The 288,358-nt window shown below is 37.4% G+C and overlaps 8 protein-coding genes across 10 annotated transcripts; 6 read left to right on the forward strand and 2 right to left on the reverse strand.

Annotated features, from left to right (window-relative positions):
* Window positions 1-292: 292 nt before the first annotated feature.
* Window positions 293-57,025, forward strand: LOC102231864 (myomesin-3-like). The gene is made up of 37 exons (XM_023329411.1): window positions 293-460; window positions 3,519-3,647; window positions 9,386-9,490; window positions 13,609-13,762; window positions 14,568-14,725; window positions 15,681-15,773; window positions 16,040-16,128; window positions 19,046-19,090; window positions 21,116-21,256; window positions 21,344-21,505; window positions 23,342-23,483; window positions 26,531-26,730; window positions 27,806-27,859; window positions 29,232-29,359; window positions 32,594-32,777; window positions 34,299-34,473; window positions 34,590-34,711; window positions 35,335-35,522; window positions 39,046-39,172; window positions 44,372-44,553; window positions 44,759-44,873; window positions 45,369-45,525; window positions 45,844-45,950; window positions 46,140-46,184; window positions 46,334-46,470; window positions 49,117-49,261; window positions 49,744-49,803; window positions 50,531-50,598; window positions 51,940-52,050; window positions 52,298-52,385; window positions 52,512-52,550; window positions 52,746-52,851; window positions 55,059-55,222; window positions 55,324-55,360; window positions 55,541-55,563; window positions 55,656-55,711; window positions 55,805-57,025. The coding sequence occupies exons 2-37, from the start codon at window positions 3,541-3,543 to the stop codon at window positions 56,072-56,074; spliced, it is 4,284 nt and encodes a 1,427-aa protein (XP_023185179.1). The 5' UTR covers window positions 293-460; window positions 3,519-3,540; the 3' UTR covers window positions 56,075-57,025.
* A 578-nt stretch (window positions 57,026-57,603) lies between these two features.
* LOC102229689 (fatty acid-binding protein, liver-like) lies at window positions 57,604-58,571 on the forward strand. The gene is made up of 4 exons (XM_005806476.2): window positions 57,604-57,761; window positions 57,885-58,057; window positions 58,252-58,341; window positions 58,464-58,571. Exons 1-4 carry the CDS (start codon window positions 57,695-57,697, stop codon window positions 58,512-58,514), a joined length of 381 nt encoding a protein of 126 aa, XP_005806533.1. The 5' UTR covers window positions 57,604-57,694; the 3' UTR covers window positions 58,515-58,571.
* Window positions 58,572-61,794: 3,223 nt separating this feature from the next.
* On the reverse strand, window positions 61,795-66,356 carry pnrc2 (proline rich nuclear receptor coactivator 2). Its single transcript, XM_005806475.2, has 3 exons — window positions 66,156-66,356; window positions 65,466-65,681; window positions 61,795-64,468 (listed from the first exon to the last, which is right to left on the reverse strand). Exon 3 carries the CDS (start codon window positions 64,446-64,448, stop codon window positions 63,981-63,983), a length of 468 nt encoding a protein of 155 aa, XP_005806532.1. The 5' UTR covers window positions 64,449-64,468; window positions 65,466-65,681; window positions 66,156-66,356; the 3' UTR covers window positions 61,795-63,980.
* A 1,338-nt stretch (window positions 66,357-67,694) lies between these two features.
* On the forward strand, window positions 67,695-79,131 carry LOC102231602 (cannabinoid receptor 2-like). Of its 3 annotated transcripts, XM_023330290.1 has the most exons (5): window positions 67,695-67,711; window positions 72,633-72,772; window positions 76,437-76,476; window positions 76,608-76,691; window positions 76,950-79,131. In XM_023330290.1, exons 4-5 carry the CDS (start codon window positions 76,628-76,630, stop codon window positions 78,020-78,022), a joined length of 1,137 nt encoding a protein of 378 aa, XP_023186058.1. In that variant the 5' UTR covers window positions 67,695-67,711; window positions 72,633-72,772; window positions 76,437-76,476; window positions 76,608-76,627; the 3' UTR covers window positions 78,023-79,131. The 3 variants fall into 3 exon arrangements, with proteins under 3 accessions (XP_023186058.1, XP_023186059.1, XP_005806539.2); XM_023330291.1 differs by lacking the exons at window positions 67,695-67,711; window positions 72,633-72,772 and having other exon boundaries at window positions 73,211-76,476; XM_005806482.2 differs by lacking the exons at window positions 67,695-67,711; window positions 72,633-72,772 and having other exon boundaries at window positions 73,211-76,691.
* Window positions 79,132-80,956: 1,825 nt separating this feature from the next.
* akirin1 (akirin 1) lies at window positions 80,957-91,004 on the forward strand. The gene is made up of 5 exons (XM_005806474.3): window positions 80,957-81,353; window positions 88,235-88,381; window positions 89,423-89,551; window positions 90,320-90,391; window positions 90,467-91,004. The coding sequence occupies exons 1-5, from the start codon at window positions 81,149-81,151 to the stop codon at window positions 90,475-90,477; spliced, it is 564 nt and encodes a 187-aa protein (XP_005806531.1). The 5' UTR covers window positions 80,957-81,148; the 3' UTR covers window positions 90,478-91,004.
* A 1,227-nt stretch (window positions 91,005-92,231) lies between these two features.
* On the forward strand, window positions 92,232-99,883 carry rhbdl2 (rhomboid like 2). The gene is made up of 8 exons (XM_023330100.1): window positions 92,232-92,643; window positions 94,821-95,043; window positions 96,437-96,585; window positions 97,329-97,441; window positions 97,619-97,719; window positions 98,041-98,101; window positions 98,196-98,257; window positions 98,665-99,883. The coding sequence occupies exons 2-8, from the start codon at window positions 94,852-94,854 to the stop codon at window positions 98,842-98,844; spliced, it is 858 nt and encodes a 285-aa protein (XP_023185868.1). The 5' UTR covers window positions 92,232-92,643; window positions 94,821-94,851; the 3' UTR covers window positions 98,845-99,883.
* Window positions 99,884-102,536: 2,653 nt separating this feature from the next.
* On the reverse strand, window positions 102,537-104,812 carry LOC102228904 (c-Myc-binding protein). The gene is made up of 5 exons (XM_005806473.2): window positions 104,647-104,812; window positions 104,432-104,504; window positions 103,541-103,589; window positions 103,302-103,431; window positions 102,537-102,824 (listed from the first exon to the last, which is right to left on the reverse strand). The coding sequence occupies exons 1-5, from the start codon at window positions 104,659-104,661 to the stop codon at window positions 102,777-102,779; spliced, it is 315 nt and encodes a 104-aa protein (XP_005806530.1). The 5' UTR covers window positions 104,662-104,812; the 3' UTR covers window positions 102,537-102,776.
* An 893-nt stretch (window positions 104,813-105,705) lies between these two features.
* On the forward strand, window positions 105,706-120,120 carry rragc (Ras related GTP binding C). Its single transcript, XM_005806472.3, has 7 exons — window positions 105,706-106,064; window positions 111,193-111,396; window positions 112,082-112,281; window positions 115,215-115,329; window positions 116,350-116,492; window positions 116,641-116,789; window positions 117,718-120,120. The coding sequence occupies exons 1-7, from the start codon at window positions 105,882-105,884 to the stop codon at window positions 117,870-117,872; spliced, it is 1,149 nt and encodes a 382-aa protein (XP_005806529.1). The 5' UTR covers window positions 105,706-105,881; the 3' UTR covers window positions 117,873-120,120.
* The last annotated feature ends 168,238 nt before the right edge of the window (window positions 120,121-288,358 follow it).

Raw genomic sequence — 288,358 nt, forward strand, 5'->3', positions numbered from 1 at the left:
AGAAGAGTTGTCTCATTGCTGCTTCTGTCTTAGCTGCTTGTCCAAAGAAATAGCTCTAAATCGATAGGGCTGATAGTGATGATCACTGATTATGGTCGTAGTGGTGACTGTGTGTGTACATTTAGGACAAGTGCAGCCTAGGTTGGGGGTATTTATGGGTAGGAGAGAATGTCATCAGTCTATATTTACCAACTTAAGAATGAAAGAGCATTGTGTGGTCCACATACTTGGCACTGGAGGACACTTTGTGTTCAGGGTCAACCTCATCGCTTCAGCAAAAGACAAAGGAGACAGAGAGGTGGACGTAGACCGTGACTGGTAATACAGAGAAGGGAGATTCCAAGGCAGAACATCTTTACGGTGAGAGACAAGCAGGCAGCTGGAAAAGGAAGTGGGATATATTTGTCCTACTATTCATTGACAGCCAGAAGACCTAATCTCTTTTCCTTTTGAAGAAAGGGTAAGTAGGGTCTGATTCCTTTCACATTTTCTAGACATACTACAAACAGTATTCAAGAAGGGTTTATCTGATGTCAATGAAGACCAAATTCATGCATTACCATGCATCAAAACATATTAGGACTGTGTGAATTGCATTCCCCCCAACACATCTGCAAAGTGCTATTAATTAGACGGTCTTGCATTGCCAAGGAGGTTTCTTTTCTCTTGTTCCTCTTGAGTGTATTTTCTAGCTTATCCAGCTTGTTGAACTTCTTAATGGTCTAATCTTTTCTTGGCCTCAGTGGATGTAGCTTTTAATTACTCTCTAGGGATGACATCAAGTAAGTTCTCATTTTGTTCAGACATAGCTTTCCTTGGCAAACCAAACAGACCGAGCAAAATCATCCGAATGCACTTTTCTTCCGCCTTTACAGTGATAAATATGAGTTTTGGGAGCACTTCAGTTAAGAGACTTTGTGCTTGCCTTTTCCCTCCATACCAGTATCCATGCCTACCAATAGAGATTGATACATTTTAATGGGACACTTAGTTTGGTCTGCCATTATTAGTGCTCAAACAAACCTCTGCTTTTGTACATCAGAGTCATGAACATAGATAAAAAAACAAAACAAAAAACCCACAAGGGATTAAACTGACCCACCAGTGTATTAGCCTGTTATCTAACTCTGCACTGTTTTCCACTGTGTAATTGAAGAAGATGAGAAGAAATAACACATTATGCTGCAAACACAGGTGCTCTCTGTTGGGAGTGGTAGAATGAAGCTATCACTCAAGCGCAACCCGATTCTGTTTGTTGGGCGCATTCTGCGTTCACTTCCCCAGAGCAGCACCATGATTAATGACAGGCAGGGCGTGGGCAGTAGCATGCCAAACCTCAACTGATGGATTATTAGGGACTCAGCAGCCTGCAGAAGAGTGATTCATTTAACATGGGACTGTAACACACCTTTTCAAGACACCAAATCGTTAACCAAAATCAAGATATTTTTACCCTAATTTATTTAGCTATTTTCCATTTTGCTTGTGTAACACTTAATCGATTCACTAAATAGTTGACATATTCAACATGAAAAAGGAAAGAAGCAGGCATAACTGATGGCCCAGTTAGGCTGAATCTCACTTCCCAATGATACCTATTTGGATTCACCCACGCCCATACCCAATCCTTGGTATTTTGTTCAAGAAGCATTTGAATTATTTCACAACAAATGGGAATCTCCTTTTACACAAAAATATACCATGAGATTTTTAATACCGGGTGGTAAAATGTATTAATTTACCTTTAATTCTGCAATATAAACAGGGATACAAAATTCATTGATATGTTTCTTAAAGTAGCAAATGGCAATGCCAAACATAGCATATCTGAAAATGCTTTAAATTGTATTCATGTTTTAAATTGAGAATAACGTTGCTATGTTTTGTATTTCTTATGCTTGTTAAGAGAATTGATGATATTTTTACAAAAGGAGTGTAAATGCTTTTGTTAGAGGTGATTATCATTTCACCCCCTTCACAGTTTTTTGATTTTATACCCATATTCTTTGGATGCAAAGTGGAGCCATTATCTTCTGGACAATTTTCTGCACCAAACTGTACCCTTATGGAGGACGTTTCAGATAGGTTAATTAACTTTGGGAATAATATCCACCAGGAAGAAATCCGATTATTTTAGAAAGATCAAGGACATCATCTGTCATATTTCTTAGGGGCCAACTGGCTAAACTCAGTTTTAGAACCAAAGGAAATACAAAAAGTTGTAACACACAGTTATGCAATTCAAGTAAAATTATGAGATTGAAGACATTTTATATAGGTTGTGAAAATTGAAAAAGAAACCTTCTTAGACATTAAATCATGGGGACAAAACAGAAACAGAAAAGGACAAAAAGTAGTACCTAGGTACAAACTGAGAAAGAGGCAATTTGACCAAGAACCCTTTGTTACTTTTGTTGTTGCAGTCATTATTATGGTCATTGTTGCTGTAATTCTTTTGTTGTGTTTTTTATCTGTTAAATTGCAGATCTAAACAGGTGATAGATATCAATTTAGATTTAAAATATTTAATTACAATCAAATTCTGTTTTCCTACTCGATGGCTTTAATGTTTTAGGGGACATTAAGCCCAACTTTAGTACAACTCCAGCCTGAAATAATATTCCATTCCCTGTGCTTTAAATTTGAAAAATGTAAATACTACTGGTAAGATACTTTTGCCTATTTATTTGTTAAGTTGCAAAATATTTTTACAGCACTTTGTGCATTTCAGTGTTTGCAGACATTGAAAAATCTAATTCCCTCTTTCTCACAAAACGCTTTATTAGCTCATTATGGAAACACAAGTTGTTCTCACTATTATTGTTTCCTAAATTTGATCAATTTCCCTATTTTATCAGATTTCTTCCATATTTCCATTTTCAGTGCAGTCGTTGCACATCCTGGACTAATATGTTGCAAAATTGCACTTCAAAGATAAACTACTCATTTTGCCAGATCAAAAAATTACTAAGTATTATAGAATAAAGATGCAAGAGAGAAATAAGTTACCTTGTAGTGAGCTAGTTTAACATCAGTTTTCCTATTTATATTTTGAATTGTTAGGTTGGTGTTGCTGCATCCTGTAGTTTCTATTCAATTTGTTTTGTGTATGTTTTTTCCACCAAATACCATCTCCAAATACACATTTTATGAAACACGAGAGAACAGTGGCATCTAATACTCAATTACCACTCTTGGAATATGGTATGTAAAGAAAGAATCATGTGGTAAATACAGAGTAGGGGAAAGTAGAGCTATCACATATTGAATGCATTTCATTAATACCTCAGGAAATTGCATCAACCTTTTAAAAGGTTTATCAAGTTTGATTAAATATTTTTGCTCAACATTTTAATAATGTATACATAAATTTATTGCTAAAGCTGTATACGTCTAACTTATTCCGAATCCAGTAAATTACCCAGCTAGGACTAATGTGCATTTGGTGTGAGATTCTCATCAACTATGTATCCCACCTGGCTCCCCCTTCCTGCTTCTCTTTTCCCACACACTCACAGGTGCCTTTTGGGGTATTTTACCATGGAAACCAAGATGGTGATGCAGCGAGAGCAAGAAGAGCAGTTGTCCCAGATGTCTCATGGCATGCAGCTTTCCACCCAGATAAAGAAGCGGACCTTCACTTCCAGGTATAAAGCGTTTATTGAGATTTGTTGGAAAAAGAAAACAGGGGCTCAGAGATATTGCTAAGATTTCTGATTTTCCTATAAGGATGAATGCAGTTTAAGAATTAAATTGGTGAAGTCGTGAAATTTAAGCACTATTTACTACAATGTTGCAACAGAAAGCTAAGCCAAATATGTAGTTATCCTAAATGTATTCATATTTCAGCTAGAAATAGCATTCCTCTGTGCCATCTACCTTATTTGCGACCCAGAGACTATTAATAAAATCTCCAGTAATGAAACTGCTGCAATTTGGGGCACACTGTTTTATTGAGTTAGGTACAGGAGGGTGCAATTAGATTTACTTCAGCTCACTTCAACATTCCCATTACAGATACTGTAAATACCTTTTATTGCTTGCTCAATCTTTTCAATTAAAATGGTGAATCTGTGGGACATTAGCTTAGATTCCTTTTTGGCAAGTTTGATAGCTCAGATAGCTCCACTTGATCTTAAACTGCGCAAGTAAACTATGTTTCTCAGTTTAAATGTAGTCAATGTAAAACTTTTTTAAATTTCTGACAAAGTCAAAAATCTGTAAAGTCCCACAGAAGTAAACATTTTAAATATCTGCAACTAACAGGTAATTGTGGGACTGGCGCTGTTCTGAAACAATTGCTAAAAATGCAATATTAGCAAGGTTTCCAGTTATTACCATTAGTGTATAACTGTAAGAGAAGCAAAAAACAAAGCACCATGACAGGAACACTGCATAGTATTTTCACAAAAATATCCTTGTTATGTGTCCTTTTCAATTCATCTGATAAGTAAAAAAACAAATCTTCCCTCAGTGTCACAATATGCATGTAAGAGTTCAAAATGCATTTCTCACTACATGAATTTATGATACTTTGCTTTTCTCATCACAGATCTCTCCACCTCCACATACAGTACAGACCAAAAGTTTGGACACACCTTTTAATTCAATTCAGTTTCCTTTATTTTCATGACTATTGACATTGTAGATTCACACTGAAGGCATCAAAACTATGAATAACACATGTGGAAATATGCACTAAACAAAAAAGTGTAAAACAACTGAAAATACCCCTTATATTCTAGTTTCTTCAAAGTAGCAACCTTTTGCTGTGATTACTGCTTTGCACACACTCTGCATTTTCTTGATGAGCTTCAAGAGGTAGTCACCTGAAATGGTTTTCACTTCATAGGTGTGCCCTGTCAGGTTAATAAGTGGGATTTAGAATAGAATAGAAGTACTTTATTCATCCCAGCAGGGAAATTACTTCGCAGTTACAGCATAGAGACAAGACAAGACAAGAGACAAGACACAATAACGTCCGGGTGTTGAGTCTGGAGTTTGGCTGTGGTAGAGCTGATGACGTCACAGGCCACCGCTGCATCAGCTGATGGGGGAATGTAAACAGCGATCAAAATGGCGGACGTAAACTCCTTCGGTAAATAACACGGCCACATTCCCACAGCCAGAAGTTCAATGTCCGGGCTACAAATCTGTTCCTTCACGTTAACATGACCGGGATTACACTACCTCTCACTCACATAAAGTGCAATCCCGCCGCCCCTCTTCTTCTGACTCCTGGAAAAGTCCCTGTCCCCCGCACCAAGGAAAATCCAGGGACCTCCACGCTGTATTCCAGAATAAGCGAGTGCAGCCAGGTTTCCGTGAAGCAGAAGATACTGCACTCCCAGTACTCCTTCTGGGTCCTAACCAGCGCCGTGAGTTCGTCTGTCCTATTTCCCAAAGACCTCACGTTCCCCACAATAATTGCCGGTACTGCTGGCCTGCGCCGTCTCCTCTTCTACCTCCGTTTAACTCCAGACCCTCAGCCCCGTCATCTCCTCCGTAACTCCTCCGGGACCACAGGCCCGTCTCCGGGCAGCAGATTTCTTGCCTTATAAATAGTCATGAAAATAAAGAAAACCCATTGAATTAGAAAGGTGTGTCCAAACTTTTGGTCTGTACTGTACATCTCAGCAACACACCCTATATAAACCTGTGAGATGATACTCATCATCTTCACACTGACTCAAATACTGCACAGTAAACCTACATAGCTACACATTCTGTTAAAAAGAAAGAAATTCATACAACAAATCAAACATGAGCCAAAAGAATCCTATTGAGATTTAACCAAAATCACTTTCCCACTGCCATACGACACTCAAGTCAAATTTGCTTGATTTTCACAACCTCTACTCCGGCAAGTTATTAAATTAGGCTAACCCGTGGACCTGCAATCCCCACTGCGGAATAAAAAGAGCACTGGATCCACTTTCCTGTTTAGAGAGGTTGAAAATGTGCAATTATACCATCAAGCTTAGTTTAACTTGAACTTAGAGGATATGTCTCTTTGTGTATAAAATAATTATGAGAGAGAGCAGGTGGTTTGTAGTATTGATAAATATTAAAAAGAAAAAATATGTCCAAACTATGTTTTCAAACATGTTACTCCCTCCCACCCCCATTGTGTGCAATGGTTAGATTGTTCTGTAAGACTTTTTGAGATGCACACAACAATGAGAGCAGATTGTCCTGTACCAGCCAAGTTTCCTCTTTTTATTTCCTCCTGTTAAGTGTTTTGAGGAACGCTCTTCATGTTTATTAACACATGACTTCACATCCCCCAGTTTTCTGCACACAGTACAAGTCACACACTGGCCTTACTGGATGCACCTGTGTGTCTATATGTTGTGCCCTGTGGGTTTGTCTCTTTGTGTATCTAACTGTGACTGTACTCTAGCGATTCCACCCGTAGAACAGGAAAGCAGAAGTTGTTCTCAGAGTACTGTGAAATGGGGAAATTTCTGAGCTGGCAAACAAAAGGAAAAGAGAAGTCATGTAAATTTGCATTGCAATTTATAAGATGGCTTGTGGAAAGTAATGCCTGAGGCTAGACCTTAGCAGCAACGGTAGTTGGGGTTTGTGTCATTCACACCTGAATAAACATATCTGACAGATAAACTCTGTTTTTTTATTTCAATACAGGTGGAGTTTACAGTACTTCGTTTCAATGTTGAGCAAATATTTTAAATATAGCTGTGAGACAACAAAAAAAGCAGAAACTTCAAATGCCCTCTCACTGTAGATTTAATTATTCAGTTGTAAAAAAGCAACAGTCACCTGCCAAAGAGAGGAGTGAATTAAAAAGTAGCTCCTCCACTACATGTCTTTAAACCTCATTGCCACTAGAGACTATGTTGCCAATAAAAGCTCTTCTCTTGTAAATGCCCAAAGAAAAGGTCAGCTCGGTTTATTGTGGTGAACACTTGTTGCCTCTCACAAGCCATTTGTACAGTCACAAGAGTTTATACAAGAATATCAAGTGTGTATCTGCATGACTGGACATGCTCTGGATCCCTAAAGAGACATTCTATTGAAGGAGATAACTGGTTGTGTTTTCATTAAAAATACCTTCCCTGTACATGTCTAGTGCCTTGTATTATTTTTTTTACTATGTTGAGTTTATGTTCTGACTTATCAACTGAAGCACACATACAACCATAATTAAGAGTTGACAGCAGTGCACTACAAGAGCTAAACATTCCCAATGAATGTATGCTAAAATGCCACAAAAACATCACCACTGTACCATAGTTAAAGTGTTAAATAGACCCAAAAGTCTTCTGCTTGTAACCTACATGGTTGGTATGCGTGACCTCACAACCATAACCACTGTTCTTCCTGATTGCATAAGCTCCCTGAAGACAATAGCATGTGTGTTTGTACAGCAGTGAGGGAAAGAGGAACACTCACAGAGCTGAAGCAGCTGATTCTGGTCATGACATTTTTCACACTCGAGTAAAAATGGGTCACATTGTCTGCAGCAGAACTCGAGTTACTATTGTTATTTGCTTGTTTGTTTGTTTTTTTTCCAGAAAACGTATGTAATGCACCAATTGAGTTGACCCTGTAAAATAAACACTCACTGGTTACCTTATAAGGTATATCCTGTTGGTGCCAAGTTGAATGTCCATATGCTTTGAGAAACGCTTTCAGTCTAGCATCAAAAACAGACCTCATGAAATCTGGTTCATGTTCACCAATACCACTACACTGCTGCTGCAGATTTTTCAGCTGCACAGATAAGGAGGGGATTTGAGTACAGTGAACCCATTAAAGAAACCAATTTGAGATTATTTAAACTTTATGATATGGTACATTACTTAGCTGAAAGTAGAGATCAGCAGACGAGTACCCATTATGACCTAAAAGTCAGGCTCAGAAAAATACTCTGCAAGGCTGTGGCGCTAGGTGTGCCAGGAAATGTCCCTCACATAATTACCCCACCAGGCTGAACTATTGAAACAAGCCTGAATGAGTCCATACCTTCATGTTATTTTTTATTTTATTTTTTTTGTAATTCTGACCACCAGCTGAACATTGCAGCTAAAATGGAAACTATTCAAACCAGGCAACTTTCAAACTGTGGCACCCTCTGTGGTTTTCTGCTGTTGTAGCTCTTCTGCTTCAAGGTTCAAGATATCTACAGAGTTCAGAGATGGTTATCAGCATGCCTTGGATGATTATTAAACTCAAGTACATTAACATTCCAGTAGATCAGACCTGCCCATTTGGCAACTACAGCAATGCCTACAACAAGTCTCAAAAATTCGATTCCTTCCTTACTCTGATCCTTGATTTTTATGTCAAGGTTTCTTCACCCCAACTAGATCCCTAAATGTGTTAAGTTGCTGCAATATGATTAGATGATTCACTATTTGTGCAAACAAAAAAATTTAAACAGGTGTATCTAATAAAAGGAACCAGTGAGTGAAGATTTTAGTTCAAAGTTCACTGCAGAATAAAATTTTGCAATAACACCAGTACTAGACAAAACGTATCGCTAAGAACTAAATTATCCAGACAAGATTGTGCTCTAAAAGTCTCTTCGAGAACTGATCAGCTAGAAAATAAAATGGTACAGGCTCTAAAAGACTAAATACAGCAAGGCGCAATATCTAAATCTCTGAGTTCATGGGAAATAAGAACAAAATAAATGCCTAAAAACAGAACAAAAGAGACAATAGATAGCTGATCCATTGATGCTATGCCAATGTTCTGCAGAAACCTCTTTGGGAATTTCTGTTAGTGAAAGAAAATACTCTGTTTCTGTAAGCTGTGATACTTCCTCAAGACAGTGCTGTAAATATGTTTTTTTAATAATACCTTTAAATAAAATTCTGCTGAACTTGAATCACCAAATTGCAATGTAGTACTTCTAGAGTACTTAAAACTAACAAAAGATAAAACATTACAAACTAATCCACATTTAGGGATTATCCCTGAACAGTAGCAGAACAATATGGGGTTTTATTTTTCATGGGTGTAAAACTCCAGACTGCTTCTTTTGTTCAACTTGTGTCACCATTCACCTTACTAAGAACTGTGAGAAGACAACATATTGGATAAAATCAGCCTCTTTATTGAAGATCGACCATTTAAAACTAGTCCTTACTAACCTAAAGCCTCATGTACATTCCATTTGTTAGTATTAAGCAGAACTTATGTAGAAGCATGATTTAATTTAAAGTTCAGACTATTATGCAGTCGGTGCTGCTTACTAGTGGTACACGAGAACAATAAAAATTAACTTTGTTTTGAAGGCTCAATTTTACAATTAGAAGAGTAAATGACATAAGACCATCGTTTGTGTTTAAATAATATGTAAAATAAGTGTTAATACAATATTTTTTTCTTCTCCCACATGTTTCGGATTCCTTAGTAATGAGGATGCCTCCTACTCTAATGTTCAACCCATCATTCCTGCTGATCTGATGTCTGTTAAAGAGATCCTGAACATGAGCAATTTACCCCGCCACAGGACTTGGTAAGACAGGACTTCAGCCATGTTTGTATATGCGGTATGTTTTGTTGACAATTCAGCCTAGAGTGACATCATAGATATAAAAGCAAACACTGCTGTCTGCATCTAGTGCCGCTTTTCTCAATTACTTTTACAACACAGAGGGCTGCAAGTCCCTTCAGGTGCTCAATTGTAACAAATCTTTTTGTCATGCCCTATAAGGGAGACAATATGCTCTCATGTTGTTTGAGAGCACAACAGCAATTGCATAATAACATCTGTGATACTTTTGTATAGTGTAATAATAGCCACAGGAACATATCAATAAATTAGAGTGTAATCAAAAATATAATTTTAGTAATTTAGTTCAAAAATTTAAACAGATTAGTATTTTGTGACTCTATTAATATTGATTATTATGGCTTACTGAAAACCTAACATCCAGTTTTCAAGGAAATCTGCCTCTGCTGAGGAGGTCAGCAAACCCACCGTGCTTAAGATTTGGTCCAGTAGATTTGCTTTGTTGGCTTTATTGATTCTAATATTCCTTTTTTACAACACTCCGTAGATTACTGTGTGATTTTAGTGAGGTGAGCGAGTTGACCAGTCAAGTACAGTGACCCCGTGAACCATAGGCCAGATAGGGGAACATTAGGCAGTATGTCCTGATTCTCATGACTAAGGCTTTTTTTTTTTTTTCAATTTCTCATGGGGTCGGAATTATTTCGTTTATAAAATGGCAAAAAAATAAAAAATACTCATACTGAATTAAGGACTGAGTCCACATCCCCTTCTTTTGAGGATTTCCTCCCTATATGATGTATGCATCCTCTAATGCTCTTCCCATCAATCAGATCTCACTTTCGTATAATTCATCTTCACACTTTAAAGAAAAAAGAAGAGGGTCAAGTTCTACGCACACTTTGCCCTGCAAGTCAGTTCAGAGTAAAAGCTTTTAAAGTCTCATCTGACAATGGAAATCAAGGCTTCTTCCTCATCTCATTCATTCATGTCTATAAAGGCCAGCTGGCGCCCTTCAGTTGCTGTTCTAAAGAATGTCACACCAGTAATGAGCCATAATCACTCAACTGTGTCATACAGCAGAAGCTACAGTATGTCTCCATTTCATACAGAGGAAGAGGAGAAGGAAGCATCTGCAAAATGGTACAGAGGTTTATCAGCTGGTCTTTCTGATAGTTAACATAATATTAATGATATTCTGGATAATCAATCAAAAAGAGAGCAAAATAAAGCAATTTTAGGCACAAACATTCAGGAAGAATATCTTAAATCTTATGTTGTATCAAAATGCTTATATCAGAGTTTTTTGTCCACCTCTGGACATTTTTTATTTTTATTTAATTTTATTTTTAATGCAATATTTTTTTTATTATTCTTTTGTTTAGCCTTATGTACTCCTGGTATATTATCAGAAAAGCTCAATAATTCCTGCAGTTATACATGTTTACAATTGGTGATCCTAGTTGTGAAGTGTGTTGTAAATCTAAGCTTCGACATCCGGTTTACTAGACAACATTTCTACTTTCAGGGACTCATCACCAGGTTTGATGACACTTAAGGACTTTTGTAAAAGACTTGTTTTTACAACCCAAACAAGCTAAAAGATTTTCCAGCAGAAGAACGGTAGTATCATGCTGGTTACCGATGTAATTGGCTACCAGAACATGTAGTGGTCTAAAGTATTAGTAAATAGGAATCTAGGAGCACTTTGTTGTGTAGAGCTATCCTTTACTCTGCGAGTGTCTCCTGATCATGTTGCCAGAACAGGATTACTGTTCAGCTGTCAGAAAGAGGATGTCACATCTAAAAATAAGCCCCAGAATGGAGAGGTTTAGGTCACAGAGAACAGAAGCAAGGGAATTGTTGCCTCTGGTGACTTGATTTGCTTTATCAAAATCCCTCTCTTACTGTAAGGGCACCTTGTTTCGTCTGGGTCAAGCAGTATCTGTCTTGACATTTAATAACTTCTTCACATTTGGAGGCTTAACTGCAGGAGCAGCTATTTTGTTGTCTTCTAAAACATCCAGAATGTGATTACATGTCAAAACATCTGTGACATCTCTACACTGCTGACTTTGACTTTGTCAGCAGTGTAAATTGGAATATTTTTCCCCGTTTCCCAGCCAATTTGGGGTGGAGAGGATAGAAAAGAAGCAAAAGAAAGTTTGATTTCATATATTAACTAAAATTAAAAAATATTAGGAAAACCACCTATAGATCCTACCTGACAACACAAAGTATTCAAAAATAACTGAAAAAGAAACACCATGCCTTGATCCAAAGCTCAAGAACAGATGAATTAATTTAGAAATGGTTACAAAGTTACTCCAGTCATCAAGGATGAGAGCCTTCATCCACAAATGGAGCAAACCCTAAGTTTTCTTGCATTTTTGTGAGTCTTGTTTTTCTCACTGTAATTTTATGTAGCATTATCTTAATTTTTGTTTTCACAAAGCCTCGTCAAAGGAATACTATTTGTTACCGCAGACAAAATCCATCTATCCATCTACTACAAAACAATGTAGCACAAAGCCTTGTTTGAAATTTGCCAGAAAATATCTTGATAATCCCCAAGACCTTTTGAAAAAGTAAAAACAGAACATATCTGAATGGGGGCACTGTTTCTTCTGTCCCTCTACAAGGAAAGTATGGTGAATGCTTAGACAGCATTACCACTGAGGTGAAATAAAGGGGAGATTCTAGTTGTGCCAAAGCATGAATGTGTCCTACCCAATTTACCGCCTCACATCTCTATGTGCTCTCTTCCCCAAACTTCTATATTATCAGCCAATAGCCCTTTTCATTTTCTGTGCGCAATTAATCCAACTTTACCAGGCCATTTCAGGTTTTAAATATTTTGTCTTGCTGCAATAGCACGTTTGATCTATATTAGATGGTAGATTTATTTTTAATAAGTTATCAACACTGTTATAGTTAAAAACACTGGCACACACTATATCATCAAATGAACTCACAAGTTAAAGCTGTGTTTTGAGAACCTAGATGTGTATATGATTATATGCATGTGCATTTACTTGCATATTCATTCATCCAGTTTATGCATTTTATAGAATAATTACAACCATTTGGGGTCCATTATTCCTATTCTACTGGCCATCAAGGCAAAGGGAAGAGATTATCTGAATACTGAAGTCCCAGTCTCTGCTGCTGCAATGTATTTGTTTGTGAAGTAGGTTCTAAAATAATTAAGCTCTTGGGACTGTCAATCAAAAAATGAAAAAAATATCCCTGTTTAGGGGCAACTATTAAAATGTCTAGAAAATACAGGGAAAGTCCATGACTGTGTGTGAAGCATGTTTAAAACCACACATATGGATGAACTATACTATACACAGGAGATGTTGGATGCAACATAATATGGAAATATTCACAACTACAACAAGCTATACACGTGTGAATTGATTCCCTTTCAAAAGCAAAGAAACGATAGAGTAAGCACAGATATAAAGTTTTCACCAGTTATGAAAAAGAGAAAATTATGTTTTGTTGTAGAATATCTATATCGCCCTTATACCTTTAAAGTTATGAGCTTGACAAAAGCGAAACTAAGAGTGCCACCCAACCAAAAACAGAATAACTTTGAACTGTCCACATGTGAATTCCTGTAAAGATAGATGTGTGGCAGATTTTTTTTGGTAGCAGGCAGCTCATCTTTTTAAATTCAAGCAAATCAGCAGTGGCAGCTGGGTTTGATTTTCCTGTCCTGAAAGAGTAAAATCTAACTCCCTTTGGAACATGGGAGCAAATCAAGCTCATTATACAAAATGACAAAAGAACAAAGCAACAAACCACAATGGTCAACCCTGAGCTTTTGAAAGAGCCATAAAAGAAAATTAACATTTGTTTAAATAAACTGGGAGAGAATTAAATTTTTCATTAAAAAAATTATCAGTGGCACCTTTCAATTGGTGCATGAAACCTGCTCAGGTTGTTGGTGCTGCTGCTACTTTGCCAAATTAAAAAAAAAAAAGTTAGGTAATACAGGCAATACAACCACTAAGCCGTATAATTGTTTTGCCTTGGTGTCAGTTATACTTTGTTATAACTTATTAAAAAAATAAACAATAATAAGAAAAGTTTTTAATTTTCCTTTGTGTTAGGGAAGTTCTGCAAGAAACGATGGCTGCAGATGAAGAGTACCACAGAGAGAAGTGGACTCGCTTTGGCAATGAAGCGGAGAGGACCGAGATAGATGTGATAAGGAACCAGCATCTGTTGCGCAATCGTGTTGACAAAATGGCGCTCCGGAGACAGGTAGAGAGATGTGTACCTTGATAGTTCATACATACTTGACACCTAAGTTTTACAATGCATTTAGTACATTTTGTTGGAATTTTGTATAAAAGACTAATGCTATGCAATGTCAAATTGTTAAGGGGGAGAAAAACATGAAGTAGATTTATTCCAAGAAATTGTTTTTTTTTTTATCAGGCCTGTTCCTTGATCTTTATGGTGCCGTTAGCTTACTAATGATTTCAAAAAACTTCTGAGGTCTTCTAAACACACAACACCTGTTCCACTGAGATTAAATTACACACAAGACTATTTAAGAATGCAACTTGTTGCAACTGATTTAGTTTATTTAGAGATGATAAAGGGTTACCTAGAAAACCCTGCTGCAGTTTTGGGATTTTAATTATTTTAATTATTATATTACTTCCACTTCATAGCGATGGACTACTCTGTATTGCTATATAATATATTTAATTACATAAAATCTGAGTAAAATACATTCAGGTTTGTAGTTGTAACCTGAAAAAATTGTGAAAATGCTCAGGAGGTATGAATACTTTTGCAATAAACAGAAAACTCAAAAGATTGTCATATTTAAAAATCACTACAGATATTAGTTTTTTCACTATGTAGAAGGAATGAAAAACAGAGCCCAACATTGTAATGAACATTCACATTTCTTCACAATGTTTATTTTTTATACCTTAATCTCTTACTTCCTTGTTGTCATTTCTAACAAATACAAAGTTTGTCATGCTTCATTTCATTTTCCTTTTCCACAGAATATATTAGTTTCTTAAAATACTGTCTATCATCTGCATTTCAGGCAGAAAATAAGAAGTCTGCCCATCTGAACTACTTGGAGAGACTAAGTCAGAAAGCTCCAGATTTCACTATCCCTCTGAGAGCTCACACAGTCTGGGAGGGAATGACTGTGATACTGTCCTGCAGTGTCCAGGGTTGTCCATCCCCAAAGATTCAGTGGTATGAATGAGCATCTGTCTGTTCTGCATGTCATTTCTATGGCTTTAGATAATCTATTGAGGTTTTTTTTGTTTGTTTTTTTGAGAAACTACCAAATTTGAGTTGTCTTAGTCATCCAGTTTATGACTGGACTGTCAAATCTGTCATTTGAAGCCAATGGCAAAATGCAAATGAGAAGCAACATTTCTGGTCAAAGTATTTGACCTCGGATCCGCTCCCCTCTCAGTGTGCATACTTTTTAAATATAGAGATTCAGTAGGAAATAAGATGTCTTAATGTTATCTATATACACAGCTTTTTAAAGGGCCTTATTTGCCAAAAAAATATATTTTTTTCTTTTCTACTGTAAAAGCTAATGAAATGTGGTTTTTGGTACTCATGCAATACAAAATAAAGTCATTAGAAAATTGCTGTTGGCCATGTAACTATCAGTAACATACATTTATAACAGTCAAATACGGGTAAAGAAAATAAAATAGCAATGACCTCCAGCATGTGAAAAGTCAAGACATTTTCTTCCCGAGATGAGGTCCCAGTGCTAAATATTGCACCGTGTATTAATCTAAAATTACTCGTGCAAATTCAGGAAGTTTGCCAAACTGTTGACTCTGAGACCTGAGTTGCTGTGAGACTAAGCGATGAAAGGGCTGAGGATATTTAGTATGCATGAACACTGAGATCAAGATAACCTGTGACTCCTGAGTTTAGCCAACCCATATGGGACCCATCAAGCCCAATGAGCTGCAAAGGTCTGTGCTCAACAAAACTCGGCACATGAGAGAATGAAAGATCAAAGGTTTGCCTTCAGCTGTGTAAAGTCATCCAAACTTTATCTTGATGTAGAATGTTAAAAACAAGTAATCAGTAAGCCAGAGTATGTAGCATCCAAATGCAGCTTTTGTTTTCAAAGGAACATGCATGTCATATCAACAAAGACTATTTACTTATTCTTCAGGTACAAAGATGGTGAACCACTAATAATATCTTCCCAACCATGGAATTACAGCCTCCAACAAAATTGTGGCCTCAGTTTACTGGAAATCAGAAGGTAGGTCCAAGATTAAAAGTCTTATTAATGCTGAAAATATTTGCATAGAAAGCTTATTGTAGGAGTGGACATAAATGGATGAAACAGAAATTGAACAAGGCAAGATATTCTGCAAAATGTGGCTGGTAAAATGAAATAACATATTTTTTTCCCTTGGGGTTTGATTTTTATTTATATGAACGACCCATATGAGCTAGAGAACTACATGTGGAATAAGCAGTTTTTTGTTGTCAAACATTTACAATGCATTCTGTACTCTACAAAAGGTGCTCTCCGGCAGATGCTGGAGAGTATAAAGTGGTTGCCAAGAGTGCCCTGGGTGAAGCAACGACATTTGGAACCTTAGTAGTAAACTGTGAGTGATCTTATACATGTCATACAGTTATATTTTGCTCCAAACCATTATGAAAACCAAGATGGATCCTGAGATAATGAAGAGTTCAATTTCAGGCTTTATATTCGTTACGAGACACTGGAAAACTGATTTGGCAAAAATCAAGCAAATAAATGTTCAGATTCAAAACAAAGTGAAATATTTACAGACAAATTCAGTGCACATGTTGCTGCTTTCAAAAAATCATCCAGTGATGAGTATCAACAACTCTGCATTGCACAAATATTAAATTAAAAACACATACTGTACCAACTTAGTTATGTATTGACAACACTGCCTCCTAGTGGCTGCATTTCAGCTGTAAAATATTCAAACAAACACAAGTGCATCTTAATGATTGTAAATACCTGAATATATAAGAAACTCATTTATAAATATGTTGAACATTTTAAATAGAGGGTATTTTTCTGTATCAATATTTTAAAACAAACAGAATTAAGTGGGTTTTTTCTTGTCATTTTAAATTTTGCAATGACCAACAGCTAATGAAAACCTTAAATGCAAATTATAGTACTACATAAAACAATTTATATTGCAGAAATGTTCCTTAGTCTTGTTATGACCTACATAACCATGAGGAAGCAAACTGATTTGATAGTTGTCCAGCAGGTAGCCACTGATACCCTCCATAAAAAGAATAAGCCACAAAATGTTATTGTTATAGAAGCTGGTTGTTTACAGTATGATGTATTCAATAATGGAAATTTGAGTAGAAGGAAAAGTTGTGCAGCCTTGAGAGGATCATCAAGCAATGTTTAGGGGATTTTCACAAAATGTCAACTTTTTCAGGACAGGTGCTCCAAATGTTTGAGTAAAGAAACACCTGAACCAAAGAAAACACCTCATATAAAGCAAATCACAGCAGCAGGCCCACATTTATATACTGAAATAATTTTTTGACAATCTGTATTTTTATTTTTTTTGGACACTGACTTTTTGAGTGGTGGTATTTGTTGTGAACCATAGTAATCATGACAACAGAAAAGCAACTGAAACATCTCTTTCTGTATCTTAGTGAGTTTTACTCCGAGTTGGATTACTGAAATACATGCAGTTCATCTGATTTTCAAATTTAATAAGATGAACACAGAATATTCTGTCCATGAACAGATTGTTGTGGCTAAGCAAACTGTGAACACAGGTTTGAGTCAAACAGACAACTTCTAATCAAGCTTTTAGTATAAGTAGAACCACAAGTAAGTCCAGGTGGGGGGATATAAGAAGCTTAGTGCTAGAGTAAACAGTGAAGATGCTCCTAGCTCTTATCAAAAACATTAAAACCACAAGAGACAGAAGGAGTGCTTTAAGTGTTTCAAATTGAGAAAGTAAAACAGATAAACCCAATACTTGAGAGCATCACAAACCTAATTCAGTGGCCATTAGACCCCCCCCCCCAAAAAAAAAAACAGCAGGCTAGACTTCCTTACTATAATTATTGTGAAATAATGGGAAACTGGTTCGAACCTGAACGAAACAAGCGGTCAAAACCAGTGCAAGATTATGAAAAGCATCTCAAGAATTCAAAATGCACTAAAGTCAAAATGACGACGAACCAACGGGTCCTGCTAAAAATAAACAACCGCTTTCACTCAAAGCAACAGCATTGACAAAAAAAAACAAAAACATTTACTCACCAGTGGCAGAACCGTGGAGTTGTGTCACGTAGATTCCTATTAAGTCTGCAAACAGCCTGTAGCCTCGTCAATGCGTTTCTCGCAACAATTTTTCCAGTTCTGCACAGTAAGCATACATTAAAATGTTACAGTGAATCTTAAACCGCATATTTCCATTGACCACTACCGAGTTAGTTAGCTCCCACCGGAAGTTTATGGTGGACGATGTTTATATAAATCGACTTGCCTCACTTTTCGTTCCAGATTTCCGTTCATGGGTCATACCATGTATCTGTGTAGATTTTTGTTGAACAATAACAGTTACAGTAGTACAAAAACAAGTTTAAAAATTGAGGTCTTGGTGTTGCCGTTGTGGTCAGCTAATCACAGGTGAACATAATTTAGCCGTAATCAGGCCCTCCACCTGCTTTTGGTATCCTAGGAAACTGGCCTCCTTTCACGTAGTGTATCAGATCTTATTCAGTACTTCTGACTCATGAAGCCATAAAACTGGAATGAATAAGGCCTAAGTGAGATTTGCTGTGCTTTAGATGTTGTTCTTGGTTATTTTAGGACTTCCTGGATAAAACATTTATGCTGTCAGAGTCATTTTGATTGGCTAGAAATTCATGAAAAGCTTCACTCCTATTCTATGTTTTCTTCAGTGGGGAAAAATGGTTCTCACTATTTTTCTAGTGTCCCAAAGACTTAAATGGGCCTCATATCCTTTTCCAGACTGATATATTATAACGCAGTGCAATTTAACACTTTGTCCCAAAACAACAGGTGGAGCAATTATATTTTAAGCAAATGACCAGGGTACTTTGGCTGTTGTTTTTATTTAAAGGAATGAAATCTTCATTTAAAAAAATTTTTTGTATTTACTTATTTTATTTTTGTCCGCTTTATGAACATTGAGATCACTTTACGCAGAATCCAAAACATTTAGGTTCAACAAAAGGGCTAAAATAGAAATTATCTGTAAGAGGGAACTACTTCTTTACACTATTGTGATTAGATTATTCAATTACTCAAGGTGTGTTTTCTTTGGGTATATTTTAAATATCTGTTTTATTTTTTAAAATAACCTCAATTTCAGAGAATATTGTGTGTTTTTTGTAAATGTGGCACTGCCCAGTTTGATTTGCCTCCCTATTTTGCTACTTTCTCCTTCATTTTTACAATGTTCTTCCTGATGTCTCTCTCTATTTTTTAACCTCCCCTCCTTTCTTTAATCTGTCCTGCTCTGCTACTTCGTGATTCAGCATATCATGGAGCCATGACTGGTTCAGAGTCCACGCAGACCACAGGTAAGTTTCAAACCAGGGCCTAATGAAAAGTGTCCCCTTTCATTTTCTCTGCCACACTTTGAAGCTCCCCTTTTTTCTTCTGTGAAGGAGGGAGGACTGGGTGGCTTTGAAAACTGTGGCATGACACTCAGCAGTGCTGCGTGCCATGCTTCCTTAAGGAAGATATGGTTGGATTGAAAGGGTGCAGTGCATCGCTGGTGTTTGTTTATCATTGGATTTATGTTTCTCCGTGGGTGTTTGTGGATGTAAGGGTGTTAATTAGATATGAGTCGGTTGCTGCAGGGATAAAATGATTTGCTCATATCTAAGGAGAAATGACAGTCATGTATATTTCATCTCGGCAGCAGCAGGAAATTTATCCCATTTTGCTCCCAGCTCTGGCAGTCTTTGACCTATATAGCCTCAACCATGTGTGGGGATCAGCAATTTTTGGCCAAAATGTACAGTTCATTGATTTATATTGCTGTTTCTACAAAAATAACAAGGCTGCCCACTCATTAGAACTGATCGATTGTTCATAATGTTTGACAAGGATGTCCTGTGAATGTATGTAGAAAAAAGTATCAGAAAAAAATATCAGAAACAAAACTTTGAGGAATGAGGTCATACATAATTAGTACTTTAGAGTTTGGCTTTAATGTGGAACCCGAATATTTTAATCAACTAGATTTTTATTCCATAATATAGTTTCCAAGTCCTTCAAAAACGAGAATAATCTGGGCAAGTCTGGACTTATTAGAAACAAATAAGTCGTATTATGTCTATTCAGTCTTTTCAGAGACAACCTAAATAGCAAATCTGGGATGTGCTTGATTTGCAACTTTGAATGTGCTGAAATGTAAATCTGTATAGTAAGGAGACTTTGCACTTCATTTAGTAAGCAATTTCCCCTGATCTTATGGTGTAAATCTAAAATAGTTTAATTAGACCATTATTTGTTTGTAGGCGTAAAATTTGATTTTAAATGTATATTTATAAAGTTTTTACACTTTAAATGATTTTAAATTGGAGACGTCCCTGAAAATACATACAAATGCATATCAAGATTATGCGATTTAATCTAGTTTACAACAGTATGTTCCCAGAAGCTCTCTCTCTACAATCAATATAGTACATTTCCCCAAAGTAAGAAATCAGATAGTAATCATTTTGAATGAAGTTTTATCAGCATCTAGGAGAAGCTCATCATAGAAAATGTCCTGTAGAGTTGCATCCCCTCTTTTTTATCTAAATGATACTTGGTTATCTTGTGAGAAGATGATTCTTTCCTTCAGCACAAATCAGCCAATAAACAAAGTGCAACTGTGGCATATTTATCTTTGTCATCCTATATTCAATGGTTTGAATGATGACAAGCAGATATGTATTTTAACTTAACGGCGATTTAGCTTAACAGAATATAATTATCATAAGAAACATTTTGTGGTCTGTTTGTGACAGATTCACTCCAGACAACCAGATTTGACAAGTTGCTTGGAACACATGTTGTTCATGCCCAGATTTTATGGATTGATGCCTTGGTAAGCCAGGAAATGACTGATAGCAGAAGGGAGCTGCTCACTTTCAAAATGTGCCACATTTTCAGCTTTACTGTTGTTTTATGTAGTGTTCCCACAGGCTGCTTCATGTGGAGGTCTTTTATGTTTGTGGTCTTTTGTATGAAGGCTTTATTTTTCCTTATGGTTATACCACTCAGCATAAAAATATATTTTTTAATTAGCTAAAAACCCTCTGGTTTTCTTTCATATCCTTCCATTTCTGATGTTGAAGAGGCTGGGTGTGTTCCCACCAGACTACTAACAAGTTGGTATATTTGCACACATCAGTTTTGATGGCAGAATGACAGAATGTACCTACATTTATCCTCATCAGGATCCTTTCCTGTAGTTCAATCAGTTCAAAACAAGTTCAAAAGAGCATTCACTCAAAATATTATCCTTTGGTTTTCCTTCCCATCTCTCTCTTTTTTTTAATTCCATTTTTATGACATCGCACTGCTTGACCTTCTTCTTCTGCCTCTTCTAGGCTTGCAGCAACAAAAAGAAGCCCAGTTTGACATTTCCTTTCCACCCACCTGGGTAAAGGAGGGCAGTGGCCTCTCCCTGCAGTGTACCTTCACATCAGACCTGCTTCCTTTCCAGCAGGACGTCCTCTGGTTCAGAGATGGTAGTGCAACTGAAGTCGCTTGTGGCACATTTTTGGCAATTTAAATATGGTACATTTCTGACACTCAACCATGTTGTCATCCTCCAGGCATACAGTTGCAGCAGTCCAGCAATGTGGACATTAAGACATTTGACAATAAATCCGTCATCACTATGATGGCTGCATACAAGGAGAATGAAGGTGTTTATTGTGCCAGACTGAGGACCAGGGATGGAATTGAGGAACACATGGCTTTTGTCTACCTTAAAGGTGAGAAATAAGATGAAGGAGGAGGTCATAGTTTTACAAATTAGTTTCACTTTGCATTGATTAAAAAAGTGACTTGCGAGGGATCATACCACCTTGGATCTTTTTGCATTTTGTCACATAACCACAGAAAAACACAAAGCAAACATTTTATGTGAATACACTTTTTTTCAGTTTTACTTACATGAATCAGAAATGTGAGACGCACAATTGTGAAACAATCTACATGTTAAACAATGTTTTCTACACAGAAGATACCAAAATTTTGCTTTTTGACCAATTTATAAAATTCTATATATAAAATTGTATTATGACAAGTTGTGCAAAAGTTCATCAGGTGTGAATACCCTTGCAAATGTCTAGAGTCGCAGTATTGTGTAATATTTCAAATTTAAACCTGTCCAACCAATTCTTTTTAAAGATGTTTTTGTACAAATCATTAAAAGCTGAAAATTCTGGCCATCACTGTTATATCATCTTGTAAAATTTAAGAACACTGCCAGCTTTAGTTTTTCCCTTTATCCATTAAAGATTTAGTAAAAAAAAAAATAATAAGAAGAAGAAGAATAGGAAAGACCAAATTGTAAAACAAACAACATTCTTGTTTGTGATTTTTCTACCCAGTTTTGCTCTCAGGGTCTTCTAAGTCTCTCCGACAATGCGAGGGCGATCATAGAAACTACCTCAAGCCTCTCAAAAACTTGGAGCCCAGATTTCTTCTACAGAGTCAAACTCGATGTTTATCAAACTGACGGGTGCTTTGGAGTCACCTTTAGAGCTTGGAGTGTAGAATCATCATTTGCTGTCCCATCCTAGATAAATAGTATTTGAGCAACCTCGCCTCCTCCAAACACTAGTCGTCGTCACCAAATTCTAGTTTTGCTTTCATTTCCTGTCAGCAAACAGCAGTGATTCATACACTGAAATTGCACCATCAATCAAACTGTTCTGCAGTGGAGAGCTTGTTAACTTCATTCTGTGGAACTATATGGTCCTCATGGGCTGCAGTTTTACCTCTGACACGGCATCTGCAGAATTTATATAAACCACTTGGAAAAACGCTCAGCTTTGTGAGGATGCTTGGCTCGTGTTTGTTTTTCATTGTGATGCAAGTGTGTGTGCTTCAGAAGGAGTTTGATATGCTTTGCATCATTCATAAACTTTGTGTGTACAGCATATGACTCCAAATACAGATACAGCTTTCTGCAAAGCTTCTGTTATCATCTTGTCTGAGTCCTTGGTTGCAAACATTAAAGAGTAGAATTTTTATAACAGTTGGAGTAACTAATTAGTAAGTCTTCTAACTTTTCTGCAAGTAAGCTTCCTGATTAATTCAGTTGTCATATTTGCATTACAAGCGTGTACAGCATTGCACAAAAAAAAGAAAAACAAATAATTGGAGGTCTAAGGGATCAAAACAGATGCATGTGATGGCAACTTCTTTCTGTTGTTTAAAAATATATTTCTAGCATGAGAAACCGGTTTGGAAACATCTATCTATTTCTTCAATCCCTTCAAAAAATGACAGTTTTACTATGTGTTTTTGTAGCTTCTCTCTGACTTTGTTTAAGTTACATCATGCATGTTTGATCTAGATTATTTTGGTTATTTTTACAACTTATGTAAGAGCAAATATTAACCAATAAAAGAGTTTAGATTAAGACTTTTTCTGATACGTTTGAGATGGTGGATTGGTGGATGGTTGAAACAAACGTTCCATTTTTTTTTCTCTTTTGTATTTGTTTCATCCACCATCCTTCCATAATAATTAAGTGTTGGATTTTTTTTTTGTCCTAACTTTCAGAATTCTTTTTCTGACTCATTTCTGTTCTCACTTAGATGGGTCGGCTGCAGTGCCGGGAGGCCCTGCATCTCCTTTGGCAGTGGAGGTGTCCGATGTCAACAAGGACTACGTCTTTGTGACCTGGCAGCCGCCCAGTGCTGATGGAGGATCACCTGTGGAGGGCTATTATGTGGAGAGGTGAGAATCAGTCTGACCTAACCTGCACGTCAGATTTGTTCTGCACTTAAAATATTTATAAATCGCAGATTCAAATTCAAGTAAAGTCATGGCAAAAGAGACCCACTTAAAAGTTCAATGCTTCACTCAATTTTTGCTGCCCAGTAAGTTCAGACATTTGACTCAGTACTACTTATTTTTATCACAGTGGCAGTAATAGTAGCCAAGTGTGAGAATAATTACACTATGTTTTTTTTTTCATTATCTTCTGAAGTTTCTTCCATTTGTCAGATCAGGAACATTTACAAAATTTTTCATTTACAGACTTTTTCAGGGATGCTTGACTCTGATTTCGAATCAGGTAGTAATGAAAAGTTTGTCTCTTTGTAGAGAGCCAGCTCTTTTAGCACAACTCTCAAAGTAGAGGTAGCTCTTTTGGCTCTGAAATGACTCAGTTTATTATCATCTGTAGCCTCATATTTTAACTTAACTTGGCAAATAAGAATGTATTCTATGTTGATAAATTACTTTACATTCAATGTTTTAATGAGAAGCCGTTTACTTGCCTAATTGCCTAATTTGTGTTATGTTACAAAAGCAGGTATTTTTTTGTGTAATATTTTTATCAAAGGTTTAGTTTAACAAAACTTTGCAAACAAACAACTGCTGCATTTTTATGTAACTATTCACTAGCTAAAAATCGAACATTTTGCCTTTGCATTTTTTTTTACCTGTCATTGTTTCATTATTTTCTGCATCTGTTTTACTTTCCATTCCAACTTGTCTCAGAACTGCTGTCAGAGAAAAACATCTCCACAGGAGTTGTCTTATGCACTGGCAAATTCGCAGCAGGTTGCTGTCTGTGTGTTTCAGGCAGGAATGACTTTTGTGTGACCAACATAAAAGGCTACTTGATAGAGAAATGCACTGATAGTTGTCCTCGGAGGTTCACTCATATGCAGAAAAAATTATTCTTTTCTGTTTTTCTCCAAGACTGTTTGTACCATTTTTGTCTGGCTTAGTAGCTGCATTCAATAATTCAATACAATTTATATTCATGAAATAAAATGCAGGATTTAATGTAGTAATAAAGACTGCAGAACACAAGTTGAGCAGATGAACAAGTTAAAAACAGATGAGAGTTGGCGTAGTTTTGAATGATGCCCGCAGATTTAAACTCCTTCAGTTTTAGAATAAAAGAGGCTTGTTGCTCTCCCAAAAATACTCTGACATACACCACCATATTCGGGACCTCATATAAAGAAGTGTGTGCTCTCCTTATTAAGTCTTTAATAATTCACTAAGCACATGTGGACTTTCATTAAGCTGTGTAATCACCTCAAGAACCTCTGAAAGAATTGAAATTCACCAGCATCCTGGTATGAGTCTCTCTAAGAATGATCAAACACTTCTGTTTTGAGAATAACAACCAACCAAACAACATAAAACTATAAATTAATATATTTTCTCCTACTTAGTATTGATTTGTTCTCCTTTCATGAGTTAAATTTATATTTCAAATATTAAACCTTTATAGTTGCTACGAAGATTGACATTATCATGAAGAAAAAGAAACACAATTTTGATCCCATTGTATGACCTGCACTTGATTCAAACTGACAGTAAAGTACACAAAAGTATCTTAAATTATTTGTAAAACGAAAGGTGAAAGGACAACAAATTGAAGACATTCATCCATGTCGAAACCTGCCATAAAATTTGTTAAGGATGATCAGTTAGGGGTAACTAAAACTGAATTTCACTGTGTTAGCAAAGGATAAATTTAGGCAGGACATACTGGCTAAAAACAAATGGCTTTCAATGCATTTTTCTAGTACCTAAATGACATTTGTGAACAAAGCATGACGAAGACAGATGAACACAACAGACAGGTAAGAGAAACAAGGAGTTCTGAAGAAAAACCCACCATCTCAAAATGAATGCAGAATAATAAAACTGCAAACCTACCAAGACATGGCCATCCTTTTAAACTGACTATACTGCTGCAGCTTCTCTAATAGATTCAGGCAACTTTGGCTCATTATGTTGTCTTCTTTCAATCTGAAAGTTCTGGTTCAATTTCAAGTGTAAAGTAGTTTGAATAGTTAGTATAAAAAATTCTATAAAAGTTCAGTCAGTTTACAAATGGTTAACATCTAATTTGTTAATTAGGTAATCAATAGCAGACAGAGTGATCCTTTCACACTTACATTAACATTTTGCTGCAGAGGTCCTAAAGGAATTGTCATCTCAGCTGATTGAAGCAATAGAAATGACAGATTGAATGTGTTTCTTTAGCATTACCAAGTAAGCTATGTCTGTTGATTTTATAAAATAGGGACTTATAGTAGTTGCAGTGCACAACCAACTTTTATTGCTTTTCTATGTGAAGCAGCAACATGCAGGTGTTTTGCTGCATGCACTTCTTGGCACAGTGTTGCTACAGTAGAAGTGACACGCTCAGCATAATCATTTCTCTAAACAGCACCTCATTGGAAAAGCAGGCACATAAAAAAGGTCCAGGAAAGATTAGGGGTTCAGAGTAAATTCATTTTCAGGGAATAAATGCTTTAAGTATCTGGAAAATGTGTCTTTTTAGATTTGTGTGTGCATCATTTTTGTGTTTACTCTTGATTATGATCTCCCATCATTGTAGAAGAGAAAAATCCTCAATGTTTTCGAGTTTCATATAAGGAGAGAAAAGATGTGTTCCAGTTCCTAAGCAACCTCCTTCTTACTCTTTTCTGAATTTGTTTTGTGAAAGTCCTCTGAATTTTTATGAAGTACTTTTTACATGACCATGACATATAATCTCAGGTTGATTTCTCCCAATTATAGAGCATGGAGGGTTTACTGATTTGCTTTGTTGTTGTGGGGGTTAGATTATTTTATAGTTTGTTTCTCTATAAATTGTTCACATCTCTTGTTGTGTAAATTTATTTATTTATTTATTTATTTATTTATTTATTTATTTATTTATTTATTTATTTATTTATTTATTTATGTACTTGCCTAAATGTTCCTGTGACTGTGATTAATCTCTTCCTCTCTTATTGTAATTTTTTTAGGTGTGACCTCAGTCAGGGAGAGTGGGTGCGCTGCAATGTGGACATTCAGAAAATATGCCACTTTCCAGTGTTTGGCCTGAAGGAGGGGGCGCTATACCAGTTCAGAGTTTGTGCTGTGAACAAAGCCGGGGTGGGACGTCCCTCCAAAGCCACAGAGCCTGTCCTCACTGCAGACCCTCTTGAATACACCAGGACAATGGGTATTACTTATGGGCTGCACACATTTGTTAAGTTCGTGTGCATGAAATGGTTTGATTATGGCTATGAAAGGGAAATAACCTTTCATAAGTTAAGTTTTCTATTGCATTTGTGTTTAAATTTCTTGTTAGTATTATAATAACCAAGAAAAAAACAAGAATTTCAAATGTAAAGTCTGGCGTTTAGGTCTATGCTTCACATATCCAAATAAAACATTTAAAGCCTTTTGTGCCTCTACCATTAAGTCATTCTAATTGCTTGAAAACCACTATACGTTTAGAGTTGAAAGCGATTCTCCCTGAGGCTCCAATTAACCATAAAATGTCCCACAATATGGTCCTTTTGCTTTTGTGTGGAAGCTTCTGTGTGTCTTATCTTTCTCCGCCTATTTATTCAGGCTTTTGCTTTGTGTCTCATCGACATCTGCAGTGTGCTGCAAAGATCATCAGCAATGCATTCACGACTCTCTCCTGCTGTTTATTCACTTCATCTGCCTCAGTTGCCCTGTTATACCTGCAAAGAAATGATCAGTGCCAGAAAAAACAGATGTAGGTGTGCAGATTTAGATCTCATCCACAGCTGCGGGTTATTTCTGCGATAGTATCTTAATGATATCATTGAGAAAAATGCTTTGTTTCCAAAAAGATGACTTAAAAAGCATTTCTTGATCTTGCTAAATATTGGATTCAGAGGGGGGTATTGGAGAGAGAATGAGATGTGTTTGTGGGGATGTGTGTGTGTGTGCGTGTGTGGGCGTGTGCGTGTGTGTGTGTGTGTGCGCGCGTGTGTGCGTGTGTGCGTGTGTGCGTGTGCGTGTGTGTGTGTGTGTGTGTGTGTGTGTGTAACGATGAGGACAGATGGGCTGTGGTCAGATGCCGTGGATCATTAAACACAGATGAAGGACAGACAGAAGGTTCACTCGCCTCTGGTCTTCTTTCCATCTTCCTGTGAAGCTGCTGTTCATCTGTTTTGTCTGCACCTCTAACATTTGCAAGGAAATGGTGTCATCATTATCTCTGCATAACTCCATCACCGCTATGTCTTCTCTCATGTCTTCTCCATCTTCTCTTATCTCAGTGGTCCAAGTGGACAGAGGAAGGACCATTACCATTACAAAAGACGAACTGGAAGGTGAGAATGTTGTGTTTTTACTTTAGTTCTGATTCTGTCTCAAAAGGAGCATATCTAACACATGATTTACTTTTCACTGGAGCACACACCGCTGCCCCCTCATCTGTAGGTTGCCGCAGGCTCGTGGCTTAAATGCATCTCCATATTGTGTTTAACAATGAGCTGCAGTAACTGTATGGCTGCAGCAATGAGCATTTGTTCCATTTGCAACTGTGAAAGGAGCAAAAAGTCCCCAGTGGCCTTCCAATAAATGCACATAATGGCTCGAGGTAGAGTGAATGTCTATGAAAGGGGGCCCGATAACCTTGACTGCGTACCACACATACAGAGAATGGTGAAAGGGTGGAAGAAGATGAGGCAACCAGAAAATAACTGCAGCCTGGAGGATACAATCATACTTTTAGATTCTGCTCTATGATGGAGGCTTACAGTGGAATGCATCTACCCAGGTGGTGAGGCTTTTAATGTAATGACTAGAACATAATTGGGAGATTAAGCCTCATCGAGATCAGCTTAAAGAGCTCAAATTTTCTTATTGGTTGTGTTTATTTATCTTTTTGGGGCATATTTTCTTTACTTACTGGTTTGTTATTTTTCTGTGCACATCGCTAAATAGTAGAAATGCAGCATTCTCTGTAATGATTGCCAATATCTATAGCGGATTTTTAATATCTTATTTTTGCAAGGTTTGACTGCCAATACCAATTTTGGGTTATTCTGATTTTTATTTTTCAAAATATAAGATATAAGAATGGAATGTGAGATGCTCTTTCAAACTGAAATGCATCAGTGTTTTGTAGACAATCTTATTTATTTTTTATTGTAATTTTTGTGTCAGAAAAAATCACCTCTTGTATCTCTACAGTAATTGTATGTATAAAACAAAACCTCCTGAGTCATTCTGATTACACACTGTACTGAGAAGAATTTGCTTTCCTTTTCACCTGATCAGCTTTTTTCAAATCTTTGCTCTCCTTGTGCAGAGGAGAGCTTTATCTGTGCCTTTTCCAGCTCTGCAAACTCTTCAGGGGAAACAAACATTGAAACTTGCATAGTTTCAGATGGAACAACAGCAATAAACACTATTTGCCCAGACTTTCACAGTCCTTCACCGGCTCTTTGAGTCCTTGAACATTTGCTGACTAAACTTATCCAATGCTATTTGGTGCACTTGACATATAAGGAATGGAGGTTAAACTGAAGCAGAGAAGGTTTGAGTGTCTCTCCCGTTGTGAGGCTGTATCAGTTCCAGTAGACGCAACTTGAAGAGTTTTACAATAAGAGGAGAAAAGCTGTAACTCAGCCAACACTTTTTATACTGACCTTGTTTTTCTCTTGTTTTCATCCTCCTCCTCCTCACTTTGCTCCGCAGGTCAGGTCAAAGCTCCTTTTCCTCCCACAGACGTCCGTGCCTGCGAGCTGAGCGACACCTACGTGGTGCTGAGCTGGACCGAGCCTGAACCCCGAGGCAGGGAGCCGCTGACCTTCTATGTGGAGCGGGTCGGTCCTTACGCCAACGCACACCTCCCCAGACACACACACACACACACAAAAAAACAAGGATGTATATTTTATTAGCTCTGGAAGCAGATTAACTGCACAGTAATTTCTTTTCATATTGTGATCATAAGCTCCAGGTCATATTAATGTTTCCCAGTTTTTAAGCAATCAGGAGTAAGACTTTTAAAAGTCTTCTGCACAACATGTTCATTCACTCTGTTTATTTTGTCCGAGTGTAAAGCTTTTGGTCGATAACAAAAGTTTCAAGAATAAAGGGTCTCAAAAGTTGAACATTTACATTTTTTTCCATTTTGGATTGTTATGCATTTCAAGCAGGGGTGCTTTCAAAGTTTTCTTTTGTAATGTGTTTGAATGACACACACTGTAAAAAAGTCACTGTAGAATTTACAGTAACGTACTGGCAGCAGGGTTGCCAGCCAGTTACTGTAATTTTTACGGTAAAGAAATTACAGTAACTTTACAGTAAGCTTACTGTAATTTTTTTTACAGTAGCCTTACTGTAATTCTATTACAATTTTACTGTAATTTTATTGCAGTTTTACTGCAATTTTTATTATTATATTACTGTAATTTGATTAGTGTTACTATAATTTCTGTAAAATAGCACAGTAATTATATAACATGGTTACTGTGATTTCATCACATTTTTATCATAGAGAGAGTTGCACAAAACTATCACTGCACTTGACCTGCCAGAGCACAACCACCTCTCCAATGCAAAACCAGCACAAACCTAAACCACAAAAGCAGCTGACTCTTTATATATATATATATATATATATATATATACAAACGATGCAAAATAATAGAAAACAGGAAAGCGAAGCCGTCCCGTGTGATCCACGGAAAGAGGATGATGTTGATTCAGGTTCAGGTGGTGTCAGACGTCCAGAGGAGGAGAAGGTGATGCAACATTGTTTGCTTAATTTCTACTCGTTTAACCCGCAGTCTGAGACTGTAGGAGCGGCAGATATCTGCCTTCCGGTAACCTGCCAGAACCGCAGACGGTAAAAAAAACCCAGCCGGGATCCAAACGACTGCTGTTAGAACTACGAGTGGGATCAAACTCCGCTCATTCATTTTTAGCTTACAGCAAAAGCGCCAAGCCATCAAATAAACAAAAGTAAACTGACCAGTAACAAAACTGCAATACAATGTTTTTTTAAAAAGTACTTGCCCTGTGAAAGTCAGTGTTGGCCCCGCCCTCTAGTCTGTGAACGTTCTCCTCCAGTCGGTAAAAATCCCACAATGTAACTGTACATTCAAAATTTACAGTACAACAGTAAATTTCCACACGTGATCCAGTGGTCCAATCACGTCCCATATACTTTCCATATGCATTTCAGATCAAAGTAAAGAGCTGTATTTTCAAAACCCAGCTACCTTACTGTATTTTCTTGCTGTAGTTTTTACATCCATTTGTTACAATGCAGCAGTGAGATAGAAAGATGATGTTTTGCTGTTTCCACAATTTACAAAGCTTGTATGAGCCACGTTAGGAGCCATTTCTCTGTGTTTCTCTCCAGTAGATGGGGTATTTAATGCAGGGTTTACACTGGATGCACCACCAGTCCTTAATTAATACTAAGTCATCATAGAAAGATACAGACACTTCCTTCTTATTGCAAATTAGAGTGAAATATACCTTAACATCCATACTTTTAGACTACATTTACATGGGGAGAACATGCCATCTCTATGCAGGAAAACTCCTGGGCCAGAATATGAAGCCAGAACCTTATTGTTGCAGGGCACATATTTTTGTGGTTGTTAAGAATTTGTGAATTTCAGTCCTACAGAAAAAGATCACTACCATTGAATTTCAGTGTCAAACACTACATCAACTGGAAAACATCAAGTAAGGTTTGATTTCTGAAATGCAAATGTAAGATGTTTCCACTGATTTTAGAGAAGGGTATGTATAATTTTTGATATTCCTTTTATTTTATTAAAATAGTCATAAGACAGCAAAGTTACATTGTTCAAAACAGATACTCCTATCCTTGGAGAGATGGCTATATCACTTCCTGTTAGAAACAAATTTCTTGGTTGAACAGCAATTTAAATCTAAACCTTCAGGGATATAAATATTTTCAGACATGTCTCTCATAAATTGTATATAAAAAGATGTTTCTTATTCAGCAACTGGTCCACTTTCCAGGCTAATTTAAGTGTATTTTTCTTTATGGACACTGTCATTGGACATTCTGCTCAACATGGTATTTGTTGCAGATATTTTATTGTAGAGTGTGAGAACATCGGAGATACCCTGTATGCAATTTGTACAAACATTTAAAGCAGTAAATTTATGTGGAATATTTAAATTCATACAACTAACGAGAGAGCTCCAAAAATAATTTAAAGCTTTACAGAAGAGACACAAAGAGCCACAGAGGACATCAGGAAATGTATGTTAGGTTTGCCTCTTTATGGGTATGTAATTGTGTTTCTCCCAGAGATGAACTGGTGACACCTCTATGGTGTCACCTTTGACCCGGAAAAGAATAAGCAGGTATGAAAAATCAATGGATGGAGCCAGCTCCCTCTTTTTACAATATTTTCTCAACTATAAATTTAAGGTTCAAAGTGATGACAGAAGCAGATCAAAAATGTGAGACTGACCTGTTCTTTGCAACAATAGAGAGCCTTGGCTCCTTGATAGCAACTCCGGCACTCAACAGCTCCTGACTTCAATAATCAGAAAACTGCCACAGGAAATAGATTTTTATTGAGGCTTTAGAAGTTACTGAGGTAATAAAACTGTCAAATCTCTCAAAGGCACCTGAAATTACTAAAGTCTGCAGCCTCACTTCTACTTATATAATGGAGTGAACATTCAAATATCCTTTTTGCCCTCAAGCAAGCACTTTATAATCACTCTTCTCTTTTACCATACCTGCTCTTTTGTTGGTATTTCTACTTACAAAACAATGACTTATAGAAGGAAATGTGAAACCCACGGAGTAGCAACATAGAAATGCAAATAAGGAATATTAAAAGGGACCTGTTTGGTATAGCTTTAGTCTCTTGAGATACTCTTTCAGTGATGGGTAAATAGAACTAAAAAGAACAAATTATCCACAATGCTATATGTCTTCATTTCAATGTGGTTTCATTTAAGGGTCTGATTGGCTGAAATACCTAAGCTATTTTTTAAATTTCCACTTTTGCTTTTTTATATATATTTACATCAAATTTCTTTGCTTGAATCAGTCCTTGGCAGGGAAAAGCAGCTGGGAACTTGCCAGTCTGGACAAGGTGGTGAACTCTCCCAGGTACCCAGTGTTTGATCTGGTCAAAGACAAACAGTATTGCTTCAGAGTCCGCTCCATCAACAAGTATGGTGTTAGCGACCCCTCTGACCCGAGCCCACCAATTTCCCTTGGAAAGCCACAAGGTAGGAGAAGATAAATCCTGCTGCCCAATTATTACTTTGTCTGCTCAAAGGTCAGTTACATCATTAAGACTAAATTCCTGAGTCAGCATTTATCTCCTATACAATGCTGCACCTGCAATAATTGTGCCAAGATACCACTGGCTTTATTCTGGAATCACAATACATGCGTAAAAAAGACAAAACGGGTAGTATCTCATTAAAAAAGCTAAATGAAAAGATGTGGAAAAATATTTTTTAGCAACTTATTCCACAATGAGTTATCCACATCAAATCCCTGTTACATCAATTATAAAGTTCTCTATAATATTGGAAGATTTTACATCCTTAAAGATTAAGCTCCTGGATGATCAAATTTCTAGAAAAGATTTGATAAAGATGCATCAGAGAAAACAGAGCTGGTTGAGTGAAGATGCATAGAAAGCACACCTTCAAGAAACCATCTACACCACTATTTTTCCCTGCTAATATTCAATCCCTGGGATCATAAATCATGTTTTCAAAAAAATAAAAAATAAAACAAAATAAAAAAGAAGGGAAAGTTCAGTAACTGAATCAATGAACATGACACCGACTCCGGCCCCATGCAGAAGTAGATCAAACCTCCAACAAACAAACTATGCATTACCCAAGGCTGATAATTTTTGCCTTATCAGCCAACACTGAGGCAAAGACAACAGGCAAGACAATTTTCCAACGAGTCCTACATCAGGTTATTTGCAGGAAACAACTAAGAAATCAAATCATTTGCAGCCAAAAGAAAAAAGAGGGGCTCAAAGTCTCATTGGATGAGTGTGAAAGTTGTGTCAGATGCATCTTGCAAATGCAAAACGCTTAAATAACACCGGATTATAAAAATCTGCCTTCAGGAAAATGCTTAAAAATAAACGGTAGCAGAAAAAGGTGCTTAAATGTAAACTGCCAGTTACTGCAGCATGTTTTTATCCTGCCATAGAGCTACCATTGAATTTACACACATAAAATCAAGCTACCTTCACTTATTGATCTTTGATTTGACTATTAATAAGTGTCCTTATGACAAAAAATGGGATGTTTACTACCAGTTACCTTAGTGCAGATGAACATGTGGTAGTTGTCGTCGATCAGTTTCATTCAACAGGACATGAGGTCGGCTGCAGGCCTTGATCCATTTCTTGCACTATTCCAGACTGTTTGGTTTTGAAAATGTGCCATTGATTCTTCCCATTGATTCCCATCTCTTGTTTTTTTTTGTTTTGTTTTTTGACATGCCCTATGTGTGGATAACTATAGGATTCTGAATTAAATCAGAATTGTTCACACTGTATAGAAATCTAAAACATAAACCTCACTCTCGCTTTCTCTAATTTATTCATCCGCACTAGAAAACAAACGATGCAATAGACTTCAATTTACAACTAATTTTTCTTTAGAAATTGTCATGGGTAAATTTCAATGAACACATTGAACTTATTGAATGTTCTATCAGTTCATAAATTGCCTCTATTTGTTTTGATGGATTGAATCTCACTTGATTCCCTTTAGCTGTGCCGCCTCCACCTCACTCAGTCATGGCCATTAGAGATACAGACACCTCAGTTCTGCTGCAGTGGCAAGAACCAAAAGACAAAGACGACATCGTGGGATATTATCTGTACTACAGTGAAGCAGAAAAACAGGAGTGGAAAACTGTCAACAACAAACCTTTAACAACAACCAGGTAAAAAATAGATTGACCTGTAACGTGTCTGAATACAATTAATAAATTATTGTAATGATAACATACACTGCCATTGATCCTTATGAGTGTGTAATCCAAACATGATGTGTCTTCAGGTTTATAGTTCACGGTCTAAAGACTTGGAAGGAATATGTGTTTAGGGTGAAATCTGTGAGTCGAGCAGGAAACAGCAAATATTCAGATGAGTCTCACCCCATCCTGGTCAAATCAGCTATTAGTAAGTTCACAAAGGATTTTGTGATGTTGCAACAGTTCCTGAAATCTTAGCAGCATGTTTTAATATTTCATTTAAAGCATGCACCCTAAATGTAACACAGAGTAACACATTTAGCCAAAAGAAGTGCTGAAAAAGGTTTGCGGCTCTTTTCATTGGCATGGAAGTCATTTACCTTAGACTGACCCATCTGACCCAATACTTATTTACAATTTGCCTTTTAGCTTTCAGCAAACACGTATCAGAGAATGTAAAGGGGACCTTTTTCACTTCAAATGTACTTTTAGAAACCACATTGTGCTTTGGCAGGTTACATTCCATTGACAGATTTGGTTCACTGCCATCAAAAATCCATCACAGTCTCGCCAGCTCTGAAATGTCCTGGTGGATAATAGTATTAGTCCAGTTCTTTCCAAGAAATGAATTTTTATCAAAGAGAATATGAGCTGAATAATCCCTTTAAAAATGGCACAGATGCAACAGTTTGCAATAATAGACAGAATCTCAAGCCTTCTAAGGAAATCTTGGCATTCATGTTGTAACAGCCACGTGATAAGATACTTTCAATAAATATCTTTTACCTATAATTCTTTTGTTTGTTTGTTTTTTCCCCCTCATTTCTGCAGATGTTCCCTCATCTCCCTCTGCCATTGCCCTGCTGCTGTGCACAGAATCAGAGATGGTTCTGGGCTGGAGGGCTCCTTCCTCTAACGGGGGAAGCTCTGTTTGCGGCTACTACCTGGACCAGAAGGAGAAGGGCATGCAGATCTGGAGAGAGGTCAACATAAAACCTGCCAAAGAGAAGCAGCTCAAGGTTGGTTATACCTATATTCATAGGTTGGTGAATGGTTTTCTTATTACTATAAAACAAAACAAAATTATTACAGAGATCACATAAAAAAACTCTCTTTAACATCTTATATTAGCATTGAGCAAGATTAGCACAACATGAAACCTATTACATTGACTGATGACTAATACTGCACGTCTACCTGAATATACCATTACCATGGTGAAATGGTATAAAGAAAATAATAGGTTTCAAGATCCAAATAGACTTCCAAAAAGATTTTTAGTAACAGCATTAAGGGTTTTGAATGGACGTCCTGAATAGTAAAGTTTGTTTTTTTTATCCACTTTTTCTTTTCTTGCATGTAATTGGCAATAATAGCAAACCGTCATTCATTCTATCTGTCTGCGCCACTAGGCAACCTGGCAGTGTCCATGGAGACTCCTAACAAAGTTAAATTGGTATAGTGCTTCACCAAGAATACAAGAGCTCCATAATTGGATATTTTATGAATGTGTGAGAGGCTGTTTTTATCTCCTGAGGGGAAAAAAAATCAAGGACAAAGCCAATTAGAATGAAAATGGCTATGCACAATAACTGACCCCTCATGTTGTGTCCTGCAGTTTTTAGGACTGGAGGTCGTGTTGTTAGAAAAAACTCATTTCAGCACTTTCATAAGATAACAAGAAGTGCAATCTTTTTCCAGCATGGGGTGTTATTTTAATCAAGATGCTGATTTCTTGGAATCAAATGAATCATTTAAACATAAATTGAGCTGCTGTTTTTAATCAAAGCAGTTTTGCTTCTTTGGATTGGAGCTTTGCTCATGATTTAAGCCTAAAAAACTTGAATTTTCTGTACATCAAGAAGAAACCTACAGTCACGGTGAAAATGAAAGTACACCCTTCGTCTGTTTTAAAGCTTAAATGTAGACAGGACTATGCAAAATAAATAAATAAATAATATTTATACATGGTAACTGTTTGGAAGAAGGTGTTCTGGAAGCTGCCTGTTGTGGGAAAGTTATTCCTCAGCAGGAAAAAGGGAGCTTGTTAGAGTTGATGCAGAACATCCTTGAAGAAAGCTGGTTATTAGAGGATGGGAAAGGTCAGATATTGGTGCAGAGGTTTCCCATCTAGCAGGAAAATAACCCTAAACATACAAAGAAGAGTGGCTGTGGAGTGACCCTGATCAGGAGTCTCAAACTCAAATGCTTGATGGCTGGGTTCCTGGAGCAGTATGACTGTCTGCTTCAACATGACTCAAATAATTAGCTCATTAGTTGAGCTCTTTAGAGGTTGACTGTCTGCCAGAAAGCAATTTTGTCATTTTATTCAGGTGTGGAGAAGTGAGGATTTAGCTAAAAGTTGCAGGACACGGTCTTTTGAAGACTGAAGTTTGAAACCTTTGGTTCAGATCAAAGCATGTTAATGTATTAAAATGGCTTTAAAGTTCATACATAAATCTATTCAAGAATCTGTGGACAGATATATGAAAATATATGTTTAGAGACTGTCAAATCTGACTGAGATTGAGCTATTTTGCAGAGGGTAAAAATATTAGATATGATAAACTGGTAGCTATATATCGAAAGACTTGCAGCATACTTTTAAGAATATAAGTTGTTAAAAAATAAATAACTATGTGTTCATTCTTTTACTCTTCACAATTATGCACTATTTTCTGTTGATCTATCACAAACAAGTCAAACAAAATACACTAAGGGTAGTTGTAACATAAAAACTTTAAGGAATACGAGTACCTTTGAAAGGCAGGCATTTATTCTTTACAAGGTTTTAAAATTTTAAGAATGACAAGATACTTTACAAAAAGAAGAGTAAACTCTCCACATCCCTTGGTATGTAAAACAACACTCCATTTTAAATTCTAGCGGCACACTTAAAAATACTAGAAAAAAGTATTAATTTATTGCTAATCCATCATTGAGTACTTACTTTGTAAGTAACGTTTGTTGAGGTTATTCTTTGATTTATTACTTGGGTCCATGGTTCAGTGGGTAATTTGCAAATGTTTTATTCTAGCCTTCAAGGCTTTTTAAATGAAACTATTGATCAATTTTAGAGGTCGGGAAAAAATCAACTTGCAAGTCTGCAACAGGATTGTTTATATTAGTGTAATTTAAAAAGTGGAATAACTTTAGTTGTCAGATATATGTATTGGCAACAAAGATTATTTCACCTGATTATTAGAGCAGCAGGTCAAGTATTCAAGCAGGCAACTTTTCTTTCCAGAGAACAAAGGTTCATCTATCAGTCAGTCAAATGTAGCCTGATTGCCCCCTGGTGGCAGAAGTTTAATTTTAAAGACACTATCTGTGCCTTCTTCATGCTGGACTGTACATCGACCTGATTGATTTGTTGTTCAGTTTAAATATATCATGCAGGAAAGGATTTGCACCTAATGAAGAAAGGTGCAGGTGAGACATAGCAGCTTACAGATAGCGGCTGCTGCTGTTATGAAAAAGCTCCCTATGCTGTGGTCAATTAGTTCCTCGGAGATAGGCAGAGGCTGTGGAGGTTCCCAGCTGTTCGCCGAGGCGATAAGGGCCTTAGAGTCTAAGTGGCTGTGAATAGGAGGATCAATGAGCAGATCAATAGGCCTGAATCCCTTCTTCCCCCCCGAGCGAAAAATGTCTCAGGAGCTCAGAAACATGTTTCAGCGCCAGTAGAGCTAATAACTTGTAAATAGTCTTCTAAATTCCTGAATCAGGCAGAGTGAAGCTGTACAAGTGGAGAACATTTCCCCCTGATTGGACTTTTCTATTTATGTCTTGGTAAAACTGAGTAAAATTAGCATAGTATGTTAGATGAGTTTTTCATTGAAATAAAAAAAAAGACCATTTACGAAGCTGAATTTCAAACACAAAAATTACAAACGAGTAAATAATAAAATGATTTATTTTAAATGTATTGCATTTCTAAAGATAGATTCATAACATTCACAAAGTAATAAAGGAAAAGTTTGAAGAAAAAGGAAGAGTAATAAAAGTCAGACCAAATTCCACAAATTGTTAAAAAGAAAAACGTTTCCACTGAGATAAGTTGTGTGCCTGCTATCTGGGAACAATGAGATCCAGTGGGATAATGGGGAGCAATCAGTTCTTTGAGATAAGATGGACCAAGGCCATTCGGGCCTCTAAATGTAATGAGGATTTTAAAATCTATTCTAAATCACAGAAACCCAAGGTAAAGAGGCTAAGGTGAGAGGAATGGGATATTTCCTGGATATACCAGCCAGCACTTTGCCTGCAGCATTGGAAATCTGCTGGAATAAAAAGGAGGCAATATTTTAACTCCAAGTAAAATTGTTGTGCAGTAAAGCTGAGATTTGACGAATGCATGGAGATTTTTCCAGTACTCCTCTAAGACAGAGTAGCTTTAATTTTGGTAATATATCACTGATGGTAAATATTTAGCATGTGGTAAACATTTTTTAATTCTTGTAAAAAAAAAAATATATATATATATTGTGTAATGTCCCATGCATCAGCACCTTTCAACGCCTTATCAGCTTTGTTTGTCTGCAGGTATCAGACTTGAAAACTGGACATTTCTACCAGTTCCGTGTCTTTGCTGCCAATGCAGCTGGTGTTGGGAAACCGTCTGACGCCAGTGAAGCGTTTCTGTGCGAGAAGTGGACAATGCCAGAACCAGGTGAAAGCTAAACTCTCATCAAATCCATGCAAATGCATCTCTGCTTATCTGAATGCTTAACAGTTGCATCCAACAATTACAAACCTTACAGGTGTTATTTGAAGATGATTAAAAAATATATATTTCAAATATGAAAACAATTGCCTGCAGTGAATTAGGAAATAAATCTTATGTTTGTAGTGTTACCAAAAGATTTTATGTCTCTATACTGGTTAGTTGTGGCCAAAATATTTTAGCCTGACACAATAGGCTAAAATACACAATGACACAATAGCCGAGGTCAATGGTTAAACGAATAGTAGAGTGGTTGAAATAGCAGCCTTGAGTTAGAATTAGCTATTCACTATTTTAGCCTGTTTTTGTTTATTACAGACTTCCTTGCCTCAGTTTTTATGGCTTCAATTTGCATCAAGTCAAGACTGCTAGTGAATGACTAAATGAATCAATACAAAGTTCATGAAAGCCAATGACAATTTACTTAATCACTAAAACCTAATTTGCTCTGTGTTTTAGCCTAGCCAAAAATTACCTGCTTTTAGTGATTTTCTCATTAGCCCAGGGGAAAGATTATTGAAGACAGGGTAGCTGATAGACATCACTGACAGCATGATTGAATTAGAAGAGCAGAGTGGTTGTTTTAAAAATGTAAATCCTACTTCTGTTCTCAACACAAACGGCAAGGCTATTCCACCCATTTATTGAATAATCAAGGACCTCAAGCAGATAAATTTACTGTGGTGAAGAAAGATCCAGATTGATCAAGAATGTCCAGAATGCCTCCTAAAGATGATTCAACTAAGCAGTCTGGTCACCACCAGTGTAGAGTTTACTGGAGACTGACAGCTGACATGTGTAAGTTTTTCTGCATGCACAGTTGGACAGAGACTTTCTGATTGAAAAAGAGCAGCAAAGAAGCCACTTCTCTGGAAGATGAACATCAAAGACAGATAGAAACTCTATGAAATACCAAGGTTATACTGCAGAGTAATAGGTTAAAGTTACCTTCTCTGGCTAAGTCCCTTTTTGGAATAAAAGTTAGAAGAAAAGTTGAACACTGCCATGAATCTGCCTGTATTCATGTTATTCTTTGCAAAAGACATATTATCAAACCAGCCAAAATGTGATTAGAGAAGCCAGAACTGGTAACTTTTTGTGTTACCAGTTCTGGTAACACAACTGGTATCAGTTGTGTTACTAGTTGTGTAACTGTCATGCTTTTGGTAAGTAAATGAAACATCCTGCCCAATGTTGCTTATGAAAGGCTTCAGTAATGTCATTACCCTTAAGGCTACTATTATTTTTCTGTTTCTATCAGACCAAATCACACATAAATTACTGTGATGAAATCCTTAAGGTTAAATTCAGACAATAATTTCCAGAACTTTGAGTAAAATAGAGAGTTTGGTAATTATTTATAGGAGGGTCATAGAATCAAATCCACTTAGAGATCTGATTCTATGGCCCTCGACTTTACCCAATGATACAAAAATGATTTGGTGCTATTTTTTTTTCAAAGTATAGCACAATGTCACAATAAAAAATGGTCAAGCAAGTGGTTCAGGATTAAAACACTTAAATTTCAAGTCTACATCCTAGAATCTGATTCAATTGAGAACATCTAATTGTGCCATTATTTAAGCTATGATCAACCAACAACGGATTACTACTAATCATAATTTGGCTCAAATGCTGATGTCCTGCATGATAACCTGTAAATATTGACACTTTGCATAAACCGGTTGTGTTTCTCAATAAAAACCTTTGGAAGATAGTAAACGTTTATTACCAAAACATCAGTATAACTTAGAAGGAAAAAAAACTTAGAGAGGAACATTTCCTGTTAGCTACAATTTTATACTCAAAAGCTACAAACAGTTGGCAGGCAAAACTAGTTCTGGATTTCACAACTTGCACAAGCAAAGGTGATAACAAAAGCCACAACATATTGTTAAATTAAAGAGGAACTCCACAGTTAAAAATCATCCATTCCCATGTGATTCATTTACCTAAGAGCTTTGGGAATTTGAGCATCCGTCAATACTCTGCTGCCCTGCAGTTTCTACAATCTGTTTATCGACCCTAGCTGCGGAGGAGAGGGGAGATAGAAATAAACACCATCCATCACCTGCAGAACCCATTTCCACTTGCTGCCATCTTTACTTTTATTTAAGCTGCATCTCTAATAGTGTATGTAGTCATCTCGCTGCAAAATAAACAGGGCAGTTTGAAATACCAGGATAATAATATGCTGCCTGCCTATTGTACCATTAAAGCACACAGTGATAGCTGAGGTCAATGGTTAAATGAATGGTAAAGTGGTTGAAATAGCAGCCTTGAGTTAGAATTAGCTATTAACTATTTACCATGCGTGGTTCATATTTGATTTGTTCTTGAATATCATTGCTGGTGGAAAATTTATAATGAGAAATAATCATTTAACTCTAACAGTACACTATTAAAAGGGTACAGGCTTCGTTTTCATAAACATGCACTGCAATTTCAAAATACTGTATAATTACCTGAACCACTCAACACAGAAGCAGAAAAACATAAATGATTCAACCTTTTCATAATCTTATAAAGTCCTATTGCTCACGTTTTTTTTTCTTGAACTCTGCCTACTTTTCTCCCATTTTCAATCACGTTCTCTTACTTGAACATGACAACAGATCCTGTGGAAAAACAAGAGAAAAGTATGAAAATAGAGACCAAAGAAAAAATATCAGGCTTTAAATGACATCTTCTGCAGATGAATTTTACCTGTAGCATGTCATCAAAGAATAGCAGTCAGGAACCAAGTGATTAAAATCCCTCAGTTTTTAATTGGCTGTTTATATCTAAATGCGTAGCTGATAATAATGTTCAGAAACTTTACTTTAGGCTTCCTACATCTTTAAATCTGTCCTGGCAAGTCTTTGGAAGGAGCTTATTTCAGTCTCTTGCATGACCTTGGTCCTTGGGTCATGATCTGTATCTTGTGACTGTAGGCAAGGATTGGAACATAAGTCTGATCGATAAATGAAAAGCTTCCCTTTAGGCTCAGTACTTTCTTCACCAAAACAGATCAGAGCAGAGCCCACATTACTGCAGATGAGGCCCTAATCTGTCAATTCAGGTCTTGCTCCATCCTACTGATGATCAGAACACCAAGATACTTTAACTCCTCTACTACAAGCAAATTTAGGGAGGGAAACCAATGTGTGAGTTGAAAATGACAAACCCATCTGACAGAGTCTGATGGGTCTGACCCCCTTTTTACTGGATTTTTGTTACCTTTGACATTAACTGCATTGTTATACCCTCATTTGTAACATAATTTGATGTTAAACTTGATTCAGTTACTTTTAGCTTGAAAAATACCCAAGCTAAATGTTAGAATTAACCATTTAACTATTCCCATTCTGAGGTTTCTAAATCACAGAGATGGCTGATAGTGTGCAACAGACATAAGATTAGTGTTGTCAAAGACTCTTACACCAGTACATTAATAAAGCAAGCAGATAGAAAATATCAGGATCTTTGGCTGTTTTGATAACACTGCACATTGAGTTCAGGAGACCACTGTGTACCTAAATTATTCAAATGAAAAGCATTTCTCAGATAATGATCAGGAAAATTAACAAAAACAGCTCAAATCTGTAGAAAACCCTTGAAATTTTATCAGATTGCACAAAGAACAAATTAAGCCAGAAAATCATGACTGGTTAAAGGGTAGTGTTGGAAAGGGAAGGATCTTCTTAAAGAGACAGAGGCCAATTTCAAAGCTTCAGATACGGCCATCATGCAAAAGTCTTTTACGTTTTTTTATAACAACTAAAGGCAAAACAGTGAACCAACTTGACTGTGCTATAAAATAACACTATGTTTTTGGAAGATACATAATACCCTCCTCCATTTAAACAAAGTATACAGTACAGACCAAAAGTTTGGGCACACCTTCTGTTCCTTTCAGATATACAGACAGAGTTTGGACAATTTTGTTTTCGCCATAAGAACTGTGAGACAAAAACAATCATAGAGTTGAAATTTCTTTATTATTTTAAAATTATTACTGTTTGTAGCATTACCAAACAGCATTCTCTGTGGATTACCTAAATAATTCAGACCCTTACTTTCAGTCAAAAGTTTCCAAGGAGGAGTAATGTTTCCAAACCCATATTGTTGGGTTTTGCAGTACCTTCAATTGTGGTAAAGCAGAGAATCCTTGTTGTTTGAAGAACTTTTAGGGCAGGATAGAGGAAAGGTCCCAATGCTCAGTTCCTTATTTCTGAACTCTGATGGTCCAATTTAGTCCAAAGACCAAATCAAAGTCCAGAATGTAGAAATCACTACTTGGAAGGAGAGCAGAGTTCAATCACCAAAATGATGCAATAATAAAAAAAATCCAACTCACTATCTCCAACAGGGGAAAGGCAGAGGAAGGGTCAACAAAACAGTCCAGTGCAGAATCACAGATATCAGGGTAATTGCTTGAACTTGTGCTGGAGAGCTGAGACAGGGCTGCAGCCGATTTGGCAGAGGCCAAGAGGAAACAAGTGAGTTTTATAAGCAGTAGGACAGAAGCAGACAATCAGGCAATTACAGGGAGAGTAATTGATGCATTCAGGACTGTCTATGAAATCACATATGGGCTGCAACCGTTACATCTTTAAGTTGGATTTTTTTAAAAGATGAAGTTTGAAAGCAGTAGACACAGCTCTTGTTTCTCCTTACAGATCCCGATAGGCTCACATTTCTCATATCGCAAACATAACTAGATATGACAAATCTTGGGATTTGAGGGGATCATGTTTCCTTTACTTATATGTAAAAGTACAAATTTTTATTATACTTATTATGAATATAAACATTCCCGACCACATACTAATTCACCCGATCTTTAGAAGTATATGGCAAGTGAATGGAAAAGACTTTTGCCTTGCTCAGTTCTGTATTTTGTACCATTAATATAGGAAATGGAGACAAGCTCGGCAAAATGAGCAGCTCATTAATCTTGGCAAATGGGCTTTCCTCTATAACATAAATAATTTAAAAATGACTAAAAATCAATCTGCAAATTGACTACCACGTGCAGCATTGAAGTCAATCTGGGTAGATTAGGAGTCTATGATCTTATTTTCAATTTGATTCATATTCCCAATTTATTTGTGGCTTGCAGATGTTTCCTGTGTGTTGCTTATTCAGTTCTCTGGTCCTCAGGTTGCCCGTATGACCTGGAGTTCAGGGAAGTGAGAGACGACTCCCTGGTGCTCCGATGGGCGTCTCCGCTTTATGAGGGTCAAAGTCCGGTCAGTGGCTACATGCTGGAAATGAGCCAGGGAAACCAGTCAGACAACTGGACGATTCTGACTGCCAAACCTGTTTCTAAAACTCATTACAAGGTGAGAGGCGCAAAACAACATGTTTACCAAAGGCACCTGGATCAGATTTAACTTCAAAGTATATTGAACAGAAGTGTGTATTATTATTGCATAACCCAATCGGAAGAAACTGCTCATATCTATGTCTGCAGCGTTAAGGTTTAAATCATTAATTGAATTATTTCAGTGAGTTGTAAACAATGAATCTGCTCCCTGTGGCATCTAGGTGACAGGTCTGCAGACAGGTCACACCTACTGCTTCCGTGTGTCGGCTGTTAATAATGCAGGAGTTGGTCGTGCTTCCCTGCCCTCTGAGTCGGTCACAGTTCAGACCCAACCAGGTCAGTTTACTGGACTGATATTAGAATAGAACTTTCTATAAACCTGTGCTGTCATTGGTTTATTAGCCTAATCAGGCCAGATTTGTCTATGGATAAGAATACTGAAGAGGATCTTGAATAGCATGTATTATTTGTCTGTTAAATAAAATCAAGAAATGATTAGATTGTCATAATTTAATGCTAAATCTAACGCTCCAGAAGACAGAGGACAAGCACATTTCCCTGAAATATTACATTTTTCTGTTAAACAACAAACAGGCCTTTTATAGAAACTCGCCAAATGTATTTTATGCTAATTTTATGGCAACTAGAAATGTTTTAAAAAAGATGACTGTTGTTTTTGAAAGGGAGGAGAAAGTGTAAAGAGTTTCATCTACAGCAGTATTATGTCTTTAAGAAAACTGAAGTTCTTTAGAACATTTCCTAAAACCTTGTTAAGCTTTGATACACTAACCAGCCCATGTCTAGTTGTCACAGCTGTTTTGAATTTTTCAGGAACTAAAGAGATTAAGATCGGTGTGGATGACGATGGGTTTATATTTTTGGGCTATGAGGCTGTTGAGATGAACGACGATAGCGAGTTTATCTGGAGCAAAAATTACACAGAACCCATCGATTCTCAGAGAACGAAAGCAGAAACCACAAAGAACAGGTAAAATTACAACAAGTAACTTGTTCTGTTTGTTTTGAGTTAGGTTCCATTCAGTTACTACTTAATTAATCATGACACATCAGTTACATTAAATATTAAGTTGCATTTTAGGTGTATTTCTTATCAATAAAATTGTGGTTTTGAATTGTCAGATCTTTTCATTTTGAAGAATAATTGCTCCCTTGGTAGAAAGGAGTTTTAGCACAAAGTCTGACAGCAGACAGAGTCTACAGCAGATCTTGCTACAGACTCAAGAACACAAAGCTGAAAATGCTGAGTCTACTTATTTGTCTTTTTACTTTATTGTTTGTCTATCAGGTCAGTTGTTACCTTCACAGACCCATCTGAGGAAGATCTGGGTCTGTACACTGTGGAGATGAGTGGTTGTCCTCAGCTTTCATCCAGCTATGATTTTACAGCTGAAGGTACTTCCTGAACACCAGTAACCAGAGTCTGATTTTAGGAATTAATTATCGTCTCTTCTGAGACATTGCCTTTATCCATTCCTCTACAATACCACCAGAGACACACACTTTACTGTTCTGTTTGTGTTTCTTTTAAAAATTATCGAACCTTCTACTTCTATATATTCTTTTGTCTTCTTTTATTTTTAGACCTCGAACGTCTCAAAGATCTCAGCTGGCAGGTCAGAAACCCATGTACGTATCATCACTGAGGTGCAGAGGTGCTGAAAATCCAAACCTCAGTAATTTGTTATCCTGCTGTATATTATTTACAGTATGCAGGTTTAATGCTGTTTTATAAGTTTTATGATCTGACCTGCTCTGTCTTTGATTTCACTCTGCAGTGATTGCACTGAAGTCAACTTGGCAAGTGGAGGTGTCTGAGAAAGGCAACGTGCGCCTTTGGCTTCAAACCGAGAGTCTGAGTGACTCTGCTGAACTCCGTCTTGTTTTTAACGACCGGGAAATCTCCACCTCTCCAGTAGGTTTCCTCAGTTGACAGATATCTTATCAGATGATGAGCTGCAAGTACTTTGCTTGGATTGTTGGAGCCAATGTTTCCTGCCTATTAAACCGAGCTGTGAGCTGACATATTGACAAAGAGCTAAAGGTTACTTTGCGTCTTTGCCAATTTATGCCCTTTGTTTCTACCTAAATGTTGCATCCATTTTGTGCCCATACACAAGTCACTTTGTACTTATGTTCTGGAAATAATATGCATTACATATTATTCCCATTCAATTTATGAAGCCAGGTTGGATCCGTCAACACTTGAAAAATGTGGGTCTCTGATCACAACAAAACAACTCTGTGATCTCCATCTAGTTGATATTATTTATGGGAGTCAGAGAAACACATATAAGCAGATTATGGAAAATCACTTCAAATAGATTTTTGTGAAGCCATGTGAAAAAGAATGTTGCAAAGGCATGGCAAATGGCCACGTGAGGAAAAGCTGATTTAAATATTCTGTATGTTTTTCTCTCCCTCTATCATTTGAATGTTTACATTATTAAAAAAACAATATGAAGTATTCAGTATTTAAAGTCAGGGACTTAGAAGAACATTTTAATCCAGATATCCACATTGTCAGTATGATAGTTCCTAAATATCAATATTATTGTAAAAACATTTCAATTACAGAAGCCTGTTATCAGATTTAAGTGTTATCTACTTTGTCTTCAAGTTTTAAATAGAAGGAATGTCACACACAAGCTTGAAAGAGTTTTTTGGTTTCTGTATTATCAATGAGTTTATGTGTGCATCTGTCTTCCTAACAAGTCAGCATGAGCCCAAAACAGCAATTAGTGCTCTAATAAACATCCTGCAAGGCAGGAAGTAGATGCTGTCAGCAAGGATGAAGAGCAGGTGAGTATGGCAGCAGAGAGGTCTGGAAGCTCAGTTAATTTAATTAAGTGAGGAAGACGAGAATACCGCCTGAGGTGAAGATAGAGATAGCACTCACATCTGAAAAAACATGTCACACTTGGTTAGTTGCTAGAGAGAGACTCAAACATTCAATATTGATGATTTACTCTTTTTATTTTTAAGTTGGTAAATTAATAAATATAGAAGGAGGTAAGGCAATAACTAATGTTTTAAGAATAAAATTGTTTATTTTTGTCCTTCCTGAACAGGTGGCCCCTGCATTAATTATTATTTTTTTGTACAGTCTGTAAAGTCTTGAATCATCTCACAGTCCTTATGTTTGAGCATAAAATGTGCCAATGAATCAGTGTTGTTCTAACAACAGACAATTTTAGAAAAAAAATATTCTTTTGTTGACTTGCTCTTTATCATAGTTATAGTCAGGGACAGACACTGAATGCTTGAGTGACATAACTTTTTTAGTGTTTCACAAAAATAATAATAATCACTTACTTGTGTCATGTAAATCTAAACAACCTAAAAATGATTTGATATTCTTACTAAGCAGCTTACAGTTCAACACATAATGACCTTCTATTTCTATTCCTTAAAACTGAGTTCATTTCCCAAGCAACTTGTATGTGAATTCTGATTTCTCCTTATAAGCTATAATATGACCATCCTTATTCGTTCACGTTCAGAGCAGTCACTGTAACACATGGGTTATATATATATTCTCATAGCTCTTGGCTTAAACATTATATCTATGTTCTTCATGCACATTAAATGAGGAAAAAAGCAAAGTCAATTTGAAACCCTGAAGAACTTTGATCAAAATCACTTTGGAAGATTAAACTAAAGTCTTGAGTTTTCAGCTGTGATCATAAAGAAATTATGGTCTAGCTTAAAACTTTTGCACAGAGATGTAAATGTCTGACATAACCTCCCATGGGTCTGAGCTCTCTAAAGGGGAAGCTGTTAGAATTCCAGTCCCAAAAGTTACTAATCTCATCTTGTTACAAACAAATCATATTTAGAAGAAAGATATGGTATTTAAATAAAGAAAAAGAATTCGGATATCCAAAGACAGCAGCATTGTAATCATCAGTGAACATCAGCTGAATGTAAACATATTTAGTATATATGTATGTTATGACAACAAGCTGAAAATAATCATCGCCGCTGTTCCGTCCGTGTTATAGAACGGCGTTCTGAAGCAGCCGCTGGGAGAACAATGAACACAACCCCGAATGTTTATTGTGTCTCTTGGTTGTGACTGTTTTACATTCAGTGACTTCCATTTTATTCCATTACTTCCCAATATGAGGGCTCCGTCTGAACAGTACTGATTATACATTATTTCTAAATGATCACAGCTGAGGTTTGCAAATGCAGAAGCCATTTAACTGATTAGGGCCCTTGGGCTTGCCATACATCACAAATCACTTCCACCAACTGAGGCCTATCAACATGCAAGGCATACACTTAACTTGATGAACATAAAAGCAATGAAAATGAGCTCGAGGTCTGTTCCCTCTGTGTCGCTGCTTGTTAGTGTGTTTGAATTTTTTAGAGAACAGAAATATTTTATCACCAGAGCGCAGATGTTACTCCAGACCCTTTGCACTCTAATTCATGATCCATTCTCTTTGTGCAAGGAACCATCTTTACAGAGGATACCAAACCGCTTGGGGGACGAGCTGCCTGATTATGAGCCAATGAACGTTGCCTGCAGTAACATTTGTTTGTTTTTCTGCAGCGCCGCAAGATAAACTTCGACAAGGCCAAAGGTCTGGTGGAGATACTGTTTGATCAGCTCTCTCAGGAGGACGAAGGCTCGTACACCGCTCAGCTGAGGGACGGCCGTGCCAAGAACCAATGCACTTTGGTCTTTGTGGATCAAAGTGAGTCATAAATTCACCCAACAACAGAGTTAGTCATTTTGCCTGGATTATGTATCATTAGGAAATACCAACTCTGATTAATTGCAGCATTAAAAAAGGAATGAAATGGGGAAAAACTGCTCAGAACAAACATTGCTGAATTTAAAAGATTCTACTCTTAGATAAAAATGAACAGATCTGCAAAATCAGAAAATATTTTAACCAGTACAAAAAAGTGCAGGACTTTGAAGTAGGTCAAAAATGACATCTTTTTCAAACATTTTTACAAATTAAAATCTGAAATGTGTTTCATGCAAAGGCATTTACCAAATTTGTACTGGATGCAAATAAGTTTTCTTCCACTTCATTGAGTTAGTCTGTTATTTAAAATCTAAAAAGAAAACTGTTAACGTATATGATGGCAATAAGACCAAGGTGAACATGATCAATGTATGAATACAGCAAGGCACAGTTTTACAGTCTGGTCTGTTGTGTCTTATTAGAGTTTCGTGAAATACTGGCCCTGGCTGACTGGAATCGAAGGGACATTCAGAGAAAGACTGGTAAGACATTCTTCGAAAGCAAAACTGACAGTAAATTAATAAATATTGATCATTCCTTACTTAAAGATGATACACAAAAAGAACACATAGCCAGAGGAAGATTTCTTTTTCTTATTTTATGCATAGTTGGATTATTATACATATGCTTTTGTTCCACGTAAATATTATAGAAACCTGGATGTCAAAAACCAAAAACACATTTTAACAAGACGAGGGAACATTAATAAAAGAGAAAAGTAAATGTGATAGAGTTAGCCAAAAGGCAAATATTCATGTCTTGTTTTTGGAATAAAAGATTTAGATTTCTGAAATCTGCTTCTGAACTGTTGGTTTTTATCTCCTTTCACCTCCATTTGATGTGTATGCACAGAGGCCAATGTCCTAGTGGACACTTGTGCAAGAATCTCACACAATTTTTTTATTTTATTTTTTTACTATTATAAATCCAAGCTAGGCTCAAACTGTACAGATGCTCTTTTTGTTCAATACAGCTAGAATATTTCCATGTATTCTAGCTGTATATATAGCCAGAATACATGTATACAGTATTCTAGCCATGTATACAGTATTCATGGCTGTATACATGATTTAAAAAGCGATGGCATAGATGATTTTGTGTTTCTCTTTTTGCTGTTAGTGCTTTGATAGATCATTCTAGCATAATTTAACTTAGTCATTATAAATGTGTGCTTTTATATGTTGTTTATTGTTTTCCTTTTCTTCCAAGGACCTTATTTCCAGGAATTTTTGACATGGAGTGTGAATAAGGATTGTGAATTAATTATACAATGCAAGGTACTTTTATATCTCGTGTGTGAAAATTCCTGATAGTAGTGAGACAGTGCTAAGATTATTGTAAGAGTGAAAATTCAACTATTTTAGTACAAATACCAAAAGCAACTAGAAATTATTCTGTATTTTATTAATTATTTAGAATATTTTAGGCAAGTTAGACTATTATTCTCACTCTTTGAATAATGTCTGATCTTGAAACATTGTTTTTTTAAAAAGTCTGTTTGATCAGTCTGATCAGTCAACAAGCTATTTTATTAATCATTTAGAATATTTTAGGCAAGTTAGACTATTATTCTCACTCTTTGAATAATGTCTGATCTTGAAACATTGTTTTTTAAAAAGGATGAAGAAAAACAGAAGCATATTTTTACTAAAGATTAGAAAAATTCCTCAGTTTTTGAATACCTTCATGAAAAAAATCCACCAAGTCAAGATTAAGTTCATGATCCGAATAAAAGAAAAATAGCTTAAAAAGTAGAAGTCTCTTTGTTGTTCATAGGTATAGGGCAGTGTTAGTTCTGCACATTGTACCAGGTTAGTTTAGAAACAGTTCAATCTACAGTCTTAATAAATGAGAAAATCTCTGCATTATTTAAAATAAATAAATAAATAAGCAAAAACGGAAGAAATTCGAAAAACACAGATGTTCTTTTTCACAGCACTTTGAACACAGCATTTTATAGAATTTCTTTAGTTAAGAATTTTGACCAAAGTAACTGTAAAAGAAAGACAGGTGGACTTTTTTAAACAAATCCACATGCAATTGTAATGGTGGAGTAAAATAAAAAATTATTTGAAGGCTTTCTACACACTTGATATTTAATTACATAAAAAGAGGTTCAACAGAAAAAAAAATGACAGTCTAAAGCCTTAGAACCATCAGATAACAAATATAATGACAAAACAGAAAGTCGACTGGCATTAGGGCTCTGTGCAGTGTCATATATTTTATTTCTTGTTAATATCTTATGACTTTATTAATCTGATGTTCATGTCATGTTATGTTTATATTTTAATGTTTACTAATTTTCACCATATAAACCTGTCTGAGCTCCTGGAGAAATTGTTTTCTGCAGCTGCAAGGGAGCCAGATTGGCTCTCGTATGTTTCTGGTTCTTTGTCCTTGGCATAAAAACGATGTGTTGATGCTGTCTGGCAGGGCTTTTACTGACCTGTTCATCACTAGTGTCAGATTTTGTAGGCTTTAATATCATGCATGGGGTATTAATAAACCTGACAGAGTGATTTTCATTTAACAGTGCTTGGACAGAGTGATTTTCATTTAACAGTGCTTGGATACCTGTTTTTCCCATAACATGATTGGTATCTCCTTGCTAACAGGTGACAAACACGAATAAGGACACTTCCTTCAAGTGGTTTAAGGATGGTCTGGAAATTAAAGACCTTTCTTATGATCAGACAACTGGGATTATCTCGCTCTCAATCTCACAGGTAATGGAAAAAGATGAATCTCCCCTGTCTCTTTGTATTAGAAATTACACTCATAAACTGTAGCTGACACAGAGAAGCAACATAATAGTGACTCATGGTTGATAATTAAAGGATACAGTCTAGACATATACTATAAATCAGTGTGTCCGTTTTAAAGTTAACTTGAGCTGAAGTTAAATATTATATTAATTATTTTTGGTTTTCTACAAATATATTAAATTATGGATTTCAAATGAACTTCCTTTAGGTGACGAAGAAAGAGGCCGGTTCATACAGAGCTGTGGTGTCAGACAGCCGAGGAGAGGATGTCAGCACCTTGGAGTTACTAGACAATGGTTCGACGAAACCTCATTACACAAACACACTTCTTCCATCTGTAATGGAAATGAAGCAATTAGAATAATAAGTAATCAAGTTCTGGTACAACAAGCTCTCTGAAGATGTATTTTGTTTGTTTACAGAGTATGACAAGCTTCTCCAGCAGCTGAGTGAACAATGCGGTGAGTTAGACACATTTGATATGAAGTGTCCTGTGTTATTACACAGGCATGCCTTTTTAATTAACTATGCTATATTCGCTCTGCTCCCTTCATTACATTTATTATGCAAGACAAAAAGCTATATTTTCAACCTCACAAATCAAAACACACACAAACATGTACCAATAAATAAGTAATCAAGAGTTCTGACTGCAGCATTGTCAGCTGGTCCGCTGCGGATTGAGAGCACTGCTGAGGGTTTCAGGATCTACTCCAGCCTTAGATACTACATTGGCTTCCTGAAGACAAGCTGGTACTTCAAGTAAGTCTGAGAACAGAGCATCTTTCTGACCAACATCCTGTGATAAGACAATATTTGGATTCCAGCATGTGTATTTCACACACATTTATTGTATGTGCAGTGTGTTTTCCAGGTCTGGATTAGTACAATTCTAATCAGAGATTTTTTGTCAAACATTTATCACATACATGAATATTAGGTTAAGTTAGATAATTTATCTGAACCACTGTTTTCCAGGTAGAAGTGATTATATAATGTATCATTTCAGTAAATTGAATTTGAGGATTTTCTTCTACTTTGCAAGGATCAAAATTATACATACCATTTCGAGTACAGCAGGTAAAATTAACTTTGAGCACACATTCTCGATTTAAATATTTCTAATAGTTCAAATGATGTAATATAATTCAATAATATTTCACACATACAAAGGAACATGGTAATTTTGCAAGCTGGACCTCATTCACATTTATTTTGTGGCTACCAACACGTTTCTGGCATAATCCTAATTGGACCACCAACCACCTTTTCAGTAGAATTAGTATAGTTATTTTAAAATGCTTAATCAGTTTATTATTTTAGCTAGCAAGTTTTAAATACACCTTAGGCTGGAACTTTAGGATGATTTCAAATCATATACTGAGAGGCGGCGGATGAAGAAAGACCCTTCTCCAAAACCAGCACCTTCAGTCAATACAAATATTTTGAGACATTCTATAAAAATGTTTTCTGGTCAAATAAGATTATCACTGAGCCGTGATAATGAAAAGAAGTTTTAAGTTTTAAGAAAATTGTATTGTCATATACACTCAGTAAAGTTTTTAATCCATTTTAGCAATGTCTTTAATTTTTTTTAATTCATTTTACATTTCACCCACTAATTATATAATTAGTTATACTAATTATATAATTAGTGGGTGAAACTAATTATATTTTCATGTGTGCCATACACACATGCCAATATGAAACACCAGGTTCAAGTTCATCCTGCTTCCAGCATAATAAAATTACTTTTCAAGGAAAGGTTCTCAGTTAGATTTCGTTTTTTCAAATTGTTACAATTATGATTACAGTTTTTTAAGCAAAATGAAAGAAAAAGATCTCTTAGATTAGTTTAGTTTCAGAACTTGGTTTTCACTCAGTTTTGGTTTGACAGGTTAAAAATTGTTTCTTAAAGGGGCTATAGCACCACCTGCTGGAAGACCCAGCAATCCATGAGGTTTAACACTCATGGATTCAATTTGAGTTGTTTTTCATTTACCGAAGCTTCAAAAATCCTTGTTATTAAAAACATATTGCATTTCGGCATCTAGATGAGATTTAGATTACTTTAAATATGGCATGTGTGAGACGAGCTGGTCTGAGTATTTTAAAAAATACTCATGCAAGTGTCCTGTTGATGTCAGAGATCAGAGAAGAATCAGAAGACTGGTTTAAGATGGTACAAAGGCAGCACTGACTCAAATAGCTTGATACTAACAAGGTATGCAGAATGCCATTTCTGAATGCAGAACATTTTAAAACAGGAACTAATTGGGCTGCAGCAGTAGAAGTGAATGTCAGTCCTGTCACATAGGAACGTTAAGCTTAGGCTATAGTTTGCAAAGATTTACTGAAGTTGAACATTATGCATATTTTTGAAACAATGTCTGGTAGAAGAGTCTTCTTTTTAGCTGTGAAGTGCAGATAGTGATGCCAGAATTTGACATTAAAAGTATGAATGCATAGATCTGTCCTGCCTGTAAAAAACAGGCAGGATGTAACTGTGTAACTGTGAAGCATTCTGGGAAACATTTTCTTGGCACATTTTGAGCCTTTTTTGTACCAATTGAGAGCCTAACGCCATGTTGACCTGGTTCTTGCCTTTGTAACCACAAAGTAATATTCTATTGTCTTCATGCAGTCTTATAAAGTTTGTATCATCTAAAACGGGTTCTCAATTTAATACAGATCTCAGTTTAATAGACAATCTTTGGATTTGGTGGAATGGGAATCTGCAGTAACTGTGATCCCATCATGTCATGGAACATAATATCTTGATACACCTTGTTTAATGTAAGTTATGAATAATTAGGCAATTCTGGAAGTAAAAGAGGCTCTAAATTGGTTCTAGCAAAGTGTAAAAGTGTAGCTAATAAAGTGACTGAAGAGAGTAATTTGTATATTATAGTCGTAATATACATATATATATATATACAGTAGATCTGTGCTTCACCCTATGCTTTTAGGGGGAGAAAAATTGATCAAGAGACCAGGACAAAGCCAGGCAGCAGTATGCAGAAAGTCTGGATTGAAATGTTAAACCCAACAGAGAATGACAAAGGTGAATACATCTTGGAGATGTTTGATGGAAAAGAGACACACAAACGGCTTTATGAATTGTCCACAGAAGGTAAGGCTCTGGTTTAAAACAGAAATTCTATACAAATAAGAAAATCTAAGGCACAGAAATTAGATTGTCAATGTTGTGAATCTTCTTGTATCTTTCAACAGCATTTGCTGAAGCCTTGCTGGAACACCAAAGGTTAAAGTAAGTGCATTGATTCAAGGGAAGAAGCTTGAACGTTTTGCTGTGTCAGTAACAGAAAACATGAATGAGTCTGAATTAACAAGTTACCAAAAAAAACAAAAAACAAATGCGGAGTTAGCTTGTTTGAAATCGGTACAATGCAGTGTAAGCTTAAACTGACTGTCTAATTTCATCCCTTAGGCAACTGGCCATTGCTGAGAAAAGTAAGTCCCATGTGATAACCCTCACACCCTATGTTTTTGTTTTTATTTGAGCTTAAATGATTTTTCTTTGGGTATTCCCTGCTGATTTTTAGATCGCGCCAAAGTAGTAAAAGGGCTTCCAGATGTTGTAGCCATCATGGAGGGCAAGGTAAAACGTTGTCAGAAATTATAAATAATTCTAAATGATAAATACCTCAGACATTCTCTATTGCCAACCATTTTTGTTGTGATATCTTCTCAGTCTCTGTGTCTGACATGCTTCATTGATGGCGATCCAGCTCCTGAGATCTTCTGGCTACGCAATGATAGAGAAATCCTTGATCAGACTCAGTTTACCATTACTAAGGAGTCCAAGCGCACCTCCATCACTGTCAACAAGGTTACCACGGAAGATTCTGGAAAGTATAGTATCTTTGTGCGCAACCAGTATGGCTCTGAAACTGTTGATGTGACCTTGAGTGTGTACAAGAAGGGTGACAAACCTCCAACTAATGCAGTAGAGATGGGTTAAATTTACAAACTGGAGGAATGCCACAGTTTTACCTAGTCAGATATTTTATTTTATACACCAACAGAAAGTGGGACATCATGATGATATGGGAAGAAAATGATACAACATTTTGAAATTCTTTTACAAATTCTTTTATGAGCATAGCTGGGTAAATACCTTATAAAATAAATTTTTGCTGCAATTAAAGCTGCAAATGTCTTAGGTTAGGTAAGCTTTGCACATCCAAGTTAAATGCAAATTATCTCAGTCAGGCTCAATAGAGACCATCTGCGGACATTGGTTTTCAAGCATTGACAATGGACTTCTAAAGGCAAATGATTAAACTTCATGTGGTACAGCCTGGGGCTAAATATGAATTACGGTTTTTTTTTTTTTTTAGATTGTGAAACCCATTTTTTCTACATTGTGTTGGTCTATAAAGTAAAATTCCAGTAAAACTTCATGGGGTGCAAAACATGGAGTAGCTAATGCATTTTTCTTAGTTTAGTTCTACAACCTCCACTTGTGAGAACTGAAGTTGGCATAGCTCAAATAATACTTGCCACTCAAAATGATAGCATTATTTTTGTTTGTCTGTGTGTTTGCTACTATTTTTGCATGTTTATTTGAGCTAGATTATAGATCAGGTTAGGTTACAAAAATAATTGTATCATTGTGATTGTTTACTAGATGCTAATACAGATTAAATACAACAGTAAAACCTTTCTGAGCTGGTTTATTTTGGGGAAACTTAGTTTAGCTTAGTTTTACTTTAGAAGAGAAGAATACTTGATTTTTATAACGCTTCTGCTATTTTAATGTTGCATTTACTTGCAGCCTTTTAGTATAAAGATTTTAGAAAAAACAGATGTATTGTTTGCCTTGTTTCGTTGTCAATAAAGCTATTTCCAACTTATTATTTTTGCTGCATTTCTTTTATCCCCACAAAATCAATTTAGTGAACTTTATAATCAAAAATGTATTAAAAAGTGACAGTAGGTCAGTTTGCTCAATTTTGCAACAGCTCTGGTCTTTGAGTTTAAAAGCAAAGTCCTCAGTGTCAATAACCCTGATATTTGGTGCCACATGAGGTCAGGTAAGATCCATATTTGGAGATTCAGCGATACACTGAGGAGAAGCTGCAGAGGTGAATGGAACAACTTTAATGTTGCATGAAAAACCTAGTCTAAAATTAAAATATCTGCTAATCTTGTCAATTTTATACAATGTTAAACAGGAATGAAGCACAAGCAATAGTAAAATTCTATTTTTGATTATCTATGCTCTGTTTGCATCTTGTCTTCTCTTTATTATAAATGATTGTGAACAGTGCATACATAGAGTGAATGTTTTGAAGACTAAATTTGCAGATGATATGTTGTACTTTACCTTAAGTTGTGATTTAAAAATTTCCTTGGCTGAGGCTGAAGCTTAAACATAAAAGAGTAACTGAACTCTGGGTTGTTCAAACAATCCTCAAAGGACTTTGCTACTCACTCGGCATTGCACTGTGGAGCCTTTGCCTTTGGGTATAAAAAGAAGCACGTTTGCATTCATTTTCTTCACATTGTGTTGAGCTTCACACAGCTGTCTCAGCTTCCAAATACTTTGGTGAAGGAGACCTCAGACTCTCTAGAAGACATGGATCTCAATGGAACATGGCAGGTGTACTCCCAGGAAAACTACGAAGAGTTCCTCAGAGCCATGGGTAAGAAAAGTATTCACACATTTAACTTTTATCAACACAGGCCAACACAACTTTGCATTGCAGATGGTTGTAATTCATGTCTAATGTCACATAGAATATCAACAAATCTCTTCTACTCAACAGAACTCCCAGAAGATGTCATCAAGATGGCCAAAGATATCAAACCAATTACTGAGATTAAGCAAACAGGCAATGACTTTGTCATCACCTCCAAGACACCTGGAAAGACTGTGACAAACTCCTTCACCATCGGGAAAGAGGCTGAAATTACCACCATGGATGGCAAGAAGCTAAAGGTTACTAACTTTTGTTTATCGTTTATACAGAGACAAATAATATAGGTCTTCTATAAGCATTCTACATGTCTACAACACGTCTTCAAAAATATTCCTTATAATGAAATTTTATCTCATATTATTGTTTTTTAACCTCTAAATGATCTGTTATTTGCTTGATTGCTGGTGCTGAAATCTGTCTTCTCACCCCTCAGTGCATTGTCAATAAGGAGGGAGGAAAACTGGTCTGCAAAACTGGCAAATTCAACCACACACAAGAGCTCAAAGGAGGAGAGATGATTGAGGTATGGTGCATCCAGATTTTAGTCTTGCAGAAACACGTATTTCTGAAAGATAAATACACAATAAGTTTCCAGACTGTTTGATTATAAGCTTTAAAATATGTGTCTTGTTCTGTCTTATTTAGACTCTGACTGTGGGCTCAACGACTCTTGTCAGGAAGAGCAGAAAGATTTAAACCTGACAGTGACAAAGATACAATGTCTATTTAAATAAAAAAAAAGTTTGCTTAATACGTCTGGTTTGTATTGTGTCATGTTCACATGTGGTTAGTGGCGGCCAAAAAAAGAAGTATAAATCAAGCATTGAGCATATCTTTGCTGACACCATATAAATGTCATATTTTCTAAAGAACAAAAAGATTGTACCTGCAAAATCACATTACTGGCCATGCAAGGTGCTGAGTTCAGCATAGTAGTTGGGCACAGTTCATTTTGTAGATTGATATAACAAATGAAGTGATCTGAAATCCATGAACATTGCCATCAAATGCAAAACACAATAGGAATTTCTTCTACTACTACCACCAATAATAACAATAATAATAATCTATGTACGATACATAATATTCTGAAATATTATGTGTTTCAGAATATATTTATGCTTGTTTAACAATATGTCAAACAAGCATAAAAAAACAAGTAAACGGGTAGAACATTTTTAATGAAAAACTGATTTGCTCAAAAGATAAGCAACAAGTAAATATGGGTTGAAAGGACTGAAAAGAAAAAGTGTGACAAATGTCCTCTCATGATGAGCAAAAATAAGTAACAGATGCCATCAGTTTATGGCTCTTGGACCTCTATACAAATACCTCTCCACGTATTGTCCATAGTCTGTTGTTTTACATGGTTTGCAGAACAATTGTGTCTGAAACATTAAATATATTGCGATAAAATACCTCAAATCTTCCTAAATACTTGGCATCTTGAGCTGATGATTTCTCCTGTGCACTTAAGACCTGTCTTCTTGAAAATGTTCACACATTGACATTTTGAGTACTCTAAATGTACATAATAACCTTTGATCTTATTCTTCCCTTGTAAAAGACTAATGCAGGATAACGCTTTTCTTGACTTAAAATGAGTAAGTGAAGTTCTCAGTAGCCCTCAGTTTGGTTTTTCAGTGGTTACAGGACAGAAAACGTTAGCACACTTGTTTTATTTTTTAATTGTTTTTATAAATTAAATCAGAACTATTTTTGGACTAGATAAAATAACACAATATCACCCCCTTCAGGAAATTATTAGTATATGTTCCATTGCAATCGCAACAATAAGCCTGGGTGGATCAGGCAGGCACATCTGGAGATTGAAATATTCCTATCTCTGTCAGATCCCTTGGGATTTAAAAGGTTGTTTTTATCTCCAGACCCAAAGTTTCAATAAGGTGTAGATCTGGACTTTGATGTGACAACTCTAGAATTTTGATGTTTGAATTTATAAAAGCACTAAAACATCTAAAAGGCCTTTTCATAGCACTTTGCAATATCACATTAGCTCTCAAGGACAATGAGGGTGTAGGTTCTCTGTCATCAAGGACAGATCCATTTGCTGAATTACATCAGCTTTTCAAGAGCCGCATGAAGAGAAGTCCAGTCACGTTCTGTAGCACCCATGGAACAGAAATACCTTTCAATAAGACAGTGCAATGTGCCTCCTGTGTTAATAATATGATGTACTGAGACTATGTATTTATATCTCATATAATGTAAAATTACAGAAGTTGTTTTATTTGTGAATGCAATATGAAGGTCATGATTTTGTAGTATGCAGCAGAGTCTGTATCCAAGATAAATTTCCTTTAGGACAATAAGGTCCATCTTATCTTATCTAGATCCCCCAGAAAAAGCATCCTTCGCTTCTTTATGCTTTTGCTCCCAGGTTTCCTCTTTAACATTTTGCATCAGATATTATTTATTGTTCTACTGTCAGTTGCATTATCATCCTCTGCTCTTCTAAACTACCTGGGCAGTTTTTGATGTGTGAATCCAGCATCGGATGCGAAAACAATCACAGTGCTGTATATAACAGTGCCAAAAAGTCTTTTTTTGTTTTGTTACAATTAATGTTATACATTTTTCAACAACTTAGGGCAGGCATGTCCAAAGTCCGGCCCGGGGGCCAATCACGGCCCGCGGTCAGATTTCATACGGCCCGCAGCTTCGGTCTTATAATGTATTATTTATGGCCCGCCTGCACCGTGAAACAGAATAAATAAATCAGAAAACTTGAAACTGTAATTCCTCCTTTCACCAAATGGTGGCAGCACCACTTTAATACTATCAGTCTCTGCCTCCGTGCAGCGAACCGCTCTCCACTCATTTCTGCCATGGCCACTGCAAAGAAAACGAGGAAAGTTTACAGTGAGGGCCGCCGCTTTCAAGAGAGATGGGAATTATAATACTTCTTTTCTGAAAATCAAGGCAATTGTGCTTGTCTAATTTGTAATGAGACGGTTGCCTTTTTTAAGGATTTTGACGTAAAGAGACACTACCAGACTAAACATGCTAACACATACAACAAGCTAACAGGAAGTGACCGTGCTGAAAAACTGAAGCAGCTCCAAGCTGGACTGGCATCACAACAGCGATTTCTTTGGGCCTGAGTCAAAAGAAAATACCACCAAAGCAAGCTACGATGTTAATGTTAATAGCTAAACATGGCAAACCTTTTACTGAAGATACATTTATCAAAACTGTGTTATGAAAATGGTGGAGAACATTTTGCCCTGAGAAGAAGCAAGAATTTGCGAATGTTTGCCTGGCAGTAACAGTGTGGCACTGAGAGCTGAGGACATGAAACTGAGTATTTTGAACGGTAACATCTGTCACTATCAGCAGTGAAGAGCCAAAAGAACATTTATGCACCTGGATTTATGGCACTTATTTTAATTAAACTCTTGAGTAAGATTTGGTTATGAACCTGTAGATGTGATACAAACTATTACTTTCTGAAAGATATTGTAAATGACGAGCAAAATTCACTTGTTTTAATTTAATAATAGACAATTTTGCATTACTTATAACTCCTGTTTAAAATGTTCTTGAGGCAAAGATATTTTTAAACTCATGTAAATTTAAGGTATTTTATACAGTTTGTTCAATGTTATCTGACTCTCCAGATATGAAAGAAAAGCAGAATTTCTGCTTTTAGAGTTGCCTGAGTGGCTTATATTTGGTTATTTTGTCATTTGAAAAATAAAGATAATTGTGACAATGAAAATTGTTTTATAACGGTGTGTATTTGCATGACACTTTTGTAGTTAAAAAATGTCCGAACAAACTATTGGCCCCCAGGCATCTTGACTTTATCAAATCTGGCCCTCTTTGCAAAAAGTTTGGACACCCCTGACTTAGGGTGTAATTTTCTAATAATTTTTTTTAAAAAATAAATTTTAACAAGTAAATAAGTAAGTACTTGTAATATAGGAGAAAACAGAAAAAGGAGAGACAAACATGGGGGAGGGAAGGGATTTATTTTCTTTTTTTTTTACTTTGTTGTCAGTTTAAAAGTGCATTCTTTCACATTTTTAACACCAATTAAAACCAATTTTAATTAGGGCATGTCTCAAAATACTTGGTGACTTATCAAAGGGAGAAATTACCAGCCAATTGTTTCCGTGTTTCACAATTTAGAGTAAGGAGACTTTGCTACGTCATGTGACCAAAAGAAAAGGGGGAACATTTGAAAATAGACCAGAATTCTGTAAATAAAAGTACTGAGCCAAGTTTAACTTTCAGATGGCGGAAGATCACCTGAAAGCTAAAAACAGCAACAGTTTGGGTGATAGTTATCAGATAAAACAGGGGTTAAACTTAGGCACATTTGTCAACAGAGTGTCGATCTTACAAAATGCAAATAGATTGAAACTTTAAATCCATAAATAAGCAAGTCTCCTTTAATCCAATCACTATTTTTATATTGTTTTATATAATTTGCACTAAGCATTTTTCACCCTACACTGTGTAATACAAAACAATAAAAAAACATGTGCAAGATCTCCGTAAAGATAACAGTGCTGGGTATGGTTAAATGCTATAGGCAGGAAGGGAATTTTTTACGTTTTTTTAACAAAAATATTCTTCAGTATTGAAGTTAAGACACGTCCTTAGCATGTCTTATACATTCAGTGTTATTACTAAAAATACTTTTGTCAGACAGGCATCAAACATGGCCTGTAAATGTACATATGCTACAAGAACTTTATACATTTCATTATATACATGGCTCCTGAACACAATTCACAATCTCTTTGTTTTGTTATTTTCTATGCTGGCCATAAACAGCTTCAACTCTGCAAAGGGAAAAGAAAAAAAAAGAAGAAAAAACAAACACAAATGAGCCTTAACGAAGGACCAAACAATCACAAAATAGAGAATTCATAAAGATAGTCCATTGCATTTCCATCTAGCATCCCAACCTGGCGTTTTAAGGGTAAATCTGATTACAGTGCAAGAGGGTAAACATCAGGCAGCGGCAACAGGCAACAAGTGTGCCGATAATCAGATGGTCAATAAGAGACAGAACTTGTAAACAAACATCAGCCTTCTGTCTCACGCAGAGACCCTTGGGCCACACACGTCCCTAAAGAAAAAGCTCCTTAGTTCTCTCTCACTTCAGCACAAATAGGTGCAGCTAACAGGAACACGCGAGCGTGGCCCTCTTCCGCATGAAAGCTGCACCACCAAAGCTGCTGAAGAGACAGACTACTGAAGGGTAGTAACAGTACTGATTGTAGAGATGAACAGTAAGGAAATGTCCGCTCACCACAGAGGCAAGAGAGTGGAAGTTATTAACCACACAGAGGGTGCGAAAAATATGCAGCAAATAACATTGCTTTGGTTACACACAGTGCTTTCAATCGCAACAAAAGGACTTGTACAAAATAATGCTTTGATAGAGTGTAGCAGGCTTTGGACACACTCAACTCCTATAGTGCATGTGCGCACAGCGCAATAAAAAAGGATACAGGAGTTGGTTGTTCAAGGCCTGTGTGCCATGGTCTCTTGTTACCCTTTGAGGTCAGTCTTTCAGCTTGTCCTGTACATAGCTACTAGCTCATGTCAAATAAAACAGCTTTTTCCCTGCAGAACTGCAGTTGAGTGCCTTTTTCATTCCAAACAAGTAAAGTAATATCTAGGAAAATAAAAGGGGGCCTTTTTAAAAAAAAAACAAGTGCTACAAATGTGAACTTACTTTAGCACCTGAAGCTTCGGAGCTCACTCCAAAGATTCAACTTCAAAACGTATGTAAAAGAGAAGTGTCTGTCCATAGAAATGGACCGTAAAAGTGATGGAGTTTACCTGACCTACAATACAACCCCTATTTTGGGAAAAGGACACTCAATCTGCTTTAACAGCCAACACTAAAAAGAACAAAACAAAAAAGAAGTTTTAAAAAAAAAGGATCCAGTCATCAAAGAAACTGGCTCCACTAAAGGCATGGCCAACCAGCAAGGCCACATGGCTGTAATATCTTTAAAACAGTTCTAAAACTCTAACACAATTTCAAATGCCCAACTTTGAGAGGATTTAAGCCAAAAATGACAAATCTATTACAACCACGGGGTGTTCCTGGAAAGCGAGTGCCTATATAGAGTCGCAGTACATTGGCTCGATATAAATGAGGTGGAGGTTTCTATCTCAAGCCTGCACTTTCAGGAGGCTCTTTAGCTGAAAGGCCATTATCTCTCTGTGGTCACAGGATCCCATAGGGAAAGACACCCAGTGACTGGGAGGTTTGGGCAACACGCTGGGCGAGGGCGGCTCACTGAACTTAGGCCCTGCATAACTCGGGCTGCCCTGAGTTGCTAGCAGCGTATTAAGGTGAGACACTGCACCCTCCCAGTTTTGATCGTAGGTGGTGACGAAACGGACAGAAGCATTCTTCTCCACAGACGCGGCCTGCCGTGCCTCCGGAGACCTGTGGTAGGTGGTGCCCTTGTCGCTCCGGCGGTGACCGTGATGGTGAAGGCCCCCCGCCACTCCCACGGATGCCACTACTGCTCCGCTCTGGTCGCGGCTCCTCTGCTTGGCCTTGCCGAGCTGGTGGCTCTTCTTGGGGCGTTCAGGGTGGGAAATTGGAATGTTGTACCTCTCTCCACCTCCCATGTTTCTGTACTACCTGTCACCTAAAGGAGAAGATCATAACGTCATTTGGGTGCATAGTTCAGGGATTCCCCCAGTGTATTATAGGCCTGGCGGCCCGCTGTGCTTTACTAGCCCCACCGCCAGGCTCAGGCTAAGCCTTTCTTGTTTATGTTTTTAGGAAAATAATAATAATAAAAAAAATTCAAAATTGCTTCTTTTCTTTTAAAGCTGGATTGCAAGTTTCTCTGTTGCTCTGAGTGTTTCACTGGCGGAGCAGATTTATTCCTAAAAGATGTTTATAGAAGATAGGTTTATAGTTTATGCATTTAAAGCTGGACCAATCACACCATTGGCGCCTCTGCACGTTGCCTCACACGCTGCAGTGCGATCCACACTAAGTTTACCTCAGCGTGGAACATGCACACCTCCTTTCCACTGACTTAAACAGAAGTGCAAATAATTGATATTCATTTTAATTGTATTTTTTGATTTGTTGTTTTTAAGACAAGTTGTGTGTTTAAATAGCGTTTCACTGACACTGTTTATAAATGTCCTGTCAACGTAACACCTTTTAATACAAAAACACGGTGGACCACCGGTGGACCGCCTTGGCACTCCTACCACCGGGCTTAGCAAGTTTTATGGGGGAAACCCTGTAGTTGTGAAAATGCATTGCTATTGACTTGTGACTAAAACTCAGCTTCATTTACCTATAAGTACTTAAACAATAACCACACTGCAAGTACCATATTTCGCAACTTCTAGTCTCCAATTTAATGGACAAAAACTATTGCATGTTATTTTTCTAGTTGTTTCCTAATTCTTGGGGGGAAAAAAAATCTGTTTTTGTTTTGAACACAGAATGCATGATAACATCCGATGCAGACTTTTTATTCTGTGACGCTTGTGTAGAAATAGGGGTAAAGATTGGCAAAGGGACGAATGGACTCAGCCCTCTTGAAGAAAAACAGCGCCTACGTGCAGCAAACACCAGAGCGCTGCGCCCCTCCCCCACTCACAGACCGAGCTCCAGCTCACCTCTTTGTTGTCAGGCTGAAGACGATGAGATCTTGCTTTAATCTCTCACCGCCGATCGGTCCCCAGGTCCTCGAAGTAGTTCTCTGTCTACTTCTCGCTGCACTTGTGTGTCCAGCAAGGTCTGAGGTTTTCATGTGCCAATGATCGTTGTTTTGCCGTGAAGCCGAGCTGAACATCAATTCACCTCGGCGCACGATGCTCCAAGAAGTCGACTGCCTGTAAAACAAAATGGTACAGGAATGTGTTTTGAATGTCCAGAGAAATAAAAATGCACATAATAACGGTTAAACTGCACATCAAATTATGTAACAAAGCATTCATTACTTGTTATTCGACTGTTTTGCAAAGTGCGTCATCAACAGCCGAACACCGTTATCCTCCTCATTTTAGATATCATAACATTGAATGAAAAATGGGATAATTGTTAAAAAAAGGTTACTTAGCAAAACTAAATTAATTCATTGCTTAATTGTTTCAGAATCAATTGAAAACGATTTTTATGCAAGAACATTTATATCTGAAAAAATCTAGTTGAATTACATCCCGCATTATGTTGTTATTAACTCTTAATAACAAACATTTTCTAAAAAATCAAATTAATTAAACATCTACGTGAGTCAGTCTGGCACCCAACCAAAACAAAGAAACTGAACTCAACATGGCGACCGCATACAAAGCTGCTTCGCTTACCGACTTCTTCAGGCTTTGTTGTTGAAGCCTTTCGTCGAAAAAAATATACTTAGCCTCGGATATCCTTCGGCAGATACTGTAGGAAGAACAGCAAAGCTATATTTCCTACAAATCTGTCACTCTCGAGGCTTATATGTTGTTAACAGTGGCCGTAAATACGCCACTTCTCCCTCCCGACACTGAACTGCAACAAAATGGAATCTGTAGCACAAATATGTATTCGTTGCGCTGCCAGTTCTGACCAATCGTGTCTTGCCTGCGAGGCGAACGACCAATCGGCGACCAGAGGAGCAGACGCATTCGAGCCTGTTGCCAGAGCGCTGACGTCAATCGCTAATCCTCCTCCCCCTTCCTTTGTTGGGGATGTTTTCGGGTATTTCCTGTGAGAAGTCGGAAAAACAACACCGAGTAGCTGTTTTCGCCTCAAAAATTTCACATGTTTCATACTAAATTTGATTTAAAAAGACCCCGTTGACGCATAAAACACAACTACATGTATGCAGTGTCTTTATATGAACCTATGCTTAATGGCGTCAACAAACAAGATAAATACATTTATAGTTTTAATTTTTTTTAAGTGTCTCGACCAATACCTGTCACAGGAAGTGTGTTTTGTCAGCATTCGTATCTATGTAGGTTAAATCTGCTATGAGGCTGAGCAACAGGCTGTTCAAATACAGACTGAAAAGGCTCCATCCCCCCACAGTCACGCTTGTCTAGGTGATAAAACATCTTGCTTACACTGAAACTCTGTTTTATAATTCTTCTTGGTAATTAATACTGTCATAGTTGTCACTTGTCATAATTTGTTAAATGTTTATAATGAGTTACTTTATGAATTTGTCAGATGATTATTACTATGTTTTCTGTCATATTGCGGTTTGAAAGCTGAGAGGCAAAGACCCAACTCAGACTCAGACAACAATGTGAAAAAGTTTCATCCATGACATAAGTTAAACTGTTTTAGGCATTTTTGTGAAGATCTCATTTTCTGTTTATTCACAAATCTTTCCTACCAAACCACTGAGACTTTCACTAAACAACTGTAGTTATACATGGATTAAATCAATTGATCCTTTGTGCAATACTAAGTGGTTTTGGTTGTAACATGACAGTTTGTAATTTTGGAATGATGAAAACTAGAAATAAAGTCTGTCTGGTATATTTTGTTTGCTCATTTTGAGTTTACAAGTCATTGATTAACATTCTAAAGTTTGTTTTTAAAATTCCAACTCTTGTTTGTCTCCTAGGACGTTGGAGGACTTTGGCTAATGGCATTACAGCTAACCTTAAAAATTTTCCAGTAGGTTTTTATGGGAGATCCAAGTCTACAGTATACGAGACAACCACCATGAAAGGTTATCTAATCTCCAAGTCCATGATCAAGTTAACCTTTCTTATTTGAAGAGTCTGGACTTTAAAGGGGTTATGCAACACTGTGTCAAGCAGCCAGTCCCAGCTGATGAATTGTGGGAGGGAACGCCTTAGAGCAAAGCCTTTGAAGGGGGTTGTGCCCATCAGGAGTAAGCTATCTATGGAAAGTAGGTCACTAAAAGGTTTGTACAGGTCACACATACAACATATCCGTTTCCAAATGTTGGCATGTGTTTACATGCCATACAGTACTGAAAACTGGAATTAAAAACTGCTTGATTTTTTGTTTCCCAGATGGAACTGGAAGAATTGGGTTTTAGTCTATTGGCATGGGTCATTACAGCAGTACTCAATCTAAATGGTCACTGAATTTGAATATTCTCAGATATCTGACACACTTAGAGAAATGGGAACGAAAGAACTGAAGCAGTTTCACATGGCCTTTTGTTGAAATACAAGCAAGTAAATATTTCTCTTTTCCACAAAAAGTTCTAATTTTCTCCTCCCATCTGGCTTTGACAATGAACTTATAAATTCCTCAATTATTTTTCAGACATTCTCTTAAAATTTGATTTCATACAAATATTTTTTTCACACTTCACTCATTATTAAGCCAGTTTTCAAATCCTGACAATTCCTGGATAACTCTGGATTTCTTACTAGTTTGACCATTTTTTTAAAGATTAATATTTTGCTCATTAGACAATACAGCTGGTTTTTACAATAAAAAAAAACACTGTCATCAATTGTTTTTATTGATATAGAAACCAACTTTACTGGTGATTTCATCTCAGTGAATTTTGGGTGTCACACTCACTAAGCACATTGATTTGTCAAACTATGTCAAACTAAGAAAAGTTTTATTTTGATTAGGTTTGCTTCTTTCCTCTTTGTGCTAAAACCCTCCATATAAAATATAGTGTGTGAAGTAAAGTCAGAAATAATTATCCCTAAGGCAGTATTTTAAAAATAAACTACCCCTTAGTTATTCTTCATAAAGTCTAATGCTTCAACATTATTATACCAATAATTTCACAAGATAACGCAAAAAGAAAAAGATAAAATTGTAGCATTCATTTACCATTACCAACTAGCTAAAGTGACTATCGTATTTCTACCACGTTTTACTGCCCAGTGATACTATCACCGCCATCTAGTGGCAAAATATATTACTACCAGGGCAACTTCTCAGATTTTAATGTTAGAAAAATCTAGTATTTACATGTCAATGTCAGTGTATTATTATATAGCACTTTAAAAACAGGTGTAAAACTGCACCAAAGTGCTGTACAAGAACGACAATAACACAAATTGATAAAAACAGAGTATCAAAACACTACTTCATATAAATGCCAAAGAATAAAAATGAGTTTTGAGAAGCGATTTAAAATGATCCAGGCTGTGGGCAGATCTAATTTGGAAAGGTAAATTGTTCCATAGAATAGGAGCAACAACAGAAAAAGCCCGATCTCCTTTCCTCTTAAGTCGGGTCAGAGGAACTGTCAGTAGCTAATAGCTGATTATTTGATCGTAGGGTTCTGGACACAGACTGAAATTTTAAAAGGTCCCGAAGATAAGGGGGATCTGACCCATTTAAAACTTTATAAGTTAATAAAAAAATCTTAAAATCTATTCGATAAAAGACCGGCAGCCAGTTTTAAGAGGCCAGTATGGGCCTTTTATGGTGACGCTTCCTGGTTCCTGTAAGAAGTCGCTGCGTTCTGGATCATTTGAAGTCGCTGCATCTGTGATTTATCCATGCCTCTATAAAATGCATTGCAATAATCCAAGCAAGATGTAATGAAGGCATGGATAAGTCCTTCAAAGTCCTTAAAACAGAAATAAGATTTAACTTTTGCTAAAATCCGCAGGTGATTAAAACTTGATTTAACAACAGAGCTAACTTGTGTATCTAGCTTTAAACAGCTATCAAAAGTAAAACCAAGATTCCTAGCAGAGGTCTGACAAAACCGAGCTAAAGAACCAAGAATCAGATCTGGATTTGTAGTGTGAAGACTTTGACCAAATAAATAAAAAACACATAAATACCACATAAATAAAATACAGCCAACTCTTTTAACGTATTTCAGAGCAGCAAATCGATTTTTCAAACACACTTTTCCGACAAAGTAAAATTCCTTAGAAGCAGGCTGTTAGATAATCACATGTAGTGGTGAAGTAGCAGGAGAGAGCAACAGTGTGTTGAACAGCATTCGGATGGTTTTGCTTCTTAAGCTGGCCTTTTACATGAAAATAAAATGAATAGATGTATGGCAACACAATAAGCAGTGGAATGACTGAGATTCATGAAAGACAATTGGTGAAAACTGGTGAAGAGGGTTCTCCAGATTCACCCAAAACAATATATCTATTTAAATGTGTCACTGCTTTCTTCATGGTTTGCTTTGTTGTGCTAGACTTTTGTGTTTTATGTGTAACATCATCTTTGCAGAAAAGTGATGAAGCATACTTGCCTCCCTCTTCCTTGGGTTCTTTCTTTATACGTTTTTACATAGAATCTTTGCCCACAAATGCCTAACACAAAAAGCATATCAGACATTCACATGATAGCAGTTCAGCGCATTCAAGTGACAGAATACATTGAACATTCTGTCAGTGCATAAGTACTTTGAATGTAGTGTAGTTGTTGAGAGAATTGGTCAAGATAATAAAAAATAAATAGAAGCTCAAACACTAATAACATGTCAAATTTTGAAACAGACGGGCTACAAGAACACACTCCTCCCTGTAATAAGAACAAGAATATGAGGCTACAAATAAGACAGGCTCACTAAAACTGGAAAATAAAAGATAAAATATTGTCTGGTCCAGTGAGTTTTGTTTTCAGCTACAATGTTCAGATAGGGTCAGAATTTTGAAAACTTTTATCAACGGTCAACGCTGATATGGTAGAGTAATGTTGAGCAGGATATTTTCTTGGCACAAATTGGTCCCCTAGAAATTGAGCAATATTAAAAACACAGTTTACTTGAGTCTTCAGATGTTGCTTCAGTACTTCCACTTAATGTTCGTTATTCATGATGGCATCTAATTTGTGAAATGCACAGTCCCTCCACAACATAATGCTGCCACCCCCATGTTTCACAGTTGGGATGGTGTTCTCAAGCTTACAAGCTTCCCCATTTTTCCTCATAGCAATGGTCATTATGGCCAAACAGTTCAAGCTGCTCATCTTTAAACAGAACCCACCCCAAGATTTTAACCAGAGATACCTAATATGGTTTAACAACTCCTGTTATTTTGAACAACCAAATTGACTAAAAGCAGCTCTGTTTAATGTAAATCTAAGTAAACGTTTATGTCAAAAGAAGAAAGATTAACAGTCCATGTTTAAAAAAAACATCCATTTTGTATGACAGTTCAACTTGAGTTTTGTCATTTTGGACCTTTTCTGTCCAAGAGAAAATATATTTATCTGTGAAAAATTATGGTTTCAATATGTCCCACTTAATTTCCTTGTAGAAACATTGAGTCAGTACAGAAAAAGGGAAAATAATCCAACACAGTTACAGTCTTTACCAGTTCATAATCTCATTTTTTGCTTGATGTGTCATTTGATTTCCTCTGTTTGTCACATCACTGATCTGATACCGTCCCCTGAAGGTCTGGCTATCTGGAAATGAGGGGAGGAAATTTGATTAATGGATTCAGGCCGAATCAATCTGAAGTTGTAAAGCTGGCCCTGATGCTAGTGTCCAGAGATTTCTAAAAGTGGGGTTATGTAACATCATGATGTAATCTCACAAATAATTGGACATTACTGGCTTTAGTCTGTCCTGTTGTCTGTTGTATTTATGCTCCACCTGGACAGACAAAGAGGAAATCTTATTGCAGCTCCTAATTGCATTTTCTGTCTTCTGGTTTGCTTCATCTCTTGGGTCACTGAAGAAGAAGGCACAGCTTGGGTGCTATCTGCTATTAGTGACTTTTTACAAAACCTAATTTTGCTTACAGTAAACAGTAAAACCACCCAGTAACACTTTCTGGTTAGATCTACAACAAAATCTGTGCTTTTAATATTGTTTCTTTTTGTATTTGTTAATTCAGTCAATGGTGCTATTTAATACACTTTTTTTTAGAGGCAAAAGTAGGTTTATAGTATATCTGGAGTGCCTCAGGTTTGCGATTAATTTGTATATAAAAAAATGACCTTAACTTTTCTCTCTCTTTTTTTTTTTACCTAAGGGACAAAATCTAAATTGAAAGACCTAAATTTGTGGCAAAAACAGCTTTTATGTAATGATTGACAGAACAAAGGTTTTTTTTTTTTTTTTTTTTTTTTTTTTTGTAAGGCAGCATTATCACAATAAGGGTAGAGTATTAATGCCCCCTGTTGAAATTTAAGTAGTAGTGCATGTTCTTCTCGATGTAAATGAGCTTACTTCCCTTTGTAATGTAATGTATTATAACTAATTTGACCTTTAAAATGAAAATCTGGGCTGAAGAAAAGTAAAATTTAAATTTAAAACCTGTTCATACATGTTTGTTTTCTCTGTATACATGCATCCAATCACTGCTTTCTTTTTTGAGAGTGTTTTACAGAGTGAATCTTATCAACAAAAAGCAGATTCATGCTTCTTCAATTAAATTGTTTTGCTACCATTGATTCTGTGATAGAAGACAACAGTCTTGCAAAGGAGGCTGAGTGGCTAAATGTAAAAAAATAAAAAATAAAAAAAAGTTTCCTGAACTGTATGTCTTTTGATTTGTGGCTTTAAACCACAGCTTCATGCGAAAACACACTTCATGCAGAACTGAAATGTTCTTTGTTTAAAGGTCAATCATGCTTAGTCTTTAAATGCATTTCCAAACTCAGAAATGTGCTTTTGTATCCTTTTCTGATTATACTGCACAGCTTGCAACTTTCAATCTTCCTCAAGTACCCTCCTTCTGTCAAAAGTATATAATAATCACTACAGAAATATGGTTTTAGTAATTAAATAATCTTTAAGTAACCTTTATCTATACAGTATATTCACAGTAAATTGAGTAATTTTAGTTTAATAGCATACTCCTTTTGCAGCGTTAATATTTTAGAAGATGATTTTCTGTCTTTCACCTCTCTCTCTCTTTCTATCTTAGGCTACACCTCCTTCCTTTTACTTGTGTCACTACAGCGTCCTCCCCTTATCTTCTTCACTCTCACACGCTCACTTTGCCACCCACTGCGAATGTGAAGTCCTGTAGTCACTTTAACATTTTCAAGCAGGGAAAAAAATAAGGTAAGCTTCCAACACTTTCTCTGTTTTAAAGAATTTAGGTAGTTTAATAGATATCTAGTTGAAATGGCTTTCTATGGCTTTGTTTTTTGTTGTTTTTTATGAATCACAATAGCAGTTCTATATGTTGTACCTTCTTTAATATAATCTAATTATCTTTATTATTTTCCTTTAATCGATTTTTAAGGAGAGTGTTAATCTTCTCATGTTGTCATTCTCTATGTTGTTTTAGAATTATGTTTCTTTTTTTGTCTCAACAATGGAGAAAATAAAATTGACAGCTTTCTTCTCGAAATGATGTTTTAGCTGCTGACCCAGCTTTTGCAAGAATGTGTGGCTCTTACATGAACCCCTGTTAGTCAAGATTCTTCCTGATGAGAACATAGGTGGTGTAACATTAGCAGTTTGCACGTTAAGAAATACTATCACCAATCGGTACAAATGTATTTTCTTGACACAGTTTTGCATTTATTAAAAAAACAAAGAATTTACTGAAAACTCCGTTGATCAACTCCCTTATATACTGTATGTTTGAACTATGCAGTGCACCATCACTTGGTATCTTGAAATCAAATGAACTTTGCTTATAATGTTTAGCCTATATCCACCAGCCAATCACAGGTAATTATTTTGCTACAGCTTAAGTTTTTTTACTAAATACTTTTCAAAGCACAGATCTCATTAGAGGTAAGATCCTTAGATTGTTTTGAAAAGATGAGAAGGACAGAAGAATCTTAAAAATAAATATTTATTTGATCCACATAAAAATCCTCAGCACTAGGATAATAGCTATACATCTGCTTAGAAATCCAAAAATTGCTTAATTTAATTTCATGTTATAAATGTTTCAAACTGATTAGAAAAAACCTAATACGTGGGTGCTTTCTATCAGGATGTATTTGTTGCCACAGCACTACATATTGGATCATATGTGGCCCCATGTGTCACAGTCACCCGGCACATTTCCTGCATTAAATGACTTTCCTGAGTCAGTCTGGAAAATAGAAGTCACCAACAAGTACACCAGATGTGACCCACATTTGATAAATTAGATGGTTTGACACCCAGTAAGTTCACATCTGGGGCAAGCATCAGAATTTCTGCTTGAAAAAGTAATTTTTAAACCCAGAAATATGAAAAATATAGAAAAAACATTTAAAGCAATTTAAACATATCTTAAAATTACAATATGCAATATGTTTGACCCATGGAGCAGTAGGTGATGTGATGTGTGCATTCAAATAAGTTTATTAAAAACTTTCATTTCTTAAATGAAGTTTTCAAAACCAAAAGATGGCGAGACCAAACAAAAGACATATTTGCTTATCATGCACAATGTTAACTTAAATGCATAAAAAAGGAGGAGCATCTCTCAACTCAGTGAAAACCACTGTAACCTTCTCAACAGTTAATAGTGGTAATGCAGTAACCTCCCCCCACAAAGTTTCAGAAGACCTAGGCCAAGCCTAAATACTTTCTATGGATAAAAATAACTTTGCCTTGTAGCTCTTATGTAGAACACAACTTGAACATTTCTGCAATTTTTACATTGTTGCTTTTGACCTCTTGGCTGCCTCTCTGAGCAGTTTACAGTACATCCTTTTATTCAAATTGGAGCAAGATCCAATCTTTTTTAAATGAAAATTTGCCCCATAATTCCCCAAATATTGATAACTGCCTGCTCTATATGCCACCATGTAAACTAAACAATGGAACTTTAAATGCTGAATCTGGATCAGGTCATGCTTCGAAAAATGTTTTGTTAAAGAGTATTTACAGTAATACAACCAGGTAATTGCAGCTTTTTACATCTCTATTTTTGGCCTTCCAAATATAAATGCACTTTTCTTTTGAATTATATGATACATGTCATGTGAAATTTCTACAAAGCTTTAGTGACTAATCTTTTTTTTTCTTAATCACAGATAAACTAGAATTTTGAAAAGAATGGGACTTTTGAGAGTCTCTTTACTTTGCAGCAATGAACATATTGTCATCAAACTTGATGTTATAGAAGCCTAAACGAGTGAAAATTGAATGGTTAGACGACTGGGTCAGAGCATCTCTCAAAACACAGCTCTTTTGGAATTTTCCTGGTTTTTATTGGTAAGTATCTATAAACAACCAGTTAAAAGAAGGAACTGTGGTGGACTGGTGACATGGTCATGGCTTTGGCTTAGGAATAGTTTGGAGAGAATAATTTGGGTCCAAATCTCAAGATCTGCTGCTTACATCTTGGTGTCACCACAGCACCTTTAGGTCCGTACCTCCAGAGGTCGAGGCTGTGTTGACAGAAAAATCGATCAACACACAATTAAGAAGGGTTCATAGTGTTATGGCTAATTGGTCTATTTAGAGTAGTGGGGGATTATATTTACTCAATAATTCCTCACAATGATACATGTTGAGACTGTCGGACTGTGTTTTTGAAGACAAGGGAGCTTTGAGCAGCTGCTCATGGAATATTTTGGCAAAAATGATCAAATCACTGAACCTTAAGATTTAAAAAAAAATCTAACAGTTTCACGTGAACAGACTAGTTTGAAATGCAAAATCTACAAATGCTAAAACTCCACTTTGCCTGGAAATGTATTTGTTGAAGTCTAAGCAAAACCAAAAGATTAAATCAACGTGTTCTCGGAATTTAATCAGGAGACCAAGTAACCACAATTTTTGTGTCTACTTATGAGCAAGCAGCCTTGAAGAGAGGAGGAGCACAGGAGAGGCATATACTAAACAGATAAGACACCACAAGATCTGAATAACGTCTTGTACAAGGAGATTTTAGATTGAGAAAACACAGCTCTCATTAGAAGAACACATTTCTCAAGGTTTAGAAACCTCACTTTCATTGGAAAAAAAGCACAAACAAGATTAGAAAAGACTAAATAAAAACTCTTCACTAAATATTAGTGAAGAGTGTGAACAACTTTATGTATGTCTGTTAGTGTGTATGTGTGTGTGTGTGTGCGTGCGTGCAGGCGTTTGTGCATGTATGCGTGCGTGGGTTGTTTAGTTTAATTAAATGCCAAAAAATAGAAAAGAGTGAAAAGGTTTTCAGTTATTTTATACAGTGTTCTGGAAATAATTTGGTTTTTAAGTAATATATCTGAAATTATACAAGAAATGCAACTAAGCTTAGATTTTTTATTTTCATTTTACGGGTTGATATTTATAAAATCCAAACATTTTTAAAAGTTGTAAAAATAAAAAAATGCAATAAAATTGTGATTCTTTTCTGTATTCTAAAGAGCATTTAAAATTCATCTACTTTTGACAGTAATTTCAGTTGCTTACACAATAAGTGAATGTAACTAAAGTATAAATAAAAACAATGACAAAAGTTACATTGTATTCCCATGATGGTATTAGAGCATGGAAGGATCGGGATGAAACTTATGGAATAAAACATTCATACATAACAAAAGCAGGAGAAGAAGCTTTAGCATGAAATGCTTTATAACTCACTTTAATCTACAGCCCAGACAACTATCTCTGCAATATTATCATCAGCTGACACAGTAATGATCACAGTCTGTTTGCCATCTCCTCTAAATGAGCCTTTGTCTTTACTCTCAAATCTTAATGCTTCTTTTAAGCTCCAGAATAAATACTGAACACGAAGTAAAAAGCAAGCACATTCTCTTTTTTATTTATTTTTCCACAGGAAATTGCTAGTATCATCAACTGGATGTAAAACTCTCAAGGTAATTTTCTGTTATCAAAGAATGATGCTAAATCTTCTGGTAATACCGCTTTCCTTTTGGTATAAAAATGCTAAGACTTCCAAATTTAAATAACTCACACTTTGATATGTTTCTACTTGAATATGCTGCAGATCAGAAGGTTAGATCTGAAATGGGGGAAATGAAGGAAAGAACTTGTTTAGATTCTCCGAATCCCAACGCCTCATCACAAATAGGTATGTTCCTTTGAGTTCATTTAAAGTATTAAATAATAAATTAGTCCTATATTTTATCATAGCTCAAGCAAAAAAAAAAAAAAACAGCAGAGGAAAGAGAAAAGCAAAGAATGATCAATCAAGAGACAAAATGTTGGCACTAAAATGCATCAGAAACGTTTCTCTGAGATTTATGTCCAGATTAATATGACAGCCTTACAGTTGAAAGAGGTTGCACATTCCTGATGTAAATCTTTCTCCTTAATGTTTTTCTTCCAGCCAATGAATTTTGTGAGAATCTGCAAATCTACATGGTTCTGACAGACCTGGAGAAGAAAGCCATTGGCACCATTTGCTTCCTGGGTGGTCCGATAACACTGATGGAGAACGTCCTTGTCCTTGGAGTTATTGCCACCTCGGCGATGCTGAGACAGAAGCCCTCTTATCTGTTCATTGGCAGCCTCGCCCTGGCAGATATTTTCGCTAGCTGCTTCTTCACCACAAGTTTCCTGGACTTTCATCTCTTCCGCCGCTGTGATGGTCCAACTGCATATCTCTTCAAGTTAGGAGGGGTTACCATGGCCTTCAGTTCTTCAGTTGGGAGCTTGCTGCTAACTGCACTGGACCGATACCTGTGCATCCACCAGGCATCCAGTTACAAGGTTCTGCTAACCCGACGAAGGGCCCTGCTGAGTCTCCTGATTCTCTGGAGCATCACCATCTTCATCTCCTGCTTGCCACTCATGGGCTGGAGGTGTCCCACAGTGCTTAACCCTCCGTGCTCATGCTTGTTCCCCTTCATCAGCCCAAGCTACTTGGCCTGCTGGACTACCTTTATCTTGATACTTCTCACATTAATTTTGGTGGCCTACGCCCTGATCCTGTGGAAGGCCCACCGTCATGAATCTTCCATGACCAGCCTCCAGGGGGCAGCAGGTGCCGGTCAGGCCCGCATGAGAATGGATATTCGGCTGGCTCGTACTTTTGGTTTGATTCTCCTCATACTGGTGGGGAGCTGGCTCCCTGTACTTATCTTCATGCTGGTTGATGTCTCTATAGTCTTGACTCCTACCCAGCAGAGAGCTTTTGCCTTTTGCAGCACCCTTTGCCTACTGAATTCTGCAGTCAACCCACTGCTTTATGCCCTGCGGTGCAGAGAGCTAAGAATTGCTCTGCTGCAGTCTCTACAAAGGTCATGTGGTTTCTGGAAGTGTAAAAACTCTACAAATGACTTACATCTCACAGGGCATTCTGCAGAAGACAACTGTGCTACAGTGTCTGATGACACTCTGGCAGTGAGAACCCCTCAACTCGACTCAGTCTGTGAAATAGTGAACAATAAATCGAGTTAAATAAACACAGTGGAACATTGTAATAAATTAGCAGCTCAGATGGACGAAGACTTGAAGGGTGCTGGTGAAGGACTGTAAAACCATCAACACAATGTAATGATGTAAATACTTTGATAAAAAATGAAATATACAAAATACAACCTGACATTTTTATTGTAGATTTTTTTTTTCTTATTAAAGACAAAATGACTGTCAGTGACATTTTATTATTCATTGTTTTTTTCCCTTGGAACAATGAACCTAGATGTAATGTATAATTAATAAGGTAATAAGCAAACAGATTTAAATCTGGCACTGAAAAGAAAACCAGTATAATATGACCAAAACAGAACACAAATGGAACTAAAAGCTCAAACACCTGTCTTCATCAGAACAGGGGAAATGGACAGAATTGATGACGATGGATAATGCTAAACACAAACCAATGTTGGAAGAAAATCTGTGTGTGGTTATAGACTGGTGTAGATGTTTTTGTTTCCAACAAGATGAAATGGTTTAAATCAGAGGTGCTAAAATCCAGCCCTCAAGAGCCACCATTCTGCAACATTGCTACTCCAACCCACCTGAATAAAATGAACTGCTCATTACCAGGCCTCTGCCGAGATGATGTTAGCTGGAAGTAGTAAAAAACTCCAGTATTTTTCTAATGCTTGGCAATATTGTTGAAGCCAAATATAGGACACTGCAAATGTGTGAGAGAATATAATCTGGTCAGATGAAACAAAAAAAAAATTCTTCATGCGAAACATGCATGAAAGAAAACTAACATTTAGAAATGCAGTGAAACATGGTAGTAGCAGTATCATGCTGTGGGGTCATATTTTTTTGCAGTAGGGACAGGAAAGCTGATTCAAGCTAAATGGACTGATTCAATACATAGATAGAACTAAGCACAAGGAAATCCTGGGAAAAATAGTGAGAGGCAAGATGATAAAATCAGTTCAGTTAGAAAATAAACAGAAGGATTCAAAGGTTAAGGGATTTATGGTGCTGATGAAAAAGCATTTTAAAACACTGCTGTATTTATCGTGATATATGTATTATCAATCAAGAATGACAATTCCAATTGAAGTCTGGCATTTCTACCTTTCCTAATAAAAGACTGTGAACATATCAAATTTTGTGTAACTTGTATTTAAGCAAATTGTAATACCAGTAATGTTGTAATATTATATTAACAGTGGACCTTTATTCTATTTCAAGAAAGACATAATAAGCATTTCATTTCTTATTTATTGTAGGATTTTTTGTACATGGTCCCATGGAACTAAAACGGTTCCGGTAGAAATGTTGTAAATACTTCAATGAAAGCGAAGAAAAAAATTTGTGTGTTAGTATGCACTTAACCATTGGTTTGACTAATTTAGGCTGAATACAGTTTCACCTCTTGATCTTCTGTGTACTAACTTTACAGTTGTAAGTAGCGGGGCACACACAAATTTCTAGGTTTTTCCTAGTTATGCTTTGAAAAAGTTACAAATGTGAATATTTTTCAGTTTTTGTTTTCTCAATGACAGTTACAAAAATTACAAATTGCATGGTTTATTTGGGGGATTTTTGTGTTGATTTAGGAGTGTCTTTCATTGTTTCTACATAAGTTTTGCATTTTTTGGGCCTGATATGTCTTAGTTTTCGGAGATTTTATGTTTTATTTTAGATCTTTCAGATCCTGTTCATTCCACCTGTGAATTTTTCTTTTTTAAGATGGAGTAGACCATGTAAGCTTATCTGCGTTCCAAAGCCCAATTTAGTAGACTAAATGCTTGTAACAAAGAATACCTAACCCCTAAACAAACACAATTAAAAACTTACATGTCCTCAAGAGGTCTAAACATATGTGTCATTATAAAAAAAGTGTTTCCTTGCATTTTGCATGCTCCAAAAAACATAATGTCCCAGTTTCTGTAAGTGCTGCAAATCTTTGGAATTGACAACACACATCGTCAAGACCCTGCACCCATCATGATGATAGTGCATTGGTGGAAAATGGGCTGAAAAAAAACAACAACAATCAAGAATAATTTATTGTCTTAATGTGTACAAATTCCATTAAACAAATGAACATGATCACATGCACCTGACATGAACCTGTCTACAGACTTCTTAATAGTTTCAAATTAACTGCCTGATACAGAAGAATTACTGGCAAAAATGGGACCCATGTGTGACCTATGAAACCCACTCAACATCTACAGAGCACCCAGCTGGTTTTGTAAATGTTTGTTGTCTAGAGAGAAAATCCATATGTAGCCATCACACACATTTACTTGCTTTCACTAATATAGTATGACAAAATTGTACTTATTTATCAATGTCTACTTAATATTTATTTTTAAATTGGAATGTTGGAACCCCTTAAATTGTAACTCATTATAATGTTTACAGAGTGGTTAAAATTGTAATTCTTCTCTTTTGTTTAATAGGTATGTATTTTGTCATCATTCTTCTAATAACTCCATATTAAATAATTTTAAATCTAAGAACGACTCTTACAATATATTTACAGTTTCCTCATCCTTCCATTCCAATTCCCACAAAACTCAGACATTCATACTATGGTATAATCCGTTATATTTCTCCACAACTCCCAATTTTGTATCTCCAGGATCCTTTAATTGCCAGTCAATACATAGATATTTGCTACTGTTAAATTATTTTTTCCTTCTACTTCATCACCTCCACCAGACGTCTCATGAACCCTGGATGTAAGTTCAACTGGAAGGACTCACCAACACCGGGATATTCATGACCGGAAGTTGAAAAATAAAAGAACAGATAAAGGGCACAAAATTACGATTTTATTAAAGAGGATGTTTTTAGATTATGTTAAAAGCATGTTTAAAAAATAGTTATGAGTAAGAATTGGTAATAACATTAAATATAATGACAAAAATAACACCACGACCCCTCTTTTCGTACAGTGGTATGATCCGCCATTGTGACGGTTTAAAAATTCAGCAGGCAGTGTCGGCTGTTACTACTCAGAGCAGAAAATCCGTTGTTGTGGAGAGAAAGAAAGCCGAATCAGAAATTCGAGGAAACGTTTAAAAAGCCAGCGTCAAACCCCATTTCGGCGGGTGTTTTTTTTTCTACCTACTGCTACTCTCCCGGTTTGTTTTAACAAACATGGCTTGCGGTGCGACGTTAAAGCGGTCGATGGAGTTTGAGGCCCTCCTCAGTCCCCAGTCTCCCAAGCGGAGAAGGTGCAACCCACTACCGGGGACTCCGAGCACTCCGTCCCCGCAAAGATGCAACCTCCGTACCCCGGTAGATAGTCCGGGCCACTCGATGTCTCCTCAGCCCATCGGAGGCGAACACAGGCTCACTCCAGGTATACATTTTTAAATAATTTGACGTATTTTGTGTGTTTCAGGGTGGGTGTCGTGGGGGGAGGGGGTTTGGGTGGAGTGGAAGAATCAGAATGGGGGTTGGAGGCTAAACGTTAGCCGGACTCGGCTAAGGTGATGAGGGGAATGTAGTTGCCAAGTCAAGCTCGCATATGGTTGTATTGATGGTTAAATACACCAAATTAAGAACAAAAGTAAAAGTCAGTTCATAGTTATTGGTTAGTGGCGTCTTGCCAGATCCTAATACCCGGCTGTGTTAGCTTGTCCTGGCTAATGTTCAGGTAAATAATGGCTATTGCTGCGTTCAAAACCCTTCTCTTGTCATGTCAACGTTGTATATACACGACTTGTATCAATTTTTACCTTTACCCTTTTCTGTGATAGCAGCCAATTGAATTAAATGTTAAAGTTTCTTCACAATCTGACAGACTTTATTTAAAGGGGCCTACCTTTGCTTCAACACCCAAATATCTAATCTGTTGAGGCACGAAACGGGCAAATGGCATCACATGAGCAGCCATGTCAATACTGTAGGCATGTTGGAAAGTTCTCGTAGGCGTTTTTACTTATTTATTTAAAAATATATATTTTCAGCAATTATCCATTTCAAAAAAGTAACTGCCATACATGACTCATTTGTCTTCTTTACAGATCCTGTTAAATAAATCAGCTCCAGACACATTTAATGAACTGAAAGTAAAACGATGCTTTACCCTTATCCACAACCAGCCCCTTCAGGAGGTGAAAAATATCAAGTTGTATTGAACTTGCCTAAATATGTTATTGAATAAATTGTCCATATAAACCTAACATTTATTAAATAATTTTAACTTGCAAGAAATTAAAAATGACTTTGAAATTGTATTCTGAATTGTAAAACCTTTTTAAAAGTTTTACACCAAAACCCAAAATTATTGCAATACAAAAAATTGTTTTGCCGTAAAAACCTCAACAGATGACCTTTGATAAATATTCTGTGCATTTTAGTTTTTTGTATTTTTGCATGGTTTGTTTAATCTTATCTACTTAATACCAACAGTTTAAAAAAAATACTTTTAGTATCCATTGTGCACAGTTAATAAGAATTTTATTGTCTCAGGGAAACATGTTTACTTACTGGGCATATGAGTTCTTCCTCTAAAAAAAAGGGCTTTGGCTTGCATTCTTTTTAATATGAAAGATTATATTGGGAAGTTCAGATATAATTACTGACTAGTTTTTAAGGGATTCTGGACCCCATGGGGGCCATCTAAGTATCTACCTACTAAAGAAGATAAGAACATTCATTTTTGAGTCAAGTTTTTGTAAATTTAAAAAGTTTTTTTAGGCTTTAGTGTTTATGGTACGTTATTGTGTTACTTCCCTATGAGAAATGCTTGTCCCTATTGCTTATTTATCAGATCTGTTGATTGTTGGTATGTATACTTGGAGAAATTCTCAAAACTGCAATAACAAATAAAAATCTGTATTAAGGAGACTGCGCAAATCACTAGTCAACTGATTTGAACACAAATGACACATTAGCGGATGGTAACATATCAACTTTAACATCTAATAATCTTATCTGATGGAGCACAAAAAAGATAAATGGCATTACAGCACATCATTGCAGCTTGCTAATTAGGTGCTGCCTGACTAATGTTCCTTGGCTCCACTACCACAATTGTCTTGTATTTAAGTGGGGGTTACTATTATGGACCACAGACGTTTTTCTTTCCACAGAGCTGGAATGCATTGTTCATTATTGCCTGTTTTCTCCCACTGGCAACTACATTGTGTTGGTGTTGGATGGGTTCATGGTGCACAAGTGGACACCAGATAGTTAGCTGGAGATCTCCACTGTAATCCTGTACATTTTTTGGCAGCAGCCAGGCCTCATGCTTGTGCTTTTTGAATTCCAATAAGATATTGCTTGGTGATCTTGGAATTCATGTCTTGCAATTGGAATAGCAATGAGATGCTTCTTTGTCTTGTGTAATTGAAAGTTGATGCTCTTTTCATGACATAAAATAAAGGGCAAGTTTCTGTTTGATATATTTCCACATTCTTCATTTGACATTTGCTGGGTTCAATTTTGTTTTTTGAGGACTCTGGAGCAGTTTGTCCTTTTGCAAATGTTGTCCCTATGGATCATCATCTTGTTGCTGCAAACCTTAGACCATTAGTTATTTTATTATGCTTGTATAGCTTTAATATGTAAATACATTATCATGTATATCTAACTCATTTCTGAACATTTTTACACTTCATTTATTTAGGTCCTGATTTCTGTTTTTGACAGAAATCATTTTAGTAGTCAAACTAAAATGCCTCAAAGCTTCCACATGCTTGTAGATTTTCAAATCTTTAGCCATGTTTTGTTCCTTTAGACCACAGGTGTCAAACTCCAGTCCTCGAGGGCCGCTGTCCTGCAACTTTTAGATGTGCCTCTGCTGCACCACACCTGAATAGAATAATTAGGTCATTAAGGCTCTGGAGAACTGATCTACACAAGGAGGAGGAAATTAAGCCATTTCATTCCAGTGTTTTGTACCTGTGACACATCTAAAAACTGCAGGACACCGGCCCTCGAGGACTGGAGTTTGACACCCCTGCTTTAGACCATGATTTAAATATCTCTTGTTGTCAGAATGGGTACCAAAGGTCCCACTGGAGTGTATGCATGGTCAATACCAAGTGTCCTGTGACAGACTTGACCATTTTCCAAATGTAAAACATCCAAGATTATGAAGTGGTGAAATTATCAGAACCAGTTTTGCATTGAGTGATTGTGAAGAAATCAGTTGGGCTTTCCACAATTAATCTTGTGATCTTTTATCTCTGCTTTGTTAGTGTTTTTGATGTATCATTACATGCTCAAGACATTGATTCACCTGCAAGCCAAGTGAAATGTTCAGCATCCCTAAGCAGAAAGTCAAAGAGAAAGGACTGTTTAGTTTATAGAAAGTTAAACATTTTGGTTTCAGATGATATAATCCAGGACACTTCTATGTATTCTGACACTGCTCATAGTTCCTTCTACCATTTGCTGCTCCAACAGTTCATACTTTTGTTTAAAAAAAATCCAGACCACTTATACTTTTAGTCCAATTTTGCACATATAGATCTATATCACCTTGGAATCTGTTTCAAATTCAAATTATGTATCCACACAACTGGTTTGTGCTTCAGTTAAGTGCCTTGCAGCACAGGAGTGCTGCTGTAAACCTATCTTTCTGATGTGATTTGCTAAGTGAGAGTTTTGCATTTGGTAAAGGTCAGCTGTCCTCCCCCCCCCAGCCTGGTATCTGCACTGAAGCTTTCCAGTTCTGTTTACTTGTTGAGAGGACACTTTACCTGGAGGCCTAATACAGGATCTTGAAATTTGCAGTTGGAGTAGATTTATCTATATGTTGACACATTCACTTAAATAAATATTGTATCGAATATTTAACATGCTACTAGTGGTAACTGTTGGATGTGTAATCAGAGTTGGACACCAGCCGGAGATAAACTTCTGGGAAAATGATTCCTGTTCTTTGAAGAATAAGTCGGGAGCGTTGTACTGTTTTGAAACTGATAGCATTATTCTTCCTGACTGATCTGGTGTAACTACAGCTGACAGAACATATCGCAACTTACTTTTAAGTAGAGCTGGACAATAAATCAATAACAACATGCAATAGACACTTGGTCAGTATCAAAAGATAGTACATCTGATAGAATATTCACTCTGATCCAGAACCTTACATTATTCTGGGGCTTGTAGGCAGAGGAAAGGATTTAGCTCAACCTCTCACTGCCAGCTAAGCAAGGTGGTTGGCATCAACTAACTCACTCTTTGGCAACAACCTGTTGAGCAGCTTGTGCAGTAGAAGTTTAGAAGTCTCAGGTTTCAACAGTTATCGACTGATGTGAAATGCTTATATCATGGTAAGTTTTTCAGCCACATTGTCCAGCCCTACTTTAAGGTATTTGGAACATCTGAAACCTCCTATCAACACACACAAGCCTTTTAAAAATGGAAGGGAAAATAAAGTGAGCCAGCTTTGTTTTCTCTGGCTAAGTGTCCATCCATTAAAGCTCTGCTCTGGTCGGCTAAACTCTTTAACTGAAGCTCTTGCTGCTGCGTGTCTCTGACTCCCAGAAGCCTCTGATGGCTTCACCTGGTTGTGTCCCTGCCGTTTTTGCCAAGCGGTGCCTGCTGCTATGCAGCTAAAAGTTGGCAGGATTGGATGCAACATGATGCACAGTTGAAGAAGCGTTTTATTTCCCTCACAGATGAACCCAGCAGTTGTCAGTATGTAGTGTCTGCCATTTGTCATTACATTGTGTACAAAATTTCCTTCTACTTTTAATGAATGCAGCAGGACTGCAGGGATAAGCTGGACCTGTTCAATAGCTGTGCTCTTACAACTTGTTGACAGTGAATGAATGAATACTGTAGTGTTGGTCTTAATAATTGGGGTTATTTCTCTCTATATTCAGCGTCTCATTTCTTTAGGTTGACTGTTCTTAACTAACAGCTCATCTCAGTTTGTTCTTTTTTTTTAAGTACAGAGCTGTCATAAATAAAATTTGTATTGCACAGTGCACATGATAATGGAAACTGGTATTTCATTAATTATTTTCTGTAATGTTTTTATCCCCTTCTTGTATAGAAATTTTAATTAATTTCAATCAATCATTTTGAACGGTAATCTTTCTAAAATATTGCTGTTAAAAAAATTTAAGTAGCAAATTCTACCAATAATCAGTGAAATTACAGTTCTGCATGTTACTCCAGAATCCTCCAGGTTATTCTTTATACTTCATTTTCTTATTGGTCAGATCGCCTGTAATATATAAACTTATTGGTTTTGTTTTAGCATTAGCCTTCATTGTGATTGTTTTTAGCATCAAACAACTGGAGTTTACTGAACATGGTTTCCATACCTCAATATGTCAGAAATGCCTTGATTTTAATTGGCTCTGCTGAATTTGGACATGGCAGGAGTATCTCTAAAGAAGGTTTGTGTGCGCTTAATGCAGAGTCGTACTGAGAGATTTTAGTTGAAATCAAAGCTTATAATTATTTTAGTGTCTAATTTCAAGCTGTCTAGATGCAGTATGTAAGGTTGAGTGCAGTTAAAGCTTGTCATAAAATCCCATCAAGTTTGTTTTTTCATATAATAGGATGGTTGTGACTAAATGTAAACGCTTGCTAAAACAAAACCCTGCAGCAAGGTTTTTTTTAATGCTTTTATAGGAAATGCACAACTTTTTTGGGTGTGCTCTATTTGTACACATGACCTAATGATTTAGAAAACCGAGCAGACTTGATATAGACAATATTCATGCTGTGTACAATTGTGTGGAGTGCAGTATTTGTTGGCTAATGTATTCCAAGTGTTTTCAACTTGCATTTTTAATGCTAATCTGATACTTAGCCTGTTGGACAGAGTCTCACAGCAGCAGATGTTCACACCAGGCACATATGACGTTGCCCAAAATGCTAAAGGTCATAGTGATAGAAACACAGATGAGAAAGAAACTAGGCATATATATTGCAGCTGACCTCGTCATTTCAATATTTATAAATTGTATCGCCATCACTAAATCATGCGGAACTATTTGTAGCGCACCACAGATGAAACATGTCTTTTGGTTGACATTGCCTTACTGATGCCTGATACTTCAACTGGACAATATAAGGCAAACAGCCATTGCTTTGTGGTTCTCAAATTGCTCGGAGTGTGTATTGCAGCCATTGGTAATGCTGTGAGATCCATTTAAAAACTGATAATCATTCCTGACAAATCCAAGTTAGAGGTTCCAGTGGAGAAAAAGTTTGAGCTCCTTTTCAGCTTATGAGCAGGTTGCAGTGATGACATGAAGACTCTCTCTCTCTCTGTCCACCCAAGATAAGTGAGGCACGGTCCCCCAGATAGAACCGCACCACGTACACAAAGTTCACGAAGAAAGATAAAGTTCCTCTCCTATATTTGGGTTATCGACTGAGTTTGAGGCCATGTTGTTGTTTTTAAAGTTGATTTTCCAGCAGTTGTGAAAGCAGAGACTGTCGCTGCGTGTTTTTTACCTTCAGCTTTTAAATTTAGAATCAGGTTAATGGCTTTTCTGTCACAGATGGATAGTGTGACATTAATTTTTTTTTTCACTTTTTGAATTTTTGTAGTCACTTTTTAAATAAAGTTACACATTAGGGTTTTTAAGTTGATATGATTTTGTATGTAAATATTTCAAAGAAGACAAACGTTTTTACATTTCTACCCAACTAAAGGGAATTGTGATGCAGCTTAGCCTTCATGAAATTACATCTTTAAAAAAATTTTGAAAACAGAAGTGAAAATGACAGTCACAAGATCATAGTGTTTCATGCCAGCTGTTTGTGTTGGTTACAGCTGTTCTATCTGTCGAGCTGTCAGTATTTAATCTAGAAAGCTGCTTCCTGTCAGTGAATGTTTTGTTTTTTTGAGAGAACGCAGGAAGTGGTTACTGTTGTAGTTTGTCTGAAGTAGGTCGACTGATTGAGCTTTCCTGTAATAGTTTTGTTTACTCTGGAAGACCTCCAGCATTCTATAAACATGCTTTTTGTTGAGCTAAAAGAACTGGCACCAAAGACTAGGCTAATGATTTAATTCCTGGAAGCTTTCTGGCAGATTAAAACCTCAAAGATGTTCTTTTTTTCCCTTTAATCAAAATTAGGCCCATTGAATCCCATTGGTCACTTCTCAGACTGTTTAGGATGTTTCTAGTTGATGCTCAAAAAATGTTCTTTCCAAGGAAGCATTTTCTTTGGTGTCAAAGTTCATATTGGTTTAGGTTTCATAGTAATTCATTTTTGTTTTGGCCATTTTTTGACGTTGTTCCTGTCGACTTTCTCTAGAGCAAATCTTCCAGAACCTTCGCCAGGAGTACAGCCGGATTCAGAGGCGACGGCAGCTGGAGGGGGCCTTCAACCAGACCGAGGCCTGCAGCTCTAGTGACGCTCCCAGCCCCAGTACCTCCCTCACCGCCCCCAGCTCCCCACCTGGTAGGACACACACCCAATAACCTACTCAAAACACTTTTAAATTACATGTTGCATAATACTTAAAGGGCAACTTTTATTAGTAGTGAAGGAATTGTATTAGTAAGAAAAGGGTGGTGGAGGAGAGGAGTATAGCTGAAACGATGTGGTGGTGAAGAACTTAATGTGAGTATTTGGTAGCATTGTTGCAAACATGATATCGCAACTCCTAATTGAAACACTTCATGGAACAACATGTGGACAAGAGAATGCTCAATATGATAACTTGGTCAGTAGGAAAGGTGGATAATATAAGAGTGTACTAAATGAATGTGACAAATTACTTGCAGGCCTGCCTCAGAAATGAAGAGGAGTAAAATCTGCTTGTGAAATAAAGCAATGATTATACAGACACAGAGTCTTTAAGAATGTTTCTACTTATAACCAAGATCTTTATAAAAGGTGATAAGGTGGTCATGTTGATTGGATATTTTGCTCCTAAACAGCCTTTGGGATTTTAAACACATCTTCTAAATTTTGAGGCATTTGCAAGCTTGACCTTGGAGGTGGTGGTTATGTTGAGTAACAGGCCTCACAGTGCTCAGAGAAAATGCACCACCAGTGATAAAATGTAGTAAATACTTTATTTTAGCAGTGTAGGAGGAAGAAATGTTGTTTTGTTCCAAATTCCCTGGAACTCAAACAGTTAAAAACATAAAGGTCAGTTATTGTGTGTGTGTGATGTAATTATCCTCTGGTGTCCAGGCCCCTGTGCAAAGTGGACTTGTATTTCACCATGACGGAGCTTTTTTTTTTACCCCAGCCTCATTCTGGCTCTGAGCTGTCTGTGATTTACTCACATTTCACTCTACCTGGCTCACAGCAGACCTCAAAGACCATAAAGTGATAAATCAGAAGGCTAACGCTGGCTCCAGTTTCAGAGTGACCGAGACGCTCGAGGTGCTGAGACGGTGCCAGCATCAGGGCTGCATGTCTTGTGTTGAACAGAAAGAAAAGCTATAAAGTCAATTTTTTTATGACTGATATCTGTTGTTTTTTTCTCAGGTGCCTCAAGAAAGGACCAACCCTCGTTCACACTGAGGCAGGTCAGCTACCTGTGTGAGCGCCTCCTCAAAGACCACGAGGAGAAGATCAGGGAGGAGTACGAACAGATCCTTAACACAAAACTCGCAGGTGAAGATAAACTTTCTGAAGTTAGCTTTAGTTTCATTTCAAAGTATGTAAAAAAAATCTGAAAAGTGTGGTTTCCATTTGTTAGTAATCCATCTGTAATTGAATCTTCTAAACTCAGCATCTCCCTGACGATTTCAAAGGTTCAGACCACACCTTAAGCTTTAAGCATCTCATGAAGCACTGTTCAGTCAATCATCTGAAAATGGGAGAGATTTTTGGCCCAGCTGCAAACTTGCAGGACCAAGATGAGATGTTTACAGCTCAGATGGGAGGATATACAGTAACATATAGCCTGACCCACAATGAAATAGTTTCAATCTTTTTTTTTTTATGATGATGATTGATTGTCTAATGCAGATTTTTCCACACAGTTTTCTTATTTCTATCTGTGGAAAGTCAACACATACAATGATTTTGTTTTACTTGAGGTTGATAAATAATATAAAATACTTTGAGATTTGTAGCAGTAATGTGAAAAAATGCAAAATGCTTTATGTGATATGAATACTTTTACTAGGCACTATTGTGATTTCTTACAGCTGTTGTGTTTAAATCTCATTGATGTCCATGAAAGGACTTTATAAATGCTGGGTTTTTTTGTCTGGTAAAATCTGAATAAACGGGTCATGCAAACTACATAATGGCAGAAAATAACAGTTAGGTGTTTGGGTGTTTTTTTTTAAAAAGATAATAAGGGAAAGATTTAGACTACTAGTAGCTTCAAATGAGCTTTACATCTCTTAAAACGTCTATCATCTCTAATTTCAGAACAATATGAATCTTTTGTGAAATTCACGCAAGACCAGATCATGCGAAGATATGGAGCCCGGCCTGCAAGTTGTAAGTACCAGTTTCTGTTGCGTTGCCCTTCCTGAAGCTGGTGAGCTCATGTGATCTTATTTTTATCTGTTTCAGATGTCTCCTGAGCTCACATCAATGTGACCCTGGCTTCCTCTCACATGATGGCTGCTCTTCTTTTGCCTCCTCCCTGTTGATTTTAAATTTTATTTCCCTAACCTTTCCCTCCCCATTCCCTCTCCACGCTCAGTTTGGGTGCCATGTTTTATCCAGTTTTAATCCAAAAATTAGTTTCTTACTTTAAAACTATTGCTGCTGGCCAAATAATTAGAACTCTGTATGAAGCCTGCTTTTTTTTCTTTCCTTTTTCTTTCTCTGCTTTTTGCTATTAACATCTTTTACCAGACATCCTGGGAAAAAAAGCAGATGTTAATAAAAAAATTCTTTAGCTGGCGCTGTAGAAAAGCTTATTGGCTTGTGTGATTATGCTGTATAACCTCCCAGCAGCTATATTTAATGGCTCCTGCTTCTCACCATGTTCCACTTTTCTCCCCTGCTCTACCCGCCTCACCTCCTCCCTCACAACTCTTCCTGAGAATGTGGATTTTTCTCCCTTTTAAAGAAAAACAATAAAAGTTCTGTGATTAAAAATTTGTTGTACTGGATTGTTCATTGTGGTAAATTGTACAGTTTTTCTTTTTCAAGCTCTTATACCTTTATGGTACCTAATTTTCTTTGCTTTAAAATACTCAGTTGCAGATGAACACAGGGCCAAAACAATAGTTTTATTATCTAAGGGTTGGAATGCATATGGTTTGTTTCAGTAAAGAAGCAAAATAGACAAATAAAAACATTCGTAAGCCACAACAGAGTCCTATTTCAGCTGTTTTACCAGAGGTAAAACTCTTGGCTGGTTGGAGAAAATGCCTTGAAATCATTACTGCTACTTGTAGAAATTAATTTTATGCGAGTCTGGCTCAGCAACGACCATTAGATGGACTGTAAAATGTGAGTATCTGATAGAAATCTCTCCAACAATAGAGCTTTATGAATTAGTGGATTTTTACAAGTTTTTTCTGTTTTTTTCCATTACTACAAATTACAGAGAAACATATTCTTTTAATAAATATTCCTAGGGTCCAAATGTGGTAATTGTATGGCTTTTATGTAGCAGTGACCACTGACTCAACCATGTGACCAAAGGTTTCTTGCAAATCAGCCAGGAAAGTAAACAAGTCTGGTGATGCTGATGAATACCAGGAAGTCTGCCTTCTGTTTTGTCAAAATAAACATTTCATTTTGCATTATTTTAGGTCTGTAATTATATTTACATTGGTTCTGTTGAAAATATTACTTAATGTAATGTTAGCCTTTAAAATCTAAGCTCCAACTTGCCTTCTTCAAAGAGCCAACAGTTCCTTACAAAATTAACTCTTCATGCCTCCAAGGTTCTTGCCCTACTGTAAGGTGAACCTCAAGTCTTTTAATCTATAATATTCTGTCACAAATGTTCTGCCTTTAGTTCCATCCATCTTCCCATTAACTATGAACCTTAAACCTATTTCCTGGAAATTTTACTGCCAAAACAAAATTTGCAAAAAATTTTAATTTTTAGCCTTGTTAGAAAAAGGGTTAAACACATTTAAACGTCCGTCATTCCTAATTATGAGTTTTACTGCCACCATGTGGTACACTTGAGTAGTTGCTGCATTATTAACACATTTGTGGTTTTAATTCACTGTATTATAATTTCTTTATCGTTGCGTGAACACTTAAAATGTATGCCTTTCTTTTGGACGAGAGATGATCAATACCAGTACATGATGAAAATATATGTACCGTACATTTTTGTTTTTGGCGCCCTAGGTGGTCCGTGACGTCACTGACCACAGGTGTGGCAACGGGAAACAGGTAAACTGCTGTGGACTGCATGGTTGGGGTAGTACAGTCACTAGATATTCTGCAAGTTGTGGACAAGTGTCAGAAAGGAACCAGAAACGGCCGTCACTCGTGATTTGTTTGTTCGGAGGAAGGAAGCGTCTTGGAGGGAGAAAAGAGAGCAAAGACTATAATTATCTCCGACAGATTTTTTTGCCCCTTTTCACTTAGGGCCAGTTCGAAAAAGAACGCGGCTCCGTAGGCCGTCTGAAAACACTGAGGGGTTGTGGTAGTCACTGGCTTTGTTTTTGTCTCAAGCTCAGCCTGTGGATTCATTTTACATTTGAATTATCGTAGGATTTTTTCCCACTGTTTTCTAATTGGAGCCAACTGACGCGTTCCTGCTGAAAGTTCAGGTGAGTTGGTCTCCCTTTTTTTCTACCAGGAAGAGCCTAAAACAAAAGCGAGTACTGTATAAAAGGCCATCCAATTTAGCGTTAATAAAATCATTAGCAGAGGAGAAGCTTAACAAACAGGAAATGCCTCAACATGGCAAAGCTACTGGACGTACTCTAGGAAACAGAAGCAACATGGGGAGTTTCAGTTTTACAGTAAATATCTATCCAGGGTGTACCCCACCTCTCGCCCGGAACATTAGCTGGAGATGAGCACCAGCACCCCTCCCGACCCCACTAGGGACAAGGATATACAGAAAATGGATGGATGGATGGATAATCTCTTAAAGCAGTAATACAATAGTTATTTCACTTATCTTGACTTTTGTTTACATTATGATTTTATAAAATAATTCCAGATTTTCTGTCGTTAGAAGTTTAATTATCAATAGATTATTTCACTTTAGAAAATTTTAAGATTAATTCCCATTTACTATAATGTCATCTATGCTTCGCTAAGCTTGTTAAGCACCGACATTTTCTTTTTTCCTGATCCAGACTAGAACGTGGTTCTGGCAAAAGCAATTTTGTGAATAAATCCAATGTATCTTGATTTTAATAAACATATATATATATATATATATATATATATATATATATATATATATATATATATATTATATTATAATATTTCTGTGTGTATGTGTGTGCCAACCTCCCACTAATAAGACTAACTGTGATCCTATCTAATAAAAACTGAAACAGGAAATACAGCTCTTTTTTTCCTAGAAGCCTTCTTCTCTCTGTGTCTTGTCTCTATGCTGTAACTGCGAAGTAATTTCCCTGCTGGGATGAATAAAGTACTTCTATTCTATTCTATTCTATTCTATTCTATTCTATTCTATTCTATGTATTTTACTTTGAAGGGCTGCTTTGACGACTACTATCACTGCCTTGTTTTAAACAGTCTACTGTTTCCTGCATTCAAATGTGACACAGTGAAGCATAATTCTCAAACTTTCCTCATTTAAAACTTGTTTTCAGTCACTACTACAGTTGCCTTCCTCACACACTGATGCTCCACTGGAGAAGAAGCCATATCCCAAAATGCAATGAATGCTATTTAGCCTGTTTAACCTATAAAGAATAGTATATGCAGTATTATCACCAGAATATCCCTTCTGGGCTGCACACTTAAAGTTTTAGCAATAGTAACAGTGCAGGTTTGGTTCAAAATCCATGTCCGCTCAGACCATATCAGTCATACTAAATGTATTTTTATTTCTTTTTGCTGTATTTATGGTATAAATTTAAGTAACATCATAATTGTATAACATGCACACTGGAAACCATCTTAGCTCTACCTCAAAAACTAAATTCAAATTATCTCCTCTGTTTGTGGTGCAGCCAATAAGCGCCCAGGAAAAAGGATGTGATATATTTTCACATGCAAAATTGACCTTTTCCAATCTCTGGGTAGATTGGTGGGCTGGGCAATAAATCAGCAATAGTATTAATAATTTCACTGAACTTTGATCCAGAGCTGCACAGAATTCTTTTGTTGCTCAACCTCTTACAACCAGCCACGCAAGATGGGTGACATCAACTAACTCACTCATTCTTTGGTAAGCTAGAAACACTCTGTTGAATAACTTGCAAGCAGCAGTTTCAGGTTTCGCCATGTGCCTCATAACAGCTTAAAAAAAACAAAAAAAAAAAACAACGGAGCGGAGTGTGGGGAGAAAATGAGAACAATGGTTTGAGAAGAAATTGTGGATAAAACGGGAAACGTCACATCACCAGTTTGACAGTATTTCAGATATTTAAAGCAAAAGAAACCTAATCAATATTTATTGATAGACTGATTGCGACTGATACTTTTAAGCCATTTTGCCCAGCCCTATGTTGAAATATTAATAATATTTGTGTGCATCATTGCCACATTGCCACAACTATGTAAAATAGCCTTTCATATATATAAATAATAATCAGAAATGTGTTATGACCTAGGCAATCAAAAATAGTAATCAGTTGAATAGTTCTAAAATTATTACTTGTGAATAATAGACTCAAAATTGATACAAAAAGTGAGATATGATGAATCAACACATGAAAAGGAAACATTTAGTTGAACTTATGTGCTTCCACCTCCTGTTTAAATGTTATGTAAAGGTATTTTTTTTCCTCGTGCATTTCAGAGTATTGCAGTGTACGACTGTAGCAACAAAGATGGGCGACAATGACTATGAGGAGGCGGAGCAGGAGGAAAACAGTCAGCCGGAGATAAATGATGGGGAAGAGACGGGATGCTTTAGGAAGTTCCAGAATTTGATCATCCCACCAGAGTTTCGGGACCGGTACATGCAACGCGCTAACTGCTGCCCACCTCCGATCTTCATCATTGCCATCAGTATTGCAGAGGTAGGCTGGGATAAAAATCCCCAAACTGGAAAGTTCTCCGGCAGCTTTAAATGTTAACATCTGTGCTGCTTCCTTCTAATGTCCTAACTCATAAAGTTTGTTGCAGTAGCATAATCTCATGCTAATACTAGAAAAGTCAGGCCTTTTCTATAAATATCATGTACCGAGGTGGGTAGGAGAGCTACAGATTGTATTGAAGTAAAATAAGTGTAACTTTAATATATCTTTCCTCAAGTAAAAGTAAAGAGTTGCCAGTCAAAAATGACTCCAGTAAGAGTGAAACATGTTAGAAAAAACAGTTACTCAAGAACATGTAAATGTTTGATAATAATAGCTGATCTAATCTGTAAAAATTATGTTGTTGGAGAGACAAAATCTAAGGTTCTTAGCAGGTTATGGCATTTTAAAGAACATTACAAAATTAAATAAAATTAAAATAAAATAAATTCAGAAAGGAGAAGCACAACTTCCAAATCAATTTTTTTTCACAACATAAAGCTTCTGAAATCAATACTTACAACAAGTAATCTGTATATATCAGAACAAAGTACTTTCAGTGACAAAATGGATTGTCTATTGTATTTTATTCGACCTCCAAATTGCACAGCAGGTTTGGCAGATAAAAAAAATACTTAAATAGAAAAGCTTGTTGCACACAATAAGTGTACTTTAACTTAAACTGTAGGTCTGTGTCTGGTGCATTTTTGTTAAATCATCCTTGTTTTTTTAATTTACTGAAGTAACTATAGAAAGAGTAACCCGAATCTATACACAATTATAAATAAAAGTATGGTATAAAATACTCCTAGTAGTAGTAGTTCAGTAGTTTACTGAAGTAAAAGTAACCGTTTACTTCAGTAAAAGGTTGCTGAAGTAAATGTAACTAATTTCTATCCACATCTGATTATGTATGTAATTGCTGTGCTGTGTAATAAAAGAGAATTTGCTGTTAAATTCATATATAGTTCCACATATAGTGACACAGAAGTCTTCCTGATTAAAAATAATTAAAAAAAAAATCTTATATCGATATTTCTAATTTTTAGACAAATTACCGTAGTATTGTCTAAAAATATAAAGAGCTCACTCCTTTTTATCTAAGTTTTTTCACCTTTTAACATGTTGATAATTGCTGGATTTGCAATATGTTGGAGTGATAGTCTCTCAGTGTGCAGCGTTTTGTAAACAGTTCCAAGACGTCTGTGAGAACACACTGTTAGGAATTTTAGGAGTAATCATGAAAGGCCCCACATTTTAGTTTAACAATCCTCACCATCTGAGTCTGTTGCCTTCCTGCTGTCATGTCTTCACAGCATTCAGTTTTGCTCCTGATATATTTATTTTGTAATGTTTTAAAAATGTTATTGAGTGTCCAATGCTTGATCTTCCATAGTTGGCAGTGTTTATCTACTATGCCGTGTGGAAGCCTCATAAGCAGTGGGTGACCCTGGATGTAAGCATCTGGAAAAGTCCTCTCACCTACGATCCTTCCAAAAGACATGAAGCATGGCGGTTCTTTTCCTACATGTTCGTCCACGCTGGGTGAGGATATTCAGAAATTTTAAATACTTCAAAGATGAAGTTACAGTTTCAGGCAATGGTGAGGAAGTGCAAAACCACCCTCAGTTTTTATCACTTTAGATATAATTGAAATTCAACGTGCTGGATTACACCTGTGCAACGGTTGCATTTACATTGTAAAGGAGCAATATTAGTGAAAAAAATAATAATGTATATACACATATATTTATATACAGTATATATATAATGATAAACTACCAAGTAGGAAATTTCATATCCCGTGAGTACAAGCCGCACAGGAAAACCAAGCATATTTACCAAGCAGGAAAATGCATTAGCTAAGAGGAACATGAGTTACGTAGTTCACAGGATGCTAAAAAATATTAGAAAGAATGCTGTCTTTCAGGATAGCTGTTTTGCTTAGCACTAGGACTTAATGAAAAACTTGTGTTTCATATCAGTCAATATCAAAAATTATTGATTTGTTTTTTGATAAGATTATTGCATTTCAGTGAAAATCTATAGAATGATCAATCTGTTGATCTGTTGCCCAGCCATACTTAGCAGCTGTTTTTCCAATGCAGGAAATTGACAGTAAGTGTTTACCTTTTGGTTAGACAAAAAAGCTTGTTCACTATAGACACGCTTCTGTCGCAAAACAATTAAAACCACAAAAAACTATCCTGTCACACTGTTTGGGATGGAGTCACCTTTTTGTATTTTCATGTTGGTTCAGTGTTTGTTAACCTGCAGCTTTTTTTCAGTGTGGGGCACATCTTCTGCAACTTAGTGATGCAGCTCTTGCTTGGGATCCCACTGGAAATGGTCCACAAAGGGCATGAAGTAGGATTGGTTTACCTGGCTGGTGTCCTTGCAGGTGAGCGTCACCTTTCTCTAATTTATCTTGAGCTTCTCTTCTTCTGGAACAGGTAGCTGAGATTGAGACAGAAATCAAACTATTTTGTGTTGTTTAAAAATGTTTGGAGCCTGTTTTTTCAAGTTTGACTTAGAGCTGTACTTCCTGTTGATGATTTATCTGTGCGTTTCCCCCTAGGGTCTTTGGCCAGCTCCATCTTTGATCCTCTCACTGTTTTGGTTGGGGCTTCTGGGGGCGTTTACGCCCTGTACGGAGGTTATTTCATAAATGCAGTGGTGGTAAGTTGAGAAACACTCTGACAGGAGGATCTGTTCACATTCTTCCATGTGGAAATTGCTTAAGGCAGGGGCAATTACATTTTAATCTTCTTTCAGTTTAGGGAGATATTTCTGAATGCCAGTGAAAGGTGGTTTTATCAACTACTCACTCTTGGGACTGAATGCCTTACTTTTGTGATGAAACGTGAAAAAGTTACAGTAATTTAAATACTTTTGTGACACAGTGCACATTGTGCAGTGCACATTTAGTTTATTGGTTGATAAACAAATTAACTTTTAGAGGAAATACCTTCATCTGATTTCCTTTCTTCCTTTTCACAGAATTTCAAACAGATGAAACTTATTTTTGGAGTGGCTCGAATCCTCGTCATTGTTTTAATTGGTTGGTCCCACTCTGTTTTTTGTCAGTGTTCTTTTAAAATGTCAGAAAGTGCACAATCATTTGTAGCAATGATTTAACACCGTTTTGTGTTCAGTTGTTGCAGATTTCGGCTATGCCTTATACAGAAGATTTGCCAGTTTAGAGGGAGGTGTAAAGGTAAGAAGTCTACAGTGCAATGAAAAACAAACCAGATATTTCTGGGTTTCCTCAGAAACAAACTGAGGATCAAAAGTTATTTGGCTGCTGAACTCACCAACACTGAGTATTTTCATGACAAGCTGTCATTCATGCAGACGTATGCATACAGGTATGCATGTATTTCTGCATAAATTATGGTTTCAACTTGATTTTGTAATAACTAAGTTGATTCTTAGCTTCCTGGCTACACAAACACAAATGGTGTTTACTGAAAACTTGACTCCTTACCCCCTCACCCATTTAGTTTATTGGCTGTCTGTTAAACTAGTCCTGTGAGTTTTACTCAACATTTAGTGGAGTCAGATAACAGCAACTTATAGCCCAGAGGCCTGAACTGAAACCTGATTTTATCATATTTTCTTCAGGTGTCGTTTGTGGCTCATTTGGGAGGAATTGTTGCCGGGCTGACTATCGGATACGTCTTCTTCATTAATTTCAATATGAAGCTGTGTAAAAACCCACTTTTCTGGATTTGCATATTTGGATATGCTGTCTTCATTATCTTCGCCGTGTTCTTCAACATCTTCATCTCTCCTGCATCATAGAACTGGAGAAGATTTCACCCAGCGTTTGGCTCAGGAGTCTTGTTTTGACTTGTCTTAAAGTCTTTGTGAATATCAACAAATTGTTTATCTTGAGATTGATACAGATTTTCTAGTTTTAAAGCTTGTATTTTGACTTGGTTTATAATAGGGCCATTTAGTAGTGTCTCATAGAACTGCAAAGACACTAACTGTGTCTTATTTTTCAGCTGTTGGGCGACTTGCATGCAGTCAAAGTCACATTGTGAAGAGAGTTTCATTCTGTATCGCACTAGGTGACAAACAACCAAGCAAGGAAGGCTATACTGGTGCCGTGAGAAGCGAGGAGGGTTATAGACACACACTATAGACAAAAAAGAGGTGTTTTGAATATTTAATCAAATCATATTTGATTTTTTCCAGATAAGATGTTAAACTTTCTTAATTTCCATATACTGATTTGATGGAAACCATTGTTTGTTTCGTTTGCATCAACATCTCTCATCCAGTATTAACAAAACCCCTGTAAATATGAATTATTCTTCACAAAAATCACATTTTCAAACCTTATTAACAACATTAAAGTACTAAAGAGCTTTTATCATTAGGTCTCATTTTATGCCTCATTTATTGTGCTGTATCCTGTTAAAGGAACAATGAAATGTCCAGTAAGATGTAAAACAGATGGTGGACACACCAGTTATTGCAACTTATCGGTCACTACATCTTAATATTGTTGCCTCATGTCAACTTTGTAAATACATTTAAAAGTTGACTGTAATTTCTTTTCTTTTTTTTTCCTATTTTTGTAAGGGTGATAACTAAATACTAGCTTTAAAAATAGGGTATTTTTGTAGGTTTGGTAATGTAGAAACATGATGTTTTAGAAGATATACTGCTAATCTAAGAGGCCATGGAGACTTTCCAACTGAAGTCCAAATATGACTTTTTGTTTGCTTGTGAATTTTCATATCATGTGTTCAAATAAAGTTAGTTTAATTAAGTGTGTTTTACAATGCTTGAGCTGGCTTCCTTCTGAAATAAAAGAAGCTCTTTTACTAGATTGTTTTGTCTGATTGTAGATTACCATCAATGTGTTAAGAAATTTGTATTTTCATGTTGCAGTCATTTTTATCAGCTATCTGTATAAAGTTTGCAGTTTCTAAGCTGAACTCAATTATACTGAAAAAATGCATTTATTTATCACATCTCTGGAAAAGGTAGTGAATAGAGACCATGTTTCTAATTTTTATGTAATTCTGTAAACCAGTGATTCTTGAGAAGTGGGACAAAATGGGTTTAAATTCTCCCAAAACATTTTTTAATTATTCCTCAAGCTTATGTATACAAATATAACAAATGTTTTGGAAATGTAAAGATGCTAAGGTGCAGGCTCCCAGTTGCAACAATTTTTTCAAAATTACATTTTTAATGGACCTTTTAATTCAATTTATTGATACTTTTATAATTATTTATTTGAATACTTATACTTAATTGCCATAATATATTATCTTACTATTCCTTTAATTGTTTTATACTATTATAATGTATTGAATTCTGCTCCAGGGCAGGGGATTTTACAGACACCCTCCACATACTACAATGTTTAAAATAAAAAATATTCAGCAAACACCAGGAAAACATACATTGTTGTGCTCACATGGCCCAGGTTAGTTTAGTCAAATATTTGAAAAAAATATATTTTTTGTATGTTCAAATTTTGTGCTTTATCCATAGGACCTGTTTTGTCCCTCTTCTTAAGAATTACTGAAACGCTTCTGGAAATGAGATGTGCATAAAGTACTTATTGACCAATTCTGTGCTGACATCAATATCACATCCTGGGACAAGACAAACACCCTGTACTTTGCTAATATAAATTTAAAAATCTGAGTGTATTTTGACATGATTCAAAATACACTCATGGGTCACTTCTATCAGTGACACCTAATGGAGGATTGCATCCTTTTCAGAATTGCCTTTCTATAATATAGCTGTTAGAAAAATCCTTCAATGTCCATACAGACATGAGATATCATGTAACTCAAGAAGCCAGAATGAGATTATCTGAGCCTTGTGATATGATACATTTTCCTACTGTAAGTAGCCCTTATTCTCTGACATGTAAAAGACATTTGTATCTATACAGCTGCCATTGATAACGCAGCCGATGCAGTTCCAGGAAGGTGTCACACATAAACGCAAATACTGGGTCAGATGTAAATCCTGTTCATCAGTTTCTGAGTTCATTCTCAAGGAAGGGTGCAGCAAAGAGTCCAGTCTAAGAGTTCCTGAGAACTATTTTCACAAGACTACATACACAGGATCCAGTTTGGCAAACATGCACTGACAGTCCAACCCTCTTGTTCCCTCCACCAGCTACTCGTTTTGGATTTTTTTTAGTACATAAATACTTATTGTGTTATGTTTGAAATTGAAATTATTTGAAAATTGCTTTTTGTATTTACTCAGAAACAAATAATGCACAACATAGGGATGAGGCAGTTTCTGTACAGATTGTCCTTAAACTGAACAGAGAAAAAAAATTCTGAACACAGAACAATTAAAAACATTTAGTGTTTAGAAATTTGATTTGGCTGTTTCAACAAAAACACTGAACTGCACTGAACATCTGTTAACATTTACCATCTAATCTGAATAGGATTGCTATAACGTATAAAAACCCCCCACCAAAACCATAGACTGTCTGTCTTTAAACTCAAAGCAGTAAAGATCAGTGAATAATTTTTTTTTCTCCCTCTTATAACATAGCTCTTGTTTATTCACAATATGTATCTAAACTTATAAAAGTAAAAGGTCATGACCTATGTGCATCAGTGAGCTGTGAAGTTTTCTGGATTGTTGTGTTCACAGCTGTCCTTTCACACCTCTGCCGTTTTTGTGTCTTTCTGGAAATGCTGGAGCACATAAGAGCCTGTTCACGAATTTCTAAAAAGCATCAAGGATTTTTAAACCTACTAATTTTTTTAATGGCTCAAGAAATTAAGCTTTTTATTTTTCTTAAATTATCAGTAAAAGTAGCAAATAAGCCTTTGAAAATAATCACTTATCTAGAGGAGCTTCACTTTTTGAATTAAAGTTCAAATCAGATTTTTCATGATGTAATGCATTGAGATGCAGCTGTATCTCTATTAAGATATCTGCAGTACTGGTTTTCTTTTATGGTAAATGTCAATTATTTTCTCAATGAAAAATTCAACATAAATCAGTTTTTGTACAACCCTGTGGAAATCTGAATTAGGAGCTCAGGCCTCAGAGAAATCTGGTATTGGCCACTAAAAGCTGTGCAGTGAGGGTTTAAAAAAATTAAATTAGACTTCTGAGCATATTGGTAAGCAAATAGCAGAACATAGCTGTCCACAATAGCAACAAACTTTGTTTCTGGAAACAATTAACCTATTATAGAGCAAGACATACTTGGACCCTGACCATCTTCACTTCTGTAGTTTAATGTATTATTGTTTCTGAATGCATTTTGTATGATCAATGATAAAAGATCAGGGTTAAAATATTGTTGGAGTATTGTAAAGAAATGTAAATTGCCAGCAGAGCTAGAATAATTGTAGGTTTGTTTTTTTCCCCTCATGCCAGTTTCAGACCACAGGCTGCCTAAATCCCAAAAATTAAACAATGTTACTTCCCTACACAATGAACACGTGATCGCATTTTGAGGAGAAAATAAATTGCACTCAAGGTTCCACACTTTGAACTTATTTTACTAAAGACTGAACACTCAGGAAAAATATATACAAACATATTCACAATAAGTTAGAATATAAGAAAAGAATAAAGTTGGCATTTATAGATAAACATCACAGCCACATAAAACATTCGGCTTTCACCTTTTACAGTGTCGTTTTCCTTAAATTCAAACTGACAGCAGCATAAACAAAATAATACGTTTATCAAAACAAAGACGAGTTTGTTCTTGAAATCTAGTTAGCAGTGCCGCCATCTTCTGAAGCTGGTTCATACTGCTGCAGCTAGGAAGACATCCAAAAAACACTGGTATTAGCTTTTATTTCATTTGAACAATTACTGTTTTTTCATAATGAGAATCATTAGAATAAAAGAAAATATCCCAATCAATGTAAACAGCACAATATAAACAAAAAACATGTAATTAATCCTGACACTCTATCCTTATTAAAACTGGGCCAGTTATGGGAGGAGGTTCTATAAGGGAGTTTATTTTTTTGATTACACCAATGTTGGTTCTGAAATCCATTTTATTCACTTATAAAGTCAATAAAAGGTTTTTTAAAAAAGCTATGAAAAAATAAACTACTGATAGAAACCAGCAAATGTCATTTGCACATAAAAAACATGATGGATGAACCTATTCATTGGAGTAAAATGTAAGAATACAGTGCTCTCTTGTGGACTGTGCTGGTACATTTCATTGACTATTCAGACCAATTATATAGAATTACATTAGAAAAAAAGAGAAGCAAACATACCCTTGCTTTGAGATCTTTGTTTTCCTCCTCCAGACATGCACATCTCTGTCTCAGGTCATTCACTTCCTGCTGCAGAGCCTCTGTGTCTGCTGAAGTCAGGGTAACGGCACCAAGATGCCCCTTCACATATCTGGAAGGAGTTAGTTAAAGAATCTACAGCCAGTGAGTGCTCAACAAAAATCTGAAATCATCACCGGCTGCACCAAAAAATAAAATCAGACATGTATAAAGAAGGATACTCCAGAGCATTGGCAGGCTTCTCTTGTTGCTCATACAGAGACACAAAAACTAAAAAGGAGCAGAAAGAGGTTACAACATATATCTCTTGTTTCTTGGAAGACATGTTTATCTCACATCCAAAAGACTTCGTCATTTAGGAAAGGAAAAAGGCTAATATAAGAAGTCAGTTATACCTGTGTTATTCTATTAAGTGCAAGGCAAATACGTATCATCTAAGAAATAGATACTTGAAAATTGATAGTAAATTCAGGACGTTTTAATAAATGCCATGAAATTTGAACTTTGTAATCAATTTTACACACTTTAAAAGCAGTAGAAGATTTTTTTTTCTTATTTAATTTGAAGCTATATCACGTTATGATTTTTATTCTTATTTATATATTTAGTTTTTGCGAACACGCCGTGAAACTTGAATTTTTACTTATACAGTGAGAATTTCACATCGGCTCGTAGCCAAATTCTTGATACAGTCTCGTTATTTAAACTGTGAATTGTTTCCCCACCCAAGTCTTGGTGACGAGACATCTGCTCCTCTGGTTTGAATGAGTCGCTACTCAAACACACCTGAGTCCAATAATTTAATTAGATGATCTCAGCATAACCTACTGAGAGCTGTGTTCCACTACCCAGTGAATTATGTAACGTTTAGAACTTCATCTCCTCATTGCAAACTGGAAACGTTTCCAAAAAGTAAAAAATAAAATAAAGTGTACTAAAACTAAGCTGTCGCTGTCAAATCTAAACAGTAAACATGACCAAAAGTCCTACATGAATTACAAAACGAGCGAAGCGATAAAAAGCGTGAGCATAGTCCATATTGGCTTGCAACTCCATAATAAAAACCCAGAAGTTACAGCCTTTGTAGTGCAAATAAAAAATAAGCGACCCACCACTGGTGAGACTGTCAACGACTCCAGTTTTTTCCAAATATCTTCTGAAATGTTCTCTCTTAGAGTCAGAGGCCTGTGGGAAGAGAACACAGTAATTTAAAAGGCATTATTTCACTTTGAAGCCTCCGGGCGTGCTAACAGCGCAGCTAGCGTGCAGGATCTCTAACAAATCTTCTTTACATGGAGAAATATAAAGCGACATTAAAAACACGTACTCTATAATGCGCCATGATGATATCGGCTGTAAAGCTGACTGAATGCAAAGCTTATATATTTGGTCTACCGGTTGGTATCGGGGCGAATGAAAAACAGGTAAAGTACCACCGGGTCGGTAAAGTTAACTTTCGTTTTAAGGGCTCCAAACATACAGCTGCACTGAACTCAGTGCTGCCTTCATGTATCTCCTGTAAAACGCAGCAGGTCCTCGTTTGTATAAAAGGAAAACCTTCATTAGTTAAACTAAATAAATAAGATAAAACGGATAATTTGACGACTACAGTAAAATATTATAAAAAAGACAGAACAATTATATCTTTAATAAAATGACAACAAAATAAAAACATCACATTTCTAAAACACACAAATTGAACTTCAATCACAGCACAAACAAGTCATTATAGATTAAACTAAAAATAAAAAATAGAATAGAAAAAGAAATAAACTAAATAAAACCCCACTGATCAATTTAAGAAGCAAATAAAATAACATATGAGAAAAAAGTATTTTTCTTTGCTTATTCCTTTCTTTCTCTTTCTTTTTTTATTACTTATTTATTGATGTAATCCCAATGTATATATCTACTGCTGATTATATGTTACCTTAAAACATTTTTTCTCTGGAATAAACGTCAAATATTTTGATTATGATATTTCCTACATTTTAGATAGACTTTGAAAGCGTTAAATTACTGATGCGTGTGTCTGTCCCCATCTGCTGGTAGTTTGAGAAATATCTATCGGTTTCTGTTTAGTAGTATTTTATAACCTTCAATAAATATTTACTCTTTCGAAATAACAAATAAAAACCATAAAACACAGTTTAATTAGGTTTGGTCAACAGGATTTGGTTTAAATTGTTAAATACTGCAAAAGCAACTATTTTGTTTCCTGAATAGACGGTTTAGTTCACAAAACAAGTCTGGGTACTAGTCAGGTGACAGCGAAAAACCTCAAAACACTGACAGGTTCACCAGCCAATCATCGTTTGAGATGTAAACCAAGCAACGAATCAGAATTAAAAGGCGGGACCATGAGCATTTTTTTTTCATCTAAGAGGAAATCCTAAGGAAATGTGTGGGATCATCATGCACTGTGTTTTCAAGAGGCTAATACGATATTGACTACCTGCTTTCAAAACAAGACAGGTTTATAGCGTCTGGTGACAAACACAACTGTGTTTAGATATATTTAGAGTCGGCGCAGACAGCGGAAGCGACCGTTGTTAGGTCAAAATGTCGATTCAGTACGAGGTGGAACAGCTGCCTGACAGCTACGGGGTTTCGGACTCGTTCCCCAAAGATTTCGGTTATGGTGAAGAGGAGCCCGACATCGAGGACAGCTCGTCTCCGTCAGACAGCAAGCCGAGGATCCTGCTCATGGGTTTGAGGCGGAGCGGCAAGTCATCCATACAGAAGGTGGGAAAGATATCCTGTTTTTTTTTAAGTGTTAGCATTGCGAGGCTAGGGGCCGCTTTCATTTGCTTCTCTCAGTTAAAATAGCTAGCAACTTAGTTTAGCATGTCGCTAATGATAATTGTGATCAGTGAATCAACGTGTGGAACTACAAGGATTGTTATAACAAGCTGATAACCAGAAAGCTGCGGCTGGTAATTATTAACCAGGTGGACAGAGGCAGTCGATGAGATGACTAGTAGCATGTCACATGCCAAAGACTCAGTGGCAAACTGACCACACCTTTACCTTTTTATTTTAAATCAATGCTTCACCGTTGGCGTTAGGAGACAGGCGAGATTATTCGCACCCTTTAATTTTCTTTTCACTTTTTGTCTCATCACAACCACAAACGTCATTGTATTTTATCTGAGTTTTGTGTATTAAAGCAACATAAAGTGCAAATGCTAAATCCTAAAATGTGACTTGCGTATGTATTCAGTCCCTCTACTCTGACAACCCTAAATAAAACGCATTGTGACCAATTTTAATCAGTAGCTCACCCAATTAGTAAATTAGGTGAGCAGCTCCATGGCAACTTCACCTGTTTGGAGTTGCCTTTGAAGCATAATCGATTAAGAATTCAACAATAGCACTTGACTTAATGTAACGTTTTGATTGTTGATTCTATGTTGCGTGACTTTGTGTTTTTATGATGCAAAGTACTTTGAAATGCCTTGTTGCTGGAATGTGATTTACAAATAAAATTTTATTGATCTGGTTAAATTACAGCTGGAAATTTTTCTGGGCACGTCTGAACCAGTTTGAGATGATAAATGTTGCCCATTCTTCTTTGCAAAATGGCTAGAGCTGATTCAGATTGCACTGAAATAATCTGCGTACATACATTTTCAAGTTATGAAAAAACATTCCCAACTAGATTTAGATCTTGAAGTTGTCTAGGATAATCTAACACACAGGTGTCAAACTCCAGTGCTGGAGGGCCACTGCCCTGCAACTTTTAGATGTGCCTCTGCTGCACCACACCTGAATAGAATAATTAGGTCATTAGCAAGGCTCTGGAGAACTTATCTACACAAGGAGGAGGTAATTAAGCCAGTGTTTTGTACCTGTGGCACATTTAAAAACTGCAGGACAGTGGCCCTTAACGACTGGAGTTTGACACCCCTGATAACACATAGAAACACTTGTAGTTCAGTTGGAAATTCAACCTCCACTCCAGTCTGAAGTTCAGCTTTTGATGTTATTTTCTCCAGGATTTCACTGTGTTTTGCTCCATCTTCCCATCTACTTTGACCACTTTCCCTGGCTGTGTTGAAGAAAATCATCCAAACAGCATAATGCTGTCCCCACCATGGTTCAAAGAGGGAATGTTGTTTTTATGGTGATGATTTCTAGTTTATATGTGGGCAAAAAATTGAATTTTGGTCACACCTGAGCAGAGCACCTTCTTCCATGTTTGCACTGTTCCCTACATGACTTTTGGCAAACTGTACTTCTTAAAGTTGTCTGACCTGTCACATAAGATCCCATTGAAATAAATAAAAGTTTGCAGTTGTGATGTGAAAAAGCTCAAGTGAGAAAAAAAACAAAGGGTAGACCCCCTCTTAGTACTTATTAAATGTGTCTCTTGTATATGTTTGTATATGGACTAGGTTAAATTCCTCTTGACTGATTTTGAGATTTCAACCACCTCCATTCAGTGTTCAAGCTTGCTTTACTCCACTCTGTGTAATATAGTATGATTATTAAATTACATGCAATCGCTTATTAGAAAAAAAACTGTTTTGTTTACAGTTGAAGGTGTTGGACACCTTTTTTCTGATTGGCAGAAAATAAAAAAAAACAACAACTCTGAAACTGGATTGTGTTACATTGTGATTCCTAAAGTCTTACTTTAGCTTGATGCTGTGGTTGAATAATTGATAAGAAGCCACTGTTCCATCTGTGATATTTCATTATTTATGTTAAAATTCAACATGATTTGAGAGTGCAAAGAAATTAAAGTAAAGAGTGGCATTTTTCACTTATAATCCACACAGCTTCCAGTAGGAGATTATTGTTCCTATGCAGGCCTTTGGAGAGCATGTGATTTGGCTTTTTGCTTGCTTGCTTGCTAGTTGGCCTTTGGTCTTTGAATCAAAATGGCAGCTGTGGAGCAACACTATGTATCCATCAAGAAATTGCTGTCTTTTTTTTTCCCCTTTGCTTTAAAGGCTTCGTTTGGTCTAAGCTTTGATTAATACCTAACCAAACAGTTGACAGCTGTTGTCTTACTTTCTGCCTCTGAAGCATGTAACTGAAAAATGCTGAGTGCAGTGGCGTCTTGCGTCAGATGAGCATGAGCAAGTCTGCAGTTTTCTGACCTTTTTTCCCTTTTGTTTGACATGTGACGCTCAAATGATAGCTTTGTGCCTGAATCAAGTCAAACTGCCAACAGTGTTTGTAGTTTTGCTTGGAAAAACATAAATTAATGCTAAAAATTTGAAGTTTTACAGAAAAATTTGTCGATGTTCTTCTACCATATCAGAATGTTCTTATTCAGTCTTTAAAAGCAATACATAACTTTTTATGTAAAGTTGTCAAATCAATCTTGAAAGTGTCACGAGTGAACTAATAGAAATAAACATGTTTTGTGAACATTTTCAGGTAATATGCCTGTGGTTCTCAACTATTTGAGGACTGAAAAAAGCTTTTATTTTAATTAATGGAGAATAAATCTAAACATGGATTTAAAATCTTTTATATTTTTTAAACATTTTTATTCTGTATCTTTTTTTGTTGAATAAAAAAATTAAGCACATTTTTTTTTTTTTAGTTTGTAATGTCTAGGTTTGTCTTTTCTAAAATTGAGAACCAATGAATTAGCAACTACAAGTTGGTGAAACAGTGAAATAAAAAAAGGTTTATGGCTCCAACAGCCTTTACTTTCTCAAAAAGTGGAACCAGAGTCAAATGTGTTGTCACATACAAATTTACTTTGTATTATAAAACAAATCAAATTTTGCACACCAAAAATATCAACTTTGCAAAATGGCTTTATGCTCACTGCAAAAGTAGAATAATATCAGACTTGTATCAAACTTTTGAACCCTCAAAGGCAGAGTTCAACAATGACATGTCCAGAAAGGCTGTGCATTACATTTGCCTATATAATATAATGCATGTATATCCATAGAATATAAAACCTGTATAAATCTAATCAATTTACTTTACAACAATTTTAAAAGTTGAGGAATTTAAATAATTGTTTTCACCAATTATTTGTTGTTGTAAAGCAGGGGTGTCAAACTCAATTTCACCAAGGGCCACTTCAGCATATTGGCCACCCTCAAAGGGCCACATTGACGGTATAAATCAGGAATGCCCAAGTGCAGTCCTCCAGACTGCAACTTTTAGATGCGTCCCTGCTAAAACATACCCCAGACAAAAAGTTGACTTCCCTCATTAGCAGCAACTCAGTTCTGTAGAGGCCTATGAATGAGTTTATGATCCAGGTGTGTTAGAGAAAGAACGCATCTAAAGTTGCAGAGTGAAAGGTCTGGAAAACTAGACTTGGGCAACCCTAGCATAAATGTATGAAAATACAATGTTAAAAATAAATTAAACAACACCTCATATTGTTAAATGACTGATTTTATGTATTCAAGTTTTAAATATTACATTTGCATGGATGCAAAATTACTGCTCAGTTTAAAAATATGCTCAGTATTTTTAAACTGCTCAGCTAAACTTCGCTCTTTAGCTTGTTAGCTTGTCGATGTTTCAGTTTTATTCCCTGGGAAAATTAATCTTTGTCTGCTTTAAAGATAAGCAGACAAAGAATAAAAACAAGTTTTGATATTAACTCTCTACTTCATTCACAAAACCTTTTCCTTATTTATTACACAACGAACATGTATTTCACATAAGAACAAAACAATGAGGTGATGTTGCCTGTCCTTGAACACAAAGCTGATCCTTTTCACCCTGTCACCAACTCACACACATCCTCATTGTGTTGTGTAAATAAACACAAAACAAGCAAAATCAATAAACTATATGCATATTCCAGTATACTGAGTTTTGGTTTTACATTCATTCTATTTAAATTTAGTTTGTTCGTGCTTACCAATGTTTTCCCCTGGTCAGTTCGTCGATGTCTGGTTTTAGTTCTATTCTGTGGCCATCCACAAAATGGCGGGTAGGTTTTCGTCAGTAATGCGCGATCTGGTCTTGGTCTTGTTTAAATTCATTATTGAAAACATCTGTTCGCTCAGATAGGTGCTTCCAAACATGGACAAAAACACGAGCTGCATGGAGTCGAAGCTGTGGCATCAAATCAGGGGGCAGGAGACGGTAAAAGTCCTCGATTGAAACTTCACGGAACTTCGCTCGTTAGCTTGTTAGCTTGTCGATGTTTCAGTTTTATTCGCTGGGAAAATTAATAATCAGCTTGAGGTGGCTCTGCTGCACTCTAGTGGCGAGAAGCCGTAATGTTGGTTGGTAAAAATCGGAAGGCATTATGGGAGATGTAGTTTGTAGTCAATTCGTGCTCAAAACCTATTTTAAGTCAATCAATAGGGCTGTAAAACGGTGGTGGGGGGGAGAGGGCCACATAAAATGACGTAGCGGGCCACATGTGGCCCGCGGGCCTTGAGCTTGACACATGTGTTCTAAAGTAACAAGTTTCTTTATTTGTTAGCTTTTTGAGAAATACTGAATATATGAATAAGTGAACAGATTTGATTAAAGCTAACCAAACGTGATGATTCAGCATTATTCAGCCAAGCTGTGGAGCGAGCACAATATTGACATTTTGATTACAACCTCATGCTCTTCTAATGATTGCAGCTGGTGCTGAGTCGATGCTAGCGATCTATTGAAGGTTGAACTTCCCTGTTTTCACAGTAATTTCTGTTTTTGTCCTTGTTGCAAACTGGCTTTTTAAAAGTGCCAAATTACCAAACTGAAAACTTTTATATTTTAGCTCAGACGTATCTTAGCTAATTTGTCATTCTCCATGTGATTAAGTGTAATTAATCCAACTGTCAGCAGTAATTTTCACAGATTTTACGGACTCGGTTTTACACAAGGGAAGCAAGCTGTTTGCGTTCGTACTGCTAAATTACAAACATGACTGTCATTTCAGGTGGTGTTCCACAAAATGTCCCCCAATGAGACATTGTTTTTGGAGAGCACCAACAAGATCTACAAGGATGACATCTCTAGCAGCTCCTTTGTCAACTTCCAGATCTGGGACTTCCCTGGCCAGGTGGACTTTCTCGACCCCACCTTTGACTACGAGATGATCTTCAGAGGAACCGGAGCGCTGATATTTGTCATTGATGCTCAGGTGAGGAACAAACAGGATGCTGAATTTCTTTTTTTTTTTTTTCCTTTTGGGGTTTGCTATGAGCAACTATTTCATTCAGTAAAAACAACAAAGAAAATCTGAGTCATTGTCATCTTTTTTTTTTTTTTCTACTTAATGAAAATAAAAAAATTACTAAGTCATTCTTGCAGTTAATGTTTACCCAGAAGCTTATTACCACCAACAAATGGACTCTTAGAGCGTGCAGTCCACATGACTCAAAATGCTTTCAACCACTGATCTCTACTCCAGTAAAAGCAGAAGCTTATCGGATTTCAGGGTTTGTTTGTGGTCGAGGTGCATCCAATTCAATCTGTTTCAGCTGTTTTTACTGGAGCAGATCAATTTTCCTCTTGATGTTTAGGAAAGATTGCAGAAGTATATTTCTTCATAACTCATGTTTTGCAACATGGTGAAGCATGCTTATTAGAATGAAAGCTGCCTTTATGACAGAAGCTGCAACACACAGCCCCTTACAGTATGGCATGCTGCATATTACAGTTATAATATTGCATGTCTGTTGTATTCTAACTTAGAATACATCAGACATTTTGTATTAAACATTTTTTGACCTATATGTTCCTTTCTTTCTCTTCTTCATGCTATTCTGCGACTGACTTTCTGTTTGTGCAAACTCGTTATTAAAACCACAAATCCTCCACTGCAGGATGATTACATGGAGGCTCTGGGACGGCTCCATCTCACCGTGTCACGGGCCTACAGGGTCAATCCAGAGATCAACTTTGAGGTGTTTATCCACAAAGTGGATGGCCTTTCAGACGATCACAAGATTGAAACGCAGAGAGACATCCATCAGAGAGCCAACGATGATCTGGCGGACGCAAGTTTAGAGAAGCTGCATCTTAGGTAAATCTGATTTAATATTTGTTACCATAGCAAAGTGGCTGCATGACATTAATAAAAGATTAAACTAAAATAATAAATTAGAATGTATCAGAATGATTCAGTCGAGTGCAGTTAACCCTCTCTTTCCACACTTTCGCTCCATCGCAAAAAGGGTATTGAGAGTCTTTTCTTCATTGAACAGTGCTGTAAAAAAGGATTTAAATGTCAGACAGAAATGACTAAATACAAAATGCAGTGTTCAAATGGTGACTTTATTTAAGGTAAAAATGCCTTAAATAAAGTGTAGGCTTATTAAAAGACAAATTGGCGATGCCTGTCCTATGATTCATTTCTCGTCATCGTGATTTTGTCTCTTGGCTAGTTCCCACTCTTGTCTGCTCCTGTTAACTTTTGATCCTCTTAAATGATTAACAGTAAAGTTTACTCCCATCCTGCGGGAGTGCTGGATGGGAGCACTCCCGCAGTACTCTACCAAGACTCCCCCCGGGAAAACCCGGGGGGAGTCTTGGTAGAGTACCGGGGGAGTCCTGGAGAAATCCTGTGACCAACGAGAATCCTTAAAAAAATGTCAGTCTACTGTGGATCACTGTCCTGCAGAATCACTCAACTATGTTTGACCTTTAAGTGACACACTATGGTGAGAGATTCTCCTTCAAAATCTTATGGAGAGCAGAATTCGTGGATCTGCATCTCATTTAGGTCTTGGATCATCAAAGCAGCCCATCACATTATACTGACACCGCTTTACTTGACTGTCGGTATAAAGTTCTGTTTTTGAAATGACGTACTGGTTGCAAGTCAGATGTAACAGGGTGCACACCTTCCAACAAAATTTTAATTTTTTCTCTCTTCAATCCCCAGAATATTTTCTCAAAATCTATGAGAATCGTCCTGGTTGTTTTTTTTTTGTTGTTTGTTTGTTTTTTAAAATTTTGTTCTGGGTTTTTTTGGCAAATGTGAGTCTGAGGTTTACCTTACAATTCCCCATGGAGACATTTATTGTTTTGAAGAGCATGAATAATGGATGGTGAAGGATGGTTTAGATGGCATTTTTTCCTCTTAATATAACTAAATTATTATTTCACATATAAAAATATGAAAAACCAAAACATTTAAGATAAAAAAAAAAATCAAAGGGATACATAATTTTCACAGCATAGTATGTAGCATCAATTGACTGGACCTCTGTTTTACATTAAAGTTTTTTTGTATTTTTTGTAAAAACATCCAAATTATGCTGATCATGATTGATTTGTAAAAGGAGTAAAACATCTAAGGTGGTGAATGCTTCTTATAGACACTGTAGTCCATAAGTTTTGATGCTTGTAGTAATTTCTCTCCATGTGAGCTTGACTTGCGTCAGACAGACGTGACCTGCTTCTTCATTTTCTCAGCTTAAAGGTTTAACTATTGTGTTCATCTTGGTTTGTGGCAACCACAATCACATGTTGCCACAAACACAATGACTTATTTTGAGTCAAAGCTAGCTTCTTTTTTAACAGGTCTAACGTACGATGTGTAGTGTGTAGGACTGTGGATTCTTATGTTATTTCGTACTTTATTCAATCATTCAACACAGTCAATTTTTTCACTTTGCAAATCTATACACACTAGTTGACTTGAGTGCTTCACAATACAGCTAGATAACACATACAGACTAAAAGAATAAGCAAAATGCTATGAGAAGGAACAATGTGCTTCCTGAAAAGAGGCCCCAGTGGCAACAAATGCAATATAAACAGCAGTGGACCCTGTATGGACCTCTGAGGGACCCCAATGTAGAGGGGAGAAATGAAATGACTCTAAAATAAGCAGGAAAAACTCTAATATAAACCAGGACAATGTTATATTTTTTAATACCAACGCACATGATGCCAGAATACAAAGATCCACAGTACCAAAGGCTGCCGATTAAAAGTAGTGAAACATTTTCTGATTTAACTGTCAAATGAATATAATTTTAAAACTTGTAGGTCTGTGGCATGGTGTGAAACCTGACTGAAGTGCAGTGTAAAGGTGATGCACCGTTGTTCTTGTGAAATTCCTCTCTGCTCTTCTAATTAAGTGACACTGACTCATGCGTCAGATACTGTTGCACTGCCACAGCAGGCTCATAGTTTAAATGTACAAACAAAACGTCTGTCTGATGTGGTGTTCTATTTTTAAGGGATGTATTTGACTTGCATTAGAACCTCAAAAAAGAAATTATTAATGACAAAATTATTTTTGTCTTTATTTAAAATAAACTGAATATTAGTTGTGTTGTGTGATTTTTATTTATTTATTCCCTTTCAGGATGATCAGTGGAAATAAAAGGGAAATAATTTTTTTTAAACATTGAAATAATTTATCCCAATTTTTAAAAAATGGTTTATTTCTAAATGATTGTTTGGGCTCTATAAATAAAACAAGATTCTGACATCGCTAAAAAGGAACAACTATTATTTTTTTCATCTGGCTGTGCCTGCTGCTCGGCTCTGCAGCAGCTTTTCAGATCATTTTGGAGCCCTGGTGACATAGGCAGCAGTGTGTTTTATGTTGGGTAAGATTGTTTTATTTCTTTTAGACGGCCAGATCCGTTCTGGATATATGATGGAGCAAAAACGTTTCTGGTTGTTTCTCAACTGCTCTGCTCGGTAAAATTACACTTCTTTGCAGTGGTTACGGAAAACTCTCTTTGGCTCACACCACCATTTCCTCAAAGAAATAAAGCTTTTATTTTTATATTTCCCATTCATTTTTGCAGACTTTTGCAGGAGTCAAAACTGTAACAGTTTATTGTACCATCTGTCTCTTATCAGCTTGAAATTCTGTCATTTATCTGTTTTCTCATGTGGTCTTGTAATTTTTTTCTAACTGGTTATGTAATCATTTTAAAGTAAGTGTCTCAGCACTAATGGCTTATTGGTTTCCTTTATGCCTGTTTTGTCCAGCTTCTATTTGACAAGTATTTATGACCACTCCATCTTTGAGGCCTTCAGTAAAGTGGTACAGAAGCTCATCCCCCAGCTGCCCACCTTGGAGAACCTCTTAAATATCTTCATTTCTGTAAGTAGAAAACAGCCAACTCTTTCCTGTGTTCCTTGTTGTGATTTAAGTGTGGCATTTTTTTAATGCAGGTCACAGCTGATCCTGAGGATATGACTGTGCAAAACCTCTGAGGTTTTTTAGGACAGGTTTATCAATATTTTGTCCTGAAATGATGAGCTACAAACACAACTATACTTTAAGTCATTAGTTTGTTTTAGCTAGATGCAAGTTAAAACAGAGTACATTTATTACATCATAAAGGGTTGCTGGTCATCTTGCCTCTTGGTCCACTTATACATTTGCAGTTTTAGTCTTTCTAACGTTTTAGGAAGATTTTTTTTTTCCATTTCCTTTTTTTCAAATATTTCATTACAGATAATGTTGTGAATGGGGAAAAAAAAAAAAAACTCTTACACCAAGACGTTGTATAGGAACTATACTCTAATTATGTCCTGCCTCAGATAAAAATCTTCTGTAAGGAAATGTGGTTATTTGAGAATTTTTATAAGTGTTTATATCCATAATCACTGTACTAATTTAATAAATACAATGATATTCCATAGCTATGTACATGTTTTGATGAAATTGAATTGGTGTAGAACTAAAAAGTGTGACACATTCACTGATTTGGAAGAAGAAAAAAAACTGAAAATCACCTGATTTCTGTTACTGGGTCATTCATATTAACAGTTGATTGTCCTCTGCTAAAGATATGATAATAAAACACCAAAGGATTTTTCCACGAAGCAACATATGAGCTCTCTTTATGCGACTGCTGGATTTGATGAGCTTTATCCTTCTCTGTTTTTTGGTAGTTCAGTAAAAGTTTTGTAGTTTTTTAAATGTGCAAAGGCATTTTTAACAACCTCTGTTGTGAAAATATTTCCTCAGTTATCTGTTTTGAAAACCATTGGACTAGTAGAAGAATTAACTTATTTTTTTCATTATGGTACTCTGATTATAAATGTCCACATGATATTTCTTTTTTTTATATACCTGCTTCATGTTTTGTCATCTTTCATTCTTTGTTCCCACCAGAATTCAGGGATTGAAAAGGCCTTTCTTTTCGACGTGGTCAGTAAGATCTACATCGCCACAGACAGCTCGCCTGTAGATATGCAGTCCTACGAACTGTGCTGTGATATGATCGATGTGGTTATTGATGTCTCTTGTATATACGGGTATGTTGAACACCTCAAGATGTATGGGGGGGCTTCATGAATGTTTTGTTTTATAATAACTTAGTAATGGATAAAAATGACCTCATAAAAGAGCTGCAGTAAATTCCTCAGCTCTTAAATTTACACTGCTGTCTTCGTGCTGCACTAGTCTGAGGGAGGACGGCAGCGGCAGCGCCTATGACAAGGAGTCCATGGCGATCATCAAGCTCAACAACACAACTGTGCTTTACCTTAAAGAGGTCACAAAGTTCCTCGCTTTGGTCTGCATCCTGAGAGAGGAGAGCTTCGAGCGTAAAGGTAAACCTGCACCAACTTGCACCTGTATGTTAAAACCAAAACATTTCTACACGTTAACAGGAGGTGTACAGTGATCCTGGTCAATAAATGTTTTAAAATTTAGCTATAGGATGAGAGACATGTATGAAAAATCTCTTTCTGGTTTGATGACATTTTGAAAGTAATTCACGCTCTGCCTGACAACTTTGGAACTTGGACACATCCTTTGATATCTTGATACTTTCTGCACTCGATGAATTGCATGTTCTTGCCAAAGCAATGCTCTGTTGTTGCAGGGGTGTTTTTATCTTGCTGTGGAAACTAAAAAACATTCCTTCTGGTTATGAGCGGTGTAGACATCTACTAAAAGTTGTGACTTGTGAGACCATTCTGCAAATGACAAGATTCCCCTAGTGTTTTAAATGGTAGGGAATTTCTTTATTGTATAAGGGGAGATGGACTATGTTCCATCATCAGTGTGATGAAGACTCAACTCAAAGTAATAATACTTTTATTAATGCCAAAGACAATTTAAGTGTCACGCTTTATAAAAATAAATTTCCATCCATCCATCCATCCATATAAGCATCTGTTTGTCATTTTCTGTTTTGTCTCTCCATCTGTTCATCAATTTCTCTTTCTACCCCTCAAGCTTTCAGTGGATCTATCAGTCTGTATGTTTGTCCATCTGTCCATGTACTGATCCTTACATCTCTGTTCATCCTTCTTGCAGTCTTTGGATTTTTCTGGTCCCATATTTAAAGCTGACAAAAAACTGAACTCCACTAGTTGTTTTTTTTGTTTGTAATTATGCTTCAACCATACTTAAAACTGAGATCCTGCCTGGGTGATCTCAGCTGTGTTTTTTTTTTTTTTTGTCATTTTATTTAGAAAGTTCTCAAACCATGTGCATATGCTGAATACGTTTTTTTTATTATTATATCCCCAGGATTAATAGACTACAACTTCCATTGTTTCCGGAAAGCCATCCACGAAGTATTTGAGGTTGGAGTTTCCTCTCAGCGTCCTTTAGGCTCACAGGCGGTTGGCTCCCCCTGCAACAAGGCTGTTGCATTGAATGGCACGCCGCGCAACACCTTGTAAACACTGCTACTTCAATAACAGAGAATAGATTAAAAACATGAAAAATGGAGGGAGGAAGAAGGAAAGATGGGGTTTATGTGGAGGAGAGACTACCATTCTGGCGCTCCAGTCGCATCCCCTATCTCCCAGTACCTAAAGCAATGATGGATGCCTTGAGGAAGGAAGCAACAGTGACACATGGGGGGAGGCATCTGCTTTAGGTGAATGTAAAGCCCTATGTTGGCTGTGTCGAAGTGGAGAAACCACACCTGGACTGGAACAGGTTCAGCATTTTCCCTCTGATTTCCTAAAACAGTCTTTGGCTGCAACACTGAGCTGCTGGTTGTTTTTACGCGGACGATTCAAGGAGGAAGGAAAATAACAACTCTGTCTGACCTCTGCTGGACAAATTGTGACGTCCTGATCCTGTGTAGTGACGAACCCGACCATTTCTGTGCTGGAAAAAAAAAAACAAAAAGACTGTGGATGTGAACTGCTAGTCCTAACCCACACACACACGTTCAGAGTTGGCCTTAGGTAGATGGAGCTTGACGGCAGCACAAGCTTCCTCCTACCTCACTCCACACCGCCCCCTAACCTAATGCTGCCCAAAACTCACTTTTTGGATTCACTTGTGAAGGGAAACGGGTGTTGTGAACAGACTCAAAAGGGATTGTGCTGTCCATGTATTAATGTTGTTGTGAGAGAGTGGATATCTGTGTTTGGATTTCAGTTAAAGGTTTTGATTTAATCCCCTTCTGGGCTTCTTGCAGTAAAGGATCTTTTACTCAAAGTTTACATCCTTCATCTTGACAACAGCAGCTCAGCATAATTAAAATTTTACTTTTTATTTTGGATTGTGATGGCTATAAAAAGATGTTTGGCTTTTGTTTTAAAGCATTGCCAAAAAATGTGAGGAATAACAGATTATTTAAAAATACACCACAATTGCAACAGAAAAGGATTTTCATATTCTAAAATAAACTGGTTAACACTTGCATGTGTCTCAACCTGTAATTTCGAATACATGCCCAGATATTTCTTTTCTTCATATTTTGTGTTTTAATTCTAATCACAAGGGTTCACAAGAACAAGTTCCCATTCCAAGCATGTGTTCATTAGAGTGTTATCTTGTATTGTTCTCAGCCGTAACACTGCTCATTGTAATCAAAAGTTAAAATAAAAATGATTTGAAAGAATAAAAAGATGCATATATATCTAGAGGAAGTAATGATCAAAGTTGATTTTAATATCATGCCCATGCTTTCATTTCTTCATTTTTATAATTTATATGTCTGCCTATATATATATGTATATATATATATATATATATATGTATGTTTTCAATTGTTACATTTAAAAAGAAAAAAGATATTTTGGCTTAAGAGACATTGGCTAAAATAACCTCCATTATTCCAGTATTTGATACTGATTACTTTAAAAGATTTGGAACCAACAGCTGCCTCCTTATTACAGTCAATAAGGGGGTGGTTACTTTTCCCACATTGTGCCTTGTTCGTTTGGATAGTATTTCCCTGTGAGAAATGAAATAATCCATTAAATATGGTCTTTTGTGGTCATTTTGGGTATCTAAAATATGTGGGGCAGAAAAAAGGGGACAGGAGAGTTCACAGCAATATTTAAAATATACATTTTGTAAGACAAATGCATTTCATCTCAGAGCTTTATGCACTTAAAAGTGAAACTGTTTGTTTTTTTTGTCATAGAGGAATAATCAAAAAAAGAAGTTACACAAGTTTGAGTTTGTTGTGGATTTTCTCTAATCTACGTTTGGTCACAATTATACATACAAGCTTGAATATTATTGTATTAGTGTATTACTACACTAATATTTGATAAATGGTCCTTAGCATGTTCCTGAGAAACCATTGTGTTTCTTTAGCCTCTCTCCTTGGCAGAATTGGTACAGTTTGATTAAATTTGTGTGATTTAATGTTTTAATGAGCACCTGCTTGTCAGCATTGTTTTACCAGCTGGAAGATTTAGGTAGGACTCATCTCAGAAGGTGATACTTCAGACAGGCACAAGATGGCGATGCAGGACCGCTGAAATACCTCCTTCTCAGTTTTTTTTTGTTTTTTTGTTCGTCCAATGGGATCCAGTTCAAGCATCAGTTGCTGGACCTCTGGAATTACTTAAGCAACTCAGTCATAAGTTATTGGACATTTCCAGTAATTTAGGAAGTATCTAAAATAACAGTCTGTGTTATAAATATTCACTATGGCAATAATAAAAAATGCTAAATTTACCTTGTTCTGATTTGTAATTTCCTAAATAACAATAATAAAAATTATTCCTATAGCATTTAAATTTCAACAAAAACAATTTTCCACAAAACAGAACGGCTGATTATCAGTTTTCTTCAGCTGACTGTTCTTCTGATGAGGTATCACAATAAATGAGGAAGAGTAAAGGGGGAAACAACTCCCCTCCCTGGTGTAGTGCATCTAAAAACAACTCGGTGAATAGCTTCGCCATGCAAGTTATTCACCAGTTAAGTTAAATAAGCCTCACAGCTACTGTCACGACCCATTATGTGGGATGTAGGCAAGACAGCTAAACACCACTTCCACACAATTTAGATGCAATAAAACACTGACAGCTTTTTTATCCACTTCATTAAGCCAGTAATTTCTTATAAAAATCTCCTGCATTAATCCTGTCGATGGTTTCCCTGCGGTTCCTTAAGCTCTCCTCCAACCTTAGCCGCCTTGCTTTGATGCTTACTCAAATAGGCGCTAATTTGAGATAAATTATGCATCTGCATGTAGCCCGACCATGCCAGGGAATATAAAGTGTGACACTCTGAAAGATGGTGAATTAAAGCAAAGTGTGGTATCTCGACAGACTAATGGCAGATAGGTTAGGGCTGTCAGCCTGATGGTTTGTTGATCTGCAAGTCACTTCATATTCAGCTAAAGGGACGGGGTCGTGTTTATGATGATTTGAAGGTCAATGTGAGCTGGGGTTTTTTTGTTGTTTTTTTTTTTTCAAGTCTCTGGGTTGAATGCAAGACCAATGATGCACCTTAATGAAGTACTTCAAAAATGTAAACTGGGAATATTTACCGACTGTATTTTTCATTCTTTCTGTAATATTAGGGAAAAATACCATGAAATAATTTGGATTTACTTTTGTAACTTTTCACTCTCTGCATCTATAGCATTTGTAGGGGTCTCAAATGTGTTAAAAATTATTTTGCAGATAAATTATTTTTGTTTTGGTAAAAAATGTAAAGTTTATTCTAAACAATAATGTTAGAGATATATACAACAGAAGATAGTTAATTCTGTAAAGTAGAAAACTAAGAATATCTTTGCATTAAAGTGATATCTTGAATAAGTGTACAAATCAAAGTATGCCAAAGATTAAGTGATACAGACTATTATTATTATTATTTTTAAATAAAATATTACTTTCAAGAACAAAATCGTAGCAATGTTTTGGCAACTTAAACTGTAAGAAAAACATAAAATGTCTAATAATGCAAGAGCGGAAAAGTTAGGTGCATGGTTTACTTTATGTTCTGCTATTTAAAGTCACTGGACTTACTGATAGGAAATATATATACAGTATATATATATACTATATATATATATATATATATATATATATATATATATATATATATGTATTTAAATTGGCACAATTAAAAATATTTAGATATGAACTGTTTCTTTGTAGCTCTGTTTAGGGTTCTGCTTCAACTTTTTTTGCAACCTTTAATAGATTTTCTTTCAGGCTTTCACTATATTTAGTTATATCCATCCTCCAATCAGCTCTGACCAGCTTTACTTTCCCTGCATCCCCACAATGTGATGCTGCCACCACCAAGTTTGCTGTGTCTTCTAGGTAGTTTGTTGCAAACTATAGAGTAGGAGTTTTCAACTCCAGTTCTGCAACTCCACTACACCTGAATCAAACAATTAATGACCAAACCTTTGTAAAACTTGCTGACAGGAGTTGGATTTGAATCGTTTGTTGTAGCAACAGTTGTCAGAAACTGTTTTCAAATGACGGATAGAAATATGCTCCATGAGATTTTCAAAGCTTGGAACATTGTTCATCATATCACATTTATGCATTCGGTCTTGTTGATCTATCCCAATGATACATTATTAGGATATCTCATAGAATACATTGAAGTTATCTGTATGTATTTTCATTTATTAATCTGGATGTTTGTATGTAAATATATTTTTATGAGAGTTGTATGTGAGATGTGGAATCAGGGAGTTAGTTTCGGTATCCAGATGTAATATTTAAAATCTGTTAAGGAAGTATAAAATACAAATCACCATTAAAATGTCAATTAAATACTGTGAACACAAACTAGTGGATAAGAGATTTTATAAAAAGAAAAGTAATATTTCAACTTTGTTGTTGTCCTTTTTGATTTCACATGTTTAAGCAAGACTTTCATTCATTCATTTATTCATTCACTTGGTTATTAAACATCTAAAAAAACCATTTTTTAGCCATTGCAGTAAAAATATCCCTTTTTAAATATATCTGAACCACATATTAAGAAGATGCCATCAAGATAAATTCCAGATATGAAAAATATATAATCTATGGTGACACTTTGACCTCCCAGTATCTGTAGATGGGGCTGTTGTCTGCAGTTCTAACTACAGTCTCTCTTGCTTCTGCCAGTCTTTCTGCTTCACAGTGCAGGCGACAGGGAGATAAACATCCACACCGAGGACTTTTCGCACGCAGAGACCTGGAGAAGAAGAAGAACGTGAGAGAAGTTTAGGAAGTAAAAAAAAAAGAGAGAGAGCTACATGATGTACAACTGTAATTTGCTGCTATAACAGCAGCTGAAATTGCTTTGCTTTATCAAAGGCAGAGCTGCTTTGTCCCCCCTTCGTCCCTAATAAGGGAGCTCAAACAATATAATGAAATAAAGCAAGCAGAACAGACTTTTTTCCCTGTGATGTCATGCCCACTTCCTTCGGACGGCCCGCTCTGCGTCTTAGATCATTACAGCGGGGATATTGCCATTATGTTCTTAATAAAACTCAGTCAGCGGTGCACTATCTCCCATCTTTACATTTTATTAGCCGTGCTTATGAGAGATGAGGGGGGAAAATGATGAGACTAAGTGAGACATCCCAGGGAGGTGACAGATGTAACACGAGCTACATTTGTTATATTCTGAGCCGGTGTGGCTCCGGTGAGTGCAGATTATGCAGCAAATACGAGGTGAGTTGGAGCTGAGATTAATGGTGCTGAGGTGTTTCGCTGTCTGTACAACAGACAGCATGTCTCTGACAAGTTTGGCACATTTTGATGGTAGTGCTGCTGTTGTAATAAAAGAACTTGCCTCTTGCAGAAGTGTCTTAAAAATATCGCTTGCGGCACAAAACGATAGAGATTTGAAAACATTCCAAAATCAGAAAAAACAAATTTACCAGGTGACTTTAAAGGACAGTATCCACCTGTACTTTTTTTATTTTAGTCTTGAAAAGGCTTTTAATCAGACTGAGCACCTTTTTGTTTTCCACTTCAACTCTCATTTGATATCATGTAGAGCTGATTGAATAAGCTGATTAAAAAAGCAATCAGTGGAAGAATAAGCAACTAATATGATTGGATATTTTTTTAGAGGCAGAATTGTTGCTTCACTTGTAGGATTGTGCAGCTTTTTTGGACAGCAGTGTCATTTGCTGTCAAGCAATCTAATGCACTTAATTACATTAGAATATAATTTAAGAGCTAATTAGATACAGTAATTAAATTAAAAAAAATCTAACTCAAATAATATAAAGATTCATTCCACTTAGAGTTTCATGTTTAAATTTTTTATTTGGTCATTATGGTAATTATTGCTTACAGCTTTTAAATTTCCAAAAATAAGTTGCCTGGAAAATTGGGCAACTTATTGCCCAATTTTTTTATTTGTATTGTTTTTAATGCAAATAAAACAATCTTTAATGCAGAAACATCCATTTAAGTTTCTCCATTTACTGTGACGCACCTTCACTCAATACTTGGAAGCCCAAATTTCTTTAATAGTTGCCTTCACTTCAATTGCATTGTCGGGTCTGATGTTTTCCATCTTCATCTTGACAATAGTCCATATGGCTCCTCAGGCCAGTCAAGCACACTGAAACTATGGCAAATAAACCAAGTGCTGACACTTTTGGCAGTATGAACAATGAACGGGTCATGCTTGGAAATGAAATCAGGATCTCCATAAAGCTTGTCAGCAGAGAGAAGTATGCAGAGCTATAAAATTTACAGTACAGGTAGATGTGTGTTCTGACTTTGAAATGGATGAAACACAGTGAACCAACAACAATAGACAACAATGGATCTCAGACATCTTGGTTTCTATGCTTCGTCACTCTTCCTTCAGACTCTAGGAAATTGGGTCCTAGAGTTCAGTTTTGTTATTGCTGAAATGCAAAACTTAGTTTCATCTGAAAGGAGTATCACTTTGGATCACATAGCAGCAACCCTGCCGGTTTTCTGCTGAGGACATATACAACCCTATTTCTAGTTATGGAAGAAGTAATGCAAGGAACGCTTGGATATGTTTATGTGTGGTGACTCTGGAAGAGCACAATTCATCCACCATCTATACCTTGTGAATCCTCCAGACTCATTAAGAGGATTTACTTCGCAATCCTCTCAAGGCTGTGAGGTGTTGCTTGTTCACCCATTACTGCCACCAGGGCTAGCCCAAGGTTGTGTGGAGCCGTAAGCAGAATTTTGATTTTGGCCTCTTTTTCCCGTAAAGAACGCCTCCCCAATGTGTTTCAATACAGATTTGGTTGAATCTGGAATGGGGTAGAGAGGAAAGTGGGGGAGTTTGTTTAAATGAATGGTCTTAAAAGAAATCATAGATTGGTCTTCATTTGCTGAGATGCATTTGTGAACAAAGCACAAAGAAAAAAACCAAAACAATAGATTTAGCACAACAATTAAACAAGATTCATATTTTACAAAATTAAACGTTCAAATTCTTACAAATCTCAAATCACAATTTTAAGCAACTTAAAATATTTGAACCTATGCATCTTGAAACAATCACATTAAATTCAACAGCATTTTCATTCTTAAAAAACAAATGTAACATTTTCAAATCTCTGCTCTCTGTTAAGTTTCAACCATTCGATGGTTTGAAGCTACTAAGCATCGGCTTAGTTTGCTTTGTCTTGGGCTGGATCTAACTTCCACACTTTTTCCCTCCACTTAGCTTTCTGTTAAAATTATTGCCCACAGAAGTTTATGTACAGCCAGTTTCATTTAAACTGATCTTTTGGAGCTTACTTGCTCTCTGAAAGTGTCGGTCATTGTCTCCTGGACAACTGTCAAATCGTGCTTTTCCCCCACGATTATGTAGTATTTAAGTATTAAAGTATTTTATTAATGTCTGACTGTTATATTCAAATTTGGGGTTTTTATTAGCTGTAAACTATGATCACTTTGTGAGTGGTAATATAAAAATATATAAGTTTCACTTTTCAATCTTTTCTTTTAGGCAACAGAAAACCAAATGGAGGTTTATTATCAGACAGAAATCTGCCTTTCTTACAGCTCTCCTGTTTACTGAACTATTTTGTGAAACACTGATCTGCAGCAACAAGAGGAGTTGCATGACTAGGCGAGAAGAAAAAAAAAAGAGACAATGACAGTGGGAGTTAGAGGAAGGGACAGGCGTCTCCTGTATTTTCTGGTCAGGCAGCAGAGCGTGGAGCAGAGAGGCCAGCGGGCCAGCAGCCAGCTAATGGGGACCAGCAGCGAGCAGGGGCAGGGGACAGCTCTGACAAAAGGAGCAGCGACAGATGCCATTATCTCAGCTTCATGCAGATACAATGGGGCTGGACAACCCAAGCTCTGATCCCGGTGTGCGTGTGTGTGTGAGTGTGCGGGTACACTGTGAGGTTAATGGATCAGGATAGAGGAGAAGTGGATTATCGTGGAGACTGCGGTTTCTCTGTAACACTCTGAGCTCTGCTGCACCTCTTTCATGCATGCACGTGGGCACGTGTGTATGTGTGTATGCATACTTACAACGCCTGTATCTGAGTATAGCCAACATGACCTCATCTTGTTACAGCAAGACAGCTGGATCAGTCACCCATCACTTGCTCAGAATTCAGGGGTATCACATTTGGTTCCAAATTTCACTTGGACTCAAATTATGCAGCATTCACTTGAACCAAGGATGTTCTGGTCATTTGGACAACCAAAAATGTGTCAGGGTGGGGTTTTCTGAGCGAGGACTGGGAATAATGGGGGGTGGAGGGTGGATGGATATGGCAAGGCTTTCAGCTTGCTTGGCAGAGGCGAGGAAAAAGAGGCTGTTAAGCAGCAGTTTTTGGGAGGGATAAGAAATATGAGCTTTAGCCAGTGTAGTGCGGTGACATGGGACAGCGTTATTGACTGTGGCGGCGCGTGCTGACAGTGGATTGTCAGGCCCTGCAGTCATTTGCCAAACTGAGCGAATGCAAGAATCAGAGTTCCTGGAGCTTGGAAAACAAGAGAAAAGATGAAGAAAGCGAGTAAGAGAGGGATAGCATTAAAAACAGACAAGGAGAGCTGACTGGCAGTCATGTAAATGCTCCAATGCAGCGCACACACAAACACACGCACACGCGCACACACACACACGTAGAGTCGTAGACTTCCCGCTGAGTGTCTGACACTGATGCTGCCAGGCTAATCAGGGTACACACTCCCTCTCACACTTCCTCATTAGTGTTAGAGGAGAAAGCAGACAGTTGTGACGTTGCAGTGACGATTTGAGCTTTGAGGTTTTCATCTTGAACTCCTCATTTTATAATTAATTAATTTTTTTGTGAAACAGGTTGCTAACCTGCTTTAAATAGGTCCACACACTGCCTGAACATAGAGCATTGTTTTTTCTCTCTTTTGTGCCTAAGCAGCAACCCCCATAATTATTGACCCCTCTAAGACAAAAAGTCCACAAAAGACTTTAAATAGGCAGTAACTATAGAGATGTGTTAACCCAGAGATGTCTCTCTGTGCAGAAGTTCAGTAAAAGTAAAGGTTAGAGATTAGCTTTTTTTAATAGCTTTTCTATTCTCTTTACTCTGAGTTCACTTAAAATACTTGCTTTGTTAATTTGTGTGAGAAGCTGAAAACAAACACAACTGCCTCACTGGAAGGACATGTTATCTTGTGTTTTTCTATTTTATAGAGTGGCAAAGAAACTGACCTCAGTTTCTCCTCACATTTAGACTTTCATGAAAACAGAAGGCAACTGATTTCTAGCTAGTTAAACATGGGAATGTGGGATCCTCTCTCCCTTCAACTAAAGAAATATATTCAAGTTTAAAGTTGCATTCTCCTAATATGTCAAATGTGAAATTTGTTCTAATGCAATAAACATACATTTATTTAAAAGCTTTCTGTCAGTGATGCCAGATCTTGCAGAGTAATTAGTAGAAATTTGATCTGGTTTTTATAAGCCAATACTACAAATCTCAGTAAAGAAATCTAGACTTGGATGAATTCTTGTTAGAAAAAAAATATAGTATTCAGGAAAAAGCAATAAACCAATAAATAAAATGTATTTTATTTGATTTTTTTATTTTGCAACACAATGTTGTACTTTTAAAGCTGTGCAGACAAGCATAAATTTAAATAAAAATGCATAAATGGAATACATATAAATCACAATTTAAGGTATTCATTGCATTAAAATTTCAGATTTATTTCCTAGGAAAAATATTTGAAACATTTTTGGTGGATTTTCTTTAGTTTTTCCAACATCTTATTTAGATAAAAACACTTTATATTTTAGATGAAGGTAAAAAAAAAAATCCCTTTTTCTCAGGTGTAACCCCAAAAAATAAGATAAAAAAGAAAGTTGCTTTGGTCATTTTTGCATTTGAAAAAACAAATTGTATTTTAATGTAAAATATACTTAAAAATATATATGACTTCTTGTGCAGCTTACTTGGCAAAAATTCAAAGTATATCAGAAAAAATCTATTGAAAATATTTACATTAGGACTGCACGATATTAGAAAAACGTGTGATTGTTGAATATTGTGATGATTATTTCTGATGACATGACTCTACATGTCATCGGATACATGTCGCAATTTCAATGTTTTCATCACTCCTATCAAAAACATAAAGTCTATAGAAGCTTGTTTATTGAATCCACAATCCTGTTGTCTTTGGTCTGGATTTTATTTGAAATGTTTTCTGATTGAATCTGCCATTTTGAAGGGTTTATTTTTTGTGTGTGTATTTGCTATACTTTTCAGATGATGTGTAACTGTTTTGGTGAACAGCAACAAACATGGATCCCAGCCATAAAAGTCGTCATATCATTATGAGCATCCAGGAATTTGTGTAGATGGAAGATAATCAAGTAGCCTGGAACATACAAATGCCAACCGTCATGTGTAGAAGTGTCAGAAAGAGAGAGACAGACAGGTCAGAGATTATGTTTGTTTTTGGATGTAGCAGTATGCACACACAGGCTTGCTTGGGTGCTTACTTGTTCTCCTAAAAAACTTTGCCAACTTGGATGTACTTTTCGACTTTTCCCACCTTCCTCCTTCCTTTTCCCTTATTCTTTCTCCCTCACCTCTCAATCTGGGAGTCATGCTAATGACCCTGCTGTCTGCCCTGAAAGTTTTTTGTGACAAAACTTATCAGCACCGGACAGGAGTATGGGTATTGTTTTAAGCCCTCCTGCTCTCTCACACACAAGCCTCCCTACCTACCATCTCAGTTACTATTCAGTAGACTTGCTGAGAACCAGTGCTGAGGTCCAGATTGAAAATGTGATGTGTGCTAATGCATTCAGAGCAGAGGTGAGGCTCGTCCTTTCCTTTTCCTCTGGAAACAGCAGCCAATACCGTGAGGTAGAAAGCACAGCATGTTACAGTGGCTGAGTAATGAGAACCGAGAAGCTGTTGGAAGAAGTTACTCCCCAACACACACACTCACAGGTACACGCCTGCACTAATGCACACACACACCCCTACATAGAGGCTTTTCTCTGTGAGTGTGTGCAGCAGCAAAATACTTCAGCTTACTATGACCAGCACTGCTTTAATCCTAATGGTGAAGTGAAGACTTGTTCAACACAAAGTAAAGCTACTGATGTCCGGCATTTAAATGGATCTAAATGACACAGACAGTGACTCCCGGATCTGGCTATACTCAGCATCTTACAGTGGCAGTTTCTGCCTTTATCTGCCTGCAACATCTGAACCCCACGCTAGCAGGACCTGGAATGAATTTGCCAACAACACAAAGACATACTTTCATTAAGCCAACATGTTTCTCTCAAAAGTCTTGAGAGAAACTCAAGACATTGAGTAATAAAAACTCATTCAAATTTTACAAGTTATTAAGTTATGGGTTTTCATTGGCCTTCACTCATAGTAATCAACATTAACATAAATCTGCCAGTTATTTAAAAAAAAGAAAAGAAAAAAGACTCTTGTCTCCTGTTTATAAGACCTTTCAGTCAGGTAGAACCGGTACTGAACCAGAATAAAATCTACAATTCAAGGTTGATAAACTACTTGTAAGATAACATTCTGGGTCAGGAATCAATTTTACCAACACAGAAACACATATTGAAATTGTCAGCTGTGTATTTTATGAAGACTTGTACACAAGTTAATATTTCTTGAATACACTATCACTTCACATTATCACATTATCACATGCACCCTCTGGACCACATCAACCATAAACAATAAGTCAGCTACATTCCCACAATGCTTGTGGGCCAGAAAAGAAATGTAGTTTGGTTAAAGGTCAGACAGACTATGTTTATTGTATAGAGGCATATAATATGTATGTGAGGTAATTTTAAAGCCCTTTTCCAGGGTACAAAAGGTGAGCTATGGACATCCCTTTATGGTATTTTCAAGTAATACTTTCAGTTATATATGTACAAAACCAGTGCTAAATTCACTTCATATAAGCTTCCATCAACAGTCAAGTGGTATAAATCAGGTTGAATCATATTTCTCTAGAGTGTTGATGTCTATCAAACATTTTTACTGCACTGCATTATAACAACAGAACTCCGAAACTTAAGAAAAAGTAATTTTTTAAAACTCATTTCAGAAAGTGAAACTCATCAATCATATAGATTCATTACACATAGAATGAAACATTTCATACAATTGTTCCTTGTAATTTGAATGATTATGACTTACAGATAATAAAACCCCCTAATTTTGCCAGTGTCTCAGAAAACAAGAATAAGAGCAATAAAAAAAGAATATTTTAAACAATTCTAATTGCAAAAGCAAATCACTTTTGATTTGCAGGAGCAAATCACTAAAAAAAAGCTCTTAAATCACCTGTCTTTGTGTTGCGACATGATTTTAATCTATGATGCTGTGGGCCTGTTTCTTTTTCAAGGGTCTAGAAACACTGTTGAAGAACATGACATCATATAATGTCAAAATGCAAAGCATTTTTTAAGATAATAATTCCAGTAAGTATGATAGAGTATGTGAAATAAAGGGGAAAAAATCTGTTAATTACTATTGATTCAGCAGATTACTAATTCTAAATGGGGCAAAAATAACATGGACCTAAATCACACTGAAAACAAAACAAACACTGAAGAGAAGAGTGAATATGTGAGAAGCCTCTCCTATAAGGAATAATTCAAATTCAAAATACGTCATTGATATATTGAGCAATAATAATAGTACTATTAAATTTTATTTATAATGTCCTTTATATCTTGAGATCTCACAGGGCTAAACAGAGTGGTTTCTCTCTGTAAGCATCAACATTGGAAAATGTTGTGGGAGACTAAATCTGATTTAATGCTAACTCTGATTTAGAAAAAACCCCAAAGCAAAGCAATTTCTTTAACAATAAATAAATGATGGTTAAATATTTTTACTATAATTTTAAGAGTAAGATTTTGAAATGGCTATAACAGGCATTCTTTTAAAAATTTTGAATAAATACACTCTATTTGACTTATGGATGCTGATAAGAGTGGAGGTCGCTCAAATTCCACTGTACAATAAGTGACCCTGTAATCTGTATTCAGCAGCTGCGATCTTTCTTTTCTTATGCCATGTCCTTATGCTACGCTTTTGCTCTACTTATGTTTTTTTGTTGTTGTTTTTATTGTTTCTTACGCTCAAATTGTTTAAGCAATTTTATTTAAACTTGTAGATGGCACACAGCACAGGACTGTGCCTGCAGCTTCTGCGTGAGGGCTGGATACACATCAACGCTTTCTCTGACTGCACCATTGTTATTTAAATGTGGCAGAGCGATCAGCAGAGAGCATTAATGGCATCCTCAGCACTGCAGCTGCAGCATCACACACACTCACTCACATGTGTAAAAGCAAGCACGCAGACATGCATGCGTGCAAATGTAAGATACACACTTTCAAGTCTTGAGGATGCACCTCGAGGGCCATATGAATAACAAATACCTCTCCCATCTGAAAGACCACAGAGTATTTCCAACCATTTCAGTACATTAGTCAGCAGTCCTTTGCACTACTTTGTGCATTAACAACACTTTTCACTGCAGTGTTACACTGCATATAAGTTTGTTTTCTAAGATCAAACTTTACATCGTCACTGATTTGACCTAGTCCTCCTTAACTTTGATGCAGTAGGAGAAGTTAAAGTCATTTACTGGGGCGATGTTTGGTCCTGTCAAGGCCAATCTGAGCCTTGCTGGAATACCTGTAGTGATGGTATCGTTTTAAACTGGTGAAAACCTCCCCCATCTCCCCGACACTGCCAGAACAAATGAGATTAGACAGGCACCCCTGGCCATTAACACTTGGTCCTTACCTGAGTTTATTCTCCAGATGAAACCTTAGCTGAAACAGTTGGACATGTTTTGCTCACATTTCTATTAAATTGGAGGATATAGATGTTAGCATATTAATAACTACTCTTGTAAAGTTACGTAATATCAGAGAGTTTCTCAGAAATAATAAAACTTACCCCGTAACAGGTAAAGAAGAAATTCTCCTCAAACACAAAAACAGTTTGTTTGAAGCATTTGTAATCCAGGTTAAAAACGGTTTTATCCCAATATCCCGGTTACTTGAACACACCGTCAGTCACGTGTTAGCGAAGAAGTTACGCTATGATGTTTACAAGCTGCTGTGACGTTTTGATAATCAGGAGTCCAAGTGGGAGAATTTGCTGAAGTATCTGTGTTGGTGTATCTCAAACAAATGGTGATTTGGCTAATGTTTTATAATAAATGCACATTGAACTTAAGCGCATGAGATTGTACGTTTGGAATGGCGACTACGGCTGTTTTTGGAGTCTGGCGTCGTGGAAAGCTGGAACGTAGCATGAAATTGGTGAGTCTGTTTATTCTGCTAGCATGTTGCTGGTAGCTAATGGTAATGTGACGTATGATACTCTGCTACCCTGATGCCATTAGCATTAGTTTAGTATGTACTATTATTGTGTCTTCATTAACTTGCTTTGTTGTTTTCTGTCTTCTGAATTCAATAGCCTTCTATTGAATTCAGATGCAAACTTGGCATGTGTAATATTCTATTCAGTTAATTAATGTAAAATGTATTGAATGTTTGTAAATGATTTGAAATGCATGCATATTTACTCATGTACCTTAGACTAAATTTGTCTGACTTTATTCAAATATAGACAATAAATATTTTGGATGTGTACAGTACATAAAACAAACTTAGTAGATTATGAACATAATAACTAAAGTATGAGTTCTGTTTATCAAATTTAGGCCAGGTGCACCCAGTTGGGTCAAACGATGGTGAGCTACTAAACCTGGAGTGAAAGAAACTTTCACCAGACTTTAGTGTTGTGCCTGTCTGGTAGGATGCTGCTGGGGCCGGTTTTTCTTTTTTCTTTTTGACTCCACTTTCACTCATACATACTCACCTCATCTTTATGGACCATAGTTATTTCCCGGGATTGTTCTTTTTATATGGACATTCAATTCTTGGGCTGTAATCGTTTCACAATTGTGAATAAACATGGTACATGGGTGCATGATGTTCGCTGTCTTTCAGACGAGTACCTCTACGAAAGTTTTCTTTTGTGGGGGATGGGAGCGGTTCTATTCCTTTTGGATTTGGATATACCAAACCAGCTGAAAATTCTAAGAGCACTTTATCATAAATTAATCAAACTTGTCTTCAGATTGTAAAAATTTGGGTTACTTGATAGTATTTATTTGTTTTTATTCAGATCACCTAATATATGGTACCAACATAAAATCTGAATTGTGTTTGTGTGTCATTTACCTTTCCAGCACCTCTTTTCTTCTGATAGCCCAAACTTTTATCATAGATGTAACCATCTGCTGACAATACATATATTCTATATATATGCTACACAGTTTTGAGACCAATATTATGGCAATATTGGTGTCATGACTAGGGCAACTAGCCAAAGCAGATCTATGTATTGTTTGTGAGCATAAAGTTTGTAAAGTAAGAACATTTTACAGAAGGTTTTGCTTTTGATGTTTCCTCTGCCAGTATAAAATATCTAGTGACAATTGTTGATAGCATTAAAACAATGTTAATTACCCATAATCAACTTCCTCTATTTTCAGAATACTGTTTTTGCAGATACAACACTGTAAGATTTTTTGAAGTTTGTTACACTTTCCATGAGTTTCCAGTTTGAGTTGTGTGTGTATTATGATCAAAAGCATGGATTTCAGTGTTCAGCTGCTTCAAGAAAGAGTATGTTTTCTTTGTTATGGTGTCAATATCTCACCAAATTTTTCTTGCCTATATCTAAGGATTAACTAACTCTTCAACGTTCTTAATGTCACCAGTAGGGAGATGATTATTAGCCAGTTAATTAGAAGGTAGGTCAAGCTGTCAACTTTTCTTTTAATGTCAAGCGTTGATTGACAGAACCATGTATCAGTGAAAAAAGTGAACTATTGATTTAAATTGTTGGAAGAAACATGCTGATGTACGTATATTGATAACCATCAGAGGGCAATACTGGTTTGACTGGAGCAGAAATCACATCTGAATGCTGGCAGTATGTTTGTGTCGTGTTTTCCAGTTTTGACACATTTGCCACTGTTGGTTATAGGAAGTTTTCCGAGTTATAGAAAGTTCACAGCAGGATACTTTTTAAAGTCATGCTTTGGAGATGGACTTTTACTTTAACATTTTTCTTTTTCTTTTAATTTGATCTTGGGGAAATAATACAACTAGCATGAACTGCAAGCCTGAACTTAACTAAAAAGGAGAAGTTAAGAAAATTATGATCTAAGCCATTTAAATTGCTAAACTGCAATTTTTTTTTAATCTGCCCACTACAGAGGAATTATAAAGTCAGTTTTCAAACACAGAAGACAGCGTAACTCGAGGGGATTTCACAACATATTTATATATTCCATGGATTGTTCCACTCATTTCTGTGTAATTAAGCAAACACTGTTAATTTGCTGCTTAGATTAAATTAATTACATTTCCCAAACAATTTGTAAATTATGAACCGATAGCAAGTTTTTGTTTAAATGATACGGAATTTATCAAAGCACTTGTGTTTGCGCAGACAAGCATCACTTCATAGGTTTAAAGGTTTGTGTTGCATAAGTGTTTATCAGGACGTGTTTAAATAAAAGCAGTTTTTTAGGCACAAATATGCAGTTTGTTGGCTTGAGAGTGCAGGATTGCATTTGTGTGGGTTGGCGTGTGTGTGTGTGGGTGGGTGTGGGCGTGTGTGTGTGTGTGTGTGTTGCAGTGTTGTCAGATGTGATCCTATTTTCATTACTCACTGGCTCAAAGAAGGAGGTGAGGCCCTGGCTTGCAGCAGTGATAAATGCATTACTCCAATAAACCCTGTCTCCGCTGAGGTGCTGAATGCTGACATTCCCGTAAAGAAACACACACACACACTCACCCACGCACACACACACCTGCACTCTCGCAGAGGAAAAGAGAGATGAGGTGATGACAGAGAGAGAGGGATGAGTTTAAAGACAACCTGATAGAGAGAGAGCGACTGGCATAAAGAGATGAGAAATGGAAGAACACAAAGAATGAAAAACAAATGATGGGAGTGAAGAGGAAAAGAAAAGTCAGATTCATAGGAAATAAAATGAAAATAGCAAACTAGAGTTGAAAGAATATAGTGAACATTAAATACTAGGAGTAAGTGGTGTGTACATGGAGACAAAAGGTTTGTGGTAGAAGTCTTCTGGAGGTGTTGTAGGGTTCTGAGGGGGCAGAAAAGTGGGAGGGTTAATGAACAGATTGATAGAAAGGTATAGATGGAGTGGTGGGAGGAAAGCAAAGGATCGGCAATGTCCGGCTGGCCTCTTTCTTATAACCTCAATATCAACAAGGGTGTATTCCAAAATGTATTCCTGGAGGAGAATCAGGCTGAAAATATACACTGGATTTCTAGGATATCGTTCTAATCATGTAAACATGCGGTTTCTGAAGTTTGTATGCACAGAAGTAGCTAAAAGTTTGTTAAAGTATGTAATATTAGTTTCCTGTTGATCTAAATTTGAATCTTTATTACAGGCTGCTGGTGATGGTGGATCTGGGTAAATTTGACTTGACACCACTTTGTTAAAAATGTAAATTCTGTTGCGACACCTCCAGGGGCTGCAACCATCTTCTGATGTCTATTTATTTCTCATTTTGTACTATTTATTTCTTTATCTTTTTTATGTATGTATGTATATGTATATTGTATATTATGTATATACACATAACCTGCATCTTAACTCGAGTCGACCAAATCTCAATCTCGTTGTAATCTGTTGATGACAATGACAAATAAATAAATCTTATCTTATCTTATTTGCCTCTTTCCCAAGTTTTTCCCACTTTTCATATTTAACTGATTTCCTGTCCCTGTCCAATTTCATACATATGTTCTTAGACCACTGCTATTCAGTGGTCAAAGTATTTTACATGAATTTTGAAGATAACATCTCTCATATATTTTGATATGATTGTAAATATTTTCTCTAAAGTTGTTTTAAACCCCATTTATTACTGATTTTGGTTCTGGTAACTATTCAGGATTGCTGACACTTATAAAATGTAACAGATTATTATTCCTAATCAAACCAAAGCAACACTTAAAGACCTTCTGTTTGTAAATATGATTTATTTTCATAATAATACTATAACCTTTAAAGAAGGATTATATTAATAAATACTTGAAATTCTTGGTTTTCAGAGCGATTAAAAACAAGACATTCTTCAATAAAACTTTAAAAACCCTGTTTAACAGGTTTTAAACCTTGTTTAAATATTGCTTAAGATATTATTAAAAACCTAACAGAAGTGGTTAATATTTTTTTAGCAGAACAGAAAACATGGGGTCAATATTTTTGGACTGAATGGACAATTTTAACAACTAGCCAAACAAATGTTTTTGTAACTTGGAGGAAAATCTAATGGTCTGATAATTGGTTAGTTACACAGTCAAGCTTATGGATTTTTATCATGAGCAGATTAGCTTTACTCGTATAAAGTAAAGGGTAGGTATACCTTACGCCACATAAAAACAAACTCTTGCTAGTTTTCTTTATCTCAAAAACTCAATATGTTCTCCTGTTAATTCATGAGCACATGAGAAGTGTAAACTAAGAGTCTTCCTCCACGGAGCAGGAAGCATTCTGCTCCTGCTTCACATGTTTAAGATTCCCAAATCAATAACTCATAACTAAAACTTTGTTAAAATACAAATAAATCTGGTTTAAGTGTATTGAGTTAGAAAAGTTGAAGCTTCGTTTTCAATGTGATCTATTCCCTGTCCTGAACAAATAACACAGGTCTCTCATGACAATTGCATCTAGTAGATGCAAAGGAAGAAGGGAACTCTCCAAAGTCTTTACAAAAAAGGGTTATCTCAAATGTTTCTAATATTAGATGAAGATGGAAGTACTGCAATTCATTTTTAGTTGGATTTTATTTGTGTGCTAACTGGAAGAGCTTTGTTGAAATTCCTGTTGGAAAGTATGAAATAATCTAGATTAGTTTGTAATCTTTTGATGATAAAAGCATAACTAAAATCTAATTTTCTTAAAATGTATCTGCGGCTTTGGCATATGGACTTAAAGTAAAAGTATTTATATTTTTTAAAAGAACCTATTTGTTAAATAAAATCAGAGTTACTTTGTGAATTTTTTGTTGTCCTGTATATTTTTGCTTGTGCTAATCTATACTCCCTGGTCACTTTATCATGTCTCCCTTTCTAGTACTGGGTTGGACTCTTCTACTAGCAACCAATAAGGAGAAGTTGTAAAAAACAAAGAAGCCCTCAACTGTTCTCATGAACCCATTGGATAACATGTAAGTGATTTCAGGATGAAAGTTTTTTCATTTTAAATCTTTCCTTCAGAAATTAATTCTTTGTGTTGTAGATTCAACAAAGTGTCTCCTTCTTATCTCATTCTGATCCTTGCATTGAACTTCCTGTCTGGATGCAAATTGCTTCCCTGTTATTGGTTGATTTGCTATTTGTATGAACAACCAGTTAAATACATGTAGTGAGTGTATACACCATGTCTTGTTTGTAAACTTGGTTTGCCCAAACTTTAGTGGGTGTAAATGTTGAACCAAAACCAAAGAGTGAATGTGTTTTTTAAAGTTTTCCTGTTGGATAAAACAGGATACACTAAGTGCATGTGTTTATTTGTGCATGTGACTAATCATTCTTGCTGGTAATGCGTCTATACATCACACTGAAATTTGTTTTTTTACTCCTTGTGAATGTATAATGGTGAACTGGTTAATTCCTCCCAGCCAAGGACGTCTGATAATTAAATATGGGAACTGGATCAAAACTGGCCCTGTAACAGTCTGCGTTGCCTCTACATGGGGTCAGGCCTACCTCATTAAGCCACTTCACAGGAATGTTACAGGTGAAATTAGCTGCGATCAAAAATACCTAAGTTCACCGAATCAAATCAGAACCCCAGCAAAAGCCTAAAAGAGAAACGGTTACGTAGAGGAGCAGCTGAATCTACTGTAATGTAGAGAGGAGGGTCAGATAGAGAAAAATGATAGTAAGCGAGGTGGAGGGCAGAATACAATTAAAAGGGAGCAGAGAGTCAAGGGGAGTGACCTGGTGATGGGAGAGGAGAAGAGGGTAGAGGGCAGTTCTGAGTGCACGTGTACCACATAATGAAAGGTTGAACTTTTTGTGGCCAGGGTGGCATACCAAATCAGCTCACCAGGGGACTGTTGAGAGAGGGAGAGACAAACTGCAACAAGAGAGAGCAAGAAGAGGGAGGAACGGAGGCATCACTTGACCCGAATGAAAGAGGCAAAGGCGAAGGAGCAACAGAGACTTTAACGAGGGACCTGGGAGGCAGTGGAGAGGGATGGAGTTTGGGAGGGACAGACCATCTCGGTGAATGAGTGAAATAAGGAGTAAGGAGAAGGAAAGGAGGGAGGGCTGGATAGTGTGAGAGGACCTCACTTTGTGGCTGCCACAGGGGCCTGAGTGACAGAAATTAATAATTAGTGACAATGATTGACAGCGCTCCCTCCATCTGCGGCTCTCCGCCGCCTCGCAACGCCTGCCTCCGCCAGCGACCGCGGGCACAATGAGCTCCAGAGGGATTGTGGGAGACGCACTTGATTGACAACTGCCTCCTGGAGAGACAAGGGGGAAGTGGAGGGGTGGGGTAGGGCAGAGGAGAGAAAGCAAAGAGTGAAAAAGGAGGGGTGTTACGGTAGGATAGAGGCGAGAGGTGGGTGACAGGGGCCAAAGAGGGACAAAACAAGAGAGGGGGGTTGGGAGTTTAGGGAGATGGTCAGAGATTGAGCAAAGGAATTGCTGCTATCAGCTCCTCTACGTCTTGTCTTCCATTACCATCCCCACTTTCCCCATCACACATTTAGTCTGCTCATCTTGCCAGTTCCACCTCCACCGGCACCATGCATTGCTCCACGCTAACAGCACATAGCACCATTATGCAAAAGTGACAAATTTACCAGAGAAGGAAGGGAAGGGAAAAATAAAGAGGAGAAAATGAGAAAAGGGGGCTGAGGCCCTGGCTTTATGCCGTGCAGGGGAATTGCCTGTAAATAGTCATCAGCAGGGAATTTGTCACTCTCTCCGGCCCTGTCCCGTGTCTATTTTCCTCTTCATCCTTCTTTTCTAGACTGTCCCTCCCGCTAACCGTCCCTGCAGCCTTTCTCTTCACTGTCACAAGTGAAACAGTCCAGGGTATTAAGCTTCCTAAGCTCCTTACCTACCTCTTCATGTGAAACTGTGTCTGTAGTGGGGAACCCTTCTATGACATGTCTTTTACTCATTTTCCCTTGTATTTTTCTTTCATTTATTCTCTTCTGACCTTTTCTTTATCTACTTCCCTCTGGTGCGCCCCTCTCTTCATCCTTTTCCCTTCCATGCCAACCCTGCTTTAGCCTGCTCTGACATGGTCGGAGCTAATGTGCTCCAGTGCGGCTTAATCACTGCACACGTCTCCAAGGCTTACTGCTGCACACTGTAACAAAGTACACTATTTACCTCAGGGCCACACAGAGAACAGGCTTGCTCAGAACACAGCTAAACCCAGTGGGAATCAGTTTCACATCACAACACATTATTGATTTTTTTTTTGCCCTGCTCCTTCCAAAATAGACACGTTTTTCATTGTTGGTGAACCTGCCTTCCCATGTCAACGTCCCTTACAGAGGTGGGTAAGGGTTTTAGGATTAAGGTCATGCCCTGAAGATAAACTCTATAATGTCTCTCATTTTTATACCAAATCTATCCATTTTGCTGGCTAATGGTGGCACCTACTGCTACTTGTGGTCACCAAGATTTCAATTTACTTTTTATAACTGATCAGCAGAAGAGATTAAGAAAGTAAATGAGCAAAGCTTCACATTAAATAAAGCAGGTCCCAGCATGTTTGTTTACTGTTTTTAATTGTATTTTTTTTTCATTTGTGTTTTTAGTGATAGTTAGGTGATGAAGCTGTTGAGTAAAAGTAATTGTTTTAAATTAGTGCTGTCAACATGTTGAAATGTAATTAGTTTTAACAATAGCATGTATTACATGTTGTATAATTGGTTCATGCTGAAATTAGCCACATTTAGAAATCAAATCAGGCAGAGAAAATCTGTCTATCGTTTTAACTTGGTATGTTCGGTTGCTGACACTGTTGTCTTGCAGTAGAAGTGTTATGAATATAAATCCTGGCTGAAACCTTTTTTAGTGTAATTTGCATGTCCTCCCTGTGCATGTGTTGATGTTCTCCAGATACTTCCTCCCATCTGGAACATTGAACACTGTATATTGTTCTCTCTAATCTACTCTACTGTGCTATGTTTTCAATTAAAACTATAGTTTTAATTTTAACTTTATACTTTCTAACTGAAAACAAACATTGATACCTTGCTAATTTACTTTTAGCATATGTTGACAGAAAGTGCATGTCCTTGAAGGGCCCACATGATTTTCTTTTTCTGTGCCCAGCGTTGATTTGTAACTTTGCTGCACCTCTTTGCTCTTCTCACACACACATACACGCACACACACGAGACAGACGGCGCTGAACACGTGGAGTTGACAGCTGGTAACTGCAGGGCCCAGCAGGTGCAGTGTGTGCTTATGTGTGTGTTGGCCCCAGAGGGCCCCTGACTCATGGCCAGAGAGGTTGACAAAGGTGTAGGCATGTGTGGGGGTGTGTATGTGTGTATAGGTAGCTGTAATGGGGGCCTGCCTGGCTGACTGGCCTGGAGCTGACTTCACTTCAGCTCCAGTGATTGATTTCAATGGGCATGGACATGGGGCGAAGTATTGCCTGTGGTCACCTCCTTTGACTAACTTCATTACATCAATATCTTTTCTCTGTCCTGCTTTATTTTTTGTTATTTGTGTAGTATTTTGGCCTTTTTGTGAACTTTAAAGAGTTCACTTTATTATCATAATATTGAAACCTTAGCAAGAGATTACATCTTCTTTACAAATGGTACATGAAGTGTGAATCATCCTTTGATCTTTGACCTATCTTTGCAAAAGATTCTTTGCTCTTTTGCTGATTTTGACTGACTAGCTAAATTTTATTTTTCGGACAAAATCAACCATTAGTTCAGACAAAATAAAAACACTTTAGCTCATTGCCTGTTTGACAACATATAACTGTCACATTACCTGAAAATTAGCTCTTTGATTACTGTTCTCACATGAATCTGTATCACATTTGTTTCTGAGAATGAAGTTTCTGAACAGAACTTTCCATCATGCAAGAAACGAGAGCGAGCCGACTCACCAGGACCAGGCCGATATTTGGAGTTGTGATAAATGTTTGTTTTACATTGTATGGAATGCTAATTTGTATTTCATTGGACAACCTCTGATTGATGTGTTTTTGTTATCCATAACTGTTTTGTAACTTTAAGTGAAGATTTCTTAACATTAAAACCTTGTTCGAAATCCTAAGTGAAGGATCTTCAGATATCCAAACCTGGAGCAAAAAAGATCTGGAGTCCTGTTTTGAAGTAACTTACTTTGACCAATAGAAGCAGTGCTGTCTTCTGTGTTTAGATGTGTTTTGAAGCCAGACAAAAAAATCAAACAACAGCCACATATCCACAGGAATAAAAAAAAAGATTTTTTTTTTAAAAACAACAATATAAAAAAAATCCACTGCATAAGAGCAACGGTTTTAACACATACAGGTGCAACATAATAAATTTGAATATTATTAAGCTTTATCTATTTGAGGAAATGTTTTCACCAACTGAAACACATTATGTAGATTAAGTCCACACAGATGCTTTCAAGCCTCTACTTTTGTTAATTACGATTTTCTGCTTAGAACTAAGAAAAACCCAACACAATTTCTTAGAAGAACAGATCAAATTGTTACATCTGTCTGATAAACTTTCTAAATACAGAAATCCATGTATGTTTGGTTTTTAAAAAAACAAATGTTTTGACAGTAGTTTCAGTAAACTGTTTTTATGTTTATTCCTTCAGTGAATAATAGATGAAATCTCTAAGTGCAGTTTTAAACTCCCTTAAAAGTCCAGAATTAATCTATAGTTTCAGTTGTTTGATTAATAACCCATGAGGCTGATTTGATTTTGATAACTGGTGAGATTAATTTGTGTGTGGACATGTAACATAAAGTAGCAAAAAGTTGTTTCATTTATTTACAAGAATAATCTGAATCAAACTCTTTGCTACTTGAATGGTAACAGGCTTTAAAGCACTCTGTAGACTATTTATTTAGCTGTGTTTCTGTTCTTCTTTTCTCTTACCATAGCCCATTTATTCTTGGTCAGTATACTATTTGATGGAGTGTGCACGCCTGCCTCTGGCTAGTGAGGTCTTGAAAAGCGCCGCGGCACACACACCTGGCCTGCCGGCTGCCTCTTTGGTCTGCCTCACCTTTTGTCAGCATCATGTTAATGAAGACCCTGTCAGTGTCCACTGCTCGCACACCGGGGCGCCTTTTAATGAGTTCGCTATTTGATCACCATAGACAACTAGCATGGACCATGTTCAATTTTTTTTTATCCCTCATAGATGATGCTATTCGTGTTCACAAACGTGTGTGGAGCTAGAGGAGATGAGGACAAGAAGGAGGGGGCTGGTCAGTTGATTAGTGCTAGTTTATAATAAAAAGGGGGAGGGTTCATGTCTTTAAAAAAAGGCTAGCGAAAAGAAAATTATTATTTTTACCCCCCTCCACACCTCCCTCACATATGCACCCAAGTGAGTCGTCCCTCTCCCTTTTCAGGGGTAGATGAAAGCAGCTGGGCGCAGGGCTTCCAACAAAAAGTGCCAAGCGATCACAAACAAACCTTCAGATGAATCACATCAAAGGCGATGCCCCAATTGTTAGCCTTCTCATATCTGCGCAAAATTGGCTCATTAAGGGCAAAAATGACATTGTTTACATTAGCCAGGGCCCTGATTAGTGCCAGCCATGGTTGTTGTGTCGCACCGCCGTCCGCTTACCAACAGACCACTTCAGCTGCTCTGCACAATCGCTCCTTTGAAGGCTTTCTTTCTGTGGAAAAAAGAATATAGAAAGCATGAGGACAACAACAACAAAAAAAAAACAGAAGAGCAATATATACCCGTACACATACAAACACTTACAAAGCCACACAGACAGACATGATAGCTGGTCCTTTCTCTTGCTGCCTCTCCACTCTCCTCTGCTTATTGGCTTTTCTCTCTTTAGGACTAATTAGGTTGCTTGTGGAAATAAAGGTGATAGGAGAGGACAGTTGGGCCAATGATGAGTCTGTTTGTGGTGTAATTGCACTGATAAAGAGGGTGGTGTTGTTGGCGGCAAAGAAGAGAAAAGAAAGCTTGACAATGAAAGGGCTGGGGGCTTTTTGTGCCATCGGCTTCATGTCTGTGAAAAGAACACCTTTTGCGGAGTAAAGGTTTTGTAAATTGGGACAATTTCTAATCTAAGGAAAGTGCCACATGTTTTGGATGGGAAAGTGTGTTTTTGATCTCATAGATTTAAGGTCCAAGGGTCATTCCACTATCTAATCTCCCACTTGAACCAGTTTCTTCAGTTTTTGGTCTTTTTTCAACATCTGGAATCAGTAGAATGAGTTGAATATATGAACCAGATGTACTATAACATAGGATTTATTCTCTGTTTCTGCTCCTGTTCAATTTGCTATAGAAGATCATTCTTGCTTCAATCTTTTCAGGTCTGGATTGTTGTCTTTGTGTACTTAAATAAGAGGGATAATGACTATTTCCAGTCTATTCACAATGTGGCTGCAAGGCGTTAAATGAACTAAAGAAAGAGATGACACTTTACATTAATTTTGTAACTTTTTTGCTGTGTTTTAGGTGATGACTGGGTTCTTTTTAGACACTGTAAGATGTTTTTACCTCTTGTACCTATTGGGTTTCTAGCTTGCATTTTTATGTTTTCTTTGTTTTTCTTCTGCAAAGCACTGTATAGTTTTTACCCGTGTAAAGTTAAACTTATTAATGTAACACAGTCTTTACAAATACTGTTTCTTATATTCTCTCACTGCAAACTTTTGTAAATCTAGACTTAAGATCACATTTAAGCTGATTAAAGATAAAATTTTCCAAACATGCTATTTCAACACTTTTAGCAAACTTCTTCCAGCAAGTTATCTCAATGCATTCTAGGGCCATTAAAATTCAGCATGGACTGGCAGCAGTGAGAGAGCAAGATGGTGTATGACAAAAAAAGAGGAAAAGAGACCTGAGCAGTAAAACTTCAAGTTATGGGTGAGCAGGTCAAGTTGCATCGCTAACGACAGCCACCGACCCAGAGCTTGCCCCATGTTACCCTTCACCTTCCTTGGCTCCCCAGGCCACCTCACCTTTGCCCTGCGAGAGGAAAAGAGTCTCAGTTAGAAGAGGGGGAAGGATCAAAGGAAGGATAGAAAATACCTCCCCCTCAAAATAATGATAACCACAGAGATCTGGCCATCGTCCCCAAATGGCCCCTGGACACTTGGCCCCATGGCCCCTAGGTCAGCTCAGCACATTATACCTCTTCTCTCCATCTGAACTCTCTGACTTCACATTTACATACCTCCACTTTTTTCCTGCACTGTCCTTTTTCCTAGTTTGCTTCATTCGCTCCATTTTTTTTCACACTACACCTCATTTTCTTTTCTGACTTTCCAAGAGCCCCTCCCTCTCCCCTCTTTGTCTTTTGCATTTCATTTGAGCGGTCCAGGTGCTGTGTATGCATGTGTGTTTGTGCGCAATAATTACCATTTAGAATACTTGCAGATCTCTGAGGGAGGGAGTCCAAGTTTGCCAACTCTAAAGCATTATGGGAGCTGTTTGGTTTGTGTTTAGCTGCCCTTGGTTTGCTGTGCAGGGGAATCGGAATTTCCTTGACTTTTGACCATTTCTGTCCCCAGGGGTGGAAACGAGGAGCCATAAAAGGGCACAAACTGCCTTCTATTTGCCATTTAAGGACTCATATGGAAAATATAAATTGGTAGCAGCAGGAAGGAATGAAACTATTGGCATTCCAGGCATCTCACATTTGAATTCATGAGGTTCTGTTTAGTCTCTGCCCACCCTTCAGTTGAAATATTTAAGACTGTGCCACAGAAGGAAAGATGGATAGAGTTGTCGACAATGCTACTAGTGTCTTTGTTAAATTTTGTTCTTTTTTTTTTTTTCAAAATCTGATACATACATACATTGCCTGTTAACTACTGAGTTTTTGAAGATTTTTAAAATATGTACAGCTTTTTAAGACCTGACGAAGATGGAACACTAGAAAACTTTGCATGTTTGAGGCAACATATGAATACAGTACATTTTGAATCATCTATTAACAGAGCTCTGGATTTTTGTTGACCATCATGACAATTGCAAATACGGCCCAAAAGGGAAGCAGGGCCACAGTTCAGGCCGTTTTGATGTCCCTCTCAGATACAAGATCTGCCTTTAAAGTAAAATGAAGCATAGCATAAGCAGCCATCAGGGCCTGTTACTGATATAATGACTTCCACTTCCGTTTGTACTGTTAGTCTTTGAGATTTTTTCCTCTGCACTACTTTTTATAGAAATCCCTGACAAAGGACAGATGAATGTGTACTAAACCCCTAATCTCTGCGGCAGTTATTACTTGTAAGCTCAATGTTACTATGCTTCTATGGAAGCACTGAAGTACTACTGAGCACCACTAAAGTAATAAAACCCGAATACCACCAGTTTTACTTGAACCATAGCTTAAGGACCTTGGCATTAGACTATAAAGGCAATAAGGGGAAACGTTGCTGAAACGTCTTAGCAATTTATACTAATAAAGGTATCCCCTTTTACAGCTGTTTTATGCTAAAGGGCAGAGTAGGGGCCACAATTGACTCTTGAGTTTTATGTGAATCTCCTGTGGCAGTCATTCTTGGGTGCCAAAGGCCTATTTCCACAAAGTTCCTCTTCTGAGTTGCAGTCTCCAGTTGAGCTTCTGCCTTACAGAATTACCTCCCTCACGCCTTCCCCACTCAATTCCCCCAGGCTAGTGGCAGCAATTAGCAAACATATAGTGGACTTGTGCTTCTATTGAGCTTATTATACCAACTACTTCTCACTCCAATGCTCCTATAAGAATAGTTGTAAACGGCATAATGAGAAGGATTGTTGTGATGATGTAGGCGGAGTTTCGGAAAGAGAAGGTGCTTCTTAAAGAGACAGAGGCCCAATTTCAAGGTGTTAAATTACAAAGTCAAATTTATATTGTAATGTTTGATATATACAGCATTTTTATAACAACGGAAAGTAACTTAGTTTCTTGATTGTGCTGTAAAATGACACTATGTGCCTGGAAAATGCATAATACTGCCCCTTCAAAATACTGCAGCAGTAACTCTTAAAATGCCCTAAATTATAAATTTGTGTCTCATTGATCCCATTATTGTCTTTCTGTCCTTTGTCACATTTTCAGTTTCCAGGAATTATGTTTGACTTTCACAAGTGAGTGGCTAAAGAGGGTAACGCTTTCTAGATGGGTTGGAAGCTTTGTGTTGATGAGGAGGGGTGCAGTGAGTATGTGGCTTCACAGGAACAGTCTAGTGGGGTACAGCGTTTGGAAGGGGTTTGCCCTGCTCATCTGACAAGGCACCAACTGTGACCTTTTGGATGGTAACTGCCACCAGGGGTCAAATCAAGCTAAGAAGGGAGAGAGAGTTGCAGTGTGTTTGAGAGGGGGAGAGGGAGGACAAAGTTTCATCAGGTCCCTATTCGCTCCATCTCACTCTGTTCATGTCACTGCTATCTGTTTAAATGGAGCATTATGCAAAATGGGGATGATTTTTTGCTTCAGGGGGTGCGATAGAGAGAATTGCGGGCTAATGTAGGAGACAAAGGAAAAGAAACACATGAATTCTGTTGAGTTGGAAGACGGGGTTCAAACTGTTGTATGAGGTTATGGGGGATGGAGGGGTGCTGTGGGGGTCTAAGAGGGTTAATAAAAGTGACAAGCGGGTGTTTCATTCTATCTAAGCCACCCTCCTAGACAGGTAACTCACTTAGAGGATTCGCTGAATGAGAGAGTCAGGCTATTGGGAAAGATCGTCACTCTGGTGTCTTTCTCAATATAAGCCAGAGGCGACACAGGACCCCAGGGTCCAGCCTCACTATATAAAAGCCCACCTGAGAGCCACCACAATAACGTCCACTCAGCTAGATGCAATATACCACAAAGAGATTTTCCTGAAAAACTTGATTTAAGACGGAAATAAATTGAAAGTTATTTGCAAATAGTGATTTCCTAAATTCATATACCCCAGGTTGACTTAGGAGAGTCATTCATATAAAATTGACTGTTATCTACAAGCTAAATGGATTTGGTTTCACCTGACTCCAAAGAAAAAGTTATTGAAAAATACACTTTCCTGAATCTCTTGTCGCTTCCTGTGAACTGGAGAGAGGAAGTGCAGCGCTGCATATACTATCACTGGATTTCCCATTTCCATCTTTGTTCAAAAAGGAAATAACTTTTTCTGAGGCTGTCATTTGAAAGCTGACCAATTACGTTAACTCTATTTAACATGAATCAAATGTATTGGTATTGCAACAGCACTTTGGTTAATTAGATTTTGTTTAATTGCATTTTCACTTAAAAAAAATAGCCTCCCTGATATTCTTTATTGACTCTATCCCATACTGTATTAGATGGAGGCCAAACCTCCTGTTGTTCTTACTTTGATTCGTTCACAAAGGGATGCAACTAAAAAGTTTCCAGGTCTCAGTTGGTATGGAGAAAGAAATTTAAATATGGGAAAATATTTGTATCTAAAAACTTTATTTTGTGTCCCCAATTGTCGAGTCCACTATCTGATTGTATAGTATAGATGGATAAAATTAGTACATGTTTTGTATGTTAGTAACACTACTTTAAACATTAAACGTATTCCAACTCAAAGGCAGACCTAAATCGAAACACTATTCTCAAACAGTAAAAAATATAAAGGAAGCCTGTAAATTTCCATTCAGGCTTTTTCAGCATAGTTTGTTTATGAGGCTTGAGAGGACCCCCTGGGGTGTGTTAAATACTTTGCGTATTGCTATTACAGAGGTTAACAATTATTTTCTCCCATCAAATGAGGGGCGCTGACACTAATATGAGGCCACTTAACATTTATAATAAGATGATAATTGGCCAATGATTATAGTCTCACTATAACCCTCCCCTCCTTCCAAACTGTCCGTAATTGTAATAGATTACCTGAGTGTTAGTTACATTTATCATTTCTAAAATAAAGCTCATCTGAAACTGTATTGGAGCAATTATCAATGGGGATGGCTTTGGTGCGACTTCAGATAATAACACCTCGTGTAATTTCCTCCCTCTCTTTCGTATCATATTTTCTTTTACGGTCATCGCTCCAGTTCCTCACGCGCGGTTCACTGATGACTGTCTTAATTGCGTGTTCACAGGCTCAATTTCCCTCGAGGGGTTCCCCAAATTAAAAGAAGCCATCCCACCCTTCCTTCATCTCTCCTTCCTCGATGAGCTGTTTTCTTCCTGACGCACACACTTTTTCTCTCCTTTCTTTCACTCTCTGCTCCAGGGATGCAATGCTTATTTGAATAGAAGTTGCTTGTCTTTTTTCATTCTTGCTTTTCAAGCCAGTTGTCACTAATGAATAAATAAAACACACACAAGCAGTGGATTGACTTTCATGCATGGGTGCTCTGGTTTTGATGAGTACCCCTCAATCCCCTCCCCACTTAACCCCCTTCAGTCTAATAGACAAGTGGCTGAGGACAGGTACTCTCTGTGAGGCTGATCTAAAAAAAGGGGGTTTGTATGGAGATTATGCACAATTTTTGGTTTACAATACATCTTAGGGTCAAATAACAGTAAATGCAATTCTGTTTAGAGCTAAATATATCCCTAATTTATACAGAGTTTACAGAATGTGCTACTCTGTCACAGGTAGTGAAGACAGTTAAGCCGTTTGTTTCAGGGATTCATCTAAAAGTTGCAGGACCAGAGTCCCTGCCCCTACTAATGAGAAGCATGTTAACGCTTACAATGTGATGCTTGATGCATCATTGCAGAGATGTATTTGTTAAAAAAAAAAAAAAAAAATTCCTTGGACTTTACATTCAGGTACTAGGTTTTGTTGGCATATTACAAAAAATCTAATAAAATACATTAAATCTGTGGTTATGTCACAAAATTAAAAAAAAAAATTAATTCAAGGGGTGTGAATAGTTGCAAGGCACTATTTATTGATCTCCCAAAATGTGTCTGGTGGTAATTTTTGTAAAATTTTGATCTCAGTCAGATATGAGGCAGATCCAAAAAATGACCTTAAGAAAACATAACCACTGAAAAACAAAAACATAGATTTTTATAACCTTGGTTTACTACATAAGCAATGACCAGAGGTAGTAAGGTCAAACAGATATAAATATGTAATTCTAAGCAGCTTGAGTCTTTATTTGCTAGACAAAAATCATTGAATCTGCTGATACTTTCAGGCTACAAAAAAGGCTTCAGGCTGCACTTGCACCAGTTGATGCATAAGTTCAAATTGTGGTGTTGGTAGATCTGGTGAAGAATAGTTAAGAGTAGCCTTCCCCAATACTTGTGGAGCAAATGCCAGCAGTTTATGCCCTCTCTAAACTGCATATTTTGCGGGGCTGAGGGATCAAGGCTCTAATTAGCTTGTAATGGCATCATAAATTATGGACAAATCAAGATGCTGCATCAAACAGACGTTTTAATGAAAAGTTGTAATGGGTCACCCCCAGAGGCCTGAGGGCCTAGGTTTTCTAAAGTGCCAGGGTTATCCATCACATTACAGCCAGCAACAGGACAGGATCCACAGACAGAGTGATCACCGGTATTACCTGTTTGAATTTCCACTGCCATTTTTGACATGATCACCTTGGTTGAGATATTTTAGTGTATCCAATTCCAAGATACTTTGGTGTATCTTAGTATACACAGGTATACACAAAATATTTCTTTTGTGTGAACATGATGTGGCAGTCAGGTTCCTTGTTACATTCTTGTTGCATATTTTATGGAAGAATGCATGGGGTTTCATACCGATGCATGTGCTATATGCATGGTTTACATATAATGACAGAAGTATCTCTGTTTCAATTGGAAATCTTTAAAGAGTTGAGCTTCGATCCTTGGAAATGATGGTTAAATGGAATCATTCTGGGGCTTATTGATGTTTTTTTTTGTCCTACTTTGCAAGACGCGAAAAGGTTCTGGCCACATCTGCCAGACAAGCGTCTGAGAATCATTAGCAAAGCTGATTTGATTTACGTCCTGTGTAGACGGGGCCACCCAAATGATCTGCCTCACCATGGCCATCATCAATCACCGCCAACCAGAGGGCACAGCAAGCGCAGCAAAGGGAGGAGAGTGAGGTGGCACACCAAAGAACCCACAGGCTTCTGTGCAAATATGGGCATGTGTTTACCCTCTGAACAAATTTAGTCAAAATGCCTGCATGTTTTTGAGAATGTGTGCATGCTGTGTTCATTTTCCCTTCTGCTTTATTGTGTGTTTGTCAGAAGGTGAGGTATTCAGTGTAAAGAAGTACATACAGTATGTGTGACTGTTGTGGAAGAACATAAATAAAACAATTGTACATTTGGACATCTAATCAATAATTGCAACAGTGTATTGCAAGCCTGTGATTGTTGACACTAGACCTTATTGTCAGTTTTTTTTCTCATCAAAAGGTGAGCTTATTATAAAATTCAAGCAGCAATAGTTAAGACCATCAGTTCAATGTCTCCTCATGACTGCATTATTGATTATTAAATCTGCAACCTTTGTTCTTCTTTTGTGTTTTCTCTTGAGGATTATAAACAAGAGAAAACGCAGTAATGTTATATTGCACATCACTTAGCTTTTCAGCTTACAAATGCACTAGAATTGTTTATCTTGCCACATTTTGGCATATCTAAAAATGATCTTAAACAACTAGAAATAAAGCCCACTTTAAAATATTAAGCTTTTTACAATCTGTTTACAGCAAATTATCAAGTTACTTTTGCAGTGTTATTACTGGAACTGTCATTTTGTCCTTTTTGTATAGTTCTCATCTGACCTCAGGCTGAAATTTCATCACCCTACAAACAGTCTCCCACTCCCATGTGGTCAGAAAATTATTAACTGAATTAATCAGCAAGTAAGCCAAGGTCCTATGTGAGCTTCCTAAAGCACTTGGCATGCTGAAGTGAGTGAATCTCCATGTTTTTTGTGATGCAAAAAACAAGTGCAGAAAGGTGCAATTTGATAAATAAAATGGAATTCATCATTAACATGGCATATCATAGAATTTATCAATGACTGCATCTATTTTTTAACAGTCTAAGTGATCTCATCCTTTACACTGATGGTGTGGATGTTGCTGCACCTTGCCTGCTGTCTTGCTCAGCCTACATATCTGACCACAGAGCATCCATCTAAACGTCTGTATCCATCCATCCGGTGCACAGAGCAGCACTGTACTTGTATAAAAGTAGAGTGCAATATAAAAGTTGGGAGGCAAATCTAAAAACTGTTCCCAGCCCTTCTTTGCAAGAGAAATTAAATGCCAGTTTTTCTCTGCAAACATTACAAGCCTTACATGTGTAACAAAAATTTTAATGAAATAGAAACCTAAATACTAAAAAACATATTTAACAGTTGCATGCAAGACAAAATAAAAACACGTACGACTCATATTAAGCTGTAACTATATTGTCCAGGCTGATTGATACAGAATGCGGTGATCATAAATAGGACACAGGTCTGAGAGTATGATCACTACGAATTACTGCTGTGCCATACGGTACCTGTTGCAGTTTTCTGGTAGGCATTTGCCATTCTTTATAAAGGTATCACATACTGAACTTTAACTGATTTAACAATGCATCCTTTACCAGGGATGTATTGTTACTTAAATGCCTTACAGGGCATTTAAGTAATAAAAGCCAGTTTAAAACAAAAGATCTGCAAATGATGCTCAACTTTTTTAAAAACCATGCATCCACCATGACCATTTTTATCTTCTGTATCACCTCGAACACTAAGAAGCCTCCAGAAAATGCAAACTGTTTGACAGTAATTTTTATTACACTAAAAGAGTTTTGGAGAAATCTGAATGCCGGTCTGACTCTTTACACCTAAAAATATTAATTTTAAACATAAAGAACACAATTTTTGGCCTGTTTCTGCACCCACTGAGGTTTATTAAATTGTATTATATGAAATAATAGAAACATTATAAAAAATTAGTATTAGATTTCTCCTCCACATATATTTTAGAATTTTTGTTCAGCAACTCAAATTATACTCCAACTGGATCATTTGTAACCCAAGGGAAATGAGTAGGTAACATTTCCATCCTGCTGCTCTGCAGCTGTCCAGGATTATTTAAGACCTCCAGGTTACTGATAAAACTGATTTTTTATTTTTAAACCTTTTTAAGAAATCATTATCACTCCCGTTACCCCTTTTTGTTGGTGTTTGTTGGTTTGCTTATGCATTATTATCCAAGAGTATAGAAGAATTAAACATGAACCCAGTGAGAATGGGGTACATTTCCATTTTAGGGTTAATGAGTGACAGCCAACTTCAGCTTTCCCAGGAGTAGGTTGTAGCTGGCAGGATTCCATGGTGCCTTGTTCGCTTGCAGAGCATTGGCACTGGTTCCACTCCACAGTGGCGCATAATTCACATGCCATTGCACTGTTGCATCAGCAATAATCTCTGACAGCCAACAGAGACACGGAAATGGATCAACATTTTGTAAAATCGAAAATGCCTTTATCCATGCCTCCTCCCATTGTAAACACCTCCATGCGTAAACACCTTTATTGGAACATGCATTCTGAAACATTTTTCCTGTGATATGCTAATAAAACCCGTATCCTTTATGGTGTAGGTTTATTTGCACTTTTATAGCATTCAGAATACAGAGATTTCATTTGATTCAGGTTAAAGGAATATCAAATTAGATATGCAAGAGCTGATTTATGATACAAGTGTTTGGCTTTTTTTCCACCTCATCAGAGCCATAAACATTTTCAACCAGTGAATACTGCAAGATGCCAACCAGCAGAATACAAACATACTGTGGATTACAGTGCAGACATGCATATTGCTCACTGGGAAGAGACGGTTGTGTGTGCACATGCACATGCTCATGCATGTGTGTGCACATAGGGGGTGAAGGCCAAATTAGCCAGGTTGTATAAGCAATTATTGGGGCACAGTCTGTACCTAAGTACCCTAATAGGTATGTAGAGAAGGCATTATTCAATTAGAGTGGTGGTTTGCTGTAGTGAGAAGCAGAGCAGTGATGACAGCGCCGGTGTCTTCTCCTTATGAAACAACCTATTTAAGCTAAATCAACTCCCACTTAAGAGCCGCGGTAATAAGCGTGCAGCGACGCTCGCCGGCCCGCGGGGGCCCATCCGTCATGCTGTAATACAGAATCAAAATGAGTGATAACACCTAGTGCTGCTGAAGCGCCTTAGCTGCTGCTGCTGTTGCTGGAACGACTCTCAGACACACACACACAAGACATCACAGACACCTGCACAGACACACACACACACACATTGCTAGAAGCAGCAATACTGCAGGATGGCTCTGCTCATTTCCCTCACACCCACCTCCTGTTCCACCAACTCCAGCATATATGGAGAGAAATTGTGTTTCTATGGATTTGAAAAGTTTGAGTTTCTTTTTTTAGCTGATTTTCTTTCTTTTTTTAAAAACTTTTTGCTGATGTCCAAAGTGATGGGAATTTATATTAGCTGGTAAAACATGTAGATTTAATGAATAAATTAATTTAAAAAGAATTATTTTGTAATATACATATGTTTTTCACTGCACATATTTTGCTACTGGCTTTGAGCTTATTTAGTTGGATTTCTTTTTAATTCAAAGCCACCAAAGGATACTGCCAGTAACTCTTTCTTTTTTTAAATCAAAAGTACTCCTGGATCAATGCTCTTGTGTTTTTTGTGCATTCATTCTTCTCAAAATCCCAGTTGTCAGATAGCCAGTCACACCAAACAAGGTTCTGCTGGAGGTTTCTTCCTTTTAAAAGAAAGTTTGCCTCTCAACTCCACCTGCTTATTCAGGAGGTAGGATCACTGCAAGTCAGCAGAATTTCTTCAGACAAAAAAAATAAAAAGCTTTTTACCAACTTAGATAATAAAGGAGGATTGTCTTTTTTTTATAACCTGAATGTAATTTGATTGTATGCAGCTGACTTTCATTAAGTCACTATTCATACAAAGTGACTTTGTATGAATATTTGTACTGGATTGAATTGATACTTTAGTGTAATTTAATCAAAGCATAAATACAGCTGTTCTCTGAACGACTCTGAGGTTTCTTAGAGAACATTGATGAACAAAATGTATCACGGAAACCAATGGACATGCCTGAGAGGTCAGGGGTCATGTTATGAAAAGGTCTATTCTCCACAACTTTTGGAATGGAAAGAGTATGGCAAACCTACTAAGACGGAGCAATCTATCTGAACTGAGTCGGCAATGAAAGCGCTGAGTCCCATGGTAACTTTGTAGAGCTAGAGAAAATGACAGTTTTTTGTTTTTTAAAGATCTATGTCCAGCCTTGATGTTTTTTCAGATATTTTAGGAAAATTTATTTTTTGTGTAGGTTTTCATTTAATTTTATTTGCATATTAATTAAATTATGCAGAAGCTGGTTTCTCTTGTCTCTCGCTTGTCATGCTCTCCACAAATCTGGCCTTTTTGGAAGCATAACAAAAGGAAATACAGAACATTGTTGAAAGCAACCACAAATGTCCATTTTGCAGTTTTCCACAATTAAGAATCCTTTATTGTCATTGTGTATTAACACAATAAAAACTATGTACTCAATGCTAAACCACCAGTCTTTGTAGTTGTAATATTATAAATAGTCCTATTGCTCACATGTCTGTGTACTGATAAAAACTCTTGCAAAGAACTACAAAAACATAAAAATACAAACGGGAAAAAGATATGAAAAATGTTTTCCAGTGCTAAATTATGAAAAGATGAAAACAACAACATCTAGAGTGTTGAAAACAGAGTCAATGAGCGCTTGAAATATTTTGGAAGCCTGATTTCTTTTTTTTAATATCTTGTTTGTTTTTCTCCTCCATTCATCCCTCATCTGTTTCTTTGCGGTCTCTCTCCTATCCTTTTCGCACTCCGTGGCTCATCAGTGTGGTTGTTCATCGGTAATGACTCCCACTGTGGCAGGGCCCCTTTAAGGTTGAGCCCCCCCGCCCCCCCCTCACACACACACACACACGCACACACACACTTTACATCCCTCCATCCTCCCTCCTCCTCCAGTCCCATCCGCCATGCATTATTCATGGCTTCACAATCAAATGAGGGAACAACGGTTTGTAGCAGGAGACATGGAGCATGGCTCTTCCTCCCCAAAAGTCCCCCGAGGTGCCCCAGTCTGGTACCCACCATCACCCACTCCACTTAACCCCCACTTCGACCCAGCCCAACACCTCACCCTCACTCCTTCCGAATTGGTGACAGATTTTTTTATTTTTTTGACTTGAGTAGGGGTCCAGACACATCGACTCCATCCTATCCTTCCCTGGAGTTTTTGGCAGTCGCACTGGTCATTGGTGACCTCTGTTGCCCTTTGGGGTACTCATCACTTCCTCTTCCCCTCCATGGGGATGCACCTACAGTGTCTGGCACCTTTTTTGAGGGGCAGACAAAGTTGGATGGGTTCAACAGGGAATACTTGTTTCTTTCTTTAAGACTTTTCTCTAATGTACTGGTCTGTAATCAGTTCCGAGCTTTTAAGTTGAAGAACTGTCACTACAACCCTTTGCTTGTCTCTTTTTGCTTTTGTAGTAAACCCTAATTTGTCATAGCATCATCATCCAGATAAATCTTTAGACTTTCATTTCTACCTGATACATAATCAGCTAATTTAACCTTTTCTACAATCAGCCAAGTTGATTAAAGAAAGAAGAAGCAGTCAGTTTCACACACCTCATTAGAAATTTAGTGAGTTAAACAAATGCACACAAAGATAACAAAATAAACATGAAACAAGATGGTTGAATGTGTTGTTGTTGAGACATACATTTAACTGAGACTACTAAGGTATTAACACCCATTGAACTTTTTCCACATTTATTGACATTATTAACAAACAGTTCAATATATTTCATTGGGATTTTGTGTTGTAGACCACAGGAGAGTAGTACAAAATTAAGAACTTTAAAATATATACGTATATCAAGACATGAAAAGTTTGGTTAGGGCGCTGCAACATTACAATCCAAAAATGTATAGTCTGCCCTCAGTCCGGCTAAATAAAACTAGACCCATAAATGTTACATGACTTTTTGAAAAAAATGCAACTTATATTTGATAAATATTTACTGTAGATAATTTGCTGTAATTTTTTACCAGTCACCATTTTATTTCTACTTTTACTTTTAAAAAATAAAGAAAAACATGCAAAAAGAGAATACATTTTACATGACATTTTTTTATATGTAATGTTGATATTTGTGGAAAATGATTTACAAATAGTATGTAGTTTCCAACCTAACGATAAGAAAAATATAACTAAAAGAATATTGCTGGATCTTTGCTGGATCATCTGTTTATTGATATGATGTGCTGAAGGCAGTGTCTGCAAATTTTGCAAAAATATTTAATTTTAGTTTCAGCTTACCAGGGCACCTTGTCCTTGTATGTTTGTTGTCTCCTCTACATGACTTGTTGCAAACTTTAAGCTGGACTTCTCATTCATAAAAATGACCTCCTTGCTCAGCTAGAGTTTTGCTTTTGTGCCATACAGTTTCAAATGTTTTTGTTTTAGACTGAATAGTGTTTTATAGATGTGTGGATAATTTGCAAGGCACTGTTCAAGCTGATGGTTATATTCTTGAGTTTTAACCTTTGGGTATTTCCTGCTGTTATACATTAGCTGTGAAAACACATGGAAGTTTAGATCTTTGCAAACAGACTGAAAATAAAAAACAAGAAGAAAGTTGACAAAAACAAAAAATGCATGGAAAACACCTTAACTGACGCTAAGCTTTATTTCCATTACCATTTCTTGCATCTTCTACCTAAGGCCAAAAAACTGGAAAAAGTTATTCATGATGTTTAAATGATTTGACATTTCAGAATTTAAATCTTCCTCACTAGTCATCATTGTATCAATGAAGCTGACACAGCTACAAGAATAGAGAGGCAGAAGATTTTTTTTTCAATGTGGTCCCTGTAGTGAAATAGTGGAATAAAGAGGAAGATTACAGATTAACATATTAAATGCCAAGATAAGCCCACCTGGTGTGTAACAGATCTCCCACGCAGCGCAGCCAGTGGAAATGGAAATGTATCATAACTAGGTCTCTTGTGAGTAATTTTATTCTGATCACTCCTGGTATGGTTGTTTTATGATTTTTTTATAGAAGCTTCGAACGTGAGGGTTGAAGTCCTTTAATCATGTTAATTGAAATTGCTGACTTTGATATGATACATTTACTGAAGCCATACCCTCTCCTCTTTCACCTGTGTATGAATCTGAGTTATCTTCTTTTGTTCTCTGACTTTCTAAATAACCTGAAACGCTAGACTCCTCTTTCCATGCCAGCCCCATAAATATGCCATTATGGTATTCTTATTATCCTCATTACTGGGGTGGCTGGAGAGGCGCTCGCGTCTATCATGGTCCTCTAATGTGGGTCTAATGGTTCTGACCTGTATGGGACACAGGTGGTCCCCAGAACAGCCTTGATTGGGTCCATTTATTAAGGCACTCTGGCGCCAGAGACGGTCCGGCGAGTCATTTTGCGTGTGGAGCGACTTCCATCCCCAACATTGCACCCCCCCACTTCCTCACCCCTCACAGTCCAGATCTCTGTCTCACCCCGCAGACTAAGCTCTGTTCGTTACTAATGGCTCAATTAAATGGGTTAATTCGAATTGCGGAACCCAGTTTGAATCTGTGATTATCACCTAAACCCATTTCCCTGGCACATCACTGCCACCAGCACATGCATCCACACACATTCTGCTATTGCTTCACTGAAAAGCCCTCCTGTCCCGCACCTCCAGTAAAACTTCAAGCCCCACACATTTATTATTCATCGCAATCAAATAAGTGAGGTGGTTGAAAAAAGTTGCTTTTTTCTCTCTCTCCTCTACTTCCTTACCTTCCCCTCATTCTCTCCACCTCTGTTCCCTCCCTGCACCTCCTCTCCCCTCGTCACCTTTCCTTTCCCGGGGAAGAATTGCTTTTATTGCAACAAACACTCTGGAGCCCTTGGCTTTCGGCAGCCCCAGCCCCAGTCTTCAACACGCAGGCAGTCACAGGGAAGCAGGCAGGCAACCAAGGCAGCCAGGCAGCCCTCCCCATCAGGAAAATGAGCAATTCTCTCATTGTAATAATGTGCCTCTGTCATCTTCCCATTATCGGCATGATAAAAGATGAAATATTCAGGGAGGCTGGCCTCCTAACCTGATCTGGGCGCGATATTGGGCCTGTGGAAAATGAGTTTTATCAGCTTTAATATACTCCTTGGCAGACTGACCCTTGAAATTAAACATTATTACAGAGCGGATATTTAAAAAACCGAGGCCACAAATTACATCAAAATGAAAATATTAAGGAACATTACGAATATATCAAGTGGCGCTCCTCTCCCTCTCTTCTCACACTCACATGCCGGCTCTCCTCATTCTGACACCCCGTTTTCTCATCCAGGCTCTCCCACCTCCCCCCCAGCCATCTTCGATGAGCGTGGTCGGGGATGCGGCAAGCAACGTTGTTTAAGTGTCACTTGTTGTGCGAGCGTGTGTGTGTATGCAGTGGGCTGGCAGAGAAATAATAACAATGCTGCCTGTCCCACCAGCTTCATACGTCTGCATAAACTAATTAGACCTCGATGCTCCCATCACCTGCTTTATTGAGAATGGAGGGGAGAACAGTGGCAGGAAGTATGCGGCTTGAGTAGCAGAGACTGTGTGTGTGCATGTTTGAGAAGTAGTGTGCAATGAAATTAATGTTTGACGCGCATTCGGAGGGAGCCTGAAAGTGCACAAGCTACTTCGACAGTATTTGAGAGACTTAAAATACCACATTTTTCCGGACATCTGCGTGTCTGTGTACTGTATTCGAGAGGAAATTTGTTCGATAAATAATCCCTCCTACTCAAAAATAACTCCAGGTGTGTTTCGGCTGGATGTTTCAGCCCTGCTAAAGGTATCTGTGGACTATCTTGTGTACAGTAATGCTCATGGAAATAAATGGAAATTCCAGTGGGAAGGGAGTTTCTCTAATCAGTTTAAAAGTAAAAATCCCCCCAAATCTGTCCTCCAAAATGGAGAGAAAGTGATGTTGGTTCTATGAAGTGTGTGGTGATTTGTCACTTTGTGATGGGGGGATATGAGAAATGCAATAAAAGGCGGTGGAGAGATGTGATTTGAATAGATTTCAGAGGAAGTCGGTCCTTGGGGGAGTTGGATGAGTAAGCAGTGTCCCCGAGGACCGAATTAAAACTTTACTTTTGGTCACGGCACCCACCCCCACCCCGCATCTCTCCTCTCTCCTTCCCCCTAGTGCTCCTTTTGCTTATCGCCTGCTTTTCCAAATGTGTGCGCAAGTATGGGCTGTTGTGTGTGTGAGTGGTGGTGCATGGACTTGTATGTGTCTGACTTCTCTGTTTGTGTATCCAATGAGTTTTTCCAATGTGTGTATGTGTGTCCCGTGCAAATTGAGTGCCCTCCCCTACCTCTCGCCCCGAGGTTATGGGGGGATACACACAGCTCCCTCTGCACGCCTCAGATGAGTATTCACAGCAGCATGCCCCACTCCCTTAACCCAGCACAGGGGAGCTTTGCATACTGAGGCCATGTATGTATCCAAATGTGTGAGCGTGCACAGGCGCTCCAGATGATTCCATGCACTTGCATTATTATTATTCCATTGGTGATTCGGTTTGCTTGGTTGGTGCCAAACTCACTGTGCTGCATGAATACATGCAAGGTCGATTAAAATGATCTAGTGCATGCTTGCAGCTTATATATATATATATATATATATTTCTTTTATTTATTTATTTATTTTTGTTTCACTATTTCAATCTCCCTTTCTCACCAGGAGGGTTGATGCTATACATTCAGGGTGCAGATAGAGGGGTCACAATGTTTTGATGGTCTGTGTTAATCCTGTAGCAATCTGATCAAATCAGGCTAAGAAAAAAGGACAATAGAAGAATAGAATAGGGGTGGCAAAAGGGGAAAAGGCGAATAGAGGGAATAGACACCACAGGGGTTGGTTGCCGCGAGGAGAGAAACAGTGGAGGGGAAATGGCTTTTTCCATCCACTGCTCGATTCCACCCTCCCTCCGTATTTTCCTCGCTCTCTCCCTGCCACTTGATTCATTATGCTGATATACACAGTATTTGCTTCCTGCACTCCCACCCCTTACTGAATACACACATTGGTGAACGTACATTTTCACACACAAGCACACAGCAAGGTGGTGTTGGCGCCATAAATATAGTGAACGACACAGCCTCAGCAGCAGAGCAAGGTCAGCTGCGGCCCAGGATGACAGTGCCGTGGGCGCTGTACCGAGCTCTTGTTAGAAATGCACACAGATAGCTCATTAGAATGGGCCCCTGAGGCCCGCCAACACACACGTTCACACACAAACATATAGAAACATTGATTCATTTACTATTTAATTGCAAAGTTACACCGCACACTGTTGTGGAGCATGGATCGTACTTTGACGAGATGCAATCTACTCTCTTTAAGGCACGGGCTTGAAATAGTTATTAAGGTACAACAAAGTTTTTAAACGTTGTTTTAAAACCGTTGTTTGTCCTTTTAATGATGTGCTGGAGAAAGTGTGGAACAAGCAATGAGTGTGGCTACCCTTTTCTCACTTGTTGCTGTGCACAGTTCATCAGCTTATTGAAAGTGTGTTTCTTTTCTCCCATTCAGAGGAAAAATAAATGTGGCTGTTTGCAAAAAACAGAACAAAAACGCATGAACAGTCATAGTTTGGGGTTTAAGGAGCACCAATAAAACTGCAGAAGGACACAACTGATATTATAACACAAATTAATATACTATATTATGATAGCAGCAGGATAGTAGATGTGACGTTACTTATCAAAAGCAAGAATTACACAGTTTTAAATTCACAAAACTATCCACATACAGATTAAGAACAAATTTCTTTACATTTTTGATATTTTGTTAGCATAAACATGGCAAATCTGACAGCTTACTTAGTGACTGGAAAAAAATCTAACTTCTAATATTAATGGACCAATGTCTGACTCATGCTGTTGATCAACTAAAGTAAGGATTGATAAAGCAAGCCATGAAACTAATAAATCAAGTAAAATATAAACAGGACAAACCTCTTATTGTAAGCAGCACATAGAACAGACTACTTGCTCTTTTCCTATAAGAATGAAGCTGATCAAAGACCTAAAAGTTATCTGCTGGATTCTAAGATAAATATTTTTATGGTTTAAATTAAAGTTTTATTATATATTTTAAGATGGAATTTAGGATGGGAATTATGAGATTAGCACGTCAAGAAATTATTTATTTATTTCTGTGATGCCAAGGAGTTGCAGAGCTGTACACCTTTCTCAAAGGTATTTTAAATTACTGAGTAAATGTAGTGAAATTTACTGAGGCTGTAATTTCATAACGGCACTATGCTGCTCTCGTGCATGCACACACGTTGCATGTTGAATCTGCTGCTTTGTGATGTTCTTGAGTTTTTCTACATTAAAAGCAACACGCCCTGCAAAGATGGGACACCTTTAGAGACAGGTGTAAACACACAAAGCTGGTGTGTTTTTAAACCTAGTGAGGGTTGTGTTATACTGAAAAGATCTCTAAGAAAAACACTCTAAGAGGTGTACTGTCGAAAAAGTTCAAGCAAATATTCAATCAGCCTGAATGTCAAATTTACAGGGTAAAAAGTTTGTGTGTTGTGTGCATCTGTAGGGGTGTGTGTGTGTGTCAGGTGCTGTAGAGACAGTACAGGTGGGCACTTCCAGTACAGTGCTGGAAGTGTGTTTTTCTGTGTGTACACTTGAACATGGTAGAGCTACTTGGCTCATGCTCTGGACACGCCTGAGTGACTCTGTGAGTGTTGCCCTCCTCCCTCTTCTATGAGAGCCTCAGACACATGCTGGGACACACAACTAGTTTTTCTCTCTTTTATCCTTTTTTTTCTTCACATTCTTTCATTTTTCCCCAGATAGCCCATGTCTTCTTTTATCAGGCAGTTTTTTCAACTCAGCTACAAAAGGTACAAAAATAGTATTGCTGATTATTTTATGTATTACCGTCTATCATGTGCTGAGTAACTCCTGTTCTTTTTAGTCACATACACCAGTAATGAACACAATCCCTTCACCGCTATGAGACCACATGAAATGGATAAATGCATTGGATTCAGACTGTCCGCTATGCCAACCTCCACCTCCATGCACCTCTTCCTTGGCCCCCCTCCCTTGCCCACTCTGCCTCCTGCCTGGCCGGGGCCAGTGTCAGTCTGGCAGGCCTTGGGGCCCGTCAGGCGACCAGTGGGCTGTGACGGGCAGCAGCTCTGCGTCCCTCTCCCTGCAGTCTGGCACCCGCTGGGGTCTTGTCCGGGAGCCCAGACTGCCAAAGTGACCTCAGTCCATCTGAGATGAAGGAAAAAAAAGGCCACAGTTTACATAATTTTTACTTTGCCCAAACTGGACAGTGCAGGTGACTTTTCAGAGAACATTATTTTTTTTATATATTTTACACAAGTATACAAAGTATTTAAAATTATTTTAAATGTATTGAATACTGGTGCCAAAATTGAATTAAGTCTTCCTTTTGAATGAAGTCATGAATCTTTAAAAAATTTCAAATTTTAAAGTAAATGTTTTTGTATTAAAAAAAAAAAATCTTGTCACTTAGCCATTATCATGCATGGTTTTGATGACAAGCTTAGATATTTGTTTGAGTTGACCTGATCAAAGTTTCTTTGAGTATTTTGTCTCATTGATTTTGTAAAGCTCTGACTGCTCATGATTTCTATTTAATAACCACAAATAACAAAAATGTTTCTTTTACTGTCTTAATCAGAATGGAACAGTCTAGGTGATAAAATCTTTTATTAATAACATTAAACAGTTATTCTTGAAAAGCAGCCTAAAGTTAAACAGGTCCCCACAACCCTGAAAATCTACAATTACAGCTAAAATATATTTACAATATAAATAAAAACTATTGAAAAAGATTTGCAGAATGTAGATAATGAATAATTTATGACAAGCGTATTCATACATTGGATATTACAGAGCTCTGCAGTCAAAGCAGAGTTCACTAATGCCTTCAAACAAAACTGAATGATTACAGAGTTGGCATTTTAAGCTATCTTGAACATTTTATATTATTATCAAATTAGTTTGCTTCATTTAGTTACCTGCAAGCTTAAGCGAATTTATTTCCCTTTAAAGTTAATAAACCTTTTCCTTCAATTGCAGGATTTCCATCAGATTACTACTGATCTGATTAATTTTGTTACCATAACCATAACCATGGTTGATAACCATAACCAAGACTGCATTGTCTTAGTAAGCATTTAACATTATACTTCCAGATACAACATTTTCCATGACAGACGAATAAAAGCTCAACATGATAAAGCACAGCAATTTTTCTTCCTGGTATTTTCTGACATTCCTGGTATTGAAGAAGACTCTCTTCTTCAAACTAGCACCTTGAAGAAACAACCTACTTACAAACTCTAACTTCTTTTCTAAAAGCCTGCAACACCTTTTGTATTTCCTCTACCCAAGTCGTCTTCTTTCAACGACAACTTCCAGAGGAAAGGGTTTTGTATAGTTATTGTATCCTACTATGGCTTAAGTGTGTTGCATTCACTAGTTAAAAAAATAATAATTTTCGATCAGATGATCATTTCTCAGGATAGGTTAAGTGAAAAAATCAAGTGATTTGTAAATTTTTTTTGTCTCTTATTTTGGAAAAAACTTGAACAGATTCTGATTTTACATTTGCTAGATTTCATTGAATCAGTTTTACTTTATTTTGCTCTTTCAACATTGTTTTTATAATAAAGTACTAATCCTAATAGACCTTCTGGTAATCTTATATTTTTAATATCACTCTTTCTTTTTTTGCATCATCCAAAAGAGATGCTTTAGAATGTAAAGTGTAATATCGGAGATTTCAACATTCCACATTAAGATGCTCTTGCAGGAGATGACAGTTCTAATTATTAGTGTGCCAGAAAGATCTAGGTGCATCATACAAATAGTTCTCCTGCAACCATCTCTGGTGGCAAAAACATAACGTCGCAGGTTCTCCTGTGACCAAGTGTCGAGATCCGCCTGCTGAGGTGAACCTCCCTCTGAATCCCTGAGAGGGTGATGCAGTGAGGTGACACTTTTTGGGAGGAGTAGTCTTGATGGTGTAGCATTTGTTTATAAGTCCTAAATGTGCTGAAGGATGTGTGCTGCAGCAGCAGTTTAGTGGGTTTATCTGCCTTTACATCTATTTCAAGTACTTTTCCCTGTGTGTTCCTGGTAGAGAACCAGTCTACTTTCTAATCCCACTGTATTCTTGGATCCAGAAGTGTGTTTTATTTGTGTGTATTTACAGCGTAATGTACTGTGCTTTACTTCCAAGCCCTGCCTCCTCCTCCTCTCCAGGCGCCCCGCCCTACCTCAGCCCCACGGAGATGCGTCAGGGTCAGGGAATATGGGGAGAGGAACACAGGGAGGCCGCACTCCACAACTTGAAAGGAATTCTAATGAACCAGCACAGTCGCGCTGCCTATTCCCACGACAACAGGCCCCAAACAAATAGCTGCATTTGAAGTCCCCTCGTTTCATGACTTTGAAAATGGTGCCTGTATGTGTGTGAGAGAGTGCGTGTGGTTGTTTTTGTTTTGGGGGTACTGAGAGTGTTTGTTGTGTGCACAAATGTCTACCTCCTTTTTTTCCTGAGAAATCGGCCTGGGATCTGATTGACTTTAATGTCTGCACTAGACAACATAATTATCGTCTGACCAGAGATAGACATCTTTAATTGTAATTAGCAGACTCATATTGGTATGGTTCCTCCCTCATACAAGAAGTAGAAAAATGAAAAAAAGAAGGAATACTTCTGTTGTATTTCAAGTCGAATTTGTGTCTACAAGGCTAGTCAAAGAATAATCTCATTTTATCCACTTAACATCAGCAAAAGTTCTTAATCTAATCCGATGGTAAACAAACATTTTCTCAACAGCTTTGTTTTCCTACAAATACTAAAAATCAAATCAAATAAAATATACAGCTTCTCAAACAACACAAGCCAAGAAACGTAGAATTTTGTATATAATACGAAATAAGGAAAGTTGTGAGACAACTGTAAAAAAAGCTTTAAAAGTTGTATTTTTTCAAAAATTGTTTTGCTTTCTCTATCAACTTTACATTAAACAAAACCCATCAGTGCATCAACCTCCACGCCTTTGGTTGATGCACTGGTAGACTGAATGTCCTTGGGAGTTTCCAGTTTTCATTCATTAAATGAAACATCAGAAAATGGGCAAAGCCATTGAAATTTTAACTTGATTCAGATTTGTGTTTTACTGATCAAAGCCAGTCACAAGAAATTTGAAATGTAAATTCTGATCCCTGTTTCATTGATTCATAAATCTCTAAAAAGGTTGGAGATTAAAATTAATTTTAAGATTTAGACTGTACCATGAATTGCTGCAGCTCCAATGTTGCTCTTATTGTGGAACTGTTTTATTTCACACGGGATTGAGGTATGTGCTAGTTAGATAGTTGCATACGTTTTCTTATCATAACCCTCTCACTGTACCTTCTACTCACCTTCCCTCTGCCCATTTTTCAAAACCTTCTGCATGTGTGCGTGTTTTTCTTTTTGACAACCTCAGGTTGCATGTACAACAGCTCCTGTGAACCGAGATGTCCTTTATTTCTCAGTCCAGTGCCTCTGCATCAAGTGAGCGTGGTGCAGAGCGGGCGGCTGCCCGGTTTGGTTGGCTGCCTGCCCTGCTTTGGCAGCACCAGCTTGTCTGTCTGCGCTGTTGCTTGTTGTTTCGCCTGCTCTGCTCTGCGCAGACGGCGTGGGTGAGAGTGTCGCTCCACAAAAGCAGCATGACTTGAGCAGTGTAAACAGTAAATAATAAACAAGAGCTCTAATACATTATTGAGAGAATCACTTTAGGCAACTGGGACAGCATGAAACACACACAACCCCCCACCCCCCCATGAGCCCTCCCTCCTGCTCTCACTCTTTTCAAACTCCTGTTTTTGGTTGATGATGCTGCATTTAGGCTACAGCTCTGAGTTTGTGCTTTGATCCTTTGACATATGTTGTTCTGGCTTCATTTTCAGATCTAAATATTACTGGATTAGCACCAACACAGAGGGTGGTACCAAAAGCAGTGTCTCATGCTAATTAGTCCACTTATATGGATTCAGCGATCCATCAGTTAAACAATGAAAAGTTGAAATCGGCCAATTAACCTTTGATCAGCGCTGATCAGTAATGGACTGTTTGAATACTGAAAATCAAAATTTTTATTTCAATTTATGTAATGATATAAAACTAAAAAACATTCACAGTTTTTTAGGGGATAAATGTGTTAACCAAACAACATGCACATTCACATACTGTGTATGTATTGTTTGAATTTGATGAACAGTTTGCGTTTGATAAACATTTCAGATCAAGGACAAGAATGATTTGATGCATAACTACGGGATGACCTTAAAATTTCCTTAATCTTTTTTGGATTCAAAACTATTACTTCTATGTGCAGCACTTTTTGAAAGCCTAAAATCGGGAGCTAAGACCCCAAAGAAAAACATCAAGTCGTATTGCCCAAGTAAAGCCCGATGTGTGTGTAAAAATAATAAAAATAATACGAGTAAATCGGAAATTTATTTTGTCCAATGATTAAAAGCAAAGATGTTGAGCAAATCTTTACATTTCAATAAATGGAAATGATGAAATATTCAACTTTTAAGATTTTGTCAAATCTTAAAAACTGCTATGAAATTACCTGAGAGATTACAGCATTCTATTCTTTTAACTGACATGCACAATTAAAAATAATTAAGAGATGGCTTCAGAATATTCAGTATTTCTAATTTTACTCGTTCTTGGCTCGTGCTTAAGAAAATACATATAAACTAGTGAGGACAGTTCCCCAATTACAAATGAAACATAAAATCATTTTAATCATTTCTTTGCAGAAATTGACTGATGGTCAAAAGTGCACTTTTTTCTTTCTCCCTTAATTTTTCAACAACTAAATAGGAATATTTTAACTTAGGAAGACTCTGGAAATCAATATTTCTAGGAATAACTTTGAATTTTTTCCACGTTACTACAGGGTTCAGGTGATTGAGTAAAGTGAATTTCTGAAAAATTTCACATTGACTCTGCGATGGAATAAAAAAATTGCTCAATCTCTAATCTATCATTTTGCAGTCCCTCAAATCCCTTTTTCTTTTTTACCAACAACTCAAAAATACATTACCTATATGCTTAAACATGTTTTTTTTTTTTACTAACAAGCATGCATTTATTTTTCTTCTCATTTTATACTCGAAGCAAGTTGGCTGATATTGCATGAACATGTAACATCACCTGAATGTACCTGCTTTAGAGCTTGTAGTAAATGGAATATCCTCCTCCAGTGGCTTATTGAGCAGAATAATTACATTGCACATATTGAATTCCACTAATGCTCCAAATGTAGGTCTTATTTAATACCACAACTCCCCGAGGGTTCAGAGCATGATTTGGAGTAGACTTCTTTTCTCTCTATATGTAATCCTCGAGATAGATTTGCACATTAAAAAAGAAAACAACAAAAAACACATTCGGTATCATACTAACAGTAAACTTGGCTACATTTGCCTGAGCTGCACCTGAAAACAGACTGATTATTTCCGTAAAACCAGTTATTTTTCTGCTTTCATCATTTAACAGAGCTTTATCATGGCAAGTCATTCGGCATTTACGCTTTCGAGGGAAACGATTAACATGTGTGCAAATCTGTAAAAAAAAACAACAACATTCAAGCTGATGATGTGGATTTATGTAAACACGTGCCACACTTAATGATTATGTGTAATGCAAGTCTTAGGGTTATGGCTCCTACAAATCTTTGAATAAAATTAAAAGAGATTAGGGGTGGGGATGTCTAATTTTCATGAAAGAACAATCGGCATGTTTAGCTTTGGGGTTTTTAAATCACATGTATGGACTCACAGAATAATACTCACTACAACCTGAAGATGGCAGCCAAAACCTAGTTAGCTGTCATGTGTACTTACAGGCCCATTTTCAAAATATTACTTCACAGGTCAAATGTTTCTTCTGTGTTAGAAGCATGTTTTACCTGCATGTGTTCATATCACTTAAGAAATATAAGTTAGAGTAGGAACAAGACAAATTTAAGGCTTGTTTCTTTGTAAGTGAGATGTATTGTCAGCACATTGCAGTAAAAGAGAAGCTAAACATGATGGATGACATGAAGAGAACATGGTTTTGTAGTTGCTGCTATGAAAACAGAAGAAAGAAGATTTTTATGATTTGGGAGAAAATGGATGAAGGCTGCCTGCTTCTTCATAATTTTCTCCACAGATAAAAATGCAGAACTTGTTAGAGGGGAATGGCTTAAAAAATGAGAATCACTCAAGGTCTATGTGCATTAAATAAAAAGGCAAAGAATTATGCTAATTCCAATTAAAGTACGAAGTTGTTTCCAATTAAAAAATAAAAAAGGGCATTGAAATTTGGCTTTCAAATGGATTTTAAAGTCTAACTTCTAGCAAGTGTTTGCAAAGACAAAACACATCAGCAAACTAATTTCTTTCTTTTTTTTACAGCTTGTTTGAAAAACCGGTTATCTGCATCCGCATCCTTCTTTTACTGCCTGCTCATCCCTCTATTCTGAGTTGAGACAATGGAGGAGAAGGAGGAAACAATGAGAGGTCTGGGTGGACCAGTGAGGGGAGCAGGAGCAGCAGAGGGGGTATGTGGCACACACGCACAGACAGAAGGAGGGAAAGGTCATGCAGGTCAGCGATCAGGCTTTCTTAATCTTGTGTGTGAGTCTTTTGGTGGACTTGCGTGGTTGTATGGCACCACACGCATGTATTCACTTCGCAGCGTGGGCAGTCTGGGTCATGCCTGTCCCTTCACAGTCCACTGCGCCATTATTGACGGCTCAAACTGATACCCCAACAATGAGGGTGTGCGTGGTCACATGATGCATGTGCCTGTGAGAACTCATGCTTGTGTGCAAGTTTAAATTTGAGGCTTCAGATTCGTTCCCTTTTTCTTTTTTGGTCTTTCTGGGGTTTTTATTTTCATCCACTCACACAGTGTCTGCCCACACATACGTAGACTGCTGATATTTTTCTCACATGCACACTCAGACACAATAGGAGCGGGAGACGGGGATCCGAGGAATCGGGGGCCCTCCTGGGAGGGGCCTCCTCCTGGTACAAATCAATATATGAGAAGCCATGCAAGTATAACAGAATCATTACTCTCAGAGGGCTTACGAGGTTATGATACACAGTGTATTGTGTGTCTGTGTGAGGTCCTGTGTTTAACTGTTCTTTGACACCTGTTGTCTGGATCCTACGGTTGTAAGTTATTTTAATATTGTGCAAGTTAAAGAAAGAGGTTACAAGTGCATCTTAATGAATTAGCAATTATTTCAGGAACTTAACACTGAAAAGTTAAACTTGGATATATAGATTTATTACAAACAGAGTGATACTTTCCTCAGTTTCTCTGGAATTATTGATGATTATGACTTACCAAACCCTCAAATTCAGGTTTTATTAAATTAAAAAATAAATAAGCCAAATTTTTATTTCATTGTACCATGAATTACACATGGGAAAGAGTGCTTACTCGACACCCTCCACAAAGAGGATGAGCCACAAAAGGTCATAGATAAAGAAGCTGGCTTTTCACAGATTAGTTTATTCAAGTATCTTTGTGGGAAGTTACATGCTAGGAAAAATTGTGGTGAACAAAATATGCAAAACTAACATGGATAACTGCAGCCTTGAGAAAATGATGGATAACCTATTTAAGAGTTTAGGTGAGAGTCTATGAACTTTGGATTTTCCTTTACTTTAAGCCACAGCTTGCAGGGGTAGATACAGAGAACACTCCACCTCTACCTCTTTGTGTAATAAATGTATATAACATACCAGTTTCACTACAATAAATAGTGCCTGTTCAGAGAAGGTCACTTATAATTATTTAAAGTGGACCTGTTTTGCATAATTCCCTTTTCATGTTTTTGTTCTACAGTTTCTAGAAACAGTCCACGGACTAAACAAAAAAAAAACAAAAAAACATTCAGGCTTTTTCTGGCAATAAGTTGATGGTTTTTGGTGGCTGGAATACCAGCTGATTCAAAAACTTCTGTCACGATAAATGGGCAGTGCTCCTTACCTCGCTATCCTAAGTGGAGCTCCGCCCACAAATGAGGATGTTTGGTCAGCCAGTTGTACCACTGTGTTTTGTTGCTTATTTATCATTTAGAAACTTACTTCTGCATCTGTGATGGTTGTGCAGAAGACTCCATCTTCTGCTTCTGGGTCTGAATCGAGGTCGAAGATGTATAGTTGTCCATTTGCACATCAGTTTGCAACCATTTTCATGTGTATACACATTGAGGTTTGGGTGTGACCAGGTTTTAGATAGGTAGATCATAAATAGATAAATAAAGGGACACTTTATTTATCCTGAGGGAAATTACATATATCCAAGTAGCACATGAAACATCAGCACAAAAACTAAATAAATAAAAACCCTATGTGCATATATCAATTCTGAGATGTTCTTATAGGTTAAATAGTTATATTTGCATAAAACAGCTCATTCTAAAAGGAGCTCAAAATAGACAGAACTAAGCAGGTGAAATCTCATTATCTGAGAGTGATTTTGTAATGAACATGTTTTGTATGGCCTACACCTGTCCTGACTTGTTTAAAAGGAAGCATGGTAGGTCCCCTTTAATGTCCATTCGGGACCATAATCCGTTATATTTCACAAGTCACCAGGTTCAAATGGGTGAGTGGCAAGGCATTTTGCTGCTTTCGATTTTGTGATTTTGCAGTTTTCCTAATTCTATGGTACTGAATCTTTTCAGATACAATACAGACTAACTGTGAGTCACTTTTTAACCACCTCATAGACATTTCCTTTTTTATTACTCAGATAAGTCAGATTGCCCCTTCAAGTCACCAACCATTCTTTTCAAATGAAGAGGATAAGTCATGTACTTCATTTAACCCTCTAGACACTCATCTGGAGGCAGTTCTCAAGTCCATCAGAGAAGCCCCTCAGGGTCCAAGAAATAAATTAAATGAATAATTAAATATAAACAACAGCAAACAAACATATTATGTCATAAATTATTCAAAATAAGATGATCAGAAAAAGCATTTCAATATTAAAAAGGATAAAATGAACTTGATTCAGAGTTTTCCATCTGACTTCCACTCCTGCTGATTTTGGATTAGGAAAATGATGAACCAATCATATATTCTGTAGTCTGTAGTCACTAGGCAGATTTTTTCTTCTCAGCAGATATCCTTGTCATGTAGCAAAAAGGCCACAACTCAATAAATTATTATTGCTTAAAGTTATTAAATAAATATTTGACAATTTAAATTAAAATAAAATACATCATTAAGTTATTAAAAGTGTAATATAGTCATTAAAATCTAAAAACATTCCTAACACTCTTCTTCACGGAGATGCCACTCATCGTAAACGTTCTATTGGGCACTGAAAATATCATCAAGGATACCAAATGGGTGCTGGTTATTTTTTACTTTTTTCTTTTCCCAAAGATGTGTTGTTAAAAAGTTTGCATATTATTTGCAGTTTTTCAGTGTTTTAGTAGCTGGAAATGATGAATTAGATTCACAGACTTAAGTAAAGTTTAGCTCAGAAAGTTCTAGACTGATAAGACTACATGGAACTAGAAACGTTTTCAGACTTTGAGAATGTCTGAAAATTTTGAGCTGGATCATTTGAAGCTAATGACCACAATAATCATTAAAAGATGAATCTAAATGGAATACGTATTATATACATATAATATGTTTTTATGGCTGTTGGTAGGGGGAAAAACTATTTTTGGTTTTGCTGTAGTAGTTTTACTAGGACATGTAGTTTGTCAGGTTGGATTGGGTTGCTTTATTCTTCATAATAAGTTTGTAACTAACTGATTGGATTTCAATACATATGTGGTAATTATATAAAGGCCATGCTAATCATTGTTTTGAATTTCTGATTGTATTAAACCCATATAAGAATGACATTTGTACTAGGCATGTATTCTTTTTATATTACAAATCATATCATCATTGGAACATTCACCAACTTTACCGTACATTCTCCTGAAATCGTTCAGCCTTAGTTGATTCTAGAAAATCACTACTTTTGACTCGGTCACGCAGTGATAACTCAATGTGCCTGTGTGTCATTTCAGGTATCAACCAGGCAGAGAAGGTCCAACTGTGGAAGCCTCAGCTTTGCTGTCAAGTAAGAATCAGATGTGTGCTGTGCTGTGCTCTTTCCTTTGTACCTGTTCCTCATCCCATTCTGTAAAAAAAACAAAAAAAAAACAAATCAGAAAATATTGTGGAACTGTGATCCAGTTCCCATTCTTTGTGTTAAGTAGCTTTTTGGTAGATTTGGCTTGTCTGTGAATACTGAATCTTCCTTCAGCAGTGATAAGTCTAGACAAAGTGCCTGATTTGATGAATATTTAAAAAGCTTTACTACTGTAATATTTTCAAATAATATCACAGTATATTAAGATTAAAGTTAAAGTCCCTGGTTTGTGTTAGGTTGTTTGTGTAGTTAGTTTATGTTTTTTTTGTGTGTATAGTTTCTATTTTAAATGATCAACCTGTCAATCTGAGACATAAATGAGCTTGCATGGCTAAATCTGGCATATTTCATATCAGTAATGTGCAGCACTCAAAGTTCACTGCAATGAACACTGAGCCACTGCTGGCTCAACCTGTGTCTAACAAGACTTTGTATTTTTCTCACTAATCATAATTACTGCCACAGTCTTCCCCTCCAGCCCACCTCTTTCTACGCCCTCACACATCAATGCCAACCTCCTTTCATCTGCCGACGTGCCGCCCCATATCCACAATGTATTTACAAGGTCTGAAATGAACAGAGCAATTATTATCAGTCATGCTAATTCCACAGATAATGATCAAAAGCCGAGTCCTGTTCTCCTTTCTTCTTCCCCTCTGCTACTCTGCTCGCTCTGGGGAGCTAACACCGGTGACAAACCTCTCCTCTTATTATTTCATGGCCTGTTTAAAGATTTAGTGAGGCCCACAAACCACTACTTTTAATGACCAATTAACAGGAGCAAAGCTCTCTCTGGAGCAGTGCGGCCTCGTTCAGGATTTGCTAGAGTAAACAGTGGTGCGGCACTGGTAGCGCTACTGGTAGATGGGGCTGTGTGTCTCGTTACCAGCTCCCAGCTCAAACTTGCACATGTAGAAACAACCATGCATGTACACACTCTGCCAACACACACACACATGCCGGCAAGCCCTCTTCTCCACTGCTTATTAAAACCTGGAGGAGCAGAAATGCTTACCAAAACCTTGAGAGAGAGTCAGCAAGAGTCAGAGTGAAGAGTCCCACTCCCAGTGGGTGTGTGTTTTTCGGGAGCTATTTTTTTTTTTTTTCTTTAAGGGGGGTTAAAGGGATAAAGTCTAAAATGGTACAGCTCCCACAACTTCAGACTGGCTAAATCTAAACCAAGAGCCAACGAAAGTGTGTTGAAGAGAGAGTAAATTAGTAGAGCCTGGATCATTAGCATTGCTCAATAATGTAGCTGGGGGGTAGGACAGCAGCACTCAAGGCCACGGGTTTTCTAAGCAGCTAATTTGGACCTGACTTGTTTATGGCTGCAGCAAGCAGGCCTCTCCAGATGACTGTCAGGCTGAGGGTTGCTCTCTACACTAAACAAACACAAATGAATACACACTAGTTGATATCTGCAACATGCATGACTGATCAAGCATGCACCAAAATACATCCATAGATCCACTGTAACTTCCCAGTAGTTGAGGTTGATTTTTAAAAACAGTCATGACAGGAGTGTTGATTTTGGCAAAGAAAGTTTTTTTTTAAAATGTCTTTTGATGTATGAACTCAAAAACTAAAAAATGTTTTAGAAAACATCTGAGATAAAAATATTTTGCAAATAGGATTTATTTACTTATTTCTACTTTAAATACTACTTTGCTTAATTTTTTGTTTTTTCCACTTTTAACATATTTCCTTGGATCCAAGCTATTTCTTTCAGTTAATAAATCTTTATTTACAAAACACTTTTCAGGCAACAGAAAGTGATTTACATCAGGCAAATTAAAGGGGCAAAAAACAGATTAAAAGGATAGAAAATGTAAAAAGTAAAGGTTTCAAAGACTGATGATCGATGCAGAATTGGAAATTAGATGTAATTATTAAAGAGGTAAAATCCTGATAATACTGACAAAACTAACACTACATAAAGGAGGGAAAATTGTAAATAACTGATGAGGTACAGATTTATAGATTAAAAATCCAAAATTATCTATGATCATCATCAAAAGATAAATCATCAAAATACCAGTAGAAACATGCAAAGGATAGTCAACAAGCATATGGCTGACTCCTTTTTAATGCTTTTTAAGTTCAAAGCTTCTGCTGGTATAATTAATTTTTGATTATATTTTTAATGTGAGAACAAACACTTAAACTAATTGCAAACATAATGTCAGGGCTTTTAATTGGATCTGAAGGATTCATTTCCCCATGTGCAGTTTTACTGTAAGACCAGTGAGCTATTTTCATTTTCAGATTTCATCCTCTACTCTTTGCCTTGTTGACTGACCTGATAATGCTCCACACCTCTTTACCGTCACCCCATCACAAATCAGTGTTTCTCTGTGTGCATATGTAGACTTGTGTTTGCATTTTCGTCACAGTTTCTCCATCAGCACATTGCATTGCACACAACAAACACCCAGCCTGGCTTGGCTGTGTTTATTTAGATCAGACAACCTGGTTAATAAGACAGTGTCTTGATTGTATTTGTTTTTCATTTGTCTCTCATCATTTGCATTAAGGACGCTCTGCTGTAATTAAGCCAATAAGTGAAACTGAAACATCAGAACGATGGGGCGAGCTTCAATAAGCAGCATTACGAGATGAGAACAAGAGGAAGAGAAAGACAAGAGCTTGGCAGAACAATGGAGAGAAACGGAAATTTCCCCCCTCTTCTTTTCCATTCCCCCATTCAGGTTCATCCTATTGTGGCAGGAAGACAAAACTAGAATAGACAAAAAGAAAAGATGAAAACAATAATCTAGGGTGGGATGGATTCCAGGGTTTTTACCGTAGTACATGGAAAACATGATGTCATAATGAAGCAGCCGTAATGGTTTAGACCTCGGGAGAAACTGAAAGATGACACAGAAAGATAAGATGAAAATGATGGCAAGACATATTTATTAATGAATGGATGGATGGATGGATGGATGGATGGAATTTATAGATGGGGGGGGGGGCAAAATTTTGCCTTCCAGGGTCAGTCTGCTGCTTCTTTTACATGTTTATCCAGTTCATCTGAACTGAAACAAATGAGTGGCTCATTAACGGTTTGTCACCACTGAGTGATTCTGCATGGGCCTGTGCGGTTTGGTATGCTATTTGATAGGCCAAAGTATTTAGGAGAGTGTTACCACCAAAAATCAGACTTTCACTGGCCAGGTAGGATTAAACCCAAATAAATGCCTCACCTGGTGTCACAGTAATCTGACGACAGATGTGATGCACTCGTATGCTCATCACAAACAGTGATGTTTTTCTCCCCCCAATAGATGGACTGCGTTGTATGATTCCAGTAGGTCTGTCCTAACTGTATCACTATCCTGTGGACCTATAACTAAAGGCGGTCCAGGAATGGTGTGGTACATGTCAGTTGTATGGGTTACTTGTACAAAGGAAACAGACAAAATACAGCACTGATTCACGCCATACCTCTCAATGGAAATGAGGGATAAGCTCCTTAAAAAACTTTGTCACGCTGAGGAGCTAATTGCTTCAGCCGTGTTCAAGCAGAGAGACATTTTAAACATGAAGGACATCAGCCCATAGTGTAAAGAAAAAATCTGATTGCTCTAAATTTGTAAGATTTTGAACTCGAGATCATCGAATGCAGTAAGTGCTCCTTAAAAAGTACAAAATTGGCTCTTTGGCACTGAATTATGTCCTTCAAATCTGGCACCAACCCAAATGGTTCAAGTTTCTCACATTGTACAGCAGTATATGCTAACAGTGTTAATACTGCATGCAGCACAGTATGCCTTTCCAATTTACAATGTATGCTATAGAAACATGCCAAAGAAATCAATGTACATGGAAAGATAAGTCGCACAACTTCTTGTGGTACTTTAGATCAGTGGTCCCCAACCTTTTTTATACCTCGGACCAGTCGAGACTTCGCATATTTACTGTGGACGGGGGGGGGGGCGTCGAGACGACCGACACCGATGCTGTTGTGTTGGCGCACAAGGCGTACCCGACAGAATCCGGTTAAAGGATTTTCAAAATAAACGATCCTCCAGACTCAACACATAAAACGGAAGTATTTAATTTTTTCTTGCGTGGTCCGGTACCAATTGGTCCACGGACCGGTACCGGTCCGTGGCCCGGGGGTTGGGGACCACCGCTCTAGATCATGTCACCCTGGGTGGAAAGCCATTTGGCCTTTACCTGATACTGAAAACAAAATGTACAATGAATATAGTTCTATGCAATGCTGTTTTTAGAAAACTTAATGTGGCTGTTTGGTCATAAAGTGGCTAGATGTCTTGTTGAAAGAAGGTACATGCTGAATACCAATATTGAGGTACAGAAGGTTTTGAAAAGTTTGTTTCAAAACAGTAAACATTTTCTCTGATATTATTCTGAACATTCTGCATGTTTATTTTAAAATTAATGCAAAATTGTTCATAATTTTACAGAATTTTGAAAAGTCAAATAACAATAAATAAATGTTATAGATAACAGCACTAGATTTGTACTAGCCATTCATTTTGGTAGCTGTAGGAATACACATACTGGGAAAAAAATAGATCAGATTGCATTCTGGGTTTAGATGGAAGTTGTGTATTTTCCAGACACGTAGTGCCATTTTATAGCACAATGATTTAACTGTTACCTTCAGTTATTAGGAAATGCTGGATAAATAAAAAAAACAACTTACATGAAATTTGACATTGTTTAACAACTGTATATTACGCCTTGAAATTGGCTTCTGTCTTTTTAAGAGCCTCCTACCAAAGGTAGATAGACAGGTATATAATTTGTGTATGTTTCCAATGAAAACAGCCATTCAAAGGTCTCAACCTAATGTCGTAAATTAAAATTGTATGGCAGTCCTTTGAATTCCTTTTGCAATTGATTGACAAAGTTGCCCTCGCAGACATAAATACAGAAATTAAGCATGTAAATAGATTTAAGGCTCACAAATGGTAATTATTTAGACTGTTTTGAAATGTAGATTTCAAGTTTTGCTCTTGGAACCCAAGGAGAAGCAGGATTAAAACCCATTCTCTGATTCCTATGTTTTGTCCACCTTACTTCCCCTTCTCTCCCAAGTCTTGGACCCCGGCAACAAATCAATGGCCAGGGATAAACACAAATCCCCCGTAGAGGTGACTTATAGAAAACAATTTGAACCCGTGCACCCCTCTTAGGCAGCCCTGCCCAGGCCTTTTACTGTATGGTTCTAACCTCAAGCCTCTTCTGTCTAGCAGTCAATTGAAATTAGATTCCCAGGTAGACGGGAGAGCGCTGGAGGGAATCGGGTGGAGTGTCAGGAGTGCAGTTGCTACGCTGGAGGAATACATAGTTGTGTAAACACTCTTGGCAAATGCTAGCAAATGCTGTGCCTTTGAATGAAGACAGAAGTGTTTTTGCTAGAAATGAGATCTGTGGTTAGTGTTGTGTGTAGTACAAATTAGGATATTGATTCAATGGCAAATATTTTTATTGAAATGTAAAACGCAATAAACATTTACTGTAAAGACCAATAGTTTTAAAGCAATGTTTACTTGTGTTTTTGAATCTTATATATTTTTGGGTGGTCTTGATAAATATTTATCCAAGATTTGTCAGGATATTTCAATGTTTTCTTTGGATGTTAGCTCATTTTCTGTTAAGGTTTTGTCCCTGATGACAGCATACACTGTTTTAAAGATGATAGTGGAGAAGTGGAGAAAACAAATTATGTAGTTACTGCAAGTCTAAAAACTCTTTGCAGCAGAGTCACCGTATCTGAAAGTCATGCCAGTGAAAATAAAGGATAAAATTGAGATTAACTAACAAAAACTAACAAGTATTACTCTGGAAAAAAAGCCACATTAAAATTTTAAATATTTCAGGTATTAGACTGAAAACCAAACAAGTAGTCTAATGAAAAACTATGATAATCCTTTGGAAAGCCAGAAACAATATTCCATAAAACCAACTTAAGAGATTACAAAGAAGCCTGGCTCACTGTAAGAAAAACGGGGGATAATTCAAGACTTTTTTTCAAGGTTTGTAAGCTGCAGATGTAATGGTCAATGCATTTTTCTAATGCATTGAGGTCAAGATGACAAGTAGACATTTGTTGTCACTTTAAAATTGTATGTTGTTTATATAAATGGAATGAAGTAAAGAATGTTAAAGGCGGAAATAAATATGAAGGCGTACATTGGAGAACTGTGCAAGAGGAAGAGGGTAGAAACCATGGAGGAGGTGAAGGGGGGTTTGTGAGATCAGTGTCTTGTGTGGGTCCTCAGAGGACTCCATCCCCTATTTGCAGGTCTAGTGAAGAGGGGGTTGCTTTTGCATCACCTTTTTCCATATTCTGCACACCCTCCCACACCGCCTTTCTTTCTCTCTCTCTTTCAAAGTCGCTGTCTCTCACTCTTTCTGGTCATGCTAATTGCTCCCAAGGTCAGCACATCGGCTGCGCTCCCCTGAACGCCGACCACCCCCGCCCCCTTTCCTAGCCCTCAAGCCCTGGCTTTGAATGGCATGTTTTGATCAGGCCTAATTTGATTGGTCGACGCCGTCTGGGGTGGATAGGGACAGCACTTTACAGCCCACTGATTTTGATGCGTGTGCATGTGTGCATGCGTGTCCGTGTCAGGGTGATGCATGTCAGGTTATGAAGTGTCTGTGGATGAGTGCATGAGAGTGTTACACGTCAGCAGGGAAGTGTTTTTTGAGGGGTGTCAGAGTGTGTAAAGGGGTGTGTGTGTAAAGGGTGGTTTATGTCATGGGGCGAGGGTGATTTTTGTGTATTTGAGTGTCAAAGAGAGTTTGAAGTGTTTTGATACAGCATATGGCAAATATATTGGAAATTGTGGCCTGATGTGTTGAATTGTTGCTACTCAGAGGGCAACCGTCTTGTTGTCAATATTGTTCACAGCTCAGACAAATCCAATGGTTATACAAGAATTAAAACAGGAACTGTTTAAACTTTGTGAATATCAAATCACATTTGATTTAATTATATATTTTCAAGTAAATACAGTAAAATTCTCCAGGTTATGAGAAGTAGACATTGATAACAGCACATTGCATTTAATTTCTTCACAAGAGAAACCTTAGCTCACAGTTTTCTTGCACCCTAAAATTTGAAAGATCACATGTTTCAACATAATTAACAACTATGAAAAATGAAATATTAGGGAGAAAGAAAAGCTTTAATTTCATGTCATGTGTTGATTGTGAAATATTTTAAGAATAAATTAGCTTTAAGTAGCTTAGCGTCGTAATCAAACAGTACTAATTTATATAAGGACTAGACATTTGTAGGAGAGCAGTCAGTGTTACAGAAATCTGCAGAGAAACAGAATTTCAATAATGTTTCAAATCAAAGACAAAAGTATTACAAAGTTGACATTTTACATCATCTTTAGCATCTTTTACCACCACAATTAGTGCAGTTAGTATTACTATAAATGCAGTTAGTATTACTCTAAATGCAGGTGATAGGAGGCCCAGTTCAAGCCATTTTTATTCAGCTTTTTATAAAATTCTCACTACCACTTTTATATAAGAAAAATATTTGATTAGACTTGTTTATCAAACACTTTTTTTATTACAAATTTTTCACCAAGTACATTGATGGCCAGATGCTCATCGTCTTTAGATGTTTGCTAGTTTCTACACGTTTTCGTGTATAAAAAGATAAATCTGGTTCCTGGCTCCAAATTTAGCACCATGTCTTTGTAAGGAATGGCTTTCTACTAGACTCTTCTTATATTGTTGTTTTTTTCTGGATGTTTTTAACCAGTCACTTAAACTATTATAACAGCTTCCACACCGAATGCTGTAGTTGTGACATCTTTGCTGACTGGGACATTTTGCTTTGATTTTTAGCTTTTCACTTGTTGATCTAGTATCAGAGTAGGTCAAGCATGAAATCAGCGAAATGTGATCACCAGTCAATTTTTTTTCTTCAGAGCATCTGAAGTAAACTGTAAATCTTTAGTTTTAGTAGAAACTGCAACTTAAACATCTTGACAGCAACTACAAAACAAAACACAGGAAAGATTTGAAGTACAAGTTACTTTCACAGCACTGTTTCTGCTTTTCCAGCAAATTATTCTAATGCATTTAGCTTTTTTTCGCTTTTTATTACAGTCATATAAATGTCCCTGGGTGGGTAAAACTTAAGTGTTTCTCTCTCTGGAGCTCAAAAATGGCACCATCTTTTGCCTAAGCTGCAGTTATATCCCAGCTGAGCGTGAGTGCACAAGGTACAGTAGGAAGTCCTCGCCATTCAAACGGCCTGTATGTGTCTGCTGTCTGACAGCAGCGCTGATCCGGCCCCTATGAGTGAGATTGATAGGGCCTGTGATCAGGGACGCCGCGCTCCCTCCATCGCCGGCGAGATGGATCACATCACACTGCCGTCTCCTCCGCTTCCAGGATAAATGAACTGAGGGGGAATCTATCACTCCTCGCAAAGGAAAAGAGAGAAGGTGGGAGGGACGGAATACCGTACAGAGATACTGATGAGGACGCAGAAGAAGAAAAGAGCGGAGGGGGGTGAGAAAAAAAAAGCTAGAAAGTAAGAAAGACAACCTTAAAATGAGTCAGAGGGGACGAAGTCCGGAAGAATAACTGATTCAGACAGAGGCAGAAAGAGGTGAGAGCGAAGAGGTGGTCTGATGGAGACAGCTGTGGCGGCCTGCTGCTAGGTCAGCCCCCTCCCTTGGCCCCCAGTCCTCCTCACAGGTTAGGTGTTAGGGTGTGGGCTTTTTTTGTGTTCGGCTGTCAGCCAGCTATTTGTCACAGTGAGCGATCTGATGCTCTGCTGAATCAATCACGCAGAAGCGCTGCGGGTTGTGTGTACTGTACACTGTGTGTGAACATGAAACTGTGCTTGTGCGTTAAAATACATGATTATATGTGCATGTGGGTGCAAAGCAAGAAAAGGAACCCCTCTCAACAGGAGGCCAAACTGAACTTGCTTCTTATTATTCTTACACTGGAATAATAACTGTTTTTAGGTAGGACAGGTTTCCTTGCCTCAGACTCATTCTTTTTTTTTAATCATCCTTTCTGGTGGTGACAGTCATTACTCAGTCCCGTGACTCTCTCCTCTTGCTCATTTGGCCTGGCATAAATTAGACTTTGTCATGGCTGATTGGGAATAGGCACCTTATTGCATTAGGCCATGGCTTATTAAGCAAATGCTCTTAAGACAAGCCTCGCTTAAGTGGGTGACAGCGTCTCAATTAGGTTGTCTGTGAAATATAGCCAAGCTAATTGCCCCAAAAAACAGGATACAGGATGCGCACTACCAGGATTTATGAAACATCTGCAGTTATTTGGACTCTCACTTTGGCATTGTCTCCAAGTGCACTTAAAGAAAACAACTTTTCAACACTCATGAGATCCCACTCCACTTCCATCCATTTGAAATGTTGGCTTCAGTAATCTTTCCCTGGTGATCGTAATTGACTGACTGGCAAGTCCTTAACTTCCTCCGCCTTCCAGTAATCCCAACGTGTCTCTCGAGTGGCTTTAAGCTGTCTTTATGAGTGCCTGCTTGCATGCTTTATGATTGCCTGATGTGAAAATGGCAGTGGTGGTATGAGAGAGTAATTTGTCGCAACACAACAAAGAAAATGTTATAACAATTAATCACATTGTGAACACAGACGAAACATTGTAATTATGTTCATTAAATGGCGAGCATGAGAGCAATTATCTAGCATCAGCTTGAGTTGTCAAAGGCATGTCAAGCTAAGATGTTGTAATAACTCAGCACTTAAAAAGGGTTATCCCTGCTCATTTAATGTGGTCTGATGGGTAAGAAGTAGTATATATATCCAGCAGGTTGGCTGCAGTATTGTCTTATTTTTTAATTTTAAATACGGAATCCTTTTAAGTATTTCTTTTTAGAATGAACACATCCTTTATGTATTTATTATATAAAAAAATATTTAAGAAGCTCAAAAAGGAAAAATCTAATAATTGCTTCAAATATTGGTAACATAAAGACATTCGGTTTATTTCTAGAAGGGCATCCACAAATAAGGTGAAGGAGTTTAACTTCAAAAACAATTAAAAGCCACTGCTTAGAAATAGAGTTAAAATCTATTAATGTTTAGCCCAGTAATTGTAGAAATAAGGAATATTTTCTGAGTTTTTTGAAGTCTAATGTACAATACAAGTTACAAAGTACTTTAACTATAAAATCATATGGCTGGCTGATATTTGGCTATATCAAGAAGAGAAAGCAGACATAAAATATTTCATTCCCTTACTCAATCAGTTATATTTATTAATGAAAAGGGGACACCTAACTACACTTTCAAACTCTTGCCAGTTCCTTTTAAATGTATATCTACTCTCCAATTTACGATGTCACAAACCTGCAAGGCCAAATAATTGTTTGATCCAACTGCTAAAACTTAAATCCTCGCCTACAAATCTTAGTATTGTAGAGACAAAACCTGGAAATACCATTGGTCTAATTAAGCTGATTGGCTTGGTCTGACCTGAGAAAGACAGGCAGTCTGCCAATCAAACACAGATGTTTTTGCTATAACAAACTTTAGCCATTCATTTTCTTTCTCACTTGAAGCAGCGGGGGAAAAAATCAACCTGACAGTGGACCGTGTGATTGAACAGAACTGTGCAGGCTGTAGCTGTCAATCAGTAAGTGAAGGGCTGACTATTTCTGACCAGTCTTAGAAGACTGCACATTGCCAAAGCTCTCAGGTGTGAAAATTATAGATACTTAGGATAAACATTCAGTGCATAATTAAACAGATGAGCAGAAGACGCATCTTTTTGAGAACATGGAGTATTAGCTTCCCTGAAGACATTAGGAAAAATTTATAAAGAATATGCAGTTTTCTTGAACAGGAGAAAGATTAACAGTGTGGGCTTTTTATCAGCAAAGCTCTCCCGCAAATAGACAATAACCACACAGGTCTTATTTTAGTCACTGTCTTTTGTGGCTGCCAACCTTCCCAAGCTCCCTCTTTTCTTTTATTTTCTTGTGTTTTTCCTTGGGCCCAGTTCTCTTGTAGTCTTTTTCTTTTTTCTCTCAATTGCAAGCTTATTTGGAGCATGTTTGTTTTCACGCTTTCTCCTCTCGTTCTCAATCTCTCCCTCCCTCTTATTTCCTTTTCTCTCCACCATCTCCCCCACTGAATGTGTGAGTGCGCCATGCATCCATCGATGGATGCGAGGCGTGTATAACCTCAGGTAGGCTCAGTGATGCATCCTGACTAGCCAGTGTGTCTGTGGGAGGCTCTGGCTCATCTCTGCCTGCATCCCTGTAGCCTTAATCTGTGACAGACCATTTCATAATCACAGCCAAGGGGGCTTCTCTCTCTCTCTCTTTCTGTCTCTCGCTCCTCCTCCTCTTCTTCTTCTTCATTTTTCCGTGCCTCTCTTTTCCTCTCTTTCAGTTTTTCTCTCTCTCTCTCTTTTTCCTTGTTTTATTTTTTTTCCTCTCCCAAAGTGCAATAATTCACAGGCATGCACCCTCCCACAGGCGGATTAGCAGGCGGCGTGCTCATCCTACATAATCGCAGCACAATGAGCCCATACGTGCTGCCGCCACAGCCACGCCATAGGGCACAATGCATCTGCGCCTCCTGCTTCCATCCCTCCACACACGCACACACACACACCAAACAACTTGGGACAAAACGGACCCCATCTTGTGCCCACCACCTGCAGAAGAAAGGCAGACCAGCATGGCCTAATGATATCAGCCAGTTTCATTGGATACATGAGATGTGCAAAATAGTTTCTCGTCTTTTTAATGTTAGAAACTTATTTGTTTTGCTAGTTGTAGTATCTAAAGTGTTTTTTATTTTATTTTTGCATTTTAAATTTTAGTAGCTAATAAGTTTTGTGCATTAAAGTGGAATGCATACCAAGTATAATTAGTTGAATGTATTAAATTTTTATTCCAAAGATTTTGTTGACAACTTAAAAACCTTTTTTGGGGGGAAAAAAAAGTTGCAAACAAAACTCCGGTGGGATTTTTACTGGTTCTTCCACACTGTCTTCAAAAGTTGAAGGTTCTTTTGGCATGTTCTGAGCATACAGATCTTCAGTTGTGTCCACAGATTTTCTACTGGATTCAATTTAAATTATTGACTGGGCATTTCAAGTAGCTTGGTTTTCTTTCACTGACACCAATTTGTAGATCACTGAACTTGGGTTTGGGATCATTGCTTCATTCATCCTTCCTTTCAATTATATAAAATCTTACAATATTATGAAAAGCCAGCACACCATAATGTTAGTGCCTCTAAGCTTTTGGGGCAATGTGGAGTTGCCTTTTCTTCTCCAAACTTGGTGAGTGCAATACGTTCAACAAGCTAAATGTTGGCCTCATCTGAGATTATACTCTCCTAGCACTTCATTGGTGTGTTCCAATGTTCTGTTTCAAAATGTAAACAAGCTTAACTATGCTGCCTCATCAGCAGTGCACTTCCATATACTGAGGACAATTAGTTATTAGTACATTATTTGTCTTTATAAGAGAACATAAGAGTCACTAATTTCAGGTCTTTCTGAAGTTCTTTGGCTCCAGGAAAACTATTAAGATTCTGTTTCCTCTGTCAAAATTCTTGCGGTGGGCACCTGGTTTTGGCTGCTTTAAGGGGAAATAATGTTGTTTTTTTTTTGAGCCCAGCAGGACTCACTTGAACAATCAGACTTTTAGAAATACATCTACTACCATTGTTACCAGTATTTTTTTAAACAATTAGGTTGCAAAGGTTTTGTAAGATCTTTTTGTTTCCGTTATTCCATTATTATTTTAAATTCCTAAACCATTTCACATTAAATTGGCCTGAAAGCAACAAGGATTGTTTTAAAATACTAATTTCAGATGATTTTTCATATTCAGTACCATTTTTAGCTTTTTTCCCCATGTTTTGAAATACTGCAGATTCTCTAATTTATATACAGTACTCATTTGTGGGGTTTTTTCCTTTGCATGTACATACTTATTTGGTTACATTCATATTATTAATCCAAATAAACCCTGTAAACATATATATATATCTATGAAAAAAAAAGTGTTCAAAAATATTTCTAATTTTACTTTATTTTCTGGGAAAATCCATTTTTACAAGTTCTACAAGAGCAATGACAAATGATGAATTAAAAATGTTTTCTGTGCTCATCTTGTCAACAATATTTAATCTTTGAGGTTTTGTGATTTAACCAAATTCATAAAATATGTAAAATATTAACGGTTTGATTTCATCAGAGTATCATCAATCCTGTCTTGATTTTTCAAAAAAGATATATTGTGGCATCCATTCTTTAATCTTGATTTCACATATAAGACCTTTATGCATGGCATTAGCCTTTAATTAGCTCTTTCTAACTACTATGTGCAACATTAATATGTAGTTTAAAAAGAAGAGCATCAAAAAATAAATGTTTATTGTAAGAATAATATCTGAGCCAAGTAGGAGCGCTGTTTTGTTTAGAGACAAAATATCGTTAGGTGTCTGAGTAATTAAACCCTTTATAAAAATATTTTTTATTTCATATGTTTGCTGATTTGGTCAGAAGAAAAAAACTCGAAAAAAAAACCCTTGCTGTTCAGCGCTGCTGCTATATGTGTTGCTACATTTATGTATTAGCTTTAAAGGGCTTAAGTGTGAAGCTGTGCACAACTGCTCCGGTAACGGAATGTCAAATAGGATCCATCGCCCCATTCCAATGCATTTCATATAATACTGTAATGAAAGGCAAGGATTTATACCGCATTAGTATCAAGCTCCATCAGATTTAAAGGCATAAATCCATTCTATATCCTCCAAGTTTTCCTCTAACATTCTCTGAGCGCTTAATTTAATTTTCTACGAAAGTGCCAGGCATCCGCTGTTCTTTGGTGACAGGTGAATGAAATAATTTGCACATACTTTGTGCTTAAACGGTGGAAACCCAGCAGGCAATTGCATGCCTTGCTGTATCACACAAAGATGCTAAATCTCCTTTTTCCACTGTTGGGCTGTTGTTGAAAATGCACTATTAGGCATACATTGAAATACCTGTAACTATCCCATTTGAATTTTTTTTCCCCCCATCTTAAAAAAGATTGGCAATGTTTCTCCTGTAAACCTATTATTTACCTTATTATTTCTGATTTTAATAGCAATTTATGACCGACATGAATGCTTCCCTCACCAAGATCCAATCAAACTGCTACAGGTTTCCTGAAGACTTGACCTGTATGTAAAACACAAAAACGCTTAGCCTGGTATAGCTTCCTCTCCTCCTCTTATCCCTTCCTATTTGGCAGCTCAGCACAAGCCCACACTGCGGTAATCCCTCACAAGTCAGGACAAAATGAGGGACACAGGGCGGGTCGCTGCTGGAACACGCACTGCCGTGCATAAGTTATCTCCTAGATTCTGCCCCTACCTGGGCTCACAGATGGACTCGGATTGCATTTGCAATTTGGCACGCCTTGTGGCCGAGTGCACTGGGGCGCTACACGGTGTGGGCCTTTCTCACATGCAGGTTGAAACTCACAGGACTTCATTAAAAGCATCATTGCGGGAAGATGCTCACAATAATTCACATGCATGTTCACCCCCTTCAGTTTTAAGGCTCTGCAGAAGCTTGTTAATTGTTGTGTGTGTGTAGATGGACGGAAAATGGCCAAGCTAACAAATATTGCAGACACATAAATTTAAAATATCAAATTACAGAATTTACGGTCAAGTGAGCTATTATTCGATATAAAGGTGAGAGCTTTGAACTTGACACTCTGTTGTATCTATGTTCGAGATTCTTATATTGGAGTAAGAAATGAAGTAGTTCTTGAGGTTTGTTCTTCTTTGTTGACATAGTTAACCAAAAGTCTATTGTTGTACTAGCTGATTACAAAATCACTCAACCTGGAAAAAAAGAATAGAATGACAGATTAACATTTTGCAAGCTCTGTAAAACTTTATTTGAGCACAAGGCTGAAGTTAGCATGTACTGCAGCTTCCAATTGGTGTATGAATATAATAAGTATTTGGTCATCTGTAGATAAAACACATTTTTACGACGACATAGTTTGGGATTATGAAACCTTAAACATTAAAACAAAAAGTCAACATTTTCATTTGGGATTAGAACCAACTTAGAAAGAAAGAAATATGATAAAAATGGCAACAAATGTAATAGTCAAACCTGGACTGGATTATTCCACAATGAATAAAGATTGTTTACCAGACTTTTTGTAAGCTGTAAAACTGTTACTCGATTTGTGGATTCTGTTTGTTTTTTCTTTTTTTGTATACCATATTTGGGATTCTTAGTCACTCATTGTGCTGGAAATAGTTTTACACCGCTAAAATGTATTTTAAAGCTAATTTGTTGCACTAATTTAATTAAAAAAACTTTTATTACATAGATGAATTATAATACAAATTAATCTATGTAATACATCAATTTGTATTAATGCATTACATTAATGCATTATATTTTCACTTTGATAATTATAGCTTACAGCTAATTTTGGAAATTAATGGAAAGTTAAGTGGAAGGAAAAGTTTTGGTTGAAAATGTACACAAACGGGGATAACTGCAGCTTCACTTATGGTTATGTAGGGCACATTATTAACATAATATAAATTTTCCCTAATTAGGGAAATGATAATTTTTTAAATTGTATGTAGTTTGTAAGTTTGGGTTTTCATTATTATGGCACAAAAATAAATTTTTTTTATAAATATGTGTTTGAAATAGAACATCTATAACATGAATTTCACTTTGAATTGAAATATTAAAATAAAATAACTTTTTAATTAACTTGTTGAGATGCACCTCCCAACTAAAAGAGAATGAGTATCAGTGTATAAGTATCAGTGGGGAGATACCAAATTTGTATTAGATCTAAAGAGAGTAAAACATAAACTAATATGTTACGCGATTGAGAAATGCTAAAATATAAAGTACTAAGGAATCTGAAAATCATTCAGAGGCTAAGCGTATTGGTTGTTGGGGATAAACAGCTAATGATATGCAGTTGTTGTCTCACTTTTGGTTCCCTCTAACTCTCTCCCTCCCTCTCTGGCTTGTGTCACTCTCCTGATTTATGGCTCTGTTTAACTGAAGGCCACACGTATCTCCCGACGCTGCTATTTGTTTCAGCCCAGATTCATTTTTCTACCCTCCCCCCTCTGAGGGCTACCGGTAACCAACAAAAAATTAACCCCTGGCTCCTGTGAGCAAGGAAAACAGGATTCTGTGGCTAGTTGTTGTACAGTACCTGCTTTAGGAAAGTTGATAGCGCTGCATGGTGAATCTGCCGTTTGCTCTGACAAAGCGAGCAGCCAGCTCACTGATCCTCTTCTGTTGTTAGAAATGCATTGGAGATGGAGAAAAATGACATGCCACAAGGATGCCATTAATAATGCTCACACGCAAGGTTTTCTTGACATGGGGAAAAATGGCCGACGTCACAAGGCCCTTTTATCAACCTAATTTCATAAGAGGATTTCATGTCTGAGCAGGGAAAAGTGGCTATTTTTCCTCTTCTTTTATCTTGTAAACAGCCATTACTTGAGAGGTATACGGGCCTGCTCTGGCAGTAAGTGGATATGAATTTCAGGACCAAACCATCCTTTTACATCAGCCTCCTCTCTTAAACGATTTGACATAATCACGACATCAGACAGGCTCACGTTTTTCACTGCACTTGGGTTCGAATGGTGGCATAATTCATAGCATTTTCTTGATGAGACTTCTTTTTTCTTTCTTTTGGTGATACTGAAAATTAGTTCTTATTGATTTTTCCCAGAAACTAAAGCAATTGTTTGACTAAATCAAAGAGGCAGCTGGAGCCACAATTACATATTGTGAGTGTGATTGTGTTGCTATTGATTCTAAATGTCTAAAAGCGCAGAATGGGATGCTTCTGACTCTGCTTTGTGCATTGTTGCTTTTATTTTCTGCTACAGTGCGGTATTGGAGCATTTTTGCTCTTTTTCTTTCCCTTTTTGTGCCTTTGTGGCAGGATGGCATAGAGGAGGCTGTTGTTTACCCTGATAAGCTGCCCATTGTCTCTGGTGGGAATTTCCTTTGGGAGAAAGTGCCAAAAGAACAAGACTCGGGATTGCTCATGAAGCTAACTGCAGAGCAGCTAACATAGTGGTGGAAGACCTCTTTCCTATCCATCCTCTGGGATCTGGTGCCAGAGGTAAAAGGCCATCCCTTGGGACGAGGAGAGTTAGTAGAGTAGAGACAACAAAAGGGGGAAAAATGGAAAATTGGCAAAAATAGACAAAAGGAGGGACAGAGAATGGGTAAAAAGATAAAAACAAACTGAAAGGGGATTTTGAAGGTGACAGCAACTTTCTTAAAAGTGAAAGATGGCAAAGATGATGAAAAAACACACAACAACTTTGGCCAAAAGGAAGGATAAAATGTATGTTAATCTAAACAGTGAAAACTGTTTAAAATTAGAATTTGTACTACACATTTGTACATACAAGAATATATACAAAATACAAGAAAAGCAAAATAAATTGGGAGAGACATATATTACTGATGAAAAGTTTATGTAGAAGTATCATAGGTATGAATATATCATATTAATTTTTATTCTTTAATTATATATATGTTTATTTTTTTAGTGTGGAATGATATAAAAAACAACTCATAATTTTAAAATACAAGAATCAAATTGCAGAAGTTGGCATTTATTACGGATTTTCCATAATTTAGCAATATTCAAGTAAATGTAAACATCCTGTCTAATACATGATTCAGTGTCCCTGAACAATTTACAGCAAAATCACACACTTTTTGCATAGCAATCAAAAACATTCTGACTTTATTCAATCTCATTTTATTTATCAGACATTTGGTTTGTTTTAATTGGTTACTTTACTGGTGCCTTGGAATCCCTTCAAGGGCATAGAGTATAAAAGATGGATGATTTTCTGGTACTAGACTGACTTTTAAGCATAATTTAAATATTTTAAATTTGGTTGAGGTCAGTGAAATGTCGGAATCTTGGCCCGCTCCTGTATCCAAATAATCTGATAATGATAGTTTGGGTCAGATTTGAACACATTGGAGTGCTCCAACTGGGCAATGGTCCCTAAGGTGCATCAAAACTGGTTTTGAAGTGTGTAAAACGCAATAGCTTGAAGAAATGACCCGCTCTAAACTCTGTTTAAAATCTATAGACTGTGCTTATGTGTCAACCAGTTTAATCTTTGCTAAATGTGGTTACATGTCCAGAGAAATTAAATGCGAATCCTAGTTGATGATTTAAAAAGCATTAGAAGGAGATACAACTTGCTAAGGTGTATCCAAGTAATAATCTGGGTTAATGTATATATTTGACCATGTATATATAGTTCTGTTCCTGGACAAAATGAAATCCAAATTCAACACAAACCTCTGCAGTGTGTTGTAGTTTTTGAAATAAACTTATATTGCTTGTAAAATAATGAACGAACACACGATTAAAGACCCAAAATTACTGCATTCATGCCTATGATGAGTAAACAAAACTTTTTACTGGCACTGGAGAGTGGAAGAGAAAGAGAAGTAAATCCTTTCTTTTTCCCCTTCTCTCCTCGTTTTTTAAGGCAAGAATTCCTGCAGAAGTACCCGACTCCCTTTCCACCTCTGCACAGCAGACTGAGTTAACTGGTGGCCTGGCAATGCTGGGGGCTGCAGTGGAAGGTGGGGTCCTGCTCAGGTGTGCTGGTAGTAGACGCAGGGTGCTGACAGCATGGGTTAGTCTCTTGGTTAGATGTAATATGACAGCAGAGAGGCTTGCAGGGCCTAGTTGGCAGGTTGGGTGCTAAGGGCCTTACAGTGCACCTAAAGCGCAAAAGACTCAAAAGGGGAGAAAAGTGCACTGAGCAGGATTGAGTCACATCTCAAGTCGAACAGAATGAACTGCTGGTCAATCAGCGTCACTCCCCGTTGCTCTGCAGCTTCATGATGACAACAACGGACAGGTTAGCTTGCTGTGTGTTCTTAGGTTTAAAATAGTACATAGACCATTTGTCACAAAAAAGAAAAATTTTCTAACTACAGTGTAAAAGTTCTGATACTATTAATTTGTAGAATAAGAAACACATGTCATTCATATTTTTCATTCACATCACTAACTATTTTGACACAAGGTGGTTCGATCATAAAATCAGCCGTTATTGAGCTTGATCCTTTTTAAAGAAAAATACATTCTAGATTTTTATAGATACATAGTAGTTTAGAAACAGTGCACTACTTAAGGGGAGGTGGAAATGCCATTGGTTAAGATAATGTTAGGGGGAGATGTAAAGTTCAGTGGAAAGAGAGTCTAATGCCTTTTTAAGGTGAGCCATTTTAGCACGCAACCACATTTGTATATGTCTGTGTATTTACCCGCGAAGGGAGGGAGGTGACCTTTCCATGTGGAGATGGTGTCTGCATGGAAACGCTGCACACTGCATCCTAATGGCCACCCAGGGCCACCTTGCCTCCACGGCCGTCCTGATATTTGCCTAAACGTTGGGTGGGTGAGTGGTTTTATTTATTTATTTTTTAAATTCCTACTCCATAAGATATTTACAGAACTTTCAGTAGATCTGATGGCGGTCATGGAGGATATTCTATATGAGCTGTTTTCTATTCTTTGTAAATCTCTTAACAGTTTTAGCAAGGCAAATTGATAATATGGTGCAAATTTATTTTTGATTTCAGATATCCTTGCCAATGAAACAAGTGTATTTCAAATAGATACCTATAAATTAATTGTCAAAGTAGAGATATGTGTTGAAGCTTGTGAAGATTTTTATTTTGTCCAACGTGCCCATCAGAGAGAGACTGACAGTATCATTAGTAATGCTGCTCTCAGTGAGGGTTAAGGCGGAGGTCTCCCAGTCAACAAAGCCGCTCTGCCTGCTTCGTGCTGCTCTGTGGATCATTAGGAAAATGAACGACTCAAGGTCTGTGTGTGTGTGTGTGTCTGTGCATGTTTCTGTGCCGCTGGGCTACGGACAGCCTGATTACTCTCCTCTGTCTCCTACTTACCTGCCGGCCCCCTGACTTGCCCTCAGAATACTAACTCCTTCCACATCAACACACAAACTCACATATTTGATAGCATCACAATTGCTTTTTTGTCTAGATTAATTTCTGCAAAACTTCTGAATACATCAAATCTTGACACATGATTCCAGGCCAGTAAATCTATACCTAAGGGTATCTCGGCACCTTGCAAAACCTTTTACCACCACAAGTCATTCTCTCCACTCCTATGTGTGTATCCCCCAATTGTGTACTTGGAGGCAAATGGCACACATGCATTTTAAAAGCACATCAGTGTCTGGGCCGAATAACCCCTTAAAGGTGGAAAAAATTGCCGGATCAACGATTGATGTCAGAGGAACAACTCTGAGCAAAGGGTTGGAGATTTTTCTCTTCCGCAAGGGCATTTGTGTGCTAGCTGTCCCCATTAACAAGCTGAGGAGGTAATGTTGGTGGGTGGACACAGTGTGTATGTCTGTGTGTGGGGGCTGTCTGTTGCTGAGCCTATACTCCAATATCCATGCTTAGCCTGACAAACAGGAGATAAAGACAATGTTTGGCTTTAAGCTAACAGGGCTTTACCAAACATTCAGGATGTAAGTTTTGATTTATTTCTGTAATATGAGAAGTAGAAATTCTGTTGGAATAAGAATATAGATATACATTAATTTGTATATTCTATCTGTTGTTACCTGCTGTGAAAATTCAACCAAGGCCAGACATGATCGACACCTGGAGAGTTCCAGATTCCAAATCTAAAATAAAGAAGGCTTCTAAATATTCTGTCGGTAAACAGCCAGAGGTGTATTTCATGTTCAACAGTTTTGCTATCATTATTGTCTTTAAAAGCAGTATAGGATGGTCTGAAATTCAAAGTTTAAAAAAAGTAAAAGGATAAAATGACTTCTTATAGTGAAACTCTATTGCATGACTTGCATGTACAGCAGTCATACAGCCGAGATGTAATTTGGATGTACAGAGTGGAATAAAACATTTAAATATGGATTCTCGAATTGCTTCACATTTTTCTAATAAATTGTTACTGCTTAAAAAAATTAAAACTTGTCTAACTTTATTTACCACATGTGAACAACTTTTCTCAAGAGTACAAAAACATTGCATTGTATTCTTTTTATACTTTTCCACCATTCTTTATATTACAACACAAACAAATTCACACTTTACTTTTCACACATTAATTATGCAGTTAGAGAAAAAGCTGTAATGGTGGAAAGGCTGGAAGGTGAAAATGAGAAAATCAGTTTCTGGTGCTCTCATGTTGAATATTCATATAACATCAATTTTGAAGCTTTCAGGCATTGTTTGTTACATGGTGCCACAGTCACTTTCAGTTTGTGAAACTGTTAGGGACCAGGAAATTGATAAATCCGTTTTTGGTGAAACGAGAAAGGTGGTGCTGCACCAAGGAAGACGTGTTATTTGTCTATGGCAGACTGTGGACAGTTTTCAAAGTGTGCCTTGATTCTCCAAGACCAACACAAACTACTTGATATCTGAAGATAACCTTTGGCACACTTTTAAGTAATTCATATTTTTAAGGGAGCTTTTGATTTTGTTATAAATCCAAGAGCACTTAAAGATAATTATTATCAATTTATACTTTGAAGGAAGGGATAAAATGTCCTAAAATCTCTCTTAGAGAGCGGTTCTACTTGTGTTGCTTACTTTGTTTTTTGTTTCCATTTTGTTTTCTAGATTTGACAGTAGTTGACTTTTTTTTTGATGTTGCATCAATCGGACGCATGCCGTAATAATCGGCTGAGCTGAAGACATGCAAATTACTAAAGATTTATTAAAATGCACCATAAAGGGGTTACGAATGTCTGCTGGAAAGTCAAATTACCATTTCTCCTTTTTTTGAGTGTTTTTTTTGCCAACCTCTTTAAACTTGCTGTGCTCTTGGAGGAGGTCAGACAGAGTCCTTTATTTGTGAAGGAGGATTTCCTTCTTCTGTGAGAAATTGCAAAGCATTTAGAGCTTGGATCAGAGAGGGTCAGAGACCTTTCCTTTAATTTCCCTTTATCTTTTCAGCCATGCTGCATAACTTCAAGCACACCATTGTACAGATGTCGGGCATGTCTCTGTGCATGCTGTTTATTTATTTTTCCCTTTCGGTCAAACAGTGCATGGTTTTTCTATAAGTCTGGTATACCTTAATACCATTTTGTCTTATGTCTGGATTAATGTTTTGTTGGCATTTAGAGCTTTTGTGCTGGTAATGGCTTTTTGTCAGCGCCATCATTTCTTCAATTGATTGTTTCCTTTGCACAAGTTGCTTCATTATGCAGGCCTGTGTCTTGGAAGGTCTGTTTTGAAAAAATGTTCACATCCCTTGATTTTTACTTATTTTTTATTATTTATTTATTTATTTATTTATTTATTTTCTCTTACCAATTCGCAATGTATTTTATTTTTGCACAATTCAATTTATGTGACAGATCAACATGAAGTAGAGCATATTTGTGAAGTAGAAGGAAAATAACATTTTTTGAAAGCCCAAATGTAAAAGTATGCCATGCATACTTTCTAAACAACACTTCTAAACAAAATTACAGTAAAATCAATGATTTTCAGAAGTAACCTGTAATTAAATACCATCTAAATGTATGTGATCTCAGAGGTTTATTAGTAAATAACTAGCTTGAATATTTTTGGTATGCTCAAGTGTGGGAAACTAGCTGAGAGCAAGGGGGAGGGTGTGATATCTATACATGAGCATTATTGACAGCACTAAGACTCTCCTCCTGGCTCTGATTGTTTGTTTCTGACCAAGCTGTGTATTTCTGCATTTGGTTGATTTTTTTTCATAGAATATCTGTCACATTATACTATCAAGACATAGTGACAGTCTTAACACACATATTGTTTATTAAAGTCACATACAACAGCTTTCATCCCCCACCATAAAATAGCACCCGTTCAAAGTTACCAAAACATGGCTCTTAACTCATCCTGACAGTTTCGTCAAGGAACCACAGAGCATGTGGAATATGGTGCTCTGGCTAAAAATGACTCAAACTTTGTGCTGTGGTGGCATAGAGGTTAAGCACAACCCACATATGGAGGCCTTAGTTCTCGATGCGGCTGTCACAGGTTCGATTCCCAGCCTGGTGACCTTTGCCGCATGTCTTCCCCCTTCTCTCATTACCCCTTTTCCAGTCAATTCACAGTTAAATAGTCTTTATTTAACTATTAAATAAAGACCACTAGAATCAATAAAACCTTAAAAAAAAGACTCAAACTTAGTGAAGTTTTGCCTTCCAACAGGACAGTGGCACTAAACATAAAGCTACAGCTTCTATGGAATGGTTTATCTCAAAGCATCTTAATGTGTTAGAAAATCCAAGTCAAAGTTCAGCCTAAAACATAATAGAGAATTACTGACAAGACTATAAACACTTTACATGTGGTCTGATTGAGACGGAGCTGTCGTCAAGTGTGTGGTTATAATAGGAAGAATTTTAAAAAGTTCAAGGTCTGTAAGAACTTTTTCAAGGGATCAAGTACATTGCTGAAACAACATACTATATGTCTTTGTTCAAAAGTAATTGACTGTATTTTTTTTATCAGTTTGGTAGCATCACTAAATCAAAAACAGAAGAGCTAGAATGGTCTCATAAAACCTTACTTGGAGGATGTTACCACAAATGCTTTTCCTGTAATCCGTAAGTGAGACTCGCAAGCAGGGGACTGGAACTAATGAAGACAACTATTCAATTACAAGCTCAATTAATGCAGATGCCTGGGAGCATGGATCACAGATGAGCCAAGCTGCTAGCCTTAGATGTTGTGGACCACAACTGGAGGCGAACAACACACTAACACATCAAATTTTCTCCCCCAATCCATTGGCTTAGTACTTATTTTTGTTTCTGCTTTAAAATGGTTTTACAGGCTCATGAGATGTACCATAAAGTATTTCTCAAATCTTTCCCTTTGTCCACTGTGTGAGGTCATAAGGAGCTGAATTGGCCGTGTTTGGATGTAGGTTTTCAACCTCTTCGTTTAGGTATTAGCCTGTTCTCGCCATCCTCTCTGGACGTTCTTATCTAGCTTCACCAAATTTGAACAAACACAACAAAAAGTCCAGTTTATCCTGATTTACCTTTGATTCTTGCTTTGGCTTGTATTGATTTCATACAACTTGTTATGTTCTTCTTGTCTGTTGTGTTTTTGGATAAATCCATGTTGTTTACAGTGTGCGATGACCCGCAGGGCATCGAGATTATTCTAAACCCTCTTCCTCACTGAGGTTTTGTGGAGTATCAATAGGAAGCCATGTTTGCTTATAATTAAGTCCCTACCTCACCACAGATGGGACTCTGCTCAGATCGCTCAGCCCAATTAAAACAGTCTTCCCTACCTCAGTGCTACATCTCAGTTGTATATAAATGCGTACATTGGATAAAGAAGATCAGTAATTCTTCATACTTTCTGATACATGTTGCAAATAACCTCTCATTGCACGTCACACCTTGATGTGAAGTACCTTGTTGCCCAAAGGGAAAAGCTCAGCACTTATTAAACATCTGGAAAAATAGAAAACAAATAGTAAATAGGAAGCTTAACAAAAGAAAAGGATGTATAATTATATTCTTTAAACTGAAATAAAACTGTAAAACCACAGGGGAGTTAAGTTTAATTATTTCATTTATCTAAAGTAGGACTCATGAGGATTTATTTATCACGTTCTTTCATTTTCACCTCTTTAATACACATTTAGCAGCCTACTTGTTGCATAACATTGCATTTCTTCCTTCAGTTATACATTTGAAGCACATTTTGAGGATGCCAATTTTCTGCAGATATTGAGTATAGTGGGGTATTGTATTTGGTAATCAGTTATTTATGCAGCTACTACATATTTTTGGAATGCTCTATCAAATCAATTCTTGATTAACTGAGCTATCAAATAAATATATGTTATGTCAGATATTCCCAATCTTTTTCTTATGACTAATCTTAAATCTACAATAACAGCTATGCTTGTCATTTTCCCTGTCAGAATTGTGTATTGTTATATGCATCTACTACCTAGTCAACGTCTAAAGTTAATTCAGTTATTTATTGTTTATCTTTAAATTCTGATATATTTAATTGGAATTAAAAGCTAACAGACTTTTTGTTCTTTAATATTTTTATACTAGTTAGAAATTTTAAGATGCCTGCAGCAACAATTTAATAAGGTATTGGAGTCTCCTACGGATAGGCAACGTGGAAACAAAACAACATAAAACTTAGTCTTTCCCCCCTGACACCAATAGAATGCCTATCATTAATCCAAACTTGTTTCTTCTTTAGAAAATATTTTGATACCAAATCAAGGTTTAGGTTATTATGAAACTAAACCCTCCATGATTCATTTGGTAAAGTTATGCTCTGAAGACCTGCAAACTTTTTTTCACAACAGATAACCTATTGAAAAAAATTCTAAGGTAGCACATTTTGGTTAAATTTAATGGCAAGTCATTGCAGTGTTATTCTGTTCAACATTATCTGTGGAGTACTTTTTAAACATAATGGCTGTATTAGTTTAATGACCTAATGCGGACATTGGATAATTTAGTAATAGTATAGTTACTATATGTTGTCAACTAAATATGCCCATTGTGCATTGGTCAGTGCTGCAGTAATTTCTGCTGTACCGTAAAGGACAAAAAAAAACCTCAGGCCTTTCAGGCACTTTGACTTAAAAGGACTTTAAGCTGTAGAAGTAGCATGGTGGATAATTGTTGCACTTTTGACAATGTAACTTTTTATAACGACAAATTGGACTGATTCAGACACTGAATTTGGTGTCATTAAATCCCTAATTACTGTGTGACCAAGAGTAGTCCTGCACACTTCCAGGCAATGATGTGGTAGAGGAGCCCAAACCAAGTTTTCCCTAGTGAGGTGATGGAGGCAGCTAAGCCAGTAAACAACGATGACAGTAATCATATGTGTTTGTGGTGCTATGCTTCATCACCTGTCCAGCACCAAGGCTTGTTAAAGGACAAATGACTCTTAATAAAGCATAGTCTTTCTCCTCATCTCTCTTATTCTTGTCCCTCTGTCCCCCTTGTCAGGGTTTCTTTGCTCCCCGCTGCCCTGCCCCCACCTGCAGAGGCCAGGTTGCCAGGCCGTGGGGCGGTGGGATTGGCCAGCTCCACGCTGAGATTGATTACCCCTCTAATCTTAGGACTGCCAGTGTGTCTCCAGGGCAAAAACTCCAGCTTGAATTCCCCCCAGTGCCCCAACACCCACCCTTTCTCTATCCCTGTTCCTCCCTTCTTTTTCTTTCCCCAGACCCTTCATCCCTCTGTCCCTGCGCTGCCAGAGGCACTGAGGGATGACACTAAGTCACAGCTCCAGACAGGGCCACTCGCTCGCAGAGCCTGCCTTGTTCACCATATGTCATGGCAAATGGGGCTCCCGTGGACCCTGCCACGGACAACAGGAGGATCAGGGATGAGGGTTAGGGGCGGTATGAAGAGGGCGATAGAGATGAGCTGAAGAAACCAGTTCAACTCTGAAGGAATACTCATTAAAAGTGGTCTTGTTGGAGCTTAGAGTATGTATAAAAAAGTTAATATATAGAAATCAGATTCAGAACATTTATTCATTCGTGGGTGTTGATGCGCTTTGATTCTTTCATATGTTCACATGTGATTTGTTGAAGGGTGCAGGTGGTAACATAAAAACCCACCCACTATGTATAATCACTGCATCAAGGACACAAGCTGCTTGACAACTTGTAAAGGTGACAATTGCTCTTGGTGATAGTACGACCTGTCATCTAGATGCTGTCACAGTGGCACAGCAGCCCTTATTAGATGTAGAAAGACTTGTGGTGAGGCTAGGTTGTGACATTACTCTTCAGTTTGTCACTTTAGAAATCACTTTCTCCTATAAAACTGAAGTGATATAGGCAAGGTGGTGAAGAGGGTGGAAACCTTTGAACAGTGTAATCAGCAATGCAAAGATTTAACACTAAGTAGAACATAGTGGCAATTATAATAATTAACAATTAAGATGTTTGCATGACTTTTGCCTGTCTGGTACAAGTACGCAAACACAATGCACATATTTTTACCTCTGTAAAAGTACATAATGAACAATAGCAGAGTACATCATGCTTTTTTAAGCTTAAAGATACACCTTTGTGTCATTTGATCATTGGAATACATCTATTGTGTGTTGATACATTAGTTAAGATAAGATACTTTGTCATTGCAGAGTAACTATAGATGCCAGAGAATAAATACATAAACAAAAAAAATAAGTTTAAACAACTAAGTCGTTCATGTATGTAAGAAGTTAATATTGTGAGGGATGGTGGAGTAAAGAGGAAACACAGTTCTGTGATAGAAAAGCTTCCTGAGCATGGACGCTCAGGCATATAATGTCCTTTATACCTTCCAAGGGCCAGGAGTGTGAAAAGTGTGTGTCCAATGTGCTGTCCCTAATGATACCTACGGCCCTCCTGGTAAAACGGAGGTGAACGTCTTCCATTGTTGGGAGCTGATTACTGATGATCCTCTCAGCTGTCCAGACAATACAATGAAGACTCTTTCTATTCTCTACAGTACAGACAAAGTATTATCCTGCAATACTGTATGTGAGCACTGACTCAGTAGCTCACTTATAGAAGCTTAGCAACAGCTTTTTGTGACCATGGCAATAGGAGTTAGTCCTGTAATAAGTGGGTTGCCAAATCAAACCCCCACTCTGTCTGTCTCAGTTGTGTCCATGGGCAAGACACATCAGCCACCTTGAATGGCCTGCTGGTGATGGTCAGAGGGTCCAGTGGTGCTGGTGCATAGCAGCCTCGCTTCTGTCAAAACTACTCCAGGGCAACTGCAACTACGATGTTAGTTGCTTACCACCACCAGTTAATGGAAATGAGTAAATGCAGTAATAGCACTTTTGAGTCATCTAGACTAGAAACATTGCAACTACAGGCCATTTGCCATTTAGATGCACCCGCTTCAAGCATCCCAAGTAGAGGAGCCTCTAAAGTGACTTCTTGACTGTTGTCATTTTGTCAGGTTACATCATATCTGATGTCGACTCAAGAGATGTCAACTATGCATGTTTTCCACTCTTTTGCCACTGATGATGATGGGGCAATTGATATCTGGCTTAATCCAGGATAAACATATACCCTTTGTTTCAGCAAAAAGATATCCTTTAGAAAGATGCATGGAGCCAAAGGTTTGTAGAACAGTCTTTTGGTGCAATTCCAGCTGATGTACACAAGAATTTTGCGTTCTTCTTTGCAAAGTTTCTAACTAAGTCAGACTGACTGGAAAGTTTCTGTGGAAATTTTTTTTTATGTTGGCACAAATTCAGACTTGGATAGAAGTCTGAACATTGACAGGGGCAAGTAGCACTTTCTGATATGGGCAATATGGCTACTCACCCAGGATGACATTGTCTCAGAGTGGTGGCACAATTGCTGATAAAGTCAAATAAAGATTGATCAGTTGCCCATAAAGCAAATATACTATTGTTTTTTTTACATGTACAATCACTGAAATAGGAAAGGGTAATTCTCATAGTATAAGCATAAGTGTGTTTGAGTCAAATTCCGTGATCAACGCTAAGTTGGAGGAGCCACAGATTTTTAGGAGTATGGGCTGGATTTGATGCAGTTTCCAGAGTATCTCTGAAAGTCTGGTGTGTGTCTTTCCACATACACCAGAAATGAGTAGCAACATGGTGACAGTCAGTTTTGTTACCAAACAAATTGATATATTCACAAAATGCTTTTTAAAGAATGAGATACAACATGGTTGAAATGAAAACGATATTTAGAGAATTTTTTTTTTAAATAAATAAATAAAAAAACAACTTATATGACGTTTTAGACAGTGGAAGGGAGCCAGAGTACCTGACATGGACAGCACAAGCAAAGAGCAAATGTTCAAATTTATATAAAAAAGAAATATTCATGTAATTTCTTCTTTGTTTTTTGAAAAAAAGGGGTTATCATATTGCAGTGGCTGTGTAGCACAGAATCATCTATGATTAGCAAAACAAAACACCTGCTTTCAAGGTAAATCTATTTCACTTGCAGCTAAATTATAAGCTTAAAACAGATGATGATGAGTAATGCTTTAAAGCCAAGTCTATTTCTTACATATGAGTATGTCCCCATAAGCACATGGAAAGGGCCAAACATCAGATCAGAAAGCTCTTTGAAATGCTTTTTCAGGCCACCATGGATTACCCACACACAAGTATTCACAAACACTCTTGAGAAAGTCATGAAGGGCACTGTTTTCTAATTCACCTCTGCACCTGTTTATACCTTCTACCCATTCCTCCTTTTTTCCTTGTCTGAGTCCGAGTCATAAAAAAAAGAAGAAGGAAAGAAAAACAGCGTGGGTGAATTTAAGCAGAGAAACATCCTCTGGGTCTTTTTTCCTTTTTTAAAAGAACTCCTCCAGATCTCATGTTTAATTTATGAGGGAGGACTCAGGCGTGATACATCCTGGCATGACAGGCGGAGTCCATCTTTGTCTGGGAAACACGGATCGGACCGGACCACGGCCGATACGCCCGCTGCCATCAGGGCCCCGGGGTGCCGCAGACTGGTCAACAGCTGGGGGCGAGACCAACCTTTTCATTGGAACCGGAGCGTGGTTAATTAAACAAGTTCCCCTTGGTCAGAAAGCAGCTGGAGTCAGTTTACTCCATGTGCCAGTCAGTGCCAGGCTGGCTCGGAGGCACACTCCGCCACACAAAGGCAGTGAGGATGACACACTGTTCTTCAATATAGGAATTCACACTACACGCGAAACGATGTAACTGTTTGAGTATTCAGATGTCAAAATTGTGTGTCTAAGAAGAGGAGTGGGATGTTCTTGGTTTGGCTCATCCACATCTGTAAGCATCAGTCCACATCCCACACCCTTAAACCTGACTCCAGAGCTTTATATGCGAGCTCAATATGAACAAATCAAATTTGTGTAAGGCTCTCCAGATCTGCATATTTACATTGGAGAGGAACATACCAGCACACACACATGCCTGCCTGACTGCAGTCACAAACAAACTTAGACGATGGAAATCTTGTCAAGAGTGCAGATTAGGCATCCTTGTCCGCCCTCACAGCCCAAGCTGCTGTGGTCAAACCCGGGGCAATTTTCATGGAGGAAGACAGACATGCAATTGATGTGTTGACGGAAAGGATGGGAGCGATATGAAACGTTCACAGAGCAAAATCAGTTACAGGGTTTCAAACTGGGGGAGTGTAAGAGGAGGAGAGAGCAGGGGGAAGCTGGGTACAAAATGGCCAATTTCATAGTACACATGTGGATTAAGTTCCCTCCTTTGAAAACGCTCTGGAATGCCCATGTACCAATTACGCCCCGGTGGTACAGGCGGGAGCTATGGGGCCGTGTTTGGATGTTCTCACCCCTGCATGTGCTCTGGCTTGCCAAATTGTCTGCGGGCAGCGTTTGTGCCTGCTTTGATTCTGTGCCAGTGAGGCCTAGCAGGCTCTTGGCATCTCGACACCTCCCCATCAATACGCTGGCACGGACTGCAAGTGGGTATCAAAAATGACCCAATTAGAGGATGGCAATGTGTTCTGACAGGCACTACCTGCTCGGGTGTGTTTAAGACTGCCATCTTTTTCCTGTGTTCTTTTCCTTTCCTTCCTTTTAGAGACAACTCTCAACTCTCCTCTGTTTTTGTCTGTTCCTCTCGATTTTCCTCTAACAGCGGGTGACAATGGCAGGGACTTGAGTGGGTCTGCTTGTCTCGACAGCCTCTTTGTATGTCTTTTTTAGCTGTTTGCTGTAAATATTGATGCACTTTGCAAGTATTCTGATGTGAGAGGATTGGTTTTGACTAAGAACACTGTGATTAGAGGGCTCTGTGACAGAAACATTATCCACGGAGTTAGCTTGTCAGCGTTCATTGCCATGACTGACAAGTCTATGAATTTACCCTTCTCTTTTTCGGCGTGTTTTTCCACTGCTCCCCTCCATCTCATCACGACATTCTTGATCTGTCTGCCTTTTCCACATGTAGCTGAGGTTCACTTGGAAACTCTGCCAGTGTATGTCAGTGTCAGTCTGTGCAAAGTGTCTCTACAGGTCCTTAACCAGTGTATAAAACTGACTAGTACTGAGGCTGACATTTCCACCATCTAATTAGAATTAACCTTATGGTTTTAGTCTGGATGTTTTATTACTTTTGGAAATAAGTGAAATCCAGTAACGGATTATAATTGGTACTTGATTCTTAATACTTTTAACAGCTTAGCTGCTGCAGTTACATAACAAGGCGAGAAGCTTGTCTTCAGATAACAAGCCTGCTCTCTGAACAAGCAATCATGGTATTACTAGTAGCTACATCCACCATCCACTTTATCAGGTCCAAATTGCTGATGCTAGGTTGAACCTCCTTATCCCTTCAAAGCTGCCTTAATGCTTCATGTCACAAGTTCAACAAAAAATCAAAAATATTCTTGAGATTTTGTAATATGTTGGCATGATGTTCATGTAGCTTGACTGGCTGGAATCTGCTGGAACAAAGTGAGAATATTGTCATGTTAAAACAAAAAAAACAAAAAAACTGTGGACATATATTAATCCTTGTGAGATGGCACAAAGATCAAACAGGAAAGCTATCCTTCTGGAGTAGCTTTCAAAAGGCATGTACACTGTGATCATAAAAGAATGGATTTGGTAAGCATAATGAGGTATGGTACCTCAATACTCAGGTAGGGTCAAGTAGGTGAACAATACTTGGTTGGTATCGTTCACTAAGAAAATACCACCACCACTGTTTACAAGAGGCAGGATGGACCAATGTTTTTATGCTTTTTATGAGAAATTCTGACCTTACCATATGGATGTGCAGCTGAAATCAAAACTAATTACACCAGGGAATGTTTACTTATCTGTGACTGTGTTAATCATGATTTTCTTGCTTTTAGCTGATTGTACTGCAACCGAGCGTGGTCTTCTGCTGCTGTAGGTCATCTTCTTTGAGGGTTATATGTTCTTTTTTGAGAGATGGTATTCTTCATACCTTGGTACAAAGTGGACATTTTGAGTAATCCTTTTTGCATTGAGTAAATGCAACCCATATTAGCAAACCCCTCTGGATTCTCCATGAAAGTCTTAACTCAATTTCAAAAAATATATATTTTTTTAAAATTGTGAAAAAAAACAGCTTATCTGCTTTTTTAAACAGAGGAAGGAAACCTTTTGTAATTTCTTCCTTAGTTGTAAGCAACTTTTAGTTCCTTTTGAATAGATTTAATGGATTTAACAGATTTATGCCTTGCCTTATTCATGAGTGAATGAATTTCTGTGATTTGACATTTAATACCCAGTGGCATTACACTGGTCATGAGCTGAGCCCTCGCAGATCTCAACTGGCATGTTGGAGCAAGCTGACACTCTAGATGGGCAGTTGGCACTTGGTCCACCTCCAGCTGGTGAGTTTCTGGGCAATTCTCTAGGCCATCAGTTTCACCTGTCACAACCTTTGTGATCCACCCATTTCCCTCTCACTCCCCTCCCATCAATTGCAATTAACCCCGGGGTCCTAGTGCTACTTTGAGTAAATATAGATCACCCACGATTTAGATGTTAAGCAGAACATTACAACACAATGTAGTGCTGTCAATGGTTTATTATGCTTTACTAGTTTTATTGCAGAGGTTGGTTTTAAATGATTCACATGCATAAAATTATGACTTAATGAGAAAATATATGTGAAAGAAAATCTAAAAATCTGGAGCACAAGTTAATCACAATTCACATTTCTAATTATTTTTAAACCAGATAAAAATAACACACTTAAACAAGAAGCGCCTTTGGATCCATACCCTTCTTAAATGAAAAGGCACAACTATGCAGGGATGTTAATGTGTTGCGTGGAACCGAGTAGTGAAACTATCTATAGTTGTAAATTGAGAAAAAGCTAACAAACAACTGAGATTGCTGTGAATGTTTTTCAACAAAGAATACATTTTTAAATATTTGTTTCTGTGCTCTGTCAGCACAAAGCAACTTCTGATGACAGCAGACTGCACAAATAAATCAAATAAATTACTGTGATAGTTTTGTTCCAGCAACACAACCACATATGAATGGATTGTAAAGAAGTATCTTACTTTTCTTGAAACTACTAAGTATAACAATCAAATAAAGTCACATTTCAGTAGTAAGATAGATTTATAGAGTTTAGAATATCATGACAGATGTTCTTAGAATACTTATATATATGTAATATATATATATATATATATATATATATATATATATATATATATATATATATATATATATATATATATATATATATTACTGTTGTGCATTTAAACCCCGTACAAGTAAAATATTTGCATGTAGTCGATTTTCACTGTAATAAAAAAGCCAGACTGGGCTCACTTCAAAGAGCTTTTAATTTCTTAAATAGGGTTCCAGTTTGTTAGGTCTCCAAGCTCCTGCTCTGACATTTCTTCTGACTTTTTCCTTCTTAATGGATAAGAAGGAAATTCATCTTATGAGTTAGCATTCCTTGATGAAGATATTGCTAGTGGTTGGCTACTGAGTTATGCATGGATGCCCAAGTTTAGTGTTACATATGTGAGGTCTCTCTCTTTAGCAACCTTTAGCTGTATTCTCTGCTCTTCCGTCCATTTTTATTTCTGTACATGTAAATGAATATCATTAGAGAAAACATGGAAACCAAGTGCAACTAATAATTATAACATATGTTCTTTAAGCACTTCTCTGTTCACAGTGTGTTTTAATACATCTAATCTGGCTAATCCATTTATTTTCTAACATCCCCATTTTCTCCAAGCTATTAACCATTTGTGTGATATATTTTGTGTTTCACTGTGTCGTTTCTCTAAAGACATGCATGCATGTCTTCATCCCCCTGCTGATTGATGGGATGTACAGGTTAAACGATCAAGAAAGCTTTTACGATTGTCGGACAACTCCTTTACTTCAGGCACCTGTTAAGTTGTTTGTTGCTTCAAGGAACAGACAGACATACATTTTATCATGCTTTTGTAAATGATTTCCATGCTCCCTCACCTCAAGCTCCCTTTTCGGCATTTCATTTTACTGAAGATGCATTTTTGCTGTAGACCTGCAGTTTTTTTTTTTTTTTGTGGAAAAAAGCTGGTAGCAGAACAAAGGATGTAGCAGTGCTCGAGGACAATGGCTTATCTTGGAGTAACGAGGTCTTGGCTAATTTGTACCACTTGCCACATCTTGCTGCAGCACAACAGCTGAGTGCTTTCAGAGAAAGACTGATTTCATTTAGGTCATTATCTTTTGATAGATAAGGGGTCCGCAGGTGCTTTTGTCACCCCTTAGGGTGTGGTTTGTAAGATGGAGGACATGTTTTTACCACCTGACATTGATGCAATGGAACCCAGAAGCAACGGTGCTAATGTCTGTGTGGAGTCCATTCAATCCTGTGGTCTAGTGTCCTCTCCTTGCCCTGTCTACTGCCTTAGGATCCCTATAACCAAGGAGTGTGCCCAGAAACCATGAGTCATTAAGGCCTGTGTTTAGACAGGGCCAGGGGTCATTGTGATAGAAAATAATGTATAGTGTCAGGATGAAGTCACAAATCAGAGGCAGTCCACTCCATACTTTTTTTTTAGGAAAGAGCAAAGAGAAAAGAAAGTGAGAAAAAAGGATTTCAGATGCAAAACTTTTAGCATGTAGTAGTTTAGTTTAACTGTTATTCAAAATAAAAATGAAAAAAGTCCTGCACGGTGTTTTGAGAAAATGTTCATATTACCCTTACTACAAGCAAAACAGTACTAAAATTGTTATTTATCATGCATAAGTGCAGTGATTTCTGTAGAAAAGTTTTAAATGGCAAAAGTTCACATGCACTGGGAAAAAAATCCACACTTTGCAATTAATTAAAGTAAATGCTTTCAGTGTAGTTTTTATCACATTTAAAAGCCTGAAACTTGACCATTAACCTCCAAATGGATGTGAAACACCACTAGTGTTCTTCTTCCTCTTTCTGAACACAATATGCCACAGAAAGGACTGTAAAATGAAATGATGAGTTTTAAATGTCTTTTTTCAGGCAAACTCAATTAGCAGCTGTTTTTTTCCTCCCCTTTTGCAAAGAGCCCTGCATTAGCACTAAGGCTAGTTATTATTTCCATCGCAGACATCTTTGCAAGTCATTTCTTTTTTGCCTTTCCAATGCTGCTTCCTGTGTGCCACTATGTTCCAAAGTACACTCCAATTATGAAAGCATTAAAAATGCGGGTGAAGGATTTAGGTACATTACACCACTCAATGACATTTTACTCGCCATTATGTTATTAGCAGAGTGCTATGTGTAAAAAGGGCCTTTAATTGTGAAAGTGTTGTAGAAAATAATTTTAAAAGAGCCACCATGGCCCTCCCTCTCAGCTGCCAACTCTAGCAGATGCGTTCACTATAAAAAGCTACTTATCTCAGCCAATTTGGCCAAAACTGCTCACTCATGACAGACCTTTAAAAGTATGTACTACAAATAAAAAACATATGTGCATACACGGAGACCCTCAGCAACAGGTATGTAAAACAGGTATGTTTTGTAAGTTTGCAATAATATTTTCACTTGCATCAACTTTAATTTCATTCTTTGTCCTTACATCTTTGTAACCTTTTACACCCACAGCCTGCATCTTTTGAATAGAGAGCAGAGACAAAACAATAAATCGTCAATATAATAATAATATGCAGCAGGAAGCATGTGCACAGATATTGATGAGCAAGAAATAGTAATTGTAACATACAATTGCAATTGATAGTTTCAGTTTCAAAACAAGATCGTCACAAAATCAAAATCTGTTTAGTTCACGATTGCTAATAGTGTTGTTTTATTTTATATATATACAATAGGTGTCATTTATAATTAAGCTTTTTTTGGATGTCTGATTTTGGCCTTTCACCCTCCCCACTCCCATCAAACAGATTTCACCTACAATAAGACGCAAAGTTACAAAAGTCTACAGGCAACAGTGTGTAATCATGGCAAAAACACATAGAAAATATGGTCAATGAATAGAATGGCAAATAATGATAAACCAAACTCATACTAAGTGCTAAAACCACAAAAAAAAAAAAAAAAAAATCAGTACAACACACTTAAGTCTAAAAGTATTAAACAATTTGGTATTTCTTTTTTTGTAAGAAGGCTACCTACCTTTCACCAATATGGTAGAGTAACAGATGGGGTTTTGAGCTCTGTCCTGTGCTGCATCTACACTCCCTATGTGTCATCTGTCATTACATTCAGGTCATTGTTTGCAGTGTAGCAGCAGCGTGACTGAGTTGGTCACGGCTTGACAACTGTCTCTGTTTCACACAGACAGAAAGAGAATACCCAGACACTCTCACTCTACGCACGTCACAATTGGTGTGCCATTATCTGACCTAGTTCAGTTTCACAAATTAGGACTAAGCTGCTGTCCAGAAATGTTGACTACAATAAATCACTGTAGGATTTTATTGAGTTTTTTATAAGTTGTTACATCTAAAAAGTTATAATAGAATATTAAAACAATTAATATTTCATCCACATCACCATCATGATGAAAATAAATATCAAATGGCTCTGTATTGGATATTATAGTAACCTAATCTCAACAATTTTGGTAGCACCAACCCACAGTATTTGAATAGACATATTTGAGATCAAGAAAAATCTATCGTACAATATTTAACACAGTCTCAACTATGATATAAATTGTACCTTTGTGAGGCCAGGAAATCACTTGAAACTCAACAACAACGCTACTGTTTGCGTACCAAGACATGATTTGAACAGGAAACCTTCAGCGGCATAGGCAGACGTGCCTTTGAGTACATGAAGGCAAATATAAGAAAATATATGACAAGATATCACATGATAAAGTTGCAACTAATCCTTAGTGGCATCAAGAACAAGTTAATCTTCAATGCTTTCCTAGAGCTTATTGTTAGCTGACTCTGCATATAAATTTTTGTCTGATTGTGGATAAGTATGATGTAGTGTTAGTGCCACAATTAAGACTATTGCACACCCAGGGATGCCTACCTCCTTGCTATAAGAGGCTATATCCATTCAGAAGCCAGCTACTGATCTGATTATTGATAGGCCGGCACCGGGAATTGAGAGGCTGGTCTTAGCAAATGAGAAGGGAGAGTACTCACTTTGGAGAGGCTGATGACTAGCTTGCCTTGGCTGGTCACACTACTCCCTTTGCTGTCTGTTAGTGTGGATAGGTTGGCGTTAGCTTTGGATATGCTAACAACTAGCATACCTAGGCTGGTCACCCACAATTTGTACTTTTTGCAAGAAAACTTAATCAAGAAAAATGTTGGGATACAATATCTGCAATATATGCATTGACATGTTTTGACAGAGTTCACAATAATCCAATGTGACATCAAGCATAAACATACTGCATAATGAATGCTGCAAAAATAAAAATTTTCAGATACACTTTATGGCTTTCCTTGAGCTATGCAAGGTCAGTGCTAAGACAAATTTTCTGTTTAATATATGCATGCATAAATCCAATTTAAAACTGATCTAATGGTGTGTGCAGGCCACACATATTTATGTTTTTGTATATTTGTTAATGCCTCCATGTGATACTTGTAGCATTTTGTGATCATAGCAGATGATCACTACAGTTCTTTTAAAACTATCATGTCAGTTCCAAAAAATAATGAAATCATAACCATGTGTTACTGATGTACAGTTAGCTGAACTGCCTGGTGTACTTTAATGCTTGTTCAACATTTCAGTGAATTAAATAAATCCCCTGAAATCCATTTATTAATAGGAAGTATCGAACAGGAGCTTCAACTGGAGCTCAGCAGCTTGTATTCAATAAAATATGTTAACCTTGGAGGGAGGAATGGTATCAAGCTGGCAGAAGCAGAAAAATCAAATTGGTGCAAAGCTTTTTAATATGTATTCAGTGAATAAATGTAATTAAAAAATTCACTTCAGTGTCATTTAACACTTTCATTTTGATGCATTTAAAGTCTATGGTATAGCTTTTGGCATTTCATTGTTTTAATTTACTTATGACAATCACTCATAACTCATCATCACTTCCTGTTCTCATTCCCACAGCTGACAAAAAACATATTTTCTTTGTGTGTCCTGTGTATGAGCGGAGCTATTCACAACTGGTTAGGGGGATCACACCTCTCTCAGGTTAGTTTTTTTTTTCAAAAGAGGAAAAAAAACGAATAGAATGGCAGCATTTTGTCTTCCCTCCTCCCTCTCTCTTTTCCTTGCCTTTCCCCACTCATCTGTCAATGAAAGACACAGTTTTGCCACAAGGCATTGTGTGTTTAGCAGTGGTGCCAGCAACTGCCATTTGGGTGCAGGGCGGCAAGGGGGATCCACCCCTTTGAACTGCTGCCAAGCCAGCCAGCTTGCACCTTCTTTAATAACTTCCCCCGAAGGCACTTCCTTCTTTTTTTTTCTTTTCCTCTTTTCTTTTATTTTTTCCCATCTCTCTCATTCACTCCCACCCTCTTGCTCTTTCTATTTTTTTTTATTTTATAAATGACTGCAGTTTTCACGGGTAAAGCTGTGATGCTGATAAGAAAGGTAAGATTGCTTTTAACTGACAGCCTGACATCAAATCTGTGCAGCAAACACTTGGCACACAAATGATTAGAGGTTTAAGAGCATGTCTGGCCGTATAGAGGGTTTCTAAAATAAGATTAGGCTTATTTTTCCCTCCTCTATATTAAAATCCACTCGTCAATGTGTTCTTTTGTTTGTTTTGAAAAGGTTCAGTACAAGTGCATTAAGACAGAACTACCCTCCAATATGCAATGCTTTACCTTTAAAGCATTTTGCCTGATTGCATATAGACAGCAAAAATGAAATAATGTAAATAATAATTCAGCTGCACTTTAGCCTTGTAAGTTTCACATTTTTATTTACATGTCTGCACCTAAACTCTTAACATACAAGAGTGTGGTGCGGAGTTAGATTTTTTTATTTTTTATTTTTCATAAAGATTGTAACTTTCCTGATTTCATTAAACATTTTTTTTCACATTTCACAAAATCTATGACATCAGTCTAAACATTCTCCAGAAGTTGCCTTAAGGCTATTTGTTGGTTTCTTTCCAATAAAGTTGTCCTGAGATGACTTTAGCTGTGATTTTTTATTGAACTGATTTGATCTTGGTATTTAGTAAAACCTGAAACAACTTCAAAAGCAGGACACAGATAGGGATGAACTGATCTAATCCCAACAAGTGGATCTCAATGAAAATATTTCTAAACAGATTTGGATTTCCTGACTTAGGTTATGTCTGTGATTTATTTTTTTTTTTTGGTCTCATTCCCCTAGCTATCTTTGCGGATGCATTTTGTTTGGACTATTTTTCTAAAAATCCATATGCATGGCTTGCAACTTGTATTTTGTTTTGGGCATTTTTTTTTGCTGACCTGACCGAATCTGAGTTTCTCAGTGTTTTTCACCTTTGACAATGACGGTCATACAGGTGTTGGTTCTGCCTCCTGACCTGATTTGCTCCTTGGGTGACAGTTGCAAATTTTACAACCTTCAAAACTAGCATTAAAAATATTTTATATGACAGAAGATTTCTGTAGGTTTTGTCTAAACACGACTAACAGGAACTGCACTGAAATTGTCAATGAGTCATATCAAAAGAAAGCATTGCCTTCCCACTTTACAAAGTTGCTTTGGGCAAAAATATTAGCATCATTAGTAAGTTATGAGCACACTGGTGACTGCAGCTGTATGCGTCGAGGCAGATACAGCTTGGAAAACAAATTACAATCCTAGTTTTAGGTGTCACATTGTCAGAACATAATGTTACTGTCCATGAAACCGTTTCTGCTTCAGGGACTTGATTAGGTTAATGACTGGTATCCCCTCAAAAATGTTTTTATTTGCTTCTGTGACTTGCTGTTCTGAGAATCTTTTAATCATACCATAATGCCCAGAATTGCATTTTATACATATTTTAACCCTGCCAAGGTGCATTGTTGTAGTTACTTTGGCAAGAAAACAATTTGTGATTGACCTAAAGATGGTTTGAGTCTTTTTAAATCAACCACCACTATATGGTCTAAGTAAAAGGCTAAGTAATTAGACTAATATCCTTAGTTTAATTACTTAATTACTTAGTAATTAAACTAAGTAATTAAGTTTTATTACTTAGACTTAATAGTCTAAGTATTACGTCTAAGTAATACTTACTAAGTACTTATTACTAAGTAATACTTAGTAACTACTACTACTACCTCAGATCAGACGACCTCAGATCAGACGAGATGACCCACTGAATTTAAGCATATTACTAAGCGGCAAAGTTTGAAAAGAAACCTGCTCATAGTAGATACGGCTGAACAAGGATGTGGACAAAGTATTACTAAGTAATACCTACTTAGTAATACTTACTAAGTTTAAGTAATTACATATTACTTAGACTATATGGTCTAAGTAATAGACTATTACTTAGTTGCTGCTGTTGTTATTTTCAAAAGTTTGTTCTGTTGGTTGTGAAAACGACAGTTGTTTTTACTCAAAGTTTTACATCAAAAATAGAAATACTTTACATCTTTGTTTTGGGATTAAATTACACTTATTTGGGGAAAAATAAAAATAAAAATCTTTTCTGTTGCTATTTTTCATTGCCAACCAGATGCGACTTTAAAGGTTTACTCTTAATGTTGATGTAGTGTTATGTTACTGCACTTTAAAGCTATTAAAAATTCCAATTACATAAATTGGATTGTATCTATGAACTTTCACTAAATATTGGACTTGGACTCTGCATTTTTGCTAAAGGATTTAGATCGGTATCAGGTAAAAATAATTATGAGGACATATCCAAACAAGGACTTAGCTAAAGGCTAGGTAAGATGACATCCTTTTTATATGTCCATTTGACTCCTTAACACTTGCACAGAGTTTCTTTGACACTCTCAAGTCAGCATACATTCCCACCAGGCAGACGCTGTGTGAAACCCCAGTCAGTCATTTCCACTGTAAAACACCATGGCCTCAGGAAAAAAGAGGAAGGGAGACCTGCCTGAAAGTGCAGTAGGCAATAGGTGTCACATTAAGGGTGTGTAATACACTATGTCACCTCAATGGTGTATGGCCCATTAAGGCTATAACCTCATACTCAGTGGCGTTTATTTTGTCACTAGGGATTATTTGGAACAAACTGGTTTGTCAGGGAATGTGTGTTTGTGTTTTCTTGAATTCTGCATGGGATATATAAAAACATAAAAGAATACAGTGTACAAACATGAGTTCTTGTGTTTTACCTTCAGGATGTATATATTTTTCTTTTTTCCTTTTTTGCTTTCCACTGGATTAAAGAGGTAGCTAAAAGAGAATGTAAATACCCCCATCACCTCTTCGCAGTTGCCCTCCCTCCTCCTACTGTATGAAGGCGAGCTAGCGAGGGGGTGACCTTGCCCAGTGTAATTAAAGTGAAACACCTTGACTTGTCACCATTGCCTGAGACAGCTTAAATCTCCCTAATGTAAATGGAGGCTGCCGCTGACGTGCTACTAGGCATGGCCGCGGAGAAGATACAAGCGCCGGTGATCCATCTCTGTAGCAGTGAACACACATATGCTTACACATAAACACTCATACGTGTTCTTCCTCTTCATTTATTCTCACTCCCTTTCTACCTCTGACACACACTTACAGGTATGCACAATCTCTCTTCCCTTCTGTCCATCTACCTTCTATCTTCCTCCTCACACCCATCCTTGACATTCTGCAGAACTCCCACTATCACTACCTTTTGCAGGCACATTGCTTGCAGTTACAGCAGCAACATTCCCTCACGGGACAATGCTGGAGTTGAAAAGAGGTTAAAGCATGCAATTATTCTATTCTACATTTCTGTTCCACATTTCAAGCATCATATAAATAAGTTTTCCCTTCTGCATTATTAGAAAAGCACTGAATGTGTGGACAGGTTTCCCACACTGCATTTGCAGTTTGTCTTTCTGGGTATTCCACAGCAGCAGATCGGGGTTGATTGACTGATCTTGCTTTTTTTTCTCTGAGGGCAAGCACACAATTTAAATGCTGCCATTCTCTTTGGGACTGAGGGAGGTGGACAATTAGCAGTGAATTTCGGTTGACTTTGCCCTTCAATTAAAGCTCTGTAACACAAAAGTCTTGTTGACCCTCTGTATTCTCCCTGCCATTAGACGTCATGGCAACACCTTGTTGAACGGTAGGCTACCAAAATGTTGGACTCATTTGCAGTTCAGGGAGCTGGGGACTGCCTGAAACAACAACAGAAGCGCAACTAGGGCTCTTGCCAAAAAAAGGGGAAAAAAACTGTATCTGAATGCCACAATGCTATGTGAAAGAATGCTATGCGTCCTCTGTGCCAACTCTACCAGTTGCTGCTAGCTGGTGCCAGCATCTCTTCCCGTGCCCTGGCTGGGCAGTACACACTGTGACTGCAGCCAGACAACCATCATGTGTCACCACCAAGCCGCCTGCTCTTTTAACTTTGATCCCCGGGGCACCATGGTTACTGTCCCATATCTCATTCAAGAGCATGCCATATTTTGTGAAGTAGACACACTTTTTCACATGATGTTGAGTTACAAACATAAATGTTAATGTAGCTTATTGAGATATTTTGTAATGCACCCAAAACAAAGCAAATCATATTTTAAAAATCATGCATGCATATATACATTCTCTGTCTATCTTCTTATGAGCTAGTTTTCCTTCAAAAGCATCCACACAAAGAGATTCTCCAGTCATATATTCTTTACACAGTTAGCTTTACACAACACAGACTACCTTGCATGTTGATCAAAAAGTCAAATTTTGGTCTCATCTGACCAGTGAGCCTTCTTCTGCTTGTTTGCTTAATATCTTACCATACTCTACATACATCTCCAGACAGTACTTATTCATTTAATTTTGAAACATTTGTATTCTTCTTTCTTATTTGCCATAAAGGCAAAATTTATGGAGTGCACAGCTTATAATTATCATATCACAGGAGTCTTCCACCTGAGGTGTGGATCTTTAAATCTCCTCAATTGTTAGCAGCCCTCTTTGTCATATGTGCATTATTTAGATCTTGGTAAGTTTGCTGATGGTTCATATTCTTTTCTATTTCTTAATGGAAAGAATATCACATTGTCAACAAATGGGGCAACAGTTATTCGGGAGGTTGGTTTGGGGTTGGGTTTCTGGATTAAACAGTTTGTCTCCATTATTGTGTCTTTGAGCAAGACACTTCACCCTCCTTGCCTGTTGGTGGTAGTCAGAGCACCCTGTGGCATCTATTGAATGGCAGCCTGGCTTCTGTCAGTCTGCCCCAAGGCAGCTGTGGCTACAATGTGACTTACCACCATCTGTGTGTGAGTGTGTGTCTGAATAGGTTGATTGACTGACTGTTGTGGAAAGCGCTTGGAGTCCTCTGGACTAGATAAAGGGCTGTACAGGTAGAGTCCATTTAACATTTAATGACAGATTGAACAATACTCTGTTAGATGTTCAGAGCTTGAGAAATTGTTTCTCTACAACTTTGTTCCTGATCTGTATGTCGTGTTTCTTTATTTTCATCATGCTGTTCTCTAATGTTCTAACAAACCTCTGAGGGGCTTACAGAACAGTTGTATCAAATGACACATATGTTGACTCTGTTAACACATTTTGAGAATGCTTAAAGCATCTAATTGCATTTTATTTAGGGATTTCAAAATATATAAAATATATTGACAACAACATTTGGAAAAGTTGAAGAGTTGGGAATACTTTTATAAGGCACTCTAACAAAAGTGCCTTATTGTCAGATAATATTTTTTTCCATCCACAAGAGCAAATACCATATTTACCCATCTTGGCTTGCAGACACAGACAGGAGACACAGACCGTTTACCTGCCTGCATGCTGTAGCATCAAAGACAACCACAGGTTTAGACAGCAAGGCAATAGAGAGAGACAACAAACAAGCATGCTGCTATTGTGATGGACAGCCTCTACTGTGAGGTTCAGTATGTCAATGTGTTCAATGTGTGATGCAGCAAGTTCTCCAGCCATGGGGGTCTGAAGGAGAAAAAAAGAGCAAAAGAAAAGTGGGGCTAGAGAACAAGAGACAGAGAGAATGAGCAATGAGCTCAGGTGCTTCCGACATCTGCATTCACTTCCTGTTTTTTTCCGAAGGGGGGAGAAGGGAAAAAAAGAGAATCTGGTGGTGGGGTGATTGTGGGGTCTTGAGGAAAACGAGTCCAAGATGAAGGCCTTTCTGGAGGCTACAAAGGAGCTGTATGCTGGGAAAGGGCCGTGGAGTCCTCAATGGGCCTGAAGAACACACAGACAAAACTTGGGAAGGAAAAAGGCAAGCCATACAATGCCACCAGACCCCATGCTTGGTTCAAAGAGCCAGCTAGAAATGCAGAAGGAGCACGATAGTGAAAGACAGAATAGAAATGACGGACCTACTGGGAACTATAGTATTTGTAGCTGAGCATGTGTGTGTGTGGTGCTGGTAATGGTGGGGGCAGGAGTTTTACCAGGATACTGGTATACATGTATGGGGCAAAAAGGCCAAAGAGTTTCTTCAGCTATTCATTTGAAAACAAACTGTGTGGCACAGAGAGAGACGCAGTCAAACTGCATCTGGGTGTGGAGTGGATTTTGTCTTTTCAATAAGAAAAGGCTTACCATTGCGCTCTGTGTGGCCTTGTTTGCTAAAAGTCAAGAAGGAAAAGGAAGAAAACTAACAAAGACCATCAGTGGGAAAAATATGTGAACAAGAAATATAAAGAAAATGACTTCAAATCACTTCCTCTTTTATTTAAATGGCTGGAATAGGAGATTATTTTAACATTATTTCTACAACAAATTATCATAATCTTCTTCTGCCAACAGTCATTTGGTTTTATGTGCTCATACAGCTATGACTCTCATAATTTATGGAGTTCGTTTTATTCTCACTTATCCTCTAACCAAGTGTCAGTGAATTGTTCTTGTAAAACCAGGCCAGCCAAGCATATGCTGTGTACACAGCACACAAAGAGAATCCGAGTGACACTGAGCTGTTTGTATGTCCTTGCTATGCCAATGTCATTGTCAAGGCTTATCAGAATCTGGGGGCACAGAAGAAGTGAAAAGGGAGGGGGACAAAAATATGAACATGGCTTTAATAAGACTTTATCGGTAGTTGCCTCTGCTCCATCTCACCCCCAACCCTCGCCCTTCTGACTGTGCGTCGCTCTTGCTCTAATATTTAAAGAGCTCTGGGTGCATGAGTGCAGGAATCACTTTAACTTGGCCTGTTTCTTATTGCCTGTCAGTCTCTCTAATTTCACCCAGCATTGGACAGTTGCCGTTTTGGACATCAGAGTCACAGCACATATTGGCAGTGAGACTGGCAGCTAATAAAAGCCAGCATGGTATTTACTCCCCCTTTTCCTTTTATTTATATTATATCTCAATATTGTTATTATGAATATATATGCATTTAAGCCTCACCTGTCTCTTCGGGTGGCCCCTCAGTTAATAATATGTTATTGATTTCCATACCGGACTCGCTGTATATCTGTTTTAATTTCAAGGCCTTATCGCTCTCTCAGTGATTCATGTGAAACCTTTTCTTTATTTCTTTTTCTTTTTTTTTTACCTTTTCCTACAGGCATTATTAAGTCTGTGTAGGAGTATAGGTAACCCATTTTTATAGTCCGGCTGGTTACTTCATATGAAGGATATAATATTGCTTATCAAATCAACAATCATCTCTTATTTTATAGATTGGGTCAAGGGCAGATTAAGGTCAAGTATTTTCGGATTCAAAAAGCAAAAATAATTTAGGAGAAGTAAACATTAGTTAAACTGTGGTTCTGTCTACATGACTCCAGATAAAAAAACAGAAGAATTTGCATTGACATACAGTTTGAACTTATTTTGTTTTCTAATGGGGTATATGTGTCAGGTACTTTTGAAATATAACAACCTTTAAGTAGAGAGAAGTGTACTTTTCATTAAGATCACATTTTTAGATCAAAATGTTCATTTTATTAATGTAATATTCAAAATTTTAACCTCCTTTTTACATTAGAGGAAAAGTACCATAGTTAATTATTTGAAACATAAGCCTATATAATTCACTTAGTTAATCAAGCTATGGAAATAAATGCCTAGGTCTGAATTTTTCTCAGATTCTTGTGCTGTTGTAAAGTTCATCCAATACTGAACGATAATACTTCTGAATGGTTGTTAGACACATGACTTACAAGTATTTAATGAAATCACAGTTTGGATTCATTTTAAATGTAACATACAGCTTGCACCAGAGTGAGTGTCTCCTCAATCAGTCATTTCATATATGAACTGGTCAAACCTGGACTGGTATATTTTAACCTGATTCCTGTTATTATAAACACAGTAGATAATTGATTAATCGTTAACTATTAATTATGAATAAAAATGTGTACTTTTCTCAAAATATTGTGTAAATCATTTCTTGAAATATGTCTCACAAGTTTGTTGTATGGTATTTGTATACCCCTACTATATTTTCACACATGACCTGATATTTCCTACATTTAAACTAATGGTTTTGGCCTAATTGGATGAAAGACATAAATTGTAAGGACTTTCTTCCTTGTTGATTTTTTGCAGAGGACAGCAGGCACATTCTGCCTTAAACACATGAAACCTTCACACAACCTTATAGGATAGTTGGACCTCAGAGGTCACTGCCTCACCCTCAGTCCCCTTGGCTCATCTTCTACCAATGGAATGATAAAGGGATGGAGATGAAGGCAAGAAGGAGGAGCGGGAAGACTAGTGGAGCCCTATGAGAAGGAGGAATAAGCAGTTCATGTATATATGCGAAATATATGCGCCATCAGCAGAAAAAGGGTCTGACTCAGCCCTTTGCTGGGCCTTCCTGCATGCTAAAACACATAGAGGCAAAGCCCATTAAAAATGAATACCTCCATATAATCACATTCACACTTAAAATTTAATGTTGGTACATGGCGACTGACAAAGAGAAGGCAGTGCAAGGTGGTGTGATTATGACCAGGGCTCTTGTACTTCTTAGTTTGAGTTTATGTATTTCTAAGGTCTAACAAGAGTTGTCAGTTCAAGGGAGGCAAACGGCAGCAGGTCACAGTTTAAATTTGGCAATTACCTTTAAAGGCTACGTAAAACACATTAAAAATTAAACCTGTGCTACGTTTACTTTACTTTTGTTGCAGTGTTCTTTTTGTCCTCAGATCCTGTTATTGATGTTATTATTATTATTTACTTTTATGCCATTATAGAGAGTTTTTGCATTTGTAAAAAGACAAATTGATTAAATTCTTATTAGCCAGGCTAATGCTAATTAAAGAGAGGTTAAAATAGGACATTTCAATATTTTGTAAAACTTTACTTAAAGGGAGGGTGTTATGTACGATTGACTTTTTGAGCTTTATGTCACATTGTTATGTTTTTTCCTCAACAAAACCATACCCGATGAAGTGTGTGAATTGCTGGACATGGTATAGTTTCTAATATCTTTACTGATTTTGTATTTTTATTACTTTACATGCTTTTCATTTGTTCAAAGAACTAAGTGTTGATTCATTTAAAATTATCCTTCGCTGCAGTTGTATCCAGCTGTAAAAAAAATTGAAACTTCATCCTGTTTCTTTCCCCCTTTGGTTGCGTTATGTATGCCACCAACTTGATTGTACAGTGAAGCTGATCTGAGCTCACATATCTTTATGAACATACAATAATTTGAGACATGCTCCTTTAAATCTCATACACGCTTTCTAAATGGTGTTCTGGCATGCGCTCAATTCTGACAACGTTTGCTCCACCAGACCCCTGTCAAACTTCAGATATCTACTCAGGTCTGTGTGCTGCATCAGATGCTCCTGCTCTGAGACTGAGGCATCATCAATCAGCATGGGGAGAACTGGGGACAATATCCATCATTTTCTGAAGTAAAAATTTTATTTTTATGTTTAATCTATTAACATGCTTTTCATACTTTTATGATTAATATATTATGATTCCTATAATTTTAATGAATTTTCACTTGCCTAACGTTTTGGTGCATCGTTGGCCGCTTGATGCCCTATGTGCAGGGCATCAAGCTTGTGGGAGGAACTACACCATTGCATGGATTGCTACTTGATCATAAACCCTTGTATATAGGCCTTTTATTATTGTACGTCAGTCTTGGATTAATTATAACTTAGTTGTTAGCATTTTCCCACCAGTAACAATATAAGAAAGGGCAGTCAAGAACTGGCTCTTAGTATATCTGCCAAACCAAATGCTTGTATGTACCATGGAACCCCTCCTTCTTTTAGAATAAGCTTGGGCTTAGATGACCTCATTTTGGGAAAGACCAGAGACAATGAATGGTTGGGTGGCGGGAAGCACTGTGATGGTGGGACTCCACTCCAGTTCCCGCTCAAGTGGGCTTAAGATGGTAGAGAAGTGCACTTTCCTTCAAAGGAGGCAAATTAATGTTCTTCTTGTCCAAACATAATATTGTCAGAGAGTTTCACAAAAGGAGCCTCTTAGCAGCGTGTTTAGGGCGTGTGCACACTTACATTGTGTTTATGTGCGTGTGAATGTGTGTGGAAATGTGCGGCCATGACAGCCTCACTTAACCTTCTGTTGTCAATCTGTAAAAGAAGTGGGACCTCCTCCTGGTCCTCCTTCAAGGTCAAGGTGGAGTTCTAAAGGACACTCGCCCAGTCAATTTTACCTCCTTATTTAAGCAAAGGATATCTCTTCTAACCGTTTTCTCTTTCTATTCCATCCCCATGTCAATTATAAATCCCGATTCATCATTTTTTTAGATGATGGCAGCTGTCTTTCTTTTTTCATCACCACATCAATTACATTTCCTCATGCATCTTTTTAGACAATAAAAATGGCTAAACTTTTTGGAAGTAAAGGAAGAGAGAAAAAAGGATAAAAACAGGTTCTTCAATAAATACTTAATGTAGGCCTGCAAAAGGCAAAGACTAATATCAGTTAGTATCATAAGTAGACTTTCAGACATCAGCTGTGTAGAGAAAAAAGTCACTTCCCTCACTTCTTAATGTTGGTACATTATAAGAAGCACCAACAGACAGATATCATTTGTTTTCAAATTGACTATTGCAACTGACCAAAAATAACCAAAATCTGTGGATGTAGAAAATGTCAGTTAAAGACCAGGATTCTTTGCTAATGTTGGAAATATGACACTGACTAATTGCTCTCATTTATTTCCAAGCTCTCATGAAATAAAAAATGAAATAATGGAATTGCTTCCTTCATTCCTAAAGAGTTTGGTAGGTTTTGCAAACGACTTTACACTAGGAATGTTACAGTTTTTCCTTTACTGACGCATGTGCAGCAGTGTAGTCCAAGTGATTCTCTGTTTTTGTAATCTGTACACTGGCTTGTAAGGGTGATCAGATTTACTTGCTACTTCATTTACTACACACAATTGACTAGTGGCAGGTGCAATTTTCAACTCTTACTCTGTTGATTTGTTAGTTCATTCTCCGGGGTATACATTACCACCTAAGCTTTACAGGTAGCACATTTAAAAACAATTAGAATTAGAATTTAAATTTGTTTTTGATGTAAGATAATTATGTAAAGATGAAAATTATACAACACAGTTCTATTTTCAGGCATCTACTCTAGTGAAACAAATAGACAAGTGTCAAAAACTATGGCTGTACTACCTTTTAAGAAGGACATCTACTTTTTTTCTAGGTCACAATATGTGGAGCATTTTCAACAGATGGGATGGAGAGTACTCCCCAGGCAAACAGAAGTTAGGTTTTCCTTTCTGATGCTCTTCAATGTTCACCCTCTTCACTCCATATATAGTGTGAACAGTCAGAGTTTCTGTATACTTCGTGTGAACAATTTAAAAAATCCCAATTCTGGTTAAAATAAACAGGAAATGAAGAAGACAGGTAGCAAAAGTAACAGCTAAAATGGGAAGCAATAGTGAGGAAATTAACATGTATGAACAAAAGAAATGTGGATCCTGTTGTTGCGTCTTCTGAAATCTTACAGCTCAGGGATTCATGCCTGTCTTTTCAACACATTATGGGCCTTTGGGCAGAAAATGACAGAATATGTTGGGTGAAAAAGGTCCCCATGGGAGATGTCTGGTGCACTTCGTAACCATGCAGTTCCAATAGCAGCACAGTCAAAAGAGAGGTAACTTCACAGAACTCGCATGCACACATACTCGGGGAAAAGAAATGGAGTGGTTGGTTGTGGAATACATCAGAACATGTGTATAAGAGACAGTAACATATAAAAACACAGTTAAAGGTGGAGTGTGCAAGTGTAGCGGGGGTCCTATATAATGGAGAGGCTACACCTGTTTACACTTCTTGCCCCTAGCATTCTTCAGCGGGCCCCTTTAGAGGGCCTTGTTGCCAACAGGCAGCTAACTACTCTTTGGGAGCACTCCACAGAGACCACAAAAACAGCTGAAGCTTCCTGAAAGGCAAAGGGGGGAGTTTGTGGAGCTGAGGGCATGACGAATAGGCAAGATGGAGAAAGAATAATAGCAATAAAACTAAATGGGGAACAGAAAGCAAACAGGCAGGGACGACTTGAAAGAATGTATCACTAGTGTACTACGTCCAAACAAGCTTTCTAATGAGGTACACTATTAATACAGAACAGAAACAGAAAGAAAGGCTACATAAGGGACGGCAAGAAACAGAAGCAGCTGGCAGCACGCATGGAAACAACTGCACAAATGGTGAATGTGTTTGTATTCTGAATCATTTTATCTTTGTTTTCTGTGATTGTACAATGACCTCTGCTCAGGCAAGGGAAGAAGGTAGTAGGCTGAAGATGTGAATTCGGAGGAGGTGGGAGAGGGGAGTTTTAGTAGTGGGAGGCTAACAGGCTAGATACCAGGCCTTTGTGTGCAAATTTCCCAGCAGTGCCTTACCAGTTAATTAAGGAGGTCAGTGAAAGAGGGAGAGAGAGAGACAGAGAGACCGAGAGACAGGGTGGGAGATGTGGAAGGTGGAGGTCAGCCCTAACGAGCTGTCCGCAGCACATGAATGAGGGGTTTGTCCTAAACTAAGCAGTGAGAGACCAAACAATGTCAGCAGCAATTAGCAACCAATCGTGGGCAGCCATGGGGCTTGTTGACTGAGCAAGCAACGGATGTGAAAAAGGAACTGGAACATGAACATGCAGACACAGACACTCACAAACACTGAGGAAGAAAAGGAGGGAGCAGTTGTCAACAGGAGGTGGGTGCGAAGCAGCAGAAGAGCTTTGTTTGCTTCTTCTCTCTGCATATCAAGGTCTTGATACTGTTGTCTGACTCTGTTCAAAATGGGTGCTGGTCATTTTAGCTCTTTACCATTTCATATTTCAGTTTGTACCATAATTGCTTGCATACACATTTACTATAATACTCTTCCCATTCTAATGGCTATTAATAGACCTTTTTGTACCCATGTAGTTTAAATATTAAATAGGAGTTTATGAATTATAGCAGGTAGGTATTGTAATAAATTATGGAGAAAAACAGTTAGAAATTGCTCAAATCTCACATGTAACTTACCTGAATTTTTTGTCATTGTCTCATAACATTGCATCACACTTTTTCCATTTTTTATTTTTATTATTTTGATCCCAGTTTAAGGCATCTCACTTTGATAAAATGAGACATATCTTTCCCCCAATCATATTATTACTTATTTGCAATAACTATTTTAATAAAATCTATTTTTTTACTGCAAGATATCTGCAAAATGTTAAATGACTTTAAATCGTTAGTTGTCAAGAAGATGTGCCCCACCTGGCAGGTACAAATAATGCATGGTCAGTACAAAATGTCCCAAAGTAGATGGCAACATTTCATACCACCAAAGAAGGGTTCAAGATAAATAGAATAAATAAATAATTATTTGTATAGACGAAATGACCAGCGACAAATTCAGCTGCAACTCATTGATATTAAAACACCTTGATCTGTTTGGAAAATCCAACCTTTTGACTCCTTATATCCTTGTTAATAACCAATAATTTTAAGTACCGTAATTTTCCGTATTCCACCCCTAGATTTTACCTCATGGAAATGTGGTTATGACTCTCATAAATAATAGCAGAAGGTCACATAGAATCATTGTCATCTCATTAGGGATCCTAATCTTTTATATTTCATAATTGTCAGTTGACTCAAAATGGGATCTGAGACTAAATAAATTAAAACAGGTTGTAATACATGGTTTTGAGAAAATAATATGCATTACAATATGCATAATGTTTGGTCATATATTAAACTATAATCCTTCAGAGCTAAAGTAAACACCTACATACAAAATATATGTGATTGGCAGTTGTTATGTACACTGGTATAAAATTACTTATTCGCAGGTACCACATTAAGGTAGTAATTTAGAGTATGAATTCCTGAAAGAGTGAACTGAATCAAAGCTCTTTAAACAACAAAGATGCAATAATTCAATCTACTGATTCCATAGTGTATGATCCAAGTTCATAAAGTGTGAATCTTTGTTTCTCAAAGCAAAATTAGAGGGTTAAACAACATGATTTATTTGTACTTTTTAAAAAAGCTTTTTTTCCCCAGTTAAGTAAAATACAGACTCCTTTAAGCCTGAATTTGCTATAAAGACTCCAATCTTTGTTTCAGTCTAACCTTAGAGGTGAAGTAGCCTATTCAGGCTTTAAACACTGTATTTTGTGGTGATGCTGGAGAGTCTTGAAAACCAAATATTCTCACAAAGTGAAGGAAAACTGCCTTGTTTAGTGTTTATATGCAAATATTTAGGCTTTGAATGGATGTATCCGGGGTTTTTTTATTGCTCAGTTTTGGATAAGTATCATATTTGTGTGATGTGGTTGTCTTTTTGCCACTTGTTGTGATGTGAGTGAAAGAGGGAATGATTGTTCTGGAGCCTTTGGGCAGAGAATAGTTTGGGATGATGGTTTATTTGGCTCTTAATTATAATCACCAAGAGTCTAAAATGAAACAGTTGTAAATAATAATAAACTAATGAGTTTTAATATATCCTCTCAGCCATCTACTTTCATACAGTGCATGTCCTGCAAATTCAGATAAAATGATTCTGAGTACCCTAACTTTTGACTATGTATTATGTATTAGACGAGGTATATTGTGAATGCTGTCTCAATGCATTCCCAAAGCTCATTTACAGTAATTGCCCAATTCTCTCTCTTGGCTATTTGTGCTCAGATACTGCAGATATTGCTCAAATGTGCTGATAAACCATCTCCAATCCTACCAATCAACAAATAAATACATTCATATTCTGAGCTCCGAAATCCAGTCTAGCCCACAAGAAAACACTTCAGGGATAAGTCTCCCCTGTCCTTCAGATCAAGCCTTATTGCTGCACAGTCAGTAATCAAGGCATAGTTTATAAGGCGGCTGCATGATCTGTGACAAAAGCTAACTGAAGAGACATAAACCTGCAGGAGGAGGGTTGGAGAAGGGTGGGGCTGGTTGAAGGAGCACCTATACAAAGGAGGAGGAGTAATCAAGAATTCCATCCAGTCTCCAAAATTGCCATGCAGATTTGAAACCTATAAAGAAAGATCCTTGGACTGTTGCTTCTATTTGCCGTTGCCATATCCACTCTGTTTTTTTTTCTCACTGGCTCTCTCGGGAGTGCTAATTGGAAGGTGGTAGCCTCCAGATGTGGCATCCAGGTGACAGTAACCTTGGTGGTGAGATCACCTTTATAAGACTGGTTTCATATGGCTGGCTATTGATCAAAAATGTGGGTTAGGGGGTGGTGGTGTTGGGAGAGGGCTAGAGGGACAGAATATGCAGCAGGGAAAATTGAAGATGCAACACAGGCCCCAAAAAGGGTACAAAAAAAATCTAAACACTCCACCTGTCCCAACTCACTAAGACGTAAAATGATAAGACATGATATTAGAGAAATGTAAGCTTCCTTTTTTAATAAAATACAGATCCAATTTAAATTTCTGGAAAATTCTGAAAGCCATAGATTTGTTTCCTTGATGTCAGTCTATGACATAAAATTCTATTAAAAAACATTGTAGTTTGTCGCTATAACTATACCAAACATTAAAAAGTCATGGTGTATGAATACTTTTGCAAGGCACTAGTTTTATAAATGAAGTGAGAAACAAACTTAATCCTTTAGTTATTGTTGATACACTGTAAAACACACTTGCAACATTAAATAGGATAAATCCTACATTTGGAATTTGTGTTTCGGTAAATATCAGACAATGAACCTGCAAACTGAGTAGTGAATGCAAATTGATGCTCAACAAGAGTCTTATCAGCAGTATTGCACTGATCGATTGCAGTGGTTGCATTATCAATCATTCATCATCACATTGATATCTCTACAATACCTATAATGTTACCTGATCAATACTGAAGTAGGATTGATTCCCCAGTACAGCTGGAGTAGATGACAGAGACATGGAAATGTGGAAGAGATGTAAAACATTTGCAAAATGACTCTGTAGCACAGTCCAAAACTAGGAAAGGAGTGTCATTCCTGCTACTGTGAAATATTTTTTGCTTTATAGTACAAGTAATTACCTCTGATTTTGCATTTGTTATGGCTGGTTTCCTTCCTGTTAGAGAGTAGTGAGCCAGTGGCTTGTATTCAGCAGGGAAAACAAGCAACCACTGTACAGTAACACTCAGAGTCTCTTCTGCATCGGACCTTAATCATCCTAGCCCAGTGTGCATGTGCATATAGGGAGATTTGTGCACGAGACTAGCTACCTGTGTGTGTATGTGAGTGCATGTACACGGATGTATTCCTGTAGTGTTTTCAAATAAATGTGTATATTTCTGCTGTGTGCCTATATGACAAAGAGTGAGGGAGGGGTGTGAGGAGAGACTGAGAAAGAAACCCGTCCCTCCAATTCCCCTGTGAAACCCTCTACACCAATTTCCAGCCATGGGCAATCACTCACTCAGCATACACATCTACATAGAGGCTGATTAGATCCTCCATGGGCTTTACCATGTGACTGGAGCACCTCATCTACTGTATGTGCCTCCCCTTTGTGCTCCTTTTCTAATACTATAGTCAGTAAGGGGAGAAGGTGGAGTGGTGTGTACCATCTACATACAGCTATAATACATAGGTAACCTCTGAGGGGCAAATCAGTGATATTCTGCACAGTGTTTCCCTTTGAATTCAGGAAGAATCCATCATTTTTGCATGGCCATTATTGGTAGAGGTGATATGTCTTCTAGTTTTAGATGTCCTTGCACCTGTGTAGCAATTCTTTAGTGTATAAATATATATATCAGCTGTGAAGTGATTGATATGAACAAGTGTGCTGTTTAAAAACTTGGTTAGGTAGAAGAAACACTTAAAGAATGTCTTCCCTCAAGCTGTGATGTTAACATGGCACCGTGTGCTGAGAGTTCATTAGTGTAATTGCCATAATATTACCCATTGGCAGAGTCATAATGTATAGAATATTAATGCAATAAATCTCCATTCATCATTATTCCTGCAGGCCAATACTTTAACCAACATCATCACATATTAAGGGGGAAAAAATAATATATATATATAATATTTTTTTTTGAGGATATCCATGAAAATTATGCACTCTCCTCTCAGCGACCTTCTTTGTGACATTGCACTGTTATGTCTTCACAACTGTTTCCTTCAGCCTTTACAAATAGAGCTGAGTTTGTTAAATACAAAACCCTGTTTTGATGAAGAGAGAAGGAATTTCTTTAGAGCTCAATAAAAGCACATGTCATCTGTCTTGTCCTTAGCTTTTCATCCCTTTGAGATCAAAACGGTTTTTTTAAAGCGTAAAACCCAGGTGTAGGTGGGAAGTTGACATGGGTTTATAAAAATTCTTCTGCTAATTGTAAAAAGAAGACATACAGTACTTTTAAGCTACAGAAGGCTTTGTATTTTAAGTGTTGGAGTGGTCACCGATACTTCAGTAATCATTTCAATCAAGGGACATTCTTTAGGAAGAAAGCATTTTTCTCAAAAATAAGAAGCACTTCCTGGGTCAGAAGTTTGTGCATTCACAGTCCATATCTTTCTATCTAACTCCCCATAAACTTCAAAAGTATATGTATACCATATCTTCAAAGATGCATAAGTGGCCCATAGAACTTTTTCTATTCATCCATTTCAAGGTTAGAGTGTAAGGACTTTCACTTGTGTATATTCAAAGGCCATAGAAGACTCTAACGATACAGTATTTTTATGACATTTAAAGTGTTGCTTTAACTTCTAAGTGGGTATTAAAAAGGCAAAGCTGCTGTAACATATTCTGCAAGTGCCCATTTTTTCATTTATTGATCTGACCTTCTACTGCGCAAAAAAAAAAGAAAAACAAAAACCTCTGCATAATTCTTTTCTACTCAGTCCTACACTTAATGTCCATAGCTGTGCTCATATACTTGATTTCATAAAGCTGCTGTAAGTACAAAAATAAATGTGAGCCAAAATTATGAAAAACAATTTTTTTAATGGTAGTACTGTCACACTGCAGTAGTGTGACTCTAGGGAAATTTGGGGGAGAAGATGGTTTAGAGAGAATAAAAAGAGATCCTCATTCTACATATATAGCCATTGTAGACTATAAAACAACCTGGGTGTACGTTGCAATATTAGTGCCACAAGATTTATTGTCAAAGTGTCTCGCAAAGCACCATCAATTTTCTGCCAGCATATGACTTTGCTTGACCAAGTAAATTTTTTAGGGAGTTTTATGGGTCTAGTGGTCTTTATTCAACAGCAGCTGGGCAAGAGGAAGGGCAAGGTATGCAGTAAATGGTTCTGGACCAGGAATTGAACCAGTGACAACTATGCAGAGCACTGTGGTCCGTATTTAATTCACATGCTCTACCACTAAGCCATGTGGTAACCTGGCCCAGTATATCTATGTTGTTCATATAAGATACACTATTTAAGATGAAGGCTCTTAATTTTCTATTTGTGACTTATTTTGAATTTTAAAAGGATTTTTTTCTTAGAAAGAAAAATAGTTTTTGAGTTGCTTCCTGACTCCACCGTCTCCAAATTGTTTAGCTCACTCACTATAATTTTGGTGCCTGGTAGAAAAAAGAAAGAGGGATAGAAAAAATAAAACATAAGTTCTTTGAGAATACCACTGTCTAACCACTATCCGTTAATGATGCTAAATATGGCATCTGCTTCTGCTTCATATGGCTGCTAAACTAATGGACAAATGTAAAGTTGTTGTTTTTTTTATCAAATTGTACTGCATGATTATCTCTCAACTAAACCTTTCAGGTTTCATGAGTCACACAGTTTTACAAAACTTTTATTATGTTTGTAAAATCACAAAACTGAAACATTTTATTATTAGATTTTGTAGTTTTGTCATAAAGGCTATCTTAAAATATCACCAATATATACGGCTCATACAAAAAGTAGACTACAGTGATTAACTCTGATGTTTAAAATGCAGTATTTACTGAAAACTTCACTGTTTTGGTGAAAGATGAGATTGTCCACAAAATATAAAAGTTTCTCTCTTTCTTAAGCAATCTACCCACTAATCTGTGGCAATAGTTCTTTGAATATATTCCACAGGATGAAATAAAATAGTTTAGTCTCATAATATCAGTGAACTGTTTTAATTACTTTAAGTCGGCACAGAAAAGCAATATTTCAAAACAGTGTTATAAATAAACAAGAATCCAATTGTTTCTTTATAAAATACAAAAAATGTTAGGTTGTTGCCTATATATGTATATTTAACCTTTTATTGTTATCTTTAGAATTAGAAGAATTAGGCTGAAAATAAACAAAGAGCTTCACAGTGGAATAAATATTAGCAATGTTGCTTTCATAACAAGTCTGCAGGATTTGAGTCTGATTTCATCTATGTAGATACTGTAAAGTGTTAGGGTTGATGTCGTAAGATGCTGTTTTCAATATATGCAAAGTTGAGTGTGCAGGTGCCAGCCCATGATTAATGAAGCCAGAAAACTTGCTGCTGCTGATCTATTAACTAAAAGCGGATGACGTATAAGATGATGCTTACGCTGCCACAGACCGACACTCATTCATCCTCTGCTTATCCCAACCAACCACTCATTGTAGGGTAAAACGGAAAAGAGAGGTAAATCATTGTAAAAACAAAACCATTTAAACTGTTCTGGCTGCTTAATGTGTTATATGAAATCAACCCAGTAAATGGGTTCCCAACATAACCCAAATGAGCAGTTTGTGTCCCAGCGTTAAACTGCGCATATCCTACTTTCTGTAACTTCTTACATTTTTTGTCTTTCTACTGGAAAGAGAAATGCTCCTACGAAAGTGTAAAGGTAGAGAACAGTTGTAATGAGTTACAAAATAGGTTGAAGGAGGCTCGTTAGCCAGTGAACAAGGGAAAGGGGTCAGAGCAGCGCTGCACACATGATCAGAGGTGTTGGTGCTGGGGTAATATTAGACTGTCAGTCCCACCTTATACAGACTGTGATTGTAAAGTAATTTTCAGCTTGGGTTTTGAATGGAATAGTTTGACACATTTGGTAAAAACATATGGGCCTTATTCATATTTATAAGGCATCTGTTGCCCATCCATTTAATGCTGGAGCTAAACTGTTTCATAAAAAAGTAACTTTGTTTAGGAGACCTGGAGATTTTGATTTATACCTTGATATAAGTGGGATGGGTCATGTCAGTGTTATATTTACAAAACACAATATTTTTGAGCTCCCAAGAGTTAGTCACTACTGGTATAGGTTTTGAGCGTTACATATAAAAAAGTAGCAGGCTGCGAGATTTCCTTGTTAGCTTGTGTTTTTGTTTACATTCTTACCATACACCTTGTCCGGTTCAAACCTTTTATGTACAGGGCATGATGTTGCTTGTGTAAATCCACTGAGTTCTCATGCAAATTTATGTTTAAGTGTACTTGTTTGTGTGTCCGAAGAAGAGCACAAACACACACTCACACTCACACTCACACGGGGGGGGTGTGATTGGGGGAGGTGAGACCTAGAAGGGGGATTGTTGTGGTGGAGGGTACTGGCTGTGGTGGTGCAAGGCGGTGACAGAAATTGAGGGGGACGGGGTGGCAGCTGCAGGCTGCTCGGTGCACTGTCAGAGCGGAATGATTAATGAATGGCGGCCCCAGCTGAGCCTAACCTTTGGAGAACTGCACAGGACATCTGCAGAACTGTCAGCGCTCTGACAAGGACAGAGCTGAACAACCAATTATTTCGCCATCACTAAGGTGGGCTGTCAGCTTAATCCTAGCCATTCACTTAGGCAAGGACAGGCAAATTTCTCCTTTACATACTCACACACACACACAGAATAGTCCAATGTCCTGCATGGATATACACACAAACAGGCACACACGGACAGGAACACATGCCTGTGCGGACATGTACACAAAGCGGGGCAGGGACACTCGTGCAATCGCATGCTTGCATATTCACACAGTGCCATAAGGTCCGAGACAAAATAAAGTTAACCCATCCACTGCTGGTGGTGGCAAACCCCATGCAGGTGACATATATTAAGAAAAGCAGGGCAAGCAGGGGAGGTATAATGATGACAAAACAGCGCTGGTGGATGCCAGAGAGCGCTGCGAGCTGGACATGGGTGGGGCTGATCTGTGGGACATGTTCAGAATGAGGGGAAGACCAGTCAAAGAAGGGAGGGTAGGTGTGAGGGAACAAGCAAGGGAGAGGGATGAATGCTGCCAAAGTCTACAGGCCAAATTTATTTATTTCATAATGAAATTGGAGAGAACGGAACAATTCATGAAGATTAAAAAATAATAATATGATTAGAAAGTTGTAGGATACAAATGTATACTTAAAAATGTTTAAACTGGCACAATATTTGATTCTTTCAGTTGTTCATAAAGTGTGAGGTGTAGAAACCTTGTAATGTAAGATAAAAAAATTCATTGTCGAAAAAAAAAAGCTGAATTGTCATTATGCCCTCTCTGACTTGTACTTTATGAACTTTAAATGTACAGGTATGTGGGGAGTTCAGCAAAACTTTTTCATGCTGTAGCAAGTTAATGAGCATCCAGACACCACATGACATTAAGTGATCTACGTGTTTCATGTGTAGGACATTTTAAATGTGTCAGTGTGGAGCAAAAATGTATTGATTGACCTTTTAAATTATACTAAATGGATCCTGTTGCACTGAAGAAGATTAAAAAGGAGCATTTGAATAAAACATGACGATGATCAAACTCATGATACCTTATCATGTCATATGAAGAAAAAGTGTCTTAAATACCTACGCAGGCAGGCACCCTCCAGCCGTGGATAAGCTATTTTTCACACTTTTGAGCTTTGTTTTAGACTAAAATACGGATGTATTTTTAAAATATATATATGTAAATAAACTTTTTATAGTATATAAATGTATTACTTTTATTCTCGTTTAACCCATTATTTTTCTTCACTCTGTTAAATATAATTAATCTATTTACTGTAATTAAGACTAATGAGTGTATGATCTCTAGTCTTATTGATCGGCCTGTGGGAGCTCAGTAATAGCAAAAGTGTATGAGGCCAAAATGTGTTTTGCATTTACATTCTTCATCCATCATTTGCATCTGTGTTTGTGTTAGAGCTCAGCCAGAGCTGGGTGCTGATCGGCGGCATGAGTGACTGATTGGGATTTGATTGAGGCGTTACTGAAGCGATAAAAGATTGAGCGCAGCTCCAAGCCTATTGACAGACTGCTGATGAGGCCAGAGAGAGGGAGCGATAAGGAAGCCTGAGGAAATTAATAAGTGGATAAAAATCAATTAACTTAAAAATTGTTCCTCATCAGTGGCTAACCACATGTTTGCATAGGTGACTCTGTTTGTATATCACTAAATATGTGACCTACAATTGTGCAATAATGAATTTAACTTCTGTAACTAAAGCATATAAAGCTTTTGTGCTTCAGGTTAGCCGACTAGCTTGCTGAGAACTAGAAAGTCTATTGAATCCTAAGTGCTGCTTAGCTGGTATATATTCATGGGAAAACAAGTGCTACTCTCTGTGAATGGCTAAAGGCTCATTTGACCAGCCAAATTTTAATACTTCTTTACAATTTGCAAGTCAAGCAATTATGTTCAAATCATTTACAACTCGGATGTCTCGTGGATGCAAAACTCATTAGGTTTGTTAAGCAGCACTTAGTAGTTGACAACATTTAGAGAGCAGTTAACACAAAAACAGTTTAGATGTGGGGATTTTTCTAAAACAAAATATTTAAATGATACCACATGGAAATGAATTTACAGTTATGTTTGGGAGTTTTTCTGTGATCGCTATGGGCATGATTAGTCTTGGAATTCAAATGTTTAAATTATTCCCTTTAACATACAAAATATAAAGTTTGTGATAAAAAAAAATAAGTGTATGAGTTTTGATTTGTTGCAGATTTCCAATAAATTTCTGATAGGAAGAGTGGTTATGAAACAGACTCGTCCATGGATGCAAAAATCATATGGCCTCACTCCAACTTGCTTAGGGACACTTATAGTGTCCAAATATTAGTGGATGTGTTTGGATAATATTTGAGCCGGTATACATCCTGTGTAGGTCACAGAAATTCACTCCATATTTAAACTCTTGCAAAAAAACATCTTGTTTTTAAAATCTCTTAAGGATTACAATAATTGTTGCACTTTTAAGAACAATAACTAAAAATTATCAGTTAGATCCTAATATTAGTTATTTATATGTCCATCATGAGAGTATGTAAACTTCTCAAGGAAAATGTTTTTTCTTTATTATAATACTACTTGTAAAGATACAAAAGTTTCAATCAATGACTAGTACATTCACAAATATGACATGTATACAGCTGGAGTGTACTCATTAGAGCATATTCCTAGTATAAGGCCTGTCTACTGTCCCAGACAAACTGCAGGAGGAGGTGTCTGGCCACTTGCTTTTAAACTGGGTTAGTGGACCAGAGAGTAATAGAGAGGAAGAGAGAGTGAGATAGAGCATGAGACAGAATTTGAAGGCTAAAACTGGGACGAGGTGCATGAGAAGAATTTTTCTTCATCAATTGCAGTGGCCCTCCCTCATGTGTACCCCTTTATGCCACATGCGTGCCTATTTGTGTGATTTCATTGGAGCTTTCACAGTTCATGTGGCTACAATGGACGGATGTTGCCTGATGAAAATGTCTGTTTATTATATGAAAGTTTTATAGTTGTAATTTTTTAATGTTTTCTCCACTGGCTTCCTATAATGAATTTGATATTTATCTTATGCTTGCCTCACTTCAGTCTCCAGCCCCTAGTTGATTTAGGAGCCAAATGGCAGCCCATTAACATGTGAGAATGATTGTGCAGCCTTGGGGGTTGTAGTGTGGCAACCCACAGAGAGACTTTTCGCTGCACATCTCTCTGATTCTCAGTCTTTGCACTGTCGACGAGAGTTAAGCATCAAAGGCAAGGACTAACTACCCTCACCCTCAATCGCTCCCTCTGTCTCATTTTGGCCTCTGGGTTCACACTGTAATTTGCTCTATCTTTCCTCTCATCCTCTTTCTTTCTCTCTTGCTGTGCCTCTGACTCTCTCTCTCTCTCTCTGAGGGCTTGCGAATGAGGAGAGAAAGGTGATGAGGTCAAAGTGAATCTTCTTCTTGCTGAGGATGATTATGTCGTAACCTGCCGTTATTCAAAGTAGCGGACCCTGTGGCCATGAGCGGCCCTACCAGCCACGTGTCTGAAAAGCGGGGCGACACCTCAAAGGCACGAGCTCGAGAAAAGCCATCAAGTGGAATCAGCTCCCAGGGTCAGGTGCACAATACCTTCCTGCATGTTTCAGATGACTTACCACCATGGAGTCAACCATTTGAGGGATCATTTTCATTTTTCTAATGGCCACATTTAGCCCTGAAAATTGATTGGATGACATCACGAATAACATTTTAAAGTTGTGCTAAGGCTTGCTGTAAATGAAATCAAATGTTCCTTAAAGATTTGATTTACCATTGGGTTTCCAGGAACAGAGGGGCAGTTGTTACGCTGGTTGGTTATAACTGTCAACTGTGCTCTGTCTTAATGAACAAGTCTCAAGGCTTTTCTTAGAATAAAAAAGGTTAAGTCTTTCTCTTTTATCTTTACCTAACCGGAATTCTGTTTAAACCAGACATCATATTCAACAGGCCAAGGATTCAGCCATCAGTCTTCCCATTTTTTAATTAATTCCTTGAGAAGTGATGCATTATACTTTAAAGACCGATCTTGTATGAACACGTGCATTGTAAATACACACACACATTATTTTTTCTTTAGTGTGGTGATGAGAAGGCGGCCTTCTCAGATGTGAGGATCCTTTTTTCCAGATTACTCCTAGTCCAGCAAAAGTAAATTCCTAACCATGCAGCTGGTATCCCAAGGTTATATAAATACTAGGAGTCCATATATGACCTTGTTTGCTTGTGTATGATACATGCTAATGTTTTCTTTTATGAATATTCTTACTTAGGAAAATCAGCAAAGTTTGAAATAATCCACAATTAGTGGTTATTTTAAATTTTATTTTTGTGTGTGTACATTTGAAATAGCGTAATATGGTGTAACATGCTTTAAGGAAACACCATTGAAATAAATGGATCAACCAAGAGTTAAAATTGTAACTTGTAACTGCTGAGTGCCTCCAAGTCTGCACCATTTGGTCAACCACAATCACTTGACTAGGTTAAATCAAAAGAAAAATAAGAGAAAATTATACTTCATCACTCTCTGATGGCTGGCCAGAAAACGCTTTCTCAACAAAATGATCAAGTGTGCTCTCCTATATGTAAATGATTACATAAACTAGATTTAAGCAAAGTTGGACAATTCTGTCATATTTCTTCTATTCTGTGTAAAGTTTGTGCTAGATAGTTTTGAAAATCTCCTAGTCTTCCTTCAGTTTTTGTGTGGTTTAATTATTTTAGTGTTATTTTTGTTTCTTTTTAATTAAACTGTAGTTGATAGATATTGTTTTACTGGATATAAATGTAATTCTTGGTTTTAATAAACAGCTTTTATCAATATTTAATTTTCAATTGATGTATTATTTAAACTTTGTGTTGGTTGTGTATAAATTATAACCCGATAAAAAATACAGAAACCTCTTGATGACTCTTATACAACAAAGACTACTCTCTGGAAAAGCAAAGCAGTTGTCCTTCATATTTATTCTGAAAGAATATCAAACTGATTGCTTTGTGAAGTAATTTAATTGAGCCTAATATTGCTACTGTAAGTAACTAAGACATCAATGATCAGTTGCCTGAAATTCACTGGTGACACTAACAAGCTAGGGTGAGGTGTGAACACAGCTGTTTGAGTCACAACAAATCTAATACGCATTTCATCACTTCTTAAACAAGCCATCAGCAAGTGTAATGCTCCAGCATGAGAACTGCAGTCTTTGATACATACACCTTCAAACCGTTTTCTTAAACATCAGCACTTAGCACGCTCCTCTCACACTCGAGGATCATACATCTACTGGAAAAAAAAGTGCTGCTGATAAGTCAAATTTATCATTTTCGTGATACGTGTTTATAAAACCAACAACATCCTAATTGATACACACCAACATCTGCTGCAGTTTTGGTTGCTGCCACCTGAGCCATATGAAATTTGTGTCTTCATCAGCTTTTATTAAGAAGCATGTGCCAGTATTAAATGCAGCTTCATATATCTTCCCGTCTAGTTTTTTTTTTTTTTGAAAAGGAAAATACGTCAGAACTGTGAGTGTCAGTAATGACAGAACCAAGCGAACTGTAGGGAATCACCCTGCGTGTCTGTCTCAAGGCTTGAGAGTTACTCCCTCATGACGCCTTACCATTTTAAACCTTATTTGGTTTGCAAAAGTAAAACTAAGCTCTTTCAGTTCAGCCCCTTTTTCTCGAAGTTCAATTTTTGGATTGCAAAGCTTGAGACAAAGATAAGGGGGGATGAGGGGATAAGTTTTTGGGGACAGAGGAGAGCGGATTTCAAGTGGATGTCACGAGGGGAATGAATGGGCAGCAGGGGGAGAATAAGGAGAGGTGTGGAGCCTATATGGGTCAGGGAATAGGTGGCGGAGGCTGAGACTGGGGCAAAGAAACACTCCAGAGAGTTCACAGAGCTTCAAAGGGAAGTTCTCCGACCGTTTTGACTGACAGACGCTTAGAGTGAAATGGACCTGGTGGCAGGCGGCATACCCCAGTCCCAGGATGCCAGGCTGTCTCCATGGCGCTCACCCCCACCCCACTATATACATCAGAAAGCAGGACTGTAAGAATAGAGGGTCAAGATGTGTGGAAAGGCCCAGTGTTTTATGGTATATTACGTTTGAACCAACGATGTGAAGGGCATTGCTCTTTGAAACTTGCAGATGATGTGGAATCATGATACTCGCTGAGCTTGATAATTGCTAATAATTACAAGAAACCAATTAGTTCTGCTGAAATAACAGTGCATTTCTAGGGGGAAGCTATATTTATTGGTTCAGAGCAATTATCATAAACTATTTGCTGTGGTTGGGCCATCAAAGCGCAGTTGAAACAGACAGGAAGCTTTGTAAAGATAAAGGAGTAAAAAGGAATTTATTGTCATTTTGTATATTTCATAAGTATTCAAGGTAATAAGGTAAAAACTTTTGTTTCTCTTGTCCATAGGAAAATAAAGTCTTCCCTCACAAACTTTAGAGATGATCAGATCTTGTTAGTTTTCCCAATTTTAATAAAGTGCAACGTTTTGTGTTGACTTTAAAAACAAATTCTGAGAGATGTGCAGAAAAATCCTGGTGCTTTTTTTTACTGCGATATAGACATTTTGGAAACAAATAGCCTTTGTTCTGCAGACTGATGTGGAGACTGATTTGTGAACATCCATAGTTTTGAATGTAGCTCAACTTCATTACAGTATATTTGAATTGTTAAAAATTCAATATGAACTATAAGACGTAGTTACAATAAAAACATAAATGCTTAATAATCTCTAAATACGGCATAATAAATACTCCATTTACAAATGTATTTCTGATTACATTAAAATGACAGCTAAGCAAGTATATTTTAAAAGCTAAATTACGCCATTGTCTCAAGTCATGGACCCCTGCAGGTGCATGCGAGCAGGGAGGGTTGTGTTTGAAGGTGTCTTGGTAAACACTGTTGGGCTTGTGCAAACAGCAGAACATTGATCAGTTCTTTATTTATGATCAGCGTGTCTGTGCCTGCACTGGATTAGTCAACAACCTGTCTGTTTGCACCACTCTAAACTGAGGCCAATGTCAATGCCAAAGCCTAATTAGAATACAACAGACTGTTGGGACATGGTTGCATGGAGCTAGAGACTTCCACCTGTGACTGGATTTTATTTTGTGGTTGAGATTATGACAAAATGCAAGCCTTTTCTAATTTTAGACCATTACACATGTTTAGTTTACAAAAAAACCAAAAAAAAACTTACATGTCTGTGGTTAGGGTCTACTATAGTACATGTGGTATTTAAACATTAGAAATCACAGACCCATAAATATCAGAGCAATGCCAACTAACAAGCATTCATGTCCAAGTGCTTCTCAGAGTAAGAGGGAAAATGAATGTGCTGTTTACAGAAAAGAAGAGAGTGAGGGATATAGAGTGTCAGAGAGCAGGAGAGAAAAGGCAACGAAGAATGGAGGTCAGTTGCATTGTATCACCCAATTTTCACCCATTACACTGTATAGGGGGACCTTTCTCCCCCTTCTTTTGCATGGTAATTATTTTCCAGCCCAAAGGTAGCTTCAGGCAACGTCAGCCACTGCGTCAGGGCCCATTGCATTAGCTGGCCATTGCATTATTTATTTGTGCGTGGGCAGCTGTATGGATACCCCAAATCCACCGAGACTTGGGGGGCCTCTCAATGTCACCTAGTGCATTGCGGCAGGCAGTTGTGGCCGCCTAGCCTTTCACTGGGAAACCTTAGGTTGAGAGTGGCTCAAGGGCAAAATGGTACCTAGGCACTGGAACTTCCATGTTGGAGTAGTAGGTAAGGTGTGCAATGTATTCAGATGGGGGTCAGAGAGTTTTGTAACTGCCATCACTTATGCAATAATCAACTGTACTGGGTTTCCTTACTTTAAGTAACTGTCCACAAATATTTTTAGATATCATTGGTGTGAAATATTAAAGGAACACTACATATTTGGCTTTCTTTTGGCTTTGTATTGAAGTATAATTACAGTGCCTTGCAAAAGTAGCCATATCCTTTGAACATTTTCCTTAACCATTACTACAAATTTCAATGTATTCTATTAGTTTGTTAGGCTGTAGGCCAACACAGAGTAGCTCATAGCTGTAAAATAAAGGTAAAAATAATAAATACATTTCTAAACGGTTTCACAAATTCCATTCCCTATAAATCTGTTACACCTAAATTGAAGTCAACTGCTGCTGTTTAGAAGTCACTTAGTAACTGCAATGGAAACTCTTTTCTTTGCTTCACAAGTCACATGATCAACAACTGGATGTTGCCAATGGTGTAAACCACAACAAACACGGCAGGGAAGTAGCTGGAGGAACATGTATTTAATAACTTATTGTGTGAACAAACTTATTCATGTGTGATTTTAATTGTGTTTCTTAATTAATAGAAGCACTCCAAATGTGAAATTGTGTTTTTTCGACATTAGCGGAATATTGAAAAAAATTTGCAAACACAGCTATTGATGACTTAGGAAACTGACATTTTAGTAGCATGTTAAAATGATGCCAATGAGTGTGGGGACTCCACTCTTGTTTCCTCTTTGAATGAGCAGATACAACACATTAATATAACATTTCTGTTGAACATGGATCCTCTGACCTGTCGGCCTGGACAAATCCTATTGTGACACCTCAAATGACAGCTGGACTACTGCCCCTAGCATCACTGCTCAGAGTACAGACATTTTCAAGGGCTGAAATGCCTGGCACACACATGGCAGTATGTATCTGTAACAAGAACAGCGCACCTTCAACATCCTACCAGCCCTGAATCTGACCTTGTGACTTCCTCATCAATGACATGAGAAGGGCGGGGGGGGGATGCTTCAATAGAGACATGCTTATCAAAATAGTTCAAAGGCTTCTGAAAATAGTTAATAAGTTCCCCATAAAGTATAGGAATAGATGGTTGCTGTTTTAAAATCCAGCCATCATCTGGAGACCAATGCGCTCTTGGCATGCTTTTCAGATCGTGGTATTAAACCAACAGTGTTCTCTCTAAAGTATGTCTTGAAGAAATAAAAAGTAGAGATGTTGGACTTTTGTGTGGATGGATGGATTGATGGATGCGAGTGTGGCAGATCAGACATTTATAAAACCTGTTTATTTGCACAATTGATGACTTGTGTGGCAATAAATCTTTCACATATGCAGTACTATACAACTCTCCTTTTTTACAGTAGTTTTTATTTTGATTTATAAAAAAAATATGAACAATTGAGAGCTAGTGCACAAACGAATAGAATAGATAGTGATTTACAGTTCCAGATCATAAAAAAAGAAATAATAGTAGGTGCAGGATATAGGTCACGTCCTATAGCAGATATGTTTCTGATTTATAAAGGAGAATTGTTAAGTCTTTCAGTGGATGATGATTCCAATCCAGAGTCTCATTCCTTTCTTCATCTGAAGATGAATTGAAGTAGGTTTTGCCTCTTTATTTTGAGTACTTTTTGTAGTTTTGTTGTGTTAAGAGTTCTGTCCAACATTTGGTGCAGGGTTGGATGGTTTGCTGAGCAAGAGAGAAAGCTGTGCTAGTCAAGAGTGAGCCAAACAAATAATCTATGTGTCGGTGTATTTCTGTGTGGAAACAGCGTTGGCAGCTGCATATGCTTGAAGGGCTGCGTTCATTTATTGCCAGGCTTTTTGAGCAGAAACAGAGCTGTAACAAGGAGGACGATTTAGAGATTTAGAGCAGTGAGCCATTACAAAAAAGGTCTTCGTTTGCTCAGAGAAGGCCATCTTTTTGTGTTCTAATAGCAAAATTAAATATGATGTTCATGTTTAAGATTATTTAATTGATTCTGTTTTGCCACCGTAATTTGTTCCAAGAAAATCCTCTTCTAAAATAAAATGATTATTTAAAAAAAAAATCCCCTCATCAAATCAGATGTTTCACCTTAGGAATTTTAATGCATTATTCACATCTAGCCAAATCAAGCAACAGTAGCTTCTCAGTGTCAACCCCTGTCCAAACAACCAGTATATCTTCATTTTGACAGCCTGTAATTTGACTTGCGTAGCCTAAATGAACACCTTAATAAGGGCTATCCAATTCATGATAAGTGTCATAATTGGAGCCGAAGGGTTGCAGTTTCGTGGTGTCATCGCTGAGCCTTTACTACCTCAATGATTGCCAATATTTGTACCACGGCTCTCTGCAAGAAAATATGTCCCATATTCGTGAGGAAGAACTGTCTGGAAGCAGCCACCTCTCTCAAAAATATCTTCTTATATTTTTTTCATTTCAGCTTCCTACTGCTCAGCATAAAGAAGGAAGGCTTGTGTGTTTATTGCAGCTCCTTTCATTATCAGTTTTGATATTCTTTATGCATTGCAGCTTCAGCAACTTTGCAGAGCTCCTGGAGTGGCTGGGGGTTAAGCAAGTCTCATTTAGGATATCTTCGATGAAAATGGTCCTATTGAGTAGCAAAAATGTGAACTCTACTGAATGGAGAACTCACTCACCTAACACTCAGTCCTCCAGAATTTATCCTTTGTCCATCTGTATTTTTTTGTAAAAAAGATCACTCAGGGACACTCTTGTTGAGGCAGCCTTTATGTGCTCGTACTCCAAAGTGAGATTTGTTCCTTTTGCTTTAATTACAGTAAGTACAGCAGACCCCCCAGGCTTTTTTTTAAATACATCAACCAGCAGAAGAAAAGAAAAAAATGCTAATTAGTCCCATAATGTTGCTGACCATGCAAGTTCCTTAGCACTGCTGAGTTTTATTGACATAAGAAGGACAATAGGAATCTGTATTCAAATGATCTACCCTTATGTTTGAGTGTTGCTGTTATTGCAGAGATCGTTGCTTTTATCAAATATGTTATACTTTTTGAGTGCAATTAGTCATGACAATCTGAGCAGCAATACCTGTTTGTGTATCTGACTATTAGGTCATTATGAGTGACAAGATGTTTTATGTGTGAATTATGAAAAAAATGCACTTTTTAATTTGGGCATTTGTATGTATGAACAGGTACATTTAAAGAAATTTAAAAATCAAGAATAATTTAATTTAGGTTGATTTATTTCACTAGTTTAAAAACTCAATATTGTACATATTACATGCAAAATAAAAAACTTTTTTTTTTAATACAGAGGAGCATTTTCCTGACATGTCTGCTGTACAGGTATCTGCACTCACTACTTGACTAGAAGTTTCTATTGCAAATGCCATGCTTGCATTTATAGTAGCAATGCAAGCATGGCATGTGGCTCTGGTAAGGCGCTAAGGAAGTTATATCCTGCTGTAATATCTCCTTTCAGCTCTTATATAGTGTTGGATCTAGTGTCTCTCATTTTTCTATTGAAAGTATTTTGTACATTCTGTTTGTGGTTTTGGCAAAATTTATTAATGCAAAAATAAAATATGAAACTCTATAAAGCTGGTCTGCAGAGAAAAGCACGAGGGGCTGTGACATGGCCTACTAAAATTAACAGCAGCCAGTGACACAAGATTCCCAAATATTCTCTGCCTGTGGAAACTTCATATTGAACCTCAAGCAATTTGTATTCTGGCTCTCCACTCTTCCTCCAGACTTTGAAACCTTGATTTTAAAAAACCTTGGAAAATATACTCTCTGAAAAGAAAACTTTGTTTCCCTAACCAACAGGCTGGGGCTTTTTGTCATTGTCCAGGTAAGACACTTGTAACATTTTCTCTGGCTCATTAGTGGCATAAAACAAGAAATGTGATGTTTGCTACCCATGTGCTGGACATGTCTGTGTGTTGGCTCAGGAAGCCCTGCCATATTCACACCTACATAATCTCCTTGGAAATCTAGGATGAACTTTGCTTTACAATCCTCTCAAGGCTGCATTTAACCCTGCCACAGATGTAGTGTTTTCTACCAAACTTTTACCTTCTGCTCAACTTTCCACTACTATGCTCTGTGAACACCCAGCTTCAAAATCTTTATTGAAGCACTGTAATAATAAATTCATATTTCAAGGATATTTTAATTTATTGATATACACTTGTATGTCAACTCCCCATCTACAATTTTAGTGCATTGGATAAATCCTGTAATACATTGTGTTTTAGAGCTGCAGAATGCGGGGGTGTGCATGTGTGTGTGTGTTGGTATGTGAGTGAAACAGAAGGGGAGGAGAGAGTCAGAATCAGGATCAATACTATTGACCTGTTTACCTTGGTGCCGTGAAGCTCAGGCCAGTACTCCGGTTTACCACTTGAAACATTAAAACCAGGCTATTAGTAATACTTTGGTCCTTCTCCTCTCTGATTGGACGGGCAGCACTGGGACAGTCCACCCAACAGACATGAGAGAGAGAAAGAGCGAGTGAGATGTGGAGAGAGACTGAAGAAAGGGAGAGACCCTAAGTCTAATCCTCTTGATTTAAAGCCGCTGGGTTTTTGCCCATGTCTCGCCGCTTGCTTCTCGAACCTGATGTGGTCACTCAACCCTATCGAGCTGCAGGGCATTGTGGCCCACCCCCGTCTCTGCCACGCTCGCGCCCCTCCACCCCTCAGGCGCTTTTGTGCTCCCGGCTTTCTCACCTACTTTCCCAACCCCCACTTTTTCCTCATCTTCCTTCTTACCACCAAAACGCAATTTCTTTAAATGCTTAATTTTCCCCCCTTTGGCTTCCTTTTTGCAAGTGCCCTCTCACTTGTTTGTCTATCGATTTTTCATCCTTCTCCTGCCACTAGCTCCCTCCTCACCTCCTTCCCTTCCTGCTCTCTCCCCCCTACCAGCTTTTCGTCTGCATCTCCCCAGTCTCTCCTGTTCTCCCTGGTTTGTTGATGTAAAGTGAATTATTTATTTATTTTGAGGTTGTTGCTCAGGTAATTTGTGGTAGGTAATGACTTTGGGTGAATCTGCTTTGCGTTCTTTGAATTCTTTTTCTGACCTTTGGATCATCTGGAGCATAATTTTTTGCACAAACCTTTGTCCTATTTGCTCTTTTATATTTTTATATTTCCTTCCTTTCCCTCTGTCTGTCTATCTCCCGTTTCTGCTTCTTTCTCAGTGTTTTTTTCTTTAATTCCCCCTGATATTGGAGCTTCATGATACCCATGTGTGTGTGTGTGTGTGTGTGTGTGTGCGTGTGTGTGTGTGTGTGTGGGTGTGTGCGTGTGTGTGTGTGTGTGTGCGTGTGTGTGTGTGTGTGTGAACCTCTGTGCCTAAGAAGCAAGGCTGAGAACGTGATTGACACCTGGCCCTCTTCTGTGAAGGATTCCCACTCCTATACTCGTTCACCACATTCACCCCCCTCTCTGCTCCCGATGGACAGAAAACTGTCCATCGGGATGCTAAAAAGGAAAAAAAAAATGCAAGTCAGCTCATGGATTTACCAACGAACACACCTAGTGGTACTTCCTTGAATTTGTCTGTTTTTAATGTAGACAACTGGAAAGATTCTGTGAGGCAAAATGCGTGATCTAGGGCTGTTTTTGCTTGGATATGTGATGTTGAAATCTCTTTATTTCCCCAACAGATGTTTATGCACATCCAGTCATGTATGAACACATTTTAACCTGCTTCTGTATCTAGTTGTTTTATGTCCTTGCTCCCTTCTTTCCTTCAACCTGGAAGAAACAAGAGCATAAGCAAAATGGTTGCAAAATTACCATTCAAATGAATGAGCCAAAGACAAACACTAACTTACACTATAATGAATATAAAGAAAAAAAAAATCTTAAACCTTTACTGGGATTTAGTTGTGACGATTTATTTCTAATGGGCGTCCAGATGCTGTCACTCTCCTTTGTAGAATAATTCACCGACACAATTGAGCTGTTTCTCAACGTCGAACATTTATTTATTTTTTAAAGCCTCTCAGCCAGCCAGCACCAACCCCCCCCCAGAAACTTCTTCTCGATTTGTTTCTGCATCCGGGGGAACCTTTCACAGTAAAACATCACCTTTCAAAATAAAACATTTCCAAAACATTATACATGTTCATTACTCCATTTTTACTCTTACACTAATGTCGAATGATGTCTGAAAAAATATCTTTTTGTAGCTATTTCTTAGCTAAAAAGTAGCTAAGAAATGTCAGCTATTTCTTTGCTGACATATTCCAGCTAAGGAATATGTCAGCATATTTCTTAGTTGACATATTCTCTTGTCTTTCCTCATTTTCAGAGTGGGTATGAGATGTAAGTATTTGTATCATATGTAAACACAATCAAACTTGAATTTTTTAGACAGTGACCAATCTAAAAAAGTTAGGTTCATTTATGTTGTAGGGATTTTTAAGGGTGATAACATTTGAGGGACTAATTAATTGTATTACAAATACTTCTTAACTTGCGTTTTCCCCCTCTGTAAGTTGATGTTTGAATTCTGTATTGATTTATGTTACTGCAATAAATTATGAGCCTATTTTAGGCATTTCTGTACATCTTTACCAGGGATTTCAATATTTGTGTATGGTTCCTATGTACAGTAACACAAGCATTCAGGTAGTATTGTGAATTACTAATTGTAATTAGTAATTCACAAGATTATTAATTATTAGAGTTCCTAACCTCTCTGATTGACTTAAAAAGTAAAGTATAAATAACAAAAAGTATTCAATTATATCTATTTAAAGGATTTTTTGGGCTTTCCATAATTGTGATTCTCATTTCTTTCCATATGAAATAATTCTCCTGTAATAAAATGCCTGCTTATTTGGACTTCACCATAGGTAGCACACATGGGGCTGTATATGAAAAAGTAATTTTCTGCTGGCTTTTTTTTCTCAGTGTTATGTTCTGACATTAGTAATATTACTCAAATAAACTCTTTTGTTTACTCAGACTCTGATGGGCAGATGTCATTGTACAGAAGCCAGCTGCCTGGTCCCTCCAGGAGGGGACAGTAAAGAGTAGGGAGACCACAATTGTCTGTTTATTCAACAGGAAGATTTGATAGAGATATTTTAGGTCAAAATATCCATAAGAATCAGGAAAACAACTGAGTGTTCACCAGGTTCATAATAGTGGTTTTCAGAATTAGTATTTTGCACTGTAATTGAGAAAAAATATCCCTGTGCTCCAAGATTTAACAATGATGTTTACTAATTTCAACACACAGACTCTAGGAACTCCTCCTGACATATTTCAGAGGTCAGGGCAGAATTCATCTCCCTTAATCATGCAGATGAACATGACCTTGGCCGGCCTTGGCACCCGGTCACATCAGCACCCGTATCTGGCAATGCTTTGCATCTCTGATTGTGTTAAATCATGTTTCCCTATCATCAGCAGACGCTGGATGGACAACATCCTTCTCTAAGCACATCCACAGAGGGATAATTGCCAAGACCTTTAAAAGCCTTTCAGAAGGAAACGGGGAAATCAACATAATTCAGATGAAGGGGAATAGCCGAGACATAAGGTAAAGTATGCCAGGCAATAGTGGGTGGAAGGGGGGAGTTGAGGGAGAGGGTTGGGTGGAGGTGGAAACAAGATGCAAGACTTAAAACGGTGGGTCCTTGGCATTATTATGTTGATGCGTTTAGCCATGCAGAGTGGGCCAGCTCATTGGAGGGCCCCTAAATGAAGAGGCTGACCTTCAACAAGCCCTCTCTCTGTTCATTAGCCATGTGGTGCTTATCTGCAATAATACTGCTGAAGAGTATATGAGGCCACTGGGCCCTTCCAAAGTCAACGATGCACTACAGGTTGAAAGATGAGGGGCTAGTTTAGCTTGTGATACACATTAGCAGGTTTTCTACCTCTCTGGTAAACAATGGAACTTTTAATGTAACTTCTCACATTTTGGTAGAAAGTGTCAAATAACATATGAGAAAATACTTATTTTGGTGTGCTTTGTATTTGGTTGTCAACATCTACCAGAATCTTGCAAAAATAATATTGATTTTTCCACAGTTTTTAACAGTACAACCACAAGCTTCAGTGAGTTTCATTTCAGTTTGATGTAAAAGACAAACCATCATAATTCATACTTGCAATATGGAGGAAAGATGATACACTGGAATAAACATTTTTACCAAAAAATTTAAATGTGAAAACAAAGAAAATTGTAAAGTATGTATTCATCTCTCTTCATTCCAAAAAGATAGATAAATATCTGTTTCCATTCAGAGATCCCCACATTGGTAAATAGATAAGGTTACAGTTCACCTGTAAACCTCTGAAACTGTTTATCAAGACTCAAAAGTTGATTTTCACAGATGCTCTCAATTTTATCTGGCTGACTTTGAGTAAGCTTTTAGATGCTTATTGCTATGGTACTCAGATAAAATTAAGGTAAATAGTTTTTCACCATGTGTTTGGAAAAAAAAGAAAAAACACAAAAACTCTGATTCTCCAGTCCTGACTTACTGTGAGTTTTCTAAAGTGTAAACGTAAATGTAAATAAATGTATGAAATCAAATTTCTTCTCTGAACTTGTACCTTCTATAATTGTTAAATGTTAAACTGAACTGCTGTTATTTTTTTTATGAGCTCCTTTTTACCATTTGAGTCAGTTTTTCCAAGTTGTTTTCTTGGGTCTAACCTCAGTTTTTTTTCATACTGTATAATATGGCTTTAAATTCAGGAAAAAAAATTAGAATTTTACATTTTGTTTCTGATTTCCACCTCTCAGCTGGTCGCTTTTCAAGGTAACTCACTAAATGTGTCCACAGTTACATGATGATGCGTTTTTACATATCTCGTACATCTCAAAAAATTTCTTCTCAACTAGTGTTAATTAAACAAGTCAGTGTAATTTGTAAAGCAAAATATTCACAGGAAAATAAAAAAAACATAAAATTTCTCCATAAAATTTTGTACAAGCCGCCAAAGTGAAGCAGAGATACAGGGGTTGGCAGTGGGTAAATAGATGAATAAAAAACAAGAGGGGAGAGCAGACACAGAACATGGTCGATAGTGTCAAAAGCGGATGACAGATCTAAAAGAATGAATATTGATCTTTAGAGGGCCTTTGCTCAGGCGACCTGTGGGAGGTCAGCCCATGTAATTAGACATGGGAGGTCTAATGCAGGATTGGGGGTGAGCTTGGTGCGGGAGGAGACGGCTGGAGTTTGGAAATTAGTTAGACCCCACACTGCACATATAAACTGTATGATCAACTTTTCTACATGTCTTCCGTGTTCCTTTACATGGAACTCAAATATTATTTTCATAAGGTCAAAGATAGATCTAGGAAAAGCAGATAGGCAGTTAGGCCGCTTCTCCAGTAAAGCGACTTTAACTGGTTCTGTAAAAGTCTGCCCCGGTCAGATTCCTCTCCATTACCAGATCCTGCATGACTCTGTGCTGAGCCTAGCCATGTATTGCGCACAAGTGATTTGACTGACAGCAGACTGCATTTGTTGATTGGCTCATGACTTATGTCACTGCAAACTCTAAACATTTCTCATAGTAAAGCAGTGGAGCGGCACACATGCTGTCTGCTATCAGAGAGCTGCACAGTGCGCAGAAGTGTAATTATCAGCTCAATGATGAGCAGCACCAGGAGCAACATAACATTAATATGACATTTTATTCTTTGTTTGGAATTTTCTTATCAATTAAGTTCATGTATGAATTTTGCTTTACATCTTTTGACAAGATTAATAAATCCTAAAGGTTGCACATGTTTAAAAAAAAAACAAAAAAACAAAGATACAAAAAATTTCTACTTTGATAAAAACCTGCATCAGATTGATCTTGACCTCAGACTGGGGTGACAGCTCATTTGTCAGAAGCACAACGACCCAAAGCACATGGCCAAGATATCAAAGAAGTGCCTTCAGAATGACTCTGTGAATGTGCTGGAGTGGTCAAAAAAAGAGTCCAGATATATACATGGACAAGACAGATTGGGAGTTGAATTTAGTCTCTCACAAGATCTTTTATGGATGTTTTATGTGAAGTTTTAATCCCATACTTGTGATCGTTTTAGAAATTAGCATTATGCCACAGCTAAGGAGTTAAATTTGTCCTCAGAATCACAGGGAAGAGTTGCATTTTATCAGAGTTCACTGCCTGGATTTGAGTTAATTTGTTTTGTATCAGATGTTGCTACAAGTGCCTGTGTAAATGCAAGTGACCTGGGTAAAAACACTTTAATCAAAGAAAGTATGTTTATTACCTAAGAAGAACACACCCTAAAACATTTATGTCTATGTGAACATAGACAAAATCTACGGCATATAATAAAAATTACCTCACAGATATACCTAGAGGGAGGCACATGCACAGTCTTGCACACAACAGACCCACGTGCATCTGTGTGTTGGCTCTTCATCTACCTGTGGATAAAGGTGTGCAGCAGAGACTGAAGGTGGATATATCCGTGTATCATTGGCTTCATACACTGCAGAAGCACGGCTGATTTAATGTCCCAGAGTCACATTAATGGGCCCCTGACACACACATACGCAGCACACCATGCTGTGCATCCTACCTATGTACCTGGTCCTCTCTGAGAGTTTACTGCCCACTGGTTGACCCTGACTTCAGACGCACATACACTTATGTTTATGTTAAAGAAAATAAACTAACATGATCTTGCAGGCACACACATGCTCAACGGCACATCAGTGGCTATGTGGTTGTCACAGCTTGGGGACGTCTCATGGTTAGGTGAACTCAGATTGAACCTGCTCAAAACATAAATAACATCAATCTCTCATGTCTGCCTGCCCCCCACAGTCCTCCTTCCTACCCTCACACTTTTCCATCTTTTTTCTGTTTAGTTCACCCAGTCTCTTCCTTCCAGATCCATTTCAGTCTTTCTTGTGAGCTGGGACACACAATGCCCAGACATGTTCATGGAGAATGCACATTCTGCAGCTCACAACACCTGAATAAAGACATGTCTTTGGAAACAGCCAAGGTCATACCATAAAATACTGTCCCTAGCCTTATACAACTACAGTGCCTTTTAAAAACTATTCATACCCCTTGAACTTGTTCACATTATCCTATGTGTCAACCACAAACAAATTTAGTACTGCAGTTGCAGATATCAGTGTTTTGGGGTAGAATCCTATATGATGTTGTCCATTTTTCAGCAGGAGAATGACCTAAAGCGGATGGCCAAGATCTCAAAGCAGTGGCTCTATTTAAGAAATAGGTGAAATCTGAAGGCATTCATTTGCACTATAGTTCATGAAGGTGTAATTGAGTAAAAAGGGCTGAATATATGTTTGCCACAACTTCAATTAATATTTTGAAAACCATGTTTCAGTTTTCTTTCAGTTCACAATCTGGGACCATGTTTTGGGGGGTCAGTTACAATAAAATCCTCAAAATCTGTGGCTGTTAAGTAAAAATCTAAAAAAAAAAAAATTTAAACTCTTGAAGGAGTTTTAATTTTGCACTGTATGTGGCAACAAGTGCTTCAGTGTGTTCCTAGATGTTCTTAGATGAGGTTTAATATCCTGGTCATTGTCTTTTCTTGTACACCAGTCTTAGTGGTTTCAGAAGCAGAAAATTCAAATGTTTGTTTTCTTCTGAAAAGTGCCCAGGAAAACTGCAGCATCACAGTCTTTCTTCTCTAATAACCTTCCTCCCCATGTTTATAGGTATTTTTATCAGAAAATTTGCCCTTCCCCCACTGTATCGCTGTTGCTCTGTGTGTTCGGTCCCCTCGCCAGCACTTCCTGTTAACACACAGGCCATTTATTGATAGGCCATTCCCATTAGTGCTGTTTACCTGTCAGGGCTCACTGCACTAATGAGAGAGCTTTAGGAGGGAAAAATGTGTAGGGACGGTTAACCGCTAATGGATGTTTACAGCCTCCCTGGATACTACTGTGTTTGCTGCCACCTCTGCCAGTACCACTATCATCAACCCCAAACCTGCTCGCAAGCTAATTGGTACAGTTGCGACGGACCAGTCGGGGCCCATTTGATTACCATGGGATTAGGGTGAGAGCGTGGTAAAGATACAAAGTTGGCGTTAAGGAATGGGGTCAGCATTTGGGGTGATGGACCTAATCGATATCCAACGATCAGGGGCTTTGGAGGATCTTAGTGCAGACTGTGGAGTGGGAGCTAGATGGGGGTTTAAATGGAAAATGTTTGAGGGTTATAACATCAGTCCTACGTCAAAAGAGCGCTATTAATGCTGCTGCTGAAGGGTAATTGTGCCATTAGGGCTGTAAGTGATACTAAATGGTGCAGGTATAGTAAAGGAACCACTGCTTATAGTGAGCTGGCATGTAATCTAATATAAATCTCAGATCAGCCATCTTAATAGCTGGTGTATCCTTGAGAAAATTGCCCATCATTGTTTCAGTAAAAGAGATAAGCTTAAAAAATCACAGCCCAGCCAAGTCAACACACTACAAGGATTTTCATTTAGGGAACAAATCGCATTGAATTTACCTGTAGCATTTTTTTTTATTATAAAAGTGTAGAATTATTATAAAAATAGTGTTGAGTATAGGGTTTCTGTTTCTGAATTACAATCCAAGGACATTCCTGTAAAAATCTAAAAAACAAAACAAAACACAGACACACATGCTCAATTTGTGCACATTATACAGACAGTACCACAGTTGCACTTCCTGTAAAGAAAAAAAAATGTTTTTTTCTTTTTATTAAGTTATTGGGGAAATCTCATTAGTGCCAGACAAACTCAAATTTTTTCCTCTTTGTTGTCCTTTCTGTTCTCCTGAGCTAAACCAGGTTTCTAGCTTTACTTTCCCTGATAGTTCTACTCTTGGCGACAGCTGAAAAAATGCAAATAAGTAAATTACAACAAAATATTTTTTAAATATGTTTTTGAATAGAAATAACTTAATTTCTGTAAATTGTTTGTGAAATATTAATCTTTTAAGCTTTTCTGCAAGCAGGCAACAGTTGCTTAAGATGTTTTGCAACAAAGATAGCTGTGTTAGTGTTCCCACATAATTAAGAAAAATCTCTGTAAGAGTGAAAATTTCCAGATATTATTCCGTTTTCCAATGTCTTTATGTTGTAGTCATCCATCTAACTATTCTTTTATTTATTAATCCATCAATGTCTGATTGATCCATCCATACATCCTTCAACCAGTTGTTTTATCGGGTTTCATATTTGACACTTTAATTCAATAGGAATGCCTGCAATGAATGTAATACAAAGTGTTTTATGTATGCTTTAAAAAATACAACAGTAAATCATGAAACGTTTAAGTTAAAGGAAGGTTTGATATGAAACTTGTTACAGAGACAATTGTGCTGAAGAAATGGCATTTTATACATCATGATATTAGAGCTACACAATATACTATACATTAAAGTTTTTTTCAGTGTGATAATATTCTAAGAATTTGTCTCATCCTTAATTTGAAAAGGTGTTGAGATATGAAAACTTTGCCAAAAGTGCAAGAGTTGATGAATTGACAGAGCTGCCTGGATGGCAATATTTACATGGACTGCAACATCAAACATATTTTAGGTGCTTGTTCATTAATAGGGTATATTTTCTCACTGCAAATAAAAAATGTATTCAATTCCTGAAATTCAAAATCTGCTAAATTAACAGATTTACGTATCGAGGTCCAGCTTTGTGCTATATAACTGCTAGCTCACTGATAGAGTTTTTTGACTTAAACTCTTAATCCACATTTTCTACTAAGTGGATTAATTTTGCTTGTTCATTGTTCAAAACTTCAAACAGACACATAGTATCAAAGGACCTAACCTTCACTATGTAATTCACTTAGATATTCTCTTTTTCAATTGCTTATCAGCTCTTTTTCTTCACTAATTAAAACCGCACATGAAGCAAGAGGATTGTAGACAAATGCACACAAACAGGCTTGCACACACATAAACACACACACACACACACACACACACACACACACACACACACAGAAAGAAAACGAGATAGAAATAGTTGGAGATACAATTACCAGGCAACCCTCCAGTGTCTCATTGGGTGTCTATTAAGAGGGGGGCCTGGCTCATTGTAATGATGGCAGAGTTTAATTACTTCCACCCGGCGCCTGTTGTAAAACATGCTGATAAATGAGCCAACAGGACGGCACATCATTATTTTTCTATAGTGCCAGACTGTTTGTACATGATGAGAGGGGGGAGCAAGCTTCCCATACCTGCATGAGGCTCAGAGCATATTTGCAACAAACTGCAAGAAAAGATATGTGGTAATACACTAATGTTTATTTGGGGGTTTTGTTTGTGGGTTTCTTTCTATTTGTCAGTTTGTACATCCGATGGAGTCATACATGGCAAGTCTAAACATAATAATAAGCAGTTCCACCAACCTGTGAGAGCAGAATGACATCCGGCCACCCATGAGATGCATATGCCGCACATACACAAGAGAGTTTATGTTATACAGAGAGCACGTGACTGCTGTTGAGCAATGTAGTTACACCACAACAACTAAGATGCAGGCTTTGCACTGCTAACAAACAAACATACATATTCATAGTCATTAATTCTACCAGTTTTTAGAAGGGGGGCATGCATGGACCTTTCTGATTAATTATGTTCCTCCCCTACCATTATTAAATCGCTGAGGCAAATATCCCCCATACAATAAATCCCCTTGGCCCATGAAAGGCGCACAAACCTGAGACTGGTGCCGGGCAGGTAGAGTTACAGTACTAAATCATCTTTATTGCACAACGAGCAGCTTTTTGCCTGTGTATGGGATCCAGCGCCAGTGTAGAGTCTATGCCTGGTTGCTGGTCAGCCACCTCTGGGTCAACCAGAAAGGTATATGGACCTTTGGGCTCATTGATTTGCCAACTTGACCAAGGGAACAAAGGTGAACAGGTTGGTGGCAAGATAGACTCAGAGGAGGTCCTGTGATTAGTAGAACTTTGAAGCCCCATCAAAAAGTCAAGCATTTAAGCCCAAAATCTGCTTGTACAAATAAGAAGGATGTAAAATGTAGATAACATTCCTTCCAATGTAACCTTAGCCTGTCAATTGGTGTAGTTATTCTAGGTCAAACATTGATAATAATAGGGTTAAATAATTAGGTTGGCTGCATTCCTTTTTAACACAGGCACATGGAGATTTTGTGGGGGTGCGGCCACATGAGGCACAGCTTAAAATCCACAACACCTTGCTCTGTAGAAACCTCAATTAACCTATATGATTAGCTGTGGTCATATAATACCCTTTACTAACACATAATTTCGCAGCCAGGCTGATAATAGTCCCGAAACATCATTCAGTTTTGTTGTGTTACAGATACTGTCTATACCCCAGTAAAAAAGCTATAATCTTATTGACAAAGTGACCATGTTTTCTGTTAAAAAGTATTGCTACATCCATTAAACATAGATATTCTAATGCCAATTTAGAGTATGTCTTGAATATTATGTTACATGCCCATAAAGTTGAACATTTTTAAATGTTTTTCATTTTATTTAATTAATTTTAGCTTAAAACAAACATATTCACGTATATTATACAAATTTATTTTATAGTATTTTTGAGGATTGTAAATTTCAGCTAATGAAAACCCTATATTTAGTTTTTGGAAATTTTGATTACATTTGACCAATAGTTATTATTATTTTTTTGTTAATACTGATATAATATGGGATGACCATGGTATGGCCAACACAATCATGGGAAAGACTAATGACTTTAAGCTGATCAACAGACAGTGCTTAACATTCTTGACAAGAAGGATAATCCCCAATATATCATTTATAAAGCTAATAGGTGTTTTATCCAAGCATATTTATGAAAAGTTAAGTGGAAGGAAAATGTCTGATTGAAAATGTTTAACAAATAAAAGGGATAATGTCAGCTTTCAGGGGACTGTGAAACAAATCCTATTCAAGATTATAGGATTTAGGCGCCGGGGTGGTTGGATGGGAAAACACTCTGTACCATTTTACCTTGGAATTTCAGAGCACTTCATTCTTCTCTCAGTATTGTAGAAATGCTGATTTCATTTTTAAGTAGGACTTGATACATGTCCACACTCCTAAATGTGCCAGTTCCTGGTTTAATGACTACACTGTGCTCTATAAGTTACTTGATCTAAACACCATGGAGGCTCGTCAAGAAGAAAATGAAAGACTACAAATGCAACAATGCAAACACAGGGAAGATTTCTCCTAAAACAACCCGGGTTTCCTTAGCACCACAGCAGGGCCATAGTTTGATTATCTCCATGCATTACTACATTAAAGTACTTATCAATGCATAAATAGGTACAACCAAATATGGAGTGCATGTACTGTAGCCTACTCATCACGTTCACCTAAATGTTTGGTTTTCATTAGCAGAAAGCCATTTTCATCACAATTAACAAAAATAAATGCTTGAAATCTACCAGATTAACCCTAACCATAACCCTTTACCACTATAAATATTATATGAGCTTCATAACTTAACTCTTTAATGATACTCTAATATATCATAGGTTATATTAACTGAAATCAACATATTCAATTTAAAACCCCAACTTGCACAACATAGTCCATTACCGCCCTAGCAGAACCATAGGTTTGTGGTGTGTGTGTGGAGATGAAGTTTAAAGGGCACAGCCCTCTTAGCATCCACAACTAAATGTCACAGTTGTCCGTTAATGTGTCAACCAAATCAAACATGCACAGTGGTCGAGGGGTGCTAAGTGACAGGTGACCTTGGTGGCGTGATGGAAGACGTAGCTGCTGGTTGGTTTTTTTGGAGCTCTCTGATCTGAAAGTAAGAAACCCTGTCCAGTTTTGACTCAAGATGTACGCCTAACCAATTAGACATGAAATGGCACTGACACTCACACCCCACTTATCATGAACACAGTTTGCAGGGGTGTTCATGAATTTAAATGAAATATACTCCTTTGCTACAGATCTCAAGGCAGGGACGAGTCAAAATCTTTTGGTGAGTTTTGCGTTGAAGTTGATGTGTATAATCACTGTTCTGAAGGTCAAAGAAAGGTACTACCCTCTGAAAACACGATAAACTATCTCAACATGACTTTCAAATGTACTTTTTTGTGTGTTTTCATGATCTTAAGCTATTCAGCCTTTAATATCACGTCCTTTCTCCCCCCCAGTTTCCCTTTTGTGTTCGTCTGGACCTCCTCGATGCCTCACAGAGGGCCCAGGTACCTTTGTGCACTGTCTGCAAGGTATCTGACCTTCCATACACACACCTGCCCCTCTCCTACATCTATTACTGGGCCCCACCGTGTTCCATAATGTTCTGAGTACTCAAGCATATAAATAAAGGTGAAGCAAAATGACTGCCCGTGTCTTGACAGAAGTGCTGAACCACAAAGAACACCTTGAAGGGCATGTTAACTGTCAATAGAATTCTGTGTAAGCCCCTTCAATTAACATAAAACTAAACAGCTCCCCAGTTAGCTGCTATATAACCCTGCCGCTTTCTCTCCGTCACCCATTCGCTGTTTTACCCCCACGGCGTTGGATGCCGTCATGCATTCTTGCAGGTGAAAAGGCAGTAAACAACTTCTCACCATGTACTTGCGCTGAGACGGTTAAAAACCATGCATACGCATAATGGCATTTCACACACACACACTATAGCGAGGCTTTCTCACCGTCCTTGCAAATTACAAACCACAAGAAGCTACACACACGAAAATGCTCACATAAACACAAATTCGAAGAATCCCATTTACTTTGATGTTACGTGACTGAACATCTCTAGCGCTATGTAGCTCACTCGTCTCTCCTAGGCTCATGGTAATACTGCATGAGATTTGCGATGCAGTGGGGAGATGAATATGGAAGGCCTGAGCTCAGATCTCCTGGTCATGCACCCCATTAGGTCCTGCTGTTGATGCTGTTGCTATCAAAGCTGAAGTAAACTGCCCTGCAGACGGCTGTATGCCGAAGCACAGAGACAGAGGCAGCCTTGTGATCACACCATACTGCACGTAGAGACCTATCTGTCTTGTAATTAGGATGTGTGAGTAGGCTACAGGGAGGTAATTTAAGGCAAACAGCAAATAAGGTACACCTTTGCTGTGTACACAAAGAGAAGGCTTTCAAACCATTCTTGCATTCTTTTCAGGATTTCATCTGTAGTGAAGTATTTCATCATGCAGATTTCTATACTCAAAGCCAATCTAACAAGGATAATTTGCTTTAAAACATCTAGAAGGATAAAAATGCCCAGACAGAATGGGCTCAAAGAGTCAGTCCTCAATGTGCTGAATAGTCCCTAATGTGTTTGGGTTTTGAGATAACACACAGTAAATACCAGCATTCTTCAGCTCCCCACAATAAAAAAAACCAATGGCAGCTTTCACATTTGCTTGCCATCACATTTGGTTCCTGGGAAGACATTATTTGTGAAGTACACAACACTGCCGCTCTGTTGTAATTGTCTGGGCTTTGCAAAAGGCCACTCATCTTTCATTCATCTGCCAACACACATACACATTTGCAAGAACTGAAACTAACATGCTTAGTTGTTGTCTTCCTGCTTTGCCATTCTTCAGTGAGACTTAGTTCTGGTGTGGATTTGCTCCCTTTGCGCCTGCAGCAAAAAGCTTGCGTCTTGCGAAGAAGGATGGCATCTGATGGCAGCAGTTCAAAGCTTGGTTCCTTTTCAGTGGGCGCTCCTGTTAAGCAAAGTAAATTGCTGGTGGAGGTTACCATCCACCTTCCATCCCTTCTTTTTTTCTTTTTTGTTCTATTGCTTTCTTTACCCCCACTATGTGTTTGTGTCTTGTTGCTGCACTTACTGCTTTGCTGAAAAAAAATAAATAAATAATAACGGTATAAATTAAGAAGTGGTGCTGTCTAGAAAAGAAAAGAAAAAAAAACAGAACTTTATGTAGACAAACTAACATTTTATTAAGCTTAGACCAAAAACTAAGCAGGAATATGAAAGTAGAAAGGAAGATGTGTAAACAACCGCCAAGCGAGACTGCGAGATGTTGGCGACAAAAGATTGCTCATCCTATTGCCAGTCGGCCTTATCCCTTTAGTGTAGCATGCTGGTTTTAGGTTTGTGGCGTGAAATTCTGCTAAGCATGGTCGAGAGCTACAGAACATGGAACACGGATGAGCTAGGATTAGAAAGGCCCAGACACCCTCCCTTCATCTGCACCTTGTAGGGTGTCTGTGATCTGGATGGCGCTAAGAAGGGAGCACACGCCTGTCACTGTCCACAAAGCAGTTACTCGAGGTCTGCGCAGTGACATCAACGCAAATCCCTGAACACCTACAATGCCACTAAGTCCCCCTCTCTTCAGGCTTCTTTTTCTATCTTTAGTATTTATCTTGCCTTCTGGTCCGCACTGTGATCTCATCATATCTCCAGCCAAACTAAGCCACATTTACAACAACCAACAGATTTCTACATTTACTTGGAAAAAAAATAAACATCAGAAATTTAACCACAGCTATTTATGACCCTTACTCTTATACTTCTCAGTGAAATCCACACTAAACAACCATATCAGACATTTCTTGAATTTCTGATATGTGTTTCTTGGCCTGTGGTGTAGGCCAAGAAACACAGCAGGTGAGTGAGGTGCAAAGTTGTAGGGAAGCAGAGTAGAGTTAGGTGATAACACTACATTTCACTATAGCAAGTAGAATTCAGTTTGTCAACCCAATATTGAAGGAGCATAAGACATCTGAAATCGTATGGCATCTAGAAGAGTTCAAACTGTAGTTGCAAAAAGTCGGCTCTACAAAATATGGATTCAGGGGAGCTGAACACAAACTCATAACATACTGTTAATGTTATTTTTAAACATATTTTTAAAATAATGACATTTTCCTTCCACTTCACAAAAAATAACATCCCTAAAATATTTAGGTTTGAGGTTACATTGAGATAACATGTGAATGAGTTTAATTTGCATTTTGCAATCCCAGGACTTAAGATTGATTGTGTCTGAGTTCTTATGTGTTTGAGTTATCCTTTTTTTGCCCATTTATGCTGTCAGTTCTTTTTGTTACTTTCACTATCCTATTTCATATTTGCTTCCTTTGTTTATGTCCTTTAACTTTACCAAATATGCCAGATATGAATACTTTCAAATAGCACTACACACTGAGCTGGATATGTTGTTTGGATCTCAATCTTTCAATGACTGTACAAGTCCTGGGTTTATTTATATAAAGTAAGGCAACCCCACAAATGGGTGTGTTTTTCTTCTACGCCCTTACTTTGTGTTTCTGTCTGTGTGCAGAGATGATTGTACATGTCAAGGGCCCGTGCCGTCCTCATTGAGTTTTCGTCGTCTCCTCTTTTTGTCCTGTCCTTAAGGCTGGCCATGCTTGCACGAGCTTTTCATCTCCAGTCAATACCTATTGAGCTGTTCATGAAAGGGAAATGACAGCTAGTTCATAACTTCCAAGGCTGATCAATAAGTACCTGCAGTAGCTCAACTCCTTCCTGTAACACTCGTCTCTGCAAGAACTCCTCTCCCTACAACCACCATCTCAAAGAACAGCATTCAGGTTTGAAAAGAACACTATACTATAAATTACTTTAAATTCACACCATGTGAAAGTGTCTATGATGTTTCAAGGACGTATGAATGACACAAAGACAGTTTTAACACAAAATAATCTGCTGTAATTTATCTTTTCTAAGGCACAGGGAGCCTTAAGAAAAAACTATTGACTTTAATTAAGACTGTAAAGTTAAAACATGCTTGTATTTATGAAGGATAAGTCTTTGCATTGCTTTTAAAAGATCCCTGGAGCTATTCAAATATTTAGAATGAATAGTGGCTGTATAGAGTTTTACTTTTATTTGTTACAAGAAAAGAGCTCCTATTTGCAATGGGTTAACTCAGATTTAGTTGGTAAAGTTCTTTAATTCAGTGAATTAACAGGAAGTCTTGGAAAAAACATCCCCCTTTCAGATTGTTACTCTGTTTTGCCTTATATTTGCTTACTTGACCAATTATTTTTACAATTACTTCAAGGGTGCATAGTCAACTCATCCAGAAGTTGACATAATAACCCAGAAACACATTAACAGTACTGCAGGCCTCACTTGCCTCAGTTTACATGAGTCAACAATACGAAAGAGACTGGGCACAAATGTTCTTCCATAAATAGTTCCAAGGTTAAATCCACTGGTGACAAAAAAAAACAACACAAAGGCACAGATTTGCTTAAATGTTTTTTCTAGCTCTGCAAGCTCTAAAGCATTTAAGTGTGACAAAAAAAAAACAAAAAACAAAAAGAATGGTACTTTGAAGAAGTTTTATTTTTTTACATTTTGAAGTGTTAAATCAGCAGCAGAATTATTGATTTTGAGTAAGTCACTGTAAACTAGATAAAAGTGATCATTTGTGTCCTTAAATTATTTATTTTAGTTTGTAACAAATAGATTTTTATTTCTACTGTTTGAGCTTGAATAGTATAAGGCTACTGTCTATAGTTTTGAGCCATATAAGGGCATTATTGCCTCGACAAAGCCAGCAGTCCTCAAAAACACACACTTCTCTCCCCTGAGTCCACGAATGTTTGACGACACGAAAGAGTGAGGAGTCTTTGAGGGGTAAACTTCGAAGGCTCATGGCCAGAAGCTAAACAGAGGAAGAAAAACCTGTGTGTGGGGCAATATATGATAAATATCTTTGCTTACTTTTTTTAAAGATGAGAGGAGGAGGGAAAAAAAATCCTCCCTTGCGGAGCTTTAAATGCTGAACTTTGTCTAGGTCCGGTTGCCACCAGCCGGCAGGCAGCTGTGGCTCCAGCACTTCACTCTATCTCTGACTCTCTCTCCCTTTCTCTGATGCTTTCTCCCTCGACCTCCTGTTCAAAGCAAAGTTGGCTCCTTATTTATGTGCAAATTTGCTCATAGGCCCTACGAGGGTGGCGCGCATGCTGAATCTCTCCTTTCTGGGCTTTAGCAGATTATCCCGCTGCTCCCTTTGGTCCCTGTCGCCCTGAGCCCAGCTGCCCCGACCTTTTGTCATTGAGACTTTCTCTTCTCGCCTTGGTGTCTTTCTTTACCCCCCCCCCTCCTCCATTCCCCTCTTTTACCATCCCTATGTACACTTCCCCCACATGCCGCAAGGCCTGAACTCCCCATTCCTTCTCCAGACGCCACAACCGTCACCCCACCAACTCCTCCTTGTCTTCCTCCTTCCCCCTCCTTCCCTCTCTCCTGTGTCTCCTGCCTCCCTACTTCTCTCCCTCTCAAAGGACCATTATATCGCTCTCTTCATGGACAAAGGACCCTGGAGAGACAGAAGGAGAGGGGGAAGAGAGTGAACATGGCTGGTGCTTTGCTGCTCTCTCATTCCTAATCGATGAAAGTAGCCCACGTGGAACTCTGAAGGCTAATCGATTGTTTTTTTTTCCCCCTTTTTTCCCCTCCCGATCTTATTTCTTGACCGTCCGTTTTGTTGCTGACTCTGACAAAACAGGATTGAAGAGCACAAAAAGGAAGGGACTGGGAGCAGGGAACAGTGAGGACACAATCTTTCTGGGAGCCTCCACAGTTTTTGTCCATACTGTATTGTGTTGAAAGATGTGCACAGACTGAGTTTGTGCATGTTAGTGAAGCTCAACACACAGAATAGAAAATGAAATCAACAACATAACCTCTGCTGACCCTTTCTGCATCCCTGCACCAGCCCCCCATCCCATCCCATCCCACCCAGCCCTCATGCTTGCCCCCTTTCTCCGCCGGTGCCTCCCTGCTGGGATAGGTTGCTGAGCAAACAGAAGGCAAAGAGTTGACTCCTTCTCTCTTTCAGCTCACAGTATGAGTGCATGGATGGATTTGGGAAGAATCAGCCTGTTAAGCCACTTCTTGGTATTCCTCCCCATCCTTCTTTTCTCACCTTTCCCCTCCCTCTGTCTTTTGCTGTTCTCATGCTGTCTATGCCTAGCCCCTGTCTACTCGTCCTCAAAGCACAAGCTGCGCTGTCAGTTTTTATTAAAATAAATGTGATCTGCAACAACTATGAGAACTACAAAAAATGTTGGATAAAATAAAACTGGGGGCCCGTCTGCACTAATGGTCATGTTGCAAAAAAAAAAAAAAAGTGATTTTGTGCTGAGCTTGCATCTTTTGTCCACACTAAGTTTTTGGTGCAGAAGGTTTTTATGGTTGGTTTAATTTTGAGAGATAAGTCACAATTTGTGTAAAGGCTAACTTTACACTTTGCATCCCCAGATTTTCTCCTTTGTTTCCATCAAAATTAAAATGTAGGATAAAATGCATTGTAGTGGAGAGAAGAAGGTAAACAGTGTAAAACAGAACATTAATTGTTTTTGGAAAGTCCTCAGCAATGCTCTGAATTAGCCATGTTCAGGTTCTTATTTTAAATAACTATTGCCAATTCCTCTGAAGGAAACAAACTGTTGGCTGTCGTAAAAATTGGTAGAAGTTTCCTTACTGCCTAGTTAATGTATCTACTAGTAAATTTTGAAATAGAGCATACTTTATAATATATGTTTTGTTCGTTGTGTACATAGTACATTTGTTCATGATTTCCACAGCTGCAGAGACAACATCATCAAAACACGTTTTTGTGTTGGCACTAAAAAAAAACACTCAAAAAGTGATGTCATAAATTAATCTGTGAATGCAGCTGTCTTTCTATACAACTTTGTGATTTTTATGTGAAGAAAATAATGTAAAGAATGTATATTCCCTGAATTACAGTGAGTTGATTGATTTCCAAGAGACAAGCACAGTAAAGATGCATTTTTACACATCATTTTAACTGGATGCTTAACAGGTTTTTTCTAAACACCACCAGACTGAAACAATTATGCTCAACTCTACTACCGAAATGACAATTCGACATCCTTTTCACTTTACACCACACGACTGTTAACCGTATGTGGTAATTACCTTTCTGCAGCATCTTCACAGTCACTTTATTAGCCTCCTAACAGAGCTTTTAAAATATAAATAGCAGGCAATAAAATGGCAATTAACCTTGCAAATGGGCATAAATGACTGTCCGGGAGATAAGGGCATTGACAGGTCCTGTTCTTAAAGAGACAGGGGTGGAAGGAGAAGGAGCAAGTATGGGAGAGAAAGAGAGGGAAAAAGCAGATGGAGCAACAGAGAATACTGGGAGATGATGCAGCCCACAGGCAAACAGCTCCCACGAGCCGTTGTTTGTTGTGTCTGTGCTGCACTATTGTTTCAGTCCCTATTAACCTCTTGGCCTGCTGTGCGAGAGCGGGAAAGGATGGGTGGATTCAAAATGACAGACATGGCCTAGTGACTTGGGAGGTGAGGGGTGGTTTTAACAGGAGCTTAAGGGCAGTGGGGACCCTTGCTGTCTCACTAAACGAGGAGCGGGAAGGACTGTGGGTGTATGAATTAGATGGTGAGAGCGTGCCTGTGTGTTTAGTTAAGGGAGGTGTATGTCTGGCTGACCACAATGGGAGGAGTTGTTTAGACTCGGATCAGCCCAAGTGATGCGATATCTGCTGTGCTCCACAGACAGTCCAGTGCTGCAATAACATCAAAGTGTTGTCAGAAAAACCTGAGCTCAGAAAACATTAAGTTTACTCTGCAGAAATATTTAAAGGCTAGATTTGTATACTTTATGCAAAGAGTTTGCGCTAAATAGGTTTATTCATAGTTATGCACTTTATATAAATATTCAAAATATTAACTATTTAAACTACACAAACATATAATAACACATGCGATGTAAATCTGTCTTGGTCACACTTTAGAAACATGATACTCCAACTTTAATGTCAGTCTGTTACAATGACATATCTAGAGACACGCAGACTAATTTTGACAGTTTTTAAATTGGTAAATCAGCATCACATTAAGGTTGCACTCAGTGTTTCTTGTGGATCTTTGTCAGCCACACTTTATTCTATCTTAATGTTTGGAAACTCCATGAAGACCCAACATCTTTAGCAACAGACTTTGACTGTCCAATGGCTGTCTGTTACTCAGCTGTCAAATCCACAGTCTTCTTCTGGGTTTCTACTAGCTGTCAGCAATAATCACCAACAACATAAATTAATGTTTGTAATATATATCTGTGTAATAAAAACATATATTTAGTTTTTCTTCTTTGAATTTAAAAACATTTTGATCAATAATTTACTGACATGCACTTGTATTTGTATCCCTGACTTGAACTTGTTTTCTCTGAAATGACTCTCATACAAAGAGAAATTGAGAGACAAACAGCATATACGTATCTTTCCTTAGAGTTTAGGTTTTAAACATACTAAAATTCTCTGGGACAACAGGTCTCTTTTTCTCAGTGTTTATGAAATACAGAGGTATTTATGTCTCTCAAGTCACTGTCCGTTGAGAGCTAAAGTAGCCCAGAATGAGTCATATGAACCTACAAAGGGCTTCTGTTGCTTTACATGGAAACACACCATTAACTGCAAACAAAGAATGCCGTCCCTTCCTCCTCCCATGTGTCCAAGTATTACAGGATTGTGAGAACAGGCAAGCTAACCCCTGACAGTCTTACCTGTGCTCTAGTCAGCAGTGAGGCGATAGCTTTTTGCCACACATTGAGAGCCAGTGGGAAGAGGAAGCTGGAGGAAGGTAGCCCTAAGAGGATGAACTGTGGGATTTAGAGTCCTGTGGGTAGGGCAGAATGCCAGATGTATGAGCTGAAAGTCCTGTGGATCAGATGAAGCTGTCAAACAGAGCAACGAGATGAGAGAGCCATGGGGAGTGGGAGCTTGAAGATGGAGGCCAGGCAGAGAAGCTCGGCGGATAGCAGATACAGAGAGCTTAGGCTGAGGATCAAGGTTGTTTTACAGGAAACTGTCAAAGGTGGGAAGAAAAAAGGGAGCCAAGCTTGTGTGTGTGTGTGACTTGAAAGACAATGAGGTTAAGAAATAAAAAGTCTTACACAAAATAATTCCCACAAAGATTAGATTAAGGGAGTCAGGTTAACTCTGTCAACTCTTAATTTATATTTTGAAACAGTTTTATACGAGGCAAACTAAACAGTTCAAATTCCAGAAATCAGCTGCCAAAGACTGGAAGCCTTTTGAGTAACCAGACATAAGAGGTCAGGTGGGAAAGATTTCAGAGAAGACTCAATACATACAGTATATGAGCAGTTTTTCACATGCCTTTGTGTGTTTGGGCTTCACTTGCTCGCAGAGCCGGGGAAAGCTGTGTTAAATTACGCAGAAGGAGGTAGCGAGACCCTGTCAGGATGTGGTGTGGCACTGTGAAGAGAGAAGCGGATGGACATGGCACTGGTGTGTGCCCTGCGGAGTGACCTGTCAGGCCTCATGACTGCATTGTTCAACCACATGTTCACATACACATTTCAATGGAAGCCAAACAATTAAATCATGAAAGGGATCCATTCATACTTTTGAAGGCATTTAAAATTGAAAGTGCAGTGTTAACAGTTAAAGTTGAAATCTGTTCTAAGTATATGATCGGTGTTTAATTAATGAAAAAAAGTGGAAGCAATGTAAGCCTGAATATTTTAATTAATTGCATCCATTCTGTTCTGGGGTTTCCCAAACAAAAAATTGCAACACAAATGCACTTAAAATCATGTTAGTGATTTTTTCTTTCTTTTACAAAATTTCAATAGAATTGTCACATTTACATTAATTTCAACAAAACTATGAGTCTATTAATATCTAATTAAATCAACAATATAATTTAGACCCACACAAAGTCAATGAAATGCATTTAAATTCTATTCTACTTCTTATAAAATGCAATTTTGGTTCGTATTGCTTTTTGGTAATAAGTCATCTATTTGAGTTCCTTTGCTTTGCGCCAGTGTCTTGCTAAGCTGGCGTGTGATTCTGGAAAGGGACAATTATCTTTACACAGAAAGAAACTCCAGAAGAACTTCATTCTGTGTGAGCAGCAATTTCCCATGAACAACTGGAAGTTGATGGAAGAAGTGTGATGAGCAAGTGTTCATTTATATGTTATACCCAGACAGAATTTTATTTTTGAACAGTTTTGGTCTGGTTAGTGTTGATTAATACCCGATTAGATCCCTTTAAATTATTTTCAGAATACGAGTACCACCGTTGGTTTTGATCTCTGGAGGCCTTTATACTAACATGTGACGTCTCTTGTTTTTTTCCACTTATTTTTTAGACTCATATGTAGCTTATATGGATTATTTATCCTCATCAAATTTGAGCAGATTGGATGCCTCTGCTCTTTAACTGGACATTTTTTAAAGAGCTTTAAAATGTGTCTGAAGGTCTGTTATTGTCTCTGTTTTAATGTGCATTTATAGTTGTACAAAATGAGTAAACTAGCTTTATAAATACATTTGCTCTGCTTTTGTTTTTCAAGTAAATTTATTCCATTAATTGAAACAGTAAGGTTTTCATACCCTGATTTCTTCTTTGTGCTCTTATGTCAATAGATTCCTTCTTTTCATCTTTGTCTCCCTCAAGGTCTCAAATGTTATTAAACCTTCAGCCTGATGCTTTATTGAGCCATGTGGAACAAAAACCATGACATAAAAAAAAGTTGCTATTTGATGACCAGACCTTGTCATTGTAGCTTTTGTTGCAGGTCAATGTCTCTAACATATAGTGCAGAATAAGTGAAAAGATTGCTTTATGCTAGTTTACAATTTGCAGAGTGACCATGTAACAAACGGTTATGAAGATATTCAAGTGTTGAGATACAACAACTGAACAATAGAATAGAAAGTATAACCTGCTTTTTAGGTCTTGCTGTCCAAACAGAAATCATTCGCATGCACTTACTTTTTTCACATTGTGGCGCATACACATTATTTAACATTTGATTAAATATAAGACATTGAGAACCACCAGAGCTTCCTATATCTGGCTGCTCAATCACCATTAATAAAAAGGAAAAAATGGCCTTGGTCATTGAGGTGGGCAATTACCCTGTCAGCACTCAGGAGAATGGAGAACCATGCAAAATTTCAAATGTTGGTAACAACGCCTTCATTGCAGAGTAACCAGATAGAAACACTTTATTGCTAAAAGGCACAAGATAACTTGCTTGAATTTTTAGGAAATTTGCTAAAACTATAAACAAAGTTAATAGTTGTCACTAACCTGACGTGCCATGCAGTTTTTCACTGATAAGGTGATTCTTTAAAAAATGTTAGATGTAAACTTTGCTCTCATTAGATGAACAACTAAAGGATAGTGTACATTATCTCTGAAAGCTTGAGTCTGTTCAGGAAGGGTTTTCTTTTCTCATTTTCCTGAATCCACCATGTTCAAACACAGATCATGCTGTGGATGAGTTTTTTTCTCCTCCTTTTCCAGTTTCTTCAAATTACTCAAACCCACTCTTCCTATAAATGTACTGCCAAGAGATACTAAGATTGTTATTAAAGCGTAGTAAAAGTCTTGCTCCTTGGAGGTAAAACGAAACCAAGTCTGGCATGTCTCAAGACTTTTAAAAGACTTTTGTAGCATCACATCCGAATGAGGAGACGAGAAAGACTACGAATGAAATGTATCTTTGCTGTGGAGTGTGTTGCATCTTGGCATTTAGCATACTCTGCGACACTTCAGGGGTTACAAATCGGCTTAATAAAAGCCTAATTACTGTGAAAGGAAATTCCTCTGGCTTTAATAGAATATTAATCACAGCTTATCGCTGTCTTCTAGTCTCACTTAATTACCATGCTTTTCTGCTTTTTGCCGTTTCTAGAATGTGCGCCGATAAAACTGTTTATAATTGATTGATTCACAGCCTTTATTTCTTAAACACTATATTATCAATCTATTGTATTTTTTTTCACTACTGGAAGTCCCCTCTATTGGATGACAAACTACGGTAAGTAATTTCAGTTTCTAGCAGACCAGATCAGAGAAAATCAAAATGATTATATTAGAAATATGTATTTTTAGCATATAAATAATTAAAACGTCTCTTCTCTGGTATTGCAAGAGACATAAGGACTCAATATTGTTGTAAAATAGAAAAAAATTCAGTGATCTGCAAAAGTATTTATACCCTTTGAACATTTGACTCCTTGATCTAAGCACATTCATGTATTACAATGGCACAGTCAAAGTCCAGTCATTCAAGAACTTAACAATTGCTGAAACATCTTTTTAAATTTGGTTCTGACACCACCTACTGAATTATGGTTTTCTCTGTTAATGATCACATTGTCTTTAAACAACAGCACAAATTTAAGATTTTTAATTAATGATTATAAAAGTCTTGTGTTTTTCCAAAGAATTTGCACTACATATTAAGGTTTCATATCTGATAAAAAAGAGATGAAGAGATTTTAATAAAAGAAGCCTAATGTCACAGGTCAACCTGAACAGTTTAGGTCTCTTGTAGATTTCACAGTATAATAGTTCCTCAAATTCATTCCTCTTCAATTACCTGTGGCCACACACAGAGACAGACATATCTGCCAGTCTTCCACACGTGGAGGCGAAGGCATTTGTCTTCAGGGTACTGGCTGACCAAACGAACGAGGCTTTGCTGTGTCCAACCCAAATGTCCGTTGACATGTCGCTCTGGCTCCTGGGGAGTATAATTCATCGTGATTGGCTAGCTCTGCTGGAAGGCATGATTCTGGCCTGTCCGGCAACGTACATCACTGTTGCCTGGGGGCTTTGTGGAAAAGGGGGTGGAGAGGCAAGCTGTTATCCTGGTTCACTTACCACCGGTGACTCAGTTAGATGTTTGAAAGGCCTATAAATATAACTTTTTTTTGGAGAGTTTCACTCTTCAAGGATGTTCAGTCCTCATTCAACTTAGAGATCCCAGACTTCCAGAGTTTTGTGTTTTTGCCATGTTTTCTCACACAATTACTTTTCTCATACTTCACATACTCTCACTCACATGTGCCAACGGTGTGCACTCTAGCATGTGCTCCTCTTTTGTTTCCTGATCGTGACATAAAATGCTATGGGCTAAACTGAGGAGCATGAGGGATGCTTATCCTGATTGTGTCTTCCTCAGCACCTCCACATGCCCTGAAGACCAGAGAAGATGGCCTGGGAAACTTTGCAATGCGCCATGCTTACATCATGCCTGACCAGTCCACCCTCTCAGCACTGCACACATATAGTGTTTTATGGTAAATATAAAACTATTTTATTTTTAATTTCTTTTATAATGAGGTGCCTGTGAGATAAATTCACATATACTTTAGATTCCATATTGAGCTTTAAGTGTTTTATTTGATCATTGGATGATAAAAATGTCAGTGATGCTCTATTGTATTTTTTAATTTTTGAAGATATTTATTTTCATTGAGGTTTCTTTTTGCATTTTGTCTCACCACAATCAGGGTACTAACAATTAAACATGATGTTTCCCATGTAGAAGGTAGACATATGCCTTAGTCTCAAGTTTTCTGTAATGTCTAGCAGTTTTTTTTCTTATTTTACCAAGAAGTCCTTTGACATCTGTTTGACATTTAAAAAAAATCACATAAGTACCAACCACAATACATAAACAAATAAAAAAAACAAGAATAGAACCATTTTGGAGCATCACTTGGCTCCAGTTACCTTCCTATCAATGCTCCACAACTTAATCCCTAACCTGTCTTGTGTGTGTTTTTGTTATTTTTATTTTTTCTTATCATTACGAACAATTGAGAATAAGGTCTCTGATAGTCTCCATATAATAATTAGGTGACTTACAAAGCACTTTGTTCATTAGTCATCAGGTCAGAGCTCAGGATTGTAATGATCATGTTTTCTGCTTTATGAGTGTAGACAGCTCTGAGGAGACCCACATCTCAGAGTCTATGACCTAGGTTAATATTTCAACATATTCACAGAACTGCTAAATATATTAGATCATGCAAATCTTTTAAGTCAATTGGACTTTTCAAAACATTACACATATTTTTTGCCTGTTGTCATCTTTGGAAATATTTCAGAAATTCAACCAAAAATATTGAAAGCAATTATGATTTTGCAATAATCAGTAAGGTAATGTGAGGCGGTACTGTAAAAACAGATAAGTGAAGTTAAAGCAAAAATTTTTTAAAAGCATCCCCACAGTATGGTACTGCCACTACTATGTTTTACTTGGTATATATAGTGCTCCGCTGGATATGCTGTGATCGATTTCCAGCACACATAGTACTTTGCATGTAGTTCAGTAGGTATAATTTTGGTCTCATCTGACAAGAGTTAGGCTTTGCGCTTATCAAAATTGATGCATGAAACTAAATATTAGGCAATCTTGGAAGAAAACCAGTAAGAGGCAGGAAAAGACTTGAAACTTAAATGATGGTTCACCTTCCAGCAGAACAGTAAACAACATCATAAACAAGCAGCCAGAAAGACAGCCAAAGCTACAAGGCAATGATTTAGATCAAAGCACACCCATTTGTTAGAATGACCCAGTCAAATCCCTGACAACTTTGGCATATCCCTGTCCTATTTTATTTTTCAAATGGTAATATGTATATGGAAAAGGGCCAGGTTTAAGTACTTACAAAAATTGCGTAAAAATAGTGAAAAAAAGAAGGTCTAAAGAAAATTATATTTTTAAAGCTTCATGGAGCTAGTAGAACTAATGCACAAGTCTAGAAAGTATCAGTTGCTCTGCATTGTAGGTGTACAAATATTTTTTTATGCTATTAAGCTGTGTTATTGGTAAATTATGGATTAAAGATAACACATTTGCTTTAAAAAATAAAATTAAAATATCCAAAAAAAATTGGCATGTCTAATCTCAGCTATGAGAGGATGATGGCTATGCAAACACAGAAATTCATATTTTATATTCTTTGTGCCACATTCTGTTACCATGTATCCTCTGCTAGTTAATTCCCAGTCTCCACCATAATAATAAGCTATACCATATCATAGTGAAGGTGGGGGGAGAGGAAAGTCGTTATCCCAGCAAGGGGAGATGTAGAGCACAGTCGATTATCCCCTAATTAAAACAGATACCTCCCCCATGAACAATGTCCCATCTCATCTGTGGACTGTGCCGTCTTAATGTTAGGTGCTAACTGCCTTCAGCACATATGTCAGTCCTCGTTAAGGGACTGTGTCGTGTGGTAATGCCCCTGCGTTTAATGGCTTGTAAGGAATGTTAACACTCACTATTTGGCTTCCTTTTTTTTTCTTCTGGGTGCCACAGTGAGATGACAGAAACCATATGACTGAGCTCTCCTTAGGGATCTAATTGCAACCACAGAGCACCCTGACGTTTGAAACCAGATAATTTATAGAAACTTAATGACCCTCATTTTGGTCAATTTATTATGTACACCAGACCTTGAGAACTGCTCTAATTCTTCATGGAATAGATTTTTCAAGGTGTCTGAAACATTCCACATTTTTCTATGATAAGATCTGGTTGACTGTACACACATGGTGTCAGTCTCCCATTCCACCGCATTCAGAGTATCGAGATCTGGTCACTGTGGAAGCCATTAGAATACAGTCAACTCATGTACAAGAAACCAGTTTGGATATTCTGAGCTCTGTGACTTGGTGCATTATCCTGCTGGAGGAACACGCCAGAGCACTATGATGATGAGAAGATCATTTTTTTGTTGCCAAACCGCCATTCAACTCAATATTTAGCATTTTTTGGACTAAACCTGATCAGAGTCTCTTGAAACTATTTTTCCCAAACTCAACTTCAGCTAACTGTCTTCAGCATATCTTGATGCACTGATTTGCTGCCATGTGAATGGCTTACATTATATATATCAAAAGGTGAACTTGACAACATGGCCAGTGAGTGAACATTGCACTGGTAAAACACTTAAATATGCAATTAGTTTCAGTAGATTTTTCAGAGTTAGCTTCTCATCAGCCCCAGTCTAAAGTATTTAAAATGAGCAGTTATTAGTGGTCGATTGCTGAATTTATTACCAAACTTTGTTGGTGTATTAATAAAGTACATTTTGAACCCTTTCTGTAATTATTTAAAATGACCAATCAAACATGAAAGCACACGGATGAAGCTCCCGTCTCTTAACAATTAAATGTTTTCCTCTTTTGTACTTCACTTCTGCATTTATTAAGCAATAACAATGGCGTAGAAGCATAAGTTTACTCTGCCATTAGCCTGCAAAGCAGTAAAAGCAAATGAACTGTCACTTCTCATGGAGCGTGCATGTGTGCATGTGTATGTGTCTTCAACACAGTAAGGATTCTTATGTCAAGAGGAGAGCTTCCTTTTTCTCTCTTCACTCAAGTCCCCCCACCCTCCTATATATGCATTCGTGTTGTATTATGAAAAAAGCAAACATGATTATTTTTGATTTCCCGTTTGCCTGAGCATTACATTTGGCCCACCCCTCTCTCCCCCGACCCTCTTGATTGAGGGCTAATGAAAAAGCTGTCCTGAGCGTCGCTCTCTCCCTGTATCCATTAAGAATAATTAGACGTGAACAATTTTGATGCCTGTAACCTCGGCGAGTGTGGCTAATGGTGTTATAAATTGCTCCTTGTCCTGGGCCCTGCAAGCATTGGCGCGCGGCGGTGGGGGTGAGACGCTTAATTCAAAAGCACTCTGTCAACAGCACTGATTTGTGTGGTTAATGAGAGCGTTTAAAACAACAGGCGCAGCTCATGCATCCTAATGCTGATGGCAGGAGCAGGTTCGATAAAGAGGCTTGTCCACCATAATTAGCCACGACAAATGCCCGGGATGAAGAAACAGGGGGCTGAACACTATGGGCCCTCTTAGAAAAAGCCCAACCTACTTTTCCTCTAACTCTCTTCTTATGTCCCTGTTAACAGCATGACTTACTGACTTTTCTGTCATCCATATCAATGTGAGAACTTGACTTCAGTCTTTTCTTTTATTATTCAACTTTTCTTTCATTTCTTTCCTTATAGTATGTGAACTATGTATGTTTCCAAGGCAGTCAAAAGATTTGAGACTCTCTGGGGCAGAGCTGCTGGGGAGGAAGCTCATCTCACCAAATCTCACATATTTTCCTCTTAGAGTTTCATCCTTCTCTGCTGATCCCCACTACAACATTTCATCATTAAACTGCTCTTTTTATGTCCTCCTCCTTGTTTAATCCCTACTCATTCTCATCTTTGTTGTTTACAGCAAAAAATCAGATTTCTATTTTTGCTATTGTCCACTATATTCCTCACTGACAGCTTTTATTGCAGCTTTTCGAACAGTGAAAGGATGAGATAGCTGCATGCCTGTGGGTAAAAAGCCTCAGGCTAGGAGGAAAAAGAAGCATAACTGCTGCAATGTGTGGAAGCTGCCTCTTTGAACTGAACTGAAGAATCAGTATGATATTCAGAGATGTGAGGAGGAATCAAAGCTATTTGTTTATTTACAACACACAGGCCTAGCTTCACATCCACCGATAGGTGACATAAGTAACATGGATTAAAACCTCGTCATCAACTCTTTTAGTAGGCAACATAAAAAAGATGTTTTTTTTTTAAATTACACATAATAATGCATCTAATCAACCAAGCCAAGTTTTTGGACAATCAAAAAAAGATTATACAAGTTTGACGTGTTGACTTTGTCTTCAAATTACTCAAATTTTAAACCAATCATGCAACAGTGGGAGGTGATAGAAGAATACATAAAGGGCCCACCACACACTCTAAAAGAGGTAGAGGATATGCTGTTAACATTTTGGTGCCAGATACAACAGCATACCTTCAGGGCAACTATGGTTTAGTGGAGTTTGTGACTTGACCAACAAGTCAAGAGGAGAGCTTCCTTTTTCTCTCCTCTTGACTTGGAGAGAGGAGAGAGGGCAATTTTGGCATCAAAACAGGGACCAAAACAATGTAAAGATTTTTGCATGATTGGTGTATAACAATAACAAGAGAACAAAAAACAACAAAAGGAAATACATGAATAAAACAGATCTGGATTGCAACATTTGTGAGATTAGTTTCAAAAGAGGCTGAAACAGGATCGGAATGGTGTAAATCTGGTTCGCATTCATCCCTGCCAGTGCTTTAATATGTTTTAATCAGCTGCTTTCTGTGGCTCTTCCAAAGTACTGCTTCTGTGTTTCTGTAATAGATGCAGAGGAAGAGAGTGACAAAGCCACGTCTGCTTTAAAAGGTGCTCAATTCCCTTGTAAATGCATGCTGACAAGATTAATTGAGCATCGCAAATCGTAAACTCCGAAACCCACACCAAAAAAAAGAAAGATGGGCACGTGCATGCAGATGCAGGTGTTGATACACTGATGAGGAGAGGAGATTAAAACCCAAATACTGATATGTGCACATAAATATATACATATTGCATTCATAAACACATATTTATCTGCACACAGCTTGAAGTCCACTTCTTCATAAGCAGCACAAACACACATGCATGTGCACGCCTGCTGGCCTCTCTCATTCTACTTCCACGTGTCTTGCCCAACACAAATGACTTGATGGGCAGTTAAATGCAGGGGTCGAGGGTTAAATGAACACCGTTGTTTATGAGGATGCGGTGTGAATCCATTTGCATTCTAATATTCTCTCTATTCTGAAGACACGCACACACATAGGGCCTGTTATGGGCAAAAGGGAGGGTGTGAGAGGACTGGAGATGACTGGTGGACGGCTTGTTTTAAAATCCCATTATCAAGTTATTTATGGAATTCATGGCCTGACAACCTCTGTGACCTTGTTTTGTTAAACATAAACCAGACACGATTCCGGCACGTGGTTCTGCCTATTAGCTTTTGTTTTCAATAGCCTTAAAATGTCAGAAACTTCAATCACCCTTTAGGCAGCTTTGCACTTGTGTGTTTTGGCCCCCATGGAACAGTCGCATGGAAAAATGGACAGAATCACATTCATGAATTTACTTATGAGCATACATGCAGCCAGTGTCACTCATGACTGCCAAATGTTTGTATGCAAACATGTGAACTTGCATGAAAATATAGAAAAGTACACGTTATAATTACACTGCATATTTACTCCCCAAAGTCGGTATCTTTTTGGCTTGACCCATTCAAGGATCCCAGACAGACAGGCACCCCAAACCAGACAAGACCCCATTGCCTCCTGTCTATGTTTGTTTTCTGTTTGTTTTTGTTTTTTATGCACTATGACCAGTCGTAAGGTACCAACCACACAACCACAAAATCCATGTAAAATGTCTTTCCACTAAATTGTGTGCCTGTTCAATTCTCTTCAATAGCTTAGAAAACAAACTTAAACAACCACAAGAATCATTTGGTGATTTTTAGGGTGGAAAATTGTGGTCTGCCAACAAATGCATTTATTTTCACACATGCAAGTGCATCATGTTGAATACATATTAATTTGTGTGTCTATATGCTATACAATCACCCTCTGTGTTTTAATGACTCATTGATAATCTAGCATTATATTCCAGTGAGGTCTACATTGTGTGAAAAAGACAAAAAATGTTGACCTACAACTTTTTAAAAGGCATGCTTTAGAAGTTAACATTTTTCATGGCTATTGTTTCAGCTGCTCACCTTACTGTGTACTCTTTAAGCTCAGAAACACACTGGACAGAAAAAACACAATAAGTTTTTTTTTCTTTTACATTCCTTTTATTGTGAAAATAATTCTAGTAAGCAAAAAAGGCATAGGTTGTTAAGAAAAATACTGATTTCTTTTTTTTTTTTTTTTAGATTAACAGAATGTACAATTTTCTATCTAAATTGCATAATGGGTCCTGGCTTTTAAAAGGGCTTGAAAGTGACTAAGATAGTAGCATTGTTGCCTTGCACCAAGAAAGTTCTGGCTTCAGTTCTAGGGCTGGAATCTTTTTGCATGAAGTTTGTATATTCTCTCTGTACATGTGTGAGTTTTTTTTGTGGGTACTATGGCTTCCTTCCACAGTTAAAAAAATGAATGTTAGGTTAATTGGTCTCTTAAAAATTGCCCTAGGTGTGTCTCTGTATCGCTCTGTGACAGACTGGCCAACTGTCCTAGATGCATCATGCTTCTCAGCCAAGAGCCACTAAGTGTAGGCCCCCAGCCTGTCTGCAATCCCATAAGGATGTAGTGAATGGATGGATGGATAGATTTTGTTTTAAAATTGGTGGGCTGCTTGTCACTATGATCAGAAGAATATGAAACCATATACAAAGTCCTTGGTGCATTTGCTTTAAATTTTGTTGATTAAAACATCTTTCACTGTTCATTATTTGCATTAAATTTTTTTAGAAAATCCCACAATTTCACTTTGCAAATATGCTGCTATTCATTCAGTAAACAAAATTTCACTCTAAATCTATCACTTTTCTGGTTGATCCACCTTTTAATTACACCATTTAGTGTATGTCCAACATATTATGATTGGACCTAATTCAGTGAATAATAGAGGTTTTATAGTCCTAAACTGTTCTCCTTTTTTATCTACCCACAAATCTCTTAGCTGTTGCACTGCAAAGAGCAAGTTTTTAAAGAGGGCAAAAGTAAAATCGAGCCATAAACTGCCCCAGTGAGTCTTACATTATTTAACGAGGTCCCAGCTGTGAGGCATAGTAGATTAAATCCCCCACATTCTAACATATGCCAGCTAAAAGTCTGTAACACCAGTGTGGGCCAGCGCCACCAGGCAAAAACAACAACAGTTATGCAGCCCTCACGTATTTCATGATACTTTTCCAATCCTTTGAGAGAATCAAGTCATACAAAGATGAACATTTAGCGATCAAATATGTCAGCTCTGGGTATGCCACAGGCTGCATTTTCCTATTCCATGTCAATCCTTAATATATGGTCTAAAAATGTAGTCAATAGTGTTAGAACTGAATAGATTATCCTTGAGTTTTTGTGCAGAAATAGTAGCCACACAGTATTAGGGGTTTGGACATCAATCATTTTTAAAAAAAAAGTTAAACACATATGTATTTATTTTATTCTACAACAAAATATATTATATATATTTTTCTGTTTGCAATTTTTCAGTGTTTCTCCTAAACAAGGATGTCCAAATTAAGTGTTTTATTCATGATTTTAATTTGAGTGACTTTAGATGGTTTTCTGCCAAAATTCAGTTTAATATTTTGATATCGTTACCCACATTGCTTCAAACTACACACACTAGAGTTGTTAAAAATAATGATCTGAAATAGCATTCTAATCTTAAACTTAAACTTAGTTGAAATGTGTTTCTGAAATAAATAAACTTCTCAGTTATTAAATAAGACTTTACATACAGATATAAATAACTGGTAAATCATAGTGAAAAAATAAAAATACAATTGTAACTAACTTTTAAATGGAAAAGCAATTGGTAAGATTTTGAACATCACTAGAACTTATTTATTATTTAGTTACTTGTCTGTTCGGAGAAAAATGTCCCATGAGGAAAAAACAATGTATATTTTAATCTCAATTTTTATTTTAAGTAACTTAAGGATCTGTAAGGAGTTCATTACAGTTTCACAAAAAAGAAGGGATACTATTTAGAAATAAATGCAATTGTAACTAACTTTTTAATGTAAAAGCAATTGGTAAGATTTTGAACATCTCTAGAACTTATTTATTATTTAGTTACTTGTCTGTTTGGAGAAAAATGCCCCATGAGGAAAAAAAAAACAATATGTATTTTAACATAGATTTTTCTTTTAACTTGCAAATAACTTCTGAAGTCTTGAGAAGATAAATTTGTCAGACTTGGACAAGAATATTTAAACATAAAAAAGCCTTTTGAGGTTCTGTATCATTTTAGTTTCAAGTTGTTCTTTAATAAATTTAGAGGCACTGTTTGGGTTAGCTATCCTCAGTGGGACGATCCTTTAATTTTGTTAATGTACAAACATGCAGATGTTTAATGCAAGCAAGGTTTGCAGTGTTTTAATATTATTAAAATTCAAATATATACGTATATATATACAGTAGTCTGTATTATTCTATGTAGCTGTATGCTTCCTTATTTTTGTATAGACAGCAAACGTAAAATCGAAGTGACTAAAAAACGACATTATGATCACAACATTAGTGGTCATTTACAGAAAGCATTTCATAATAAGTTATTACATGGAATAAACACTTCTTAAAGCAAATTTAAGACAAACAAAAATAAAGAAAATAAAACAGCCACGTTGATTTTTAAATGTTAACAAAAGAACAGTCTTAAATCAAAATAATGTGAATATGACTCACATTAATCAGTTAATGAACTCCCTGACTCATTCTGCACTAAATTTCTACTTGGAAATCAAAATTTCTAGCTGTTCCAATTTGGGAAAAGCTGTTGTTGAATTGAAAGACAAAATCCAGTTTCTTCTGCTTTATCCGGGGTCGGGTCGCGGGGGTAGCAGCTTCAGAAGGATCACTAATAATAATAATAATAATAATAATAAGGAAAATAATCATTTCATTTTTTACATTTCCTATACACAAACTATATACAGTATTTAGCAAACATACATCCTAAAATATGACTCAGTTGATGTCCTTCTGTACTGAGAGTACAACACACAAAAATACTAAGTCAGTTCAGTTTTAGTCTCTTTTAGTCAGGTTTTACATGAGTGGTATCTTTTTGTTTATAAATTGCTTTATGTCTTCACTCAGACTTTTCCTGGCTGATCTAAAATTTCCTTTGATGATTTGAAACACTTAAAAACCAAAAACAGAAGAAATCTGTATGGGAGCAAATACTTTTTCATTCTTAACTCCAGATCAGACATTGCAACCATCATAACACACTCCACACACTTGATTATAATCTGTAGGGAAGCATGTTTCTTGATCCAAAGATGGTCAGCAGAGCCTCTTGGGCAGACAACCTGCTCTTCTTCCTCCACCCCTTATGTTAGTTACCTCTCGGGGGAGTCCGTATTTGTGTAAGTGTGTGTGCTAGAGGTGGCAGTGCTCCCCGGTGTAGTGTTGGCCTCAGGCAGCACAAGGTAACATCAAACGATTCTTCTCTTTATGAGTTATTTATTTATTATACCCTCTCACTGTGCATGGAGTAAAGAGGAAAAGAGAGCCAGAGTTTGTATTTGAACAGGGTTGTATGCATTTGTCACCTGTGCCGTTGTGTTTTCATTCTGTCCTCAGACACCAACACCAGTTGTAGGAGCACCTTCCCTTGTGGTGAACAAATGAGCAAAGGAAGAGATTGGGGGGTCTCTGCAGCTCTAAATATGGGACCCCCACCAGTCTCTTCATTCGGCTTCCACTGTGTTCAAAGGATCAGGGAACCTCCCTCATTTATGGCAACCACTTTTAGAGAGCAAGCAGACACACAGCAACATGGAGACCCAAAGAAGAAATGTGTATTGGTACTGTTTTGTTATGCGAACTACCTGCTCACCTTGGGATCACTTCATGTTTAAATGACGTAGATTTGAAGTTGCTGTAAACACACATGGATCCCTATGAGAAAACAAAACCTAATAATTTGACAAGGAAATTTCTTTAGATTTTACTGAGGTGGCAGTAAAAATAAAAAGCAAGCACTTGAAACTTCCTTTAATATTGTAAGCATTTTTGCCATCTTCACAAATCATTGAAACATGTCTAGAACCAATTTCAAATTTTGATTTGTATTTATACACATTGAACTTTTCCACATTTTTCAACTTACAGCCACAAACTTTGATGTATTGTGAATTAATTTTATGTGAGTGTGAGAGCAACACAAAGTAGTGAATAGATGTAAATATAGATGATATACTGTAGCTCATTGTTTTTTACGGTTTTACAAATACGAAGAATGTGGTGTGCCTTTATATTCTATTATTATTTGCTCAGCATTTATACTGCAAAGTTGCAAGTCTTTTGGAGTTGGTATTTACCAGCTTTGCACATCTTGATAACATTTTTGAATATTCTTTGCAAGATTTCTCAAATTCTGTCAGACTGGGTCTGGATGAAAATGAAATATCAAGTCTTGCCACAAAATGTATCAAAATGTAACTTTGTCAAGACCTGAAAAACATGCCTTGATTGAAACCAGTTATTAGCAGCACTGGGTGTAAGCTTAGGGTCTCTATCCTGCTGAATCTTAGCCCAATACCAAATCTTTTGCAGGCTAACAAGGTTTTCCTGCATCCATCTTCCCACAAACTTTAAAAACATCCCTGTCTGTGCTGGAAAAAAAAAACACATCACTACTGTACGTTTCTCAGTCAGGATTGAATGTTCAGAGTTATGAGTGTTATTTTCTTTTCCACAAGCAACTCCATCTCTTCTTGGTCAGGTGGTCCCATGTGACCAAGTCAGCTTCTTCCACATGTTTGCTCTCTGCCACTCCTCCAGAGTTACTATGTTCTTCCTAGCAGACTTGGAAATTAATTAAATTCTTGCATGGCCAACAGTTTCACTCTATCTTTGTAGCGTTACGGCCCCTGGCCTTTTGAGCCTGTGCAGGCTTCCTTTTGTTATGCAAGTTCAGCTGTGACAGAACGTCTTCCTGGTTGGCTGCTTGGAAGCTGCAGGAAAGCAGCCACTCCATTGGACCAGCAGAGGATTGTGAAGCCAATCAGATGTTGATGAGCCTCACCTGCTCCCTATAAAAGGCTCCTGAAACCATTCCTCCAGTGGAGCAGCTAGTAGGAAGAGGTTTTGTTAAGCTGTCCCCCAGCTTTGGTGTTTACAACTGCTTTGGGCAGTTTTGAACTATTTTGTTCCTGCTCGTTCTGCTATGCAGTTTGACTCTGCTCTAGATTGACTTTACATGAGCTAGAAGCTCGTGTTTGGGAGGCTTGGTGCTCCCTTTGTGTCCTTTCTTTTTGTTGTTTTGAGTTTACTTTAGACTGGCTTAATTTAACTGTAATTTCATTTTCACTTAACGATGCTTGAATTTGTTAGTCTTTTTCTTTTGTTTTAATTGGGTTAAATTGTATTATGTTTTGGTTTTGTGAAACCATCTTTTGTAATAAGAAATTTTACATTCCACTTGTTTTCTCTGGAAACATCTTTATGTTACTGCCCCTGAACCCCTGAACCTTCGGGGTGTAACAGTAGGTTCAGAGTTGTGCCATTTATTGGTAACATAAGTAAGTATCTGAGGTTTTTGTAGCACAGCTGTGTATTTCATTTAGATTGATTTGGATTTTGTCATTAGGATTTTGGATTTTTGAGAATTACAGTCCCTTCTCAAATAATTGCTTGCACTAGGTTTTATTTTAGAGCATTCGAGTAAAAGGGGTTCAATTAACAGGCACACTTCTATGTTTTGATTTTTTTATTGACAAAGAATTTGAAAAACAGTCATTTTCTCCCCCTATCAAGATGATCTACTTTGAGTTTGTCTGTCACCTGTAGACACAATAAACAATGCTGATGTTTGTGGGTGTGCCATGAGAAAATGTAAAGCAAATTCAACTGGTATGGGAAATTTTATACGGTGCTATATTTTGGCAGGTATACTCATTTTGCTAGCAGATGTTCTCCAGAAAGCCAAGGAAAAATCACAACTCTTACCTACTTTACATTTTGATTAATGAGCACCAACTACTGGCTAAGTCTCTTGCTATGAAACAAAATCACCCAGATAAAATGGTTGGACGGGAAATGTTATGTCACAGTGCTTCGCCCCGACACCTCCTCTTCTCAAATGACATTCCAAATGAATATCCAACCTCGGTCTCCACAAAGTGCATTAAGAAAAAAGTCATTAGTGCAAATGGGCTTGAGGTACTTCTCCAAGAAGTGGGTGTCTGTGCATGAGGTGGTGTGTCATGCAGATGGGGAGGCTTTTGTCTTTCCTGCCCATTGTTTGGCTTGCCCACCTAATCCTCTCCCTGCACACTTCTACGTCCATCTAGTCGGTGAATTTGCACCCCTCCCTTTCACCGTTCCTGTGGAGAAGACAGGGTGCCCCCTGCCCCTTGTTCTCTCCTGCTGCAAAAGGGAAGTGCATCCTCATTCAATAATGTATCAGAGAGAAGACAGAGCATGGGAGAGAGCTCTGACCCAGACGAATGCAGTCTCTCCATTATTTAGCATTTACAGACACCTTGCAGCTCATTTCTGACTCAATATTTAATATAATAGTATGAGCGGGAGGGTATTTTCTAATATCCACAGTTTGTTTATATTTTGGACAAACAAAAATAGAAAGTGCATACAAATTTAAAGAAGTCAAAAATAGAGTTACATGTGTACAAATAAGTATTATATGTGTACAGGAAAACTGATGTAGACTGTGACTTAGATATGATGCTAGCCAAAATATTACATTAAGGCTTTCAGACCTCTACACACGCATGCTCATAGACATTCAATTTCATATGATGACATAATACTTAGAGTGGTATAACATATTTTCCAGGCACATTGTGCCATTTTATATCAATATGTAACTATGTGATCGTCATTTGTTATGAAAACTTTGTATCAAACATAACTTAAGAGAAATTTGACTTTGTAATTTGCCTGAGAAGTAGTTTGTATAATATCTTCAGCAGTTTTGCCAGGTGTTTGCTAATTTCTGCTTCTGCTAGGTGTGGCTATGTGGGGAAGGCATGGAGGAGGGGTGCTCTGTGGGGCAGAGGCTAATCTGAAGGCCTAAACTCCAAGGAGGAGCTTTGGATAAACAAGCTTATAGGCATTCTCGAATGGCTGCCAGGGTAAATTCAAGGATTCCTCAAACATGCTTGAAAGAATCAAAGCAATACTCCAGGTATGTTATTGATAAGGGGATAATATTACAGCATGATATAAAACAAAAACCACTGCCCTTTAGGTACAAACTGCTCTAAACCCTAATGCTTCTAATATTCTTGAGCAGCCCAAATAAATGCACACATTTTGGGATTTTTGTGGAGCCAGTAAGAATTTGCTGCTTTTTTTCACCCACTTTTGTGAACTGTGTCCCTATTAAGCCATTTGTGCAATGACTGCACAAAAATCCGTTTTGACAAGACAGAACTCTGTGTGCAGTGTTAAACAAGAAATGTCATTCACCTTATGATTTAGTTGTTCCTATTCCCAGTTCCAAACCTTTCAACCTCTTATGTCCTCCCATATCAACAAGCCTGAACACAGTTGAAGTAAGAAATCTTTCTGTTGGCCAGCATTGCTGTTAGATGGGTTTAGAAAAGGAGGGAGATATCGAAACCAGAAGTTGTTAAACCAGAAAAGTTTCTGTGCCTTCAGCAAAAACTAAAAGGACACAAAAAACGCAATCGTGACAGTCTGGAGGAATCAATCCAACTGTCAACAGAACTGACTTTTGTTTTGGAAATAGACCAGAAGCACAGTGTAATTCTGTACATATGAAATTGCTATAAAGAAAAATGGTTTTCAGGTTGTTGCTTTGTTCATCAACCTGAAAAACAACATCCAGAATGATATAATACATATCCAACTGCATTCAGTTTAGGCCTTCCTATTTTTGCTCAGGTTCTGCACTGCAAAGTTAGTCTGATGATTAAACCCTTACGCACTGCTTCTGCTCATTATTATTGATAAACATGCATATGTTTTGAAACATTTGAAGGGCATAATTTTGGAGAGAAATGTAATTGATTAAATAGCTTGATAATTAGTGGGGACCTGGTACTGAGAAATGACATAAAATTAAAACCTGCTGTCACTAAAAGAAACCCTTTTCTTACCTGGTCAACTTTAGGCTCTAATAGTACTTGGAATCATGTTTGTGGTCTGACTGTTGGTTCACTGCTTGATCTATTAGCAGTAACTGTGGCAAAATCTGTGTTGTGTCCTCTTCTGTCAGTTTGTGTGACGCCTTTTCTAATTCCAAGATCCAATTTTTTTTGAAACCCTGGAGGAAAAAGCGTTTTCAACAAAGAGGCTCGCCAGAATAAATGTTTGTAACAAGTCTTCACTAGATCTGTTTCCATCATCCAACATTCCCCTCTATGTGACTGCAGTGAGAACTTTCCAAAACTCATCATCATGCATATAAGGGAATTCCAATTTGCTGGAAAAGTTGCTTTTATGTCAGAATTTCATGTTTTAAAATTACTTAGATACTTTTGAAACCAATGATGAAGCAAATTGTGACGTACTTAGATTTTTGGTGGATTCGTAGTTCTAAAATATGTGTCTGTTGACATCAGAACACAGAAACATAACCAATCCTAAAGACTGGAACCAAGTAGCCACTAGTTAGACCTTAATCTTGATGTCTGTTTACTTCATCATCTCCATTTTTCTTCTTCCATTTCACATAATTAAGGACACTCAAATGAAATGGACTCTCAGGAAAAGTGGCTTTGAGCAAAGATAAGCTCCTGGAGGTGGTTGGATGAGAGGCAGAGATCCTGGGAATGGGGTATTGGCTCTTCAAGGATCACCCCTCCTTTTTACCTACCTCCCTCCGTCCCCCTCCCACCGAGACCCACTAAAGTCAGGCAGAGTGGCTCTGGCCACAAGGCAGATCAATATCATCTCCGTTATTAATATCAAAAGCACATTACTTTGTTTTGCGTCTGGCACTAAGCCAAATGTAGCTCGAAGGCCTTGTCCTGACCGACTGCCATTTCCTTCCTTCCTTTCCTCCCCGCCCTCTCTGGCCATTTACCGGGACCATAATTTACTTTGGTGAGTTTTTAGGGTATTGTTTTGTCAGGGCCAATCAGGGCTGAGTAACAAATGATCCCAGTGGAGTGGCGGTGGCTCAGACACAGCTACCCTCCCTTCCATACCCTCTCAATGAGTGACACATGTGGCTAGATTCATTTTTGAAAGTTTCATATCTATTGCATTTTCCCTTGACTCTTGGAAAAACGGGGAAGAAGAAATAAAAAGGCAATGTGCCTGCAAGGACAAACAGGTGTCAGGGTTAAACTGGACTGGTTATGCTGCCTGCTATGTCTTAGCGCCCCTCCCTCCAGGGTGACATAACAAACAACCATCTCTGTGGCAAGAATTGGATATGACAGTATTTCTAATTGGCCTGTTGAATTAAAAGGGTCATAGTGGTGCTTGCCGTAAGAAACAAAAATATTGACCACTTAAAGGAAGAGAGGGGGAATTGATTTTCAAAACGACAGCAGGCGTTTACCTCATACAGGAGAGTTGGCTCTCTCTGGAGAGAAAAGGACCTGCACAGCCAGAGACACAAGCTTGTTTCATGGTTTACATGATTCATGTTTTTAATTTTAAGCTAAAACAAATACTGAATATTAGGATGTAATTTAATTTTAACAATTTAATGTTACACTGGTATTTTTGTAACTTTTAATAAGATGTTTAATCCAGATGGAACTCAGTGTATTTTTCTCTTTTCAAGATGAATTTAACACATCCATTTTACGATAATACTATAGCATGGCGATATATTTGAATTATGAAAGTACAGTGCATCATAGAGGTAATCTTTTATGTTACACTTCTAAGACAGGAGCACCATATTGACCAGAAGTGTAAATACAGTTTCCCTTTCTTTTTGCATAAAATTGTGCGACCATCTGAAAGTTGAATAACATCAAGATTAAGTCTCATTTTCACATGAATAGTTGTCGACAGTTATCTTTAATTTTAGTAATGCTGATGTTGGAATATTAAGTGACATTTGCTGAACAGTGACATCTCCTCTCAGCTGTTTGCAGTTTGCTTCTCACTCCATATTGATATCACACACCAGGGGTGTGCTTTGTGCACCATTGTACCTTGTGCTAATTTATACTCTTTGTGGGCACCAAACACCAGGCAGCATGGGCAAACACCCAGGTGCACTTTCTGTTTCTCAAACCAAAGTGCAAACGAGAATCGATGGAATTAAAGTGAGAAGTGAGCATTGTTGTAAAGGAGAAATGAGCCACCTTGGCTGGGGTGAGATGGCTGGAGGCTATATCATAGTGTAGATGATGTAGAGGCGTCTTGGCGAACACAACAACACACACAGTAAGTAATTTTTCTCTGCTTCTGTTCCAGCAGAACAATGCTGTACAGACGGGTCCGCTGGGGATCCGAGAATACTTTGAGGCCATAAAGACTGCTACAAGGCAGAGTTTGTGTTGGTCTCTTTGTTGGGAGACACTTGACAGTGCTGATAATGATGTGAGCCGAGACATAACAATTACATCTGACAATTCATAGACACAGTGTTTTTAAAGTCAATGTTTTTTTCTTTATAAACACACAACTAGAAAAAGCTTCTTTTTTTTTAAGGAATGCAGCTTTTATCAAGCGATGCCTGGTGCAGAGGTGAGAACAGCAGGTGGAGCAGACAGCAGGTGGTGGCTGCCACGCCATGTTGTTCTGTTTGACATGAGAGCAACGTGTCAATCAATGGCTTCCTCCTTGTTTCTCCTGTGGGGCCTTGTGCTATTGATTTCATACTGTGTTACAGTGCTAAAGGGTGTTCACAACAATGCAGAAGATTCACACCACTGAAAAATAGTCTTCCAAACATGTACCCTCTTTGCCACCCAATATATAATTTTCTAGTACTGGGGTGAACTGTTACAAAGAAAAACATCTGATAATTTTCCAAAGTTAATAAAAGAGTTTTATTTAGGATACTATTGAAGTTAAAGTTTTAGACTCTGCCTCACTGTTTATACCCTGGCATGCAAACATTCTCGTACACTTTGAATTTGTTTGTTTGTCTTTTTTTTTTTTTTCCAACCAAAACACTTCAATGTATTATTTTCAGATTTTACATGATAGACGAGGGATCTTCAAACCCATCCTAGAGGGCTGCTGACCTGCAACTTTTAGATGTGTACCTAGTACAACACACCCGAATCAAACGGCTGGATCACCTCATTAGTAGCAGTTAAGTTCTCCAGAGTCCTGCTAATGACCTCATTGTTTGACTCAGGTGTGTCCTGAGCAGAGACGCATCCAGAATTTACAAGACATTTACAGGACACTATAATGTCCTCTAAATGTTCCTGCAAATGTTTAATTTCAGTGTCAACCTACAGAGTACGTTCCTTCACATGTTTGTTGAGCAGACTGCATTACTTGTGGATAAATTGATGCTCTTCACATATTTTCTTGAAAAGAACAACTTGTTTTATTTTTCTTCTACTTCACACTACTTTATGTTGACTTATCATACAAAATCCCAACAAAATATAAGGAAGTTTGCTGCTATAACTTAGCAAAAATACTGAAAAGTTTAATGGGTATGAATGTTTTTACAGGGCACTGTGCATCTTAATTGCTCCCTTATCAGCTCAAGCCTAATTGAATTTATACATGCCCTTTTGAGTTGAGTATGGGTCTTTAAAATAATCTTTAAATACAGATGCACTTTTGAACAGTTCATATTCCCATCATTTCTTATTAGCCCTCTGAGGACAATTCATTAACAGCTCATTAAATCATATCTCCATCATGTCTGAGAGGCCTCTCTCCTGGCAACAAATGAGCGAGGTAATAAATCTCATCATCAAATGTTCTCAATCCCTTACTGTTGTGTGTGTTATCAAGAAGAGATTTTGATTGGTAAAAATATTAATGCTCTTTCAGTCTTTACATTTTATATCTTGTTGAAATATGAACAAAAAGATACTAATGGGATAAAGGTTTATATCTTCCTTACTCAACAGTTCTCACTTGGTCCTTTTTTGTTTCTGATTAATCCAAGATTTATCTGTTTTTGCTTACACTAAAATGTGCCATATTATTCCTGGATTTGAAAGTATTGTTCCTTTTTTCTAAATAAAGGCCTTCCCAACAATCACTTGGCACAAAATGCACAGTGTGCATCTGATCTTTCTGTTTGAATCACAAGGACTTATTTTAATGCATAATTGGAATGGCATGGATTCTATAATCACCGTTCACGCCAGCTTGCCAGAAGAGTTAAAAGAAGCTTACAGGAATTTGGGCAATAAAGCACAGTGAGGTCACCCATATTATTATGCAGTGGCCAGGCTTCATCTCTTTGCCTTTTATCTCTCTGAGTCTCTTTTACTTTCCATCCTTTTTTTTTCTACCATACTTCTC

The sequence above is a fragment of the Xiphophorus maculatus genome, chromosome 3, assembly GCF_002775205.1.
Source record: "Xiphophorus maculatus strain JP 163 A chromosome 3, X_maculatus-5.0-male, whole genome shotgun sequence".
Taxonomy (NCBI): domain Eukaryota; kingdom Metazoa; phylum Chordata; class Actinopteri; order Cyprinodontiformes; family Poeciliidae; genus Xiphophorus; species Xiphophorus maculatus.

Bases quoted from the DNA above. Each gene is read 5' to 3' on its own strand.
- pnrc2 (XM_005806475.2), bottom strand. From the start codon at position 64,448: ATGGGAGGTGGAGAGAGGTACAACATTCCAATTTCCCACCCTGAACGC.
- LOC102228904 (XM_005806473.2), bottom strand. The intron at 103,590-104,431 runs GTGGGTCGCTTA...GCTCCTTTTTAG, and splicing joins CGTTGACAGTCTCACCAGTG to TTTTTGTGTCTCTGTATGAG. The intron at 103,432-103,540 runs GTATCCTTCTTT...AACTCCTTCCAG, and splicing joins AAGCCTGCCAATGCTCTGGA to ATATGTGAAGGGGCATCTTG.
- LOC102231602 (XM_005806482.2), top strand. From the start codon at position 76,544: ATGCTAAGACTTCCAAATTTAAATAACTCACACTTTGATATGTTTCTA. The intron at 76,692-76,949 runs GTATGTTCCTTT...TTTTTCTTCCAG, and splicing joins CAACGCCTCATCACAAATAG to CCAATGAATTTTGTGAGAAT.
- LOC102231864 (XM_023329411.1), top strand. From the start codon at position 3,541: ATGGAAACCAAGATGGTGATGCAGCGAGAGCAAGAAGAGCAGTTGTCC. The intron at 3,648-9,385 runs GTATAAAGCGTT...CGGATTCCTTAG, and splicing joins AAGCGGACCTTCACTTCCAG to TAATGAGGATGCCTCCTACT. The intron at 23,484-26,530 runs GTGAGAATCAGT...TAATTTTTTTAG, and splicing joins GAGGGCTATTATGTGGAGAG to GTGTGACCTCAGTCAGGGAG.
- rhbdl2 (XM_023330100.1), top strand. From the start codon at position 94,852: ATGGGCGACAATGACTATGAGGAGGCGGAGCAGGAGGAAAACAGTCAG. The intron at 96,586-97,328 runs GTGAGGATATTC...GCTTTTTTTCAG, and splicing joins TACATGTTCGTCCACGCTGG to TGTGGGGCACATCTTCTGCA. The intron at 97,442-97,618 runs GTGAGCGTCACC...GTTTCCCCCTAG, and splicing joins CCTGGCTGGTGTCCTTGCAG to GGTCTTTGGCCAGCTCCATC.
- rragc (XM_005806472.3), top strand. From the start codon at position 105,882: ATGTCGATTCAGTACGAGGTGGAACAGCTGCCTGACAGCTACGGGGTT. The intron at 106,065-111,192 runs GTGGGAAAGATA...CTGTCATTTCAG, and splicing joins GCAAGTCATCCATACAGAAG to GTGGTGTTCCACAAAATGTC. The intron at 116,493-116,640 runs GTATGTTGAACA...GTGCTGCACTAG, and splicing joins GATGTCTCTTGTATATACGG to TCTGAGGGAGGACGGCAGCG.
- LOC102229689 (XM_005806476.2), top strand. From the start codon at position 57,695: ATGGATCTCAATGGAACATGGCAGGTGTACTCCCAGGAAAACTACGAA. The intron at 58,058-58,251 runs GTTACTAACTTT...CTCACCCCTCAG, and splicing joins TGGATGGCAAGAAGCTAAAG to TGCATTGTCAATAAGGAGGG. The intron at 58,342-58,463 runs GTATGGTGCATC...TGTCTTATTTAG, and splicing joins AAGGAGGAGAGATGATTGAG to ACTCTGACTGTGGGCTCAAC.
- akirin1 (XM_005806474.3), top strand. From the start codon at position 81,149: ATGGCTTGCGGTGCGACGTTAAAGCGGTCGATGGAGTTTGAGGCCCTC. The intron at 81,354-88,234 runs GTATACATTTTT...GACTTTCTCTAG, and splicing joins CGAACACAGGCTCACTCCAG to AGCAAATCTTCCAGAACCTT. The intron at 88,382-89,422 runs GTAGGACACACA...TTTTTTTCTCAG, and splicing joins CGCCCCCAGCTCCCCACCTG to GTGCCTCAAGAAAGGACCAA.